This window comes from Dreissena polymorpha, chromosome 1, assembly GCF_020536995.1.
Source record: "Dreissena polymorpha isolate Duluth1 chromosome 1, UMN_Dpol_1.0, whole genome shotgun sequence".
In the NCBI taxonomy this organism is placed as follows: Eukaryota; Metazoa; Mollusca; class Bivalvia; order Myida; family Dreissenidae; genus Dreissena; species Dreissena polymorpha.
In genome coordinates this window covers 95537238-95742376 of record NC_068355.1, presented here as the reverse complement: position 1 = coordinate 95742376, position 205139 = coordinate 95537238, and the positions used below count along the sequence as shown (strand labels likewise).

The 205139-nt window shown below is 35.9% G+C and overlaps 6 protein-coding genes across 10 annotated transcripts in view; 2 read left to right on the top strand and 4 right to left on the bottom strand.

Annotated features, from left to right (window-relative positions):
• LOC127838640 (metal cation symporter ZIP14-like) overlaps positions 1–15164 on the bottom strand; it is a 24827-nt gene extending 9663 nt beyond the window's left edge. The window contains exons 1-5 of the mRNA XM_052366535.1: positions 14414–15164; positions 13402–13543; positions 7221–7390; positions 1013–1141; positions 238–391 (exon numbers count right to left, since the gene is read on the bottom strand). Of these exons, the coding sequence (XP_052222495.1) occupies positions 238–391; positions 1013–1141; positions 7221–7390; positions 13402–13543; positions 14414–14695 (877 nt within the window). The 5' untranslated portion in view covers positions 14696–15164. The remainder of the gene's footprint in view (positions 1–237; positions 392–1012; positions 1142–7220; positions 7391–13401; positions 13544–14413) is intronic.
• A 21958-nt stretch (positions 15165–37122) lies between these two features.
• Positions 37123–42741, bottom strand: LOC127841457 (uncharacterized). Its single transcript, XM_052370284.1, has 4 exons — positions 42672–42741; positions 40539–40721; positions 38531–38673; positions 37123–38340 (listed from the first exon to the last, which is right to left on the bottom strand). The coding sequence occupies exons 1-4, from the start codon at positions 42732–42734 to the stop codon at positions 38259–38261; spliced, it is 471 nt and encodes a 156-aa protein (XP_052226244.1). The 5' UTR covers positions 42735–42741; the 3' UTR covers positions 37123–38258.
• Positions 42742–48790: 6049 nt separating this feature from the next.
• Positions 48791–125294, top strand: LOC127841365 (glycogen [starch] synthase-like). Its single transcript, XM_052370174.1, has 15 exons — positions 48791–49026; positions 85503–85684; positions 88854–89045; positions 89796–89981; positions 91561–91705; positions 93709–93826; positions 94889–95009; positions 96902–97068; positions 98432–98510; positions 99026–99139; positions 100852–100978; positions 101355–101512; positions 101898–101999; positions 106435–106506; positions 118678–125294. Exons 1-15 carry the CDS (start codon positions 48879–48881, stop codon positions 118825–118827), a joined length of 2061 nt encoding a protein of 686 aa, XP_052226134.1. The 5' UTR covers positions 48791–48878; the 3' UTR covers positions 118828–125294.
• Positions 125295–125662: 368 nt separating this feature from the next.
• LOC127841353 (biorientation of chromosomes in cell division protein 1-like 1) lies at positions 125663–144793 on the bottom strand. Of its 3 annotated transcripts, none has more exons than XM_052370149.1 (6): positions 144737–144780; positions 144267–144595; positions 133510–134806; positions 132350–132789; positions 130844–130958; positions 125663–130092 (listed from the first exon to the last, which is right to left on the bottom strand). In XM_052370149.1, the coding sequence occupies exons 3-6, from the start codon at positions 134786–134788 to the stop codon at positions 128150–128152; spliced, it is 3777 nt and encodes a 1258-aa protein (XP_052226109.1). In that variant the 5' UTR covers positions 134789–134806; positions 144267–144595; positions 144737–144780; the 3' UTR covers positions 125663–128149. The 3 variants fall into 3 exon arrangements, with proteins under 3 accessions (XP_052226109.1, XP_052226118.1, XP_052226127.1); XM_052370158.1 differs by having other exon boundaries at positions 144408–144595; XM_052370167.1 differs by lacking the exon at positions 144267–144595 and having other exon boundaries at positions 144737–144793.
• LOC127841424 (testis-expressed protein 52-like) lies at positions 144755–149270 on the top strand. Its single transcript, XM_052370250.1, has 3 exons — positions 144755–144889; positions 146508–147060; positions 147298–149270. The coding sequence occupies exons 2-3, from the start codon at positions 146514–146516 to the stop codon at positions 147609–147611; spliced, it is 861 nt and encodes a 286-aa protein (XP_052226210.1). The 5' UTR covers positions 144755–144889; positions 146508–146513; the 3' UTR covers positions 147612–149270.
• Positions 149271–149593: 323 nt separating this feature from the next.
• On the bottom strand, positions 149594–155245 carry LOC127841400 (archaemetzincin-2-like). Of its 3 annotated transcripts, XR_008030971.1 has the most exons (5): positions 155112–155245; positions 153690–154534; positions 152595–153355; positions 150430–152432; positions 149594–150131 (listed from the first exon to the last, which is right to left on the bottom strand). XR_008030971.1 is itself a non-coding variant. In XM_052370222.1 (3 exons), exons 2-3 carry the CDS (start codon positions 154518–154520, stop codon positions 153065–153067), a joined length of 1122 nt encoding a protein of 373 aa, XP_052226182.1. In that variant the 5' UTR covers positions 154521–154534; positions 155112–155245; the 3' UTR covers positions 152439–153064. The 3 variants fall into 3 exon arrangements, 1 of the variants encoding a protein (XP_052226182.1); XR_008030963.1 differs by having other exon boundaries at positions 149594–152432; XM_052370222.1 differs by lacking the exons at positions 149594–150131; positions 150430–152432 and having other exon boundaries at positions 152439–153355.
• Between the last annotated feature and the right edge of the window lie 49894 nt (positions 155246–205139).

The following is a 205139-nucleotide window of genomic DNA, read 5'->3' as shown; positions in this document are numbered from 1 at the left end:
AAAGAAAATCATGTCGCCTAAACAAGTTTGCAGAGAACACTAGAATTTAAGGCAATCAATTTATTAAACTTTGATTCAGACTGTAAATTTAAGTAAATGTTTACTTGCGAAATTTGTTTGTAAACATAGACAATTAAAAAAAAGTGAGTACAAGCCGTACTGAACTAATGCCATTATAATTCTAAAGACTCCAAACGAGACTGTTGCGATTACAATACAATAAAATTAAAATTACACAAAACTTGTAAAGAGGATTATTGTATCTTTTTGTTGTACCCTCTTCTGGTTTCAACATGGGATCTGTTTGTTCTTTGTTCAAGGTCGTCTCGCCATTTTCTTGGACATTCTTGTAATGCAGATCCATCTCCGAATGCTCCCTCGGAACACCTTTCTGAATTCCAAAAATCACCTTTCCATTTGGTTGAACACGAATTCGTAAAAATTAATTTGTATTCTGCAATATCATTATTATTTTTATTATAATTTTTATTATTATTATTATTATTATCACCATCATCATCATCATCATCATCATCATCATCATCATCATCATCATCATCATCATCATCATCATCATCATCATCATCATCATCATCATCATCATCATCATCATCATCATCATCACCACCACCACCACCACCACCACCACCATCATCAGCAGCATCATCATCATTATCGTCGTCGTCGTCGTCGTCGTCGTCGTCGTCGTCGTCGTCGTCGTCGTCGTCGTCGTCGTCGTCGTCGTTATTATTATTATTATTATTATTATTATTATTATTATTATTATTATTATTATCTGAATTTTAAAATTGTTATTATATATTGAGAGGCACACGGTCTCACAAGGTATTAAAAACAAAAAATGAAGAACGTGTAACTGGTTAACACAATGTAGTAAGACATACTATTTAATCAACAAGACACTGGGATAAAATAGCAAGACTAATGTTACCGCATTCTCAAACATGAATAATAAAAAAATAACATGTCACACATGTGATATATTGCAAACCTTTTTTCTGTTGAACCACATTTTCAGGAATTTTTCGGAGATGTAAAAGAAGTATAGTCCCCCCATGGCGGTTGACATTTTAAGATGATAATCTGGGACGGGCGAGTCGTCGGCTGTCAGGTGCATCGACTACATGCGAAGAAAAAGTAATGATTGTTTACATGGTTTATTTTGTTTTTGTGACGGCATGACATGCCCAAGATCAATTAATAACAAACTCCATTTTGTCAAAAATAAAATGTTATTTGTTTCTAAATATGAATTTGTCGTGACATGAAAACCTTCTGTTTTAGATATGGTTTATTAATTTTAAGTTAATGTTGCGCAGATGATCGAAAGTAAAAAATATATTCTTAAACTGTTAAGTTACGTTATAGAATATAATCGAGTTTAGCAAAAATAATCTTACACTCAATATGGAATACCAAAAATTGTGTAGAATAATCAATTACAATTATCGGTCGGTTATATATGTTTTAATTTTACGCAAAAATGTAAGGCTTTGTTTTAATATCTTAATTAAATCAAGGTTTTATTTGTATCCCAAACACACTGAAATAAAAAACAATATCGTGTAAATTGTTTAATAGGGTTATGTACGTGGGCCTATTTTCAATTGGAAACTTGTTGTTTTAAACGCAATTGTCTGTAATTATTAAAAACTTTCATTGTGACTTTTACTGTTTTAACTCGTAACGTAGGCATGTCTCTTGACCCATCCTCTCAAGGGTAAACATGTGAGGTATGATAGTTAAACAATGCCTGTTGAAGGATTAATTCAGCTTTATAATGACCTTATGTTCGAACTACTTTTCACATAGAGACACAGGCCTTGCACGCGACAGAGTCTTTGCATATGATCTTTACCTCTATCCTTTAAGAGTGACCGTGATCTTATAACTAGGAAAACAAATCGTGCAGTGAACATGCAATTGTCATAATCTCAATTTAAGTGGTTATACTTTTTTTATTAATTACATGATCTATTATAATATAATTGTTTTAAAAAATCAAAATGTAAAAGTAACATGTGATCTCTAAGTGTTAATTTGGTATTATAGTCGGGTTATAATATATATAAAAAATACCACCCAACCCTCCACACATTGCTACCAAAGGTATTTTAACTGATCCTGGTAGGGTAGAATGTCCTTTACAACATATCAAAAGTTTACCAAAATCGCACCATCTGAAAGTTGTTTTTCCAAAATGGCGTCCAAGATGGCCGTCCGATCCTTTTAATGATTATATTAATGAGATTACCCACTCAAATTTCAATATTTTGTTTTCTTTCCTTGGGTCAAATAACACATCAAGATGATACAAAATCATATATTCTATTACTGAACAGAGAACTCCAACATGACGTCAAAATGACCGTTAACACAATGACGGCAAGTCCACAACTATCGACTCCAACGTGTTTTTCTTTTTTCGTTATTTTATAAAAAATACTTTTGAATGTTTTGTTTAAAACATTAATACCCAGTACAAACTTCCGATATTGAAGCTCAAGCGTCACAAACACCACAATATCAATAAAGAACACCATTGTACAAACATATCGATCAGACCTGGGTGTCCAAACACTGCAATATACTTGTTACTTAAAAGGTTGGGTCAACAATGCTAGTTACTAGAATACTAGAATAGAATACTAGAACTAGAATACGAAAGTACCGATATTCTGTTTGAAGTCGCATTCAGCTTCAGGCAGGCAACATCGAATAGGAAGAGATTTATGCATATTTTGCATCAGAAAAGCCAGCAACTTGGTCAGTCGTCAGTCAAACTCTTGCCTATGATCAATATGTACTGGGGACAAACCGTGCAAGATGTTAACATAAGCCTTTGTTTGCAATCTTGCCATGAACCACAACATTCCCAACATGTAACGTTTGATTAATCCATGTATTGCAAGGCTTACGAAAGCATCACTGATAAACCACAAAGAAGTTGCCTGAAAAACATGTCCTTGATGTCGGGATGTTTTCATACACTCATTAACATTCTGGGGGCCATTGGATCCATCATGGATAGAACCGGTCTCAAATACATACTAAACACTTTGTGTGGGGAAATGCAATTGTGCACATTATGACAGGGAAAGCTGTCCGGAGGGCTATTGCGGGGCAAAGAAAGATCCCGAGATTCATATACTGCTGGATCAGGCAGAGGGGTTTTACTCTTCCCTTCTTAGAGGCGAGACGACGCCATCTGATACTACATGTTTTTAGATTTTGATCAAGCTCGAGACGGCTACACACCGAAACAAATAAACATGATCTTGCAAAACATCAAAGGCAAACCAATTATGGCTGAATTGTCATCTTATGGTAAGTGATCTAACTGGATTTTGGCTGATGCATTTGCAGGCAGTATCCGATTGCCTATCCGTCATTGCTGCAGCTGGGCACTTCAATTACCTGCGATCTGCTTCAGTAAATGGGCAGCCAAGAGGAAACGCACCCAGAAGTGTATCGAAAGTTCGTTGATGTTGTTCACGTTGTTTGTGGAAGCATTCAGTGCTGAGCAGGCTAGGAAGTGATATTGTCATTGAGAAAACATGGATGAAGTCCCTTATGAGCCATTGGGTCTCACTCGCCGCCGTGGGAGGACCGAGGAGTTTCAAAAAGTTTGAACTCTATCTGCACCTGTAACATCCGAGTACAACTGTGCGATTCAGTATTTCACATACCTGGTATATACTACAAGCCCACAACACAAAGACTGAACTGTGGCGCGCATCAACATAGATACTTCTGATCTCGAGAAAATGCAGACACATATTACAAACTGCTTACCCAACAAAGCTGATCCTACTCCTAGAAACATTGTCAATGGGATAGTGGCTTGATAAGATGTGAACGTGCATGTATTTTAGGAGGTTGGGAAGAAGATCATTAGAGGTATCGTAGAAAATTCGGCATTTGATCGTAAATTAAAGAGAAACGAGCAGCCAAAACTTTTGGGAATAGCTCCGCTGTTAAGATTGCTAATCTCCCTTCCGTCTTCGAAGCCAAAAACAAACTTCGTAAAGCCGACAAGCCACATTATTCAGGCAATTCGCTATCATGCTGAAAACGCATTAAATGAGGCTGTAATGACCAGTATTCTTGACCAAGATTGTTTCGTGCTTAAATTTAATGGTGGCTTTTTGCCTCATCGTTTACCATGGAAAAGGGGCGAGTCTTATGCAGTTTCACTGTGAGGCGGTATGGACAAGCGACAGTGGTGTTGATGGTTATAAAGGCGGTTCTTCTATCAAAGACACCAGAGGCGAGGAAAAAACGTGAACCCTGTTGTAAGTTTCACCAAAGAAGGCATGCATGATTGTTCTGATCAGTACAGCTCGTACTAAAAGGGTATGTTATGTCGTTGTGTCACGAGACGATGCAGATGTTGATATTGTAAAAGCAACAGTGGAACGATCCACAGGTGGTTAACGTGTGGTTGTTATATTAATTAGTGAAAGCATCATTTTTAATGATAAATAATCATATTATAACGAAAAATCAACTTTTCTGAAAAAAATTAACTATCAAATATATATATAACAAGGTATTCAACTCGAAATCACCCGAAAACAGGGTGCATCGCTTTGAACAGCCATTACTTCATCAATTTTGCACTGATCTTCACGATCTCGGTCTTATTCAACGCAGAAATGAATTTCTGAATGAGTTTTCAGTAATAAGTATCACAGCCACACGCTGACCACCTGTGGAACGATCCCGTCCAAGCACTACAACATTAATTTAATTACAGATCTGCTGATCTTGCGCTTGCATTTCTCCGAAAGGGACAATAAGACCATCCGCTCTGATGTAAACAGTTAAAAGAACACAAATTGTATAATATTAACCTTGTTAAAGAACTTTTATGAGACTAAGAGTGCAATGATTTGCTCTTTGTTCATGCTAATAAAGGCTGAGATTCATCTTTAAGGATGTTCGGCATCGGTAAAAAGTCAGCTTTTCGGAAATAAGTAAAACCTGGTCCTATCATGAAGTCATGTGCCAGTTCATTCCTCCTACCAAACAAGTTTCGAGAGGAAATATCACATATTGGCAAATGCTTGATAGTGGATCTGTTTGGTGGCAAGTCCGACGATTCCTTAGAAACACTGCACCATAATATTTTTACAAAGAAAATGGCTAGTGCCGAATCATTCGTCAATCCTTAACTACCCCCAACAACACCACATGCAACAGTATGCCCTAGCCAACGCATATACTATCAAATCATGGTATGAATGGAGATGGTAAATACAGTTTAACCCACTGGATGGGGATGGAAACAGAAAAACGACCAATTAATTACAAAAAGACTATTGAAAATCATCCATTGTTACTGTTCTGTAGGATAAAATTCCTATCGATGAAGCTGTAGAAGCTATGGAATCCCGTGCACTGAAAACCGAAAACTGTTACAATCCAAACAATTCACAAGAGCTCGGTTCTGAACTTTTTTAAACCGAAAGTTTAACGCTCTAAGACAATTGAAATGGACAAATGTGATTGTGTATCAGGGAATAGCAAACAGCTGAATGTCATAAATTGGATTTCCTGATAATTAAACTGCTATATGATGTCAACAATTCAATTTCAAGTGTTCCTCGTCTCCAAAACTATTGCATTTAACATACAAATCATCACCTTTCAGTTTAACGGTTCGGACTTGTGGTCCTTCTTATTGTCGCGGTTGATATTTTATGCTGCAATGTTGGATTTATGTGTAAACAAATAAATTTACACTATGTCTGATGATCTGAAAGTGTTATTTGACCTCCAAAACCTAGGTATAGACACCAAATTAATCCAATATGAGTGGACAAATGCATAGTTATGAGCATACAGAGGTTTGGGCGGCCATCTTTGCGGCCGTCTTGAAAAAAAAACAATTTCCGGGGGTCCGATTTCGGTAAACTTTTGATTTGTTATAAAGTACCTTCTTCCTTAAAGGGGCCTTTTCACAGATTTTGGCATATTTGAAGTTTGTCATTAAATGCTTTATATTGATAAATGTAAACATTGGATCTTAAAAGCTCCAGTAAAAAATCAAGAATAAAATTATAAAAAGCAAAAAAAGTAGCCGGTACCAGGGCTCGAACCAGTGACCCCCGGAGTCCTGGAGTTAGTCTGATGTAAAAACGCATTAGCCCTCTCGGCTATTCCGCCGGGTATACACAGTTTGAGTATTTTATACCTTATATAAGCATTCTTTGTAGTTTCGTAAATTTAATCGATAACAACAGAACTCTCAAAATTATTCAATCGTTTCGCGTTGCAACGCTTTATAATTTTGAGGTTTTCAAATCGTCAAAAGATACATATAATGGCTATATTGGACTATGGTAAATATTCAGAAATATTGTTTCCTCACAAATATCATAACTAAAACGAAAATTTGCGAATCTGAAACAACTTTTTTTCAATTTTGTCAATTTACCAAACCGTGAAAAGATCCCTTTAACAGAATCAGTCAAAATACCTTTGTAGCAATTTTTGGGAGGTACAACTGTATATTGACCTGACTATTAGATACATATACATGGGTATTGTATCTGACGTGCCATCACTACATGGTGTGGTCAGTTGCAAGTAATTTGGAAAGTGCCTCATGAATGATTAAGTTCCGGACGCAAAATCGTAAGCTAAAATCTTGTATTTAATCTCTTAGTTGGACCTTAATATAAAGGCTAGAGATATAGACCTTACGTGCGATACACATAAAGACGATGAGCCTTTCGAGGAAAGTCCATTTGAAATGACAAAATGACGACAAGACGGCTGAGGCAACTACAAGCCGGACGAGCCGATATTCAATTTTTTACCTTAAGTATAACATTGGAGCTAGGAAAAAGAGTACATTGGAAGACCAGTTGTTATCAGATGGTGTATACTTTAATGCGATGAGGCTCGAACAAGGGATGCACGCACACAGCTGAATCTCGATTGTAGCAAATATCGAGCTTACAGTAAGCTGCACTGGCAATATTTATATAACAAATCGACAATATTTTGATAAACATTTTAATAGGATTATGGAAAAAAATTCGAGACGTTCACAAAGAATAATGCACCAGTTAAATAAAACTAGAACACCCTCAAACATCTAGTGTTGTCTCCGGATCTACGTTAAGCAGTTTATTTTTATTGCGCTTGTCTCAAAGTTCCCGAAGTCTAATCTAGAACTCAAGTCTTACCTCTGGTATGAGCACAAGCATTCCTGTTGCACACAATGTACCCACGGCTAGAGCGACGCAGAACAAGAGTACCCTCTGGAAGTAGCGATGATCCATGAATGGCGTGAATATCGCGCCCACATTCGATATAATACATATCAATGTAACGAAACCCAGTCCATAGCCCCATGCTTAAATGAAAATTAATAGATTAACTGCACATCATTAAAAATAAGAGGCATGCAATTGATTTTTTTTCAATGTAGCAATTGCGTCAATGTTATGTTCGGGATCATTATATTTACCGCACAAAGAACCATTATAAGTTTCTGTATGAGGTTAAATTTCAACTCATTTTAAAATGACAAAGCATACCATGAAAAAGAATCATACGCATGACATTATTTTAAATTTGAAGAGGCTTTTTTTCAGAATAATTAGGAAATGTGCAACCACGTCACATAAACATATGTAGGTCTTGACTTGTATCCGCAACAATATTAAGACAAGGCAAGTACATGTATATACAAAAACTAAAATTGAAATATTGAAAGAGTAAACTATAAAAAAAAATGCAGGTATGCATCAATTCTACTGCGGGTGATTGGTCCATAAATACAAACTATACATATTGCTTTTTATCCTATAGCTAAATGATTTTATAGAACAAAATAGGACTTATAAAGAAAAGATAAGGTTTTCTCCACGGATATTTTTAGATAAGGTTTATTCCACAGATATTTTTAGAACATGTACATAGGGACTTCTTTTGTTGGCCTTTCACCCCTGATTGCGTCATTCAGGTCATTGGGTACGCAGTCGTTGTACGAGTTAACGAGTGTGTGTGTTTACGATGGAATATTAAGAGGATAATACGCGGCTGAGCCGGGCCGAGCAGTGATAACCGGCCCGCAAGAAGCATAACGGCCCGAGGGCTTAAAATAGCGACCTGGGGCAGATTATCACTGCCCAGTCCGGCTCAGCCGTGTATTTTACGTCTATAATATATATCTTACTTTTATACTTAATAATAGTAGGGTACAGGTTTTGAGTCATACAATCATACTATTTTGGTCCTTCACTAAAATTTATGAAGAACCAGCTTTCCGTACTTATATTTTCATTTTTGTATTACGCAATTTATGACGTATATCATGTGACGTAATATAAATGACGAAACAAGCTAGACGCTTTGGACTTAAGGACAACAACAATTCGGACTTTGGATGGTTTTTATTTAACATTCTAACACGGCACGTGACTTGTTTTCTATAGACAAAGAAGGAAATCTGCAATAACTTATGGGCGGAGCTTAATGTTTCGAAAATAGTTCCGAAAAAATAAAGAATATATTGCAGTAAAATGCACGTGCTAAAACCCGCTCTAAAAGAAATGTAATAAATGTAGCATGTATATAAGTGTAATGAAACAACTAATTGTATATTTGGTGATTATTGGCATAACCACGCCTACAAATAATGTTATTTGTTAGGAAACGTAATTCGGAAAACATTTATAGCATGTCAGCTTTTCAGTAGCATCAATAAACGTGACGTCATTAAGTATCTACGATTGTCGTTTTCAATGAAAGTGACGTAATTTGAAAAATATTTGAGTCGCGTTTTGAGAAAACTGGCATTAATGCATGTGCGTAAAGTTTCGTCCCAGATTAGCCGTTGCAGTCCGCACAGGCTAATCAGGGACGACACTTTCCGCCTAAACAAGATTTTCGGTAAGAAGGGACTTCCTTTAAACGAAAAATACCATAATAGCGTAAAGTGTCGTCCCTGAGTAGCCTGTGCGGACTGCACAGGCTAATCTGGGACGAAATTTTACGCACATGCATTAAGCCCAATTTTCTCAGGACACGACTTATTTGTAAATGAAAACGACGTCATATGTTTGTACAATTCAATGACGTCACTAAATAGTGAACTTTGTACTAAGAAGGGCGGAGTATTGAAAAATATAGTTCACGTCCAAAAACTTGAACCAAATCAATTAGAATCGTGTGAGAATCGAAATAATATTTTTCTATGATGGATAGTTGTCGAATAACCCCCAGTAATTTGTATAGATGCGTGTTATCAAATCACTCGTGCTTCGCACTCGTGATTTAATTTCTACGCATCTATACTCCTTACTGTGGGTTATTCGAAAACAAACCGTGATAGAAAAATATTATTTCTTAAGTTTAATATTTTTAAGCATCGAACGATTAGTGTGTGTGTTTACGATGGATTATAAATGTGAATAACAGTGTTGGGATATAAAACTGGAATGAAACTGGTGAGACTGCATTTTCGATTTCGTTGAAATGTCGAATGTACTCGATTCTAACACGGCACGCGACTTGTTTTCTATAGACAAAGAAGGAAATCAAATGTGGGTTATTTTGCAATAACTTATGGGCGGAGCTTAATGTTTCGAAAATAGTTCCGAATAAATAAAGAAAATATTGCAGTAAAATGCACGTGCTAAAACCCGCTCTAAAAGAAATGTAATAAATGTAGCATGTATATAAATGTAATGAAACAATAAATTGTATATCTGGTGATAACTGGCATAACCACGTCTACAAAGAATGATATTTGTTAGGAAACGTAATTCAGAAAACATTAATAGCATGTCAGCTTTTCAGTAGCATCAATAAACGTGACGTCATTAAGTTTCTACGATTGTTGTTTTCAATGAAAGTGACGTCATTTGCAAAATATTTATGAATGAAAATGACGTCATATGTTTGTACAATTCAATGATGTCAATAAATAGTGAACTCAGTACTACGAAAGGCGGAGTATTGAAAAATATAGTTCACGTCCTAAAGCTTGAACCAAATCAATCAGAATCGTGTTAGAATCGAAATAATATTTTTCTATGATGGTTTGTTTTCGAATAACCCACCGTAAGTTGTATAGATGCGTGTTATCAAATCACTCGTGCTACGCACAAGTGATTTAATTCCTACGCATCTATACTCCTTACTGTGGGTTATTCGACAACGAACCATGATAGAAAAATATTATTTCTTAAATAACGCGATGTTTTGTTAAAAATTGATGGATTTAATTTAAGAAAATTATCAGTGAATTGTTCTTTAGCTGTTCGAAGAAAATCGATGTTGAGTTAAAAGGGTAATTTCTTTGATGAATAAGTCGTTCCTTTGTCAGTCGGTCAAAGAATGTCTATTCACAAAGAATAGCCTGCTTGCATCCAGTGCGTTCAAATGGAAAAGATGGATGGCGATGAAGAAATGTGTCCAGAATTTTAACTCGTCATGGAAGCAAATTAAACTTAACGAAAATAAACATGGTTATTTAACAACTTCGGTGAGTAGATCAATAACTAGCTAGGCCTAGTAGATATTTTACTTTGTTATGTCAGTAAGTAAAAAGTGTGTGAAAAAAAGAATTGTTTATATATTTAAATTAACAATATTGGCTTGGATAAATGCTGAATCATGCTTCAGCAGCCTTCACGTAGGTGTCTACACATTTTGTACATTGGAAAATGGACACATTTTGTAAATTTCAAAATGGCAGAAGAATAGTAGTTTGAACACAACCTTCCGTGTTCTACTTGAGTGTGTAACATTTGGAACGCTGATTAAATTTGAATCGAGGCGTATAGCGATATTTTGTCTCGTTACGCTTCTTTTGCGGGGAATTCTTAAGGACTATTTCGAGTTCCGTTAACGGGAAAGATCGCAATTAATATTACTACGCAATGTTAGATTCAGTTAATTTATTGTGTTTTTGCTTTTATTTTATAAATTAAAGACTACTAATTTTATTGCATCAGGAATAAATTAAATTAAAATAAAATATTGTAGGATAAATAGAATACTATGTTAGTGTGATTGTGTACTTAAATTTATCCCACTCGTCTCATAAAGGCTTACAAGGCTCGGCAAGCCTCGCCATTTAAACCTTTCTTCACTCGTGGGATAAATTTAAATACACAATCACACTTACATAGTATTCTCTATTTTCATAAGTATTATGTTCACTTTAGGACATGTATAACTTGTTTTATATTTAGACGAGATTATGCTTAGTTGTTTGTCATGATAAATCGTCGACCACATCCACGATTTAACCCCTTCAAATATATCTTCCAATTGATAAGAAAATTTTTATTGCTCAATTGACGTTTAATATACTATCTCCCCTATGCATTTATGATTATCTGTACTTTTATTATCTGCAAAGATCTTGATAGTGTAGATATAATGGTTCGTTTAGAGTGCAGATTGTGTAATATTCCTCATCAGTGAACCCCTAGCGGTAACAAACATATCCAAGCTGTACGTATAATAGATGAAATTAAATTTCAGTGAAATATTATGTATATTTATTAAATATGCTTATGAACAGTTTTTTACATGTCCTCCCTAAGAAGAGCTAAGAAGGCATTTAACAGGATTAGCCAAAAATGATATATTAGATATTGAATCATGACCTTGACATCTCACCTAGGAAAATAACCCTTGAAATTCCTTATCCTCTGGCACTTTGTAATGATACTCTTAACAAGAAATATATTTTTAAAAGATATACGGCGTTGATTGTGGTTGGAGATTGTGAAAGGTAAAGAGTTCAATGAATGAGATCAAGGATAGCGAATGTCTTTTTCTGTGCAGTTCTTAGCTGCATCACACGCAGTACGCGATGTTACGCGGAGTTTTTGCGGCTTATTTTTCATATTTACATATTGCTGGTCATAAACCTATAGATACAAAACAGAAAACCAAAAGAAGAATGGAAGTGAAATTAAAACATATGAGTCAACCGACCACACGCGAAGTATCCGTACATATTTTAAATATTTATACGCGCGTTCTTCGAACAAACCTGTTTTAGTGGTTTGTCGGGCATTGCTATTTGATTCGATTATTAACAGTTCCGAGAATCATCGCGCTCTTGCTTAATACATTAGTCAATATGGTTGAATAATTCTTGTTAAATTAATCAAAAATAATATTGATCATGGTATTGTTGAAAACACATTAAGAATCTATTATTGACCTACCATAATTATATCGCTGAATATCTTCACTGAACATATTTCCGGTCTAAAGAAAATTCCAGTTACCTAGTTCACGCGATAGCGTCTATATTATATAACGATTATTTTACTGGCCGCGATCTCAGGTAAGCACATAAGGTAGTCGTGAAGACGCAGAGATGACCTGTAAATAAACTCTGACATTCGCACACACTGGCCGCGAACTGACCCTGTGACCTCGCGGTTGAAATGCAATGCATGTTGACCGGAATATGGTAGTCAGTACTAAATATGAGAACATAGCCTTTGAGTACAACGGCTCTTGCGCTGGCAATCCTCTGTAAATAAAAGGTGCACGCACAAACTGTATTGATGTAGAGAGTTGAGTGTAAAACTGTTCTAGTTATTAAGCCTTTTCATTAGAGATACAATTGTTTCATGCAGTTAAACAGTGTTACAAAGACGCGGATATGTTTCCAATGTTCTGGTGGTATACTCACATCAGCCAATGGAATAAATGAAGTGTATTAATTCGTGTCTAGCCGCGGGAAATTGTATTTGAATGTTATTGGACACTTACACAGGTCAGGTACGGTCAAAAGTGACGTTAAATAGCTACGCCGAAAAAGTTTAAAGAACGGAAAACAGTTCATGAACTCTTACATTGAATTGTGACCAAGACCATTCTCGGTGGAGAGATAACAAATTTGCGACACATCATCTGTTATTCTTATCTACATACATAATAGTTTTTATGTTGTTTCCAGAAACGAATGACTGTTTATTAAAACTAAATGCATGTAGAAACAATAATTATATTTGTATCAATCATCATAACGTGCTTTGTAATGAGAATGTTTTGAAGAGCTTGTAAGTCAAAAGATATATTATAATCCACTTCGGCATTGAAATGTTACAGCGTGTGGAAAAAATCACAATTTTGACCTTGAACTAAGGCCTTGACCTTTCAATGATTAGTATGGATGTGGTCATACGCTGAAATAAATGTCTAACATGCATAAACAAGTTACGGAAACGATGTCTTGATGGATGGACAGAAAAAAGAACAATCAACCCACACACGCACCCATGGACGGACAATGCAACCACTGTATACTCCTATTTAGGACAGAAACGTAATTTTAAAAAAAATGCACATTTTGGTTCTTGTCTGTGTTAACAAATATATACCAACCTTGTGCAGATGATGACTTTGCTCTTGATTTGACTGGCATCGCATTCTGACAGTCCGAGGCGAAGAAAGCCTCGTAGATGATGTAGGGAAACCAAGAGGATATTTTACGCGTCTTTAATGCTATGCGGGAAACATCAACACACTGCAAAACAGCCGTTTTTCTACATTTGCACATTTTTATCAATATTTTACCTTAAAGTTTTATATGTTAACTTACGTGTGTGCATATTTTAATTTCGATTTATTTGCAAGTAAATAAGCTTGAACGATTTTCTATTTCGTAAACTGCAATTGTACTTACTAAAAATAATAGAAGTTTAATAAAGGTGCATGTGAAAATATCAATTAAATAACCAAAAAGCACATCCGTGATTTAAAAAAAAATCTATAGATGTGTTTCAACAGCTTAATTTGACCCTTTATGAATTATTTGACACATTGTTTTTCTTTCTCCTTGTTTTACTTATATATTTAATAAGCGCCTGCCATAGAAACCATGTGCGCATTGTGGTCGAAAGGGTACAGTAAGAATTTGCGATTACATAAGCTGCACACAGAAGCTTTTATTTATTTTATGTTTAAAAAAACTGTGTGTATTTTTAAACAATCGCCATTAATTTATTACAAATGACGTGAACGTGATACATTCAAAATATGCGCTGGATGAATTGGAAATTATCATGGTGTAGGTTTACCAAAATCACACGAAAAATGTAGCGCACCAAGGCTTTTTTATTTGCTTGTAAACATAGCCTAAAAATTACGAAATCGCCGTACCTAGACAATATGCGATGTAGCACTTAGATGTTAATATGCTGCAAAGGTTTTACAAATAGTGCACGCAAATATATAGCAATTGCGCATAGAAGCGTGAAACAGACGGAAGCACACACGGAAGGATTGACTCCCACCATGTATATACCCCTTTCAACGGGGGCAAATATAACTATCGCTACAAGCAATGATTGATTTAAAATTGATTCCTTGAGTTTTGTTAAAGCATGGTACCTACATTTTCTTGCAGAAACTTTTCACACTCGTTTACGTCATCATGGCAACTCGTGTTAAGACTTCCCAGACCTAGATCATCAATATGGAAGTCTCGTGTTGGTGATACTCGTGAAATCTTATTGACAATGTGCGCGTACAATTCACTATCCGACAAGTTCCAAGTAGCCTTCAGTGTTTTAAAATTAGACACGATGGCTTCGTTGACGAGTTGTGTATTTAGACAACTTGTTCCCTTAAACCATGCCAAGCACAAAAAAGCGCACAACCAAGCCCAGCATCCCATTTTCCTGTTACGGTATATGTCTATAAGTTTAATTTATAGTATGTATATCGGGCTATGCGTGCTTTCAGAACGTGTTTGATAGTGTTAAATAAGCAGAAACACATAAAATATTATGATTACCCCTATCGTATGCAAACAAATCATCGTTCTACCCCTTTTATCTTACTGAACGTGACAGGACATGGTATGTCATTATTATGTCTGCAATTCAGGTCAATTAATTTTAAAGCAAGGATCGAGTTCTATTTCGTAACTTGTAACTAGCAAACACTTGTTAAGAATTACTTTTTATGATGTTCTATATACTTCCAGCACTTTCAAGATAAGCTGAAAAATGCGGCGTTCACCTTCACGTAAAATAATACACAACATGTTTACTACACTGTCATAGTATTCATTCTAAACGCCGTGAAAACGTGGTTATAAAAATATGAAATTGTATCCATTGCGCATCTGATAGCAATAGTGTTATGGTCAAGATAGTGCGTCAACAGTTCATGATAAGTTCGCCAATATGTAAACAATTGTAAAGCACGTGTGTAATGTACTTAAAGCCCATATAAGCGTATGGAATATCAGTACCTCTCCATAATTTTACTTCATATGCAAAACTTACTTTTTCCAAAACGTTTTGACTATTAACGAATTCAACAAATGTAGAATTTTAGCATATTTACCATTTCAACAACTTCAAGTTAAAGATGTCATGATACAAAATTCGATACATACTCATTAAACAAGACATATCATTCTGAAATAAAAGAACACAATTAAAAAAAATAGTAAAAATAATTAATGCATGTATCATCATTCAGTGTAAAACATGAAACGGTTAAGCGGTTTATCACAATTTAATAAGAACTAAATAAGAATTCTTATCTGTTTTCTCAGTAGCTTTGATGACAGCTCATTTCAACATGTTCATTCATTACTAAATACAATGGATTGCAAATCTACGCCGCAATACGGTGAACTGTTCAAGTATTACAGAATACGGGTCCACTCAAGTTCCCGTAGGGTAAACACGTTTGCCGGTCAAGTCCTTACAACTATCTTCCGTCATTGCAAAAAATGTTTAACTATTTGGATAGGCTTATTTTGATTGCGGAACAAACGATCACGGGTTTTAATCTGCTGAGCTGTTTTGTAAATATATTTATGTTGAATGATCGACCCGCCTTTAATCGTTTTATTGGACACCCACGCCATTATTCGAAGCTGTAAACTAAGTGTTTTCTAGCAGGCAACAGAAATTGTTTATATAAAAATGAACAAATTGTATCATTTAACCATCTATAATTTAGACCAGTAAGTACTCTGTTTTTAATTTTAAAATGCAACACAAAGTTCACCAAACATAAATCGATAAGATATAGAAATTTAAGTTTCAGTATCAATTAAGAAAAGTAAATTTACAGTTTAATACATTTTGCATTGACATCATCAAAACGGTGGGTTATATTATTTTGTTAATACCACACACCATGTCAAACTGGTTACCTTTTGTTATCTCAAAAATCAAGCATTAAAGTGAAACATCTAAAAATTCAAACATTTAAGTGAAACAAGCATGGTCAGCTGTACTATATTTCTTACAAAAAAGCGTGCTCCTTAGATATACAATGTACACGTATTTATTTAAAAACAGGATTCAAAACTATTGTTTTATATGTACATTAATAGTTTTCCAAAATAATCTCAAAATATCAAACCTTTATAATTATTCTCATCATTTATATCCCCCCTTTTTTAATGTATACTAAATAACTCTTTTACTCCAAACATCAGGGAAAAACACCAGAGTTTAAAATGATATTGATTATTTTATATAAAAGCGCGACCATTTTTTCATCAATATTATTCATTCAACACATTTTCAAACGGTCAGCCACTCTTATCATTTTCAATAACTTGACCTTTGCACTTCCAATTCCGTGAAAGATGAATTTAATTCAACATTATTGTCACTTATTGTATTCAAATCTTATTCCCCATTTTTTACATGTACATTCATTTCACGAAAGTGATTATAAAATACTTTCTTTAAAATTTAGTTGATAATAATAGCTATATCTCCAGATTATTTATTAAGACGATTCCGGTAAGATTTTGATTCAATATTTGTGCTTTACTACTTATAGTATCATAGCTTTAATATCATCTGACCTGGTAAGCCTAAATTTGTTTTTACAGGATTTATACTCTCTTCTTGACTCTGTGAATGCTTGCCAACCATAACTGATTGCCATTTTGAGGCTTCAAATGCCTTTTTCAATTCTCTTATTATATTCAAAGCCTAAGCAGCTTCCGGAAAAACGCCTAAACATAAGTTGTCAAATTATAAACAAAGTCTGCTAAAAAGGATTACCTATAGCATTATCTTGTTCTTTAGAAAGACTTTGAATACTTTATTCATCTACATTATTTATGAATATTTTTTTTTTGCTTTTACCCCAAACAGGTTTTACAAAGGCTCACTAAGTATTTTCTTCTTGCTTATTAAAAAGGATTAACGGAATGTGCAACAGCATAGTAAACAATCGACGTAAGACGTAGAGTTAAACTCCATTACATAATAATGTTCTTCCTTCGACAAATAAAACATCTGATACAAACACAGTTCACACCTGATATCAAATTATCAACCAGGAACTGACATATATACGTTTATGTTTATTTACCAATATCAGCATCAGCATCACATCTTAAATTTCACAAGTTTAACATTTAACAAAATTATTAGCATTCAATTTATCATCATTATTATTCTATGTAATGTCTCTTATCAGACATGTTGTTCATCCCGGATAATTGCTGAGTAGTAATCAAAAGTATCTTCAAGATCATAGTTGTCACTGTTATTCGGTTCTGTTCAAAATTGTCACTTACAATACGATCTGAAAGTTTACGATTTTTTTTCATTAAAATCGCAAAATAATATATGATCGTTTATTGAAAGTCACCAATCGAAATCGGAAAATTATGGTTATTTATATTTAAAACAAAACACGTTGATTACCGAAAAAGCTTGTAACTACCGGTACCATCCAAAGTCGAAAGTCTGCATGGTGTGATAGTGTGCTAGCTTTAGCATCTAGAGTTCCCGGGCTCATGACATACACAGTTTATATTTGTATCTTATATACTTTTTTTAACCTATTCAGTTTCTGTGTTATTATTCTCATTTAAAAACTATTCATAATAATACAGTTGTTATGCGCTAATAGGGAAGAAAAAAGTTCCTTAAACATCCATCAAAGCTACTAGGCTTGTATCGATACATGGTAGATAATATTTCTCTCTTTCTACGTTTTAAAATATACAATTCAAACAAAATATACTAACAATGCTTTTTGCTTTGAAAAAAAATCTTGTCAATGAGTCCGTTGCAATGTGTGTGAGGATGGAGCGCAAATTCTGCGTGGTGATCGATACACAATAATGAGAAATTTATATTTATCTGATATCTCATAACATTATGCCTTAAAAGCCCTTTAGCAAACAAAAGGGCCAAGATGGCCCTAGTTCGCTCACCTGAGAGGAGTCGGTTCATTCAATCTTTACCAAACGTCAAACTTGACCTAGATATTGTCCAGACAAACATCCTGGTCAAGTTTCATCATTATTGAACCAAAACTCTGGCGTAGGAAGTGTTTTTGTTTTTGTAAGATTTGAAATGGTGACCTTTATTTTAAGTTGACCCCCCAAACATCAAACTTTGCTTACAAGGATTTTGTATAATATAATGAAAATTTGGACATTCTAAGGGAAATAATTATGGCATTAATTATGTGATTTTGCTCATCATCAAACTTGACTGAGATCTTTCAGCAACTTTGATAAAAATGCTAAGGAAATGTGAATGCTAGAGTGTTTACAAACCAAATGTGGACGAACGGACAGCGGACAAAGACCAATCCTAAAACCTCACCTGAGCAATCAGGTGAGCTAAAAAGTGTGTTTCACCGATCTTAGCCATTTTCCAACTTGTCCAAGAAATCAATAAAACCAATGTATAAATTGACTAAGTTTCACGATGATAAGGCAAATTATGTGACTTCTATAGTGTTCGATCACAAGGTTTCTCTCTATATAGTCACATAAGAAAAACTGCCCCACCCCCTGGCAGCCATGTTTATTGACCCATCGGGACCATTTGAAAACTTATCTGAGATATATTTGAAACAAATTTATTCACCAAGTTTCATGATGATTGGGCAAAACATGTGACTTCTAGAGTGTTCACAAGCTTTTTCTAATATATAAATATAAGAAAACTGCCCCCCACCCCGGCAGCCATGTTATTTAACTGACCGGAACCATTTTCCAACTCAACTCTCGCATCGAGGAAACAAATGTTCTTACCAAATTTCATGAAAATTGGGCAAAAAATGTGACTTCTAGAGTGTTCACATGTTTTCACTATTTACATATATAGAGAAAAATGCCCCGCTCACTGACGGCCATGTTTTTTTATCGATCTGGACCATTTTCGAACTTGTCCGACATATCAATAAAACCAATATTTTGATTAACTTTCATGATGATTGGGAAAAAATATTGACTTCTAGAGTGTTTACAGGGTTTCTCTAGTGCCATATAAGGAAAACTGCCCCGCCCACTGGCGGCCATGTTTTTCAATGGACCGGAACCATTTTTGAACTCAACCAACATATCATTAACACAGACATATAGACATAGTTACATGAAGATTGGGCATTAAATGTGACTTCTACAGTGGTTACAAGCTTTTTCTTTCTTTGACCTAGTGACCTAGTTTTTTACCCAACATGACCCAGTTTCAAACTCGATTGAAATTTCATTGGGACAAATCTTCTGACCAAGTTTCATGAAGATCGGACAATAAATGTGGCCTCTAGAGTGTTTACGAACAAATGTGGACGGACGGACGATGGACAAAGACCAGTCACAAAAGCTCACCTTAGCAATCAGGTGAGCTAAAAACAAGTGCTGTCACCATAGGATGACATATGCCCCCTATAAACGCTTTGATAGAAGTTATAGCATTTTTCGAAACCTAAACGCAGATTTCGAAACATAAACGCGGACCCTAAGTTCAAGGTCAATGTCACAGGGGTCAAAATGTGTGTGCGTATAGAAAGGCCTTGTCCATATAAACATGCATACCAAATATGAAGGTTATATCTCAAGGGACATAGAAGTTATGAGCATTTTTCGAAACCTAAACGCAGATTTCGAAACCTAAACACGGACCCTAACTTCAAGGTAAAGGTCACAGGGGTAAACAATTGTATGCGTATGGAAAGGCCTTGTCCATATACACGTGCATACCAAATATGACGGTTATATCTCAAGGGACATAGAAGTGATGAGCATTTTTCGAAACCTAAACGCAGATTTCGAAACCTAAACGCGGACCCTAAGTTCAAGGTCAAGGTCACATGGGTATAAAATTGTGCTCGTAAGGAAAGGCCTTGTCCATATACACATGCATACCAAATATGAAGGTTATATCTCAAGGGATATAGAAGTTATGAGAATTTTTCGAAGCATAAACACAGATTTCGAAACCTAAACGCGGACCCTAAGTCCAACGTCAAGGTCACGGGGTCAAAATTTGTGTGCGTATGGAAAGGCCTTGTCCATATACACATGCATACCAAATATGAAGGTTATATCTCAAGGGACATAGAAGTTATAAGCATTTTTCAAAACCTAAACGCAGATTTCGAAACCTAAACGCGGACCCTAAGTTCAAGGTCAAGGTCACAGGGGAAAAAATGAGTGCGTATCGAAAGGCCTTGTCAATATACACATGCATACCAAATATGAAGGTTATATCTCAAGGGACATAGACGTTATGAGCAATTTTCGAAACCGTAACGCAGATTTAGATGGAAAGGCCTTGTCCATATACACATGCATACCAAATAAGAAGGTTATATCTCAAGGGACATAAAAGTTATGAGCATTTTTCGAAACCTAAACACATTTTTCGAAACCTAAACGCGGACCCAAAGTTCAAGAGGAAGGTCACAGGGGTTAAAAATTGTGCGCGTATGGAAAGGCCTTGTCCATATACACATGCATACCAAAAATGATAGTTATATCTCAAGGGACGTTGAAGTTATGAGCTTTTTTCGAAACCTAAACGCAGATTTTGAAATCTTAACGCGGACCCTAAGTTCAAGGTCAAGGTCACAGGGGTATAAAATTGTGCTCGTAAGGAAAGGCCTTGTCCATATACACATGTATACCAAATATGAAGGTTATATCTCAAGGGATATAGAAGTTATGAGAATTTTTCGAAGCATAAACACAGATTTCGAAACCTAAACGCGGACCCTAAGTTCGACGTCAAGGTCACGGGGTCAAAATTTGTGTGCGTATGGAAAGGCCTTGTCCATATACACATGCTATACAAATATGAAGGTTATATCTCAAGGGACATAGAAGTTATGAGCATTTTTCAAAACCTAAACGCAGATTTCGAAACCTAAACGCGGACCCAAAGTTCAAGGTCAAGGTCACAGGGGATAAAATGAGTGCGTATCGAAAGGCCTTGTCCATATACACATGCATACCAAATATGAAGGTTATATCTCAAGGGACATAGACGTTATGAGCAATTTTCGAAACCTAAACGCAGATTTAGATGGAAAGGCCTTGTCCATATACACATGCATACCAAATAAGAAGGTTATATCTCAAGGGACATAGAAGTTATGAGCATTTTTCGAAACCTAAACGCACATTTCGAAACCTAAACGCGTACCCAAAGTTCAAGAGGAAGGTCACAGGGGTTAAAAATTGTGCGCGTATGGAAAGGCCTTGTACATATACACATGCATACCAAATATGATAGTTATATCTCAAGGGACATAGACGTTATGAGCATTTTTCGAAACCTAAACGCAGATTTTGAAACCTTAACGCGGACCCTAAGTTCAAGGTCAAGGTCACAGGGCTAAAAACATGTGTGCGTAAGGAAAGGCCTTGTCCATATACACATGCATACTAAATATGAAGGTTATATCTCAAGGGACATAGAAGTTATGAGCATTTTCGGAAACCTAAATGCAAAGTGTGACGGAAAGACGGACAGACGGACAGCCCATCATATATCACTATATGGCCCCTTTTCTTCGAAAGGGGGCATAAAAACATCCAACCTCGAATAACAATTAACACATAAATGAAACACAACTTTTGAAAACATTAATAATCGAAGGGGAGTAACTACTGTATTATTAAATGCAATATTTAGAAGAGTTGTCTCACATGTTACATGACCTTAATTCATGATTGTTTGCAAGCCTTTTTACTATATAAAAAAAGGAAAACTGCCACGTCCCCCTGGCAACCATGTTTTTCAACAGACCGGAACCATTTTCAAACTTAACTCACGCATCTAGGAAACAAAAGTTCGGACCAAATTTCATGAAAACTGGGCATAAAATGTGACTTCTAGTGTGTTCACATGTTTTCACTGTATACATATATAGAAAAATGCCCCGCCCACTGGCGGCCATATTTTTTACCGATCTGGACCATTTTCGAACTCGTCCGACATCAATAAAACCAATGTTTGACCAACTTTCATGATGATTGGGCAAAAAATGTGAGTTCCAGAGTGTTTACAAAGTTTCTCTAAAGCCAAATAAGGAAAACTGCCCCGCCCACTGGCGGCCATGTTTTTCAACGGACCGGAACCACTTTTGAACTCAACCAACATATCATTAAGACAAACATTTTGACAAAGTTACATGAAGATTGGGCATGAAATGTGACTTCTACAGTGTTTACAAGTTTTTTTCTTTTATTTTGACCTAGTGACCTAGTTTTTGGCCCGGCACGACCCAGTTTCGAACTCGACCGAGATTTCATTGGGACGAAGCTTCTGACCAAGTTTCACGAAGGTCGGACAATAAATGAGGCAAAATTACGAACAAATGTTAACGGACGGACGTACGACGGACAAAGACCGGTCACGAAAGCTCACCTGAGCAATCAGGTGATCTAAAAAAAGTAAAGTAAAAAGGAGGAAAAATATGGATTATCTTAACGGAAAATTATCGTAACTACGTAATATTAGTGGGTTATTTAATGGTTAATTACAATAAAATTAACGAATTAAATATTTTTAACATATATCTTCTAAAATGCATTTGTCGGTTCGATATAAAATTATTTGCTGTGTAAATGACTGCTGAATGGACAGGTGCCTTATGTGCTTGTTTTCTAAAAATCATTAGTGTGTCTTCGCGGGTTTGATTTTTAACACGCCAACACGCCAGAACGACAAATCAGAGGTGCCAATACATGAATACGCCAGAGTGACACCTACATCTCCCGTGCGCCAAGTTTTTGGCGTGTTTGCGCCTGTGATTCATCGTTTTGGTGTGTTGGCGATTTGGAAAGTCGCATATACTCGCAGCCAGGACATTTATGATGTGTCGTTATTTCGCGTTTGCGAGGTTCTATAGCGCAAAAATGAAAACACGTGACAAATACCAATGAACGCAATTACAAGGTGCCGTTCTTTCGTATCCGCGTGTAAGCCTCTAAACCCGCCAACACACACAAACGAACAGTTAACAGGGTCAACACGCAAAAAAAATGAGCGAAAGAGACATTCATGTACGTTGTTGACTAAAAATGTCGTTCTGGTGGGCACAAACGTGTCGTGTTGGCATCTCGGATGTGTCCTTATTGAGTAATAGATAACAGAAATAAGCGAATAAGAAAGACAGATTTTAACCATAACTGTGTTTGCACACACGCAATTGTGTTATCAATTGTTATCATTGATTGTTATTAATGATTTGCTTGCGTACTGCCTTCCTTAAACTAGCAAAAATGTATCAGAACGATATCCGTGCGTCTATATGAGAGTATATCTGCCCGGACCGATCCGTCAGTCTGACTGTATATCTGCCAAAATCCGTTCGTCCGTCAATCTGACTAAGTTTCCCCAACCTGTCCGTCTGTCTATCTGACTTATGTCTTCCTAATCCGGTCCGTCCGTCAATTTGACTGTATGTCTGCCAAAAGCACCCGTCTTTCTGAATGTATGTTGTCTGCAAGACTACCTTACTTGCCCGTCCGTCTATTTGACTTTTTGTCTTCCCAAACCCGTTCCTCTGTCTATCTGACTGTATATCTGTCAATACCAGTCCCTACGTCTATCCGACGGTACGTCTACCCAAACCAACCCGTTCGTTTATTTTCCTGTATGTCTGTATGCAGGCCTGTCCAAACCCGTCCGTCTGCTTGAATGATTGACTACCTGCCCAAACTCAACCGTTTGTCTATCACTGCAGGTCCGTCCGAGTGTTGTCAATCTTAGAGATCACTGGTTGAGACCAGTGTTAAATGTATGTACGCGAATACAATTATTCAGTGTGCACTCCTGTTCTATCAGGAACTTCATCCGCAACATATATGAATGTTAGATGGGGTCTGTGCAATTCGACAAACTCTCAATTCTTGTTAGAGCACTCATTTCTCGAATATAACAATGTCGCTGAAGAAAATCCCTCTTAACAACTGCATGACTCCGGTTTTGATAGTGATGCAGGCAGAATTGAAATTGACATGACGCCTTATCAGTGATCGCTCCGCCCACTTAATCACGTGGCTCAGCGGGAAGAAAACCTAGACAAGCTAACACCGAAATGGCTTCTTTGCCTATAGACTGCATATAGATTTACGCGATATTCCGGATGATTTTATGGACTTGTTTAACACCATATTACACTTTTAAAGGGGTTGATGCCATTTAGTTATTCTGCAAATGCAAAAAATATACTATTAAAGAGAACATCAGCTATTTATAACGGGTAAATCGGTACATTAAACACGCTCTCAAACGCTTGCGCGCTTACCGAAATCGAACCCGTTTTTACGTGTAATGGTGGTATTTGCAATAAATTAACACTTCACCGGTATTTACCCGTGTTATTAACAAAATTATTACCGAAACATTCCCCCTACCCGTGTATTTGACACGAAATAGCGCTTTATAACTAGGAATTCGGTGAAGTTTTACGCGCTTTCTGACGCCGGAGGGTACCTCAATCCCACATGTTATTGCGTATAAAAGTGATATTAATCATATTAAACATTGCTTATAGGACATTTATCAATCACTATAATTTAAAGCGCAAAAACAACACAGTAAGTTTGGACATTGTCTGATATAAAATTAGCGTTGTACGAAATGGAATACGGTCAGGCTATTATAAATTAATAAGGCTACCAATATCAGACGCTCGCGCAGGTACCGACTTCCCCAAAGTTACCGCATTTATTGGTGAACTAATATCAGTAATAATAACTCTTTTACAATAGCATGTATCGATACGTCTATATTAAAATAATAACAAAATGGTTTTCACTTGTTTCTGACACACACAGAAACGCGATTTTTAACGGGGATTTCGTAAAGTTACACGAATTGGGTACCAAAATTCTCAATTATTTTACATGCACACGTGACATAATACATACTTAATAATGCTTAGTTATTGCTTATATGACATTTCAAGTTTGTGAAATAAATTAATGTTCTATAAAGGGGATCTCGGTAATTCTTGAAGCTTCCACTCGCTCTTGTCAAGACCGCATTGCCGCGTTGGAAATGGTATAAATTTAATTCATCTAACTTATCTTTCTGGATACCAAATGTCAGAGTTGCATTAACCCTTTTTACACCGTTTTTGCCATATTTCATTTCCGTTTTTTAATCCGAACAAAATTAACGAAACTCGTTTAAAAAATGAGATCTAGGCATTCGAGCTGCTAGTGTGGATTAAAAGCGATTATTTGTGACACCACATGAGTGCAAATGTGTAGATACCGTTAATAAGATAATATATCACATGTCACCTTCAAATAACATGTACGATGTCAATTAAGTGCATTACTATCAGAGTAATAAAACACAGCATGAATTAGGCTTCATGCAGGGTTTTATTTCTCTTTAAGTAATGCAGATGAACCTCGCTTCTGACCTAGTAACTGATAAAACTATTTTTTTAAAAGTGAAATATTATGTGATAATCAGATCGATAACATAAATTATTTAAATCTTCTAGTATATCCGATAAAAATATATTATAATTGTCTTAGACGTTCAGTTGTTCGTGGTGACGACCGCATGTATTTATACATCTCTTACACTTCTCAAGATCTCTTTTCGGCTTTGGAAACGATATAAATTAAATGTCACCAACTAATCTTTCAGGGTATCGATTGTCCGAGTTACATAATCCCCATTGACACCGTTTAAACATTTGTAATCGTTTTTTAAGAGGAAAACAAAAGAAACTCGTTGGAATAAAAGTGAACCTAAACATGTAGCTTGTCTAGAAAATGGCGGACAGGTCGTTGCTAACGAGTGCGCCCGATTAATCGATCGCTGATTGGTGGATCAATTCTAGTGGGCGGAGCGATCATAGATAAGGCGCCATGTCAATTGTCATCAATGATTCGATTCGTGTCGCTCATCTCGCGGTGTTCGGACGTATTCTTCGCACCTCGGCATTTTCGTTGCGTTAGGTTAGGTCGTGAAATTAAGCGGATTATCTTGGAAATATTGGATTAAATAATAAAATTGGATTAATAGTAAAATTAATTTGGAAATAATAAATCAAATTTAGGGTCTAATAAGATCTTCTATTTGAAGGCGAATAGTGGAGTTAAATAAAAACGTAATTAGCGTTAAAGTGCTTCAGTGCAAGAAGGAAAATTATCTAATTAATTAATGGGATATTATTAAATCTAAGTGTTTAATTTAAAAAGCAAGTGCTCCAGTGTTAGAAGGAAAGGTGATATTTAAGTGATAATTGTGTGGATAAAATCGGTAGAATCAGGGAAAAAGAAGGGCTACGGAAAAGTAGTAAGTCTATAGCGTAGTACGCCAACCTTTTCTAAAAGAATCTAGCCAATTTAACATTTAAAAGATAATAACGCCAATTTCAATAGTTTTTCATTAGAGTGTGCTTTTAAAGTTTAAACAATAGAAAACAGTATAATACATGGTTTTATATCAATTCAATATTGTATTCAGTTAATCAACATACAATATTTTTCCAAGAAAAGCTATTTGATAAGAAAATAAGATACAGAATAAGCGCTTTAAGTGTAATGCAAAAAGACCCTCTACAGTATAAAAACCTACGCTCATTAAGATTAGAGATCGCGTAACAATTAGCACTTGCAATTTGCAATTGTCGCGAAAACAGGGACCCTCTGTTTACTACCAATTATCGGACTACCAATTAAACGCCCAAAGACCCCTATTAGGCTAAGACCAATAAGAAGTAGATACCATTTACTATTCGACTACTCGCGAATCATTCATCAAACCGCTAATAACTGAAAATAAACTAACTAGAACGCGAAAACAGGGACCATCTGTTTACTACTAATTACCGCTGTACTAAGTAACAGATCAAAAGGGCCCTATTTAGTTCTCAATTAAGACCTATTAGACTACTCGCGAAGTCCCTATCGAACGGCAAATAATTGATAGATAATTAACTACTCGCAAGTAAAGAACAAAGAAGTTTCCTCAATCAACTTAAATCCAATCACTGCGCGAGCGGCGAAATCGCAAACATAAGTACCCAATTGCTTCTTTCCATTACATACAAACAGCTTAAGGAAAACAAGACTGAGATTTTACAAGGGAAATAATAATTAAGATAAACTTAAGAAAAACGACTACCGTACACGTATTATTCTAAATCAAACCTTACCGCACTTCCTATCATTACTATGTCCGGGCCATTTAAGAAAGTTCTCAGGAGAATGAAGAGGTCGTTCTCCAGTAAGGAAACCTCAATGACGGAAACCCCTAAAATCAAGCGCGCAATGTTCCGCCCCGGGGACATCTCAATTGACTCCGAGTCTGGCGCTCCGTATTCAGCGACGCGTATTACCGATGACACCTCAATAACCCCAGTCGTCCCTGTAACCGTGACTCCCCAGACAATTAATGACAATATGACCAAAACCGCATCGACCACGAAACAGACTACTCCCCCTGCCAACGGGCCATCATGCTCCCAAACCCATAAACATGCCCCGGCAATATGGCTTACCTTTTGCCTTACCACTGTCGCGGTGATCTTCCCGCGAGAGAAGGCTAAGGCAATAGGGGAAGCCTTTATCAAACTGCTAGGCTCTGAGAGAGTAAGACCCCTAAAAGAGTCCAAAGCTGGTCTCCTCTTCAAAATGAGGGACGACGCACTCAACCAAGCTAAACATTTCTCCTTTGATAGATTTGACTTCAAGCTAATAGCTCAAACTAAACTTGCAAGGGGTGTCATCCAGGTTCCCAAAAACGCGGATATAGACAAATTAAAAAACGATCTAAAAAACAAATCCAATGTAGAAGCAGTCCATAGTGGTCTTAAAAACAATGTCATTACGGTCGCATTCAAGACGGAAAACGCCCCAACAAATATACTAGGCCACAATGTTAAGCCCGCGCTCCTAGCAACTCTTCGATGCTTTAAATGCCAGATGTTCGGCCATGCGTCCAATGTTTGTAACAATAACGCGAAGTGCCCACATTGCGCGGGGAATCATTCGCACGCGTCGTGCAATACCAGGCACGCTAGGAAATGCGCAAACTGTGGCGGCGGGCACAGCGCGGCGTATAAGGGGTGTCCGATCTATCTCAAATACCAATCTACTATCAACAGCAAAAACTTAAAGGTTACCAATCAATACATCAATAACCTTCAAGCTATAAATAAGCGACCCAATCTTGCCCAAATAGCTAAACAGTTAGTTGGTAAATCTGAAACAGAAATTTTGTCCATACTCAAATACAAATTCCCCGAAAATGAGGCGCAATATAATATTGAGCATACCACTCCTACTCCGCCCGAACAACCGGCATCAACATCAACCACAAATAATGTAGCCACAAACAATGTTGAACATACATTCCGCCATCAGCAACAACAACAGCATAAGCTACCCTCCAGCTCACAAACTTCAGATCACCCTAAAAAAAATGCTCAATCCTATACCATCACCGCAACAAACAAGGCAACAACAACAACCTAGGCAACAACGCCATTATCAGCAACGACACAGGATATCCGACCACCCCGCGTATTCTCCCTTCATTATACATAGAAACCGGCTACGCATGGCCCGTAACAGCTCGACCCCGATCATGCGCCATAGCCTCCGCAAAGGACACGCGATTGCACCGCCGTTTCCGGTCTTCTTTCGCCACGCGTACGGAATATATGAAGTTAATCCAGTAGCCTTAAGCCCGTACGTTAGGTCAATTTAACACACCAAACCCCAAATGTCTGCGACAGTTCATACTCATAATATAAACAGTCTTACAATTATGTCGTGGAACGCCCGAGGGGTTACTCATAACTCAAATGCAAAAATGTACGAGCTTCAAAATTATGTTAATAACAACAAAGTGCATGTAGTATGTCTCCAGGAAACGAACTACAAAAGTAATCACAGACAAGTTCATTTAAAAGGATATCAAGAACCTGTGAGAGGTGAACAAAGAGAAAAACTTATAGGCACTGGGGTAGCAATATATGTAAAATCGGGCATTTCATTTACTAAAATAAACATTGATCAAGATTGCCCTATTGAATCGTGTGCCCTAACACTGTACTTGACTAAGCACCAATCATTCCGCATTCAATGCGTATATGCTCAAACTAAAGATAATACGTGTAAAAATTATGCAAAATTATTCCATTCAGTTGAACATAGAAAGAATAATATTATTGTTGGCGATTTCAATCTAAAACACCCCTGCTGGAACCCCGAGGGTGATCCACGATGCGACGATAACTCTGAAAATCTCCTAAAATTAATTAACAATAACAGCATAAACTTCCTAAACGACGGTCAAATAACGAGATTGTCTGATCGCGAAGATCAACCCGACAGCGCGATCGATCTAGCTCTTACCTCAGCCCATCTTCAAGCTATAAGCGATTTCAATGTCATTGACGACTCGTTTGGAAGTGACCATCTCCCAATCATAATAAACATTAAGACAAGAATAGAGAATACCCTTCCGTCCACACAACACAAATGGAAAATACACAAAGCCACACCTGAACAATGGAACAACTTTAAAACTCAGTGTAATAATGAGTTCCTTCCTAATGTAGATAATACTGACACCAACTCTTACTTTAAATCCTATACAACAAAACTTAAAACTGCGCTTGATAACTCAATCCCTGTAAGCAAAACACCTAAAAAACTCAAACGGTCTGTACCATGGTGGAATCAAGAATGCACAGACGCCATTAAATATCGTGAAAAATGTAGGAGAAAATGTATCCGAATCAGAACCGGACCTAAGTATGACAAATATAGGGAAGCCCGCAAAAGTGCGAAACAAGTATTTAAAAAGGCAAAATTAGAAAGCTGGAACGAATTCTGTAATAATCTCTCACATAAAACAACTAGCAAAGAACTATGGGATCAAGTTAAGCGCATGCAAGGCAGACCCCCTACTAATACACCTATCTTTCGGGTTAACAACGAAGTTCTTGTATCTAACGCTGATAAAGCTTCTGCCCTGGTACAACATTATCAAAAAGTAAGCAGTGACGAAGGATACTCTGAAACGTTTATTGCAAAGAAAATTAAAACAAAAAATGAATTTCCTGTCTGGTTACAATCTCTTACCGAGGAAAAAACTCACAAGTACAATGCTCCTTTTAGCCTGTTCGAGCTCGAATCAGCTCTCCTTACATGCAAAAACGGCGCGCCGGGCGACGATTACATCCATTATAAGATACTTAAACAACTTCCACTCTCGGGGAAACAAGAATTACTTGCCCTTTATAATAAATCATGGTCTGAAGGTACTCTTCCTGATGAATGGCACGAGGCCACAATAATTCCGATCCTTAAAATCAATAAGCCTAAAGACTCTCCAGCCTCATATCGGCCGGTCTCTTTAACCTCTACGTTCACCAAACTAATGCAGAAAATGATAAAACCGAGACTCTGCGCGTATCTAGAAAAACATAACAAAATTTCAGAAGTCCAATCGGGCTGTAGATCTAACCACTCTTGCGAAGATCATTTAGTACGCCTTGAAGCTGATATTAAAAGAGCCCAAAATCTTGGTCAAACCGTAGCAGCCGTATTTTTAGACCTCACAGCCGCATTCGATAAACTATGGAACGAAAACGCCATTAAAACACTTAATACGTTAGGAATAGAGGGTAAAATGCTCAACTGGCTTGCAGCTTTTCTTACAACGCGTAAAATAAAAGTGAGACTGCATGACGCGACATCAGAATCAGTTGAGACTATAAACGGCTGTCCCCAAGGTAGTGTCCTATCTCCAATATTATTTTCCGTGACTATGAACACCCTAGACAGAGAAATTAAGGCACATAATGCACAAAATAACACTGATCTAATCAATTTATCACTTTTTGTAGACGATAGTGCAATATGGACCACATCTAAATCACCGAATCTAGCAATTACTAAAATCCAAAAAGCCCTAACTGCAATAGAAAACTGGAGCGCATCGTATGGCTTCCAAATAAATCCCACAAAAACCCAAGCAATCTTATTCCCTGCCAGTGCACAAAAAGTAGCGGCCAATGCACGTAAAGCAACTCGATCTAAGAAAACCCCTAACCCCCCACAACTTACTCTATGTGGTGCTCCTCTTCCGCTTCTTGACAACATTACTTTTTTGGGTATGACATTTGACAAATATTTAACATGGAAAGACCACATCCTTAAACTAGTTGTACGCTGCCAAAAGGACCTCAACTTTCTAAAATGCATCCAAAGAAACAACTGGGGTACGGATAAAAAAGCCCTTATGCGTATCTATAAAGCCACTATCTGGGCAAAAATAAACTACGGAAGCATTGCGTACAATTCAGCCAGTGAAACATTACTCAATAAATTACAAGTAATCCAAAATACGGCACTTAAAATTATAACTGGTACACGTAAATCTACAAGCACCGTTCTGCTGCACGCTGAATGTGGAATGATAGAACTGGGTCAACAAAGGCAAATTAACCAACTAAAATACCGCGCGCGCACGCTATCTATGGGACCACACCTCCCAATTAACCTTAGTGTTACTGAAGACCCGGCCTACCAAACAAGGAAAAAGAAGAGTGGTCTCCCGTACGCGCAGAACGTGCTCGAGCTAGGAAATTATTATGAGACTATTGACATTAAAACTCAGAACCTACATACTTTAGCTTAAGAAATCTATCAAAACCAAATATTGACTTACATCTGACAACATTTATTAAAAAATCCGACAACGACCCAAACAGTAGCTCTATAGCTCAAAACTATATAACAGATAAATATGGGGATTACACCCAGATTTTCACTGACGGTAGCAAAAATGAGGAACTTGAAATAGCAGGCGCGGCTTTTGTAGTGTATCAACCCAAAAATGACATTATACATCAGTGCAAGGTAAAATACAATAAAGAACTGTCTATATTTGCTTGCGAACTAGCTATAATAAACAGCGCCATAAAGTGGCTTAATGAACTTGAAACCCACGAACGCTCAAACTACGCGATATTAACCGACTCTCTCAGCGCCTTACAAGCACTTAATGCAGGATCCTCGAAAACGCGTCCCGACCTTATATGTGCAACATTAAAGGGAATCACAAAACTAGCAAACAACAATATCACTCTCCAATTCGTATGGATCCCGAGTCACGTAGGCATTCCGGGTAACGAACACGCTGACCAACTTGCCAGAATAGGTTCCCATGAAGGTCTACCCTCTGATTTAAAGCCTAGCGGGCGCGAACTAATTGCAATCATTAACCAAAAAGGGTATAATGAACATGATCACAAATGGTCAATTTACTGCGCCGATCATAATTTACCGATATTAACCAACCCTAGCCATAAGATTAACATCTATAGTCCCATTAAAAGGGAGGACAGGGCTTACTCGCGCATGCGCCTAAGGGTGACCAGATTGCACGGCGACTATTACAAAACTGTCCTCTGCCACCAGTGCAACATTCATAACACGTTTGAACATCTTTTCTTTATATGCCCTAAACACGCTGAACAGAGACTAGAACTAAGTGCAGGGGTAATAGCGGCCTACAAAAACCCACTTATCATTAATCGCGACTCACTGTTGATGCCTCCAAGCGGAATCGCTCCTGCTGTGCGACTGCACGTGTTTAAATTTTTGCGCGACACGGGCTACTTAGATAAAATATAATATTCCGTTGGACTATTAGCGGTAGATAGAAATAACAACACATACCGTCAGTTATATACTGCTTCATTTATTCAAATTAATAATAGCAATCTTATGTACTAATGACGGGCGGGTCTCGGACGATGGTCACATCGGTGTGCACCATATGGCCACTCGTCTGGGCGCGAACTGAACCTAACCATATTATCCCGGCCCTATAGGAAAAATTAAAATAAATAAATAAATAAATAAAAACTCAGATCAATAATGGCAACTTTATGTACTAATGACGGGTGGGCCTCGGACGATGGTCACTCCGGTGTTGTCCATATGGCCACTCGTCTGGGCCCGGCTCGAACTTATTAATTAATTTGGTTCTAAAACTGTACCGTAAAACAATTCATGATATATGTAATTTTAAAGATTCCAATTAATAATGACTATCTTATGTACTTATGACAAGAGGAAAATTGCATCAATAAATAAATAGATATAGAAACACTGCATGTAATGTGCACGCCGAGAACCTATATTTGTATTTGGGGTCCAAATGTACTTTGGATTGGTAGTACATTACAATGCAGTGTCCAATAACACCTTGTTGACGTCAATACATAAATAAACAATACTATAAACAATGCAAAGATGAGGGAGCTGTCTATAACGAACGTTCGCGGTTTCCTCGTCTGCGCTTGATGATATATAGGAAAATTACACCAATAGATAAATAGATAAAGACTAATAATACTAAAACGACGGAAGGGTACGTCCCCCCCCCCCCCCCCCCAATACATATGTCACTTGGCCCCTTTCGACCACTATGGATAAGCTCTAAGCCTTCTTTTACAACCAAATAGCGCTCTAGGTAACAAAACCCAGGGTTCCGCGAGACCCTCGCTTTCCTTCTCTTAAGCTGTAATCAGCAACTACGACGAAGGTAGGGGAAAAGCACACAAACAACATACTTCCACGCAGGATCGGCAGACGCAGTAAGTGCGCACGTGGGCAAATTTACCCACAGTGCAACCCCTATAGGTGTGAATATTGTTGTAATTAAATGTGATTAGTTAACATTTTTCCCATATGTACAAGACTTAAACATGTTGAGTAGAGCGTGTCAGCTGGGCCAGAGGGCGCGCCTGAAGAGATATCTCTCGCCCGTGCACTCTGGCTCCGTTGACATGACATCCGTGCACTCTGGCCCCGTTGACATGACATACCCAACATGACAAAAATAAAAATAGAATGGTGACGGTATTTGTTGTTGTTGTTTCCCCTACTGTAGCGTAGGTGATGTTTTCTTGTAGAGTAGTGTAAGTTTTTTCCTTGCATGCCTGTGCCTTGTTACGTTTGACGTTGAATTGCAAACCTTGTATTGCTAACCTGCACGTATTACCCTTGTCACTATGAGGATCAGATCGAATTAGAGGGATGGTCAGCATTAACATCCCAGATCTATTCCCTCCTGAACAAAATGCACTAATACATATAATTACCATCTGTGTAACCACTAGCAATATAAACAGGAAGAAGAACGTGCGCTCTCTCTCTCTCAAAAAACAAATAAAGGCGCGTGAAAATTGTCTCCCAAAGAACGAAAGTGTAGAACCAGATATTGTCCTCCCTGTACCACCAACAACCAACCAGTCATCTCGGTCCAACCACACAAACGCAGCCCCTTTTCTACTATATTAAACTTCAAAACTATTCTGACCCTTGCAACACCATTAAACACCTGACAATATCCACCAGCACAACAGAGAGCGCCCATGTGAATTTACACCAAGACACAGGGCAATAGAGTAATATCTGTACTTATCTATGTTTATGTACTAACAAGTCCTCCGCGAGGGACGTTAAACGGGGGTGCAGTGTATCGGTGCTGTACACCGGGCACTTAAAAGAACCAGGGGCGCCTCTGGAATCGGGGCGCCCTCTGTATCCCGCTCGAACCCCCACTATCACCTCTTGGGGCGGAGAGCACAAAAACCACACACAAACTATAAGGAATTAACATTAATGCCAATAAGGATAATGATAATCTAGAGATAATAGGAATACTGCAAAAACCACTTTGATAAAAGGCAAACCACTACATAATCCATTAAAAAAAAAAAAAAAAAAAAAAAAAAAAAGCATCTAGTCACATTAAGGTCTCATTGGCCATCGTGCTATGATGTATAATATGACCTTATTTTCTCCCCTGAAGGGTCAAAGGGGCAGGTCAATACATCTGTAGTCGAGAAGACGCTGGACGACCTGTAAATAAATCTCAAATAAACAAAACAAAGTCATCAATGATTCTCGGTCAGCAGCTGGAGCGTGCTCGTCGCGACCGAGGCCAGGAGCCGCCTGCAGAAGAACGTCGAGGGGGTGGCTTTAAAGAGGGACCCCAGGACAGCATTACTCAGTACGCTCAACGCACTGGGGAAACTGTCTCGGGGATGAAGACGACAGCCGGTGGCAGCGAGAGGGGCCATAAAGGCAGAGCTGCTTGCTTGCACCCTTTAGTGGAGCTGCGTACAGACAAGAATTTGTCTTTGAATTGTCAACTACCAGTGCACATTAAGGCCACCGTGCACTGGTATATTTGGATCTAAATTATATCTTTGGCGAATACCCGGGAAGCCGGGGTAAATCTGACCTACTTTGGCTCAAAATTAATCTTTTCCCCCTGAAAGGTCACAGGGGCAGGTCGGACCATAGACCTCATGAAGGGGCCGGTAGGACCTGAAAATAAACTCTGATTTAAAAAAAAAAAAAAAGGCATCAATGATATGCTTCCGTGTCACCATGAAACATTAAGGTCTGTGTGTTCTGTACGGAAAACATGTTTATGCGTATGCAAAAAGTATAACCTATTTTGGTCTCGAACACCAACACTGTTTCACCACTGGGCATCTAAGTCCAATATTTGAAGTAAATAAGCATGCAATGCTAGTGTTTTATGTCGACGTTAAATTACATTGAATCTTTAGTGGACTTAAAAACAATACTGAATAATACTATAATCGTTATTAAATAACTGAACCTTTGAACTCCATACTTAATATGGTTGATGTCTATTAAGTCTTTAACACTGGCTATGATATAATATTGTTGCTTAAAGATTTTGCTTCGATACCATTTTTGCCATAAATTAATTTAACCTATCATTATTTAACCACCATCAAACATGCCCGTCTATTTCTCAACACTTGACAATTTGGCTAATGCAGATAAATTGTGCGCTGAATTTGACGAGACCGAATTGACAGACAAACCTATCGGGTTTCCAAAATCAATAGTTTATAAAAATGCAGCACTATTCATCGCTTTTTGTTGTTCGAATATATCATCAAATGATAGAATGTTTGTTTAAAAAATACAAGAATGGAAGAACGATTCGAATACTGTCAAAATTACATTGGGAACATATAGCACTAAATAATAAGTGTTTCTTTGTTTTTTTGAGTTCTCGTCTTTTGTTCATGCTTGCATCAGTAAAATAAGAAAATAACATTGTTTTAGTTTCAGATTATAAACAAGGGCTGTTTGTAAAACATGCATGCCCCCCATATGGGCTGTCAGTTGTAGTGGCAGCCATTGTGTGAATACGTGTTTTGTGACTGTGACTTTGACCTTTGACCTAGTGACCTGAAAATCAATAGGGGTCATCTGCCAGTCATGATCAATGTACTTATGAAGTTTCATGATCCTAGGCATAAGCTTTCTTGAGTTATCATCCGGAAACCATTTTACTGTGTCAAGTCACCATAACCTTTGACCTAGTGACCTGAAAATCAATAGGGGTCATCTGCGAGTCATGATCAATGAGCCTATGAAGTTTCATGATCCTAGGCGTAAGCGTTCTTGAGAAATCATCCGGAAACCATTTTTCTGGTTCGAGTCACTGTGACCTTGACCTTTGACCTAGTGATCTGAAAATCAATAGGGGTCATCTGCGAGTCATGATAAATGTACCTCTGATACAATTTTTAATACAATTTAACTAACATAAATGATCAAAATCAACTATTATTTCGTACAATAAAGTTTACCCATAAAAAGCAGTGTTCCTCATGACAAAAGCCAAAATTTCAACACTAGATAAGGTATGGTGATATAGATTTAACGAGATACATGATGCTCGTTTTATTTGTTTGTGCTTAAATATATTGTACGAACAATTCGATGTATTTATGGGCTTTTAAGAATAAAACAGCAAAAGTTAGATTTTATTTGAAACAATTTTCTCCGTTGTTTTGGCTTTCTTCAACTGCTTAAGCGCCGATTATTGATCAAATAATGGTTCTTGTAAAACAAGCCAAAAGGTGCATGGGACTTTTCATAAAACGGGTCTTTTCTTCCATATGTAAAATTTCCTCAGGGATATTGACACCAAGTCTTATTCACGATTGATAGATTTCTATAACCTACTGTCACACGGGTCAATTAGAAAGCATAGCATATATGAGTGAGAGAGGATTCCAAAGATGCAGGACATGACCTCCACATCGTGACCAGAAATGCTTAAGGACCAATCAAACCCCCTTCAGTTTGATCTCTACAAAGCGTTTTTATTTCATAAATTATATTAGTTAGTTTTCTTAAAACGTATTTGCTTTGCGCATTAAAATACCCTTATATGTTCTTAACTGTTTATTGTTTAAGCCACCCATATGCCTTTGTAACACACTGTTCTTATGTTAATTCATACAGTTTATTGTACGTCATACACATGCCTATGCAACGAATTTTACTCTATAAGTGTGTAAAATAGTTTAATATTTCAATTTTAAACGACATTTGTTCTGTAAGGAATGTACTCAAAAATATACGGAATGTACTCCAAAGCCAAATAAGTGTGTCATGCCAGGACGGCAAAATACAATTAAACAACTATCACAGTACAGTAACGCCATAGGCAATGTAAAGCATGTATATCCATAACAAAAACCAGAGACTTAGATATCTACGTCTCTGCAAAAACTTAACGTTTGTAGAATTGATTCAGACATTTCCAATCCTTGCTTTTATTTAAGTGCGGCCATGGTCCCAGATTAACAAAAATAGATGTTTAAAAATTGATTAGTGTTGCTGATCAATGATGGTGTAATTTAAAAGATGGATTTACAATTAACATATATTATAACATTTAGAATAGAACACGATACAAGTTGCCAAACAGCATTTAAAATAAACTCTCTTGACAATTTGGCAATACTTTTAACAGAAATCAAGTGATGCTGAATGTTAAAAGCGCGACAGTTTCTCCCATTTTTATAATTAAGCACAATGTCACTTATTTTTACAAAATAAAATTATTTAAGACTCAACACGGACGATTCTGTACACGGGATCAAAGGAGATGTCTGTATTTCGGATTAATGTCCATCTTGCAATACTGACATGGGAACTCTTTGGTCAAAAATGGATCATACCTGAAACATTGATGTTAATATTAAAGCGATCTACACATTAAGATTCACATCTTATTAAATTTCATAGAATTCTTGTAAAATATTAATACTTAGTATATATACACTACAACGCAATATTAGATTTATGGATGATGTTGATGATCAAGATGATGTGGTGATGGAGGTATAAAAACATAGGTAACTGGCATACCAGAAGTTAACTGCAAGGTTTCGTCCTTCTAGTACATTTGGATACGACTGTACTTCATGCCACCAAAATGAAGGAATGAACAGAACATCGCCTTCCTCGATCGTGCAATTTAAAGGCCGCACTTCACCAAACAATGGAAACCTCTGAAGAAAAGTTCAAATTAATAAAAAAACAATATCAATAACAAGAATTTGAACTATATTTCCTAAATGACACAACCATTATGATTGAATAATTGTTGACATAAAGGATTTACATATTCAATAAACATAACTACCATACTAATGTTGTATTTGTACCATTAGCAATTGCAAAATTACCAGCCTGAATAAGATAAAACAAGTATTGCATATATTGGAACTTTGTCCCAATTTTGAAAACAAATCAAATAAAACCCATGCCCATCCTATCAAATGCAACTTTCACAGGCCTAAATTAGGCTCCATTGATTTAGTATTCATAACTGTTAAACAATGATAGTTTATTAAATAGTTAAGTTTGGCTTTCACTAACAATCATGTATGCGATAACCCGAACTGTAGTGTATTTTTTTTAAATAACAAAAAAAAACGAACCAATCACCTGATTACTATTTGAAATATATATAGGAAATAATATATCAAAGTTTAACGATTATAAATCATTTTTGGCCTTGACTTATGACCTGATCAACAATAAACATCGTCTACTGCAGTTAGAAAACCAAAACCCAAACCATAATATATTGAGCAACAAGACCTGTGTTTGTGAAAAACAATGCCACCCACTGCGCTTTGAAGCCACAAAGCAGCTATTTACGAGAACGTTTAATTTTATTTAAATGAACTTTAATTGATAATTTAATATTATGCTTGTTGATACCAATTGATGTTTGATAATAATGATGTTGTTATCCCCAATTAAAGACGGAAGGATATAGATTCTATCTATTCGCCGACATGATGAGTAGCGCTATGCACAAAAATCATAACCCTACACCTTCTTAAATAAGAGCTTGATTTTTTTTGTTTTTGTATCATGTAAACTTTCAGGGCTATATCTCTGATATGATACAAGCGTCAAACATGAAACTTAATGGATGTAATGACTTTCTTAAAGAAGAGTAATTGCCCTTAGATTTTTTAGTATTCTACAATACCAGTCTTCGAAATTAGCACATGCCCGATCGCCCGTGGCGAGTAAAATTAATGCCGGGCTCATACAAAAATTCACGTTTGTGGCCCGCCAGGCATGTTAATTATTGAAGCCAATTGACAGTTTATAAAAAAAATCGTAAGTTCTTGATATTTGCAAATCTATTTTTCAATTTTGGAAGTTGTAAAACAATGAAATTCGATTGGTATAACAACACGCACCTGCTTGCTCACGTCATCGTAATTGTTTTTGACCGATGCATTTCGGTCACATTCAGTTCTTATCGACGGTTTCTTTAGAAAGTAATAGAGTAGATGCTTTTTGAATCGATTATTTCAATCAATCAAGTAATACGCATCCGTTTTCGTCAACGTCAACAAATGTCATTGTCGACATAGAGGCTATGTAGTATCTAATGTATGTTGATGGGGCTAAGCCCGGTAAAGCACTTCCAAAATAGAAAATTGACAATGATTAATAGAAAAAGGAAGCCAAGAAACCGTACCAGGACACCAGAGAACGCTCTTTCCAAGCGCTCTGGTGTAACGATCGACCATCTTTATTCTAGTGACTGATTAGATGTCATTGTATTCACTACTGTTGAAACAAATGTTCTGCTTTACTATGTGTAGCATTTAAGTGCAAAAATGTTGTGGTTTGTAACATTTTTGGTTAAAAAAGTTTGGGCATGTAAAAAATATGTTTGGCATGTAAAAATTCTTAAGTAACTGGTCAGACTGGCATGTAATTTTTCAAAGCTAATTTCGAAGACTGCAATACCTCAAGGGATAACTTAATTAATAGATCCCTGAGGCATAAAAACACATCTGAACAATTGATTGTTATAATTAAATAAATTATATTATGGAGTAACCTCAAAGGCTGGATTGGTTATGTCCACTGGAGACATGACCATTGATGTACTGTCCATCAGCAACTGTTTACGGAATGTGTTTGTCTCCAAGTTGTATGACAACACTGCCTCTGGAATGTGAGCCTCATAAAGCTTTTGATTGTCATGTGGATCAAACAAAATAACCTGCTTTCTTCCACTGATCTGAAAAATATGGATTAATAATTAACAAGGGCTGTTTGTAAAACATGCATGCCCCCCATATGGGCTGTCAGTTGTAGTGGCAGCCATTGTGTGAATATGTTTTTTGTCACTGTAACCATGACCTTTGACCTAGTGACCTGAAAATGAAAGGGGTCATCTGCCAGTCATGATCAATGTACCTATGAAGTTTCATGATCCTAGGCCTAATTATTCTTGAGTTATCATCAGGAAACCATTTTACTGTTTCGAGTTACTGTGACCTTGACCTTTGACCTAGTGACTTGAAAATTTATAGGGGTCATCTGACAGTCATGATCAATGTACCTATGAAGTTTCATGATCCTAGGCCTAAGCGTTCTTGAGTTATCATCCGGAAACCATCTGGTGGACAGGCAGACGGACCAACATGAGCAAAAAAATATACCCCCTCTTCTCCAAAGGGGGACATAATTAATATCTTTTATATATATATTAAGATCAAGAAAACATATTTACTAGCAAAATGTTCTACAATGCATATGAACTATTTACAATAATTCAACTCTCAGCTTTATAACTCAGAGCCGTCAATCTCATAGCAAAAATAATCAAAGACTCAGGATTCTGTGTATAGGAACTAATGATCTACAAACTTTAATCAAATCTAATAACCCTATTAATTACCTGGCATAAAAAGTTATCAAATGGATCAAAATGTAACTTTCCAAGTGTGTCACCATCGCTCAACCAAATATTAAGATGCTTTAGTTCCGAGACAGTTTTAAGAAGTGGCAATTCAACAATATCATCCACAATATCAGCCATTATGTCAGCAATTGAAGAGTATTCCAAGTAAGCAGAGCAATTCTTCATTGTTTTGTTTGATACCAAACTAAATAGGTCAATAAACTCAGAAAATTTCATATTTTTCATTGCAGGTCTTACAACAACAAGATCTGGGAATATCAGCTGATCTCTCACATTTTTTGGTATTTTAAATTCATTAAAATTATCAAAGTTACTTGCAAAATCCACACCTTCAAATTCACCACTTGGTGTCAGTTTAATATGCACATTTTCGTTGCCGTAAGTGGTAGAAAAGTATTCATTAGTCCATTTTCCTAGTGCTGCCCAATGTTTTGTTGCATTCTTTATAATGACTGGCTTTGATTTTTTTAGAAAATTATGGAAAAATTCATCTTTTGCTGGCAATTCAATCTTATCACATTTTTTCATACCAAGATCTAAGTTTTTGAAATTATTTTGCATTTGATTTTCTTTTTTTGAATATTTTGAATTGAACATTGTTTGGGAGCAATTTTCATAAATACAAAATTGGCTTGATTCATGAAAACTAAAAATAGATTTCATGTCTGGATAGCTCGAGTCCACCTTGTAAAAGGTTTTTAGGATTTCTTGTCTGTGGAGACCTTCAACTGTAAGGAATCCATTTGGAGATCGATACAGGTTACATTTTTCATTTATAAATTGAGTAATAATGTGCATGTTTAAGGATCCACTATAAACTTCAGCGCTTGGCTCTGCTAATGTAGTCCCTTGTGTTGAGAGACAGGTTCGGTCCAATGATAGTTTTGGAAAGACTACCAAGTTCACTGCTCTTAAATCAGATACCTCGAATATCTCTTGGTTTGTGTTCTTTAATGATTTTCCTGACGGCCATTGAAAACCTTTCAGATGAAAGTATCCAACTAATGCGCCTGTGTCTTCAACATATGCTGTATTTAACTTGTATTGGAGAGTTTCATCGTGTTCGCTGGTAACACTGACGTTGTTTACGTCAGCGACAGCGGTTTGATCCAATAAATTAGACGGAATGCCAATAAAACATTTGTCTTTGCAAATATCCATTATGTCTGTAGATGTAAAAATATACGGATTATCAAAAATTGTATGTGAGTAGACATGATATATCGAAATAATATCAAAATGTAGCAAAATAACAAAAGCTACGTAGTGTTTGGATTTCGTAGGTGCCATTTTGAAAATGTGTATTTTTCGGATACCGGGCCGCATCCCACACGGTTTGCATAAAAGATTACAAAACTTCAAGTAACAAATTTCATGACAGTAGCTTATTCTCGTGATATCTCTACATGACTTAGGTTATAAAATTTCGTATAAAAATATTTTTATTTTTTGTTTTAATTTGTGTGACCTTAGTCTGATCAGTATCGCAAAAGATCTTTTAAATAGACAAAAAAGATTTGAAACATTATTTGAAGTAAGAGTGCAGGAGATCTCGTGCTTTCTCGCGACCTTCTATGATTTTGGCTTTTTGATGCGTGCCTTCAGCGATTTGCCTGTTTATATTCCAACAAAAACGATTAAATGACTTCTCTGAAATATCAAAGTTTCGATATATAACATATTGAAAACAGATTTAATAAGTACATAAGTATTACAAGAATAATGTATACTAGGTTTATAAAACATGTGTCTCTGCAGCAATATTAAAGGGGCCTTTTCACAGATTTTTGCATGTTTTGAAGTTTGTCATTAAATGCTTTATATTGCAGGGGCGTAGATAACCTCCCAACATTCGGGGGGGGGGGGGCGGTCAAGTTTCTGTACTGGGAACATAAAGATGTTCGTTTGAGAGGGTTGTCCTCTCCCGTGGTTCCGAAAAAAAAATACAATTACAATTAATATGGTGCGTTTTGGGGGAACTTTCATGTTGATATAAATGTTATTATTTTCTTTCCCAAAACTCTAATTACAACATAAAATTAAGTAAATGTTTATGTATTTTAATGACGGAGTTTAACAAGTGATATGATAAATAAAAACATTAACATTACATTCACAATGGATATATTTTATTACTTATGGACATATTTAACACCTGAAAATGGAAGAGTGTTATAAATAACCACATGAAAATACAAAACAACCAATACAATATGACATGATTAGTAAATAATGTATCCACATTTCGAGCACTATTAATATACTGAACCAGTAGTGCGTTCAGTTACAGCGAACGTTCGCCAATGATCGTTCGATTCCGAGTCGGTCTTATTGAACGATAAGTTCGGCGCGAACGTTTCAAGATGGCGGCTCCCAGAAATTTGTTGCGATTTTGATGGCGGAAATCGCTAATAACACAGAAAGTACTTAACTAACAGAAATTTTCAAAAAAAAAAAACCTATAATAATTTGATTATAATTATAAGTGGTGTGGATACGATAGTGTTATTTTTCATTAGCGATCGAAATTTAGTGTAAGAGGTGCATTGAATCAGTTATAAAACAAAGCCCTAAAATAGCGCAATACATAATAATCTTCAAATGTAGTTGTAATTTTCTTTTACATTGAATGAATTTTCGTTTCGTTTACATTTAATGAAAAAATTAATAAATTTTAGCATTCACATGGAAAAAAACAACACCTGCATATTTTGCGAATTGAACTGTCTTTGAATGCACGTGTATATTGAAAACTCTTTTGTAGTGGTTATGAGCGATACAAATCTGGCATTTTATTATACCATAAATCAATACATTTATTTTACCCAAGTATTTTATATCGATATTATGATCAAACGCGATTGCTTGTTTTCACGATGATGTTTCGAACACTGCAAAAACGCACGATCTTTACACGTTATTATATCTGTTTACATTTGCAGGTACCCGTTAAATACGATAATTGTGTAGCAGTACATTTCTACACTATTTTAAATGTATTGTCATTATAAAACACTTAAGTGTTATGTTTAAACTGGCTTATATATATACTTTATAGTTTCTGTTAATCCATTTCGAACAAATGTACGTCTATTTTTTAAATATGTTCAAATGTTTTATTAAAGCAACTGTTAAGTTTTTGGCTTAATATGCCCAGAGATGACACGGAGGTATCATAAATTGTGTTTAATGACAAGACACATGTGGTTAATGACCCCATACTGAGTCATACAAATATGGGTCCCTGGGTTTATTACACCCTGTTTTCTTAGTTATTGTCTGGACAGTATCCGATCATACCGAGATAATCGGTTTGTGATGAGCAAAGGGGCAATTAAACAATGGGTGGTTAAAATGCTGAAATAAGGAGTGTAAAAATTGGTGTTAACAATTAAATAAAAACATTTACATGTATCAAGAGGATTTAGTTAATCTGTAACAAGGTAAGTCTTTACGGACATATATAGGTTCAAATAGTTTCTTTATGTTGATTACATAAAATCAATCAATGTGTTGCTTGTTTTCGTCCTTATTTGTGTTAATTCATTGGATTCTACTTAAATTGGAAGAATTTCAATTTCTGAGTATTTTGTTGTTCTTAAAATGGGTCGCGAATGTGATTGAAATCTTATCACGATGCGGATCATCAAACGCAAACAATAGCAGAATGGTCGCAGTGTTGGCGGCCAAAATTTGAGAATGCGCAAACGTGACGTCATTATCGAAATCCCCAAAACCTCCTATACACTTTGTTTATTGTTCAATTCACTTTATGTACTACAAAAAAAGAACAAATATCGAAGGTACACTGAACAAATACAACATATTTATTTGTCCGCCATCTTGGTTTCGCTAGCGAACTACCTCCCGAGAGGGTTCGCTTCGGTTCGCGAACGTTCGCGGCGAACCGAGCGTTCAATAGCGAACGTTCGTGACCGTTCGCGAACTATAGCGAACGTTCGCTGTAACTGAACGCACTGCAGGATGAATAAATATGATTAAATTAAGTTAAATAAACAAAAATTACGGATAATTTATTTTTAAGCCACAATTTATCATGCACTGTTCGCGTAATGTTAATGCCAAGTGTCACATTCTATGAAAACTTCCCGAAGATAGTTAACCGTGATTCATTCACACTGACGAACTAATTGGCAACATCTAACAAGTCCATTGCGTCGGTAGCACACCTGTGCACGTGGAGCGTCATGAGGTGGGTGAGTCTCTCCTGTGTCATAGACGTCCGGAGGTACGTCTTCAGGCGTCTCAGGCCGGAAAAGGACCTCTCGCTGGTGGCGTTGGTGGCACCAGGACGTGGCAGAGGACGCGCATCACCTCCGAGAAAAAGAGGCGAGACTCAGGAGGCAAGTCGCGGAAGAACGTGACAATGTCCGTGATGGTCTTGACCTTCTTGTCCCGTACGGCGACCTGGTACGTCTCCAGCTGAGTGGTGAGCGCCTGCTCGTTGAAGTCGTCCCTGTAGAAGTCCATTACGCTCCGCAGATGAGTGGCGTAGTCACCACCACGGGCGCAGCACACAAGACGGTCTTGGAGGGATGTGTAGGTTTTGTAGCCTGGCTGATCGAATCTGTCCTTGATACACGCGATCACCAAATCGAATGCTTCAAAGTAGACCTGGCGGTACCGATCACGTGCTGTGGCTGGATACTCGTGGGCCCCGGTTCCAACGTCATAGCGTTTCGGCATCTTGCGTCGCCTGGGAACCACTGGCTCTCCTACGTCGACGTCATCGAGCTGGCTGTTGACGTCAACCCAAAACTTGTCGAAGGCATCGTCGGAGCGCTTGCAATAATTGATAATTGTAAACATTGGAAATAAAATGCTCCAGTGAAAAATCGAGAATAAAATAAAGAAAAGAAAAAAAAGTAACCCTCAACTGGGTTCGAACCACTGACCCCTGTTGTCCTGGAGTAAAAGTATAGGAGGTTTTGGGGATTCCGATAATGACGTCACGTTTGCACATGCTCAAATTTTGGCCGGCAACACTGCGACCATTCTGCTATTGTTTGAGTTTGATGATCCGCATCGTGATAAGGTTTCAATCATATTCGGGACCCTTTTAAAATACAACAAAATACTCAGAAATTTAAATTCTTTCAGATTAAATAGAATCCAATGAATGAACACAAATAAGGACGAAAACAAACAACAAATTGATTGATTCATAACATAACATAAAGAAACTACATGTATTTCAACCCATATGTCCGTAAAAACATACCTTGTTACAGATTAACTAAATCCTCTTGAAACATGTAAATGTTTTTATTTAATTGTTTACGCCAATTTTGACACTTCTTATTTCAGCATTTTTAACCACCCATTGTTTAATTGCCCCTTTGTTCATCACAAACCGATTATCAATATAAAGCATTTAAAGCATTTAATGACAAGCTTCAATACATGCCAAAATCTGTTGGACGGCCCCTTTAATGATCCAGCAGCTTAATTGGCCTTCTTTGGAAAAACGAAGATATAAGGCCGAGTTTCCATGCATCCGTGTCCGCGCTCCGGGTCCGCGTTCCGTGTCCGCGTTCCGTATACGGACACGGAGTATCGTTTCCATGCATCCGCCTATTACTTAAGCCTTTCCGTGTAAAAAGTTCATTCCAAACGTGGTGGTACTTGGATTAGGATAACGTTATTAGAAGAGCACACATTTTTATGATGACTGCTGCGGCAGCACTGCATGTTAGTAGACGGAAACGCAGACATAGGTACTGGTCACGTGCCATCATAAAAAACCGTCAAAAGTACGGTAATACTACCATCGTATTAGAGAATTAGAGCTGAACGATGAAGAGTTCAGGACCTTGGTAAGTTATTAATAATTATTAACAAAATATTTTAATATTGTCATAACCCAAGGTATACAACAATCCTAATTATCTCATTGTTTCATACCGCTATCAGCTAATATCTCCAACACCACAGTGCAGGAAGCCGAAACTAGCTGAAAAGCCACTCTGGACAGGCTGAATTAATGACAATTAGCATAGTTATATTGATAAACATTGCTGATTATTCGTATAACAGATTTCAAAACTTGTATGTGAACCCGCATAGACAAAAAAGAACATAAATAGCGACTTCTTATAGCGTTATATCTTGTTTGAAATATATACTGTGTCTTTTGAAAAGCGATTAAAGAGTGTACAATATGCATACGATATATATTCGTTTGATGCAATGTCTTTGTCGTTGTATTCTTTCATACATTGGTTGTATATTTCAGGGTGATCACTTACTAAATATATTATTTTTTCACTAATATTTATGCTTGAAAGTCGACCATTCGTGTTCACTTCCGTCCGTGTACTGAGTCCGCGTCCGTGAAAAATCGCTCACCGAGCGATTCTTCACGGACGCAATTCGCGGACGAAAAATGCGGACGCGGAACGCGGATACATGGAATCGCTCCAACAGATTTCAACCAGTTAGTTTTTTTCGCGGACACGGACACACGGACACGGAACGCGGACGCGGAGACATGGAAACCCAGCCTAACGCTGACTTAGTACTTATGTATAAAGTTGTGCACAGCCTAGTAGCAGTACCAACATCAATTCTGCATGTCCCATCAGTTCGACACGATATGAAATTCATCCCTTACCACTGTAAGATAAATGCGTATCAACATTCTTTCTCCCCACGAGTTATTGTTCCGTGGAATCGTCTACCCGACCAAGTGCTTCAGCTAGACACAGTTGACAGTTTTAAGGCAGCGAGCTACAGCCGGCTGTGGGGGTGTGACGGGCTATTATTAACAGTGTATATGTATAGTGTACATACAAGTTGGACATTTTAAGTCACGTTTTATATTTGGCGCATCCGACCCCGCGCACATGCACAATCACCCGCACCTTCACCCGATGCCCAATAGGATTTTGTGAAGTATCTCATCGAAGTCGAGGATGATGATGATGATGATGATGATGATGATGATGATGATGATGATGATGATGATGATGATTATGATGATGATGATGATGATGATGATGATGATGACGATAATGATGATGATGATACCAAATTCACATGCTGCCGAAACGGGAATTGAATCCGGTCAACAAAGTGAGACATGCATGAAACAATCCCCGGCGCCCAACAATCACTGCGCTAACCAGACAGCGCACTGCATTTTTCTCTCTCTCTCTCTCTGTGTGTGCGTGCGTGCATACGTGCGTGCGTGTGTTATTCAGAGTTTATTTACATGTCGCCGCCCGAGTTTTCGGGACTACATTATGTGCGGACCAGACTGCATTTCTTATATTCTGCTGTTTCAATATATTAGGAAGATTTGGCCGCATATTACACTTAGGTACTTACGTGCGGGCAGACGCTTTTCGTGATTTACGCAAGCGTCTCTCCGTCAAGATTAATATTGTCCTTGACCCACAATTTTAACATGTTTCTTCTACAAACTGTCACATAGAGGTGATAATTTAAATGGCCTCATTTAGACGAAGAAGCAGTAGTTTCTTTCGCGCATTTAAAGATGCAGATGATGTCGATGTTTATGCTATGGACAGAGGGGCCACTGCGGCAGCCCAGAATCGCTGGCATTTCGAGTGTGCATGGGAAGTTGCAAATAAAGGTAGTTGTTCTTGAAAGTTGAATGCTCTGAGCTTTAATAAGTAGCATGTCTATCCAGATTACTAGATTAACCGAAAACGCAATAGCATTACCGAAAGCGCACTGGATATATGCGTTACGTATACAATACAGTCGATTTGTGTATAGCGGATTTTAGTGAGTAACGGATAGCTTAAACGTTTTTTGCAAAATACTTCTATTTTATGTTAAGATTTATAGTTTTCTATTAATTTAATACAAATAGCCTATCATTGTCAAGTCGATTCATGTTTTTGTTGATGTGTGTCAATGTTTACAACAGTTTCTTTTTTCCAAAGCAAAACAAGGTCACGTTATGTACTCACCGTTTTTTATGACGACAGGAAAAGTGCAGACACATGGTTTCTTTAATTTTGCAGATTTTGTTTGGTAAACATAATGTTCATTGATGTAATATTTTAGTATTATGTGTCCTTTACAAAAGTAAGAATGCTCAGAAACCAAATTGATGCGTACCACGTAAAATAAGGGGATTTCAGGGGATTTCGGGGGATTTCAGTATTTCTACACACCGTAAAATAAGCATGGAAGCTGCAACTCGGGATTTAGTGAATAACGGACATGTGGTGACCCATATTCAGGAATGTGGGGATTGTCTCAAAATAAATATAAACCCAATTGAAGTTGTCCAATACACATGTGGTAAGCGTGTGGCTATGATATTAATAAGTAAAAACATCTTTTTTAATGAAAAATAATCAAATTATAATGAAAAATCGATTTCTCTGAAAACATATTTTCCGTAATCAAATCTATATATAGATTCAACTCAAAATGACCCGAATATAGGGTGCATCGCTTTGAACAGCAATTACTTCATCAATTGTGCAGCAATTTCCATGAATTTGGTCTTCTTAAACGCAGAAATGAATTTCCTTTCTGGAAATGTACATATATTGTAATTATTTTTTACAAATGCTGTGTCAAATTTTAATAAATAACACGATACACATGTAATCCGATAAAGACCTAAGCGATCCTTTAATGGCTGATTCAGTGTACCATGAAATTCGCGCTGTAAACAAATAATATTTTTGGGAAATTTAAAACCGCTGGCATGTTTTAATAGGAAAGACGTGTCTATCTAGGTTTAATTACTGAATGCATGGTGTTTATGTTGAAATTAGACTCGAAGTCCTTAGCTATCTGTTATACACCAATCGACTGTATTAGGATAATTAGTAACATGCTGTTAATACAAATGTTTCAAGTCACATATTAAAATGTTTATTGTTGATAATTTGAGATACCTTTGCTATATTGTTGAAATTTATTGAAATGCAAACTCGTTATTTGTATGTGTTCTTTAACGTTTTATTCGTTCAATGTAAAAATCGCCCCGGTTTTGAGGAGAGAAAAAACGTGTACATTCTAATACGTTACAGGTGTGCAAAGGATATGCATACTAGATAGGTTATAATAGTTTTTGTCAATAGACCGTTCCAGATTTTAGTAATTACCCAAATACACTGTAACTTCAATATAACGCGGTCAATGGGGTCCAAGCCGCGAAACAGCGTTATAACGGATCCACGTTATAAGTTTTGAGCTCATTTACTGCAGGGCGCTATAAAAAAAAACAACAGGTATAGAATAGCCAATAATATAGGTCATGTATATTGCCATTCTGTGTTGACGCAAATACATGCATATAAACCGAATCGTATCGATAATAGTATACATACCGCTTTTCTTATGTGCACATTTATCCGATAATCCAATAAAATTGCAACATCACTTAAAAAATAATAATCTTGAACATAAATGACGATATATGTTTAAGAAATTCGTAAACAACCGTACGCATATATGCCATTTTCAGAAGTGTTAAAGAGTACAGTGCATTATGGGGCAGAGCTTTAATTGGATGAGCGACTTTAAATTTAGATTGAATGCAATACGATTCATGTACAAAAAATGTTTTATTGCGTCATACGCATGCAAAAAACGTGTTTCCCGGGGACTTTCTGATACCGCGCGAAAATGAAAGTGAAACTCTGTTAACAATTACCGGTACACTGTGTTCGCATGTAAATAAATCGTCTGCATTATTTAATGTCTTATACATGAACTGAAAGATTAAATGACATAATACTAGAATGATAATGAAATGACAGAAAAAGTTGTTTTATACAGTGGTCAGTATATTTCACAGCCGCTCATTTAATATAGTCAAACTGCAACCATATCAAAGTAAGAATGTTTTAATCGTTTTGAATTACTTTAATTGTATAACTATCCCGCTTGCACTTAACTTATGGAAATTATCGCACTGAACCGCTCTGATGAGGAATACATGTAATAAACACTGACATGCGAGTTTTTCACACCTTTATTGACATTACACAACAGATTAACACCAATTAGCTGTCGGTGATGTCTAACCTCGAGGCGATTATAATCGGTTCAACGGACGGTTGAATAAAGCAATCAACATGTGATTGCCGCCATCTTTGAATTGTCTGAAAATACATGAAGTTGCATAATACGGATTTGAATCAGAAATGGAAGGTTGGAGAAAAAATGGGATCCAAGCACCCCCCGCGTTATATTGGATTCAGCGTTATAACGGAGCGCCTTATATTGGAGTTACAGTGTATCTCCCCTGAATACTCTCCGCGTCCCCCATCACACTACTGCCTAACAACCGGTAACATATATAAGAGAGCGCCAATTATTCAACGGATAAATTTCTTTCTTTTTGTAATTTTTTTTGTTTGTCATGCAAATTCCGGAAATAAAGTTTTTCTGCTAGAAGAGATGTTAAGCTAGTGTTTTAACAGAAAAAATGTTTGAAAAATGTGCATTTTTTTGGTATTTGTCTAGGAAAAGAAACACGTTGACACATTTAAAAAAAACCATTTAATAAAATTAAATGCAATATTTATCATATGATTATTTGCATCAATCTTAAAATCGTGTAATCCTTCCCATTCCAGTGTTGAATTGCCCGTTTGTTTGGCATAATCCGATTATCTCGTTTTGATCAGATATTATCCAGACTTAACTAACAACTTGTAGTCATCCCGGGGTGTCATAAACCACACTGTAAAATTTACCTAAAAACATAACATTTAACGTATTTAGCGGGTATCGGTTAATTAAAACTACGTCATTTCGTATGAAGATTTAATGTTACGGCAATGCACGAACGACATCATAAAAACAAGAAATTACATTTGATACCAACGGGGGTAAATAATGTTTAAAAAAAATATGTATCTAGATATATGTGTGTTAAAATGTTAGATATTTGCCACTCATACTCACTAGTAACGAGTTTTCAATATACATGAATACACATGTTTAATTTGCATCATGTCAAGTTGTGTTTTTCAGTTGTATGTTAATATTCCTCAATAGCGTCATTCTCTGTAAAAAAAAACATCAAATTAAAATTACATGTAAATACTGTCATGCACTTCGCTTTTAATAGGGCTTTGTAGTACGTTTATATTCAATGCACCCCTTACACTTTCTATCACTCACGTGTTTATCACACTAACGTACTTATGCCGTTCATAATTATATTTTTATAATTAGATGTATTACTATTGTAATTTATTGAAGCTTTTCTGCAAAAAATAATACGGCTTATGGTTATGCATAGAGCTCTTTGTTGTGTCAAATTGTCGGCCTTTCAGTCTTCAGATAATCTTTACTTTGATGCTAATGACGCGTTTTTTTAAGATGCCAATAAATGCATTAAAAAATTCTTTTGGTACTAAATAATATATTTTTGAAATATTATTTAGGTGTTTTTTTCAGAGTTTCGTTTCGATTAATTGACTAAACAAGCGTTGTTATCCATATGTTTTGCGTTACTGCAAAAACCTATAAAATACATTTTTTAAGATGTTTGGTTTATAGCTGTTAAATGATTCCAAAGATGAAAATCTACTCAACTAGATATAGTCACTTTCTCTTCATCTTCCATATAATCTCCTAAAAGATCGCTAAGATCAATATCACTCTCCTAAAAGTTCGGGTTTTTGTACGAGACATAATTCCAGCTCACAAAATAAAATTTAAATCCAAACAACAATTTGTTTATATCTGATATCAGTTAGAACAAGAAAAATAATAGAAGGCGTATCAAAAATACCATACTTAATACAATATGTTATGATTTTAGAGTATAGAGTTTTACCCATTTCAAACAATTAGCGTTAATTAATTGCGCGAGAATCTTTAATAAGTATAATCTGCTTGATGTTGCGGCTATTAAAATCAACACAACAAGACATGCGTGAATTGTTTGTAACAAGTAATAAGTAAAATGTCTAATCAAAATAATATGAGCGACTGAACCGGCAAATTTTCGCCGATGATTACCACTTGTTAACACACACACACACAAAACAAACACACAAGAGCATTTTAATTTTTTTATTTTTAACAATCAATCTCAACTTCAAACAATCAATTTAACAACAAAAAATGTGATAATCGTCTGAAAATTATTCATTAAGTAATTTATTTATCCGACATCGGCGAAGCGGGTATTTGCTACGTCTTTGGCTTTTGGAATCGCTGACTCGCAGAAGTTGGCAGTAGTGTAATGGCGGACAGTCATGTGACTGACAATATGGCGACGGTCAATTTATCGATTCTTGAACGGTCTATATACAGTTTGCTAATATTGACATACAATTATATTTATTTATTATTTATGTCTCCCAGGTTCATTTTTTTACATGCGCAGAGACATTTAGGCGTAAAAAAATAATTGTTTGTTTCCGGCGGCCTGACCCTACCTATTTTTTTGCCGCCGGTCCTGATCTTTTTTGAGCCCAAAATTCTAAAAAAAATCGGACTGCGTATTTTTCGGCCACGTCAATTAACTGTCTATGTTATCCACATATTATTTTTAGCTCATCTATCTTTTGAAAAAAATTATGAGCTATTGTTATCACCTTTGCTGCGGCGTTGGCGTCCGGTTAAGTTAAGTATCAATGCTATTGAATTCAAACTTGTTACACTTACTTACTATCATGAGGGGATTGGGCAGGCAAAGTTAGATAACTCTGGCTTGCATTTTGACAGAATTATGTGCCCTTTTTATACTTAGAAAATTGAAAATTTTGGTTAACGTTTGTGTTAAGGTCCATTTTATTCCTTAAGTATCAAAGCTTTTGCTTTCATACTTGCATCACTTACTAACTATCATAAGGGGACTGTGCAGGCAAAGTTATGTTACTCTGACTGGCATTTTGAGAGAATTATGTGCCCTTTTTATGTCCCCCACCACTATAGTGGGGGACATATTGTTTTTGCCCTGTCTGTTGGTTGGTCTGTTGGTTGGTTGGTTGGTTGGTTGGTTGGTCTGTTTGGGCCAACTTTAACATTTTGCAATAACTTTTGCCATATTGAATATAGCAACTTGATATTTGGCATGCATGACTGTGTATCTAATGGAGCTGCACATTTTAGTGGTGAAAGGTCAAGGTCATCCTTCAAGGTCAAAGGTCAAATATATAGCTTCAAAGCAGCGCAAAAGGGGACATAGTGTTTCTAACAAACACATATCTTGTTATACTTAGAATATTGAAAATTTGGTTAAGTTTTGTGTTAAGGTCAACTTTTTTCCTAAAGTATCAAAGCTATGCATTTCATACTTGCAACACTTACTAACTATCGTAAGGGGACTGTGCAAGCAAAGCTATGTAACTCTGACTGGCATTTTGACGGAATTATGGGCCCTTTAACTTTGAATATATGGTAACGTTTTGTGTTAAGATCCACTTTACTTCTAAAGTATCAAGGCTATTGCTTTTAAACTTCAAATACTTTCATGCTACCATGAGGGTTCTTTACCTGGCAAGTTGAATTTTACGTTGACCTTTGAATGACCTTGACTCTCAAGGTCAAATTATTAAATTTTGCTTAATTTGCCATAACTTTGTTATATATGATAAGATTTGATTGATACTTTGCAGGGCCATCAATCTATCAAATCTGCCGCCGAATTTCGGTGGCAGTCCCCCACCTGAAAAGTATACTTTTTTCCCCTTTTTGGGGAAAAATTCCCCTTAAAAAAAAAAAAAAAAATTTTTTTTTTTTTTTATAGAAAGATGTGTCTCCTGATTATTATATCTCAATTCTATTTCAATTTAAACTTTTCAAACATACTAAATTATGAAAAATGCAATGAATATAGTGCAAACATGTACAAATGAAATAATGAGAGAGTAAGTAAAAAAATCCCCCAAAAAGGGAAACGCTGCGAAAATTCCCCCACCTAAGGGCTGCGGACCCCTTCCCCCAAAGTAGTGTGAGGGCCCTGCTTTGACAAAACAACTCTTACCTGACATACCACAATAGACTCCACCCAAACCATCCCCCATGCCCCCTCCAAATCCCCCCTGAATCCCCCCTCAATCCCCCCATTATTTTTTTTTTAATTAAAGATCATCTAATAAATTTCCACCACACCTTCACACTATACCCCCACCCCCCACCCCCCAAAAATAATTTTTATGCCCCCGGTATGGTGGCATATAGCAGTTGAACTGTCTGTCAGTCAGTCCTAAAAAACTTTAACATTGGCCATAACTTTTTCACTTTTGAAGATAACAACTTGATATTTGGCATGCATGTGTATTCATGGAGCTGCAAATTTTGAGTGGTGAAAGGTCAAGGTCAGGGTCATCCTTCAAGGTCAAATGTCAAATTTATGGTGTCTGTCCGTCCGCAAACTTTAACATTGACCATAACTTTTTCAATATTGAAGATAGCAACTTGATATTTGGCATGCATGTGTATCTCATGGAGCTGAACATTTTGAGTGGTGAAAGGTAAAGGTCAAGGTCATCCTTCAAGGTCAAATGTCAAATATATAGCGTCTGTCTGTCCGAAAACTTTAACATTGGCCATAACTTTTTTAATATTGAAGATAGCAACTTGATATTTGGCATGCATGTGTATCTCATAAAGCTGCACATTTTGAGTGGTGGAAGTTCAAGGTCATCCTTCAAGGTAATTTTTTTTATAAATTATTCAAAGCGGCGTTCTCATGAAGCTGCACATATTGAGTGGTGGAAGTTCAAGGTCAAGGTCATCCTTCATGGTCAAGGTCATCCTTCTAGGTCAAAGGTAAAAAAAAAATCAAAGCGGCGTTCTCATGAAGCTGCACATTTTGAGTGGTGGAAGTTCAAGGTCAAGTTCATTCTTCAAGGTCAAGGTCATCCTTCAAGGTCAAAGGTAATTTTTTTTTTTAATTCAAAGCGGTGTATAATCCTGTATATTCCAGTTTTAAAGCAAATTCTGGTAAATATCTACTATAAAAGTGCTCAAGAATAACAAGAAACACAAACAATCACCAATTTTCTTAAGCATCATATACATTTTGGCATTTGATACTACTGTGAAACCATTATTAATCGTCAGGCATTAATTTTCATAAATTTCGTCAATCGACCAATCGGCGAATTTAAGATCCAAACGAACAATCATGCTCTATGTTTGAACAAAAACAAACACCTAGTTGAACAATATTTTAAAACTTTACCGTAGACATGAGGCATTAATTTCCAACATAATCCATGCAGACATTCACTGCTGTTTCGTAATCAAGATTAATCCGGTTTTGACACAAAGGGATGTAGATTACACAAGGTACTTAACTGACATGTGACACTTCTTTAAAACGCGTGTGCATTACAGCTGTATCAAATGCGTTGACTTTGTTTATGTAGAATGGTAATGAATTAGCGCTAATTGTTTATAACTTTATTACCCATTAGGTGCATAGTGTTTTTCAGGGGTGTTGCATATTAGCCATCACGCAGCGAATGCCGATGAAAGACAATAAACCAAATGAAAAGATGACGATGTATGATCAACATGCGTATTTATCACAAATTAATAAAGAATATTTTAATTGCTGTTTGTTGTTTGATTGTTTGCGTTTAACCACACTTATTACTATTTTATATGTTCAATTTATTTATTTATAAATTATTGACATTATTGATTTATATACCGGTAGTTTACTTTTTAAGAACAAACACTCACATAGAGTTTCTAATTTTAATGTTGATATCAGAATAAAAAAAGCATTTTATTTGAAAAAGAAACCACTTGACAAACTGGAACCTCTTTCGTATAACACAAACAGTTTTAAAACAGTATTGACAGCATTTTAATAAAAATCATACCAACTAGAACACATACCCGATTGGCAATTGGCTTCGTTGTTACAAACACTCGTTAACGGTTATTCGATCCCACTTGTCCGCTAATCATAACAATGAACGTGTTAATGGCATACATTAAGAGGGTCCATTACTGTCCCTTGATAACAAAAGACTAGTTAATTGGCATGTGACAAACAGGCCCCACCTCCTGCAGTGATTCTCAAGTGTGTTCCCGCATTCATACCACGATTTTTTGCAACTGCGATTGATCGCGAGTATGTATTACACACAAATCGGATATTGACTGACGCATTTTTTTAAAATTCAAAATCAGAAATCGGCGAATTTAAGTGCTGACGAAATCGTCATTTTTATAAAAATGACGAAATTTTGTGCTGTAAAAAAATAAATGGTTTCACAGTATTTATCCCCACGCTTTTTGAAAAAAAGGTGGGGATATTGTGGTGATCTCCGCCGTCCGTCTGTCCGTCCGTCTGTCCGTCCGTCCTGGCCACTATCTCCTCCTACACTAAAAGCACTAGAACCTTGAAATTTACACACATGGTAGCTATGAGCATATGTGCGACCCTGCACTATTTGGAATTTTGATCTGACCCCTGGGTCAAAAGTTATAGGGGTTGGGGTGGGGCCGCGTCAGAAATTATCACTCATTTTTTTAGGTTATTTTACATTTACTTCTTTATTTCTACACCGATTCACTTCAAATTGATACTGGACCTCACCTATGACAATACGGTCAATCTCAACCATGCATGGCCCCATTCCCAACCCTGGGGCGCCCCGCCCACATAGGCCACACCCACCAAAAATTTCCATTTACTATAATTTTTTCATTTCTACACGGATTCACTTCAAATTGATACTGAACTTTTGTTATGACATTAGGGTCAATCTCAACTATGCATGGCCCTAATCCCAACCCTGGGGCGCCCCGCCCACATAGGCCACACCCACCAAAAAATTCCATTTACTATAATTTTTTCATTTCTACACGGATTCACTTCAAATTGATACTGAACTTCTCTTATGACATTAGGGTCAATCTCAACTATGCATGTTCCCATAACCAACCCTGGGGCCCCGCCCACATAGACCACACCCACCCAAAATTGCCTTTACTATAATTTCTTCATTTCTACACCGATTCACTTCAAATTGATATTGAACTTCTCTTATGACAATACAGTCAATCTCAACTATGCATGGCCCCATTACCAACCCTGGGGCGCCCCGCCCACATAGACCACACCCACCCAAAATTGCCTTTTACTATAATTTCTTCATTTCTACACCGATTCACTTCAAATTGATACTGAACCTCTCTTATGACAATACGGTCAATCTCAACTATGCATGGCCCCATTACCAACCCTGGGGCGCCCTGCCCACATATGTCACACCCACCCAAAATTGCCTTTTACTATAACTTCTTCATTTCTACACCAATTCACTTCTAATTGATGATGAACTTCTCTTATGACAATACGGTCAATCTCAGCTATGCATGGCCCCATTACCAACCCTCGGGCACACCTAGGTCAAACATTCGGCGTGGGGATACGCGTCGGCCTCTGCCGCGCCATTTCTAGTTAAAGATGTGATGAAAAAACTTCCAATCGGGGCTTTTTTTTTTGTCACTGAACACGTGTAAATCGCCTGACGTGATGTTCCCGTTTGTATAACACAAAATACACCCCCACTTTCCATGCGACGCTCTACATGTCTGCATAATTTTCATGCGCTTTTTATTGAGACAAAGGATAAAACACTTTTTATTTGATGCTATAATTTTTATGTCCCCCACTATAGTAGTGGGGGACATATTGTTTTTGCCCTGTCTGTTGGTTGGTCTGTTGGTCCGTTGGTCTGTTGGTCTGTTTGCGCCAACTTTAACATTTTGCAATAACTTTTGCTATATTGAAGATAGCAACTTCATATTTGGCATGCATATGTATCTCATGAAGCTGCACGTTATGAGTGGTGAAAGGTCAAGGTCAAGGTCATCCTTCAAGGTCAGAGGTCAAATATATGTGGCCAAAATCGCTCATTTTATGAATACTTTTGCAATATTGAAGATAGCAACTTGATATTTGGCATGCATGTGTATCTCATGGAGCTGCACATTTTTAGTGGTGAAAGTTCAAGGTCAAGGTCATCCTTCAAGGTCAGAGGTAAAATATATGTGGCCCAAATCGCTTATTTTGTAAATACTTTTGCAATATTGAAGATAGCAACTTGATATTTGGCATGCATGTGCATCTCATGGAGCTGCATATTTTGAGTGGTGAAAGGTCAAGGTCATCCTTCAAGGTCAGAGGTCAAATATATGTGGCCCAAATCGCTTATTTTATGAATTCTTTTGCAATATTGAAGATAGCAACTTGATATTTGACATGCATGTGTATCTCATGGAGCTGCACATTTTGAGTGGTGAAAGGTCAAGGTCAAGGTCATCCTTCACAAGGTCAAGGTCATCCTTCAAGGTCAAACATCATATAGGGGGACATTGTGTTTCACAAACGCATCTTGTTAATTGTCGTGTTAGCATTGAAATTCGGAAGCGTGTTTCTGAAATTCGGATTACAAATTTAATAATGCTCATTTCATAATCAAAGGAAACAGTTCCAGTTGTGTGTAATTAATTCAACTATAATTTGTTCAAAAGCATCGAACGAATGCTCCCATGTAACAACGCTACTCCATATAATAGACTTTTTATAATGCTATTTTTACGTAACAATTTATTTTTACTAAACACCGCTTTGTTTTGTTTACCTTGATATCATTATTTCGGATGACTTCTCTGGACGAAATGTGGAAGCATTTTTGTAAAATTTTCGTACCGGTATGATGAAAATCGTATCGCAATACAATATGCGGATTGCGTATTGCGATATATACCGATATACCGGTATATTATTGCAGCACTAATATTTTGAGTGGTGGAAGTTCAAGGTCAAGGTCATCCTTCAAGGTCCAGGGCCCTCAATCTATTAAAGCTGCCGCCAAATTTCGGCTGCAGTCCCCCACCTGAAAAGTATATTATTTTCCCCCCAAAACTGATTTTTTTTCCCCTCAGAAAATGTAAAAAAAAATAAAAAATATTGCTGATTTAAAGTGGAAAATTGACTCCAATATATCACGGTCCGTTATATTGCTTTGTCCAATATAGTTCTAACGAAAAAGAAGTCTTGTTTCCAGTTACCCGACCAACCCTGTTTTTTAACCGCCGACGTTTTTTCTGTTATATAATCTGTACCCAATGTAATGTCCGAAATTTACGCAACTGCGGAAAGCATCTGAATCGTTCAGAACTGTTATTTTTGTTCATGTTTTGTTGCATTGACATTTATTCTAATCAATAAATGCTTTATTCAAAATGCAGTCTTCAGTTTTCAAAGAATATTTATTTGTACAGTAATTTACTGATAAAGACAAAAGCTTTTTCTGTTACAAAATCCGTGTCCGAATTTTATGTCCGAAATTTACGCAACTGAGGAAAGCTTCTGAATCGTTCAGAACTGTTATTTTTAATAATGTTTTGTTTCATTTACATTTATTCTAGTCAATAAATGCTTTATTAAAAATGCAGTCTTTAGTTTTCAAAGAATATTTATTTGTACAATAATTTACAGATAAAGACAATCTGGATCAAACATCTTATTAAGAACTACAAATGTATATCTGAAAATTAGTACTGCATTTCACACTGCTGATACCTGAAAATAATGACATTCTCATTGAGTTAAATATTCAATTAAGTGTTGTGGCAGGGACCTATACAAACAATGTTTGTATAGGTCCCTGGTTGTGGTTAGAAAAAAAGCCTACCTACCGACCCACATTTAAATTAGATTACTGTAAATGGTCATAAGATTGAGTAAAAGTCCACCTTTCTGTCCTATAGACAGTCACATTTATAGAAATATTTGTTTATAACAGATAAACACAGTTGTTGTTGTTTTTTTTAATAAAAATTCCCCCATTTACAAAAAATTCCCCCTTCTTAGGGCTGCGGACTCCTTCCCGCAAAGTAGTGTGAGGGCGCTGAGGTAAAAAAAATAATTCAAAGCGGCGTTCTCATGAAGCTGCACATTATGAGTGGTGGAAGTTCAAGGTCAAGGTCATTCTTCAAGGTCAAGGTCATCCTTTAAGGTCAAAGGTAAAAAAATAATTCAAAGTGGCGTTATAATGAAGCTGCACATTTTGAGTGGTGGAAGTTTAAGGTCATCCTTCAAGGTCAAGGTCATCCATCAAGGTCAAATGTGATAAAAATATATTTCAAAGCGGCGTTCTCATTAAGCTGCACATTTTGAGTGATGGAAGTTCAAGGTCAAGGTCATCCTTCAAGGTCAAAGGTAAAAAAATTATAAAAAATTCAAAGTGGCGCAATAGGGGGCATTGTGTTTCTGACAAACACATCACTTTTTTTTTTCAAACATGGTTAAAAAACACAAATATTTTTTTTATTTTATTTTTGAAATACCGTCCAACCATCCCACCCAAGAATCCCCCCCCCCCCCCCCAAAAAAAATAATTATTTTTTCATTTTTTTTTGCATTTTTGAAAGATAATGTAATAAATGACCACACCCCCACACTTTACACCCCTCTTCACTCCACCCCTCCCTCCTTTGTGATTGAAATTGAGATAGGTCCCTACACCTTTAAAAAGAAAAATAGATGAGCGGTCTGCACCCGCAAGGCGGTGCTCTTGTTATTGTTATTGAAGCGCACATGGTAGCTGGCCAATCAGCATTGAGTTTGCTCACACAGTGGTAGCTGGCCAATCAGCATTGAGTTTGCTCACACAGTGGGTCATTCATGCGCAGACACTGTACACTTAGAAAACACAGTTGATCTTGTCGTCTGCCAACAATATAGCGTCCGCTGGCAAACATCGTATTTAAAGACTAACAAATTAAAAGAAGGGTAACAATAAATAAATTATTTCTAAGCTGATTACTTAACACCTTTCTCCCGACTATCGATCTGAATTAACGGATGATAATTAAATAATTAGTTCTATTTCGACGATGTTACACCTGTTTGTTGATTATCGTTTGAAATTAAAAGGTGATAATTAATTTGAAAGGTGATAATTAACTTGTTTTTTACCCACAAAAAATGCTATTGTAAAGCAATATGTCAATCAAATTGTATATTTGCTAGGTTTTGCAATGTCTGCAGTCAAACGATATGCATATTTTATTTAATGTGTTAAACGCGTAAAAATTTTCGGACTGTCGTTTTCGGATACATTATTTTTTCGTTGATTATAATTTATTTTCAAAGTTCTTTATAGAAGAAATAGAATGACGAATACACATGCGGTGATACGGACGATGTGGTTTATAATATTTTAAATTGTAATCACCTGAAAATACAATTGGAAATACTATAAAAAAGAACAATTAGTAAGGGCTCTGGATGGGGTTGGGGATCTGCCCTTTATTCCTGTTGTGTTCCTGCGGCTGCGGTTCCAAGCCCACCGGCCTAATTTTCAGGATTTCAAATTTGGAACGACACCCCTAGTAAATGTACATCTATAAAATAACTTATGTTTGTACCTTACTAATTATTTCTATATTAAAAACTGTATGTTACATTTAGTGTTTTTTCCCAGGAGGGCAAAGGGGCATGGCGCAATTCTTTCAAAAAGGGCATTTTAGTGTGCAGTTTAGGCAAAAAAGGGCAAAAACGTTCCCTGAATACCTGTATTACGGGGAAACATGTAATCGTATCAGAAGCAGTTGTGGAAAAAATAACATATAAACAAGCACATTTAATGGTAATAGATGTACATGTGTATTTAACTTACTATGATTTATATTAATATATTTACCTTGCAATGTACATTTAAGTTCCATGCTGTTTCAATAAACTGTACAGCACGACAAACATAATAAAGCAATATATGCATATGAATCTGATTATACACAGATCTACTAACATATAAATGAAACCATGTTTGTCTTATCCCATTTTCTAACAATAATCTTGACAGATGATTAAAATATCATTGCGAGTAAATTGATCGCTAATAATATGCAAACACTCGTTTCCGTGACATACATCCACCGAGTAGATTACAAATAAATAAATAATGTTGTTGCTATCTAAAACATTTGTATGCATCGTTGATTATCATAGACATTTCATTAATTCCTTTTTAAAGTATAATCTCCATCGTTATTTCGATCGTTTACGACGTTAGTTGCCATTTTTGCCGAGTCACAATTTAATTCTGTAAAGTCCGCCATGTTGATAAAATGTCAAATGATGTACGCAACAGATGCGCATAGCAACGTTAAATCGTATACGCGATTAGCATTTTGTTAAATTACAATGTAGTATACGTCTCAGTAATTATTTCAATAATTAGATCTAATTACGATAAAGAATAAATTTGTTTGTGATTTTAATTTGTAATTATGCGTAAAAATGTTTTGATATAACTGAATAATGCGTGCAATGCACAATTGCCACGAGAATAACATCGAGTTTTTCATCAAAAGTCTCCGGAGTAATGTATTTATCGTGGAGTAGTACACATTGCCAACCGAAAAGGAGCGCTTGGTATAACATAGCCTCAGGCATTATCGATTGATACTGACACGGGGTTATTCACGCATGACTAATTCACAGCTTTGGAGCAGTCAGTTTGACTACCTATAAATCGAGCACTGTTATAGATTAAATCTATTCGATTAATATAGTCGATTAGACGTTGACGTCTCTCGAGTAAATCAAGCACAGTTGGAGCGTCACAGACAATCAAGGAAGCTGATTTTGCGGACCAAGTTAGATCGTGGCAATAAAGATGTTATCGATAAGGGCGCATGGCGAAATTTGCCTTTGAAAATAAGGGCGCGTGACGAAATTTGCCTTTGAAAAGGGCAGAGTGGCGATCCGGGAGGGCGGCGTGGCTTTTCGCCACGCTAAAATGGCCTGGGAAAAACACTAACATTATGATATGTGATATGCCCTTGTTGTCATTTAAAGAAATATAAACAAGTTGATAGTACATGTATATATAATTATTTCAAAACCAGTTTTCGCGCATCGAAAAACAAAAAACTGGTTGGCTCAAAGAAACTTTGGGACAGCCTAGCCATGGTAGATAGACCCCACAACACCAGTACATAATGTAATCTGAAAATGTGGTCCTTTGGAAGCATAAACTGCATCCAAGAAATATAATAGCACACCTAGTTTGATTGGGTCTGTTCATGGTGATAATGTAATTACATGCAACACCACTCGCGTCCCCCTAGCACGGCTTTTGGGCTATTTAATATATTATAAATTATAAATAATATAGTATACACTCCATGATCCCAAAGGAACAGAAAGTATAACAACACTAAATCCTATAGACACTGAGGGTCAAGCTTGCTGCGACTTTAGTTATGCCTTTTATTGGTCATAAAATGGACTATTAAAGTAGTTGCCAGAAGTCAACATTAAACTCGGAAGTAAGGAAAGCAACAAATGCAAAATTAATGAACAGCAAGTTTTTATTATGCCCCCTTTGAAGAAGAGGGGGTATATTGCTTTGCTCATGTCGGTCGGTACATGTAGGTCGGTCGGTCGGTCCGTCTGTCCACCAGGTGGTTGTCAGACGATAACTCAAGAACGCTTGGGCCTAGGATCATGAAACTTCATAGGTACATTGATCATGACTTGCAGATGACCCCTATTGATTTTGAAGTCACTAGGTCAAAGGTCAAGGTCACGGTGACCCGAAATAGTAAAATGGTTTCGGGATGATAACTCAAGAAAGCATACGCCTAGGATCATGAAACTTCATGGGTAGCTTGATCATGACTCGCAGATGACCTCTTTTGAGGTCACTAGGTCAAAGGTCAAGGTCACGGTGACCCGAAATAGTAAAATAGTTTACGGATGATAACTCAAGAACGCATACGCCTAGTTTCATAAAAGCATTTAAATTAGGCCATATAGCATTACATACATCATCAAATTTATTGTACATACAGTTGTACACAAAAAAATGAGAAGAAGGTGCACCATGTACGCATACATGCCATACGTCCCGTATTGTCTGGGACAGTCCCGGAAATGAAGAACGTGTACCCCTGTCCCGGAAATCTGTCAAATGTCCTTGAATTTACAAAATCCATACATACATGTACCTTATCTTAGGCTTAACTGCACCTCGAATCTGTGTATTTCTGCAGCGTCTCCATGACAATGCCTACCCGAATAGGCAGACTATGCTATGTGTCAAAATCGATCAATTAACAGGGGTCCTGTTATCATATCGATTGTCTCACGTTCACGGTCAAACCGAAAAGGCGGCATTGTTAAATGTGGTTGTTAATTGACTTTAATCTACTACGTCATTATTTCCCGCTGCGTAAGGGCAAAGGATAGTTGTTCACACATCTGAAGTCCAACATTGCTGAGTAAAAAATTAAAAGTAGTTTATGGTCGCACGTTTAACCGACAAAGAAATTGAGTAAAAACGTAAGCATATAAAAATGTTATCCTCACTAGGTTTATTATTGTCTTGTTCTAAACCCCCAGTAAACATAACGTTAAAAATAATAATGTCTTGTTGTATTTGTTTTATTGTGATTGGTTGTATGTATTGTGAATTGATTTGAGTTGACGATCTAACGGTACTGTATTGTATTTTTTATTATATAAATGTTATAAATGAATAAAGGCGTATCAACAACTACGCGTTACACACTGGTCTTAATAACAATAACGCAGTGACGTCACCATCTATGTTTAGAACATTTACACTGAAAACATGTGGCTTGTATCTAGTAAGGAAGTAGTAATGTTTAATTTGACGTTAATAGATCAAGTGTATTTCGGATAGGCTTTCGAACTTTTGCAATTAACGGTGCGAAACAAAAAAAAACGTACCAAAAATGCATATGTCTATAAATATCGCTACATTTAATACATGTCCCAGAAAATCGGCAAAAGTCCCGGACAATTTAACTCAATGTCACGGAATTGGTCTGAAAAATTATGGCATGTATGATGTACGACATTATCTAAAAAAAAAATTAAAAAATTACCCTAATTTTTTAGGCCATGTCAGTGGAAACAAACATAATTTTGTTAGGCCTTATGTTGATGTTTTTTCTTAAATTATGTTGGATTATGTTATTTAATCAGAAAATTTAAATCGATGTTTAAACATACATGCCATAATTTTTTAGGTCCAAAGCGGGACATTCCATAAAAAATTGTCGGGACATTGACCAAAAAGCAGGACACCTAAAACGATCTATCATTCCACCTTTACTGTAGTCAGAATAGTACTAACATAAACTATTGATACTTTTATTCAATACATAAAACATCTGATATGAAGCATGAAATCTAAAACATAACAATAACAGTTTTATTAAATAAGACAATAGCAAACAACAAAGATAATATTCATCTTTTGAGAGTACAAAATCTGGAACATTACGACAACAATACTCATTATATTACTTTCAATGGCAAACATTAACGCAGGGGAGGCTATCCAGTACACTGAAAGTACGGGTTACAAAAAACTATCTACCGAACAGTTACATCAGCTTGATACGGAATTGCAGCCGTACACATTTCCGAGGTAGGTTTTTGGTGGAAGCAAACCGTCTTTCAGTTTGTCAATTGTCGCGGCTTAATTGGAGTAGGGTCAAACTGTCATGCATAGCACCTCGTTGTTTTTAGCTTAATTGGAGTAGGGTCAAAATGTCATGCATAGCACCTCATTGTTTTTATTACAATTACACCCAATTACACTAGACAGGATGGGTATCACTTATTGGACGTTTGTTGCGATTTTGGTATATTGCACATTCAGATTATCCCGCTATTTTGAAACTAAACATTGAATGTAAAAGACTCGTTAATGACGTAGAGTTAATTTTACAAAACAATTGTTTTGTTAACCGTTTCAAACAAAGACAAAAACAAACACATTTTCAACATTTATTTCATTATAATACAACTATCGATAGCAATAAGCGACCACCCTTGAAGACCACCATGGTGTGAATGCCTGATAAAATCAATAATTAGCCGATATATCACTGATAAGGTGTCATAAACAACACTGGTACACACGAGAAGTAGAATCGGATTGTTAATTGGGGCAATAAAGGGATTAGTGGTGGTAAGTGTTAACGAAACAGAGCTTGAATAGCAAATTTTATTGGGAACCTATAGACCTTACATCGTTTTTTACGAATGTCTGGACAAATCGTCTCATATCGGGATGCGGGACAAAGGGCCCAAAAGCGGGACTGTCCCGCCGAGATCGGGACGTCTGGCATGTATGGTTTAATCTCTTTGCATAATGTTAATAAACTTTTAACATTTAAATCATTTCGTTACAACCTGTGTACATATTAACAAGTCTACTACATGTATTAAACATATGGATAAAACAAGTCTCGTACTTTGGTTATCCAATTGTTACATCGTATTATATTTTCAGCGCCGTTTATCATATAACAGTGTACTATAGTATACAATTAGTTTGTTTAACAGTATACAATTTTATGGATTTTTTTATAATTCTTACATAATGATTTATATATAACGGGTATCGCCTTGGTTCCCCGTATACTGCTGCATTAGGAGCACTCATTTTGACAAAGTGTTCGTTTAAAAAATCTTCTATGAACTCTTTCAATATCCTCGGCATTTGAAAAAAAAACAACCTCACACGCAAAACAAAGAATTGGCGTAACATACAAGTAAAAAAGCTTTACATTATTTTAACAGGAACATGCATTTCTTTGGTGAGTAAAAAAAGCGACCCGATAGCCTTTAAGCCATCGGATAACGTTTGAGTAGTCTGTATAAATGATCGACCTATTGCAAGTACCAAGCCGAGATAGTTAAATGATTAGACCATGTTTATTTGCTCATTTTAACAAAATTCACATTCTGTCAATTTCACTTCATCATACATTGACCGAATAATGTGTTTAACAATCTACCGTTAATGTAGCGCCGTTGAAGGGATGGTCAACCAGATTGCTATATATCACGAAAAAAGAAAAGTTCATAAATACAGTACGTTTTTACAATCATAAGTTTATATTGATTAAAATATCACGACTGGTATATGACATTACTTGATGTTAATTTTTCATATTTTCAGTATATTCGGTAATAAAATTTTACTGAGTATGTCTAACAGGTCCTTTATTCTCTTTTTTTGTAAATTTTATTCTTATTTTTTTACTGGAGATTTTAAGATGTCAATATAAAGAATTTAATGCTGGTATTTTAGAACTTTCTTTTTTTCATGATATATAGCAATCTGGTTGACCATCCCTTTAAATGTTGCATCGTCGTTATATGTCGCAGGCTACGAGATCTGTCGCAACGTTTCACGATAAATGTCGCAAGGAACGATAAATTTCGGAAATCCTACTGACGCAACTGTATCGATAAATGTTGCAAAAATGACAACTGCCGATATGTGTCGCAACATTAACGTTAAATGTCCCACACCTTTGTAAGTCATGTTAAAAATGAAAAGTTGAAGTAAAAATGACTAAAACTTAGACTAAAGGTTAGATCTAAATTACGCGACTAGGTTCTTTGGGACGATCACAATGGTCAGTTTTTAGTTAGTATTTTAATAAATATCCATTAAGTCTTATGCCATGGGTTGCGAGAGAATTTACATGTTTTACTTGCATATGTTAAGGACGTACGCTGCAGTTTAGTTTTACGCAAATTTGTTTTGACTGTAACATTGGTTTCGCAATAAGTGTATGCTTTTTCAGATATTCGAATAAAAACAGGATGCATATTCAATAAGGGAATGATAACAAGAAATAAGTTCTATGAAGTTTAGAAAACTGATAAACAATTTTCAGCCCCTAAATAACACAGTAAGAATCTACCATCATTTCTGCTGCTATAAAAACCTTTTTTGATCGCGTGTATGTAACAACAATCAAGAACCTCATTACGGAAAACAGTCAATACTTCCTTATAACTGAACATGTTTGTTTTGCAAGAGCGACTTGTTTAAAACGGATAGCTTTCCTTCACATTAAGCAATTTGTAATAAAATCATCATATATTTAAACATGCCATCAAAGTATATGTGTTTTATATAATGAATATTATCAAAATCGTTCTGCAAGTTTCATCTTATGCTTAAAAACAAATCAGTAAACTTTAATTTCTCAAGCAACGGCTTAAGATATCATCTTTTATGTAGTGTTGTTTGAGATAATTAACTACATAGAATATCTGATGAATTAAAATGATTCATCCACGACGCTCTGATACTTCTGAACTATGTGCGGATGGTGGTGCATCTTGCCGCACGTGTATGTAATACTTGCATACTTCTAATTTTTTGCGCTTAATTTATTTTTCTCTGACCATTATTATTGGAAAAACACTAGCATTGTGTTTATTTTTGGTAAGCAATTGATTAAACAAGCACATAGATGTACACTAAGGCATTTACAGGCTGGTCAATCATTAAGCAAAGTATTTGAATGTGTGCCGGTACCGCTTATGCAACCCATTTATACATGTACTACACACATAACATCATATTGACGAATGCAATGCAATCTTAAATTTTATGTAGTGTCGTTTTAATATTCAGTGTAAGGAATTCCTGACTACTCTCTGTATGTTCAAACGACACAAATTGTGGCCCATTTACAATTACGCGTTAAAATTCACTTGAAGAATTTCAGGATCAGTACTCGTTCACTAAATCGTCAAGTGAATATATAATTGACTATCGAAAAACACAGTTTTGCTTTCAAGATGAGGAAACAAACATTACCGAAATAGTATAGTGTCAGGATTAGAGGAAAATCGTTAAATTATCCAACCACAATTTTTGCCGTAATCAGTCAGCACGTCTGGAAATCGTTCCTGAACGCCTTGATGGGCTTCCCTTATTTACAAGTTTGCTTTTTATGTCCCCCTTCGAAGAAAAGGGGGTATATTGCTTTGCTCATGTCGGTCTGTCGGTCTGTCTGTCGGTTGGTCCGTCCACCAGGTGGTTGTCAGACGATAACTCAAGAACGCTTGGGCCTAGGATCATGAAACTTCATAGGTACATTGATCATGACTCGCAGATGACCCCTATTGATTTTGAGGTCACTAGGTCAAAGGTCAAGGTCACGGTGACCAGAAATAGTAAAATGGTTTTTGAATGATAACTCAAGAACGCATACGCCTAGGATCATGAAACTTCATGGGTAGATTGATCATGACTTGCAGATGACCCCTATAGATTTTGAGGTCACTAGGTCAAAGGTACAGGTCACGGTGACCCGAAATAGTAAAATGGTTTCCGGATGATAACTCAAGAACGCATACGCCTAGGATCATGAAACTTCATGGGTAGATTGATCATGACTCGCAGATGACCCCTATTGATTTTGAGGTCACTTGGTCAAAGGTCAAGGTCACGGTGACCCAAAATAGTAAAATTGTTTTCGGATGATAACTCAAGAACGCATACGCCTAGGATCATGAAACTTCATGGGTAGATTGATCATGACTTGCAGATTGATCATGACTTGCAGATGACCCCTATTGATTTTGAGGTCACTAGGTCAAAGGTCAAGGTCACGGTGACCCGTAATAGTAAAATGGTTTCCGGATGATAACTCAAGAACGCATACGCCTAGGATCATGAAACTTCATGGGTAGATTGATCATGACTCGCAGATGACCCCTATTGATTTTGAGGTCACTAGGTCAAAGGTCAAGGTCACGGTGACCCGAAATAGTTAAATGGTTTTCGGATGATAACTCAAGAACGCATACGCCTAGGATCATGAAACTTCATAGGTAGATTGATCATGACTTGCAGGTTACCCCTATTGATTTTGAGGTCACAAGGTCAAAGGTCAAGGTCACGGTGACCAGAAATAGTAAAGTGATTTTCGGATGATAACTCAAGAACGCTTTTGCCTAGGATCATGACACTTCATAGGTACATTGATCGTGATCCGCAGATGACCCCTATTGATTTTCAGGTCACTAGGTCAAAGGTCAAGGTCACAGTGACAAAAATCGTATTCACACAATGGCTGCCACTACAACGGACTGCCCATATGGGGGGCATGCATGTTTTACAAACAGCCCTTGTTTGAAGTGTTGTATCGAAAAGCATTGTTCTAAAATGTGCCATATTCAATTTGCAATGAGATTTTAATGATCCTTGTCAAGCGAAAATGGGTCTTATTCCATATGCACCCATATATATAGCCCATTCAGCCTGCGCATCTCTCAGTCTGGTCAGGAGATACATAATGAGACCATAACACATTGAATGATTTTATAACGAACAGCATCGCCTCTGACCAGACTGCGCAAATGCACATGTTGGGTTTAAGATACACTGGCCGAAACGCATAATACCCATTTTCGCATGACGCAGCTATGAAAGTGTGATTTAAATGTGGCAAAAGAAACATGCGTTTAAATAAAATATTAACAAACGATATATTTCGATAGTGAAGAAATATACTCATAGTAAGGCATGTGAGGACACATTTGATGTGCACTCCAGTAGTATATTTTGTATTTGCTTACACTAATTTGGAATTTGACAATGATAACACACATTTCATGCGGTAAATATGCGACTTACAAGGGAAAAATACAACACATTAGTTAAACTTTTGTTTTCAGTTTATTTATTTAGAAACGTAAATTGCAAACTTTATTTAGAAGTCAGCATTTACGCCCACTTCCTTTTTAGTCCCCTACCGGTTTCACCGGAGGGGACTTATGGTTTGCACTCCGTCTGTCTGTCTGTCAGTCTTTCTGGATCCTGCAATAACTTTTAAAAGTTCTTAATATTTTTTTTATGAAACTTGAGACATGGATTGATGGCAGTATGGACATTATGCACGTTATTTCATTTTGTTCCTACATCAAAAATTCTGGTTGCTATGGCAACAAATAGACTAGAAATACTGCTAAATATGGTGGTTTTCTGGATTCTGCGATAACTTTCAAAGTTCTTCATATTTTTCATGAAACCTGAAACATGGATTGTTGGCAATATAGACATTGTGCACGTCATTTCATTTTGTTCTACGTCAAAAATTCTGGTTGCTATGGCAACAAATAAAAAAACATTCTGACAATGGTGGATATTCTGACAATGGTGGAGCCAGTAAGGGACATATATTGCTTGGCAATAGTCTTGTTAAAAGATATTTCTTGTTATATTTAGTTGTTTTTAGCTCGACTATTATATATGAAATATATAAAGTGGAGCTATCCTACTCACCCTGGCGTCGGCGTGAGCGTCTGCGTTAGCGTGCAAATGTTAAAGTTTTCGTACTACCCCAAATATTTTCTTTGTCCCTTGACATATTGCTTTCATATTTTGCATACTTGTTTACCAACATAACCCCAACCTTTAAACAATAGCAGACAACTCTATCAAGCATTTTGTCATAATTATGGCCCCTTTTCCACTTAGAAAATGCAGCAAATGTTAAAGTTTGCGTACTGCCCCAACTATTTTCAATGTCCCTTGACATATTGCTTTCATATTTTGCATACTTGTTTACCAACATGACCCCAACCTATAAACAAGAGCAGACAACTCTATCAAGCATTTTGTCATAATTATGGCCCCTTTTTCACTTAGAATATGCAGCAAATGTTAACGTTTTCATACTACCCCAACTATTTTCAATGTCCCTTGACATATTGCTTTCATATTTTGCATACTTGTTAACCATCATAACCTCAACCTATAAACAAGAGCAGACAACTCTATCAAGCATTTTGTCATAATTATGGCCCCTTTTCCACTTATAATATGCAGCAAATGTTAAAGTTTTCGTAATACCCCATTATTTTCATTGTCCCTTGACATATTGCTTTCATATTTTGCATACTTGTTAACCAACATCACCCCCAACCTATAAACAAGAGCAGACAACTCTATCAAGCATTGAGTCATAATTATTGCCCCTTTTATACTTAGAATATGCATATTTTTGATACATCTTTGTTAAAGTTTGCGTACTACCCTAAATATTTATGCCCCCCATTGAAGAAGAGGGGGTATTTTGCTTTGCTTATGTCGGTCTGTGTTGGTCTGTCCGTCCGTCCACCAGGTGGTTGTCAGATGATAACTCAAGAACGCTTATGCCTAGGATCATGAAACTTCATAGGTACATTGATCATGACTTGCAGATGACCCCTATTGATTTTGAGGTCACTAGGTCAAAGGTCAAGGTCACGGTGACCCGAAATAGTAAAATGGTTTCCGGATGATAACTCAAGAACACATACGCCTAGGATCATGAAACTTCATGGGTAGATTGATCATGACTCGCAGATGAACCCTATTGATTTTGAGGTCACTAGGTCAAAGGTCAAGGTCACGGTGACCCGAAATAGTAAAATGGTTTCCGGATGATAACTCAAGAACGCATACGCCTAGGATCATGAAACTTCATGGGTAGATTGATCATGACTCGCAGATATGACCCCTATTGATTTTGAGGTCACTAGGTCAAAGGTCAAGGTCACGGTGACCCGAAATAGTAAAATGATTTTTGGATGATTACTCAAGAACGCATACGCCTAGGATCATGAAACTTCATAGGTAGATTGATCATGACTCGCAGATGACCCCTATTGATTTTGAGGTCACAAGGTCAAAGGTCAAGGTCACAGTGACCCGAAATAATAAAATGATTTTCGGATGATAACTCAAGAACGCTTTTGCCAAGGATCATGACACTTCATAGGTACATTGATCGTGACTTGCAGATAATCCCTATTGATTTTCAGGTCACTAGGTCAAAGGTCACAGTGACTTGAAACAGTTAAATGGTTTCCTGATGATAACTCAAGAATGCTTACACCTAGGATCATGAAACTTCATAGGTACATTGATCATGACTGGCAGATGACCCCTATTGATTTTCAGGTCACTAGGTCAAAGGTCAAGGTCACAGTGACAAAAAACGTATTCACACAATGGCTGCCAATACAACTGACAGCCCATATGGGGTCATGTATGTTTTACAAACAGCCATTGTTTCTTTTTGAAATAAAATATGTGTTTATATTATAATATTTAAAGCTACTACTTTATTATGCCCCCTTTGAAGAAGAGGGGGTATATTGTTTTGCACATGACAGTTGGTCGGTCCGTTGGTCTGTCGGTCTGTCCACCAGATGGTTTCCGGATGATAACTCAAGAACACTTAGGCCTAAGATCATAAAACTTCATAGGTTCATTGATCATGACTGGCAGATGAACCCTATTGATTTTCAGGTCACTAGGTCAAAGGTCAAGGTCACAGTGACACAAAATAGTAAAATGGTTTCTGGATGATAACTGAAGAATGCTTAGGCCTAGGATCATGAAACTTCATAGGTACATTGATCATGACTGGGAGATGACCCCTATTTATTTTCAGGTCACTAGGTCAAAGGTGAAGGTCACAGTGACTCAAAATAATAAATTGGTTTCCGGATGATTGCTCAAAAATGCTTACACCTAGGATCATGAAACTACATAGGTACATTGATCATGACTGGCAGATGACCCCTATTAATTTTCAGGTCACTTGGTCAAAGGTCAAGGTCACAGTGACTTGAAACAGTGAAATTGTTTCCTGATGAAAACTCAGGAATAATTAGGCCTAGGATCATGAAGCTTCATAAAACTCTGTATTATGTGAATTGGGAATAAGACATCAATTTGGGAATAAATTGTGTTTTATCAAAAGTGCATAATATGCAGTTTTATATGTTGCATTTAACTAGTTTTACAAATTATAATTAAAACATATACTTGCATATATAATAGCATCATTTAAATTTATTTTACTTCAAAACTGGATTTTTTATTAATTTAAACAAAAAATCCTCATGAAATGAAACTGTGTCCATGCCGCGCTTGGACACGGTTTGAAAATACACTTTAAATGATACAAATTCAATCACTGTTCATGAAAAAGTCATGGAAAATTTCTTATTAAGCTTAAATTATAGATAATGTATTACAAAAATATATGTAGATCATGAAATGAATAGTGTTGTTTGAGAAAATCACCAAAATGATGTCCATTCCCAGTTTGATGTCTTATTCCCAATTCACATAATACAGTGTTATAGGTACATTAATCATGACTTGCAGATGACCCCTATTAATTTTCAGGTCACTAGGTCAAGGTCAAAGTGACAAAAAACGTATTCAAACAATGGCTGCCACTACAACTGACAGCCCATATGGGGGGCATGCATGTTTTACAAACAGCCATTGTTTCTTTTGGAAACAGACCATTTATTGTTTAGATATTAAAATATACCATTAATCTAAAAAAAAATAAAGGTACCCTAGAATTTTGGCTTTAGTCCTATTTTGATTGTTTCATCTATGACATGAACAAGATCAAATAACACAATGCTGAAATTTCAGGCTACAAATGAATAATTTGTGGTCAAATATATTAACTATTGATTATTGTTGATTCTCGCAAAACAAGAGCAGGGTGCAGAATCAACGGGGTTTTCAGGGGTTTACACACAGGCAGGGCAGAATGTTGTCACACCGTTTAGAACTTAATTTGTTCAAATATCTCAAGTTATTTAAATACATTTGCAAAAATCTTTAGTGCATAAAAGACATTTTTTCTTACAGTTTGTGCCGATATCTTAAGGTATATCAAATCAAATCAAATAAATTTTATTTTGAGTCGGCACGACATATAACAAGTAACATAAGCTGCAAAGCTTTTGAACAGACTGAACAACAAATGTAAACAGTTAAACATGAGTAAAACAACTAAAAAGAAAAGACATATACATGTTGAAGGATGCAACACAGATTTGGACAATAATTACATGCAACATTGAACTGAATTTGATAGTTTCTGCTGGTATTGCACATGTGAGGGTGGAGAAAGACTGCGGCATGCATATAGGGGCTAACTGTATTATCAAAACAATAATGCCCAAATAGCTGGACCAGCAGCAGAGTCAGTGTATGACATAATATAATTTCAATAGAATACGAAAGCATATCAAAATTTTTATCAAAGCATAAATGAATTAGAATTAAAATAGGAGGCAATTAAAAACTGTGTAGGAAGCTGCTGATCTAGACCTGCAAGTAGGTCTAAAAACTGCAATAAGACGGCAACGTAAGAAATTGAATTAAAAAAGAAACACAAAAGTTTGACAAATTAAAAAGTGCTAAAGACGAATATCACCTCGAATCAGATTCGAGATGAACTGATCAGCAGCTTTCTCACAACAAAAACAGAATAAAAGCATGAAACAAATTATAAGCAAGCAACAAAATAGAAGCAAGAAACAACTAGATGCAAACTAAAAGCAAACTAGAAGCAAGCACAGGCAATCAAAATAAAATACTTAATAATATATAAGCAAAGCAAAGACAGCAAAAGCAACTAAACACAGTGTGGCATGCAGCTCCAGAAAAAATTTGTTCCTATGTTACTTTACAGACAGAACATTTTAAATTCTTTGCCATTCCAGTGCATCATATAGCTTTTGAATTGGTTAAAGTTACTTGCTTCTCTGTAGCTTTCTGGGAAGGCATTTCATAGAGCTGAAGCCACATGCCGAAAACTGTTTATACCATACTTAAGTAGTCTTGACTTTCGGAATCGCAAGAAGATTGGTATATCTGAAATGATTACGAGATTCACGTTTGATAACCAGCTCATTTAGAACAGGTAGAGATGTACTATTCATAATTTTGAATGTTTGAAGGGCCATAACTATGGTTCTTCTGATATATAGACTAGGCAGGTTTGCTTTTGTAAGTAATTGGTCACACAAACTGTTGTAATCGTCGTATACAAAGCGAAGAGCTCTCTCTTGTATTTTTTCAATTTTGTCTGTGTTACTTTTGGAGCAGAAATGCCAAGTTAGAGGGCAGAAACTGAAATTTGAGAGGATAAATGAATGGAAAATGGTCAATCTTCTGAGACGACATAGGTTTTTCCCTATTATTTTCAAAATGTTAAGCTGTTGTGCTGCCTTACTACAGATGCTACTTATGTGGTTATCAAAATTTAGGTTTGAGTCTTAGTTTACTCCAAGAAGTTTAACCACATCGTCACATTTAATGTTTGTTTTTCTCATATCGAAAGAGGGGTATTATTTTGGAAGTGGATCTTTTTCCAATAGCTATAGCTTAAAACTTGTCGGGATTAGCTTGCATACAATTAAAAGTAAACCAATCTATTAGGACATTTCTTTCTTCTTGTAGAACTTTTACAGGTCATTAAAATTTGTGGAACAATAGGAAAGAGTGTTATCATCTGCATAATTATAGAGTGTGCCCTTGTGAATAAAATAAAACATATCATGAAGACATTAAATAGGAGAGGCCCGAGTATGAAGCTCTGAGGCACGCCCTTGATAATATGAGCCCAGGAGCTTACAGAAATACTTATATTTATTTTTTGTTTCCTATGGGATAGATAAGAAGTTAAAAGAACAATAGAGTTTTTAGAAAGACAGTAACATTTAAGTTTTAAGTTAAGGTATAAGCAGGCCTCGACACTAACGGTGTCCCGGGAACCCAAGGACACCAGATTTTGGCGAGGCTCAGCAGTTCTTTCAAGCTTGGTGATCCTCCGGGAACCCTAAATTTATAGGACTACTTCATATTGATTGACCTTTTGAATCCGCGTAATTATCTTTTATTTCTTGCCGTGTTTATAAGAAGAACTTCCGAAATGGTAAGTACATTGTAGTGTATTTTTAATATCTCGGACCAGTTTCTATGTCTGTTAACTCCGCCTAAGAGCTACTGTTTTCAATGAATTTCTCAGATAGAGGCCAATATTGATTTTTCCAGCTGTCAATCAAATTCTTCTTGGTTAGCGCATCAACCAATCAGCGCTCAGGCAGCCAAATACACACCGACCCCATGTGAAACTGTATCAAATAACTGTACATTTCACAGATTATTACTGACCTTATTTCAACAAATGTAGCAGTGTAGATAAAGCGTAATTAACTAATTTTTTTTCAAGTATTAAAGAGAAAAATTACATAAAAAAAGCTCTACCAAAATAAAAGATATTAGCAACCTCTGTGCTACTAAGTTTTATTCAGCTATTAAATATTTAAGTACACACTATCCCGAGGAAGAATGACGTGATCTTGTACATGAAGTCTAATTTTGGCATGATTTCCATCTGTACATGAAATACACGAGAAACGTGTCTTTGTTGCAAGAATTTTCTTAACTTTCCGTGAGTAATGAAATCTGAAAATGATTTCGGATAACACAATAATTTTCATTATACACATTTGAAAATACTACAATTGAATAATGCATTTTGTTATACAAATGGTCATAACACATAATGCATTAAGTAGGTAAATTGAGTGTTTTGAGATTGCCAAACTATGCATACATATAGGTCTACATGTATGAATGACCTGACAAGTTATATCACGATCGGGAATGAAGATAACATTTTAAGAAAGACGCGTTTTTATTCACAGAAATTCACTTTCATTTTCACAAACTTTTCTGAAAGGAGGTACATGTAACATTTTAGATTGACAATGGCAACTGAATTGAATATTGGAAATAAAAATGTGTACTAGTATGCTTCTTGTACTTATTTGCCCTTACGCTGGAGGTAACCCTAGTTTGGTTGAAGGTCACCAAAAGTTGAAAGGAGGAAACCCTGTCAAAAAAGGTACTGTCAAGGCCTGGGTATAAGAATAAATGCTTGAATACGTTTGAAATAGGTGACAAAATTTCACGTTGTGTGGGAAATAATTGTTTAGTACAAATCAAATTTTTAACAATAACACAGGCTTATTAAATAAATTAATTCTGATGTACATGTATTTCACATTGCCATAAGCAGCATACAAATCTGTCTTTCATGCACCAGTTGAAATGCTTAAAAAAAATACGTTAAAAAGTTATTTGACATTAAGCACCACCGTCATGTTTCCTTCCATAAATGTTAAAAGGGGGAACTCCACAAAGTCACGTGATCCTGCATCCTGAAGAGGGGAATAACCTTTGCACAGTGAACTAAGTTTGTTAAAATAATATTTCCAGACTTGTAGGAATTTAAAACTAGGTCAACATGACAAACACCTATGCATGCATTGCAGGCCTTTTGCTGAAAAAATTGTTGTGTTAATGGGCTTTTTATTGGGTATTGCATGCTGTTATAAGAGCCTTTTTCATTGTTAGCTCACCTAAGCACAACGTGCTCATAGTGAGCTATTGTGATCGCCTTTTGTCCGTCGTGCGTCGTCAACATTTACCTTGTTAACACTCTAAAGGTCACATTTATTGTCCAATCTTCATGAAACTTGGTTAGAACATGTGTCTCAATAATATCATGGACGAGTTTGAAAATGGTTCCGGTTGGTTGAAAAACATGGCTGCTAGGGGGCGTGGCAGTTTTCCTTATATTGCTTTAGTAAAACCTTGTTAACACTCTAGAAGTCACATTTTTAGTCCAATCTTCATGAAACTCTGTCAGAACATGTGTCCCAATAATATCTTGGAGGAGTTCAAAAATGGTTCCAGTTGGTTGAAAAACATGGCTGCTAGGGGGCGTGTCAGTTTTCCTTATATGGCTATAGTAAATCCTTGTTAACACTTTAGAAGTCACATTTTTAGTCCAATCTTCATGAAACTTTGTCAGAACATGTGTCCCAATAATATCTTGGACGAGAGCGAAAATGGTTCCGGTTGGTTGAAAAACATGGCCGCCAGGGGGCATGGCAGTTTTCCTTATATGGCTATAGTAAAACCTTGTTAACACTCTAGAAGTCACATTTTTAGTCCAATCTTCATGATACTTGGTCAAAACATGTGTCCCAATAATATCTTGGACGAGTTCGAAAATGGTTCCAGATGAATAAAAAACATGGCCGCCATGGGGCGGGGCAGTTTTCCTTATATGGCTTTACTGTATGGTAAAACCTTGTTAACACTCTAGAAGTCACATTTGTGGTCCAATGCTCATGAAACTTGGTAAAAATATTTGAACTAATAATATCTGGGCAAAGTTCAAAAATGGATGAGATCTGTTAAAAAACATGGCTGCAATGGGGCATGGCATTTTTCCTTAAATGGCTATTTACTACAAAACCTTGTTAACACTCTAGAAGTCACATTTATTATCCAATCTTTATGAAACTTGATCAGAACATTTGTTCTAACAATAGCTCCAGTGAGTTTGAAAATGGTTATGGTTCGTTGTAAAACATGGCTGCCGGGGGGGGGGGGGGCAGTTGTCCTTATATGGCTTAAGTGAAAACTTGTTGACACTATATTAGCCACATTTATCGGCCAATCTTCATGAAACTTGGTCAGAACATTTGTCCCAATGAAATTCTGCCAGAGATTGAAGCTGGGTCATATGAGCTCAAAAACTAGGTCACAGGGTCAAATATAAAAAAAAACATGTTAAAAGTCACTTTTTGGTCCAAAATAATCTTCATGAATCAGCTTGCATTTTTTTCAGAATAGTCTAGTTCCTTTGGCTTTCAGGTGAGCGCCTTAGGGCCTGATGGCCCTCTTGTTTTAATTGATATTATACTTTAATCCTCAAAGTTTCGGTGCTTCCAGTTTTCCCACCTAATGACATTATAAACCATAACATTTCTGAACATTTTTTATGCCCCCGGATCGATAGATCCGTGTATATTGCTTTTGTCCTGTCTGTCTGTCATTCTGTCCAAAACTTTAACCTTGGTTAAAGTTTGATAACTTTTGCAATATTGAACATACCAACTTGATATTTACCATGCATGTGTATCTCATGGAGCTGCTCATTTTAAGTGGTGAAAAGTCAAGGTCAAGGCCATCCTTCAAGGTCAAACGTTAAATATCATTGTATTTTTCTTTCCTAAAACTTAAACCTTTGTTAAAGTTTTATCATAACCTTTTATGCTTCCAGATTGAAAGATCGGGTGTATATTGTTTTTGGCCTGTCTGTCTGTCATTCTGTCCCAAAACTTTAACCTTACTGTAAAGTTTTGCAATAACTTTTGAAATATGGAAATAGCAACTTGCTATTTGGCATGCATGTGAATCTCATGGAGCTGCACATTTTGAGTAGTGAAAGGTCAAGGTCAACCTTCAAGGTCAAAGGTAAAAAAAAAGCGGCGCATTTGGGGGCATTTTGTTTCTGACAAACACATCTCTTGTTTCCCTATAAAATCATAACTTTCCATGCCAAGTTTGATATTATTTAATAGAGAAAACAATTTTATCTTCTGTTGTTAACCAATGAAAGGCTGCAATATTAAATAAAATTGATGAAAATAATTCGAGGAGAATTTTGACTTGTATATTAATTGTTGTTGAAGCCATGTTAATTTGCTTTGTTACATTTTAATTTAAATATCAGAATACAGTCCAACCCCTCTTAAGCAGCCAGTCAAGGGAAACGGCCAAACTGGCTGCTTAAGCGGGGTGGCCTTTCAAGAGGGGGTTGGGTCATAGGGAGTCTAGAATTGATGAGTGCATGGCCAACTGTTCAATTTTTGTATAAACAAAATGGTAAATATGTGTACATGTACTAAATAATGTATAGACTTAAAATAATTTTATTTCTTCCTTTCTAACGTCTGCTATAAAACAACATCTCCATTCAAAAAAATATTCTATTAATCTTTCTTATCATCATCATCAATATCATTCTCATCAGAATCAAGTCAATGAAAAAGAATCATTCTCATGATTTGTTTTTTACAGAATGCGCGTTGTATGGCCCCAATGCACTTAAGATGGGAACAGTTGTGAATCAGTTATGCGTGAATAACTCCCGTGTCACTATCAATCAATCGATAATTTAAGTGGTTTATTGCAGTTTTATGTCTTTGTAATACCTACCGCACAAATTGGTCCCAACAGTGATCTCTGCCACGATAAAATCGTGGCCAGTTACTTAAGAGACTGATAATAGCAACTAGGTGTAATCCTACTGGTAATGCTTTTCATGCATAATATTATAAAAATATTTATTTCACCGCGTAAATGGTTTTATTAAAATTAATATTGAAATCATTGTAAATATAAAACAAATATAAATGTTTTGTTAAATTCACAAATGAGAATCATGACTTGTAATCCGAAACACACTCCCGATTTATGTATGTTAACGAGACATTTACAAATTCTAGCATCAAAAAAGTCCTCATGTATCTTCTTTGTTCCGACAAAAGCGGGCGAAAATTATGCACCAATGTACAATGTCACATCATACCCATGCGTGCGTGTATTGATTTTTGGATAAAAACTTTGTAGCACAGAAAACATGTAGAGCAGTTGATTTCGGTTAAAAGTTGCGTTGTTCTTTTTAACTTTTAATAAGCCGATAATTGTCATAAATGTGTGCTTGAAATAGTATGATTCAACAGCTACAAATAATCAATTATAAATTAAGAATCTCTTTTCCAGTACTTATAGATTAAATTTGCATGTGCGGAAACAAAAAGATCAAACTGTCGCATATTGCTTTTAATCCGATAACCCGATAATCTGCCGCTAATTAATTGCAATTTGCTAACTGGCTGTCAAAATGTTTATCACACATCACGCTGCAGTACTGCAGAGCCTAAACCGCAGACTGGAAGTACGTATCGATTTTTTTGCCGTTGCGTAGGGGTAATTTTGCCAGTGTACATGACTGACTTACTCGCGCGTGACCACTCATATGGGGGGAATTTAACATTTGGGATGCAAAATTGCTGGCCGCTGGCCGGAGAAACGGGGTTACCGCTAAAGAGGGGTGCATTATATAGTGTTTATCTACGGTCGCAGCACAGACCAGCGGCCTACACGCGGCGACCGGCGATGAGGGGTGACCGGAAGTAGGGGTTGGACTGTATTCCAATTATACGTGTGTAAATTATGTAGGACAATGTGCACTCTTTGGGCACTGTTCTTATTCTACTCATTGTCAATTTATTTAAATTCAGTTTAATATACTAATATATTTTTAATTAAGGAATTCTTTCTTTTTCATAATTTGCCTAGAAAAACATTTAATTAAAAGAAATACTTGTTTTCAACGTTTATGGCATTTATGCAAAATTTGCCAAATTATTTACCGGTAATCTTTTCAATTTGACCAATTGCAATGACACAATATGTCTGAGTACACTGATTATGTAGTGTCTTTTCGAATAATTGTTTGAAATAAACAGTAATTTACTATAATTAGTCTTAAGTTTTCGGACACTTAGGAATAATTTTTAAAAATTGTGTTCGAAATTTAGATATGAAAAATATTTATAAATTACAGGTGTCAGAAAATTTAGAGACAAAAATAAAGGTGTCCGAAAATTAAAATTATATTGAAATAAAACTAATAAATCAATGTACATTAATTTTCTTGTGATCAACTCTTCTTTTTCTGCTTACAAATAAAAATAAATACAACTTCACAGCTTAGCTAACTGCAGTTGCCTTAAATGATATATAGTAGAACAAAAAAGTAAAAACAGAACACATTCTGCTTCCTTAATAAGACGACACTGTTTCAAATGCTTTTGGGTTAATCCATTATTTTCTACTGGTACATATATGGTTATTAACCCAATTACACAAATGTAATGGTCCATTGCCCTCAGGCATGCATGCCAGGTTTTATGACCTAAATCCGATTGTAAAAATCCACGATGGAAGTTACGCGAGATAGGCAAAAACAAGAACGAAGTCTGTAAAACAGTGCGGTAAAATATACTGTCTGACAATTAAGAGACATTAATTATGGATGAAAACCTGTATGTCAAAAAATGAAGAGTCACACAAAATAATAATTTTTGCTAAAAAAAGGGTGTCCAATAAATTAGAGTGTCAGAAAACTTAGAGTTATTATGGTACTTGGACACTAAATTTTCAAATTTTCAATTTCTGTATGTTCTCATCATTCTTGTAAATAGTGTGTCAAAGTTTCAAAATTCCCTGAATCAATTGTTGATTAGTCCCTATCATTAGCTCGGCTGTTTTTGGTGAATACCCGAGGTATTGTCATAGCCAGCTTGTCGTCCGCCGTCCGCGTCGTGCTAAAACCTTTACATTTTGTTAAGGTTTTGAACATTGGCTCTTAAATCAAAGTGCTTCTACCTACAACTTTGAAACTTCACATGTAGCTGCACCTTGATGAGTTCTACATGCCACACCCATTTTGGGGTCACTAGGTCAAAGGTCAAGGTCACTGTGACCTAAAAAAATAAATCTGACAAGCTTTCATTTATTAAAAACTGCACCCGCAGCCGAGCGTGGCACCCGTTATGCGGTGCTCTTGTTTTAGACTGTTATCACTTAAAATTTTGTAGCCATTTTGGATCATACATGTAGTATGGATATTTTGATCATACATGTAGTATGGATAGATTGATGTTCAGCAGATCAAGCATTTTTAAAGAATATTAAGAATTGTTCATGTTCCTAGATTATTTTAAGGGTTTTCACACTTTAAAGGGGCCTTTTCACGTTTTGGTAAATTTACAAAATTAAAAAAGTTGTTTCAGATTCGCAAATTTTCGTTTTAATTATGATATTTGTGAGCAAACAGTAATACTGGACATTTACCATGCTCTAAAATAGCCATTTTATGCATCTTTTTGACGATTTAAAAACCTGAAAATTATAAAGCGTTGCAACGCGAAAGGATTGAATACTTTGGAGAGTTCTGTTGTTGTCGTTATATTTTGTGAAACTACAAGGATTGCTTATATATAGTACAAAATACCTTCTTCATTGAATGAGCACAGATTGTCAAGTGGTTTAAGTGGTAAACTGTTTACTCCAGGACTCCGGGTCAGTGGTTCGAGCCCTGTTGAGGGTTACTTTTTTGTCTTTAAAAAAAATATCTAGATTTTCAACTGGAGCTTTTTAGATTCAATGTTTACATTTATCAATATAAAGCATTTAATGACAAACTTAAATTCATGCCAAAATCTGTGAAAAAGCCCCTTTAAATTTTATTCTTACATATACCAACTTCAATCTGTGTACAAGAATATAGATAGTTATTCAAAACTACTTGGAAAAACCTGCATGTAGGTTTATTTGAAACATACATATGGGAGTTATAGTTTTGTAATGCAGCAGGGAACTGAAAATTAGGTTTTGACTGACAGTTCTTTAAAAGTTTATATTTAAGTAAAAATTTTCCCATGTGTCTTAGCATTCCAAAAAAATTAGTGTGTGAAAAAATCACCAAACTGCACAAGTAAACATATAACATAACATTTATTTTCTTTTATTTTCATAGTCGGGGGTATTTATACTGTCATCAAGTCCAAGGCACCAGTAAGCACAGATGAACTTGGTGAACAGTATTGTCTGATTGGACCGTACAATGAGTCTTGTGTGCGGACTGAGGTGGAGCTACTTGAACCACATCATCACGTCATGAAGACAGTCCTAGAAGAAATGAGATCTCAGGGAATCAAGGTCGAGATTATTTTGTTATTAGATTTAGTTTTGTAATTTGTAATTGATGTAATCACATTTTTAGCTTGACTATTATATATGAAATATATATAGTGGAGCTATCCTACTCAACCTGGCGTCTGCGTTAGCGTGCAAATGTTAAAGTTTTTGTACTACCCCAATTATTTTCATTGTCCCTTGACATATTGCTTTCATATTTTGCATACTTGTTTACCAACATGACCCCAACCTATAAACAAGAGCAGACAACTCTATCAAGCATTTTGTCATAATTATGGCCCCTTTTCCACTTAGAATATGCAGCAAATGTTAAAGTTTTCTTACTACCCCATTTATTTTTTCATTGTCCCTTGATATATTGCTTTCATATTATGCATACTTGTTTACCAACATCACCCCAACCTATAAACAAGAACAGACAACTCTATCAGGCATTTTGTCTTAATTATTGCCCCTTTTATACTTAGAATATGCATATTATTGATAGATCTATGTTTAAAGTTTGCGTACTACCCCAAATATTTCCTATATCCTTTGACATATTGCTTTTATATGTTGCTTGCTTGTTTACCAACATGACCCCAACCTATAAACAAGAGCAGACCACTGTATCAAGCATTTTGACATAATTATGGCCCCTTTTACACTTAGATAATTGAACATTTTACTTTAATAGCCATAACTTCTTTATGATCACATTTTATTATTACTTTGACAAAACAACACTTACCTGAATACCACTGTCCAGGGCTCACGCTGGGTTCAAATTTTAGGGAGAAGTGACTTCTCCCTAGACACTGATTTAGGGAGAAGTGAGGAGACTTTAGGGAGAAGTGGAGAGACTCGGACAAAGGGTTTGCTTGTAAGGGGTTACAACATACATATATGTGATAGTAATAATCGACACAACAGATAAATAACCATAATTTTACTAGCTCTTTATTCAATCCATTTTGATGTAAACATACATAGTGTAATAAAGACTTAAGTATTTCAAAGATGATAATTGAAGCAGTAGCCAACATTAATATTTATGTTTGAAATATGACATATGCCAGGGGTTTTTCTGCCTATTTTGGGAAAAGGAGTCTGACCAAATTGGGAATTTTGTATCGACAAAATTGGTCATTTTGGGAATTTTTGCTTCGATGAAACGGCTCATTTGGGAAAAAATTGTGAATTAATCATGCTTAAATAATTCAGTGGTTTAACAAATAAATTTGTTTTTATTTGTTATTTTGTCTTCTTTATATAAACAGATGCAATATTGGGCATGTTCAACGTTAATTCAAGTACTGCAGTTTTGTTTTTCAGTTACAGTTACACTCTGAGATAAGAACTGAACAGTCAAAACCTTATAGCAGATATTTTTGACCAAAACAAACACTGGTTAGTCACACAAATTATAAGACAATTCATTCTTAAAAAAAAATGGGAATGTTTATTATAATTTCGGTTTGGGATCGGGTCCGTTTGCTTTGGGAGTGCCTCCGTTTTCCGGAGGCGCAGACAGTGCTGAAAAATCCCTGTATGCTAAGCAGCTTTGTTAATTTGTGGTAAAAAAAAACGTTGTGATTATCAACACTTAGATTCGTTGCTTTGAATAACTTTGAGCCAATGTTTGTCAATGTTTGTCAACAATAATAATATTAATGAAAACAAAAATCTATATTGACAAATTTAAAGTCTAAACAATAACAATGTCACCATAAAGTAACATCCAGTCTGAACATTAAAATGAAACATAGTTATTGCTAATTATAGGATATATTTATTTTACAACACGTTATTTCAACTAATGTCAACAACGTTGACAGTTTTGTAAGGTCGCGAAAATATATGACAATATAAGAATTACATTTTACTTGGTGAGTGATAAATCCTCCTTCCAAACAAGCTCATTATTTGTTGAAATAACAACTGTCTGTCCCTATTCATGTTAAAATTCGTCATGATTGAGGACAGACAGTGTTTTAAAGTTTAGAAATAAAATCCAAACACAAATATGATTTTCCATGCCGTAATTTTGGACTAAAAATTGACCGCATATTCGCATTAAAAAATAGATTAATTTTCAAATTTTAAAAGGTACTTTGAATTAAAAAAATCAATATTTTTGCACAAAAAAAATCATAGCCAAAGATTTCAGAAGTTTAAAAAATCAATAGTGCTGAGTTTGATTTCATTCGAGTGTGATAGTGCCTAACCAAGCGTGACCTGAGCCGCGTGACCTCAGAGATAATCTTTCACAGCATGTGACTATCGTCTGCAACAAAAGGCTTATTAGTGATCTGATAACAAACCATGCCCTTTGGGCATAATTCATCGTTATCACATTAATTGATCAATTAATATGGCAACATCACCCCCGTGGATTATCCCTAATCAATATCAAAATGAAAGACGTCAGTAAACTTCAATTATCACCCCACACGCACGTGACTGCATTCGAGTTGAACACTGACTTGACGTTCGCCGATTGGATAAGTTTGGAGGTTGGGAGAATCGGGGGCGGGGTCTACCTCAAATTACATGTCGCTCGATTGCGACACGCTTCGGGCAGTTACAGTGTGTACTGGAAAATGTAATCATACCTTGACATCGAGAAAACCGGAAGTAAACAAATTCCGATGAAAGAGCGACTGGAAGTCGCTTTTTATCTACGATTTCTTACATTTTAGGCGACATTTGGCGTAGGGAAAGCGACTATGTCGCTCACATCGCCCCCTAGCGCGAGCCCTGCCACAATGGATTCCACCCAAACAATACCCCACGCCCCTACCCTGAATCCCTTCCCCCCCCCAAAAAAAAAAATATAAATATTTTTTTTTAAACATCATCAAATAAATGACCACACCCCACATTATACCCCCCTCTCACCCTTCCTACACCCCTCCTACCCCCTCCCCCCAATTTTTTTTAAACATCATCTAATAAATTACCACACCCCACATTATACCCCCTACCCCCCCCCCCCCCCAAAAAAAAAATGAACAATTTCCCCATGATGGCTTACGTTATACTGTCAAGCACTCGAATAGTCGAGCGCGCTGTCCTCTGACAGCTCTTGTGCAGGTTACTTGTCTTATGTGTATGTGATAAATAAAAATTGCATGGTTGTAATTAAAAGAAGTAAGAAGTGACTTTGTTACACACATATTTATTTTAGGTCTATTTCGGACGTTGGCTAATAGATGGTTACCCTAAGCTGATTCTTTTTGACATTGGGTCAGCAGCCTGGAAGCTGGATGAGTTTAAACATGAGCTCTGGGAGAAGAGTCACATTGGAATCCCTTTGCATGACTCTGAGGCTAATGATGCGCTCATCCTTGGGAATCTGACAGCTTGGTTCGTTACTAGCGTAAGTACCAGTAGTTTTATAAGTACATGTAACTTACTAATAGGTGTGTTTTTATGCCCTGGGTATCTACAGATGCAGGAGGGATCTTGTGTTTCAATGCATTGTTCATCTGTTCATCCTTTAAAACAAGATCAAAACCAAATGACATATTTTTAACTTATAAATTATTTCTCCTTGAATTTTTTTATACTTGCCTGGATGATGAACTCGATCTACATACCCACATAATCTTACCTCATTTTGACAATGACATAGACCTACTTTTTGGAATAATACTTATTCAGAAGGCACAAAGTCATGGTTTAACCGAAAATGCCAGTTTTCTCAACATAAATACTACTAACTAAAAAGCTTTATGAAGTCCTCTCAACACTCTGCATACTCACATCACCTGACCTCATTTGCAAATGACATTTACCTTGGCTTAACATTTACATTTCGCTCATGAATCAATACTGAGAGGGCTCCGCCAATGGCTTCAGGGCTTATTGAAAGCAGCATTCTGTTCATATCAGACACAAAGTATATTAAATGTAAGAAACACTTGCAAACAACGGTTAGGCCATTTATTATTCACAAGTTTCAATGGATAAATTTTATTATTTGTATTTTAATACACATTGTTATGTGATAAAAATGCACGAAACTCGTTATGTAAATAGAAAATTTTATAATCATGGTCAAAATGCCAGTAAAAGAAATCGGTATTGTTTAAGGTAAATGTATAATAGTGAGTAAATTGTTTTGCAGTTTCGCAACAAATTGGAAGGGAAACCTTACATTTTACTTCACTGCCATGAATGGCTGGCAGGAGTGTCACTGATTCTGTTGAGAATGCGAAAAGTGGATGTGGCCACCATGTTTACAACACATGCTACTTTGCTGGGAAGATATCTTTGCGCTGGAAATTTGGACTTTTATAATAATCTAGATAAGGTTTGTTTCATTACATGTGTATCAGCAATATTATACAGTCAATCTTGTGGATGCGACCACTTGTATTAAGCGACCTTTGTCTTATGCGACCATTTTGAAATCCCACGGAGCTTTTTCGCTATATAATGATATTGTATTAAGCGACTTTTGTCTTACGCGACCAGCGACCGCTGATTTGTGTGTATTTTGATGTCCGAATCTTGTATTAAGCGACCACTAGGAGGTAAAAGTGGTTAATCTATCGATCTTTCAGGGACAAATCCGTGTTAATTGTTTATCTAAGCCGATAAGATGTACTGTTACACCTCTGCTTTGTTTTCACAACCATTATGATTATGCTTTGTCTCGTTGACCGGTTCTGACCGGTATTGTTGTAGACTGCGTATTAATTTATTGAGTTGAATAATAGGGGAACGTATTGCGCACAGTCTACAGCTTAAATAGTTTACTATGTGGATCGTTAAGAGACAATGCCGATTTTTCTCGAGTATAGATAACAGGTGCAGAAACAATGCACTGTACGCGACAAACATTTCCTGAGAAGTGCGGAAAATAAACTATTAATCGGCAACATCTGTCGAAATCCGTACATTACCAATTTGTAATAATGCTAATTAGTAGATATTTGTAAGCCAATCACATTGTTATTTACTTAATAAATTTTCCAACCAGGTCTGATTGTTTGTTTTCAATTGACGTGTTTTAATTTTTTCAGCTCATTATGTATCATAATCGAGTTAGATTTCCTTAAGCGTACATGCAGAAATTAAAATGTCAAAACAAAAAGTGTTAACGTTGAACGAGAAAATTCGGGTTTTGGAATTGTCAAAGAGTATAAGTGCACGTAAAATCGCAGACGAGATTGGAGTCGGAAAAACCCAAATTCAGAACATTCTTAAGCGTAAAGCCGAGGTGCTTGAAGACGTGGAAAATAATGTGTCAGGTGAAAAAAAACGCGCAATATAGAAACGGAAAGAGAAATACATGTGATAATATATCATAGCTTTTGGCTTCTGACATTTATTTCTAGTTTTAGCTGTACACATGTATATGTAGACTGTTACACATTTTTAGCAAAATTCTTTGTTCTTAGGAAAAATATTTCCTTGTCTATATTGTTTTTGCAAATAAATATGTACACACAATTGATTTATAATAAATGATAATTTATATTAAGTGAAAAATAAAACACATTATAAGTAAAATATTGTTTATGTATTGTGTTTATATTCATTTTATTATAAAAGTTAAAATCATTGTGGATATAAGAGATAATCCTTCATATAGATTAAAATTGAGGGTAAGCATTCTTCCAGAATGGCCTTTTGTATTCAAAGACCGTTTTATTAAGAGACCACTTTTGATTACTCCCTTGAGTGGTCTCTTAATGCAAGATTGACTGTATATAAAAATGTTGAAATTTAGGGAAAACATTCTCTTGATCAGCTGGAAAAAAAGAAGAATTTTGTCTGTCTGATTAATCCTCTTCTTTGCACTTTAGTAGTTATGTTATTTGTTGTTATATCTGCCACTATGATATTCCCATTTTAGGGTTCGTTCATGCATGTTTGTATTGCAGTTTGTGCTGGACAAGGAGGCAGGGGATCGTCAGATCTACCACCGCTACTGCATGGAGCGTGCTGCAGCCCACACCTCACACGTCTTCACCACTGTGTCCGAAATCACGGGTGTAGAGGCAGAATTTCTCCTTAAGAGAAAACCTGGTCAGTTTAGGAAGCTGTATTGAATGATATGATGCTTATGCTCTTTAGCTCACCTGAGCACAACGTGCTCATGGTGAGCTTTTGTGATCGCTTTTTGTCCGTCGTCCGTTGTGCGGCGTCAACATTTGCCTTGTTAACTCTCTAGAGGCCACATTTATTGTCCAATCTTCCTGAAATTTGGTCAGTAGATTGGTTTCAATGATATCTTGGATGAGTTAGAAAATGGTTATGTTTGTTGAAAAACATGGCTGCCAAGGGGCGGTGCATTTTTCCTTATATGGCTATATATGGCTATAGTAAAATCTTGTTAACACTCTAGAGGCCACAGTTATTGTCTGATCTTCATAAAACTTGGTCAGAAGATTCATCACAATAATATCTTGGACGAGTTCGAAAATGATGCCGGTTGGTTGAAAAACATGGCCACCAGGGGGCGGGGCATTTTTCCTTATATGGCTATAGTAAAGCCTTGTTAACACTCTAGAGGTCACATTTATTTTCCGATCTTCATGAAACTTGCTCAGAAGATTTGTCCCACTGATATCTTGGATGAGTTCAAAAATGGTAACCTTTGCTGAAAAAAAACATGGCTGCCAAGGGGCGGGGAATTTTTCTTTTAATGGCTATATATGGCTATGGTAAAATCTTGTTAACACTCTAGAGGCCACATTTATTGTCCAATCTTCATGAAACTTGGTCAGAAGATTCATCCATATAATATATTGGACGAGTTCCAAAATGATGCCGGTTGGTTGAAAAACATGGCCGCCAAGGGGGGGGGGGCATTTTTCCTTATATGGCTATAGAATAACCATGTTAACACTCTAGAGGCCACATTTATTGTCCAATCTTGATGCAATAATGTCAGAAGATTTGTCTTATTTAATATCTTGGATGAGTTCGAAAATGGTTACGTTTGCTTGAAAAACATGGCCGCTAAGGGGCGGGGCATTTTTCCTAATATGGCTATATAAGGCTATAGTAAAATCTTGTTAACACTCTAGAGGCCACATTTATAGTCTGATCTTCATGAAACTCAGTCTGAAGATTCATCCCAATAATATCTTGGACGAGCTCAAAAATGATGCCGGTTGGTTGAAAAACATGGCCACCATGGGGGCGGGGCTATTTACCTTATATGACTATAGTAAAACCTTGTTAACACTCTAGAGGTCACATTTATTTTCCGATCATCATGAAACTTGGTCAGAAGATTTTTCCCAATGATATCTTAGATGAGTTCGAAAATGGTTTTGGTTGCTTTAAAAACATGGCCACCAGGGGCGGGGCATTTTTCCTTATATGGCTTTAGTAAAACCTTTTTAACACTCTATAGGAGCCACATTTATTGTCCAATCATGAAATTTGGTCAGAAGATTGGTCTCAACGATATCTTGGATGAGTTCGAAAGTAATTATGTTTGCTAAAAAAATGGTTTCCAAGGGGCGGGGCATTTTTTCTTATATGGCTCAAGTAAAATCTTGTTATCACTCTAGAGGCCACATTTACTTTCGATCTTCACGAAACTTGGTCAGAAGATTCATCCGATAATATCTTGGAAGAGTTCAAAAATGATGCCGGTTGGTTGAAAAACATGGCTGCCAGGGGGCGGGGCATTTTTCTTTATATGGCTATAGTAAAACCTTGTTAACACTCTAGAGGCCACATTTATTTTCCGATCTTCATGAAACTTGGTCAGAAGATTTGTCCTAATAATATCTTGTTATCTGAGGTGAGCAACTTTGGGCCTTTCAGGCCCGTCTTGTACTTGAATATGTGTATGTAAAAGTGTGGTTTTTATCCTTTTCAATTGTAATAAATGTTCTGCCTACAATTACTGCTTGATTAAGAAATATAGCTTTGACGGTCATCATTTAATGAAACCAGTTGGGACAAAATCACCTCAATAAAATGTTAATAATTATTTAAGTAGTAGTTTGTGAACATTGTATTAAATGAAAAATGTCATGTTTGTGATTGAAACAAAATAATGTTTTTCACAGATGTTATAACCCCAAATGGTTTAAATGTGAAGAAGTTTAGTGCTATTCACGAGTTTCAAAACCTTCATGCTATCTACAAGGAAAAAATTCATGACTTTGTGAAGGGGCATTTTTATGGGTAAGTGATAATTTTTCATGGATTGCTTTGAAATATTTAAATAATCATTCTTTTCTCACTAAGTTGAATGCCACTGCCATAGGTTTATAAAGGTTGCAGATAGAAATTTAGTGTTCAGCTTGACTTGACGCTACAAGTAAAAATGTTATGTCGTTGTGAAGCTTTGCATCATACAGGGCTTTTTTCTTGATTTGGGAAAGGGCCTTACCTTCTATTTTGCAGCGCTTCAACAAGCTTTCAAATTTTGGACATCCCAGATGATAAAGTTGGAAGTCCCAATTTTATTTCAAATAATATTTGATCACTTGATACATACATCCAATGTTGTTGTTTTTCATTCTAAAATAATACATGTACTGAGTTGTACGTCTATATTTAGTTAAATGTCATGGTCTGTTTCAGCACGCACACTTTCCATGTGTGAAACTTGACTCTGTCAGCAACAATATCGTGCTTTAAACCACGGGTTTTACATGGCATACATGTTTATATAAAATATTATCATGTGAATGTAGAAAAATAGAAAACATTGTTAAATTCAGTTCTATAAATGGACATGATGAAAAATACTTGTACTGAAATTTGGGTAAAAAATAATTGACAAAACTAAAAAAGGAGATGTAGACTTAAAATTTGGTGAAAATTGCATCATTTTAAAGAAACTCTCTTAGGCAAACGGGCTTCTTCTTGGGGGAAGGGGCCTTCATAAGTCCCTTGCATAAGAAGGAAAAAAGCCCTGTCATATATTGTAATGGCTTCTGAATGTATTTGGTAATCAACAACAACAAAAAATAGTTTTTCTGTATGGTACATTTTTATCCAAAGACTGCAAAATATAAAGTATACATATTTTGTCAGGTCAAGGCAGGATCTGTAACTTATCTTAAATACATGGCTTTTGTCATGAATGTGTGATTAATTACATGGCCTTCATTTACTTAGAGGATGCAGTATGACATTACTCATTTGATAACTAGCTCTTTATCAGTATGTAGTTGCTTTTGCTTTTGACAACTTAAAATGATTTATGTAGTTATATTGCCTTATTTTTATTTATTGCAGACACTATGACTTTGACCTGGACAAAACACTATACATATTTTCTGCAGGCAGATACGAATTTTCAAACAAAGGTGCAGATCTATTTATTGAGTCTCTAGCTAGACTCAATCATTTTCTGAAGGTATGGAAACACTCTGTTTACAGATAGATATTTATCACATGTTTTAAGTTTTCTCACTTGTTTACAGATAGACTTTTAATATCATCAGAGTCAATATGTGCTCTGTCACCTTATAAGCCATTGGGAAGGGGGTGGAGATGTGTGGATTCCTTGGGATTTAATTTTAGATACCTCTGCATTTTGGAAACTTTGTTATAGTTTCGTATTATAAAGCACACATAATATGGCATTTTTGATATCCAGTTAATATATTTTTTTAAATGGTTTTGAATAATAGGATACCCCCAAAAAGGTAAAAATAATGTTTCTTTTCTCGTCCCCCACCACAAAAGTGAGAAGGGAGATAAAAATGCCAAGCATCATTTCATCAGTGTGTGCTTCTGCCGTCACACTCTGGAACCTGCGATATCCCAAAATTAACACAAGCTAAGTTGATTTAACATATGGATAGAGGGTCATATTAGGAATATGAAGTTTATTATAGTTTTTTTGGCTGACAAAAATTGTGCTTGCCGTAATTACTCTTAAGTTTTTCGGACACTAAGTTTTTGGACACACCCTTTTTTAGCCAAAATAATCATTTTTCGTGACTTTATATTGGACATATGGGTTTTCATCCATAATTAATGACTCCAATTTTTCGGACAGCATATTTTACAGCACTAATTTACTAAATGTCTGCCCTGTTTTCACGTATCTGGGACACTTGATCATGGATTTTAACATCCGGATTAAAGTAATAAAACCTGGCATGGAATGCCCTGAGGGCGATTTTAACATAGCTATTGTGTAATGGGTAGATTACCATGTATACCTGTAATAAACAATGATTTCAACCAACAGCATTTGAAATGATATCGCATTCAGGAAGCAGTATGGTTGTTTTTATGCCCCCTTTCGAAGAAAAGGGGGTATATAGTTTTCGCACTGTCCATCGGTCAGTCTGTCACACTTTTCGTGTCCGCTCTCTAATTCAAATAGTTTTCATACGATCTTTACCAAACTTGGTCAGAAAATGTATCTAGACAATATCTAGGTCAAGTTAGAATATGGGTCATGCCCTGTCAAAAACTAGGTCTCGGGGTCACTTAGTGCATTTCAATAACTTCTATCAAAGCGTTTATTGGCCATTTTGGGGGCATATGTCATCCTATGGAGACAGCTCTTGTTTATAACATTTTTATATACCGTTTAATGTAAGAGATTGCAAATAAGTGAAGTTGTATTTTATTTAAGGCAGGGAAGAGAGAGTACAACACAATACAATTATTGCACATTTATTAATTGCTTTTATTTTATTATATTAATTGACAAACAACCACAACATATATGTCTTTAAATTTTCGTACACTGGTACTTTTTGAATATTTTTCGTATCTAAATTATGGACACAACATTTTTTATTTTATTTTTAAGTGTCAGAAAACTTAGAGTAATTACGGTAATGGAAATAAATTAGATCTTGACCTTGTGACAACTTAAAAAGTACTCCAGCTAGTTTAATAAAACTCTGTATGTGGATAGGGGACCATATAGATTGTAAATTTGTTTGCAGGTTATTTCAGTTTTTAAATTAGACAGATATTGTGGTTGCTTTGGTTACAGAAATAATATCTCAAAAAGTAATTTGGCCAGTTTGATGAAGCTCTGTGTGAAGAGAGCACCATATGGGCAATGTGCATGTGTTTGTTTTTCATCCTACCAAAATTTTGTGTTTGCTATTGTAACAGAAATAAATGAACACTAAAATCTGGATCTTACAAACATACATATTGCTAAAGATAGATAAATGAAAAACTTTACTGTTAGATTTAAACAAAAGTGTTTCCAGGGGGCAGTACTATGTTTTAGTGTTTTGCTGAGTTTTCAACTTGATATTTCCATGTTTGTAGACTGCCAACAGTGAGATGACTGTGATAGCATTCCTGATCTTCCCAGCACGAACAAACAACTTCAACATTGAATCACTGCGCGGTCAGGCCATTGCAAAGCAGCTTAGAGACACTGTCAGCCATATTCAGGGGCAGATTGGGAAACGAATTTTTGAAAAATCTCTCAGGTATATTTTGAAGTGACTAGTAGGTTACAAAATTATTGTAAAACTTTCTTGAGTAAGAGTTAAAAACTGCAATGTATATAAGTAAAGTTGAGTCGGTAACTGATTATTGGATATAAAAGAAGAATTTCATTGTCACTAAAATATGTCAATCAATTAAGTATTTTTTATTTAAAACTTTGGCAATGTCTTGAACTATGCCTTATATTTGATCTATGACCTTAAAGTTTGACCTTAATTAACCTTTGATCTAGGGAACTCAATCTTGGATTACTCTTCCTTAATATTTTTGAAATTTCAGACAAGTTTCTTGCAAATCCTGCCATTTCCCACAAACATGTCTTGACCTTTGACTTGGAATGTGATTCAATTATGGATGCTACATCAAACTATGAATGTCACTTATGCCATTTTTATGCCCTCTGTAGGAGGGCATATAGTGATCGGACTGTCAGTCTGTCTTTCGGTCACACTTTGCTTTAAGGTTTCGAAAAATGCTCTATACTTCTATGTCCCTTGAGATGTAACCTTCATATTTGGTATGCATGTGTATACGGACAAGGCCTTTCCATACGCACACACATTTTGACCCCTGTGACCTTGACGTTGAACTTAGGGTCCGCGTTTAGGTTTCAAAATCTGTGTTTAGGTTTCGAAAAATGCTCATAACTTCTATGTCCCTTGAGATATAACCTTCATATTTGGTATGCATGTGTATATGGACAAGGCCTTTCCATACGCACAAAAATTTTGACCCCTGTGATCTTGACGTTGAACTTAGGGTCCGCGTTTAGGTTTCGAAATCTGCGTATAGGTTTCGAAAAATGCTCATTATTCCTATGTCCCTTGAGATATAACCTTCGTATTTGGTATGCATGTGTATATGGACAAGGTCTTTCCATATGCACAAAAATTTTGACCCCTGTGACCTTGACCTTTAACTTATGGTCCGTGTTTAGGTTTCGAAATCTGCGTTTAGGTTTCGAAAAAAGCTCATAACTTCTATCAAGCGTTTATAGGGAGCATAAGTCATCCTATGGTGACAGCTCTTGTTTTTTTCTAAAGGCATACATGCTTCAAAAAGTTTTGTAAGGACAAAAGATGAATTTCTTATATTTTGCAGTTCTTGATATGATCCTTGTGGTTATAGCATATACCAAGTTGTTTAAAAAATTTACCTTTTGGTGGAGAGTTTCACTTTTGATGTCTGTTCTGCCTGCCTGCCATTACGTAGCCCGCTTGCTTGTCTGTCGGCCAGGGAGGGGTCCCATAATATGAGAGCTATATGATGATATCCATATGTGAAAATGTCATTCTAAAACCTTATTATTTTATAGATTGTTGCAGCTGTTCTTAATATTTTAAGGGGAGAAATTCCTACTGGTGAGGACATTTTAGTCCAAGAGGATGTTGTGAAATTGAAGAGATGCATATTTTCTGCACAGGTATTGGTCCTAATTATAATGAAGTCTTTGTGGAAGTAAAATGTATGTTTATTTACTTACTTTTTATAAATAATAAATTGTCTTATTATATTGTGGTATTTCATTGGTTTTGTGCAAGATTGGGGTTTCCACTTAATAGCTTGATATATTTAATCAAATTTTAATATAGATTTGATATATCATGACCACACTTTGGATTGCATACAGTAGTGTCAATTTAAGCTTAACAGATACCATACTTAAAGCTGGAAAATGGTTCCCACACAATAACTTAAGAACAAATTGTGCCATTGTGTGAACTTTATTTTTTAATGAGCTTAAAAGCTTGAAAAAGAATTGCGATATTGGTCTCAGACTTGGTATTTTTAAAGAGGCCTTTGGTATACTGGTAGTTGCATTTGATAGTGTAGTCTATGTACAAAAAGTCAAATAGAAAATTAATTAAGCATGTATATTTATTATGTATAGATTCTGTAAAATAACTGAAAATACTGATCATTGCTTCTGCGGCTCAGAGGAACACACTTCCTCCTATCTGCACCCATAACGTGATAGACGACCACAAGGACCCCATCCTGAACGCCCTTCGCAAGTGCCAGCTCTTCAATAACAGGCATGACAGGGTCAAGGTCAGTCTTGTTCAGGGAAAACTGTGCCCAATGCATATGCATTAAGAGCCATCCCAGATAAGCCTGTGCTGTCTGCACAGTCTAATCAGGGACGACACTTTCCACTTAGACTGGATTTGTGTTAGAAGAGATTTTCGTTAAACAAAAAATTCCATAAAGGCAGAGAGTGTCGTCCCTGATAAGCCTTGACCGACTGCACAGGCTAATCTGGGGCAACACTTTATTGTCCCCTACCGGTTTCACCGAAGGGGACTTATGGTTTGCACTCTGTCAGTCAGTCACACTTTCCTGGATCCTGCAATAACTTCAAAAGTTCTTAATATTTTTTCATGAAACTTGAAACATGGATGGATGGCAATACGGACATTATGCACGTCATTCCATTTTGTTCCTACGTCGAAATTTCTGGTTGCTATGGCAACAAATAATCAAGAAATACTGCTGAAATTGGTGGTTTTCTGGATCCTGCGATAACTTTAAAAGTTCTTCATATTTTTTCATGAAACTTGAAACATGGATAGATGGCAATATGGACATTATGCACGTCATTTCATTTTGTTCATACATCAAAAATTCTTGTTGCTATGGCAACAAATATAATTTTAAAAAATCTGACAATGGTGGAGCCGGTAGGGGACATATATTGCTTGGCAATAGTCGTGTTCAATATGCATTTACCCTAGTATTAATATTGTACAACCCATGGGGCATGCCACTATTATACCCTCTGAAAGTACTTGGGGTATACTGGTATTACCATATACCTCTTTCCGTCCTTAGACACAAACAATGATATAAAGTTGTGCATGTCCAATTTTGATTATCATAGGTTAAAATTACTAAAATAATGCCCCCTTTTCAAATTAGGCATTCTATGACTATATGATTCTTAATGTTAAATAACATATTTGAAACCCCAAGATGCATAGGTTTTATATTTGGTTTGTAACATCATTTAGTTTAAGTAGTAGTTTACACAGTTTTTTTACATTGAGCCCATGGGATAAACATTGGCCCCACCCTGAGAGTCAAAATGTTATATAGACTTGCATAGCAAAATAGCTTACTTCTTCTCTAAGTCACAATTCACAGAGATAATGTATTTTATGTGTAAAATCTTATTGTGTGAACAGAATTTGTTCAAGTCCTGGTCAAAACTATCCACACCCTTAGACTATTTGTACTATTGGTATGTAATAATGTAAAGTATTCCTCTACACATGCTTATTTAAACCATCCCCTGACATTAAAACTGGATATGCCACAGGGAAAACTGTTTTAATCAACTTTCTACATATCACAAAATGCTGTGTGGGGTATTCTTTTTCCCTTGTGTAACATGCTCCACTTGGTTCATGTTTTCAATAGCAAAAAGTAGCTTTTTCCATAATCAAGTCCAGTTTGAATAATAATGTGATATTTTAGTTCTTCAAATATGTCATATTTCCAATAAAGTTTTTTTATCTGAATATATTTTCTTATTTTAGTTTTATACCATAATTCAAATAATATTTAAAAGTATAATTTAAATATTGTTTGACTTTTTGTGTAATAAATTGGTAGTTAAGTCATTTTTAGTGCCAAATTGTTCATGTCATCTCAAACATAAAGGTACTTTGACTAATTACCTTAATTTAAAACTGTTGTTTTACTGTTGAGTTAAAATCGAAATGCATGATTTCAACTACATGGTTATGAAACCATTGCTTCAGATCATTTTCCACCCTGAGTTCCTGGCTTCCACCAACCCTCTCTTTGGCCTTGATTATGAGGAATTTGTACGTGGCTGCCATCTTGGAGTGTTTCCATCTTACTACGAGCCTTGGGGCTACACGCCAGGTATGGCTTGTCATAATGTGCCGTTACTTGGATTTGTACAGCCACAGTCTGTACAGTCTGTCTAGGTTGTAGATGTTGTGTTTTTACAATATCTTTTATTATCTGGATTGTTTCTTAGCTGGTCATGAAAATTGTAAATTGTGTTACCAATCAAAAGCAAAAGAATTCTGTGAATTCTACAAATTTAATACAAATTTTCTCATAATCAGGATAATCGCTTGCATATTTCTTTTAAATTTAATTACAAAAGACAAAATCACTGTTAAAAAACAGTTTCTACTTAATCACTTTTACGGACTGATATACACTTAATTTATAGTTTATTATGTGCGTTGGCTTAATTCAGTCAATATTTGCGTTCTTCCCCTGTTTTCAGCCGAGTGCACAGTGATGGGTATTCCAAGCATGACCAGCAACCTGTCAGGGTTTGGTTGCTTCATGCAGGAACATGTGGCAGATGCCAAGTCCTACGGCATCTACATCATAGACAGGCGCTTCCAGTCAGCTGATGACTCTGCACAACAACTTGCCCAGGTAAACATTGCCTTTCACCTGCAAATATCAAGAGTCAATCTTTTAAAATCTTTATAGCCCATGGATTTCAAGCTTTAAAATGCACTTTAAATATGACAAATGTTCTTCACAGTTTACAATAAAAAATGTACCAGAACTTCATTTAAATAAAATGTGTGTTAAATAGTATGCAATATTATGGTTTCTTAATTTGGTATACATGATTGTGAATTACTAAGTTTCATTGTTCTGTTATTACTTATTAATTAAATGTAATTGAAATGAAATGTGTTACTAGTATGTGTCTTCTTATTGAACATTCATAATTGTGAATTACTTAGTTGAAATGTTCTGGTGTAACTTGATATGCAGTTTTAATATACCATGGTGTTTGTGCAATTTCCAGTACATGTTTGACTTCACGTGCCTGTCAAGACGTCAGAGGATCATTCAGAGAAACAGGACAGAGCGGCTCAGTGAATTGTTGGACTGGAAAAACCTTGGAGTGGTAAATATAGATGATTCCCAAAGGCTATTGACTGGTGATTGTTTTGAAGGATATTGCAATAAGAGTAATAAGTGTATCCAATAGATTAATATTGAACTAAACAGGCACAGAAACACATTTTTTTGGGGGGGATCGCTATTTGTCCATCGTCCGTGCGTCGTCAACATTTTGCCTTGTGAACACTCTCGAGGCCACATTTCTTGTCCGATCTTCATGAAACTTGGTCAGAACATTTGTCCCAATGATACCTAGACCGAGTTCGAAACTGGGTCATGCTGGGTCAAAAACTAGGTCACTAGGTAAAAAAAAAAGAAAAACCTTGTGAACACAGTAGAAGTCACATTTGATGCCCAATCATCATGTAACTTTGTCAAATGTTTTTCTTAATGATATGTTGGTAGAGTTCAAAAATGGTTCTGGTCCGTTGAAAAACATGGCCGCCAGGGGGCGGTGCAGTTTTGCTTATATGGCTATAGAGAAACCTTGTGAACACTCTAGAAGTCACAATTTTTTATGTATCCTCATTAAAAATGGTTAAAACTTTGGTTTTATAAATATTTCGGACGAGTGTGAAAGTGGTCTAGATCGATGAAAAAACATGGCCAGGGGGGCGGGGCAGTTTTCTCTATATGTCACATTTTTGGTCCAATCTTCATGAATTTTGGTCAGAACATTTGCTACCTGGATACAACGGTTGAGTTTGAAAATGGTTCGGATCGGTAAAAAAACATGGCCGCCAGGTGGGGGAGTCATTTTCCATAGTAAAAAAAAGCTTGTTAACACTCTAGGAGTCACATTTGTAGTCCAATGTTCATGAAACTTGGTCAGAATGTAAAATATCTCAGCTGAGTTTGAAAATGGGGGCGGGGAAGTCCGAAGATTTGTTCTAATGATAGCTCAGCTGAATTTGAAAATGGTTCCAGTCCGTTGAAAAACATGGCTGACAGGGGGTGGGGCAGTTTTCCTTATATGGATATAGTAAAACCTTGTTAACGCTCTAGAAATCACATTTATAGTCCAATCTTTATGGAACTTGGTCCGAAGATTTGTTCTAATGATAGCTCAGCTGAGTTCGAAAATGGTTACAGTTTGTTGAAAAACATGGCCGCCAGGGATGTTGCAGTTTTCCTAGTATGACTATATTAAAACCATTTAAACACTCTCTTTCTAATGAAGATGTTGGTGCACAATGATGATGATGATTATGATGATGATTATGATGATGATGATGATGATGCCATGACTTCAGATTGTTATCTTTATCTTGTGCAGAAATTCAACATAGTGGTAAAACCAATAAAACAACAAGAATTGTTACATATGAATGTTATTTGTCCTTCCATTCCCTTATCCTACTCTCTCTTATACCTGTGCTTGCTGTCTTCCAGTACAATAGTGTTGATTGATGACTTTTTAAATGGCCATTTGATAAATATTTTTATGAATTTCACAAACACAACTATATGCATACGCCATTTTCAGAAGTGTAAAGAGAACAGTGCATTATGGGGCAGAGCTTTCACTGGACGAGCGAATTTAAATTGAATGTAATACGATACATGTACAAAGAAATTTTTTATTGCGTCATACACGGTCATGCAAAAAACGTGCTTTCCGGGGACTTTGATACCGGGAAAAAATGAAAGTGAATCTCTGTTAACAATTACACTGCTTGATAATGTATATAAATCGTCTGGATTATTTAATTTATTTCTCGTACACAAACTGAATGATTAAATGACTAAATACTAGAATGATAATGAAATGACAGAAAAACTTGTTTTATACTGTGCGCAGTATATTTCAAAGCCACTCCTTTAATATAGTCAAACTGCAATCATATCAAAGTAAGAATTTTTTATCGTTTTGAATAACTTTGCACTTAACTTATTGAAATTAGCGCACCAAACCGCTCTGATGTAATAAACACTGACATGCGAGTTTTTCACACCTTTATTGACATTACACAACAGATTAACACCAATTAGCTGTCGGTATTGTTTAACCTCGAAGCGATTAAAATCAGTTCAACTGACGGTTGAATAAAGCAATCAAGATGTGAACACCGCCATCTTTGAATTGTCTGAAAATACATGAAGTTGCATAACATGGATTTGAATCAGAAATGGAAGGTTGGAGTAAAAACGGGATCCAAGACCCACCCGCGTTATATTGTATTCAGCGTTGTAACGGAGAGCGTTATATTGGAGTTACAGTGTAGTTGTTTTGATATGATAATTTTTCCAATGTCTTGTGTGTGTTTACTTCTATATTTGCACACATTTGTAACTATGAGATAGGTCAAGTGATGTTTTGTACCTTAAAAGAAGACCAATTATGAATTTCTAGTACATATTCTCATACTCATTTACTTCATTATAACCGACTTTGATATATGATAACAATTTAACATATTGTATTTAATTATGCAAAATCTATTTCATAAACACTAAATATATTGATAAAATACAGTTGTTTTCGGTATCTAAAGCTGTTCTTGTAAAACAGGTTGTAACTAGTCATCCCCTATAACATCAAAAGATGCTGAGATGCTTATCTCATGATCTCAAAGCTGGACAACAATTTGTGAAAAAGTACTTCCATTTTATTTTGCTGATGCACATTATTAAATAACTGTCCTCATATTACTTTTATCCAAAACATAGCTTTGTTGCAACAGGTCTATTTTAAAAACATAAACACACACACAAAACTACTTAAACGCATATATGTATGTATCTGCCGAAGCAACAAACCCTTTCTTTTCACTAAACGTTAACAACCCTTGCTTAACGTTAAAAGTACTCAGGTGAGAGACCCAGGGCCACCATGGCCGTCTTGTTAAAGTTTCTAATGTGTTGCACTATGTAATAATTTATTTTGTAATGTATATTATTAGTTACACTGTTAGTCACTGATGGTGTATGGGATATACACCCTCAGTAATTTCATACCATACGAGAGCGAACGATTTTATCTCAACTGACTACTCAATTACTCAGGGTGTATGGAAATTACTTGGGGTGTATGGAAAATACCCCATGGGCATGTGACCACTCTAAGCCAATCAGATTACGTCATTTTTGTTGGAGGTGAGATATTAATCTATATTGTATATCTTAGACGTCATCGCACTACTAGGTTGATTTGCATTAGTAACAAATGTAAATGGTTCATGGTAAGAGGAGCTTATTGTGTGTTCAGAATTCCTAAGATTAGAAAAATTAAGTAATTTTGGCATTTCTTAAAGGGCAATCGAGCATTTGTCAAACCTGGTAAAAACTGTGCCTTTAAAATCACTTTTTACAAAAGTATGTCCAAAGCTTTACCAAACGCTTTATTGCCCTATAAGAACGCAATTTTATGGACTTCAGCATCCTTCACTTTGGTAAGGATTTGCTCAGTCCAATCATAAGGCCACCAAACCTTGAGTTTTTATGCCCGCCTTTGAAGAAGAGGGGGTATATTGTTTTGCACATGTCGGTCCGTCCGTCTGTCCATCCGTCCATATGTCTGTCCACCAGATGGTTTCCGGATGATAACTCAAGAACGCTTAGGCCTAGGATCACGAAACTTCATAGGTACATTGATCATGAATCGCAGATGACCCCTACTGATTTTGAGGTCACTAGGTCAAAGGTCAAGGTCACTGTGATCCGAAATAGTAAAATGGTTTCCGGATGATAACTCAATAATGCTTATGCCTAGGATCATTAAACTTCATAGGCACATTGATCATGACTCGCAGATGACCCCTATTGATTTTCAGGTTACTAGGTCAAAGGTCAAGGTCAGGGTGACCCGAAATAGTAAAATGGTTTCCGGATGATAACTCAAGAACGCTTATGCCTAGGATCATGAAACTTCATAGGTACATTGATCATGACCAGCAGATGACCGCTATTGATTTTCAGGTCACTAGGTCAATGTCATGGTGACTCAACTTAGAAAAATGGTTTCCAGATGATAACTCAAGAACACGCCTTGGATCATGAAACTTCATAGGTACATTGATCATGACTCGCAGATGACCCCTATTGACTTTTAGGTCAAAGGTCAAGGTCACGGTGACTTGACACAGTAAAATGGTTTCCGGATGATAACTGAAGAAAGCTTACGCCTAGGATCATGAAAATTCACAGGTACATTGATCATGACTCGCAGATGACCCCAATCGATTTTCAGGTCACTAGGTCAAAGGTCGAGGTCACAGTGCCAAAAAACGTATTCACACAATGGCTGCCACTACAATTGACAGCCCATATGGGGGGCATGCATGTTTTACAAACAGCCCTTGTTTTAATAGCGGAAAGGGTAGCTCCTGTCTCTACAATTGCTGATCTGGAGCTATGCAGGCAGCATAGTTCACAAGACCCATTCCTCATTACATGGATCATATAGTATACTTTCATTCTCCTATGTATTTCTATTTCAGTACTATAGGAAGGCCAGAAGCATTGCTCTTGTACGATCCTTCCCTGAGAGCTTCTCAGAAGCTAACCTAATGGTAGGTTAACTAGATATAGGAAGTAATATATTGTCAGTGATGAATCTTTATTCTATTCTGTTGCTATGCATTATATACTTGAATGGCATTCATTTAATTTGATGATTATTATGGAAATTTAAAAAATGTTGGATCGGTGATCTGCTGAATTAATATATGTTTGTTTCAGTTTAATTGTCGTTCTGATTGTAGATAGACATAGACAAAGAAAATACTTCTAAGGTAGAATTTCTCGAAATTGAAGTGATTGTTTTAACAAGACTTTAACAACTGCATCATGTGCTCAATATCACTGATCCCTAAAACATCAAACACAGTTACTAACAGCTACTGCTGATTACTCTTATGAATTTTTATTTGCAAAATTATGAAATGCAGCAAGGTATACTTTAAAAGTAAGGGTTATTTTTCATTGTTTGAAACCGTGAAATATCAGTTTTAATGCACTGATATTTCTCTATAAACCATCAGAAAGCATAAAATAAGAACATATAACCAAGGGTTTATAATACGTTGAGTGTATCTTAACTCTTCCTGTAAATGTATTACATGTTTGTTTGTAGTTTAATATATCACCCTAACAAAGTTTGAAAAGGGTTAAGGTTGTTCTCGAAAAAATGTACTAAATGCGCATTTAATGCACATTAAATTCACATTTAATGCGCATTAAATGCGCATGTTATTGGCACCGTATTTTTTGCTTAACAAGTGCATTTTATTCTGTTAAAAATAATAATTTTACTTGTGTGTTTATACACATAAGTGTATTTTTTTCCACGAAATAATACACTTAAGTGCGTTTATTATGTTAATAAGTGCGCTTAAGTTTATTTTCAAGCGCATTTATACACTTGAGTGTTTTTTAAGACATACAAGTAATACACTTCATAGTCAAAGTGAATTTTTTAAAGCGCATTAATACACTCAAGTGCATTTCCAGTCCTTCAAATAATACACATTACAGAATTAAAAGCGAATTTTTTAAGCGCATTAATGCACTTGAGTGCATTTCCAGTCATACAAATAAAACACTTATCAGTAACTAAAGTAATCTTGCAAGTGCATCAATACACTTGAGTGTATTTTAATCATAGAAATAATACACTCATGGAGTATTCAAAGTGAATTTTTTAAGCGCATTAATACACTTGAGTGCATTTCCAGTCATACAAATAAAACACTTCATTGAGTATTCAAAGTGAATTTTTGTAAGCGCATTAATACACTTGAGTGCATTTCCACTGATACAAATAATACACCTTACAAAATTGAAAGTGATTTTTTAAGCGCATTAATACACTTGAGTGCATTCCCCGTCATACAAATAATACACCTTACAGTATTAAAAGTGATTTTTAAGCACATTAATACACTTAAGTGCATTTTCAGTCATACAAATAATACAATTTATGAAGTATTGAAAGTGAATTTTTTAAGCGCATTATACGCTAAAGTGTACTTTTCATCACTTCAAATTAATATGGTTAAAAATTAACCAAATTTTTTTTAAATCCCGGCATTTTGAAGCCAGCATTCATTCTTTATGTGAAAGGTTTGTGTAAACACATACATAAAAAACAAAAAGTTCAATTCAATAGATAAGAACACTGTTATTATAATGTTAAAGCTTAAAAAACAAAAACAAATGCTACATATCTACCTAAAAGAGAGGATTCAAACAGGCTATTGCCTATCTGGAATTAACAACTTAAAATATAAAGCTCATACCATTGATTTTTCTCCCCTCTGATTAAAGCCGAATACAGGTGGTTTCTGCTTCAGAAATATAAAAGTTTTCCCCTCCTTAAGCTGAAATATTTTCTTGATCATTTACTAGATTTGTATATATTACATTAATTCCAAATCCTATTTTGATATGGACAAAAGCAGCACATTTAATTCAATCATATTCTGGATCCTAATATATGATAAATTAACCATATTCATGAAATTTATATAAATCTATACCTTATTTTCAATTTTTTATTGTTCATTATTGCGCTAAAATATGCCCTTCTGAGAGCCAGTACAGGTTGTTTTGAATTTCCAAAAAAAAATCACTGCAAACAAGCAGACAATATTTAGCAGCTTAGCCTCTGTCACTATATTTGTTGTTATACACTGTTCCTTACAAAGAATGCATTCATAAACCACCCTTTATAGAGCAGTTCACCTGCTGATCAGGTCTGAAAACTACTGTCATGGTCTTTGCGAGGCGCGTCTAGTGCATGATCTCATTTGAGATCAGGTCTTGAAAGATATTTTATAATGTAAGTGTTAAATATTGCTGTTATGGTAATCTTGTTACTATAAAAATTATTAATTTAAATCAAAACAAGTTTGTTTGCTTGTTGTTTTTGTTGTTTATTTTTGCAATTTAAATCCTGTGATCACATGTGACTTAACGCTTTTCATAAATAATTAAAAGAAATTACGTGTGGTAGAAAATACTGTTTGAAAATGTACCAAGATACGTGGTCTCATTTGGCTGTGTGGACTGGTCGGAAGTGTGACGCCTTTAAAATGCAATAACCTGTATAGTTTTACCTCTCAACAAATCCAACTTTTCTTGGTCAAGGACAGGGCTCAGTTTTCCCACTCCTGATCTCCTCAAGTTGGCCTGCTCGAGCAGGGTAAAACCTGGTATCAAAGTCCATACATCAATTAGTCCCCCTTTTGCTCTCTTTTTTGGCAGGCGATGATGCATATTCTATCCAAAGAATTTTCCAATCAATGTAAATTTCACCTTGGGAGTTTAACCTTCAAATTAAAAATTTAAAGTTCTCATTGAATATGTGGGAAAGAAATATGTTCATTAATGACCAGAAATAGGTATCAATAGCATTTAAGATGACAATAACCATAAAATACAGTCATAATAATTCAAATGGTGTTGTGTTTCCTTATAATTGCATTACATTTATACTTATCCATTTACATTTCCCAGTGACAATACATAAATATCATAATGATCATAATTAATTCAATATAAAACTAAATAAAAAAGGGATGCAAACATGAAAATACAAACCTAAAACAACTGTTCTTCAGTATTCCAAGAAAACAGGCAGTTGATGAATTATGAGACCATATCACTTTAACCACCCACTTTGAATCTCCTTTGCAACAAACTTATTGTTGATTTACACATTGTAGTAAATACACATTGTTTTCATCACACAAAACTCAATGCTGAAAGTATTTCAAGACATTTTACACAAGAATTATAAGTCTTAATGTTACTCTATTATACCTTAAATTTAGCTCAAAGTCAGTTGCTGAAAACCCCTTTGTTTTCAAAAAATAACTTCCTGTCTCCAGCCAATCAAAGTCGCTTGTTTTCAAATAGATGGTGTCTGAACCAATCAAAAGTATATCAACACCCCTTTATTAGGCCTATAGATGGAGCACTGATAGGGATTAATGTTTATGATTTAATAGGGGTGGGGGGCTAATCTCTTATGTGTGTCAGCCAATTACTAAATCTGAGAAATATCCACTGATTTCAACACCAACATATTTATTGAATAATACACAACACCATTAGCATATTATATTTAATTTTGAATATTTCAATATAACATACTGAATGGTGTTAGCAAATAATAATAACATTATAAATATTATTTAAATTGCCTTTTAAAATGTATGTTAATAGTCAATGTGGTAGACATTAATTGAATTGGGATTAAATATCAGTGTTAGAAAGTTCAAATACTGATTTTTTTATATTGTGGAGATATTATTGATTCTGGCAAGCCCGCATAATATTTTTGACACTTTCAATCTTTTAAATTAGTTACCAAAGCCTGATTTAGTTGTACTTTTCCTTTTAAAAGCTGCTCTACTGATTCACATATTTTATGAGCAGACAACTTGCAACAATAAGACCATTTAACATTATGTGAAGATAAAAAAGACTTCAGTACAATCCTCCTATTAAACACTATATCTCTGTCCTTTAACTTCAGTTATTATGCCCCCCTTCGAAGAAGAGGGGGTATATTGTTTTGCTCATGTCGGTCCGTATGTCCGTCCACCAGATGGTTTCCGGATGATAACTCAAGAACGTTAAGGCCTAGGATCATGAAACTTCATAGGTACATTAAGCATGACTCGCAGATGACCCTTATTGATTTTGAGGTCACTAGGTCAAAGGTCAAGGTCACGGTTACCCGAAATAGTAAAATGGTTTCCGGATGATAACTCAAGAACACTTATGCCTAGGATCATGAAACTTAATAGGTAAATTGATCATGACTCTCAGATGACCCCTAAAGATTTTCAGGTCACAAGGTCAAAGGTGTATGTCACGGTGACTCGAAATTGTAAAATGGCTTCCGGATGATAAATCAAGAACGCCTATGCCTAGGATCATGAAACTTCATAGGTAGATTGATAATGACTGGCAGATGACCCCTATTGATTTTCAGGTCACTAGGTCAAAGGTCAAGGTCACAGTGACCCGAAATAGTAAAATGGTTTCCGGATGATATCTCAAGAACGCTTATGCCTAGGATCATGAAACTTCATACATTGATTATGACTCACAGATGACCCCTATTGATTTTCAGGTAACTAGGTCAAAGATCAAGGTCACGGTGACCCAAAATAGTAAAATGGTTTCTGGATGATAACTCAAGAATTCTTATGGCTAGGATCATGAAACTTCATAGGTACATTGATCATGACTCGCAGATGACCCCTATTGATCTAGGTCAAACATATTCACACAATGGCTGTTACTACAACGGAGAGCCCATATGGGGACATGCATGTTTTACAAACAGCCCTTGTTTGCTATAGTGTTGCTCTTTTTTATGAAGATGCACTTAAAAATACACTTGTACAGAAAGAATATTTTTTTGCAAATCAGAAGATACACTTATATGCACAAAAATGCACTTCATTAAAAAATGCACTTATTGCATAAAAATATGCACTTAGTCTACAGAAGATACACTGAAAGTACAGTAAAATACACTTAAAGATAATGAAAATACAGAAAAAAGGCACTTTAGTGCACTTTATTATGGAAAAAGTGCAGAAAAAATACACTTTTTGGTAAAAATGCAGAAAAAATACACTTTTTAAAGCGTATTTTGTTAAAAAGTGCATTTTATTTTGAGAAGGGGGGTTGGTTGGTCCTTGAGCATTTCTGGTCATTTGAACTTCTTCATCAGTTTAAGTTTGATTTACAGAAAACTTTTTCATAATGCAATCCAAAATGGTCGTCTGAAGGCTATGTTTGAGCTATGTTTTAATTTTGTGTTTAATTTACACATCTTATAAGAGGAGTAGAACTGTATGCTGGTCAGAGGTTTGAGACTGTCACTCTTCTTATATATGTTCATTATTTTAAGCTGCAGAATTCTGTGAAACTTTATGCAGTTTTTTATCAATTGCAAAATCTGGTATACAAATTTTTCCCTTTTTAAGTACATCTTTATTTGGACATGCATTAAGTTATTTAAAATAACTTGGTATTAATCATTGTCATTCAAAGTTTTTGTTGGTTGTTCTGAACTTAAGAACAACTGTAATTAATCTCAGTTTTCTGACATTCTAAATTTTTGGACAAACCAATTAATGACCCTTAATTTTCTCTCACACTCGTCTTCAACTGAAATTAACTACCCTAAATTTTCGGACTGTTTATTTTACCATACTATTTCACCAGAATTCTGCCATGTGGCGGTTAGCAGGTGACACTTAATGTGTGTTTTTACAAAGGGATTAAGGTCATAAAACCTGGCAGACGTATGCCTTAAGACTATGGGCCATTACATTTGCATTATTAGGTAAATGAGCATGTATACCGGTAAAAAACCGAACCCCTCAAGTGCAACATACATAAAAGTAATTTATACTATACGGTATGATAATTTACAAGCCTGTGCTATTGTTTATTAAAATAATTGACACTGTAAACATTGCAAACCCATTTCCAACAGGCAATACAATATAGTGCCTCTAAATTGTTAGACCCTAAATTTTAGGAAATCTGTTTGTTTTTATGCCCTCAAAGGAGGGCATATAGTGATCAGAGCGTCCATCCGTCTGTCTGTCTTTCTGTCACACTTTGCATGTAGGTTCCTCATTTAGGGTTGAAAAATGCTCATAACTTCTATGTGGCTTCAGATAGCAACTTGCTGCACATTTTGAGCGATGAACGGTCAAGGTCATCCTTCAGGGTCAAAGGTCAAATATATGGCTTCAAAGCAGTGCAGAAGGGGGCATTGTGTTTCTGACAAAAACATCTCTTGTTTAATAATTTTTAAATCTAAATATTTGGAGAAAAACTTTATTTTTAAGTGTGCAAAAACTAATTGTTATTACGTTAAAACTTCAATGACATTCCTATACTTCCATATAATTTGAACGTTTTTTTTTCATTTATAGGGGAAGGTATGTATTTTTGTTGTTGTTTTGTAATTTTTCTAAACGCATTTATTTTAAATTACAAAACTTTACATGCATCCTCAAAAATGTTTCTTTATATTTCTTTTGCTTGCTTGTAGTAAGTTTAATATATCTATCACAATATGACTGTGCTTCAGTTCAAGTCTGTCCTAGCTTTTGAGATTGTTTACTTCATCACCTTGCAATTTTAAAAGTGGAGTCAAACATCACCAAGACATCTTTATTAGTTATTATACCTTGTACTTCAGTGAGCTGTTTTAATAAGGATTGTATCAAGTTTCATAACTAGAGCAGCAAAAAACAGTACTGTCAATAGTGATTTTTTTCATGAATTTTACAAGTCTGTGAGTGCTTATGTTGACCCCTTGTTTTTTAAGCACAATTGTAAAGGTTAAGGTTTACATGCAATAACTCCATATCTCTGTAAAGTCTACAGGTATTATAATGTACATCGGCACATGGTGTCAGTGCCTTAATGGGAGTTAATTAAAGACCATAACTGCAACCTGCAATTTAACAGAATTATCCTCTGATTGTAGTGGCAAAAGTTGGTTACAGTTTGTGTGCAACTCCATATCACTGTAACAACTTCAGATATTTAAATGAAATTTCACACATGGCTTAAGATAATTATACTCCCACAAATGAAGTTTAGGGGGTATATAGGAGTGAACTTGTCGGTCGGTTTGTCTGTCTGTCGGTCTGTATTAAGTGTCCGCTCTCTAATTTAAGAAGTTTTCCTCCGTTCTTCACCAAACTTGGTCAGAAGTTGTATCTACATGATGTCTAGGCCAAGTTTGAACATGGGCCTTTCCGGGTCAAAAACTAGGTCACGGGGTCACTTAGTGCGTTTTAAACATTCAGCATGTTGTCCACTCTCTAATTCAAGTAGTTTTCATCCGATCTTCACCAAACTTGGTCAGAAGTTGTATCTAGATGATCTTAAGGCCAAGTTCGAACATGAGCCTTGCTGGGTCAAAAACTAGGTCACGGGGTCACTAAGTGGGCTTTTTAACATTCAGCATGGTGTCCTCTCTCTTATTCAAGTAGTTTTCATCCGATCTTTACCCAACTTGGTCAGAAGTTTTATCTAGATGATCTGAAGGCCAAGTTTGAACATGGGCCATGCCGGATCAAAAACTAGGTCACAGTGTCACTTAGTACGTTTCACACATTGAGCATGGTGTCCGCTCTCTATTTCAAATAGTTTAAATCCGATCTTCACCACACTTGGTCAGAAGTTGTAACTAGATGATGTGTAAGTCAAGTTTGAACATGGGCCATGCCAGGTCAAAAACTAGGTCACAGGGTCACTTAGTGTGTTTTCAACCTCACCATGTTGTCCGCTCTCTAATTCAAGTAGTTTTTATCCAATCTTCACCAAAATTGGTCAGAAGTTGTATCTTTATAATGCCTAGGGCAAGTTTGAATATGGGTCATGCCGGGTCAAAAACAATGTCACGCGGTCACTTAGTGCGTTTTAAACCTCACCATGTTGTCCGCTTTCTAATTCAAGTAGTTTTCATTCAATCTTCACCAAACTTGGTCAGGAGTTGTATCTTGATGATTTCTAGGTCAAGTTTGAATATGGGTCATGCCGGGTCAAAAACTAGGTCATGGGGTATCTGTGCGTTTTAAACCTCACCATGTTGTCCGCTCTCTAATTCAAGTCGTTTACATCCGATCTTCACCAAACTTGGTCAGAAGTTTTATGGAGATGATCTTAAGGCAAAGTTAGAACAAAGGGCCTTTCTGAGTCAAAAACAAGGTCAAGGGGTCACTTAATGCGTTTTAAAAATTGCGCATGGTGTCCGCTGTTTTTTGTGAAGACGACATGCATAATATTATGTGTCAATGCGGCATGTGGGGAATTCGTCACGTCTGTGACAAAGCTCTAGTTATTTGTGGCCAACTGTCTTGTTACATTCAAAAATACATTATACTTAAAAAGCAGAACAATAGCTTTTATCGTATGCTTTTCATCATATAATCATATTCTGTACCATTGAATTATTTTATCGTTAATTGTTTTCAAAAATATTTTTATTTCTCCTTTTGTCACAAATAACCATGAATTTGTATAGAGCACAACAAACAAATTAATATTTGTATAGAGTGTATTTATGTATGTTATATGCTAATTACTGAGCCTTTTTTAAGATACTGTGAAACCATTTATTTTCGACAGCACAAAATTTCGTCATTTTTATAAAAAATGACGATTTCGTCAGCACTTAAATTCGCTGATTTCTGATTTTGAATTTTAAAAAATGCGTCGGTCAAAATCTGATTTGTGTGTAATACATATTCGCGATCATTCGCGGTTGCGAAAAATCGTACGAATGCGGGAACACACTTGAGAATCACTGCAGGAGGTGGGCCCTGTTTGTCACATGCAAATTAACTAGTCTTTTGTTATCAAGGGACAGTAATGGACCCTCTTAATGTATGCCATTCACACGTTCATTGTTATGATTAGCGGAAAAGTGGGATCGAATAACCGTTAACGAGTGTTTGTAACAACGAAGCCAATTGCCCATTAGTCTTTTTATATTATTATAATTGCCATACTGATAACAATCGTAATTCTAGTTGGTATGATTTTTATTAAAATGCTCTCAATACCGTTGAAAAACTGTTTGTGTTATACGAAAGAGGTTCCAGTTTGTTAAGTGTTGTTTTTTTTCAAATAAAATGTTTTTTTATTCTGATATCAACATTAAAATTATAAACTCTATGTGTGTGTTTGTTCTTAAAAAGTAAACTACCGGTATATAAATCAATAATGACAATAATTTAAAAATAAATAAATTGATACATTTAAAATAGTAATAAGTGTGGTTAAACGAAAACAATCAAACAACAAACAGCAATTAAAATATTCTTTATTAATTTGTGATAAATACGCATGTTGATCACAAATCGTCATCTTTTCATTTGGTTTATTGTCTTTCATCAGCATTCGCTGCGTGATGGCTAATATGCAACACCCCTGAAAAACACAATGCACCTAATGGGTAATAAAGTTATAAACAATTAGCGCTAATTCATTACCATTCTACATAAACGAAGTCAACGCATTTGATACAGCTGTACTGCACACGCGTTTTAAAGAAGTGTAACGTGTCAGTTGAGTACCTTGTGTAATCTACATCCCTTTGTGTCAAAACCGGATTAATCTTGATTACGAAACAGCAGTGAATGTGTGCATGGATTATGTTGGAATTTAATGCCTCATGTCTACGGTAAAGTTTTAAAATATTGTTCAACTTAGTGTTTGTTTTTGTTCAAACATAGAGCATGCATGTTCGTTAGGATCTTAAATTCGCCGATCGGTCGACTGACGAAATTTATGAAAATTAATGCCTGACGATTAATAATGGTTTCACAGTATTTGTATCATGCTATCATATAGAACATGTATGTCACTTACAGTTGCGAAATATTATGTCAAAAAAGCATAGGAGTAGTTATTTGAAAAACAAACTTGTATAGATCAGGAATGAAGTGATTGTTGTTCTAGATATGATTATTTTAGTTTTGAAAACTTCTCAGCATTCATGCAGCATTTAAAACTGTAACAGCAATCTGTATCTCAATAAAATAGCTATTTGTGGTTGAAATAAATAGATGTAAAATATCAGCCTACTGATGTTAGAAACATGCCATACATTGATCTATCGTTCTTGGGGAAACAGTCTAACTGTTTCTCAATCACACATGTTAATCATATATGATTAGTAATAATAAACTCCAGTGAAGCAAAAAACAGGTGAATTGTTTTTTGCTTGTTACAATTTGATTTGGCCATGAAATGATTTTTAATAAGAATTTACTCAATATAAGTTTAATTTGTGTGCCCTTGGTAGATTGGCCTACACCAGTTGCACTGTCAGTAAGTCCGGCCGAAATTCCGTTATCCAGAGGTTTTTACTTTCAGATATAGAGCTGATATTTAGTATATGTTTGTCTACCTTCATGACCTACAGATAAAGTTTGAGTTGCATTCCAGTCCATTGAATTTTTGCAAACTTATGGGCGATGGACTTTTCTCTATAATGACCCTTTTCCAGAGGTTTCGTATGCAACGCTTTCAGATATTGAGCTGATTTTTGGTATTTGAGAGTACCTACATCAGAGCTCCAGATAAGGTTTTGTGAAATTCTTAAAGATACTACCAGATTTTCAAAAAGAATTCTTAACTCTGAAATTTTATACTTAACGTTACTACTAAGTTGTGGAAAATAATTCTTAACTTTTCTAAATGGCCTAAAAATAAATAATTATGGGAGTCATTGTATAAGATCTTTTCTATAATGTCTTTCTTAACATTCCACTTCGGCTCACTTTGCGTACAATATGTTAAAAGCGTGTTTTTTGCACACTTAGCAGTTTTTTAGGATGTCCTTTGGGAATAGCCATTTTTTTGACAGATAGACTGTACACGCGCCGCCGCTTGTATTGGAAAGAGAATGCGCTTCAATAAACAAACCCGATAACCATTCTATATAAGTACCGAAAAGATCTTTAATACGTGAAAAGAACTCAATAAAAATCGATACAAACCGATGTAATAATAATACTCGTAACTTGATTTTGTAATTCTTAATGGTACGACCAGATTTTAAAATAAAAACGTAACGGACTTGAAAATAATTCTTAATTACGAAAATAGGACCCTTATCTGGAGCTCTGCTACATGACTCAACAATGAAGTGTGAGTTTCGTCCTGTCAATTGATTTTTGGCGAAGTTATGGGTTGGTCTTCGAAATGTTTCTTCTTTTGGAAGTCCTGACTTCCAAGCAATAATTTCTGGATGCCCCAGACATCAAGATGGAAGTCCCACTTTTATTTCAGTATACGTGTATAAGTAAACCCTGCTGTATATGATGATCAAATCATTTGTTTTAATACCGGTATTTGTATTTGGTTCATTGTTTTTTATGCCTCCGATAGGGTGGAATATAGCTCTCACATATTTTGTCCGTCCGTCGTTCACTCCTATTGGCATTCTGTTTCCAGAGTTTTTTCCTTTAAACGCTTTCAGGATTTTTACTTTATTTTAAGTGCATGAGTTTACCTAAATGACATACATATCAAGTTCGAGTCTCCTTTCTGCCCACTGATTTCTGGCAAAGTTCTAGGTGATAGACTTTTCTCTAGAATAACAGTTTCTGGATTTATTTCCGAAACACTTGCAGATATTGACCTGATTTTGATGTGCGAGTCTACCTACATGACTTTCAGATAAATTTTGGGTTTCATTCTGGTCTATTGATTTTTGAGGAAGATATGAGCCATGGACTTGAGTGCAGTAGGGGGCATTGTGTTTCATAAACGCAGCCTTTGTTCTTATAGATTTAGACAATTTTTGTATTGAGATTTGCGGTTTTATCACAATTTATAATATTGCAATCTTGTGAAACATAATAAATAGTATGAGCCTTTCAAGAGCAAACTTGTCACAGATTTCAAGAATAAGGGTGCCTTCTTTGCATTTCAGGGTCCAGATTAAAAAAAAGATCTATTTGGGTTATGGTTACCATTATTAATAAATCTCAGTAAATGAACATTCGCCCAAATCAGCACTAAGTATAAACAAGATCTTCAAAATTAAACATTCATTCTAGATATTTGCGAGAAAAAAAAGAGAAATTTGTCTCAAAACTTTAATAATGGTAAAAGTAACACACGCTTATATTTTGAACAACTTATATCTCTTGATATCCTCTATTTTGTGCTTGCAGCCAAAGAAGATGATGTACCCCAAGCCTGCTTCCGAGCCTCCGTCTCCTTCGCAGTCGCGCAGTTCCACGCCGGCCATGTCTGATGAGGAGAGCAAGCCAGTCAAGTTTGATGATGAGGACAATCCTACAGACGATGATGAAGAGTTTTAATCAAAAGGTGGAACTTTGGGACACAGTCTAAAGCAAAAATCTTATATGCATATGTCTTTTTTTATGCCCCCGGTAGTGTGGCATATAGCAGTTGAACTGTTCGTCTGTCAGTCCGTCCGAAAACTTTAACAATTGCCATAACTTTTGCAATATTGAAGATAGCAACTTGATATTTGGCATGCATATGTATCTCATGGAGCTGCACATTTTGAGTGGTGAAAGGTTAAGGTCATCCTTCAAGGTCAAAGGTCAAACAACTTAATTGAAGGGAAGTAACATGCTTTAAAAGGAGATAATTTCTATTTTTAGTGTGAGCGTTAGCTCATACTAAAGTAGAGAGGCAGTTTTGCAAATCAGTCTGCTTTAACTACGCTAGGGACGACAACTGCAGCTAGTAATGATAACCATTGCCTGTTAATACTTAACCACTGGTACACTGAAGCAGACAGCATGTATAAGGTTTAAGAGCTTGTTCAACGATATTGGCCAGTCTAGTGTTTATAACAGCTTGTGCGACGACATTTGCCAGTTTATCATTGAAATCTGTACATATTGGCTGCTTTTAGGGAAAACGGGGCTTAATGCTGCATTTAAAGTCTGTCATGTTGGCAAAATTGTGATCAATAATTTAAAGAAAATAGATAGAGTATTAGATACACATAACACAACATGTACATGATTATAATCTTGTTATTTTTTAGCAAGGTTAACAAAATTCTAAAGATGGTTGCCAGTGCAGCAACCAATTGCGAAAAAAGAGACATATTGTTGTTATTTTGTCTAAGTCATCTCTATGATATAAATATGAGGATAAACAGTGCACACACATCTTGACCTGTGCTTGACACACTCTTTATAAATTTGAATGGGTTATGTTCATTTCAAACTTGCGATATAAAAAGCTATAACATAATTTTGAAAACTGAAGTGCGTCTAAGATTATGCAATAGCGAACAACTTCAGTGCCTTCAGCGCTTTGATATATCATTTGGCAGGTACAGATCATTTTCACAAGGGAAGTAATATTTTTTAAAGGGATATAATAACAAAAAAATTCAAAGCGGCGTAGTAGGGGGGATTGTGTTTCTGACAAACAAATCTCTTGTTGTTTTTTAACAAATCAGATACGGACACCATCTTGGTTCACCATTTTTATCATGTTGATATGAAAGTTAATTGTGTTAACTGTGATTTCAATAATATAGAAAAACTTAGTTGGGTCTTGCAGAAAAAATGCTTTTATGTATCAGGATCAAATATATATTTTGTACAGGTGCCTAATTGTTATGTTGCAGAATGATTTAATTTGCTACTTTGTCATGGATTAAACTTGTAACCCATACGTGGAATTAAACTGCATTGTTTTAACAATATATAAATTGCATATTTGTGTTGGCATCACTTCCTTTGGTGTTTTGTATATCAAGCTTAAAAACAGTCTATTTTGAAAAGTTTTCCATATGATTCGAATGTTTTTAAAAGATACCATTGAGATTTAATTTAGTGTATTATGTTGATACCTGTTACATTGAATATGTAAACATGTGTACTGTGAGATCTGTGTGTATTAATATATGTGTCATTGTATTGTTACATTATTATATAGATTGAGTGCTATTTTTACATGTATGTGTTTACTTTGTGTTTTTGCCTGTAGAAAATGTGTGATTTTGTTGATCATTTATTTTATTTAAATCTCTGCATATGTTGACACTTGTGTAGTAGATTAAGTAGCCTGGATTTTTGTGTTGTGTGGTTAGGCAACTGGACTGGTCGTAAAGCGGGAAATGTACATACACTTAAGTGATCCATAAAACCATTGCATGTCAAACTTTTTTCTTTTTTTTTAATGATTTGTTTTTGCTTTAAAGAGGAGTTTTATTTTGTATTATTCTAAACTGTATGAGAAAACAACAACAAAGTACCTTAACAGTACGTTATGCATAAATTAATAGCTGGAGATGTGGTGTAGCAAATATTTTACAGTTTTGTTTTTCAATTAAGCTTGTTATTTGTATACTTTTTATTCAGCTCACATTGAGAACTATGATTGTTTAATATTTTGTTTGACCCATTGCGGAAAAGAAGGCATATAGCAGTTGCACTGTATGACTGTTGGGATTTCCATCTGAAAATTCCTGTCTCAGCCATTACTTCACCATATATTGATGCAATCTCAGATAACTTGGCAACGATGTAAACTATCATTAGAAAACTTGCAGCATGTAACACCCACCCCCTTCCTCATAGGTCAATGCCACACTTAAAGGTCTGATGTCACATTTGAAATCTCTTTCTCAGCCATAACCTTGCCATTTATTGATGTTTTTTTTAAAGAGTAAACTATCATAAGAAGTGTTATGTATAGCACCTGTTTTCTTACGTCAAAGACCAATGTAACAATAAAACAATTCAAAGGTCAAATTTGAAAAAAGTGGAATGTGGGGGCATTTGTGTCATATTGAAACTTTTTTTCTCCATTTAATTTGTGATTTACATTTAAATTGTTAGACTCTAATGATTAAATCTTAATTGTCATAAGTATGTATAAAAAGTATCAGCCCTGAGACAGAGCCAATTCTTACTCATTTGGGCTGGAGCAAGCCTTTATAATGTTAAGCAAAGTGTATTTGTCAAATAAGTAATCATTAGTCAAGAAAACTCTTAACAAGTTCCACTTAAGACCTCATTATGTTTGCTCTGTCATAAGTTGAATATTTAATATAGAAAATGCATGTAAGTTAAACAAACTGACTCCTTCAATTAACGCAATTGGTGTTAAATGTGGAGCGTTCTCACTTCTCCTATGATACCATGTATTGGAACTTGGAACACACTTGAAAGTGTGTCAATGAGCCAAAGGCTTTTTTTTATAATGGAGCTGAAGGTTGAAACTTTCTGGTAATCTGCATTGATTTGCCAAGATATTATTATATTTTTCTTTATTTATTGAACACAGCAAATATAAGAAATATGAAAATACTGTGTGATAAATACGACAGAAGTTAGCACAATAATTCAAAGCTCTTTCTTATCATATTATGTTTGATGCTTATCTATGTCTTTTTCTAGTTTTACTGTACTTGATTATACAAATAGATGTGTACACTTGCTCACCTCATGTGACATTTGAACTTGTATGTTTCAGTCAGACTATTACCTCACATTTAATTATTGTATAGTGTCAAAAAAGCAGCTTTTCATGTCTTTGAAAACTACTCTTGAGTCTAGAACTGTCTTAATGTTTCAGATCGTTTTGTTAAGTTTAATCTACATATAGATGCAATCTGTTTGCATGCCAATCTGATGCTTAGCATGTATTTTCCCTGGTCTTTAAAAATCTCATACTGTATACAGTTTATATTATATTTATCATAAGGTTCAGTCTTATAATAAAAACAACAATGTTATTTAGTGTATATTAATATATGACATTATATTTTATAGATTTATATTTTAGTCCAGTTTACAATTGGAGAACACCTAATTTTCTACTTAGTTGTGTTACTACTACCAGTATTTATAACATAATAGTTCAATCTTTATAAGTTATTTGACATTTTCATAAATTGAATAATGTAGAAATTTTGGGTTTGTAATACAGATGTATATGAGTGTAATTGTAGGGAAATTGCCTGAAGTGGTTGTTCAGAAGTGTGCTGGAGGGATATTGACCTGACTGATTATTCTGAAGTGCTGTTTGGATATTGACCTGACTGATTATTCTGAAGTGCTGCAGGGATATTGACCTGACTGATTATTCTGAATTGCTGTAGGGATATTGACCTGGCTGATTATTCTGAAGTGCTGTAGGGATATTGACCTGACTGATTATTCTGAAGTGCTGCAGGGATATTGAATGGCTGCTTATTCTGAAGTGCTGCAGGGATATTGACCTGACTGATTATTCTGAAGTGCTGCAGAGATATTGACCTGACTGATTATTCTGAAATGTTGTTGGGATATTGACCTGACTGATAATTCTGTAGTGCTGTAGGGATATTGACCTGACTGATTATTCTGAAGTGCTTCAGGGATATTGACCTGACTGATTATTCTGAAATGTTGTTGGGATATTGACCTGACTGATAATTCTGAAGTGCTGTAGGGATATTGACCTGACTGATAATTCTGAAATGTTGTTGGGATATTGACCTGACTGATTATTCTGAATTGCTGTAGGGATATTGACCTGACTGATTATTCTGAAATGTTGTTGGGATATTGACCTGACTGATAATTCTGAAATGTTGTTGGGATATTGATGTGACTGATTATTCTGATTTGCTTCAGTGATGTATTAACTTTTGTCTATGCATGTTCTAGATCTCTTGCATATTTTACATTAACTTTAATTATTGACTTGTGATCAAGTTATCGCACTCAAAGTTTTGTTCTCATTATCTTTGTTAAAATGAGATACATTTTATGGTAAGTGTTGTAAAGCTCATTGCCTACTTACTCTAACCTATCGTTACACCTCTTATTCAAAAAGTCCCTTAGCATTACCTGACATGAGCCTAAATTTAAATGAAATGTGTATTCTTGTATGTGTATTTGATGATTTTGGCGCAAAAAAAGAAAATGTCTGAAATCAAAAAGCATCTCAAACAAAATGTTTAATTGTTTACCAGCCAACCAAATATTGTTCTTTTTTATATTTTATACGTATATGCTATATATTTTCATTTTAATGTATACAAAATGTGTGACACTGTTTGTTGCATTGTATTTTTTTGGATTGTTCTGTACATATGTTCACCGGAGGGGACTTATGGTTTGTGCTCTTGTGTGTCTGTTTGTCACACATTTCTGGATCCTGCGATAACTTAAAAGTTCTTCATATTTTTTTTATGAAACTTGAAACATGGATAGATGGCAATATGGACATTATGCACGTCATTTAATTGTGTTCCTACATAAAAAATTGTTGCTATGAACAAATAAAATAATAATTTGACAATGGTGGAGCCGGTAGGGGACATATATTGCTTGGCAATAGTCTTGTTTTAACAATTGGGATCACTTCTCAAAAGTAAAGAGATACTGAATTTTCAGGTTCTATCAGTAATTGTTGCAGCTATTGTTGTTGCCTTGTAATATTGCTATGAGCCTATGGTGCATGACCACATTACTGTATCAAAATCCTTATGTGCTGCAATGTATAGTGGGGTAATACTAGTTCACCTGTTTAGACATAATAATAAGACAACTAATTTTGTACCAGTCAATCAACAGTATATATGAGGTAATATGCATATGTTTACCCTTTTCCCCCATAAGAAGGAAAGTGATAATGGCTTTTGCAACCAGCTTAAAACCAGAACAGCCAGCGAGTAACTGACAGTCTGCTCAGGTTTTATGCTGTTTGCTGCTCATCAATATGTAAGGGTTGGATATGATGCCTTTTAAACTTGAATCTAGTAAGAAAGGTCTTTAATTAAATTTAACTTTTTGAGGGACTAGACATGTGTCCAAAAAACGTATCTAAGTGGTAATAGGTTAAACAGATAAGATGGCTTATTATTCAAGTCAACAAAATGCGGCAAAAGAGGAATAGTTAAAATCAACAACTGCATATAATGTATTTAATCGCATCTATTTGCTAAAAATAAAAAATAAATAGTTATAAATGCAAACTTAATCAAGGTGAACACATTCCATGTTAAAGGAATTGTCAGTTTTAATCGAGTCCTTTCTTAACTCTTTCTTTGATGGAAAGATTCATCCCCAGCCCATGCAGACTTCTTAACAGGTTAATTTGGGATGTTACTTCAAGCATATGCATAAAGTATATTTCCCTCTACTCGCCAAACTAGTACAGTTTAATTGCGGACATAACTTCAAGCATATGCATAAAGAATATTTCCCTCTACTCGCCAAACTAGTATGTAAAAGAAAAGTGATGTACATATTCTTTGCTTTTGCGCACTACAAATTATCATTGGTCTGTGGCTGATTACTCAGAATTTCTTAATATATTTGCTGAAAAAAACCTGCCCAAAAGCATATGAATAACGCCACGGTGAAGATTACTTTTAACTTATTTTATTACCTCTGAGTTATCTAAGTGTCTAAGGGACAGTTTAAGTTATGTGCTCAGGCAGCTTCGAGTGAATTGTCCAGTTTGATACTAAAATTAATGCTCTTCAATACATTTTGTATGCGAGTGTTTTATATAGCTTCATTTGAAATGTTGCTTAAAATATATTATTGTTTTTATTATATATATATATATATATATATATATATATATATATATATATATATATACTTCTTTTGACCTGCGATGTGTGCCATGCTTGTTTTATCAGAAAGTTGTGTGTTTTCTGTTATATAGTCTTGATTGTTAAAAAATTTCTTATTTGTTACCTGGATTGTTTGTGACAAGCATGTGGACATAGCCAGACCCAAATACAATGTATACTAAAAAAGCTATCAAATATATAAATATATCTATTGCTGTGTGTATGTGTTTTTTTTTTTTTTATTTCATTGTCTCTTTTGCATTTATATGTACTAACTGTTTCACTTTCGACTGACTAAAATACTGATCTCCATAACAAATTGAAACAATTGCGCCATGCTTTAGGCAAGTCTTTTTACTTTTTTAACACATGCTGTACGTGATATTTGATTTTACTGAATTAAGACATTTGGCACCTGGAAACCAGTATCTACTGCATAGTTACCAAAAGTTCTGCCTCAAACATCAATGCTTTGAATATCACTTGGAAAAGGCGTGTCCAAGTTCGGAATCGACTTTTGTATAAGTAGGATGTATAAATCCTACCATTTTGTCAGCAGTTGATCAAATAAACTAATAACCAGCACACCATTTCAAAGTTATTTATCACTGTTATTCATCTACAGATAAGTCATGGAAAATCATCAATGTTATTTTGAGCAAATCAAACTTATACATTTGTATTAATATTCAAACCCTTTGGTGAAAAGATTATAACTATTTTGTATTTTAAATTTTGTATAAAATTTACTTCAATTATTCCATAATACGGCTATGATATACAATAAAAATGCATACATATTACTTACTCATTATGTTCAGCGTATTAAAAATGCATATATGTATAAGTGGAAATGTTTAGCATCGTCTTCATGTAAAGTAAATGAATATCACATAAATGATTGGTAAATATAAATGTTTCTCTAAAACTGTAAGTATAAAACTGAAAAATATCACAGAAACCTAATAAATACGAGTACATAGAATGTAAGCATGTGAAAAACTGACATTTTAATGGTTTTCATCACAACAAATTGTCTTCTTAAAGCAATACTTTTCGTTGAGAACTCCACATTTACAAGTAGGGTTGGGACAGGCACTCGTAACTCTGCCATAAGACAGAACAGCTCTTAAACAATGAATGCAAATCAAACCCAGTGGCCATTCTAAGGCTGATTTTAACATAATACAGGTAGCTATATCACTGCACAAGAGATGATATTTTTATTAAAACAGATTCATTCAATTACATGCATAAACTTTTTTAAATGCTGTGTTATAAAGAGTGAATTTCCACTAAATAGTATATTGAACAAGAGCATCGCATAGCGGGTGCCAACGCTCGGCTGCGGTTGCAGTTTTGAATAAATAAAAGCTTGTCAGGAGAATTTTTATATTTTTTTATTAGAGGTCACAGTGACCTTTGACCTAATTACTTGTAATGTATCAACAAAAATGGGTGTGGCGTGTAGAACTCATCAAGGGACAGCTAAATATGAAGTTTCAAAGTTGTAGGTGGAAGCACTTTGATTTTAGAGCCAATGTTCAGGTTTAAGCACCAAGCGGACGGCAGACGAGCTGGCTATGACAATAGATTGGGTTTTCTCCGAAAACAGCCAAGCCAAAAATCACACTATTGAGATTACAGTAAAGCCTACAAAAGGTTTATGCTAAAATGAGAAATTTTCTCAAAAGAAATAACCAAAAAAGTTGTGGTGGCTTATTGGATACAGTGTCTGTCTAGAAATAAGGAGGTCCCCACTCTGGAATGGTTCTCAGGATCTTTTAATTAGAACAAGTACTGGTTCTACCCAGATATTGGACTCAAAAGTGGTTCAATATGAGTTAGGATTTTAATGCGATCAAGATGAAATAAATAAGTTTAAACTTACAAAAATTACTCATATCAGGCGAAACAGTCGGTATCAGAGGGAAACACACCACCTGGTACACATGAAGTAATCCGGTACATGAACTACTCATCCCAGCCCAATGTTATATGATAACAGCACTTTACATGGCAATAATTAAATACTGTACTGATTTTTTCTTCTGTTTCACACAGAAATTGTTATAACAGTAAATATACAGAAAAGTCACATATCCCGATTCTTAAAAGGAAAAGTCATTGAACTGTAAAATTAATAAAGTAAGATACATATCAGTGTGATATTAAAATAAGTAAATAAATAGATACAAAATATTACAGTGCCGTTTATAACTTTTCATCCTTATATATTCTGTACTTTCTGAGCTATTGCATTGCGCAGTTTTGCTGACAAAGGGACTGATGGGCAATGGAGGGACTGACAGACAGATCGACAAATAAAGGCCACCCCTTTTGTCCCCTAGGGTGAACCACTGGGAAGGTTTAAATGAGACCTAAAATTATGTAGCTGGACGGATAAACATTTAGCTATAATCAAATACACACTCAAGTCAACAAGAGCTCTAACAAAATAATTTAAAAACCTAAAAACATATTCTGTTGCAAGTCCTAATATTCAATAAAATATCTAACATATGTTATTTCTATGAGACTATCTACTTCCAAATACAAACACATAAAAAATATCACCTAAATACGATTAAACCTCCGAAAAATAAAATTGACTAAATGGCAATAAATCTGTCAATCCTGATGAACTATGCTTCTTGTACTTTGAACTTACCCTCAGATAATCCCCTTTATCATTTAACAAAGTTACATTTGAATCCCTTCAATACTTCCCCAGAAAAGCTCAGCACAAGAAGCAGGACAGAAGGACGGATGATGCAATTACTAAATGCCTAAACTTGATCTGGAGCATACAAAATCATATACTAGTATAAGATTATAAAAGTAAAAGAGACATCTAATGACTTTTAAAATTAAAAAAAAACACCTTTGCATATGCTTTAAATCACATTTCTACTGTCAAGTGATTCTCAAAGGTAAACAAAATGTGTTGAACCTTTTGGTCAATATTTTAATATTTGTGATTTAATGTTTTTTGAAGAAGTACAGTTAATGTTATCACCATTAATACAGCAGTACTTTTTATAACATATTAGACAAGTGTTATTATGAAGACATTACACTGAAGTTTCATCGTCAGGATTAGTAATGAATATCTTCTCTTCATCAGGTTGACGCCTGACCTCACGAAGCTCATCTTCAAAGTCATCAGCATAGTTCTGAGCATCCAGACTTTCAGCGTTTGGATCGAAGTCTGCTTCATCTGGGGTTACTGTGTCAGTACTTGTCGATTCAAATGACTGAAATACTTCAGTATGTTCATTAAAAGATACCCTTTTCCTTGAATTATTTAAACCATCATCATTACCATCAAAACCATCTGGCTTATTCGCACCACTTATCTCAAATTCAGCACTTTCATGCAGCTCTGGCTTCAAGTTTTCCTCTCGTTTGCTCTCTTTCAATATTCCAACTACATTTGGATCAGTCTCTGCAACAATTGTAACTTCCTTTTCCACTGGTGAATCAGACCTACCAGTGCTGCCATGGGAGTGCTGCACATGTAATCCAATTAAATCCTCAATATTTAAATGACTAACTCTTTCCTTAAGTCTTTCAATATCTTCTCCCAGTTCAGAGTTATTGTCCCTTTCATCATTTCTAGGTGACTCAATCTGCAGTTCGTTCAAGTTATCATATGTCTTATAATGGCTATGAGCTTTAACATCTTCCTGTGGCTCCATAGGTATATCATACTTCTCATCAATTTTGTCCTTCTTTTCACCACTCACATTGCTACAAACTAGCTTTTGTTCATCAGGTTTATTATTTTCACTTTTGTCAATATTTTCTTTGTCAGATTCAAAGCCAACTAATGTCGTCACATCATCTTCAGAGGATGATGAAGATGAAGATATTGATCTTTTACGTGGAGAATACATAACGTCAGTAATCACAATGTGCTCTGGTATTTCTGCTGCATCTTTTATGTTTTCTTCATTAATTGCATTATGGTCTTGTATTTGATGGGTTCTTTGATGTGAATTTCTATCGAATTTTGCTAACTCTTCTTCCATTTGCTTTCGATACAGCGCAATATCTTCATCAGAAACTCCCTCTTTTATAAGTTCTGCATTTAATAAAGCTCTCTGTTCAATTTCATTTAAATTATTAGTGACAATATCAGCAAAGATCTTCCTCTGCCTCTCTGCCACATGCAAAGGTACCCCTTTCTCAGGGGGAAATGGAATATGGTATGGGTTAGACACATCTTCATTGCTCATAACTTTATCTACTCTTGTGGGTATTATTGCTTTTCTGGGAGATTTAGCAGACTTCTTCGGAGTCGGAGGTGGTTTACTGCGGCTACTTGGTGCTGTAGAAGGACGCTGAAGTTGCTTCTGTGAGACAGTTAGAGCAGGATGCCCATCATCATTCCTATCCCTTTCCAGTCGGTAGGCACTTCTTGGTCTCTGAATCTCCTCTCCAGAGAAATCAGCCCCTCCAAAGGATTTGTTGGCCTGCTCATCAAACTTTCTAATTCCTGTATCAATTCTTTTCCTTGAGTTTAACTTATCTGCAATCCTTTGTCTTCCCAGAGCAGGTATAATCCTCTCCAGTTCAGGGTCAGACTTGGCAAGCTCTCTCTGCTTTTCAGCACTCTTTTGTCTCTTTATTGCAGCATCACTTTCTCTTTTCTTTTTTACCCAGTCATCATAGGACATTCTCATCTGCTTCTCTTTATCCTCCGTATCTTCTGCCTTTTTTTCTGGATCCTTTTCGGATTTTGCTGGTGCTGCCCCTTTGCCCTGCACCTGCATTTTTAGTTTAATTTTCCCAGCAACAGGACGCTTGTAAATAAATTTTGTCTGTGGTGGGTGGGGACCACCTTCACTTGCCAGCTTTGCTTGCTTGTTTTCCTCCTCTATCTCTCGTTTCATGTGAATCTGTTCTTTCACAAAATCTGGTGTTTTGTCACCCTTGAGTTGGTGCTTATCAATGTGGATGTCTTCTGGGCGTCTCAAGGGAGTAGACTGTGGGCGAATATGAATAGTATCCCCTGAAAAGAGCAACTTCATATACTAGCTATAAGAAAGAAACCGTCGGAGACGGGTGATGCTCAACAAAGGGTTTTTTTTTGTCACAATATTGCACTATATATACAGATAAAAGGAAACGTCTTGAGGGCACAGTAGTTGGGGGGACAAGAATTTTTAATAGAAAATTTCAAAGGGCCATAACTCTGTGTAAAATCATCCGACCAGAACCCGCTGATAATATGCACATCTCCTCTTGGCAGTGAAGCTTCCCATAAAGTTTCATTGAATTCCGGTCATTAGTTGCTGAGAAATAGCCCGGACAAAAATTGTGCAAAGACGGACACACAGACGGACAGACGAAGCTGCGACTATATGCTCCCCCCAAAATAAATTTTTGGGGAGCATAATTAAATGTACCAGGATATCACAATATATCAAAAACACTGCCTGTTAAAGATTTTTTCCCTATTCATACAGCATATGTCATGCCAATGTTATACTTGCTTTGATTATACTTGTTAAATAATGTTATAATTAAGTGAGCTGAAATACAGATTTGCAAATGAATACTTATTTTGAATTATAAAGACAATTATATTGAAATCAATATTTTAAACTGATGAATAGTTGATGAAATCAATAAACATTTTGAGATATAGGCATTCTGAGGTAGGGATACAATTTAAAAAAAAATAATTAATTTTACTGAAATTAATGTACACTGATACTTTTTTGTTAATTCACAACCAGACACTATGTTCTGGCGCTCACCAGGCAGGTTGAGTTTTCGCTGCTCTTCTTTCTCCACCTCCACACGGTGTTGATGTGCGGCCTCACGCTGCTTCTGGGCAAGCTCCTTGTTCTTCTCCTTCATCCATTTCTTCACCTGCAGAAACATCACTCGTAGATTAAATGAGCTTAGTTTTGGGCCTATGCTTAAAAAGCTCTAACAGTTTTCACGTTAAAGATATTTTTAGCTTTTAAAGTAAATCTCCTCTTAACAAAAATCTAGTCTAGGCAGAAAATGTGGTCCCTGATTAGCTTGTGCAGACTGCACATGCTAATCTGTGACAACACTACACATTAAACCCAGTTTTTCCAGAATGCAGCTAAAATATACAAGTACACACAATGAATCTTCTTCTGCACCAGGAGAGAATCCTTATTATAATATGTGGGCCTGTAGAAACAGCAAGTGCCCAATTGCCAAACAGTGAGACACAAAACATATGTACTACTCAAGACGCACATGTAAACAACTGAATAAAACTGGGGTCATCAGTGTCACATGCTTTTGCTGTCATTTACACATTCAATGGGGCAATTCTGTATAAAAGTATCATATAGGGGACATTTTGTTGCAACTTTCAAATGACACCTATATTATTTGATCTGGGTGTATAGTCTAGAATTTAAATAAGAATTATAAACTCATTTAGAATATTTAAACATTACCTTAGTACAAATTTCTTTATATGCTTAGCGATTTTATGATTTAAATAAACCAACAGACAGGAAAACTTTGTTGGGTTACAGCTTATGGCAGTGATACAACAAAATCCATCTACACACACTTCCTGGGTTTGTTTCGCAATCCAATTCAGTACTGATTGCATTACACTTGCAAGAAGGACGCTTATTCAGTAAAGTTGTATCTATACCCTAAACTTCGCTTTGGTAGATTACAGGGATGACTTTGCCAGCTGATCCCCTTGTTTATTTATAGTATACATATCCAGTTTTTGGTATTACTTTTTTTCTCTATGATACATAGCCTCAGAGACTTCTGGAACTCATATTTACCTCAGCATATGGATTTTGTGCATATTGGTATTTCTTTTATAAAGATGTGGCCACTGTCATTGTTGAGGTCTGTTGCATTCCAAGCATAGAGCATTATTTTGTTCTTGACTTTAAACACGTTTTTCGGTACTGCCATGTTCTGTTAGAAATGCCACATCCATACCATCATAGCACATTATGGCATGTAACATTGTGAGAATAAAGCTTTTCAAGTTTGTTGTTAGTCTGTAGTTACAAAATAAGATCCTACACTTTGAACAATCAACATAAAAAACATGCTGATTTAAATGTTTCTATTTGCTTTGTTTGTGTGAATCATTTGGTACAAAGTCTTTTAGGGAATAATACATCTCAACCTCAATAAAAATGAGCAAAGTTTATCTTGAGAGAAATTATATACAGAACAAACAGGAGACATTGCTAGCAACAGATTTTATCTGCCACTATGTAGATATAATGGTAACAAACACTTACCTCTTTTTGTGATTTAATCCTGCTTTCCAGTTTCTCATTGGCTTCGTCAATGAGCTTCTCTCGTTCCTCTCGTTTCTTTCGTCTCTCCTCTCGCACCTGTCGCCGGTATATCTTGTCCTTTTCTTTGAGCCATTTTTTTAGGAGCTCATTGTCTGTGTACTTGATGTGGTGATCGATATGGGGCTGGGTTACCCTGGGTGTGGAACTGGGATTGGACGACGGATTGCTGCTCGGATAACTGTGGCGGTCCGAGTTGCTCTTCTCTGAAGACGTGTCATCTTTCTTTGGTTTATGCTTGGCCTTCTTTACAGTTTTTGTTTTCTTTGAAGCATGAGTAGCACTGGATGGTCTTTCTGCAAGTATGTCTGTGCGTATTCGGTTTGTTGTTCTCAGATGTTCTGCGGACATGACACTGCGTAGTGTTCCATATGCGTTATCATCTACAAGAACACAACAGACGAAATCTATTTTGAACCAAAATTAAACTATTCCTAAAGCATTGCAGATGATGATTGCTGTTTAAAATCTAGTAACAGAGACAACAAGAGCTGTCTCCATAGGATGACATATGCCCCCGAAAAATGCTTTGATAGAAGTTATGAGCATTTTTCGAAAACCTAAACGCAATTTCGAAACCTTAACCCGGACCCTAAGGTCAAGGTCAATGTCAAAGGGGTCAAAATTTGTGTGTGCATGGAAAGGCCTTGTCCATATACACATGCATACCAAATATGAAGGTTACATTTGAAGGGGCATAGAAATTATCGGCATTTTTCGAAACCTAAACGCAAAGTGTGACGGACAGACAGACGGACGGACAGGGGGATCACTATATGTCCTCCTTCGGGGGCATAAAAAGAAGATATACTATTATGACTCATCAACAAAAAATGAGCACTTTCTTTGATACACTAACATTGACATCACATTTCAAACTTAATTAATTTATAAGAATACTTCACACCTTGCCAACCATTTTATAGACAGTGCTGTTTATAACAACTTACTTAAAGTTTACTAAGACATGCAAAAAACTGATAGTAGTACTTTTTGTCGATGAAAATTTATATAAAAATTATACAGAGATTATTATATACAGGTTAAACAATAGTTCTTCATGTTGCCAATTCCTTAAGATTTATTAAAAAAATAAGACTTACAGACAATAGAGTCTTGGTCACTTCCAGCATATCTCCTTGATGGTGGCCTCTTGGCGGATGATGGGCGTGGCATGGACCTTGTCCTGATCTCCTCAGGGAGGCTTCGAGGGATGATGGTGGCGGCGGAGGGCAGCCCGTGACTGGCTGCTGTGTACTGGTCACGGAGCAACTCCATCTGATAAAGGTGGTGCCGGGTTACATGACTTTTCTGGTCAACGAACGAGCAGTTCACAAGCTCCTCTAGCTCGCTGTATTTTTGGTGCAGTTTCCCTTCCAAGTACAGATCCGGGTCGATCTGGAATATCTTCAGGTTTTGACGCTTCTTTCTCGACAGCAATGGTTTGGATTTCTTCAGTGGTCTTTTAGATGAGGAAGGCCTTGGAGGTTTATTTGAGCTTTGTTTGCTGCCTACTTCTGATGAACTTAAGGACATTAAAGAAGACTGGTAATCCACTGGCACTTTTTCATCAGAACTTTCTGAATCAGATCTTCCATTCTGCTTTGTATTGTCATGTTTGCTTGCTCCTTTTCCATTGGTTTGTTTCCTTTGCTCCTTGTTGTAATCAGAATTGTTGGAGTTAGAATTACTGCTTCTGGATGTCGAGCTGCTACTGCTTCGATCTCTATGGCTGTCTTTTACCACTTCCCTATCGACAGGTTTGTCAAAGAAATCATCTGAATCTCCATTTTCTGTCCTGTTTAAAGAACTGTCTGAATCAGACCTGTATTTCTTTTTCTTAAGATACTCATCATCAGATGAATACGTATCTGATGAATAACTCCTTGGTGACCTTGGCCTTTGATCCTCAGGAGACAATGGTCTATTTTTAGCAGACCTTGCCCTTTCCTTAGCAGTTGATGGTCTCCCATTGTCAATTTTCTCCATCCTCCGAAATTTGTTATAATCTGCTGACAATGGTCGATTCGGTTTCTTGTTTTTGTCCTTTGCATTATTTTCTGCTGAATCTACCCTTGACACTTTTGATTTTTTTATCTTTTTACCTTTGAAGCCAGCATTTGGGTCGGCCCTTCTAACCTTGGAGCTAGGAGGAGTATCCTTCATTGTAAGCTCTGTAAAAGCTGAGCCAGATGATTTTTCACGTCTGATTTGCTGTTTTTCCTTGTCATAAAACTCAGGTGAGCCTGGTTCAACACTGTGTACAGTCGGGAGGACTATGTTGGCAGCCCTGTGGATCTGCTCTCTGGCTTCCTCCTCATGTATAACAGATTCTAGAAGGTTCAAACTACGAGGCTTTGGGGGCAAACCTGGATCAGACATCGCGTCACCAGCATAACTCTGAAATCAAATTAAAAAAGAAATGCAGTTTTTTTTCGAATTATCAGACTATGCAGTGTTCCCCATATAATACACTTTTCACTCTTGTTTTCTATAATTAAAAAAACAGCACAATATTGCTTTTTCAAACTGTTTTATGGTTAAAAGTACACTGTCAAAAGGGTGACTGCATTTATTTACAAAGTCAAGAAACTTAAAATGCACATGACTGGTATCTTTATAGGCAACAGAAAAGGTTAAATCAGCCGAAAACACGTAAGTATATCATGTTACCAACTTTTCAAAAGTAAATGAAAAATACATACAAACAATTAAGCTGTATGTTTTCCAGTTATCATATTGGCATGTATGTTTTCATAAAAATTAAAATTAATTTTCTTACACACTTTTTGATTTTGAACTGATTTGAACTTATTTTTTTATCCTCCTATACTTTGTTTATGTTACACTCCAAATTTTATTTCAAATCAACTGAATAAAAAAAATATAAAAGAAGCTCAAAATATGCATTTATTATAATACAGTTAATACCAGCATTTGTTTATTTGCACACTGATTACACTGAACTATCAAAGTCTCGATTGTTATGCAGAACAAAGGCCACACTCATTATTAATCTCTGGCACAGATAACCTTTCAACTATTCATACAGAATATTGGAATGGGTCCATACTTTAATGGGAAACATTTGTTTGTTTATTTCAAAAAATGTATTGCTTGCAGCTTATGTGTTAAGATTGATATCTTAAGTTCATGACTTATCTTGAATAATACTTTTATTAATTACCTATGATGTATGCACTATATACATAACTATAATTCACACTGGAAACGCATTCAGTAAAATAAGGTAATATATTAACTACAAAGACAAGATGTCTGTCCGCAACAAGTTGAGCGTATTGTCAAATAAATTAATAATGCGTGTAGTTATATTTTAATATGCACCATTCATATGTTGTACCTTCATTTTAACCTTTAGTGTGACCTTGACATTTTCCAAAGATCTCTCACACCTTCTCCTCATATGGAGAGCATTTGTGAAAAATAACTTACAAATGGCTTGATGAAAGAAAATAAATGTGGAGAAATTTGTTTCAAACCAGAATTTACCTATGACCTTAGACCTTGACCTTTGAGGTAAGGAGACATTTGTAAAATGGCACACATCATCTCACCATGAACATTTGTAGTGGGTTATTAAAATTGCATGATTTGTGATTCTACCAACCAATCAACTGATGACATTTAAACCAAAGATTGATACTACCCACACACCAACAAATGACAGTTCAACCATAACCTGAAATTTCCACCAACCTACAGATGAAAGTTTAACCATAGCCTGACACGTCCCACCATCCTACAGATGACAGTTCAACCATAGCCTGACACTACCCACCAACCTGCAGATGACAGTTCAACCATAGCCTGACACTATCCATCAACCTCCTGATGACGTCTTTTCCATGCCTGACACTATCCACTAATCTACAAATGACAGTTCAACCATAGCCTGACAATATCCACCAACCTACAGATGACAGTTCAACCATAGCCTGACAATACCCATCAACCTACATGTGACAGTTAAACCATAGCCTGACACTAACCACCAACCTACAGATGACAGTTCAAACAAAGCCTGACACTATCCCCAACCTACAGATGACAGTTCAACCATAGCCTGACACTATAACAAAAACCTACACACGACAGTTCAACCATAGCCTGACACTACCAATCTACAGATGACAGTTTGCCCATAGCCTGACACAGTGACACTACCCACAAACCAACAGATGACAGTTCAACCATAGCCTGACATTACCCATCAATCTACAGATGACAGTTCAACCATAGCCTGACACTACCCACCAACCTACAGATGGCAGTTCAACCATAGCCTGACACTACCGACCAACCTACAGATGACAGTTCAACCATAGCCTGACACTACCACCAACCTACAGATGACAGTTTAAACATAGCCTTACACTATCCCCAACCTACAGATGGCAGTTCAACCATAGCCTGACACTAACCACCAACCAACAGATGACAGTTTAAACATAGCCTGACACTATCTCCAACCTACAGATGACAGTTCAACCATAGCCTGACACTTCCCACCAACCTACAGATGACAGTTCAAACATAGCCAGACACTAACCACCAACCTACAAATGACAGTTTAAACAAAGCATGACACTATCCCCAACCTACAGATGACAGTTCCACCACAGTCTGACACTACCCATAAACCTACAGATGACAGTTCAACCATAGCCTGACACTACCAACCAACCTACAGATGACAGTTCAACCATAACCAGATACTAACCACAAACCTACAAATGACAGTTTAAACATAGCATGACACTATCCCCAACCTACAGATGACAGTTCAACCATAGCCTGACACTACCCATCAACCTACAGGTGACAGATCAACCATAGCCTGACACTAACCACCCACCTACAGAAAAGAGTAAAAACATAGCATGAAACTATTACAAAAACCTACACACGACAGTTCAACCATAGCCTGACACTACCAATCTACAGATGACAGTTCGCCCATAGCCTGACACAGTGACACTACCCACAAACAAAACAGATGACAGTTCAACCATAGCCTGACACTTCCCATCAATCTACCGATGACAGTTCAACCATAGCCTGACACTACCAATCAACCTACAGATGACAGTTCAACCATAGCCTGACACTACCAACCAACCTACAGATGACAGTTCAACCATAGCCAGACACTAACCACCAACTTACAAATGACAGTTTAAACATAGCATGACACTATCCCCAACCTACAGATGACAGTTCAACCATAGCCGGACACTACCCATCAACCTACAGGTGACCGATCAACCATAGCCTGACACTATCCCCAACCTACAGATGACAGTTCAATCATAGCCTGACACTAACCACGAACCTACAGAATGAGAGTATAAACATAGCATGAAACTATTACAAAAACCTACACACGACAGTTTAACCATAGCCTGACACTACCAATCTACAGATGACAGTTCGCCCATAGCCTGACACAGTGACACTACCCACAAACCAACAGATGACAGTTCAACCATAGCCTGACACTACCCATCAATCTACAGATGACAGTTCAACCATAGCCTGACACTACCCACCAACCTCAAGATGACAGTTCAACCATAGCCTGACACTACCCACCAACCTACAGATGACAGATCAAGTATAGCCTGACACTACCCACCAACCTACAGATGACAGATCAACCATAGCCTGACACTACCCATCAACCTACAGGTGACAGTTCAACCATAGCCTGACACTACCCACAAACCTACAGATGACAGTTGAACCATAGCCTGACACTACCTACAAATCTACAGATGACAGATCAACCATAGCCTGACACTTCCCACCAACCTACAGATGACAGATCAACCATAACTTGACACTATCCACCAACCTACAGATGACAATTCAACCATAGCCTGATGGTACCAACCAATCTACAGATGACAGATCAACCATAGCCTGACACTACTAACCAACCTACAGATGACAGTTCAACCATAGCCTGACACTACCCATCAAAATACAGGTGACAGTTCAATCATAGCCTGACACTACCCACCAACCAACAGATGACAGTTCAACCATAGCCTGACACTACCAACCAACCTAAAGATGACAGTTCAACCATAGCCTGACACTACCCACCAACCTACAGATGACAGTTCAACCATAGCCTGACACTACCCACCAACCTACAGATGACAGTTCAACCATAGCCTGACACTAACCACCAACCTACAGATGACAGTTCAACCATAGCCTGACAAACCCTACCAACCTACAGATGACAGATCAACCATAACTTGACACTACTAACCAACCTACAGATGACAGTTCAACCATAGCCTGACACTATCCACCCACATACACATGACAGTTCAACCATAGCCTGACACTTTCCACCAACCTACAGATGACAGTTCAACCATAGCCTGACACTTCCCACAAACCTACAGATGACAGTTCAACCATAGCCTGACAATACCCACAAACCTACAGATGACAGTTCAACCATAGCCTGACACTATCCACTAACCTACACTTGACAGTTCAACCATAGCCTGACACTACCCACCAATCTACAGATGACAGATCAACCATGGTATGACTCTACCCACCAACCTTCAGATGCCAGATCAACCATAGCCTGACACTATCCACCAACCTACACATGACAGTTCAACCAAAGCCTGACACTGCCCACAAAACTACAGATGACAGTTCAAACATAGTCTGACAATACCCACAAACCTACAGATGACAGTTCAACCATAGCCTGACACTACCCACAAACCTACAGATGACAGATCAACCATAGTCTGACACTACCCAACAACCTACAGATGACAGTCAAACCATAGCCTTACACTACCCACCAACCTACAGATGACAGATCAACCATAGCCTTACACTACCCACCAACCTACAGATGACAGATCAACCATAGTCTGACACTACCCACCAACCTACAGATGACAATTCAACCATAGCCTGATGGTACCAACCAATCTACATATGAGAGATCAATCATAGCCTGACACTACTAACCAACCTACAGATGACAGATCAACCATAGCCTGACACTACCCATCAAAATACAGGTGACAGTTCAATCATAGCCTGACACTACCCACCAACCTACAGATGACAGTTCAACCATAGCCTGACACTACCAACCAACCTAAAGATGACAGTTCAACCATAGCCTGACACTACCCACCAACCTACAGATGACAGTTCAACCATAGCCTGACACTACCCACCAACCTACAGATGACAGTTCAACCATAGCCTGACACTAACCACCAACCTACAGATGACAGTTCAACCATAGCCTGACAAACCCTACCAACCTACAGATGACAGATCAACCATAACTTGACACTACTAACCAACCTACAGATGACAGTTCAACCATAGCCTGACACTATCCACCCACATACAAATGACAGTTCAACCATAGCCTGACACTTTCCACCAACCTACAGATGACAGTTCAACCATAGCCTGACACTTCCCACAAACCTACAGATGACAGTTCAACCATAGCCTGACAATACCCACAAACCTACAGATGACAGTTCAACCATAGCCTGACACTATCCACTAACCTACACTTGACAGTTCAACCATAGCCTGACACTACCCACCAATCTACAGATGACAGATCAACCATGGTATGACTACCCACCAACCTACAGATGCCAGATCAACCATAGCCTGACACTATCCACCAACCTACACATGACAGTTCAACCAAAGCCTGACACTGCCCACAAAACTACAGATGACAGTTCAAACATAGTCTGACAATACCCACAAACCTACAGATGACAGTTCAACCATAGCCTGACACTACCCACAAACCTACAGATGACAGATCAACCATAGTCTGACACTACCCAACAACCTACAGATGACAGTCAAACCATAGCCTTACACTACCCACCAACCTACAGATGACAGATCAACCATAGCCTTACACTACCCACCAACCTACAGATGACAGATCAACCATAGTCTGACACTACCCACCAACCTACAGATGACAGTTCAACCATAGCCTCACACTACCCACCAACCTACAGATGACAGTTCAACCATAGCCTGACACTATCCACCAACATACAGATGACAGTTCAACCATAGCCTGACACTACCCACCAACCTACAGATGACAGTTCAACCATATCCTGACACTACCCACCAGCCTACAGATGACAGTTCAACCATAGCCTGACAATATCCACCAACCTACAGATGACAGTTCAACCATAGCCTGACACTACCCATCAACCTACAGATGACAGTTCAACCATAGCCTGACACTACCCAAAAACCTACACTTGACAGTTCAACCATAGCCTGACACTACCCACCAACCTACAGATGACAGTTCAACCATAGCCTGACACTATCCACCAACCCACATATGACAGATCAACCATAGCCTGACACTACCCACCAACCTACAGATGACAGTTCAACCATAGTCTGACACTACCCACAAACCTACAAATGACAGTTCAACCATAGCCTGACACTACCCATCAATCTACAGATGACAGTTCAACCATAGCCTGTCACTACCCACCAACCTACAGATGACAGATCAAGCATAGCCTGACACTACCCACAAACCTACAGATGACAGTTCAACCATAGCCTGACGCTACCCACAAACCTACACATGACAGATCAACCATAGCCTGACACTACCCATCAAACCTACAGATGACAGTTCAACCATAGCCTGACACTACCCATCAATCTACAGATGACAGTTCAACCATAGCCTGTCACTACCCACCAATCTACAGATGACAGATCAAGCATAGCCTGACACTACCCACCAACCTACAGATGACAGATCAACCATAGCCTGACACTACCCACCAACCTACAGATGACAGTTCAACCATAGCCTGAAACTACCCACCAACATACAGATGACAGTTCAACCATAGCCTGACACTATCCACCAACCCACATATGACAGATCAACCATAGCCTGACACTACCCACCAACCTACAGATGACAATTCAACCATAGCCTGACACTATACATCAACCTCCTGATGACAGTTCAACCATAGTCTGACACTACCCACAAACCTACAGATGACAGTTCAACCATAGCCTGACACTACCCATCAATCTACAGATGACAGTTCAACCATAGCCTGTCACTACCCACAAACCTATAGATGACAGATTAACCATAGCCTGATGGTACCAACCAATCTACAGATGACAGTTCTGACAATGATAACCTTACAATACATATAAACCAACAGATTACAGATCAAGCATAATCTCATACTTCCTAGCACTCAATTACAGGTCATTAAGCTTAAATAATATATATGAACAATTGAACATATATATATGTAGCAATAATATTTCATGCTAATTTCTGCAATTTAATTATTGGTCCTTATATTAAACTCAACTTAATCAGTAAGCTTATATTAATGAATGATCAAACTTAAGCAATGTTTTTCTGACAATTTAATACATGTATAATAATAGTTATTTAATTCTTGTCATAAACGCTGTGTTGAACACAAAACTTTTAAAGTACAGGTTCTTAGAAATACACAGTATCATGTTGAAGTTTTTATCATAATTTCTTTCAATACATTTTACAATTTAGACATTTTGTATTTGCAATGCACAAACAAATTCCATGTAGAAAGGGCTTTATAGTCTAAAAAGTCCTAATAAAGGTGAAAATGGTCAAAATTAGAATGAACAATTAAAACAGATATTTTAAAATCTTGTTAAATTATATTAATGAGGATTCATCTTCCTTTTTGCCAGCAAGAAACTTTTAATGTTTATTAAGTTTTAACAAAGTACACACTGCCCTCCAAGTCAATATGTTAACGGTTTTGTTTACATAATAGTCCGGCATTTTGAACACTCATAAGATGAATTGTTAATTATGAGGACGATCTATGAAGCAAAGGTTATTTGAAAAATAACAATCATCTAACTTTTTACAAACTAAATCTCATTTGATAAGCTCAAGCCCACTAACAGGGGGCATGCGTATACAGGGTTTAAGTGAGGACTAAGTTGGAACTTACTTCCAAGATGGTGTCGTTTCTGTGTTTTTCCTGAAGGGTTAGCGGATATTTTCACCTGCTAAGCCACTTTGCATTTATATTTTTTTTAAATGAAAAAGCCCTTAATAATTCAGCTTTACAGTGTTTGTGCCTCCGTCAGGTTTTGTTTCAAGATCATATACGTCAGGATACAAAAGTTTTTTAAGGACAACTGTCCACAAATCTGTTGACTACTTATACCTGATGTTCGAGAATTTGGATGTACAAATATCATTCTCTCTTATAATACACAGTAATGACTCGGATGTACAGTAAAATATAACTTAAATCAAGATTATTTCAATTTCCGGACACTGTTTTCTCCTCTGATAAATAATGTATTGCAAAAACATTTGGTTTAACCCCCAATTTTGAAACTGACATCCTTTTAATCACATTTTGGGACTTGACTTCCAAATAACAAACAGTTCTTTCCTATTGCAGGATGTGGCCATGATAATAATTAGTAAAAACATCATTTTGAATGAAAATTAATCAAAATATAACGAAAAAATCAACTTCTCTGAAAAAAATAATTTCACTATCAAATGTATATATAACAAGGTACATGTATTCAACTCAAAATGACCCGAAAACTGGCTGCATCGCTTTAAACAGTCATAACTTCATCAGCGATTTCCATGAACTTGGTCTTATTCAATGCAGAGAAATTAATTTCATTTCTGGAATTGTACATATCTTGTAATATTTTTACAATGCTGGGTCAAATTTTAAGAAATAACACAGTACACAACTTGTGTGAACCTCTTGTCATCCATCAGGCCTGATTCAAGTATGAAATATTCAGGAGTAAAGACACACCTTCGCATTGGACCAATGAAATCACTGGTGTGTTTAAAATGCCGGCCAGTTGAAATATATGTAAACAAAGGTTTCAAACGGCACTGGACAGTCAGTTTTGATGCATAATGTAACGGCAGAAAAGTAAGAATTTTTTACATACGCTTTTTTAATTATGGTTCCAGATCGATGACTAGTAGATATTGGTACCAGTGTTTTAAAAATCAAGAGATATCTTTTTTTTATTATTAATTGTTATGTTATTATTCTTTATAATAATATTGTTTTCTATCATACTTGACGCTTACATTTGGTGTGGGTAATATAAGGCATTTGACAGTATTATTTATACAGTGAAATTCTTACTTGTTTATGTTAACTCATATGAACATACTTATTTTTAGTATGCCTCTAATGGAATACCATGCTTTCTAAACAGAATACTATTAAAATGTTATTGAGACCAAATACAACCATTATTGCGATACGGATTGCCAGTGAAGCAATTTGGAAGACCTGACGCTTGCTTAGAAGATGGTTATCTGCTGTTGTTGTTTTTTTAAACTTAAATATTTAAGGGACCCTTTATCATATTTTGGCATGTATTGAAGTTTGTCATTAAATGCTTCAAATTTGATAAATGTAAACATTGGAACTAAATAGCTCCAGTGAAAAAAAGAATAAAATAAAAGCAAGAAAAAAGTAATCCCCTACTTGCCTCGAAACATCAAAACAAAAATTACATTTTTATGTGAATGTTACCTCATAAATACATTGCCTTTATTGGATCAGAACGTGTTTGGCAAAATTACAGAAGCACACTTTTTGAAATTCAATTCAGCAATACAATATATCTATATTTATACATTTTGACATTACAATTAATTACATTCAATAATTGTATTGCAGTATTCTTATATGTTGGCATATAGATGCAATTAATAATATAAAAGATAACTCACACCAGATATCACATGTTGCTCAAATATTTGTTCTTGACCAGATCGAGCACGTCTCAAATCCAATTTAAACTTAAAATAACATGTATTCTCCAAATTGAAGTCACAATTATTTTATCAATTACGATATATGGTTATATGTACCTATTACGCAAATCAATGTCACCGATGCTTTCTCATAGCGACGAACATGTACGAAATCCACATATTATGTATCTTATGACAATGTACACAGGAAACCATGTTGTTTACATTTGCTTCCAGGTAAGCACCGGGTTAGCTGTTCCGTCAAGCGTACTCGCACTATTTCCAAACACTTTACATGCGTATTTCTGAAATACATTCAAAGTATTTTCGAAATATTCGCTATTGTTACGTTATATCGTATTTATTTATCAGTTTTGTTAACAAGGGTATTGATGGAATTTTACAGAGATGGCCTAATTATAATTAGTGTCGCTTTAAACGCTTACCTGCAAGTAGCTGTCAAACTTCAGAGTAACATCTCGCGAGACCGCGTGCTGTTATGGAGACGTTTACATTGTTTTAATATGGCCGCCACTGACTGATGATCGAATATAACACAAGATTCGATGCTACTGCATTTAACAACTGGATTTTAGAAGGTGAACGTACATTTTTACGTAAATAAATGTGATTCCAAGACTGAACACGCGGTTTAAATCCATGAGAAGACTCAAAAGCCATGTTCAGATTGCAGGTGCCCCAATTAAATATAAGTTTAGAACATATCACTTCTGAAATGGTCAGAAGTGGGCGGGGTAATGTTAAAATATAAAGTTTGGAACAATGTGCACAATTAAAATAACATATACTTCAGTGATACATGAACCAGTTCTAAGGAAATCTTTCAAAAAGAGTAAATAATCACATGTTCTTCTTCTTTTATAATAATGGCTATGTTCAATACTGATACGTTATGGCCATGCGTGGGGGGTTAAAAAAAAATAGATTGATAGGTTTCCCGAGTTACTCAATCCACTCAGGAAAATCCTATCAATTGTGATAAAAAAGGCGCAAAACCTAACACCTTAAGCCCTTAAGATTTAAATAGATACATATACAACTGTGCATGTGGTGAGAATATTAGTCGAGTTAAAAACAGGATAAAAGCAGAAACATGTGATCTAAGGAAGAAACATTGATGTAGACAGCACTGATTTAAATCCAGGGATCGTATCAGCGCTGACTACATAAGATGGAAGTGTGTTCCATTGTACAACTGTTCTTGGAAAGAAAGAAAATTTGTGGTAATCAGCTGTACTTAGTGGTATTTGGTATGCCATGTGATGGTGATGGCGTGAGTGTCTAATGTATGGAGTGAGATAGTGAAGGGGATTGACATCAACATGATTATATACTATTTTATAGAACAAAATGAGTCTAGCTTGTTGTCTTCTTGATTGCAATGTATTCCAATTCAAATCCTTAATTATATTTGTGACCGTTCCCGGTGTCTTGCTGTAATTATTCCTTACAAATAACGTTTTCACCTTATAAACCACTTTCTTCTTGGGCATTGTAAGTCCATTTTCTTATTTTGTTCATAAATCCATTGACACCAGCTGGAACCTACACTACTGTAGGAGATAATGTTAGAGTATTATTAAATATAACACACTAGAAATACTGAAAAAGGATACTTTTGTGCAAGAAAAAATGTAAACATCTCAAGTAAACAATAGTACACTTGAAAAAGTATGGTGGGCCAGAAATAATAATTTTTTTAAAAAGCAATATGAAAGATACAGAAATATTGAAAACATTTTAATAAAATCACTATTATTTTATTGCGTATGTTAATAATATATGGATAATGATATATCAATGTGTTTGTTAAAGTGATGTTTTACACTGTTTCAAAAAGTTTCAATCAAATTTATATTTGTCATTTCTGGTCAACCATACTTTTTCCTACTGTTTTAAGACTCAAGTTGTTTACATTTTTTTCTTATAAGAAAGGATCCTTTTTTGAGTGTTTTTGCCCCAAATTTGAAAAAAAACAACACCGAGTTCTTAATACCAAGTCATTTTGATAATCAATGGGTTTAGATATTAGTACACAGCGCTTTGTGACACCTCAGACTTGGATAAAACAATAAATTAAAATCATAGTATTGTTGCTTATTTTCACTTTATTGTAAAAGTACTTTATCTTGTTGAATACAAAATATCAAAAAAGTTTGCTTCCATAGATTAATAAGTTATATGATATATTTTCAGCTTGTTATGCTTACTGAAAGCATGCCAACAATAGAGGAAAGGGAAAACCTCATGAAACCCAAGAATGTTCGGCAACCAGGCTTCATTCCTAGACCGATACAGAAACTGGCTGTCAGAAAACCACCTAAGACCATGCTCAACATTGAGTGTAATCATTACCTGCGTTCAAACACAGAATCCTTTGCCCATGGGCATCCAACAATAGAATACAAACTATGGCTGGAGGCTGGAAAACACGACGCCCCATTTCCTCAGCGTCCGGATGAAAGCTTTAATTCAAATGTGTGGAGAAATTTCAGAAGACAATATGGGTTTCAGACACAAGCAGAGAGTAGTAAAATGTCAGATGTTATTGCAGCTATGTACCCTCTTAATATTCCATCACCATCAAAAGTGGGTGAACAAACATTTGAAAAGTACATTAGGGAAACAAAGTTGTTCAATGATGAAAAGTTCAAGAGTATGGCCATGCAGCGTACTAGGAATGACGTGGATGAGTTTAAACGGCTGCGAATTAAAAGTCAAGGAAGAAACCCACCCTTAGATGAACAAGGTAATTTTAAATTATTGGTAATGTTTTTTTGAGTATTTATGAAACAATATCAATCTTTGTCATAAGTAATCTTGAAAAAACTCTAAATAATAAAAAAATACAAGGCCTACTTAACTTAATGAAAGAGTTACCAATTAAGGTCACTCATTATAGTTTATAACTTTTTACTATCAACAAATAATCAATCTGAACAGTTTACTCAAACCAAATATTGTTTCAAACTGTGTATATTTCCAGGTAATATTCTACCACCAGAGAACTTCAAAAAGTATGAGCCTCATCTTCTAAAACCAGTGGAAAGACCTCCCACCCCACCTCCACCCAACCAGAAAACAGACTCCCTAGGGCAAAGATATGTGCCAAAGTCTCGACCCCATCTGTGGAAGCTTTCCTACAAAGTGAACAATCCAGACTATAAATCAGTAAAGAAGGAAATTAAAAAGAGGAAGGAATTGCAGGAACGCCTGACTGAGAGAGAAAACATGGGTCCAGGTCACCAGATAGCGCAGATAGCCCCATCACCTGTCAACCCTCCTGCGTCTATAACGTGAAAAACCATGGACAGTGACTCATACATTGCTAGAAAATCTAAATGCTCTGTAGCACACACTAGACAACTACCTTAATTACTCTAAGTTTTCAGACACTTTAAAATAATAATAATAAAAAAACTTGTGCCTGAATATTAAAATACAATTATTAAAAAATTTAAGTGTCTGATAATTTAGATACAAAAATAAACTTGTGCGAACATTTTGAGACACCCTAAAAATATTGCATTGACGCTTGGATGCAGGTATGCAAACTACATTGTATGTTAGTATTCATTGAAAAAATTAATTTTTTCAACGAATACAAACATGTTATTGTAAAATACCAAGACATTAAGTATTCATTACATTTATATATGTTTCACTTTAAGATTTTGGGGAAACCATGGCTTATTAATGGTTTATCAGTTTTTAACCAAATAACACATGTAATGTAAGATATTTTATTGCCAGGTTTTATTACCATAATCTGCTTGAAAAAATACATTACCAAAGTGTTACCTATTAAGCACAACAGGGCGGAATTCTGTTAACAAAGCATTGTAAAGTAAACTGTCAAAAATTTAGAGTCAATAATTATGGACGAAACCCAAATGTCCGAAAATTTAGAGTCACAGTAAATAATTATTTTTCGCAAAAATCTAGTGTCTCAGGGCTTACCCTGGCTCAAAAATTTCTTTAGCCAAATTCGCCTTGCTATGGAAAATTCTTATATTTTGGGCTATTTTATAAGTTTAAATGAAGAAAAAGTTGTAGCCAAATAAAATTTTCTTTAGCCAAACAAGTCAAATAGTAGCCATTGGCTGATTTGGCGAATGGCAGAGTAAGCCCTGTTGTCTGAAAACTTAGACTAATTACTGTATATTGTTACAGTAACACATTTGTTTATGCCATTACTGCACAGAACACTTTAAGTGCTGATGTTGGTTTATTAATGATCAATCATGCCAAAGCTTAACTCGGTATTCCAGAAATTGTTTTTTGGTTTTTATTACTAAATGATATTTGTCTGCACAACTGTGATATTGGGGGAACATTTTTTGTGTATGCCAATTAATAAGTTTTTTAATGCTTCTAGTGAAAACATGATGCATGGTTTTGTTTCATTTTTGTCTTTTCATGTTGATTATTTTAACCTGTTAATCTGCATACATTTTAATGATTTTAAAGATATTTTATTTTTTGTCAATACGTGTTCATTGTTGTAATAATACTTCAGGGGTAGATACTAGAAATTTGACCACGGTTGTACACTGTTGCTCTTGCAATACTTTTTGAAAAGAGGACAATTGAGTATTCCCATAAATCTATTTATTTACGCCCCAGATACAAAATTTGTGTCTTATGTTTGAATTATTACTTGCATTCGAAAGTATTTGGTGCCTTAATGGTGGCGATGTCAAAATCTTCAGCTGTCTTAATTAAATATACCAGTGGTGCCTGTTAATCAAGCATGATTAAATTGTCTGTGATATTGTAACAAAATTACTTGTGAGGAGTACCATATGTATATACATAGTATATAGATATAGTATCATTTTCATTCTAATTTTGTCCTCTCAATGCTTGTCATTTAACATTTTGCTTGTTAAGAATGTTTGAATATCTTTGCCAATTTTATGTTCATAGTGTTTTCTGTAATAAATTTATCTATGTCAAGGACAAATTTGTATCATATTTTATCATAATAATCCACTTGAAACATTGCACAATTCCAAAAAGATTTATTATATGAGCTTCTCAGTTATGACAATGGTAGTGGTTTGTTCTCAGGGTTTTCAGACACAATCATTATTCAATGCATTTGATTTCTTACAAATGAACTCGTTTTAGTGGACTAAACATTTCATTCTACCGGTGTGCCCTTTTCAAATGCGAATATTTATTTTCTGTAATCTTAAAAACTTTTTGACACAAGTACATAATCTAAATACAAATGTAGTATACATGTATACAAGACTGTACGCAAAGGACTAAACAGATGGTTTTCAACAATTTATTTACTAAATAAATAATACAAATACCAAAAACCCAACCAGATATTGTGCTGCAAATAACATCAAAATAGCAGATTTGAGAGAATCGTGACAACGCCCTTCAACCAGGTTTTCAAGTTTGTGTTATTACTTTAATGTAAATAATTGCACACTCCAACGCTAAGTACGCCTGTTATCTACCTACACACAAAGTTTAATTGCAAAATCTCTGTCTCACCTGAAGTTATTGAGCTATGCAATCATTTTATTTTCAGAAACATTTTCTTGATCAAAATACAACCCAAGCTGAAACAAGATGTGTTTGTGAAACACAATGTCCCCCTATATGATGTTTGACCTTGAAGGATGACCTTGACCTTGTGAAGGATGACCTTGACCTTTCACCACTCAAAATGTGCAGCTCCATGAGATACACATGCATGCCAAATATCAAGTTGCTATCTTCAATATTGCAAAAGTATTCATAAAATAAGCGATTTGGGCCACATATATTTGACCTCTGACCTTGAAGGATGACCTTGACCTTTCACCACTCAAAATGTGCAGCTCCACGAGATGCACATACATGCCAAATATCAAGTTGCTATTTTCAATATTGCAAAAGTATTTATAAAATAAGCGATTTGGGCCACATATGTTTGACCTCTGCCCTTGAAGGATGACCTTGACCTTTCATCACTCAAAATGTGCAGCTCCATGAGATACACATGCATGCCTAATATAAAGTTGCTATCTTCAATATTGCAAAAGTATTCATAAAATGAGCGATTTTGGCCACATATATTTGACCTCTGACCTTGAAGGAATACCTTGACCTTGACCTTTCACCGCTCAAAATGTGCAGCTTCATGAGATACACATGCATGCCAAATATGAAGTTGCTATCTTCAATATAGCAAAAGTTATTGCAAAATGTTAAAGTTGGCGCAAACAGACCAACGTACAGACCAACAGACCAACAGACAGGGCAAAAACAATATGTCCCCCACTACTATAGTGGGGGACATAAAAATCTGCAGTTTCATTCAAATTCTTCAAATCAAACCGGTGAAGATCATTGTTACCAAGAATGGAACTTGGGAATTTTCTTGTTAATATCATTTATTAACAAGAAAACACCTGTTTGCTTAAGTTCCATTCTTGGTTAAGTGAGATTCACCCACCTGACACCAAAAACAATCCCAAGCTAAGTCTTATTCAAGCTACATTAACACAAAATATCTAAGCTAAATATTTCCATTCAAGATCATTTTATTGAGCTGAAACTATTGTTCTGTTTAGAGTTGCATTCACCATTACCCAACATGACTCAAATACAATCTTTAGCTAGGTTTTCAGGCAAGCTTTCTTTATCATAAGTTTAATAAATATTTGTCAATGCAAACTTAAGTTATTGAAATTATAGAAACCATCTGTTTACTGTCGTGATTGTGGTCATTCTATGTCAAGTTATAGAAGTTATTGAAACCACCTGTTTCCTGGTGCGATTGTGGTCATGCTATGTCAAGTTTTTGAAAAAACCTGTTTGCTGTTGTGATTGTGGTTATTCTATGTCCGTCATAGTCTGTCGTCAACTTTCAGGTGGTTTACACTCTAGAGAAAAATAATTTTCATCTAATCATGACGAAACTTTGTTGTAATGTTCAGTCGACTATATATACATGTAGGATGAATTAGAATCAGGGTTTTATGCGTCCAAAAAAGTCACGAGGTCAAATCTTGGAAAATCTTTAGGGGCCACATTTGTGTCTTAAACTTGATTCATGTTGGTAATTATATTTATCTGAACAAAATCTAAGTAAAAATTGAATCTGGGTCATATGCTTCCAAAATCTTGGTAACAAGGTCATACCATTCTAAAAGGCACTATTACTACTCTAAAAGGCATAATTATTACTATACATATATTATGATATATACATGTATATATATAAAAGTATTGATGAACATTGTTACCACTTTCATAATCTGAACTCGATATCAATGATGCATAGCTGCAATGTTTATCTTTACAATATCTACACCATGTTATATCTGGGTAAGATGAGGTTAAAATCTGGGTCACCAAGCAGTCTGTGACAATAAGCTTGCCTTAAAATCAGGTGTGCGATTTGGGGCAATCACTGTCCACTTATCCTATTTTTTATTTTTAGTAACAGTGACCTTGACCTTAATCCAACTGGCCCTTAATGCAATCCCCAGCTGAGGCTTCTTGTAAACTACCAGCATTTTAAATGTGCACATCTCCATCTAAACTCAAGTCAACTAGTTGAAAATGTTCTTCTGTAAGGACATTAGTCTTTTCTATTCCAAGTCAATTAATTAGTTTGTATGTACTGAGACAAAATGTTTGGATGTAAAGGTACATAAACAGAGACAGTATGATCATATTTAATACATGTTGTTTTGTACTACCCACCTTACTTTTATTTTTATACAAATGAGGCATGTATAGCTTAATAGTATTAGCAGGATTCTTGTGAATTTCATGAAATAAGTAAGAACAAGGGACAAAATTGTCACAAAACCAGGTTTTCATTGTGAAAAAAAAATCTGATAAAGGGAGAAAACTCAAACTGAACTTTTGAAATGACCAAAAAAAATTAACCCCCTTTGTAAGTTTTTTTTTTTTAAATCTATTTTTAGTCGTGGCGACCTTGACATTGGAGATATTGACGTGATTCTTTCGTGGGACACACCGTCCCATGATGGTGAACAAATGTGCCAAATGATTTTAAAATCTCACAATGAATGACATAGTTATGGCCAGGACAAGCTCATTTCTGGCCATTTTTGACCTTTGAACTCAAAGTGTGACCTTGACCTTGGAGATATCGACGTAATTATTTCGCGCAACACACCGTCCAATAATGGTGAACAAATGTGCCAAATGATTTTAAAATCTGACGATGAACGACATAGTTATGGCTCGGACAAGCTCATTTATGGCCATTTTTGACCTTTGAACTCAAAGTGTGACCTTGACCTTGGAGATATCGACGTAATTATTTCGCGCGACACACCGTCCAATGATGGTGAACAAATGTGCCAAATGATTTTAAAATCTGACAATGAACGACATAGTTATGGCCCGGACAAGCTTATTCCGCCAGCCCGCCAGCCAGCCCGCCAGCCAGCCCGCCCGCATTCGCCAATCTAATAACCAGTTTTTTCCTTCGGAAAACCTGGTTAAAAATGTAGCTCAATTGTTTCCTATATTCAAACTTATAAGAATACTAGTCATATTCATTCAAAACTAATGTATTTACAATGATATATATTATAATTTTAGTACTATACATGTTCTTATGTGCATAAAAGTTAAAGTCATGATAATGCTGGAGAGCTATAGTGCCATTAATGTTAAATATCATTAAGCATTTTCAATAGATATTTGTTTGACTATTTGCCTTATGAATACACATTTATGTATAACAAGTTCAAAAGGTCCACATATCACAGACTTTCAGATTCCAAAAATTCCAGGCATTTTTTCAACCACTGGACAGAATGACAAAACTCTGGAGATGGAAACGTATCAGATATATCACTCAATATACACAGCATTCTCCTATAGCGGTTCAGTATATTGAAGCCACACGCCTTCTGAAGTTTCCGCAGACACACTGGACACAGGAAGAGTGGCTGTGACGCAGCCTCTGCCATACTGCTGCTCTCATTCATGGCACAGTGGAAATACCAGCAGTGCATCAGGCCGAACAGGTGGCAGGTTTCATGGCTCACCACCTGAAAGTCAACCATTTAAATCAATAGAATGTATTGTTCAGATGGACATTATTGCATTTTTTTTATCTATAAGAATTCCAGTTTAATTCATAAGCTATGCTTACTTGACTAAAAACTGTGCATGTGTTACTATCAATACATTGGAATAAGTACAACAGAATTTTAAGATTACAACAGCGCTTCTTAGACTATTTTGCACTGTAACTATTTGCCAAGCCTTTTTCAATATCATTGATGACAAATGACTCATCAAACCAGAATTATCAATTACGACCAATCTGCTAAATCTTTTCCTTAGACCAAATTATACTCAAAATAATAATAATAATAATACCTTTATTATACGCCACATAATATTTGCATCTATTTCTCCAATGTCTTTGAATGTATCTGGATCATAAGACTTTGGCTCATTGCGTCCAAAACAAAACATTCCGGACTTGTACGTAAAGTGGGCTTCTCCAAGAACAAAGTTTAGCTTTTCAGTTGGGTACAAATCAGTCCAAGTTAAGCCTAGTATACAGTGACCATCTGCTGGTTTTGCCTTCCTTAGTTTGGGAAAGAAATCTCGTACATATGCCTGTTTACTTCCAGTTTTATTATGAAATCTTGTTTTGATTTTCCACTTTGCCTCATATTCATTAACATTAGGTAACAGTTTAATATGCATACCATCAAAAAAGGCTTCCAAAAACTTCTGAAGGAGATCAAAGAAGTTATAACTCCCATCATAATGTTTTAGATTTACTTTAAAATCACTAATAAAGTTGGGAAAATATCCTAGTGGCTGTAAGTAAATAGCTGTCTTTTTGCCATGGCAACACAATGTAAATAACTGGTCATATGTAAAATAGGAATTCCACATACTAAATGTTTGAGATATATAATAGGGCTTTCCAGAAATTAGCAGTTTAAATAATGTTATTGGATCACTGTCCTTTCGCACTGCAGATTCAACTGAAGTCTCCTGCGCAAGAATATTGTGACGATCAATGACAACAGCATTGAGATCAACAGACAATTTTCCGATGGTGGCTTGTTCATTGTAAATAACTTGTTCACTGAGACTGAACAGTTTGCGTTCCTCAAAAGATACATCACTTCCAGAGAGATCTCCAATAAGCAGCTTGTATTTGCGGGTATTAGATGAAAATGAATTACCCATAGCAGCTGTATGCCCTGAAATAATATAACAATTGCATCATGCATGATACTAAGAACAAATTCTGCTTATTTGGTCATTGATACATTAATCCAATACAAGAAGAGGGTCATAATGGTTTATGCAAGAGTTGAATTTCAATACACATCCTATGTCATAATGTGGAATATTTGACCTGATGTCCTAGTTTTTGACCCCACATTACCTTAGTTGCGATAATTCAACTACCAGCTATTGAACCTCCAGGTCGTTGAGCTGTACATATGTACTCATAAACGCTCAAAGCATTCAAGAAGAAGTACACATTAACTAGGCCCAGTCTCTATTTGCCCTTTCATTAAAGAAAGATATTAACAAAGTTTCATCATTTTAAACAACGACTTTTACAAATTACAATTAAAAATATTCATTTCAACTGTAATTTGCAGAAACCCATTGAATCAAATTAAAGAAGCTTTGATAATAATATCGATTGTATGTTAACATCAGTATCCCATTAGGCTTACTATCCGAAAACCCATACATTTGTAAATAAGAAAATAAAATGTTTCCTATACCTCCTTTTTTCTAAATCAGATAACCCTTCGCAATTACCTGTTATTTATTAATACTTCAGCAAAACCCGAATGTTCACTATATTTACATGCGTATTTTCAAAGCAGAAAAATCTAATTTGTTGAGTTATTTCGGGCGGATGTTTTGAGCCGAATCCGGGTCGTTTCGCCCTAATACTTGTCGCCCGTGAGTGGTTTCGCCCTATAACCCGTTCGCAATAGGTCGTTTGGCCCTAATTACTGGGTCGTTTCGCGCTAGTATATATATATATATATATAAAACACCATAAAACACCATAAAAACGTATATAAATAAATAAATAAATATATATATATAAATAAATAAATATATATATATATATCATATATATAAGTTAATTTTACAATTTAAATTGTGTTATTTACTCTCAGCTAATGAGGCTGTTTGGCATGCATTTTTACCAGTCTAAAACCATAAAACTTCTCTTTGACCTTTTCAACCCGGTGACCACCGCTGGAACTTTTAACATTTTTAATGTTGTACTGCATGTATTGGTTTATAAGACATAGGCCACTTGCCATTTTTCTTTAAAAATGACTACCGGACATGGAATATGTATTTCCTTATTACGTTTATGGAGGAATATTATTGCTTTATATATTTAGTGCTTCTAGTTTCAGGTTTTATTGTGTAAGTCGTGTACTTTCGTGTTTATCGTGACTCCTAAATACGTGAGTGCTCATAGCACATTGAATCTGAAGCCGACCACTTCCGAAGTATAAATGATCCATCGTCATGCAACATGTTGTTTTTTGTCATATGCAGCATACGTAGCTCCAATCAAGTCTGCGAATTCGTGCAGTTTAGTCAAAAGTTCAGCTGTGTGACCCTTTTGCTAATGATCGAAAGATACCTTGCGTGACTTAATAGCGGACAGGGAAGCTCCTGACCAGACTGCTCGGATGCGCAGACTGGACAGGAGCTACGCTGGCCGCATATTGCTCATACCTATTTGTGCCTGACGTTGCTCCTATGTTTTAAGGGATCAGTCGGATGGTGGGTAGTAAGAAGGGACTTTTGACACACGAGAGGCAGCCCAAGGCCTCCGCGCACCTAATCCGGTACCGCTACATGCGCATGATTACCGGAACCCCGAATATCTGTCGAGTATTGTTGTTTTATAATTCAATAGGTGGAGTGGCTAGCATGTGTTTATACAAAAATCAGTAATGATATTGATAGTGCGACACATGAAATATGACAAGAATAATAGACAATAGAGTTTGTACAAAAGGTACATACGAGTAAAGTACTGGTAAACTATTGCTAGACTTACGGTATATATTACGATGTGTTTTGAGTTCTTGTTTAACATATTTTATACAAAAAAAGTAAATACATATGTAAGCTTTTCGAATTTTTATTCTACAAGTATTTGGTTGATTATACCGTACTTTTTTAAATTTTAATACTACATCTCGTATTCGCAACTGAATACATAAAAAATACTTTTTTCTATACATATACGTTTATGAAACAGGTGTTATGGAGAACACTATTTGTAGAGATTTTAATTTTCAAAGCTTAGAAAAACTGACACTTTAATATTTCGCATTTTAAATTATTTTTTAAGACAATTCATGTCTGTTTGGCTTTAAATGGACAATTTTATTGCGCAAAGGGAGTGCTGACAATTAAAAAGACCTTCTTCCGGCTAATTGCGCGCTGCGCCGCTTTTATGGTCTCTCTAGACGCCATAAGCCGCCTACCCAAAACCCAGAACGATTTCCCCAACACGTTGAGCTTACTGAGTACCACCGTCATGTGACTCCTTAATTATCTTCATAGGGCCACCCCTCAAAAGCCTTGCCTGTTTCCCTGCCCAAGGTACGCCACGTAAGTCCTCTACGTTGTCACCTCCGCTGCTCATGTCCCACTTCCGGCGATGCAGTGAAACCACTATCCACCTACGGACAATTACCATTCCGCTTAGCGATCCTACTAGGTTCTGGGAGTCAGCGAAGTCAGCGGTAGAGAACGTCCGAGTCGAAGGATGACGGTATTCGCTTGATAAACAGAGCCACCCGCAGAAGTTTCCCTATCCGACCCTCCTCAGACGATGTACTGAAACCACTATCCACCTATGGACAAATACCATTCCGCTCGGCGATTCTTCGAAGTCGCCAAGAAAATCTTCTGCAGGTGACTCTCACCCCGGTCGCGACGTGCTTGCACGCTCCAAGTTCTTAGCGCGCTCTTTCAAACTAGGGAATACAAATACATGCACAGAGTAACCTTGATTTGTTTTTACAATAGTACTTTTCTTTTACATTTTCAACTTTCATCGCCAGCTGACAGATTCAATCGCCATTAGCGATGTTGTTGTTGTTTTTGTCACTTGTTAGTAGCATATTCACAGCATGCAATGTGTGATAATAATTTACATGACGCCCGGACGATGATCGCTCCGCCCACTGAATCACGTGGCTCAGCGGGGAGCAAACCTAGACAAGCTAACAGCAAAACGGCTTCTTTGCCTATAGACTGCATATAGATTTACTCGATATTCCGGATGATTTTTATGGACTTTTTGACACCATATAACACTTGTAAAAGGGGTCTCTGTCATGTAGTTATTCTGCAAATGCAAAAATATACGTTTATAGAGAACATCAGCTATTTAAAACGGGTTTTTCGGTACATGAAACACGCTCTCATATACGCTTGCGCGCTTACCGAAATCGAACCTGTTACTACCTGTATGGTGGTATTAGCAATAAATTAACACTTCTTCACCGGTATTTACCCATGTTATTTACGAAAATATTAACGCAACATCCCCCCCCGTGTTTTTGACACGAAATAGCGCTTTAAAACTGGGATTTTTGTGAAGTTTTACGCGCTTTCTGACTCTGACTCCGAATGGGTACCAAAATCCCACATGTTATTACGTATACAAGTGATATTAATAATATTAAACATTGCTTATTGGACATTGATCAATCACTATAATTGAAAGTACAAGACAAAACAATCAGTTTGGTCATTGTCGATATAAAAAAGCGTTGTATGAAGGAGAATTCGGTAAAGCTACCAGTATCAGACGCTCGCGCATGTACCGACTTCCCACAAGTTAACGCATTTATTGATTATATATATATCAGTAATAATAACTCTATTACAATGGCATTTATCGATACGTCTTTATTTAAATAGAAACATAAAATCGTTTTCACTTGTTTCTGACACACAAAAAACTCGATTTATAATGGGGATTTCGTTAAGTTACGCAAAGTGGGTATCAATATTCTCTATTATTCTACATGCACACGTGATATAATTCATACTTAATAATGCGTAGTTATGCTTACATGGCATGTCCAGTTTTTGAAATAAATTTTTTGAAGTTCTATAAGAGTGATCTCGGTAATTCTACACATTGAAGCTTCCACTCGCTCTTGGCAAGACCGCATTTCCGCATTGAAAATATTGGAGTATATATTAAATTAATGTAACTTATGTTTCTGGAGTTACATTAACCCTGTTTACATTGTTTTTGCCATACTTCATTTCCGTTTTTTTTTCAAAACAAAATAAACGAAACTCGTTGAAAAAAAAAGAGAATTAGGCATTCGATCTCCAAGTGTGGATTAAAAGCGTTCATTGTTGACACCACATGTCTGCACATGTGTAGATATCGTCATTTAGATAAGATATCACGTGTCACCTTCTAATAACATGCATAATGGCAATAAAGTGCATTACTATCAGAGTAATAAAACACAGCATGAATTAGGCTTCATGGTGGGTTTTATTTCTCTTAAAGTAATGCAGATGAACATTGATGAACAATTAAAAAAACATGAACTATAATGTGATGATCAGATCGATAACATAAACTTTTTAAATCTGCTAGTTTATTTTCTTTGACAGTGTTGACGTTCAGTTGTTCGTGGGGACGACCGTATGCATTTATACATCTCTTACACTTCTCAAGATCTCTTTTCGGCTTTGGAAACGATATAAATTCAATGCCACCAACTAATATTTCATGATATCGATTGTCCGAGTTACATAATCCCCATTGAAACCGTTTAACCATTTTTATCTACGTTTTTTTAAAGAGAAAAAGAAAAGAAACTCGTTGAAATAAAAGTGAACCTAGACATAGCTTGTCTAGAAAAATGGCGGACAGTTTGTTGCTAACAAACGCGCCCGATTAATCGATCGCCGATTGGTAGATCAATTCTTAGATAAGGATTTGATTGACAGGCGGCGACATGTCAATTGCACGTGTATTCATACCACACGTAAAGGTTCGTAAATTACCATCATACTACGGGAGATCACATCATTTTTGTCCTTAAATTATTTATTATGAGTTTATAGTTTCACCATCAAAATACATACAATAAAGTATTCTAATATTTAATTGAATATAAAATATTCTAATATTTTATTAACACACAGTTTTCTTTCGACACATTCAAATCATACTTTTAAAGCCGCGTCATGCGAAAATGGGTCTTATGGCGCGTTGGCTAGCGTAGTTTAAGCCCTGTCAGCATATTTGCGCAGTATGGTCAGGAGCTGCGCTGTCCGCTATAAATCACGCAAGGTCGTGGTTTCATTATGTATCTCATGACCTGTGAGATGCGCAGGCTGGACCATAGCTACGCTAGCCGCATATGGCATAAGACCCAATTTCGCATCACGCGGGTCAATCAAAATATCTTTGTTTCTTATAAATGGCATAACTTTTCGATAGCAAATTGAAGTCAAACCGTGTCATTTATAGCAAACTGGCAAAATTCGGTAGCCTATTCAGTCTTTCAATAACGATTTCCATAGCAACTAGACAAGTACGGCAAACATTTGTGGTTAGATAATGAAGCGAGTTCCGTCTTATCATGACACTATATTATCACGGTAGTTTTTGTTTCATCATCTTGAAAGCAATACTGTGTTATCAACGTTTATCGATCCATTATGTCTTTCCCGGACGATTTAGTGACCGAGTACCATGTCAAAATGCGAAGTATTATTTATATATATATATCACACACAATAATATCGAAAATAATCAAAAAAAAAATTGTTTTCTGTTGAGTTTTAGAGCATATTGATCGTTATTATTTAAATCAATCTACCATTGCTTGATATAATAGACCAGCGTTGTTTGTACCGGGCTGATCAGTGTGTTTCTCTAAACTCGTGCGAATGCCGGGATCAGTCTATTGGAACCTATAAGGTCACAATATACCAAAAGATTTCCTACACAAATTCAATGTGAAAGCAATAACTTTAACACAAAGTAAATTCAAACTTTTGCGCATAGACACCCTCATACCCATACCTTTTCTTAAAGAGCACTCCAAGCCGAGTTGATTTAAACAATAAAAAAGATAGGTCATGCGTTTTGCAAGAAAGAACTCGATGCGAATCAGCGGTCACTGTTTTACAGCCATCTATTTACCGGCTTCGTACTAGTGGATGAGGGTTTCCCGCCATCTGTCAAAGTCTCATGTAGTCTCTAACCTTCAAGCAAAAGAGTGAATTTCTGTTAAACATCAATGTTTTCCCTACCACATGCACAAAGAAACATTCTAAAATAAAGTCATGGCAAGTGCCCCTACAGAGCATTGTGTCTTCTTATAAATGATGTTCATGTTTTTAGAGAGTATAGCCCCCCCCCCCCCCCCCCCTCCTCCGCTGAACTACCATTAATCAGCAAAGCGCTCTCAACGAGGTTACGCTAAAGACGCATGATAGTGTATCGCAATCTCGATATCCCATTGTTGATCAGCAGTCGTTTTATTTTTCCTGATCTATTAATAGCCTCAGATTTTGAGTGACCTGTTCTGCGCAAAAATACCACTGCCGTAGCACATAGTGGACAATTTTAATAATTCATAGTTACTCTGCCGCGACAGGTAGAGTTCAAAAATAGTGGGTTTTTTTCGGCGTAAGCTGCATAAGCCAGCTTTTCACCTTAGCCTGACCTTTGTAAGTGTCCAATAAAATTCCAATAAAATTTCCCGCGGCTAGGTACGAATGAATACACTTCATTTATTCCATTGGCTGATTTGAGTATACCACCTGAACATTGGAAACATATCCGCGTCTTTGTAACACTGTTTTACTGTATGAAACAATTTTATCTCGAATGAAAAGGCTTAATAGATAGAACAGTTTTACACTCAATTCTCGACATCAATACAGTTTGTGCGTACACCTTTTATTTTCAGAGTATTACCAGCGCAAGAGCGTTTATACTTAAAAGGCTATGTTCTCATATTTAGTACTTACTTCCTTATTCCTGTCAACATGTTAACATGTAAAAGTATAAAGAGCAATGGAAGCGAGGCCTCACTTTAAAGCATTGCATTTCAACCCGCGAGGTATATCGGGTCAATTCGCGGACATTCAGAGTTTATATACAGGTCATCACCGGAGTTGGCGACCAGTAAAATAATCGTTATATAATAAAGACGCTATCCGTGAACTAGATGACCTGGAATTTTCTTAAGACCAGAAATATGTTAAATGAAGATATTCAGCAATATAATTATGGTATGTAAATAATAGATTCTTAATGTGTTTTCAACAATACAATGATAAATATTATTGTTGATAAATTTAACAATAATTATTCGTCCGTATTGCCTAATGTACTAAAGTGATATTATGAGCATGTAACAGTTTATAGGTGTCTATCGCAACCGTTGATTATTTTTGATGTTTCTACTTCATATTATATTAATTAATGCAGCATCATCATACTTAAACAATATACCAGAAAGAGAAAAATAATGCATTTGAATATCAACCGTACTTTCGTTTGACAACTGATCATGCGTTTACGAGTTGAACCTAAATTTAGTTTTAGTGCAGATTTGTTCATACGACACAAAGACACGAAATTGTTTTACGGATCATTTCAGCTTACAGGACTGGGTGGGTCACGTAAGAATATCGAATATAAAATATATTTTTATAAACAACTGGTAGGAAGGTGAGTTGCAGATAATTAATCAGAAACCACATTTTAACTAACTATTTTCACCTGTTAATTCTTTTCAGCTCAATTCAACAGTGCAAAATGCCCATAATATCACTTTAAGCATTAGCACGATGATAATTGATACTGTTAATAATCGAATCAAATAGCAATGCCCGACAAACCACTAAAACAGGTTTGTTCGAAGAACGCGCCTATAAATACGGATACTTCTCGTGTGGCCGGTTGACTCATATGTTTAAATTTCACTTCCATTCTTCTTTTGGTTTTCTGTTTTGTATCTATAGGTTTATGACCAGCAATATGTTATAATGTAAAATAAGCCGCGAAAACTCCCCGTAACATCCCGTACTGCGTGTGATGCAGCTAAGAACTGCACAGAAAAAGACATTCGCTATACTTGATCTCATTCATTAAACTATTTACGCCGTATATCTTTTTTAAAGATATTTCTTGTTACTTTTTATATATACGATGAGCCCAAAATTACACTATATTCATGTTAAGTGTCTCATGTTTTAAATGATTTTGTTCAAGAACTGAAACTCTTTCTTGGCGCAGATGCGGCAGTTATCAGGTTTTGGGTCTCTAACGAATCTTGCTTGCAAAACTTGCGATTAACCTAAGTTGTTCTCAAGCAAACAACTCATAAATATAATAATCTTGGTATAAAATCATAACACTGCGACCGGCGGTATATAATCAGTTTGTAAAAACTCAGATTAAGAAGCGTGCACTAGTAAGTGCCGTGATTTTCAGAGGTTCCATTCAACATGAATATTTCGTGTATTGTATTTATTCTTTTCAGTACTAAAGTAAATTTTATCAATATGATGCATGTGTAAACTATGGGGAATAAGGTCTGTACACATCAGCTAATAATTGCTCATTATCAGATGTCCAGTAATTCGATGCGCATACTTTATTTTGGTCATCTGGACAGTTCATGTGTCTGAGGCTCGTACAGAGGAAGTCACACAACACAACGTCAGTCCCTCGAACGGGTGTTGTCGTGGCCATGTCGACATCCGTGCAGTCCCCGACGTGCAAGATATTGATGGAAGGTTCCTGGCTGTGGGCCATCACCCCATGTACGTCGATAATCCAAACTGAGCAGGATAATTAAAACTGAAGAAAAAATGGCGACAGAAATAAATACTCAAGTCATTTATTTCGAAGAACACGTTTATTTAAGATAAGTTGTGACAAAATAAACGTTTCTTTTTGATAAAATGTTATTTTCCGGATACAATGCGCTAATAAATCCATAACAATTAAAAACAATTACGTCGAAATAAAATGAATATGTTTGAAAATCTGGAAAACGTAAATGAAATTGTCGAAAGTTTTAGGCCAAAAACAATTATAATCGAATGTTTTAAATGTTTTAATGCTTGGACGTATGTATTAACCTTTCATATATGTATGTACACAATTGATTGGCGTGAATGCTCGAAAACGCAATATATTCGTATTTGTTTGGGACAAGAATATACAAATTTGATAATGACCTAACTAGTGTATGGATAAAGCCCAAACTAACTTTAGGAAGTTGATGAATACTGACCAAACTGCAAGATGTCTTTATGTAAATATCTATGTAAAATGAACACTCTTTTAAAATATTTCGAGATTTATTTAATTGCTGACAACACAAGCATTTTAGCACATTGTTAAACAATCATCATAAAAAATGATTTTGTTTTCTTTTCAGGTAAAACAGAAGATAATGGAAAACTACAGATGTTATTATTGTACAGAGTCCTTTAAATGCCTGAAAGAAATACTAATCCATAACACAACTAACCATTACGTAGAATTTTCTTTTAGAGAACTTACCTTGAATGAAAAAACCGGCAAATTAGGTTATCGGACAAAAATATATGCTGATATTACTCCACAAAACATAGATGAACAACATCAGCAACTCACTATCAAAGTAATATATACCAATACGTATAATATATAATGAATCAGATCAGTAATGCCTCAAATAAGATTCGAAACCTCTAATATGGTGACAAATACATGAATCATGCCACATTAACCTGCAGCTTCAACTCGAATCCCTTTACATCAAGTGATTAAATCATAAGTAGGGAAATTTTTAAAAAGTACTTGGAATGCAAATTTCGCATGCTTATTTTTCTTCTAATCTCAATTGTATATATATGTAAGTTCCGTTGAATTTTTTTCATTATAACAAATAAATGAATGTTGATGTTTGTTGAAAGTATTTTTTATATTTCATTATACACATCGTGTGAGTTTTTGGTTATAAATAGTTGTTTTTTAAGAATAATATCCAACCTGTCTTTAGAAAACATGTTCAATATATCGCAGTTTGTGAATTATCCATTTGGGGTTGGTTATTATCCACAGAAATTTTCATATCAGTTTGGATTTTTCCATAAACTTTTATACCCGTCCTGCAAACACATTATTTTAACACAGAAACACACTAGGTGTTAAAAGTAAAATTTTAAAGCACATTCATGATATAATTTGGCATATCTCTGTTACAGTTTTGTTCGCTCTTTTGTCAATTAACATGTAAATAGTTCAACACATAGGTCGCATTTCATGAAAATTAGCATTTTCCAAAGACAAATTTATCGTTTTTAACTAGAAAACTATTAAATCATTGCAAAACTCAAAACGCATGTGTGTGTCAGACATTCATAATCACATGCGTAGAACAATTACGTCCTTATAGTTTCTAAATTGGCAGAAATGATAAATTATCACCTTCCTTTCAGTTACAGTTTCGGCCGACAATATTTTTCTTCAGTTTGAATTATCCAACTCAGTTTGGACTATCGACGTACAGGGGGTGGTCATGCTGAACTCAACCCTTGTGTAAATAATCAAATAATCAAAACTCGGAGAATAAAAAGTGAACAGTTAAGTAAAGTGTCTTTTCACAGTTTGGTAAAATGACGATTTTCATGCTCCCCATATATATATATATTTCATATTTGGCATGTAGATACCTTGCATGGACCTCTACCTTTTGATGACGTTTGAGGTCACTCAGGTCATGGTCAAGGTCACCAAGGCTAATAATAGATTTTTCCGTCACACTTTTGTAACAATTTCTCATAGCACCTTCAATACTTTACCGATCTCTTTCATATTTGGCATGTAGGTACCTTGCATAGACCTCTATCTTTTGATGACGTTTGAGGTCACTGGGGTCAAGGTCACCAAGCTTAATAATAGACTTTTGTTACAGTTTTTCATAGCACCTTCAATACTTTACCGATCTTTTTCATAATTGGCAAGTAGATACCTTGCATGGACCTCTACCTTTTTATGACGTTTGAGGTCACTGGGGTCAAGGTCAAGGTCACCAAGGCTAATAATAGATTTTTCCGTCACACTTTTGTTACAGTTTCTCATAGCACCTTCAATACTTTACCGATCTCTTTCATATTTTGCATGTAGGTACCTTGCATGGACCTCTACCTTTTGATGACGTTTGAGGTAACTGAGGGTCAAGGTCACCAAGGCTAATAATAGAATTTTGTTACAGTTTCTCATAGCACCTTTAATACTTTACCGATCTCTTTCATATTTTGCATGTATATACCTTGCATGGACCTCTACCTTTTGATGACGTTTGAGGTCACTGGGGTCAATGTCACCAAGGCTAATAATAGATTTTTCCGTCACACTTTTGTTACAGTTTCTCATACCACCTTCAATACTCTTTCATATTTTGCATGTAGATACCTTGCATGGACCTCTACCTTTTGATGACGTTTGAGGTCACTGGGGTCAAGGTCAAGGTCACCAAAGCTAATAATAGATTTTTCCGTCACACTTCTGTTACAGTTTTTCATAGCACCTTCAATACTTTACCGATCTCTTTCATATTTGGCATGTAGGTACCTTGCATGGACCTCTACCTTTTGATGACGTTTGAGGTAACTGAGGGTCAAGGTCACCAAGGCTAATAATAGATTTTTCCGTAACACTTTTATCACAGTTTCTTATACCACCTTCAATACTTAACCGATTTCTTTCATATTTGGCATGTAGGTACCTTGCTAGAATTCTACCTTTTGATGAGGTTTGAGGTCACTGGGGTCAAGGTCACCGAGGTTAATAATAGATTTTCGTGTGTCAAGGTCACACTTTTGTTACAGTTTCTCATAGCGCCTTCAATAATCTACCGCTCTCTAACATATTTGGCATGTATGTACCTTGCATTGACCTCTACCTTTTGATGAGGTTTGAGGTCACTGGGGTCAAGGTCACCAATGCTAATAATAGATTTTCTCAAGGTCACACTTTGGTTATAGTTTCTCATAGCGCCTTCAATACTCGACCGATCTCTTATATATTTGGCATGTAGGTACCTTGCATGGACCTCTACCTTTTGATGAGGTTTGAGGTCACTGGGGTCAAGGTCAAGGTCACTGAGTCTAATATTAGATTTTCTCAAGGTCTCACTTTTTTCCACACAATTAACCCATATATCGACAAAGCATCATTGGGGAGCATCCATCAGTTTTACTGATATCCTTGTTTACATAATAGATTTAAAGAAGCAAATATGTATTTTATTTAACCAGGCAAAATAACACTCTTGGCTATGAATAAGGTTGAAAATACATGTAAATTAACGGATAATCATATTCGGAATCGATAAAATAATACAGCGTTTGTACCCCTTTTCATCGATAATTTTGAAAATGCATCGCGTATTAATGAAAAGAGGGGTTGTGTTTCGCCTTTCTCCAAAAATTGCGGCGTGGCGCCGTGGCAACGCTTTAGATTTTGCCTCCAGATTTGTTTTTCAGGCAAAATAATAGTTTTTATTCAACTGTTGTATTACTTTTTTATATTAAAGACTATTGAAAAAGGTATAGATGTGTACGTAAATATATCAAATGAACTTTAAAATGAATAAACAAATGTGTTAACAAGTCTCTTTATCTCTTAGATTGTAGCAGCATGATCGGTATGTGCAAAGCTGAAATGTGGTTGAAAGCACGAATAAACTTGTATGTTTAAAGACACGTTAACGGTCTGACACGCTGAACATTAAACTCACCATATCCGGATATAAACATGATCAATGAACCAGACACATTTTAAAGGGTAAAATTGCATTATGGAAGTGGAAATTAACTGCAATTATGTATTGTCAAGTTCAAACACCGAATCCAAATAAATTCAACCGCTAGAATGTAAACTCACATATATATATATATATATATATATATATATATATATATATATATATATATATATATATATATATATATATATATATATATATATATATATATATATATATATATATATATATATATATATATATTCACACATATGGCCAGTTACGGGGTCTCTGATTTAGAAATAGGTTATGGGGTTCCCACTTTAAATACATGTATCTCCATACCCTTTTTTATCCGATATAAACACGAATTAAGGTATATAGGGGTACCTACTATTATTATTGTATATAAATACGTCATTTATTTAACGTCTTATACAAGGAAATATATAGCGAACTTATTTGCGAGGTATATACAATTTCAATTTCAGACCTGATTGTGGTTTTCGATTTAAGACCTTATTGTGAGATTTGATTGCATTACCTCCCCTACACCCCCCTCATAGTAATTAAAGGAGCCTAGAATGCGGGGTTGTATATAGACCCCGTTTTTTATATTGACCTCGTAAGTACAGTCTGAAAACTACCGAGACCGCGTAACTGGCACTATATATTGGTATATATATATATATATATATATATATATATATATATATATATATATATATATATATATATATATATATATAGTTGATAAGAACACGCGCTAATCCTTTCAATGAGCCGAACTTAAGAAGAATTTTCGATTCTTTCCTGTCTTGTTTTCTATCAAAATGTAACTCCGATTTGTTCTTATCATCATTTCTGCCAAACTATTGTCGTTTTAACATTATATGTAAAAACGTTCTTTAAAAAATCTTCTTCCCGGATCGCAGACAGACAGATTATTTAACGATTTCTTCTCACGTTTCCAGTACAAAACGTGACAATGCCAGGGTTATTATCATTATTTATATAAGTTTTTATATAAGTATTTATATAAGTTTGTTTTATTCACGATTTCTGCCCTTGTTTCCTGTTTTATATATTGCATACATGCCTATAACATGTTTTTTGTCGACAAATACTACACAAAGCTTCACAGCTTTATTTATATAAGACAATGTTGTTATCGATTTATTCGCAAGTGTCTTTTTTTTGCTAGAGTGCATACGGTGCGTATGTCAGGAATGAATAACAACAACAAGTACGATGCCATATAGACGCATATTTTAAACATGTTTCGGGCAATAAATAAGACAAGTCTTGTTTTTCTGCACGTGTTTTACCTCCTTGACGGATTGATTATTAAAAGGAAAGAAACCACGTTCGCATCCTAGTGATTTATTGTTGCTTTTTCTGTAACTGGTTATTTCAATACCCAAAAACCTAGACAAAACCTGGCAAAATGTCGGTAAGCACGTTTTCATCACAATTTGGCTAGAAAGGCCATTGGCGCTCGATGTCAATGACGATGTTTTCTTTTAATTATTTTATTTATTAATTTTTAGTTACCCGTTGTTTATTATAATGCATACACATACTAAATTAATAAAAATCTTCCGACAAAACGTCTTCTTAAAAAAGATAGTTCGACTATGTATGTATAGAAATTCGAACGGAAGATTTTATTAATTTAGTGTGTGTATGCATTATAATAAACAACGGGTAACCAAAAAAGAAATAAATAAATAATAAAAAACACATTGACATCGAGCGCCTATGAGAAAGGCTAGTCTTTATTTAAAAGCTATACGTTCACGTGTGCTTAACCACGTTTTGGAGAATAACTAAAAATAAATGTTTTTCAGTAAATAATTACCTCCTATGACGCATTTTGCATCGTGGTTATTAACAGTATCATGGAAAAACATTCATATGCAAACAAAATATGTTAAAGTAAACATTTAACTGCTATGACGCATTTTTACTTCCTTTTAGAGCATCGTACCCAAACTGAGGCACGTTTTGTTGCCAACAAATGCAAATAAATGTCAAATGTATGCAATCACTCTGGCGTTTTTTTTATATATAAACAACAACAATTATGCAAAGATATGAAAACGAGACGTTTTAAAGGCAACACTTGTTTGCTATCAATCGTATTGAATTGTGGTTTTTAACAGTATCATATACAAATTTACACATGTGTGCGCTGCAAAGGTAAGCCAGCAAAATATTTTAAAGTTAACAATCATTTGCTCTGACGCATATAGAGTAATGTTTTTTACAGTATCGTAGACAAAGTGAGACAGTGTCCGATTCAAATCTATGCAAAACTGTAAAATTTACACAACGGCAGCCTTTAAATATAAAAAAAACACAATTCGTTGGATATAGATAGTTTTGAGTCGTATGTTTAGTAACTGTTTGAAACTTCGCCTTGTGTAGTTTTTAGTGTAACCACTAGTACCGGTAAATATGGAAATAAATAAGTTTTTTTTAAACGCAAACCGAAATGGCATTTGCAAATACACCGAATTTCATCTTCATCAATTTTTTAAAGTGAATTTGTCCTTATACTTCGTTAAAATTGCTTAGTTTTTAACTTTACAGACGTAACAGATTTTCTCATTGCTACGTCAATAAACTCGGTTAATTGAGATATCTTTGGTTTCATGTATAATAATATTACTAGGAAAGTGATATTTTAGGAGTTGTCACTGTATTCACACGTGTGGCATAGTTTATTAAGGACGTACGCGGTAGTTTAGTTTTAGGCAAATTAGTTTTAACTGTAACACGTACCGGTTGAACCAAGCCATAATTCTAATAATAAATGTATTGGTATCAACGGGCATTGTATTAAAATCTCGATCAAACCACATTTAAAATAGTTAATATTTTTCGCATGAAATTCATTCTTTATTTAATATATTTCCTTTTAATTTTTAATTCATTTTCATGTACTGACATTAACGCATTACTACTCTACTCCACCAGTCACCAATATTTTTATAAACGTACCATCTATTGCAATGTTTAAGTCGTAAATTTAACGTATTTTTTGCTATAGTTTCAATTGGTCAATACTTTCTCAACGTGTGCATTTAGTCCGTTTAAATTTGTTTCATACTAACATACTTAATGTACTGAATTGCACGTCTGTATTAAGTTACAGCACCTGGTCTGTTGCAGCACGTGTACGCTTTTCATACATGGAACTTGACTGACGACATAAAATATTTCAAACTCTAATAAAACACGCTTTTTTAGATGTGTACAAAGGGACTTTAATCAGCAAATATTAACAAATGGCTATTAAAAAGGCAAAATATACATGTACTGAATTTAAATTGCTAACGCGTAGATTCTTTAAAAGGTTGCCTTTTTCACAACTTACTCGCCATAAGGATTCAATTGCTCACCATTTGCTTTTAATTTTTCATAAGAAACTATTGTTTACATTTAAAAGGTGTGAGGATGATGCCCGACATTGTCTTTAATGTACTGTATTAAAACCGTTTTATATTACGTAAATGGTAAAACTGTAATTATGTATTGAACAATCTGCGTTAAACGCTTACTTCATTGACCTACGTCAATCAAAAATAATAGCCGCCAGTTAACCCCGTCCGCATAAGCATTCTCGGAACCGAATGGACGGCGAAAATTACAGTATGACAACTACACAGTAACCTGTGAATTTCACGTGACGCATCTTTGTCAGCACACATGACTGCAATGTGGCTTGTAAAATTACCTCGGCTGCCTCGGTATTCGCCAACGAAATAATTTCGATACAAATAGACCAGTGCACGGTGGCATATGACACCGTGTAGACAATTTATCGACAACTCATATCTGGTTGCCCTAACAAGGACAAGGTTACTCTGCAGCGCGACTGCTGAAAATAAAAGAAGATCTTCTTCCCGCTTCGCGCGCGCCCGAACCCCCAGAACGGTTTCCCCAGCACGTTGAGCGTTCTGGGAACCGTCGTCCTTCGACACTTCCATTTTCTTCATAGGGCCACCCCTCGAAATCCTGGCCTGCAAAGCTGCCGAAGGTCCGCCACGCCAGTCCTCTACGCTACCATCTCCGCTGTCCCCGCCCCTCTTCCGGCGAGGTAGTGAAACCAATATCTGCTTACAGACAATTACCATTCCCCTTAGCGATCCTTTTAAGTTCTGGGAGTCATCGAAGTCTGCAGGAGAGAACGTCCGAGTTGAAGGATGACGGTACTCGCTTGATTAACAGAGAAAGATCCCATATTAGATCTTCCTCAGGCGATGTAGTAAAACCACTTAAAAGTAACAACTTGCCCTGAAAAGGACAGGCTAGATTACTCTGCAAAGCGAGTGCTGATAATTAAAGAAGATCTTCTTCCCGCTTCGCGCGCTCTGCGCTGCTTGTATGGCCTGTCTAGACGTCACAAGCTGACGACCCGAACCACCAGAACGGTTTCCCCAGCACGTTTAGCGTACTGGGTACCGTTGTCTTTTGACACTTCCATTGTCTTCTTAGGGCCACCTCCTCGAAATCCATTCCGCTTAGCGATCCTTCCAAGTTCTGGGAGTCAGCGAAGTCAGCAGGAGAGGACGTCCAGGTCGAGGGATGACGGTACTCGCTTGATTAACAGAGATAGATCCCATATTCAATCCTCCTTAGGCGATGTAGTAAAACCACTATCCACCTACGGACAATAACCATTCCGCTTGGCGATTCTTCGTAGTCTTTAAGAAAATCTTCTGCGAGTGATCTCGCCCCGATCGCGACGTGCATGCTCCAGCTGCTGACCGAGCTCCGTTAAACTTATGGATAATTTATCATTTATAGTTACCTTGATTATTTTCTTCAATCACCATTGTCTTATACATTTTCAACTTTAAAGCTCCCGGTCATAGCTATATATCTGGGCAGAATCGTAAGAAAACGTTTTTTTTATTGAAAATATCACTGAAAATCCGGTTGAAATCGGCTGAAAACAAACAATATAGCGATTTTTATGTTGGGGTCGAGTACGGTTAAGTACGAAAACGACCTAATTAATATTCATGATTCGACACGTTAATTCGAACCCTTAACAAACAAAGTTGCGGATACGGGCGAATTTAGCGGAGAGAAGATAAGAACAAATGCAAATACATCTGTTACAGACGGAAACTGAGTTGCAACGCTACGTTTTCCTAAATCATGTATTTATCTTCCATATGCTAATAATGTTTAGCGCCGCTAATCTCGAAAGCTAAATATAGATATAATTTGCATAACTCGCGACGCTGCACTGATCTATTTTGCGAACTGGGACTTGAATCGATTAATGATTTAATTAAACAAAAATATTTAAATTGTTGTTGCTTCTTTTTCACTTGCTTGTCGCATATTCACCGCTGAAATTTGTGTTATTAATTGCACGTGTATTCAAACCACACGTAAATATTTGTAAATAAAAATTTTAATACGGTAGATCACATCAATTGTGTCCGCAATTCGCTTATTATGACTTTTTTTCACCATCGAAGTATATGGTATTCAAATATAAATTTTGATAAGCACGCAGTTTTCTTTTGGCATGCAGTTTTCTTTCGACACATTCAAATCATACTTTTCTAGCCGCGTCATGCGAAAATAGGTCGTATGGCGCGTTGGCTCACGTAGTTAAAGCCCTGTCTGCGCAGTTGCGTAAAGTTTCGTGGTCTCATTATATATCTCATGACCTCCTGCGAGATGCGCAGGCTGGACCATAGCTACGCTAGCCGCATATGGCATAAAACCCATTTTTGCATGACGCGGATCTATAAAAAATATCTTTGTTTCTTATAAATGGAACATCTTAGCAAAATACTTTTCGATAGGAAATTAATTTAACGTCAAACTGTGTGACATATAGCGAACTGCCAAATTTCAGTAGCAGTTCAGTCTTTCAAGCGACTTCCATACCGACTGAAGAGTACGGCAAACATTTGTGGTTACATAATGACACGATTTCCGTCCTATCATGACACTTTATTTTTCGGTAATTTGTGTTCTCATCTTGAAAGCAAAACTTTGTTATCAACGTTTATCGATAGCCAATAGTGTATTCCAGGGATGATTTAGTACCGAGTCAAAATGCAAAGTATTATTTAAACATATATCACTCACACAATAATATCGAAAATGATCAACCCAAACAGTTTTGTTGTTTTCTGTTGAGTTTTCGCGAAAGTTGATAAATTATTTCCGATTGTCACGAATTTACTGCGTTTTACTTATCATAATAAAACAATAATGAAAAGGCATTCATATGAATATTCAAACAAATAAAACGTTTATCTTTTAATATTTATTTTCTGCATTTTCCATTTCTCTTCCCTTCATCTGACTCAGAATCGAATATTTTCATCATTCCTAAACTTACTCGTGCGCGACACGTATAGCTAAAAATTATGGAAGCATATTTGTGCAACTACGTACCAGATGAAATAACGTGAAAATAATGGCGGATTTCGCGAAAAAAAAGTTCTCGATAACAGATAAATTTTCACGAAAAGAAAATAAATTATGTTAACACGAACTTTTCCCTGTTAGTGCTCTAAACTGCCACCACATAAAGATAAATTAAAGTTTTCTAGAAAAAAAACACTTTTCTCTAAAACAGATATTTTTCATGAAACCTTGGAAATAAAACATTTTCACGAAAAGAGTAAAATAACGGAAGACATTTCTTGAAAACTTTTCACGAAACCTTAAAAAATTCGCGAAAGTTGCCAGATCTAAAAATAGATTCACTTCAGAGCCTTTAACGTGAATACCTAACGTGGTTTTCTACGCGTGGTCTGTAAGTATGTTTTAATTAACTAATAACTAGAAAGATATATTAATTGTATAAAAGAATGATATTAATTGTTATTAAAAATGTTTGAAATGTTTCTGGTCTACACTTCTTTTATAAATATTATTTGGGAAGGCACTTATTCATAAAAATCAATGTCTTCAGCGGTAAACTTACATTTTTTGTTACAGCTGTCCCAGAGCTTTTTTTTCAATTTTTGCTGTGTCGTAAATATACTGCAATAGAGGTTACCAGTGGGGAGGGGGAGTTTATCAGGCCGAACTACATCTACTTGACCGCCAACATGATAACATGAGATGCCAGCATATATGTTCATGTATACTTGTGTACTGTTGGATTGTGTTTTATAATTGCTATGTTTTTACAATTCTTATGGAGCACTTATCAAACCAGGGTATCTTAAGTGTGGATATTAATTTGTTCAAATTTGGATATTGATTTCATTTTTCTTAATGTCAGATTGACATTACATGTGTAAATATTTGGATATTTTTATATATAACAGTTTGTTTAAATTTTTCCAGATTTCATTTCTTACACAATGATAGTGTATATTTTAGCAATAGTGTCAAATGAACAAATTTAAGACAATTGAAGTCATTTTTGATATGGCTGAAAATAATTAATTTTGTTAAATTAACAATAAAATACATTTTTAATTCACCCCAGACATTGCTTGATAGCTAAAAAATATTCCTGCTAATGAAAGGGAAACTGTGTCCCTTTATGAAAAAAGGTAATTTTTTAAGATTTTATTCTTGAGAACAAAGTTAAAACTTAAGTTTTCTGATAATTTTTTTATACTTTTAGTTACATTTAATTAAATATTAATGTATACTTTTAGTTACATTTTAATAAAAAAAAAGCAAATAGCAATGAACATAAATGTTATACATTGTCATCTTTGAAATTATTATTTAATAAAGCTTACTCAGTTTAAAAGGCCTGTCTGTGAAGAGTTTGAAATAGTTCTGTATTACCGGGTACACAAATTTTTGAGTTTTTTTCGCATTTTATATCCTTCAGTTTAAGTTGTTATCCCCCCCCCCTGATAGGTCGGAGGAGGGTATGGGAATCGCGATAACTTTGTCATTTATCAAGCAAATTTTAATTAACTTGGCTCAAATGTTCCCCATTATTTGATGATGAGTCGCACATAACAACCATGTCCCATTCTTCAAGTTCAAGGTCACACTAATAGGTCAAATGTCTCTATATGACTTTATGATGTTTTGTGCCTGAAACATAACATCTTCATTTATCAAGCAAATTTCATTTCACTTGGCACAAATGTTCCCCATCATTTGCCTATGTGTCGCGCTTAACACATAGGTTCTTACCTCCAAGGTTAAGGTCACACTTAAAGGTAAAATGTCCATATATGACAATATGATAGTGTTTCGAGTCCGGAGCATAACTTCGTCATTTATCAAGCGAATTTCATTTAGCTTGGCACAAATGTCCCCCATAATTAAACGATGTGTCACGCTCAACACCCAGGTAATTACCTCCAAGATCAAGGTCACACTTATAGGTCAAATGTCTATATATGACAATATGATACATTTTTTGTGTCCAAAGCGTAACTTCGTGATTAATTAAGCGAATTTTATTTAACTTGGCACATACGTTACCCATCATTTGACGATGAGTAACGCTTAACACCTAGGTCCCTACCTCCAAGGTCAAGGTCACACTTATAGGTCAAATGTCTATACAGTATATAACAATATGATACAAGGTTTTGTGTCCTGAGCCTAACTTCGTCATTTATCAAGCAAATTTCATTTAACTTGGCACAAATGTTTCCCATCATTAGATTATATGTTGCTTTTAACACCCAGGTCCCTACCTCCAAGATCAAGGTCACTCTTATAGGTCAAATGTCCATATATGATTATATGGTACAATGTTTCGTGTCCGGAGCATAACTTTGTCATTTATTAAGCGCATTTCATTTAACTTGGTACTAATGTTCATCTTTCAAGTGAATTTCATTTAACTCGGCACAAATGTTCATCATCATTGTCCAATGTGTCATGCTAAACAGCCAGGTCCCTACCCCAAGGTCAAGGTCACACTAAGACTCATAGGTTAAATCTCTATTTATGGTACAATGTTTCATGTCCTGCCTGCGTCCGTATTACAATTTCGTCCGCGGAGTTCTTGTTTTTTTCGGTTGTTTTTTCTTATTTTCTGAACTTTTTGATAACATTGATTTCGCATTGATTGCTATGCTGTGATATGACAAAAAGTCTGTCCTATTTTAAATAAATAATTTTTAAAATAAACAGTGTCATTATTTATTTTATTTGCCCTTGCTTGACTTAATCATGTTAATGTGTTTTAGCTCTACTTTTCGACGCATGTTGAGTTGTTGTTGTCAGACCATTGTAGTTGAGGACATCAGTCTTGTTTAAGTGTTTGACTGGTGTCCATTTTTCAACAACTATCAAAGGTTTTCACCTCTTACTTTGCACACTTGCAGCCAGTTGTGTAAACTTTGATAAAAGTTATCATTGTTTATCTTGTTCAATATCTCTGGTTTTTGGATAATTTAATTTGGATTCCAATTGTATAAAAAGATTAACGAGACCATCACATGCTTTGAATATTGTTTTTTGTTGTTATTAAAGTTAACCAAGGTTTTAATCAATTTGGACAAATTTAAGCAGTGTACAAAGATAACCGGCGGATGATATTTCCAAGTTTTATACAATGGGCTGTTGTTAACTATCAAAAAGAGAACACACACTTGCAAGATAGATAATCCAAAAATTATTTTGGCTGAATTATGCCCCATGTTCAACGTATATTTGTTCACTTAGATTTTCATTTTATAATAATAATCTAGCATTGCCCTGAAAAAGTCGAGTATGTGGATGTCGAACGGTTCTTGTTTAAATATCATCTTGATTACCATCAAACAAATTCAACCAATACAGCCACCTCTGACTTACCTTTGCACTTTCACATACTCAGTGTAGTTGTACCTTAACAAATAGTTAGTTGTACATAACTCTTGATGTATTTATCCATATATACTGGTGTGTTTGAGGTATGTTACTCAAAAGTCAAGGTCACATGTAGACTACTGCATAATGAAAATTAGTTTGGATATGAAACACTCTTATTGTATGGCATAAAACTGCTATTTTCACCCCACATTGGCGGAACAAGGCAAGACGAGAATTGCCTTATGACAACCCCTGCATCCATGGTAACACGAGAAAATGACACCTGACAGCCCTCTGACACGACTGCAAGACACAATGATATTAAATTTGACAGTCGTAATGAGTCAGTTTCTCTCGTTTATCTTTAGTTTTTACAGAACCGTCTCAAGGCGCACCTTGTGTTGCCTTGTTCATACCGTATGCCCCAACAATTTATAACTATTTGACAGCATAAGGGCGATTGCCACACATGGGCAGAACAGAAGCATTCCAACCTTTCATATGAAATTTAGAAGTGTTACGCTAACAGTACAGTTCCAGAAAGTATATTTCCAGACACTCTACCCTTCGTGTAACACTTCTTCCCCCTTGACGATATTGATTCCATATACACCGTAACCTGGTTTGTGTTTCTTTTTTTAATTTCAGGGTGTTTATAACAAATAAAGCTAGCATTTTGACCACATATTTAAATGATATTTTAAAGCGAAACTGACAAAATCTGTAATGTTTTATTGACACACAATCATACTTGGCAATGAAAGCCCATACAAAGCCAACAGCTTGTTTAAAACTAGTACTTGCTCTGCTTTCAGACACAACTATATCTATTAATTGACATATTGTCAACCAATGCACAAGTTAGCCAGCTTGTAAGGAAGTATCATTAAGTTCATTTTTGTTTCATTTCCGTGTTAAACGAGGCGTTCAATGTACATGGTTATTGCAGCAAAAAGTTCTGTTCCTTCTTTTCTAGGTGGGTATTGAAGATTCAAATCTCCGACAGCTGCTCTTGCAATTGTCAGGAACTCTTTTGATACACCAAGTTCTGGAGGGCGTTGAGAATACTCCCGTTCCACATCATTTAATTCCCTATTGTCAACCAGTGATATTTACAATCTCTTGCACCATATACTTCTGGCTGAAAGAACAACACCTCAGGTTTTCCTGCAGGACATGCAATTCGGTTATTTCGACGAACACTATTCCAAATATTATAAACTTCATTCAGGTCTTTACTAATGACAGGAAGAAAACAGTATCTAATGCATTCTAAGTGCACACTATCAGATGTGTCCAGTAATCCGAAATCACTCATATCTTTAAAATGGTTCATCCAGACATTTCCACACATTTCTCTAAGACTTCGCCAAAACCTCTCAATTCTGACTTTTCTGTTAGATGAAACATAGACGAAGCTTAGGATCCCCTCGTACTGATCTGCGTCTGTCCATCTTAATGCCAATTGCACATCACGGACAATAGCATTTTCTGTACCGCTGTCACCGTAAACCCGAACTGGAATGCCATTAATTTCCCTAATGTAGTCTATATAAAAGCTAGATATGTACATCGGCTTTTTGTCAGAATCACAACATTTCAGCCACAACACTCTACGGGAAAATCCATCCACAGCTCCATGGATTGACAAACCGTATGGCTTCAATTTGTTCCAGCCATCTAAATGGATTGCAATATTGGGATCATTGTTTATTGTTCCCGCCTGCCTCAATGCAACACCGTGTGCATCAATGAGTCCTAAAATTAGACAAACCATTCAAATGTAGCTGCAAGTCCATGATTAATCAGGCGTCTTTGACGCATTTGCCGGTAACCAGCATTTTCACCGAAAGCTGATAACTCAAGCAATATTCCTTGAATTATTTCTTCGAGACTGTGCTGACTTTGGCCTCTAGTCAGGCGGTAACGTCTCAAGACTCGGAAAATGAATCGTTCGCTTGTTATTTTTCCATGTTGTATGGCCAGAACTCCAAAATTTTCACGTATAATATAACCTCTCTGACGATATGAAACAATAAGCTGTGATGATGACATACCCTGAAGATCGGCGTCCTGAATATCGTATGCGGGCATGATCTGGAATTACCGTAAAGAAAATAAGAGATCTATTGTTCAAATAAAATATCCAAAGGTCTAACAAGTGGCTTTCCAAAGGCGGACATTGGTACTGTACCGTTTTCGACCTTTGAACTCTAAATGTGACATTGACACTGTATAGACTGTTGCATTAATGAATACAGAAAAATCGCACAACCATTTCTCACCCAGTAATTTCCATTTTTGTGTCTGAAAATAAATATGTATAAACAGCTACATGTATTTTCGTCATCAAAGATGCATTTACATTAAAAAAAAAACAATAAAAGGAAACTTACTACTTGCTATAGTATGCACGTACACTCCAGTTATTGGTCTGTAGGATAAAGACAATGTTCACCGATTGAAAGCAACTATTTTTTATATAACTGGCATCTTTCGCGAATTTATATTCATAATTTCATGAAGTTATCTGATTTCGAGAAAAGTTATTTGTTTTCGCGAAATCTTCCATTATTTTCATGAAAATGTTATCTGTATGTGTTGGCAGGTTAGAGCACTAACATGCATAAATTCGTGTTAACATAATATATTTATTTCCGTGAAAATGTATCTGTTTTCGCGAAAAGAATTTCTTTTACCACCCTCTCACAAGTGTATGAAATCAATGCGCTTAAGGCACTTAAGTTGTTCGCTTTTGCATAATTTAGGACGCAAATCATTTTTCAAAATTAATCGCAAGTTTAAAATGAACACAAGCCATTCAAATTTATAAAGAGTGTGTCTTAACAGATCTTTTTATTTGCGGTTGCTAACAACGCAATAGTAGAAGGTAAAGTTTGTTTATATTCACAGTTCTCAATTTATAAAACGTTGAACATGAGTTCACCAATTACTCCAGGTATACTATAGATAACAACAAAAATGCTTTACAATCGCTAAACCGAATATAAAAAACAACTAAATATAACAAGAAATATCTTTCAAAAATGAAGACGGTGTAAATGCTGACTTTGAAATAACGTTTGCAATTTTCGTTTCTAAATAATTAAATTGAAAACAAAAATTTAACTATTGTGTTTTGTCACTTGTCAGTCGCATATTCACCGCATGAAATGTGTGTTATCATTGTCAAACCACACATTAGTGTAAGTAGATAAAAGTTATACTACGGGAGTGCACATTATAAGTGTCCTCACATGCCTTATTATGAGTGTATTTCTCCACCATCGAAATATATCGTTTGTTAATAATTGATTTACACACAGTTTTCTTTTGGCACATTTAAATCACACTTTCATAACCGCGTAATGTGAAAATGGGTATTATGCGTTTCGGTCAGCGTATCTTAAGCCCAACCTGTGCATTTGCGCAGTCCGGTCAGAGGCGATGCTGTTCGCTATAAAATCACTCAATGTGTTATTGTCTCATTATGTATCTCCTGACCAGACTGAGAGATGCGCAGGCTGAGTGGGCTATATATATGATGGGCACATATGGAAAAGACCCATTTTCGCATGACGATGGTCATTAAAAATCTCATTGCGAATTGTAAATGGCACATTTTTGCACAATGCTTTTCGATACAAAGTGGAATTTAAAATATCAAACTTGTAAATAAGGGCTACTCTATCCAGGCGTTCAGGAACGATTTCCAGATGTGCTGACCGAGTACGGTTACCATTTGTGGTTGGATAATTAAACGATTTTCCTCTTATTGTGAAACTATACTATTTCGGTAATGTTTGTTTTCTCATCTTGTAAGCAAAAAAGTGTTTATCGATAGTCAATTATATATTTCCCGGACGATTTAGTTAACGAGTGCTGATCCTAAAATTCTGCGAGATGGATTTTAACGCGTTATTGTAACTGGGCCACAATTTGTGCCGTTTGAACATACAGAGAGTAGTCCGGAAATCCTTACACTGAACAGTGTAACATCCTTTGCGCTGAGCACAGACACAGTGATGTTGCCAACGTTCAGAGGTTTTATCTCGAATCAGCGTATGAAACACGGCCGTTAAACACGCGCGCCACCTCTTTTTTGAGATGCATTAATAAATGAGCCAATGCAACTTCCGAGGTGGCGCTCGGGCCCGGATGTTTTGAAATGTAACGGATAAGTTAACAGGGTGATTAGGTTTAATATGATTTTCAAGACATTTCGCAGAATTTTAACAAATCGGCCAATGTAGTGCGATTCAGCGATTATAAATTCATCTAAAAATGTACAGAAACATTCAATCACAACCCATTTGGAAACGTGCGGACAATTATAAGTTGTGGCATGGTAGAATTCGTAAATGCAAATCGATGTCTTTTGCCTGTGTGACGAGCAAATTCCCTGCCAATTAAATCGCCCATTACATAAAACGATTGCTTTGAACCTGTACAAGTTAGTGCGTGCACAAAAACGTCGGCTTCTAGCCGATCTAATAGACAAATTTATATTTTTCAAAAAGAGATGGAGCCAATGCCAAGGAGGTGGCGCTCAGATTAGGAGGTGGCGCCAATGCACATTTATAGCTAATTTGAAGTGAAATATTTTATGCTATGGTTTCTCAAAGACCTATAGATTACAATTGTAATCTATAGGTCTTTGGGTTTCTATTACGCTTACAGAACTTACATTATTTACAGAGTAGGAGGTGGCGCCAATGCACATTTATAGCTATTTAACAGTGACACATTTTATGTTAGGGTTTCTATTATGTTTACAGGACTACTATTCAATTTTGTAAGTTGACTACTTCAGCACATTTGAGTCGCGTGCGTTTAAATTAGAAAAAATAGTTTTTTAATGATGTATTGATGGTTTTAAACGATCGTCTTTGTAAGATAACAACATTTAACATGATTTATACAAATATGTTAACGGAAAAAGACCGAGCTATCTTCATTTTTTGGAGTTAATAGTTGGGAAAAACAACATAACTGAGCCTAATTAAGATGTGTTGACCTTGGTCTTTTAGTAAATGAAGCATTTGGATTAACGGCCACAAATCATAGTTTCAAGAAGAAGTGTTATCTTATACTTATTTCGTGAACTTTCATACTGTAAACAAATATTGATGTCGATGAATTATTTTGATAATATTGAACATTAAGTTATTGGTTTGATTGAGTATTACAAATTGTTGGTATACACCGTACAATAAGTTTCATTTATGTTGGTGACTTCTTAATTGAGTTGATCACTTATATATTTAAAAAAACTACATTATATTTATTACATATTGAGTTTATGTTCTGTAAATATTTGGGCCTTCGTATGTACGTTGAAAAATAAATTTAATATAACAAATATCATTATCCATCAAATCTACGTCATGTGATAATGTCATTGCGATACGACTGTTAATTGATAACATCCTGCATTGGCGCCACCTCCTATCATTAGCGCCACCTCCTAAGCATTGGCTCCATCTCTTTTGGAAAACTGCAAAATTATCTACTACGTCGGCAAGAAGCCAATATTTTTGTGCATGCAGCATCTAATGTATGTTGTACGCAATCGTTTGATGCTGTTGGCTATTTAATTGGATGGATATTTTCTCGTCACGCATGAAAAACTCATCGAAATGCTTTTTAAACTCCACCATGCCACAGCTTATAAAGGTTCTCACGTTTTTAAATGGGTTGAGAATGCACGTGTCTGAACATTTTTAGACGACTCAATCTTCGCTGAATCGCACTACATTGCCCGATTTTAAAAATACTGCGAAATAATTATGTTGTACAAACATATTAAACCTAATCACCCTGTAAAGTTGTCCATGAAATTTCAAAACATCCGGGCCTGAGCGCCACCTCGGAAGTTGCATTGGCTCATTTATTAATGCATCGCAAAAAAGAGGTGGCGCGCGTGATTAACGGCCGTGATGAAATGTTCGAATATATTCATGCGTGTCTGCTAGCGTTATGAAAAGTCATTTAAGGTTAAAAGCTTGGTAAAACAGATACGCCGAAAAAGCGCATTCGTGCTCTATACCCATGTTAAGGTCAGAGTTGTTTATTTTTTATTTATTTTTATCAATCATCTTTTTATATGTTTTGAATTTGTATATGGTGTTAAAAATAAAAAAAGTTTTGTACAGGGAAATTCCATCTTGAAATTATATTCTTAGTGAGATATTCCAATGATATTCATTTAATATGATGGTGATTGCAAATTGTCTTTATATTCAGTTCTGATCACCATTTTCATCATTCTTTCTATGCTTTCATAACGTCAAAAAAGGCCGTGTTGCTGATATTTTGTCTAAGTTATCTGTTGAGAACAAAAGAACGTTTCCCAGACATATCAAATTTAACCCCGCTGTAGTAGCATGCACTATGAACGAAGTTACGCAACATCCCACTGTCGCGAGACGTATAACACAAACATTGTTTTTTTTCTATATACGCTCCGTTCTAAAATATTTAATTTAACACGACATTCACATTATGTATCCATTTGTGAATGGCTATAGTTGAAGAACTCAAACCTCTTTCATAAACTATGAAATGCGGCAGTTCTCGCGTGAATGCGGCAGATGCGGCAGTTATCAGGTTTATCGTAGTTAAGAGCGGACTGACTTGAAATTTTTGGTACTTCTGCGAGATAATTGTTTAAACAGTGGTTGGATAAAACGTTTGATAATATTTTTAATACCTCATTAAGGGACCTATTCACAGTTTGGTAAATTTGCATATTTGAAAAAATGAATGTAGATTTGCTTTTTTTGTTGTAGTTATTTGCGAGGAAAATATAATACTAAACATTTGCCATGCTCTAAAATATCCATTAATCCATCTTTTGACGATTTAAAAAATCTGAAAGTTTCAAACGCGAAACGATTGAATATTTTGGAGAGTTGTTTTGTTATCGTAATATTTTGTGACACTACCTGGATTTAAGGCTATCACGTTTAAACGGTCGCGTTTCGTGTTTTGCTCATAAACGTTTACCAAATCAATAAACGTTTAAACGATAGTCAATATCAATATAATAAATATTGGGGTGCAAATAACGTAGCCGACTAGCCGTAAGAAGTATAGCGACGACGAACTGCGAAATCCGGGTACTTGCGGTTAATCCGGGCTACCAAATTCGGCAGTAATTTATTTCTGATTGGTTAGAGGATGGCACAGACATGAACGGAAACTAACGGAAAATCTTCGCTAGTTTCCGAAAATTTTACAACATTGCAACGAAACAGTGCGTATGCCGCCATCTTGAAATATTTTAAGTGATTGATTAGCAAAGTAAAACACCGCGGTAGCATGTTGAAAAGCGATACTTTAACCAAATTATATATTGATTAAGTTTTTGCTAGTAAACTGGTTTTTATTTTCTGCGGTCAAACGATATGCACATTGTATTTCATGAGCAAAATACGTACATTTTTTTCGGAGTGTCGTTTTCGGATGCAGTATTTTTCATCGATTTTACATTATTTTCGACATTCATTTTTTTCAGAATGACGAATACACATGTGGTGATACGAATGGTCTGGTTTATAATATGTTATGGTTTTAATATGACGTATTGTGCGAATGGGATATGCCCTGAATATTACTTCCGGAAATAACTATTTTTAGTTTGGAAATGCAATGGTACTGATGCTTTTTAAACGGACATAGGGATACCGTTTAAACGGTAACGTTTCGTTTATTTCATTTCGTTTAAACTTTTAGAAAAATCTGTAAACGTGATACCCTTACCTGGATTGCGAATATAAAGTAAAAAATTCACAAAATGTGTATCAGCACGGATGGACGAGTGGTTTAACCGTTTGACTTGACTCAAAGTGTCATTGGTTCGCTCCCTGGTTTCGATAAAAAAAAACAATTTTATTTACATTTTAGTTCTTGCTTTATACTGAAACTTTTTAGTTCCGATGTTTACTTTTATCATTTTAAAGTTTCTTATAACAAATTTCAAAACGTTCCAATATCTGTGAACACGTCCCTTTGAATAATCAAATAAAATCTGTGTAATTATATATTATATATAGCCAATAATTCGCTCCTCGAAAATTAATTGTTTAGTATAAAAGAAACCCTTAAAGTGATACGTTTTCCTTTATTTGTACGTCAAATACAGTTGTGATCAATTTAGATTCACATTGTAAATCGAATAATTCCTGTCGTCAGTTGACAAAACGAAAGTACGGTTGATATTCAAAAGCATTATATTTCTCTTTCCGGGATATTTGTTCAATATGTTGATGTTGCATTAACGAATATACGTGTTAATGAAGTGAAAACACCAAAAATAAACAACGGTTGCAATAGACACCTATAAACTGTTAGATGCACATAATATCACTTAAATATTAGTTCATTTTTGTTGTTGCAGAATTTATGTTGTGCATTAATTTATGACATCAATCTTAACTTGTTATATCTAATTTTAATCTAAATTAGCATAAATTATATTATGTCACATGTTTTTCATTAAAATAAACGCTTGCATTTATTCGGCTACTGCCGTTTGCAGAATTTTGCTACTGACTTTTCCATTCCTAAACGTACTACTGACGTTTGCCAAATTTGTTTTCACTCTTTAAACGTTTATTTAATATCTGGTAGATATTTTTGTTTGTTTATGCATAGACATATGTAATATATGTTCATCCGGTATAGCATAGACAGTTCTGTGATCGTTAATTTTCGAGAACTCTGACTCTTTGTAATTTTACTACTGACGTTTGCTTCTGAAATGGAAATTTGCGCCGAAGTGTTCTCGAAAGCCAGAGCAACACACAAAACGCGTGATATACCGATCGAAAGCTATATGCATGCCATATTGCCTGCAGTAGGTCTTATGAAAGTCAGAGGATGATCAGCAAAGATATTGGAAAAAACCTACCTTGCGCGGCTGTTTGTAGTCATAAAATGACTACTGACGTTTACTTTTGTGGTCACGTGACAGTTTTTGTTCATTCACAGTGGAGTCTGTATTAAACAAAAGTGTCATTCTATACATAGATGGTGACGTCACTACGTTATTATCACCTCTATGCTAGGACGCATTACATTCCCCTGATTTGGGGATTTGTGCTTCCGCCAAAATAGTTCCGCGTAGGAATGAATATTTTTTATAATGAGAAAAACGGTGTTAAATATGTGTTTAAAATGGAATGTTGTTTAAAGAAATGTTATTTAATATGTTTAAATGCGATTTTGAATCTCTATTAAGACTGATAGCGATTTTCAGAAGCACGATTACTTGACTTACTTTCGCTTTTACTTTTCACTTGTAAAAGAAGTGCTACCCTATGGAAGCATATTTGGGCCACTACTTACCAGATGTAATAACGTGAAAATAATGGCGGATTTCGCGAAAAAAAAAATGTTTTTCTCGATAACAGATAAATGTTCACGAAAAGAAAATAAATTATGTTAACACGAATTTTTCCCTGTTAATGCTCTAAACTGCCACCACATAAAGATAAATTAAAGTTTTCTCGAAAATAAATCACTTTTCTCGAAAACAGATAACTTTTCATGAAACCTGCTTTTCGTGAAAACTTTTCACGAAACCTTAAAAAATTCGCGAAAATTTCCAGATCTAAAAATAGATGCACTTCAGAGCCTTTAACGTGAATACCTAACGTGGTGTTCTACGCGTGGTCTGTTAGTATGTTTTAATTAACTTATACAAAGTAGATCTATTAATTGTATAATAGAGTGATATTAATCGTTATTAAAAATGTTTTTATAAATATAATTTGGGAAGGCACGTATTCATAAAAATCAATGTTTTCAGTGGTAAACTTATATTTTTTATTACAGCTGTCCCAGAGCTTTTTTTTACTTTTTGCTGTGTCTGAGGCACTTTATAAAACCTCGTAAGACCTTTATTATTTAACATGAAGTGTTAAAAGTGTTGGTATGGTCTTTTGTGAGTGTTTTTGTTTTTTTCTTTTCAGAGTATTACCTATCCTAGAATTCCAACATGCCAGATTTGCAGAGATAGATATTGCGATACCTTTTTAGACTGTGAGCACATACTGTGCTACGTTTGCAGCTGCGAAGAAAGGGGTTCGATATGCCCCATTTGCAGGTGTCAGTTCAACATGTCAAAAAAACTGTTTTACTTAATGAAACTATATTTCTTGGACTGATTTATGGCGAGGGAGTAGTTGGGTACGATTGATTAACCAATGAAAACCCAGATGGGTTTTTTATACAACCGTAACCAAGCTCATACTATGTACTATGTAGTTTTAATCAATATTTAATGAAAAGTATTAAGAAATACCCAAGGAGGGTGACACTCATGATAGTATGATGTTTTTTCATTATTTTGGAAATTAGGTTTTACACACTTGAGCACAAAGTATTTCTTCTTTTGATTTCCTTGCTGTCCTGTTGGTAAATAGTTTTACATAGACTTATTTAGCGCCACCTTGGCCTTGTTTATTTTACTTGAGGGTTTTAAACTTGAGATGCCAGCATATATGTTCATGTATACTTGTGTACTGTTGGATTGTGTTTTATAATTGCTATGTTTTTACAACTCTTATAGAGCACTTATTAAACCAGGGTATCTTAAGTGTGGATATTAATTTGTTCAAATTTGGATATGGATTTCAAATTTCTAAAGTTCAGATTGACATTACATTGGTAAATATTTGGATATTTTTATATATAACATAGTTTGTTGAAATTTTTCCAGATTTCATTTCTTACACAATGAAAGTGTATATTTTAGCAACAGTGTCAAATGAACAAATTTATGACAATGGAAGTCATTTTTGATAAGGCTAAAAATAATGAATATTGTAAAATTAACTATAAAATACATTTTCAATTCACCCCAGACATTGCTTGATAGCTGGTTGAAATATTCCTGCTAATGAAAAGGAAACTGTGTCCCTTTATGTAAAACGGTAATTTTTTTAGAATTTTATTCTTGAGAACAAAGTTAAATCAAAGTTTTCTGATAAAAAATGTATACTTTTAGTAACATTTAATAAAATGTTAATGTATACTTTTAGTAACATTTTAATAAAAAAAAAGCAAATACCAATGAACATAAATGTTATACATTGTCATCTTTGAGATTATTATTAAATAAAGCTTACTCAGTTTAAAAGGCCTGTCTATGAAGAGTTTAAAATAGTTCTGTATTACACAAATTTTCAAGTTTTTTTCGCATTTTATATCCTTCAGTTTAAGTTGTTATCCCCCCCCCCCCTGATAGGTCGGAGGGGGATATTGGAATCGCGATCGTCCGTCCCTCTGTGTGTCCGTCCCGTTTTGGTCCGGATCATAACTTTGCCATTTATCACTAATCAAATTTCACTCATCCTGCAACAAAGGCTTCCTACTATTAGACGATGTGTCTCGCCGTAAATTAAGATTGCTACCCCCAAGATCAATGTCAAACTTATAGGTCAAATGTCCATATATGACAATATGATAGTGTTTCGCGTCCAGAGCATTACTTCCTCATTTATCAAGCAAATTTCTTTTAACTTGGCAAAAGTGATCCCCATCATAAGACGATATGTCGCGCTTTACAAACCAGGGTCCCTACCTCCAAGGTCAAGGTCACTCTTATAGGTCAAATATCTATTTATGACAATATGATACAGTTTTTGGTGTCCGAAGCATAACTTTGTCATTTATCAAGCAAATTGTAATTAACTTGGCTCAAATGTTCCCCATTATTTGATGATGAGTGGCACATAACAACCATGTCCCATTCTTCAAGGTCAAGATCACACTAATAGGTCAAATGTCAATATATGACTATATGATATAATGTTTTGTGTCCGAAACATAACATCTTCATTTATCAAGCAAATTTCATTTAACTTGACACAAATGTTCCCCATCATTTGCCTATTTGTCGCGCTTAACACCCAGGTTCCTACCTCCAATTTCAAGGTCACACTTATATGTCAACTGTCCATATATGACAATATGATATAGTGTTTCGTGTCCGGGGCATAACTTCGTCATTTATCAAGCGAATTTCATTTAGCTTGGCACAAATGTCCCCCATAATTAAACGATGTGTCACGCTCAACACCCAGGTCATAACCTCCAAGACCAAGGTCACACTTATAGGTCAAATGTCTATATATGACAATATGATACAATTTTTTTGTGTCCAAAGCATAACTTCGTCATTTATTAAGCGAATTTTAATTAACGTGGCACATATGTTACCCATCATTTGACGATGAGTAACGCTTAACACCTAGGTCCGTACCTCCAAGGTCAAGGTCACACTTATAGGTCAAATGTCTATATATGAAAATATGATACAAGCTTTTGTGTCCTGAGCCTAACTTCGTCATTTATCAAGCAAATTTCATTTAACTTGGCACAAATGTTTCCCATCATTAGATTATATGTTGCTTTTAACACCCAGGTCCTTACCTCCAAGATCAAGGTCACTCTTATAGGTAAAATGTCCATATATGATTATATGGTACAATGTTTCGTGTCCGGAGCATAACTTTGTCATTTATTAAGCGCATTTCATTTAACTTGGTACTAATGTTCCCCATCATTAGACGATGTGTCGCGTTAAACACCCAGGTACCTACCTAACATGTCAAGGTCACACTTATAGGTCAAATCCCCATATATGATACAGTTTCATGTCTCATTCGTGTCTGGAGAATAACTTCGTCATCTTTCAAGTGAATTTCATTTAACTCGGCACAAAGGTTCATCATCATTGTCCAATGTGTCATGCTTAACAGCCATGTCCCTACCCACAAGGTCAAGGTCACACTAAGATTTATAGGTTAAATCACTATTTATGGTACAATGTTTCATGTCCTTCCTGCGTCCGTAGCACAATTTCGTCCGCGAAGTTCTTGTTTTTTTGTTGTTTTTTTTCTTCTTATTTTCTTACCTTTTTGATAACATTGATTTCACATTGATTGCTTTGCTGTGATATGACAAAAAGTCTGTCTTATTTTATATAAATAATTTCTAAAATAAACAGTGTCATTATTAATTTTATATGCCCTTGCTTGACTGAATCATGTTAATGTGTTTTAGCCCTACTTTTCGACGCATGTTGAATAATTGTTGTCAGACCATTGTAGTTGAGGACATCAGTCTTGTTTAAGTGTGTGACTGGTGTCCATTTTTCAACAACTATCAAAGGTTTTCATCTCTAACTTTGAACACTTGCAGCCAGTTGTGTAAACTTTGATAAAAGTTATCATTGGTTATCTTTTTCAATATCTCTGGTGTTTGGATAATTTAATTTGGATTCCAATTGTATAAAAAGATTCACGAGACCATCACATGCTTTGGATATTGTTTTGTTGTTGTTAAAGTTAACCAAGGTCTTAAACAATTTGGACAAATTTAAGCAGTGGGCAAAGCTAACCGGCGGATAATATATCCAAGTTTTATACAATGGGCTGTTGTTAACTATCAAAAGGAGAACACCAACTTGCAAGACAGATAATCTAAAAAATATTTTGGCAGAATTATACTCCATGTTCAACGTATATTTGATCACTTAGATTTTCATTATAATAATAATCTAGCACTGTCCTGAGAAAAGTCGAGTGTGTGGATGTCGAACGGTTCTTGTTTAAATATCATCTTGATTACCATCAAACAAATTCAACTAATACAGCCACCTATGACTTACCTTTGCACTTTCACATACTCTGTGTAGTTGTACCTTAACAAATAGTTAGTTTTACATAACTATTGATGTATTTATCCATGTTTACTGGTGTGTTTGAAGTATGTTACTCAAAGGTCAAGGTCACATGTAGACTACTGCATAATGAAAATTAGTTTGGATATGAAACACTCTTATTGTATGGCATAAAACTGCTATTCTCACCCCACATTGGCGGAACAATGCAAGACGAGAAGTGCCTTATGACAACCCCTGCATTCAATGCAACACGAGTAAATGACAACTGACAGCCCTCTGACACGACGGCAAGAAACAATGATATCAAATTTGACAGTTGTAATGAGTCAGTTTCTCTCGTTTATCTTTAGTCTTTACAGAACCGTCTCAAGGCTCACCTTGTGTTGCACTGTTCATATCGTATGCCCAAAAAATTTATAACTATTTGACAGTATAAGGGCGATTACCACACATGGGCAGAACAGAAACATTACACCGTTCATATGACCTTTGAAAGTGTTACGCAAACAGTGCAGTGATCCAAAAATTATATTTCCAGACACTCTACCCTTCGTGTAACAGTACTTCCCCCGTGACGGTATTGATTCCATATACACCGTAACCTGGTTTGTGATTTATTTTTATTTCAGGGTGTTCATAACAAATAAAGTTAGCATTTTGGCCACATATTTAAATGATATTTTAAAGCGAAACGGACATAATATGTATTGTTTTATTGACACACAATCATACATGGCAATGGCAGTGCATACAAAGCCAACAGCTTGTTTAAAACTAGTACTTGCTCTGCTTTCAGACACAACTATATCTATTAATTGACATTTTGTCAACCAATGCACAAGTTAGCCAGCTTGTAAGGAAGTATCATTAAGTTCATTTTTGTTTCATTTCCGTGTTAAACGAGGCGTTCAATGTACATGATTATTGCAGCAAAAAGCTCTGTTCCTTCTTCTTTGTTTCTAGGTGGGTATTGAAGCTTCAAATCTCCGACAGCTGCTCTTGCAATTGTCAGGAACTCTTGTGATACACCAAGTTCTGGAGGGCGTTGAGAATACTCCCGTTCCACATCATTTAATTCCCTTTGGTCAACCAGTGATACTTTACAATCTCTTGCGCCATGTACTTCTGGCTGAAAGAACAACACCTCAGGTTTTCCTGCAGGACATGAAACTCGGTTATTTCGACGAACACAATGAGTATTCCAAATATTGCAAACTTCATTCAGGTCTTTACTAATGACAAGAAGAAAACAATATCTAATGCATTCTAAGTGCACACTATCAGATGTGTCCAGTAATCCGAAATCACTCATATCTTTAAAATGGTTCATCCAGACATTTCCACACATTTCTCTAATACTTCGCCAAAACCTCTCAATTCAGACATTTCTGTTAGATGAAACATAGACGAAGCTTTGGATCCCCTGGTACTGATCTGCGTCTGTCCATCGTAATGCCATTTGCACATCACGGACAATAGAATTTTCTATACCGCGTCACCGTAAACCCGAACTGGAATGCCATTAATTTCCCTAATGTAATCTAAATAAAAGCTAGATATGTACATCGGCTTTGTGTTAGAATCACAACATTTCAGCCACAACACTCTACGGGAAAATCCATTCATAGCTCCATGGATTGACAGACCGTATGGCTTCAATTTGTCCCAGAATTCTAGATGGATTGCAAAATTGGGACCATTGTTTATATAAATTCTCCGCCTTAACCTTTCCGCCTGCCTCAATGCAGCACATTGTGAATCAATGAGTCCTAAAATTAGACGAACCATCTCAAATGTAGCTGCAAGTCCATGATTAATCAGGAGTCTTTGACGCTTTTGCCGGTAACCAGCATTTTCACCGGAAGCTGATTACTCAAGCAATATTTCTTGAATAATTTCTTCGAGACTGTGCTGACTTTGGCCTCTAGTCAGGCGGTAACGTCTCAGGACTCGGAAAATTGATCGTTCGCTTGTTATTTTTCCATGTCGTATGGCCATAACTCCAAGAATTTCACGTATAGAATAACCTCTCTGACGATACAAAACAATAAGCTGTGATGATGACATACCCCGAAGATCGGCGTCATGAATATTGTATGCGGGCATGATCTGGAATTACCATAAAGAAAATTAGAGATCTATTATTCAAATAAAAAATCCAAAGGTCTAACAGGTGGCTTTCCAAAGGGGGAAATTGGTACTGTACCGTTTTCGACCTTTGAACTCTAAATGTGACATTGACACTGTATAGACTGTTGCATTAATGAATACAGAAAAATCACACATCCATTTCTCACCCAGTAATTTCCATTTTTGTGTCTAAAAATAAATATGTAAAAACAGCTTCATGTATTTTTGTCAACAAAGATGCATTTACATTAAAAATAAAACAATAAAAGGAAACTTACTACTTGCTATAGTATGCACGTACACTCCAGTTCTTGGTCTGTAGGATAAAGACAATGTTCACCGATTGAAGAGCATCTATTTTTATATAACTGGCATCTTTCGCGAATTTATATTCATAATTTCATGAAGTTATCTGATTTCGAGAAAAGTTAGTTGTTTTTTCGAAATCTTCCATTATTTTCATGAACATTTTATCTGTATGTGTTGGCAGTTTAGAGCACTAACATGCATAAATTCGTGTTAACATAATATATTTATTTACGTGAAAATGTATCTGTTTTCGCGAAAAGAATTTCTTTTTCGCGAAATCCTCCATTATTTTCATGTTATTTTAAGTTGTTAAGTGGTGGCACAAATATGCTTCCATACTACCCACAATTCCTTGCGCGTTAGTACACAGGTCAGTAAGAACGGTGTGTACACAATGCAAAAGTGTGACTTGAGTCCGAACAATCTCCACGCAGAGTTGTCGTTCCTTGCACTCACAGTTCGATTCACAATTATTATGAAATAACACTCTGGATCAGCAGACGATTTATTTCATAAATGGGTTAATGAACAACCCAGACATTTGTAGTGATTTATGGTCACTATTTGATTAACGTTCTATACATAACCTGTCATAAAGGGTATTTTTTAGCCAGTACTACAATCGGCAATATAGTCTGTATTGCATACATATTCCAACGTCTATTATCGATTCGCTTCCTCAAACTGCACAAATATTTAATGTTTACATCGCGAAACGTAATGCATCCAGTTTCACTTTCGGTTTGGTTGGTTTTGTAAACACCGTAATTTCATCTTAAAAATTGGATGATAGGGTGATTAAATAATAATGGAAAAGTAAATCACTTGGATAATAGGTCAAAATGCAACACAAATGAACGTTAATAGTGCTCTTAATATCAAAGTTTCGGTAAAAAGTTTGGCGCTAGTTCAACGCGCATTGTATACAGCCTCATAACAATAGACTGACAACCTTTTGGGTAGTAAAGTAGTAATACAAGGCAATATGGCGACCGTTAGCCACGAGGCCTATCTTACGGAGGAATCCGAGATAGCCGATGTATCACGATTGATGAAATAAATCGTCTGCTGATCCAGAGTGTTCGATTCAGCTATGCTGGTTCCCGTAAAATCTCTGCGCGAAGGTTGGAGTCCGAATAAACGCGCAAACATCAAAATATCCAAAGATTAGCTTATAAAAACGCTTAATAACGTGAAATAAATATCAGGCTCCTTTGTATCAGGCCGAAACCAGCCTAAAGGTATGATGTAAATATATTCAAAACTGCAAACTTACATACGTAGATATAAATAATAACACATCAAGTCATATTATTGTATGAGTCGTCAAATAGCATTTTCGGTAGCTAACATTAGTTTTTTAAATATTTAAAAATACGTGGTATATTATGTCGCAGTTTTCTTTCCGCAAATTCAAATAACACATTAATATCACATTGCGTTTTGTAAATTAAAAAAATAAATAGCGATTCATTTGGATGGAGTACTGGAATGCTGGATTATGCAAACCCCAATAATTTCATATGTCTGCATTTCAATGTATAACTATATAGTACGGTGGCACTAAGATGACATCTGCTGTCCAAAAAAGACATGAAAACAGAAATTGTGCATTCCGCTCCAATAACAAATAAAAAGACGGCAAAAACAGAAATTGTGTTTTCCGCTCCAAAAAAAAGACAGGAAAACAGAAATTGTGTTTTCCGCTCCAAAAAAAGGACAGGAAAACAGAAATTGTGTTTTCCGCTCGAAAAAAAAGACTGGAAAACAGAAATTGTGTTTTCCTGTCTTTTTTTTGGAGCGAAAAACACAATCGCTATATTGTGCGCACAAGATAATCACAGACGCGGATTATATGGAGGAAACAAGATACTATCTTGTTCCCTGAAATTAATCAGCCAATCTACTACTACTACTACTACTACTGCTACTACTACTACTACTACTACTACTACTACTACTACTGCTGCTGCTGCTGCTGCTGCTGCTGTTGCTACTACTACTACTACTACTACTACTACTACTACTACTACTACTACTACTACTACTACTACTACTACTACTACTACTACTACTACTACTACTACTTCTACTACTACTACTACTACTACTACTACTACTACTACTACTACTTCTACTACTACCACTACTACGACTACCACTTCTACGACGACCGACGAAAGCCGACGACGGCCGACGACCGACTGACGGACGGACGACCGACGGACGGACGACCGACCGACGACTAACCTACCGAAGACCGACCGACGACGAGCGACGGACGATGACTACGACTACGACGACGACGACTACTACTAATACTACTTCTACTACTACTACTAGCAACAGCAGCAGTAGCAGTAGCAGTAGTAGTAGTAGGAGGAGGAGGAGAGAAGGAGCAGTAACAGCAGTAGCAGTAGCGATAGTAGTAGTAGTAGTAGTAGTAGTAGTAGTAGTAGTAGTAGTAGTAGTAGTAGTAGTAGTAGTTGTTGTTGTTGTTGTTTTGTTTTTTTTTGGAGCGTAAAACACAATTTCTGTTTTCCCGTCTTTTTTATTTGTTATTGGAGCTGAAAACACAATTTCTGTTTTCCTGTCTTTTCTTTGGAGCGGAAAACACAATTTCTGTTTTCCTCTTTTTTTCGGACATCAGATGTCACGTTAGTGCCACCGTAATATAGCGTGAGTTTTCGTAATTATATCAGGGTAAAACATATGGGAATAGCAATAACTACATGCTATGAAAATATTGACGCACAATATGCAATTGGGAAATAATCGTGAAATTTTGGAACACAGCCTTCAAGTTTGAACGAATTGGCCGATTAAAAGGGACAATCACACACACTTATTATTAGAAGCATGGATTGTACACGCGTTTTATTTCTGTATTGAAATACGATAGTTTCATGCTCAACATTCGGTTAGTATGGTTTCGAAACGAAATAAAGTATCCCTATAATTTCGAAATGAGCCAATAAAATAGTAGAGCATCTACTTGCGGAAAAAATGTCTCCAAAAGTGTATTGGCTGTTAGAAAGATTGAAAAGGTGAAAAACTGGATAAAACAGCTATCTCGAAACGCCGTATAAAGAAACAGGCTGATTATATTTGGTTAGAACTCGGGTTCTTTGCGACTATTGTGCAATACACACTGGAAGGGAAATTTACCGGTAACGGACGTGATCCGCCGCAATTGTGAGTGTTGCATGTGTTTATTTATCTTCACTGGTAGAGATTTGTGTGCGTCATTTCTTCAAGTCCCTCCTTTATAAGGTCACATGGTCTAAAAACCGCCCCTGGACTGAAACTTACGTGATGACATCTACGCGTAACCGAGAAACACTCCTCAAAAACAGTTATGTATGGTTGTAAATTGTGAAACCTGGGTATAACTGACAACATAAATACTTAACATGTTTGCCACACAGGGCATTTCTGCCTAAGTTTCCGTAAGAGAAACATCGACACGTATAGTGTCTGACATTCCATTTTAAATACCAACACATACAACGGTTAGTTTTTCCAGGATGTATAATGGATACGCTAGTGGCTTTGATAGCATTCAATACGCCACTTCAAAAATTGGAAACATCAAGAGATTCACCGAAAATTCCGGTATGGGCAGCGATGATATATACAGCCAGATTTCGTCCAAACTTTGCTCGGCGTTGTCCAGTCTGCAAGGATCATTCTCCTCGATTTCCGATCGCATTTCCAGCTATTTGCCGTTGGCAGCGGATTGTCATGACGATGTTCACAGCCAGTTCGGTGCAGATTCAAGATCCTCATTATCATCGTACATACGGCAAGCAAAAACGTCGATCACTTCGGCGCTAAACCGTCCGATGTTCACAGATACGGAGGTCATTCCGAACAATCTCGATTATTATCAAAGACCCAGAAGTCGCACGTCTGAAATAATAAGGAATTGTCGTTCTGATACATTCAAGCAATATGCACGGGATAGGCAAGAGGCCGCGGACAGAGGCTACCCATTATCTGCGTCTCTTGTATACATGAATCGAAGGCGCCGAAAAAACGACACTGAAGTATTGTCGAATGGTCTGTCAATGTATCATCAACTGCATGAAAGGCTGAGAGCGTATAGGAATTCGTTAAGACAATGCGTGACTAGCAGGGAAGAGGTCCCATCGGTAACCTCAGCTGTTAAAACAAGCAACGTCGGCGATTCCCCCTCGGACTTGGCGGACATACAGCTACCACAAACGTCGCCGAAAAACACAACTGAGTGCAAGATGCCACTACAGTCACCAAAGCGTAAAGAACCGAAAGCAATTCTTGGTGATGATATACTGGAAATCTCGAAATACTTGAAGCATGCAGACTCAGAAACGAAAGCAGCTGCTGAGGAAAAGGAAATGTCTGCGCTACTTCAAGCAACCGTTCATGCTTTAGAGATGCATTTTGAGCATCTCGTGGAATATAAGAAATTGGAAATGCATGTAGAGTCTCTAAAAGTGCCGCTGAAATTTTCCAACTCGCCAACTACTTACATATTGAAAATCGAAGCTATTTCACACGGTAATAAACCAGAAACGTTTTAATTTGAATCGAAAGGATGCGATCTTGCTGTGTTTGACCAGACTGTATATCTTAAAAATATACACAATCATAATATTGCAAGTCTTCAAGTCAATGTGAAGGTCACTATGAAAACAAAGCGGTGGCAGTTTCTAAGGAAGAAAAGTCTAGTTGGAAAGGCCTGTATCAAATTTGACAATAAGCGCGTGTCTTCAAGAATACACGTGACGGAGATGGTTTCGTGTTAAAATAACTGAACTAATGTTTTAAAGCATTTAGTGTCTTTATATGTTGTAAGTTTGTTTTTCCGTGAATTGACTATGTAAATACCTTCTGTAAATATGTGTATATGTTTTATGTGCATATACATTTCAATTGTTGATGAATGTTCTTTTGGTTTTTTGTTTCTAATGAACAAAGATTTTCAATGTGTTGAATTTTCACACTATTGTTCGTACATAAGATACATTGAATTTGCCTTTGATGTTTTTAATACATTTTTGTTAAAGGGGACTTTTCATAGATTTTGGCATGTTTTGAAGTTTGTCATTAAATGCTTTATATTGATAAATGTTAACAATGGATCTAAAATTCTCCAGTAAAAAATCAAGAATAAAATTTAAAAAAGAAAAAAGGTAACCCTCAGCAGGGCTCAAACCACTGACCCCTGGAGTCCTGGAGTCCTGGAGTACAAATTTACCCATTAGACTTCTCTGCCATCCTTCCTTGTACAATGTCGGATGCATTTTATACTTTATACAGCCAATCCTCGTAGTTTCACAAAATACAACGACAACAACAGAACTCTCCAAATTATTTATTCGTTTCGCGTTGCCACGCTTTATAATTTTCAGGTTTTTAAATCGTCAAAAGATGCATATAATGGCTATTTTAGAGGATGATAAATGTTCAGTATTACTGTTTCCTAAAAATATCATAACTAAAACGAAAATTTGCGAATCTGAAACAACTTTTTTCAATTTTGTCAATTTACCCAAACGTGAAAAGGCCCGTTTAATACCTGCTGCAGAAATGCTTCAAAATATACAATACAATATCATGAGACAATCTCAGTTTAAAAATATTTAACCAAATAAAATAATCGCCAACATAAAGATAATTATAACAAATAAACACGGCAATGTAAATATGTTTACCCGATTTCCATGTGAGATTCAAATCTGAAAGTAATTGATTTTCGTATTTCATATTCAAATGCCATCGTTATCAAACAAATCATGTAACAAAACACATCATGGGAATATTTTATTGTTGTTAATATTGTATGTATATATTTTATGTATGTCTGGCTAGTTTAATAAAATGTTCTTTGTGTACTTTGCGATTCTTCAACTTTTTATTGAAAATGTATCTTAAATTAAATACAAATAACTACTGAAAAAAAAGAAGTAAGTATTATCAAATTTTTAATAGAGCGCAAAATACATGCAAGAAATACTGATTGCGCAATCAAATCAACTCACTCTCTCTCGCAAATGTATCTCGAGAACAATTAATTAGCATACACCGATTTAGAGGTGGGATTAATTTTAAACCATCAATGCTATAAGCAAAGGGAAGCAACACAAGTTACACAAATATAAGTCTATGTATTATTCATCACAATGCGCTTTCCTAAATACAAAGTTCATTATAATATGTGTTGCGGCGGCGTAATTATTGATGTCACGGCAGCCACACTTCGTTTTTGCGTATCTTATACAACTCTATATATTGAGACCTTGGCATGTAATGAAGTTTGTCATTAAAGAGGCCTTTTCACAGATTTTGGCATGTTTTGAAGTTTGTCATTAAATGCTTTATATTGATAAATGTAAACATTTGATACAAAAAGCTCCAGTAAAAAATCAAGAATAAAATTTAAAAAAAGAAAAAAGGTAACCCTCAGTAGGGCTCGAACCACTGACACCTGGAGTACTTGAGTAAAACGTCTACCACTTGGACCACTCGGCCACTCGGCCATTCTTCCGATTACATATCAAGATGTATTTTATACTTTATAAAAGCAATCCTCGTAGTTTTACAAAATATAACGATAACAAAAGAACTCTCTAAATTATTAATTCGTTTCGCGCTGCAACGCTTGATAATTTTCGGGTTTTTAAATCGTCAAAAGATGCATATAATGGCTATTTCAGAGCATGGTAAATGTTCAGTATAACTGTTTCCTCACAAATATCATAACTTAAACGAAAGTTTGCGAATCTGAAACAATTATTTTTCAATTTTGTCAATTTACCCAAACGTGAAATTCATTCATTTCATTCAATTCTCTCTGAGCCGTCTTGTGCTTGAGGCGACGGAAAGGGAGCGCCACTTTGGTCTGTCAGCTGCTGTTGCGGGTGCTGTCTGCAGACTGAGGCCTCTGTGCTTGAGCTCTCGCTCCACGGTTCGGCGCCACGTCTCTTTCGGTCGTCCACGGTTTCTTTTCCCCTGTGGAGTCCATCTCAGTGCCAACCTAGGTAGCGAGTCGGGTGGCATTCTGCAGACGTGGCCTAGCCATCTCCATCTCATCAAAGCGATGGTCTCAGCGATGCTGTTTGCGCCAGCTCTTTTACGCAGTTCATGCTCGTGATCATGTTTGGCCAGAAGACTTTCATGATCCGTCGTAAGCACTTGTTCTGGAAGACTTCCAGTTTGCGCTCGATGGTAGCAGTGGTCTTCCAGCACTCAGACCCATACAGAAGGACGATCAGCACGTTTCTCTTGAAGATGCGGAGCTTAGTGTGCATGCTAAGACTTGTGGTCCTCCAGATGGGCTTCAGCATTGCGAAGGCTTGGTTGGCTTTGCTGAATCTCGTGTTGATCTCCCTTGCACAGTCTCCATCTGTGGGGACCTTGCTGCCCAGGTAAATGAACTCGTCCACATCTTGCAGAGGCTGGTCATTGATGGTGATTGGGTCGCCCACTCTGGTGTTCTTCCTCATGACCTGAGTCTTTCTAATGTTGACCCTGAGACCTATGGTGCTTGCTGACAGTGCCAACTGTTGTGTCTTCTGCTGGATGTCCTGGTTCCTGCTAGCAAGTAGACCGATATCGTCGGCGTAGTCAAGGTCATCTAGCAGCAATGTCAGCGTCCACTGTATTCCTTGCCTCCTTCCCTCTGTGGTGCGGCGCATGATCCAGTCAATTGCCATTGAAAAGAGGAGAGGCGAGAGGATACATCCTTGCTTCACTCCAGTTTCCACCTTGAATGGTTCAGTGAGCTGGTTGTTGTGGACGACTATGCACTCAAATTTTCGTACAGGGACCTGATGACGTTGACAAGTTTCTGAGGGATGCCTTCTCAAAGTCCACAAAAACAACCGTAAAGGGGTCCATTCCATTCATGGGACTGTTCAAGGATCTGACTCAGGACAAAGATGTGGTCGATGCAGGACTTGCCTTTCCTGAAGCTGCCTGTTCCTGGCGAAGGATACCGTCCACTGCTGTTGAGATGCGTTGGAGGATGATGCGGCTGAAGATCTTACTGGTGAGAGATAGTAAAGTTATGCCTTGCCAGTTGTTACAGTTCCCCATGTCTTTTTTCTTGGGCAGTTTGACGATAGTGCCGGTCTTCTATTCGCTTGGCGCTTCTTCACTGTCCCAAATTTTTTGAAGAATCTGGCAAATAAACTGCGGTGTAACTGGTCTTCTGCTTTCAGCATCTCAGGGCACACCCCATCGTCGCCAGGCGCCTTCCCATCCTTCAGCTTATGGATGGCTTCATTGACTTCCGTTACAGTGATGTTGCCGAGGTTGATGTCAAGGCCCTCTTCAGCTTCAGGAATGTTGGTTAGGGTTGGTGGGTCTGGGCGGTTTAGGATGGACTCGAAGTGTTGCTTCCATCTCTTCAGCTTCTCCTCTTCACAGGAAGATTATTGTGCTGGCTGTAGTCGCCCTTCAGCTTCCTGGTGTTCTGGTACACTGTATTCATGTCATTGTGCTCGGCTGCTGTCTCCGCTCTCTGCCAGCCTCTCTATGTACCTCCTCTTGTCTCTTCTTGCTGATGTCTTCACCACCTTTTCTTTCTCCGTATATTCCTTTGAAATTATTTCCTTAAGTCTTAGGGATTTGGTGTCCAACAGTTTCTTTTTGATCCGTCTTCGTTCTTCTATATGAGACCATGTTTCTTCTGAGATCCATTCTGTCTTCTTGCTCTTTCTGAAGCCTAACGTCCTCTCCTGTCTCTTTCATTACTCTATTGAAGCAAAACGTGAAAATGTCCCTTTAAATGCTTTAAATGTAAGTTTTAAATGATACATTTAAACATTGGAACTAAACAACTCCAGAAAAAGAGAAAAAAATAAAGACAAAAAAGTTATTCCCAACTGGGCTCGAACTACTGACCCTTGGAGTAAAAGCCTCACTTTTAAAACCACTCTGCCATCCGTGCTCATACAGCGAGTGGTGTATTTTATACTTTGTATATATGCCGTTCTCGTTGTGTCACAAAATATAGCGATAACAACAGAACTCTCCAAATTATTCAGTCGCTTCAGCCTCAATGCAGGTGAATAAATTGTTGTCCAGGATAAGCAGACCAGAACAGAACATATAATTTATTAAGACTTGCACATAGTGCATCGTCTTCATAATATGTGTACATAATATACAAAAAGTCTTGTGTCAACATGGTAATGACAATGTTAGCAATACATGTTTAATCTTATATATTCAAAAAAATAAATTTCAGTAACAATATACATTTATAAAGTAGTAAGAAAAGGGGATGTAATCTAATATAATTACAATAACTTAATATTCTATAACAGTATACATTTATAAAGAAACAAGCAATGAGGATGAACAAATATAATTCTATAACAGTATACATTTATGACGAAATAAGCAATGAAGATGAACAAAAAGACTATTGTGATCCTTCGACAATATTAAAAAGAGTTTTTCGGAGGAACATAGCTTCTTTGATGTATAAGGAATGTTTGATAAGTCTCTTTTACACGATTTCATAAGTTCTAAAAATTAAAATACAGGTGGATTTCTATGATATTTCGCTTTGATGTACTTTTTCCTAACTGTTGTGAAACTTGAACAAACAAGTACAAAATGGTATTCGTCTTCGATGTCCCTTGTGTTACAACAAAGGCAATACCTTTCTTCTCTTGGGATTCGATTTCTACCGAACCTCCCGGTTTGTATCCTTAAAGGATGTACCAGGAGTCTGAGTCGACTAAAATAAAATCGTAAGCTTCTAGGTATAATATCTAAATATGTTTCGTATTCAAAATTTTGTTTATATTCCTTATATAGCATCAAAACTGGACTCTGTAGCGACCTAAACCACTCTTGTTTAAAACAATCAATAACTCTATTTTTGAATTCACATAAAAACGTTTTTTCATTGATGCAAGCGCAGTTTTCGAAAACAAAAGTTAAACAATAACCATTCAAAAGTTTCTTTATATTTGTTACCCAGTTTTTATGACCTTTCTTACAATCTCTAAGTGCGACATAATACACTGTGCGTAAAATAATGTTGTCACTATTGACCACTTAAAACCAATGTTTCAACAATCGTTCATATCTTTGAACATACAGCGGAAATCTACCAAGTTCACCGTAAACTTCTGCTGTGTCGTCTCTGATGAGACTGTCGACATGTACGATACTTAACGCACACGTTTAAGACCCGGTTTTCCCAGAACTAGGGTCATTTGTTTGGAAGTTAGTCCTTATCTCAGCTCGTTGTCCAAATATTAGATCGTGGGTGTGGAAGAAACCGGTGCAATTACACGAGAGAGGCCAAATGTCTCTAACACAGTAATTTTGCAATACCAACCGTAGAGAAAACCCATTCTAGGTTGAAATAAAGAGAGATCTAAACATAAGGGCGGAAAAACTAAAGTGGAATGACTAGCACACAAGTCACGCACAACTGTTATATAAAAAACTAATCAAGTGTGAGGAAATAGGATCAGACAAATTCCCTTTGGTCCGATAAGGCCAGAGTTTTTATTATCCTACTACAGTTACCAACAGGTATCGGTCGATCCGCACGAGATAAGGGAGATCGGCCATAGCAATCATCGGCGACGTCGCGACGATCACACTCAGTCTTGGCCTGTCTTCAATGGCATTACTGCAACGTTGGTGTTTGCACTGCTTTTCTTCTGTGTTTATGGCGTCCACATGGCGATCGTTCGGCGCTGTAGCCGAGACTCCTTCAGTTACCAGAGCCTCTGTGCTTGCTTATTGTCAACATGTCCCCAAAAGTCGCCCTAAGATCGACTTCAGCGTACAATGTATTTATGTCACGGACGCACCGTGTTTCTTCGTGCGTTCTTAAGAGTACTTCATATCGTTCTGGGCAATTCTTACGCGTCCTGGTTTGACATCGGAGTACAATCAGAATGTCGTTCCGGTGCGACAGAAGTATAAAGCTGAGCTGGTTACTAGTATTTATTTATTGTAATCAAATACGTTCGGTATGGTCGTGCAAGCGCATTGAAAAGTTCGCTGTATAGTCAGAGAAGAGACTTTCGAAGAACGAAGTGTGGTCGCAGAGTGCAGATGGAGTGCAATATGAACCAAGTGCAAAATGCTTTCGGACATGGTGTAAACGCCGCGCGCACTCGAAGAAAAAGAATGAACCTGGTGCAATTGATGACGGTATTCGGATTAATTAAAGAATAACAATATTGTCGTCCTAACTACGAAATATGGCGTATTCCAAAAACTGTTTTGAGAAAAAAACAGTATTTTCAAAACTTCCGCCAACTTCGCTCCCGAATGGTGTGCACAAGCGAATTTGAAGAACGGAAGATGTTTCTGTGTCTCTGCGCAAAGATCTTGAATCACTTCGTGAGTGATTTTAATTCTGTGTAACCTTACCTGTTCGGAACCCAGAATCTGGGTTGCAACAAGAGTTTTGGCAGCCGAGTTGCAAAAATATGTAAGAAATTATCGTATTTAACAAGATTTTCTCGCATTCGTGTATCATAAAATTGTTACCTATAATGTTTTGCTGTACATGGTATTTGCAAACGGGTAGTTATGGTAGAAACACACTTTAAGTATTAACATGTGTTAGGTCAAGGCTCATTTGAAAGGTAAAACCTTTGTCGACACACCATCGTCAGAATCCACGTTCTCTCCCACCCTCTTTCATTCTTGTTGTTATTAAATATGTAATCTATTCCTTTATAGACGGTGTCATATATATAATTTCGTAATCCAGAATGTATGAACGCAAGTTTTCATTTGATGCTTGAATGTATTGGTACTTTGATTTAAGTGTATGATTGAAACGTTCGTTTTACGTCTTTTTTATCACTGGTACACACGGGCTCAATCTTACAATATCCTATCCTATAATAGGGTTGCCATACTGCCGATAAATTCCACACACACACAAAATAAAGTGTTAAAAAATATCCACGGTTAATTTTAAAAGCCAACAATATTGCATGCAGGAATTTGTACTGTATGAAATTGTGTCTAAGATGAATATTAAAACTCTTCTAACCAAGAGAAAGACTTTCAACTTCTTTCGAAAAATCTTTATTTATGGTGAGGTTATTTATATGA

Coding starts and splice junctions, on each gene's coding strand:
- LOC127841424 (XM_052370250.1), top strand. CDS start 146,514: ATGCTTACTGAAAGCATGCCAACAATAGAGGAAAGGGAAAACCTCATG. Junction 147,061..147,297: donor CCCACCCTTAGATGAACAAG/GTAATTTTAAAT, acceptor GTATATTTCCAG/GTAATATTCTACCACCAGAG.
- LOC127841457 (XM_052370284.1), bottom strand. CDS start 42,734: ATGCGGCCCGGTATCCGAAAAATACACATTTTCAAAATGGCACCTACG. Junction 40,722..42,671: donor CTACGAAATCCAAACACTAC/GTAGCTTTTGTT, acceptor CATATTTTTCAG/ATCAGTGGAAGAAAGCAGGT. Junction 38,341..38,530: donor AACCTTGCAGTTAACTTCTG/GTATGCCAGTTA, acceptor TCAATGTTTCAG/GTATGATCCATTTTTGACCA.
- LOC127841400 (XM_052370222.1), bottom strand. CDS start 154,520: ATGGGTAATTCATTTTCATCTAATACCCGCAAATACAAGCTGCTTATT. Junction 153,356..153,689: donor TTATGTGGCGTATAATAAAG/GTATTATTATTA, acceptor GTTGACTTTCAG/GTGGTGAGCCATGAAACCTG.
- LOC127841353 (XM_052370167.1), bottom strand. CDS start 134,788: ATGTCTGATCCAGGTTTGCCCCCAAAGCCTCGTAGTTTGAACCTTCTA. Junction 132,790..133,509: donor TGACCAAGACTCTATTGTCT/GTAAGTCTTATT, acceptor GTGTTCTTGTAG/ATGATAACGCATATGGAACA. Junction 130,959..132,349: donor GGATTAAATCACAAAAAGAG/GTAAGTGTTTGT, acceptor ATGTTTCTGCAG/GTGAAGAAATGGATGAAGGA.
- LOC127841365 (XM_052370174.1), top strand. CDS start 48,879: ATGGCCTCATTTAGACGAAGAAGCAGTAGTTTCTTTCGCGCATTTAAA. Junction 98,511..99,025: donor GATGCATATTTTCTGCACAG/GTATTGGTCCTA, acceptor TCTGCGGCTCAG/AGGAACACACTTCCTCCTAT. Junction 101,513..101,897: donor CTGCACAACAACTTGCCCAG/GTAAACATTGCC, acceptor TGCAATTTCCAG/TACATGTTTGACTTCACGTG.